The following is a 243,314-nucleotide window of genomic DNA, read 5'->3' as shown; positions in this document are numbered from 1 at the left end:
AATGCTCATTTCCTCTGATAATCGATGACTGCATCTTGGGTGTGTTCTTTTTAAAATTCGAAAATATTATTCCTTTCTCTGATTGCTAATGAGCATTCTTCTTTTTACATGTACATTTTGATGGTGGGATAGACTGGCAAGCTGCAAAATTAACGCTATTCACCGCTTTACTATACCTGTCATCAATATTTCCCTCCGATGAAAGATCATTTATTCGTTCTTCACACAGCATTTTAAAATTTTCCCAGTCTGCCCAGTCTTTTATATGCCCATCTAACACCATAGTTAAATTTTTTCATTGAATCATATTTTGAATTTCACAAATCACTGGAACATGATCACTACCTACTGTATATTACATTTAGATAATGACCATATACATTTGCCGGCTAATGAAGCTGAAGCTATTGTAATATCCACACATGACAATTCTGTTTCTTACTATGTCCACTCTTATTGGCCTTCCATCATTCAGACATACTAAAGAGCTCTCTTCCATGAATTCTTCTATTATTTTTACATTTTTATCTGTGTCCTAACTACCCCAAACACTATTATAAGCATTAAAATCACCACATATAATCATTTTATTTGACATTTCACCCATGGCCCCTTTCAAAATATCACCTGTTAATTCTATACATGGATTATAGAAATTTAATATTTTAATTGTCCCCTGTGTTCCCATTACTTCTATACATATGCATTCAGCATTACTTTCATTATTTACATGTCTATATACCAAGATTCTTTTGATAAATATTGCACATACTCCACCTCTTCCATATTTCCTGTCTTTCCTTATTGCTTCATAACCATTCAGCTTAAAGTCCAAGGATTTGCATAGCAATGTTTCCTGTATACAAATGACATCAGGATATTTATTCATATCCAGAATATATTTTTTAAACTCCTGTCCATTAGCTATCAAGCTTCTGGCATTCCAATGAAGCAACAGGAAAGACATGATAATGCTACATATCACTACATTGAGATGATTCATAACTTGCTGTTATATTTCCCTCAGCTTTCCCTTCTTTGGATTTTAATATCTCGTGAACCTGCTCAACTGATATACCTGTGTGTAAGGGGGTTTAGAGAAAAGGAGGAGGCGAGAACCGGCTTGACAACTTAAATAATAATTTATTAACCCAAAAACCCAACCAAAAACACACAACTAAAAACACAGCACAGCTGTCTGTAATTCTCTCTCTCCCGAACTGTCGTCCCCGGCCGCCTTTATCCCTCGCGCACCCCATCAGGCTGATTGGGGACCGGGTGTGTCTCTCGTTCCAGCCCGGCCCCGCCCTCCTCAGCTCTACACTGTGAAGTTCAAAAGTTGTCTTGAACACTCCACCTCAAGTCTATCAGATCTCCTTTCTACCTGTGCAGTGCCATTCACCACTGCACAAATGAATGCCACAAAATCAGTTTTGCTCATTTTTATATTGTCTGGTGATTCAATCTTTGAAGAGCTCATCTGGCTCATTGGTTTACTATTATGAGAAGTTTTGCCTGGTCATTCTGCAGTTTTGCTTCGGATGCGCATTTCACTCTGCGAGCTGCTTCTGCATAGGTTAGGTTCTGAGTGGACTTTATCTTTTGGATTTCCTCTCTAAGATAACATTACCTAGTGTTGCAGTTTGTTGACGCTGTTGAATAGCGGAAGAGAAGCACTGAGGCAAGGCTCTCGGGAGCGCACATAAATGTCACATCCTTTGGATTTTCCTGGCAAAAGCGACCCGCTCCCTTCGCATAAAAATTAGTCTACAGGAAGTCCGGGAAGGGTCCATTTTAAGTTGCGTTACAAGCCGTTCACACATTGGTAAAAAAAAGGCGAATATTACATGAAAATTTACATATTGCACCTTTAAATGGCTCAATTTTGCATTTTTCTAGCAGTAGCAAGTCTTTCTACTTGCTCTGCAGCAGCAGCAGTGTAGCAGATCTAGTCCACCAAGACCAATATCCTATCAATATGTCATACCCACATTCACATGCTAAATATTTCCGAGACTTGGCATGACTGAACTTTAAAAGCAAACAACGCTTGTGCTTTTACACTGGCAGTGTTACTGTTGCAGAAACTGCTGTGCTCTACAGATAAAAAAGTTATAAAATGGATATCAGGAGTGAGCTATTGATAAGTGTTACAAACATGATTGTAATGAAATCATATTTATGTGATGCTGGTGTAATCTAATGTAGTCTTGTAGAATTAGTTCATCTAGTGACAGTCAACACAACAAGCTTTGGTCATCTCAAACATCATCATTCAGTGAAATGGGGAGGGGGAGGACGATGAGCCTGAATGTTGTTTTGCAAGTAGAACTCCAATCTACTTGAATGGGAAAACATATTTCAAGTCAGAAATAAAATCTGACAGCAATGGTATCCTAATTTGTACTCATTTAGCCCAAATCAAGCTAAAAACACAATGTTCAGGCTGATCCAGCTAATGTTCATGCGTGCTCAAGTAAACAGACAGGCGACGTTTCTATCAAAATTGTGATTGGCTCTTTTATTGAACTTCTACCAGTCGCCATATTTAGCGTTACAGTTTCTCCTATTTCTATGCATAATGACTCATTTCATCCTTATATCTCTGACAATGGGCATATTGGTAAGACTGAAATAACTCTTTCCCCTTATTTCATCCATCCTATTAGAGTTGTTAGTTTATTTAGCTTCCAACATCAAGTTTGCATAAACTTAAGAATATTAGATTATTTTAAACATAAGATTCCATTAACATAAGACTGCATATAACAATTAGTCAGACTAATTAAACTAATTAAAATTTTATAAAACAAGCTCACAGCTGTTTGTGCAGTCTAATTCACACTGTATTGAGGGAAAAGTAAGACGATGAACAACTTTGAACAAAATGGCCGATAGTGGGCACTCAACACAGTTTTCCTTAGCTTAAAATATTTGCATATTAGAAGAAAACAATGCTTAACAGTCAATTATGGTGAACAAATTTTGTGATTTTAAAGCAAATAATCAAAAACACAAGGAATTTTGTTTCTATCATAGAGGTCAAAATCTTTAGGCCTTTGCACACTAAACGCAAATTTTCAGGGCGATTTCTTGCCGCGATCAACATTTTGAATTGAAACAATGGATTCCTAATGAGCCATTCTCACCTGGAGTGAACATTCACAGTGACTCACATGGCGACAAAGCGAAGCTTGTATTTACGGTGGGTGTCTCGATTTTTTTTCTTCACCCCATGAAGAAAAGCCCTGACAAGTAATATATGAGCTTTAGATCAAGTGTCAAAAGCTGCTGTTTTGACCATTAAACACTGAAGTAACTTGAGGAAGAAATCTTGAACCAGCATGTGAAGTTTATTTGCATCAAATGGCTTAAAAACTGGAAAAAATAAAATAAAATCTCAAATGGGTTCTCTTAACATGTAAATGATATTGCTGTATCACTGCCTTGCATCCCCTTTAAAAATGATCAGATCGTATGTGAACTGTCTTCATAATTTATTTCATATTGCTGCATTGTTTGGCCTTTGCATTTAATCTTATGTGAGTTCTCTTATATCTCTACTATAATATATATCATGGCATCTTTGCCTTTGTATGACTTTTTTAATAAAAAAAACTTTATGGATCTTAAGTGTTTTTCTTCACCAAATTGCTGTGACTTGCAGTGCACTCTGTGTGCCTTTGAATACCAAAAACAAAATCGTTATTGCTGTGCTATTTTTAATAGTCATTAACAGCCTCGTCTGTAGTTAGCAGTATTAAAGTATCTAATATGGGTCAGTCTGAAGATGGGTTTTGTTGAGTGAGATCTGTTTTATTACTTGCACTCTTGGAGCATATGGGGTGTTCAGGTAGAGATAGCACCTTTGCTACCTGGAAGCAGCTCCCTTGGAGGATGGGGACACTGGTTCTCACCTCACACTCAACTCTCATTTCTGGTTCTGGGACTTTCTCCCAACCACACCCTGTTAACCGCTTCTGCTGGCGGGCTAAACAAAGTGAGGGGCTAGTACATAAAATCATCAGTTCAAATGCTTTCAGAGGAGATGGGCAATGCCAAACTTGCCTAAGCCCACAAAAAATTCATGAAGGACAAAAACAAAACATGAAAAACATGCCGGATCGGCCGAGGCCTGGACAAACAACGACCACACACTCCACTACAAGACTCCAGGGTGGAAAATGCCACCATCAAACTGCCCAATACAGCAACAACAACTGGAACACAGAATGTCAGAACCCTGTTTTCATGTGGAAAAAACCAAGACTAAAACTATGACTAAAACAAAATAAAAACAATAATGAAAAAAATTAACATTGCTGATGCAGCAGCATTGACAAGGGACTGAAAGAATTTGAGAGCATGAAAGCCTACAAAACACTCAAGGCACTTACCAAAATCAACCAACACAGCTCAGCAGTCATATAAGACAGCAGTGGGAACCTCCTTAATGAAAACAAAGCCATCCTAAATAGGTGGACAGAGTACTGTGCTGAGCTGTACAACTATGAGCTCCACCCAGATTTAAGTCTACTCAAAAACATCCAGGACCCTGCCAGACATGACGAGGGTCCATCTGTGCTCAAGTAAGAGGTCGCAGAGGCCATTCACACCTTGAAATCAGGAAAGTCACCAGAAGTAGACAACATTCCAGCTGAGCTCAAAGTATGGAGGCACAGCAAAGACCAATGCAATTACTGAGTTGTGTCGGAAGATAAGGGAAACCAAAGAGTAGCCCAAGGAGTGGACTCAGTCCTTCATCATCCCATTACCAAAGAAAGGGAACCTAAAAAAGTGTTAAAACTACCGCACTATCAGTTTGATTAGCCACCTAAGTAAGATCATGCTCCAAATCATCCTTAACCAGCTAAAAACCAAAGCTGAAGAACTGCTAGCAGAAGAACAGACACCAAAAAGAAAATCCAGGCTTTTGAGAGCAAGTGCCTGAGAAAGCTACTCCGCTTCTCATACCTTGAGCGGAAGAATAATGAATAAGTGCAGAACAAAGTAAACACTCTGGTCGGCCCGCAAGAACCACTTCTGGCCACTTTGAAGAGATGAAGTTGGCATGGTTTGGCCATGTCACTCGCCATGACAACCTTCCAAAGACTACTTTTCAAGGAACACTGGAATGGAGTCAAAGATGTGGAAGACCAAGAAAAACTTGGAAGGACAACATCAAGGAATGGACATCAATGACCACGCAAGAGCTTCTAGCAACATCCTCCGTCAGATGCAAGTGGAGGATAGTCTCAGCTGCACCGTCCATCGTGCCTCCCCAACGACCAACAAGGTCACGGGAATGATGATGATGATTACTCTTGGAGAGTTTCAATTTTATCATGTCTAATTATTATCATGCAGGGTTTTGAGCAAATAAAGATAGTCAAACATTTGTTTTAAACATTTGTTTAAACAGTCATTATGAGTGTGCATTATACAGTGATTTTAAACACATGCACTTAACGCAAGTACTGTATATACAGTATGTGTGACAGTGGCATATAATTAATATTGTTCCAGTTGATAACATGTTTTAACCGATAATATTTTTACACTCAGTTCTTTCTAATCACCCCCTCAGAATGTGTCTACATGATAATACTGTCAGTCAACTTGTCCAACAGGTGAACTGAAATAGTTTGTGAAGTCTCTCGAAAGTTTTCTTTCAAATCAACAACACACTCATTATCGCTGATGCTGCTTGTAGAGAGATATTTTTTTTCCGATCTGCTCAGTAGAGAATCATTTGCTTTTCTTGTGTTTTGCAGACTTGTCAAGTGGTTATTTCTTCTCACCCAGTGATGGGCGAAGGGCGGACCAGCTCAAAGGTGCATTGAGCCACCTACCGTACCAGGAATAAAATTGCTTGTCGATTAGCACCACCTATTGTAAATGTGTGAATGTGCTAAAGGCTAACATTCGCTTCACTTTCTATGGGAAAGGGCCAATCATTGGTGATTCACCTCTCATATTCGTGTCACCTTTGGTGTGCAAAGGCCTTTAGTCTCAACCTCTTTTAGCCCTCAACTGAAGCCCCCATTAGCTCAGCTGGCAGTTATTTTCCATGGCCACCCAGAATGTAAAAAAAGTTAGCCAAGTGGTATGCAGTCTTACAGTTTGGTCTTAAATTAGAACAATCTAAGTTTTTATGCACCTGACTGAAAAAGTTAAGATCAGTCTTAAATGAAAATTTAACTTGTAAATTGACAGCTAACTTGTAAGACTAGTTTAACAGATTTATGCAATTGGCCCCATATTAATTCTGACACTTTAACCCTCCTATTCCCTTACAAAAATCTAGAGTTCTGGCAAACTTGCCACTCATTATTTTCACATGCAAATGAGCTTGCGATTTGCCGCAAATTATTGTCAGAAGTTTGCAGCTCGCCACCAATATAGGGAACAATTGACAATTTGCAACTACTAGCAAACACTTCTATGGCAAACCTGTGGCAACAATGAAGAGTTTGCCACAATGCTCAGTACCTGCTAGTTTCCTGACCAATGATTTGTTGTGGATACCATTAAAAGCTTAATGTTATTCCTTTTTGGGCTTGGCCCATTATTTATTTATTTTTGCCCAGGAATGTATAATGTTAATCATGCAATCAATTTTACACTGCAATGTTGATTCTACATCACTTTTCTTGAAACAACATGGATATTTCAACCAAAAATCAGTAAATGCATCCTTAAATCAATGTTGCAATATGATGTTGGTTCTACATCACATTTGCACCTTCAGTTAATGTTGAAACAATATTGAAATGTTAACATAAAATCAATGTTAGAATGTAATGTTTATTCTACATCACTTTTGCATTCTGTGTAAATGTTAAAACAACACTGAAGTATCATCAAAGATTTAAGACATTTAGTGAGAAACAATTATATGAATAAAAACAACTTTCATTAGATTAATTAGACCAGGCTATGTTTTCCAGTCTTTAACTGTCCAGTTTTGGTGATCCTGTCCCCACTGCAGCCTGAAGTGGAACCCGACGTAGTCTTCTGCTGTTGTAGCCCATCTGCCTCAAGGTTTGACATGTTGTGCATTCTGAGGTGCTATTCTGCTCACTACAATTGTACAGAGTGGTTATCTGAGTTACCGTAGACTTTGTCAGTTCGAACCAGTCTGGTCTACAGAGAATGGCCACTCTTATCAACAAGGCATTTCCATCTGCAGAACTGTTGCTCATTGGATGTTTTTTGTTTTTGGCACCATTTGGAATAAATTCTAGAGACTGTTGTGTGTGAAAATCCCAGGAGATCAGCAGTTACAGAAATACTCAAACCAGCACTGCCTGGCACCAACACTCATGCCATAGTCCAAATCACTGAGATAAAAATGTTCCCATTTCTGATGGTTGATGTAAACATTAACTGAAGCTCCTGACCCATCTACATGATTTTATGCACTGCACTGCTGATCGGCTGATTAGATAATCACATGGTTTGAGACAGGCTGGTTTGAGTATTTCTGTAACTGCTGACCTCCTGGGATTGTCATGCACAACAGTCTCAAGAATTTACTCAGAATGGTGCCAAAAACATCCAGTGAGCGGCAGTTCTGTGGATGGAAATGCCTTGTTGATGAGAGATGTCAACAGAGGATGGCCAGACTGGTTTGAACTGACAAAATCTATGGTAACTCAGATAACCGCTCTGTACAATTGTGGAGAGAAGAACAGCATCACAGAATGTTATTCTGAGATGTGAGTTGGCGTTGTTTTGGTGGCACGAGGGGGACCTACACAATATTAGGCAGGTGGTTTTAATGTTGTGGCTTGTCGGTGTATATGTAGATAATGTGTAATTTGTAACTTTACTTTTACTTTTTACTTTTGCATTCATGGCACTAATACGCTAACACACTATATGCAGTCTTATGCGTCGATTACACTATTGTAACCGGTAGCGGCATCTTGTGTTGGGGCCCCCGGTCAACAACTTTGGGGGCGTGTTAAAGCGGGTTTCTCCCAAGGCACCATACAACCCCCCCCGTCAACAACTTTGGGGGCATGTTGAAGCAGGTTTTGCCCAGGGAGCCATACAAGCTAGAACCGCCACTGGTTTATGGCATTTCCTGTGTGAATTCTCATGTGCTCATAACTTTTGTAGGTAATGTGTGTGAAACGCTCACCACACTGATGGCATGTGTAAGGCTTCTCTCCAGTGTGAGTTCTTATGTGCCTTCCAAGAGATCCTTTTACTAAGAAACTCTTTCCACACTGAGGGTATGGGAAAGGTTTCTCTCCACTGTGAATTCTTATGTGCTTTTAAAGGGCTTCTGTGAAACTCTTTCCACATTGAGTTCTTTTTTGTGGGAATTTCTTTTCAGTCTGTGAGCAACTATATTATTTTTCTCTAGTTACAAATTTAGCAGGTTTCTCCTCCACTTCAGTGATTCACTTTCCGCTTCACTTTCCTCTTTCAGCTTCATCAGGACTAAAATAAAAATATAAATGTGAAAAATCAATACACGAGGGATAAAACTGATAAGGCGATAAAGTTGAACCAAACAATAGAAGAAAGCAACTGAGATCAATAACTTATTTATGCTTGATCTTTTTTACACTCAAAGGTTAACTCTGTCATTTTCATATTAAGTGGTTTATCTTGGAACAGACAACACATTTCTGTCCGCCCCTCTTTTTGAAAATGAATTGTACCCTAGTTGGTAACTTCCGAGCAGCATCCACTTCCACTGCTTTATGTCTGCCCATGAAACATGTCTCCTCACCTGCTAGAAGCAAGTAATTTATACCTATAGCAGTACTTCTGAATCCTGGTCCTGGAATACTCCAACACCGCACAATTGTGATGTAGATTTTAATCATGTGTGTTTATTTAGGGAGAAATCCAAACTGTGTAGTGTTGAGGGTACATTACGACCAGTACTGAGAAACACTGGCCTGTAAAAAAGATCAAGTATACATAAATTCTTGACCTCTGTTGCTTTCTTCTATTGTTTGGTTTAACTTTATCGCCTTTTCAGTTTTATACCTCTTGCATAGTACAGGTCAAGCTCTTCATTGCTTGGCTTTTTAAAAGAAATAAAAATACTCATTTATGACTTGAAAACAAATATTTTAGGCAGATCCTATTTAAAGCAAAAAAAGGTAGATGCTATTTGCACACTGATAAATACTAACACTGTTGAAGGGAATCACTGGCAGCATTTATTTTGATTATTTGAAGTCACACAGAAACCCTACTCCTACCCCTAAACCTAAACTTAACCTTAACGGCCTATTCACGCCAAATTTGGGAAGAATTTGTTTGACGGACTGCTGACAAGAGGTCTATTCACAGAGACCGTGACGGATACATTTTAAAACAATTTCACCCCCGTACAGTAGGCGCTGCTGTTGCTGTTCTACAAACATATTTATTTTGTTTTCCTGCTCGGACCTTATTCAGCTGTCAATTAATAAAATTTAATATACTTAATGTTAAGGCATTTTTTTTTTTTTTACCTGATTTGGCATAACTGTTATTTCCATGATTTTGATGCATTTTAAGGAATATAGAATCTGTGTCCTATATATGTGTTCTGTGTTTATTTATTTATTTATATCAGTGATTGAGTAAAGAGCGCTGTTCAGGGGCTTGTTTAGATGGGTGGCCCTGCAAATGTGATGTGGTAAATGTGATAATCACAATTAAGAAAAATTAACGGGTTAAACTTTTTAATCACATGCGATTAATGCGATTAACTCCGACAGCTCTAAAACATACAATATTATTTATGAATTGGAGTCTTTTTTTTATTTGGGGGGGAAAAACATGACCATGTTTTTGCAATAAGTCCACAGCATGTGTGAATGATGAGTTTTTAAATTTGAGTGTGAAAAATGCAGACGGCAGTGCAAAAATGCACCAGAGTTTAAGGGGTTAAGAAAAAATAAATAAATCTGGAGACCAAGAAAACTGTTTTAATATCAAATTAAGTAAAAATAAATAAATAAATAAATAAAAGAAGAAAAAAAAAAGTTTATTTTAAAGCAACGTTTAATCAAATTACCTTTGGCTGTCCCAATATATGGCTAAAGTGAGTACACAAAACTTATTAAGAAATATCTTCAGTACCTCCTTTATTTTCTCAAAATAAAAAACAATAGCTTACTTGATAGTATTACATCACGCCACGGTAGCATAATCTCTCACACTCCACAAAACCGCACAGAACTACCGTGTGTTCAGTGTTACATGATGCGCTGTTCTTAAAGAGACAATAAGCATATTAACAGTGTCCATAACATTTATGCAGATTCAAGAAAAACTACATACATAAATTATACTGAAAAAATACAAAATGTAAAAAACACATGCTATTTGGAGTCTTCTGTGTTTTGCAGTATTAACATGTAATAATCATTTAACTAAACATTTGACATTTAAAAATTCCTGATGTGCATACTATATCTTATTATTATTATTAATATCAGGGATGCTGAGTTATGCTTCATGCCACCCTTGAATGAGTCTGTGCCCCACATGGGCCAACCCAGTCAAAAAAGGCTGGACGCTACTGGCGCTGTTGCATAAATATACGTCCTCTTTATATTTGCACATGAATTTTGCTACGAGTATATTCCAAACTGACTTCCGAACCGAACATCTCTATTTTTAATGACTCAAAAATAATACACAAGGTACAGTGAAATAAACACGTAAAATAATGAACATTAAGGAAAAACAGGTATAGAAAAAATGATGCATAACATAAAAAAATTATATATAAAAAAAGTCATTTCTTTATTTACTGCATTTTATATTGAACTCAGGGTTTCTTGTGTATGGTGAGAAAATGAGCACTGTTACAGGAATACTTTGTGTTATATTATCCTTGCAACAGAAATGGCAGGTACTGCAATTCTCCACGTGACAGGGAATCAGAGAGAGAGAGCGAGAGAGAGAGAGAGTCAATCCTCCACCATTCTGAATCGGCAAGTGTGTCATACCTCAGATTGAAGACAGCGAGATCTCAGCAAAACAGCCTGCAAGTGTGACATCCTCAACCAAAATCAAGTTGTTTGGTGTCTGCTAGTGTGATACAGGCTTTAGTCTCTAGACTTTTACTAGGAGAGATACAATACAGTACAGATAAAATATAAACACAACTGATGCAGAGCACGGAAAAAGCTGTCACTTGTTGCGGCCCGGACGAGGAGAGGAGCACGTACAACCGACAGACCCTAGCACTTACGAAAACCAAAGCCTTCCCTGAACTCTTCAACCCAGAGACCAAATCACGAGGAAATCAACATTTAAGCTGTAAAATATTTTGTTAATTTTTATTTATTATTCTTAGTAATAATAAAGGATTAACTAAGAGTGGAGACAGGAAACAGGATGGGTAGAAGAGGGGGATTTAAAGCAGAATCAAACTCTGGTCGCTCACAGAACAGTATAATTAGCACCATCTACTCTCCATGCCACTTCAACAACACTAGTCTTGCAACTTTTCGAAATTGTCTGTTGTTCTGTGGGGAACAAAAAAGGTTGCAAAAACTAGACATTGACCGATAGTGGATTTTGCAGACATGATAAATAAAACATCAGGCTATATAACAAATTAAGCTTTTTATAGCATATATATTCACCAGATGAAGGGTTTTGTGTATCTATATTTCACTTGGAACAACGTTTATTATTATTCACAAGATGTGAAGTTCTGTCAACTATCTGTCAACTATACAGAACTATATGTCAACTCTCTTAGACCCTTGTATACACCTGGTATTAATTTGCTTTTCAGGTGATCCGATCATGTGGTCAGCCCTAAATACAGGTCTAAACGGGGTCTAAAATATTTTGTGATCAGATCACGATGCTCTCTGAATATCAGTATCGGCCATTAAAAAACACATATCGGTCAACCATTGAATCTTTAAATCTGTCACAATTAGTTTTTAGCCCTACTCATAATTTGGGGCACACATTGGATCTGGTGTTGTCACATGGTTTTCCTGTAACAAATCTGAGAGTGATTGATGCTGCTATTTCAAACCATTTGCCAGTTTTGTTTGAATCTGTCTGTGTTTCTCCCACCTCCACTTGCTCTCAGTCTGTAAGTTATTCTCGTTTCATTCAACTTTCCACTACCAGTTTATTTTCAGAGTACTATCAAGCTAACTTTGTGGATGCTGACTTCATTGACAAATTAAACACTGAAGAAATGGAGGTTTTTACTAAATCCTGCTCCATTTCTATAGACTCTGTTGCTCCTCTTAAGCCCAGGAAAGCTAAGGGAAAGGGCAACGCTCAGCCTTGGTTAAATGATAACACCCGCTCTCTTAGACAAGTGGAAAAGAGACAAACTTCAAGTCTCGTATGAATGTTTAACTGCATGCTTAACTAGTTACCAAAAGTCAGTAAAAGAGGCTACGTCTAAATTCCTCTCCAAACTCATCACTGAAAATGCTAACAGAACGAGAATGCTGTTTAAGACAACTGATTCAGTGCTAAATCCCCTACCAGCCCCTTCTCTTGTTCCATCTAGGGAAACCTGTGAGAACATTTTAAAAATGTTTGATAATAAAGACTTGGAGATCAAGGCTTCCATTAAGCCATCAACATATGATCCCCCTTTGATTTGTTCACCAACAGATTCGCTAACTTGTTTTCATCCAGTTACCTCTGCTCAGCTACCTGATATTGTTTCAAAGGCTAAATGCTCCAGCTGTGAGTCCGATGTCATTTCAACTCGTCTTTTCAAGGAAGTGTTTGTAACCTTGAGCCCGGCTGTAACAGCCATTATTAACAGTTCTCTAGCAAATGGAGTTGTACCTGCTAGTTTTAAACATGCTCTGGTTCACCCTCTGCTTACGAAACCCCATCTTGACCCATCTATCCTTAGCAATTTCAGACCTATCTCCAAATAGCCTTTTATTTCAAAGCTCTTAGAGAGAGTTGTGTATTGTCAGTTGAGTTCTTATATCAGTATGTCCAATATTTTAGATACTTTTCAGTCGGGTTTTAGATCAATGCACAGTACGGAAACCACACTGTTGAAGGTCAGCAATGACCTGTTGCAAGTTCTCGATACTGGTTCGTATGCGGTGCTTGTCTTGTTGGATTTAAGCGCTGCATTTGATACAATCGATCATAGTATTCTGTTACATCGGTTGGAAAAGGTGGTGGGTATTCAGGGTGTTGCCCTACTGTGGTTGGCCTTTTACCTCAAAGATAGAACCTTCTCAGTGAGCATTGGGAAGTTTTCTTCTTCGTCGGTTCCCCTATTATGCGGTGTGCCCCAAAGGTCCATTTTAGGCCCTCTTCTCTTTTCACTTTATATGCTCCCTTTGGGTACCATTTTTAAGAAATATAAGATCTCCTACCACTGCTGTGCTGACGATACACAATTTTATCTACCAGCTAAATCTGACAGTAGTTATCCTTTGGACGCACTTTGCGACTGTTTTGAGGAGATCAAGTGTTGGATGGCTAATAATTTTTTGCAATTAAATGAAAGCAAAAGCGAAATTCTGATTTTAGGCCCCTCCAGGTCTCCATCTGTTTTTAATTTAGGTTCTCATTCTGTCAGTGTTCAACCTCATGTAAGAAATCTTGGGGTTACATTTGATTCGTCACTAAATTTTGAGAAACAAATCAGTACAGTGGTAAAGGGTAGTTTCTTTAATCTGAGATTGGTTGCGAAATTAAAACAGTTTCTACCCCCGAAAGATTTGGAGACTGTAATCCACGCTCTCATAACATCACGCCTGGGCTACTGTAATTCCCTATACTGTGGCCTGCCTCAAATTGCGATCTCTCGCCTGCAAATTGTCCAAAATGCTGCAGCGAGACTTCTTACCGGAACAAAAAAGAGGGATCACATTTCTCCCATTTTAGAGACTTTACATTGGCTTCCTGTTAAATTGAGAATCGATTTTAAAATTGCTGTTTTTGTGTACAAGGCTTTATCTGGTGTCGCACCAAAATACATTAGTGACCTTCTGATTCCTTACTCTCCCCAAAGAGCACTTAGGTCTAGTAATCAGCTTCTCTTAACTGTCCCACGTTGTCACTGTAAAACCACAGGTGGTCGGGCCTTCTCTGCTGCAGCACCTAAACTCTGGAACAGTCTGCCCGTAAATGTGAGTTGTGCTCCTTCACTAGCCAGTTTTAAATCGGCTCTTAAATCTTATTTGTTCTCTCGGGCTTTTGATTAAGATTAGTTTAAGGGTTTTATGTTGAAGTTTTCTGATTGTATTTTATTTAATGTGTTTATATTTTGTACGCTGCATGTTTTCCTTTAATGCTTTCTTTTTATATGCTCAACGTTTTATTGTACAGCACTTTGGTGCAACTCTGTTGCTTTTAAATGTGCTATAGAAATACATTTTTACTTGACTTGACCATTAGTTCACACTGTCAGTGATTGTGTTGCTAGTCTGTAATTTGTGTTGCTAGTTGGCGTTCCTACTTATGTTGCACTAGCGGGCATAGCTTTAGAAAATCTGATCACAGATGAGATATATTGCCGACAAAACTAAGATATCATTCTTATTTGACTAGGAATCATTTGTTTTGCCTCCAATAATAAACATTCTGTAGGGGAGAGTGTTTTTATATAAACTGCAGCTGTGCTCAATGCATTATATCATGAACAAGACAAACAATCTGTTAATGTAAGAATTAAACTCAATCACAATGCTGACAATTTCTGGTACATCATCCAATCTGCATGATCCCACTAAAAATGAGCATTCTTGAGGAGAATGTGTTATAAACTGCAGCAGTGCTCAATCATATTAATGAATGATCTTTCAGTGTATCAAACTCAATCAGAATGAAGTCAATTTCTGACACTGATGCATCGTTTTATTATATCAATGTACTGTATGTGGTTACAGACAAATGATGTAGAACATTGAAATTGGTGACAACAAATGCACTCAGCTCCATCTCACAAGGAGACAGATGACGTGAGCTCCACTGTCTTCTCTCATTGGTAGTCGCAGCGCGATATTGCTCTGCATTTGCATTATGTCAGATACTGTTTAGCAGACACGGGCCACTTCTATTAAAATGAATGGGAGAAATTGGAATGCCCAACGGTCAATGGATGTCCAGCCTTACAGGTAAAACAGCCAATCACCTTTTAGATACAAATCGCCCTGTCAATCAACACGAGAACGGGCATGCGGATGCTAAACAAATAGGAACAATTTTGGCCGTAATCTGAAGACACACAATTTATGATTCCAGTGTTGTCAGATTTTACTGCTGATTTGAAATATGTTCTTTGATCATAATCTTGACCAACCGTTTTGGAGATTTCAGTCCTTCCCCATTCTAAGTAGAAAGGTGCTGCTCTTGTATGCTGCTTGTTTACACAGATAAATAACTGCCCGAGAGCTTAACAAAGATAAAAAGTTAAACATTTCTCAACATTGTCATGTCTCTTGACACGCTCACATCCTGTTGTCAATGGTTGCTGTCGCTCATTTCTCCGGAAGTCGCCAGCTCTCGTTGAAAATGATAGTCTCCTGTCACATCCTTGCCGACAGTAGGGCAAGACACAATGTGCGAACTCACAAAATAGTCTAGCAAAAAAACAGCACACACGAGGGAGACTAATTAGGGGAGAGATAAGACACGGGTGCCCACTTATCTGCTAACGAGCGCCGCAAACGAGTGTACTCATTGAAATGCTGCTTGCTCAGCCACATGGCGCCTGAAGACACACAAAGGAAGCAGGAAACATGTGACAAACAGACAGACAAACCAAATCAAGTAACCAGGATCGTGACACTGGATGCCAAACTCATTATCACTATTATATGAGCAATTGGCACAGCTTACCCCCAAGCAGCTACCCCACACGTTTTGTGTAAAAGGATTAATTTAACATTTCAAATTTGTCAATTGTAGTGACTGAAGGCAGAAGGAAATTAAGAATAATTAAAACAATTTCACCAAGATGGTCTAGAGCACCAGAAATTCCTCAGAGCCATCAAACTAAGAGCTGACAAAATGGCTAACTAAAGTCTAGCTGAAGCTCACATCTGGCCAATAAAATGAACAAAAGTGACTTGTCCAGATAGCACATGACTTGAAAACTTCATGCATCTGAAGAACACCCCTATAGTTATAGTTTTCTTATGAAAGTCATGATTAAATTGTTGATTTTTTAAGCGGGACTCTGACAAATCTTGGAACAAAGGCCAAGATTAATTATCTTAAGGGGAGGACACTCTTGACCATGTGCCTCTGAAAAGCCACCTCTGATTGGCTTAGAGCCTCTTTGGGGTGCAGCCAGTCTACACTCAAGACTCTGGTACCAAGGAAGAAGATTTTAGTCTTTGCTCTTCTTCGGCTCACTTCTCCGCTCTTCACCTCCTCTGCAGCTCTGCATCCTCTGTGCTCTTGTCCTTGTGGCTTGCAGCCTCGCCCTGGCACCATGTAGTTCTGTACCATGTAGAAGTCCATGAAGGCTGGGACACCAAGGTCCAAGGAAGCCCTTCTCTTCACTGCATTACGACACACACACACACGCCTCATCATCCATCGATGCAACAGGCAACAGACATCCACGATCTAACAGAGATCCAAGAAATCGACGGAACAAACCGTCTACAAAGAGCCAAAGAACCAAGCAATGCAAGGAAATGCAACAACACAAGTACATCTCCAGACTTTTGCTAAAAGTGCTGGTGTATTATTTAAATACTTTGGGTAATCCGATTTCAAATCAATTTAAACTCAAAGAAGTGGTTCTTAAGGCACTGTCAACAGACTCCATGAAGTTCATTATCTCTGCTGGGGACATCAAGTCTAAGTGGACCTTGTTAAAAGCCTCCATCACAGAAGCAGCTGTTGGGAGGTGTAGCTGGAAGATTGTTTGGTGCCTGCTGTGGCAGCAATCCAAGAACCTGTTGGTGGATGGTGAACAAAGTCTTCAGGCAGAAAGAGGCCTTTAAGGATTGGTTAGCCTGAGGGACATTAATTCTGCTGACAGGTACCGGCAAGCCGGAAGAAATGTAGCCATGGTCGTTGTGGAAGTGAAATTTTGGGTGTGGGAAGAATGTGATGACCATGATGGCCATGGATTAGGACTTTGTCAGACTCAAATAGGTCCAGGCAAATGGCTTAGATAGTTGAGGATGGACTTTATCCATGCTGTTGTCAGTCGGGCAGGGAACTTCTGACCTTGCCTGGCGAGCATTGATCATTTCTTTCACATTCTGTCACTTTACTCACCAACAGAATAGCAATAAAGTCTTGTTTGTATTCAAAGATAATTTGACTGTAGTATATTTTGATAATCTCGTCACTTGATTTTTTTCAAAGATCCGGCCCTAAAAGCTATGTGTGAAAATATGTGTGATATTATTTTCAATAAGCCCTGAGAATAATATTACTCCAATAAGTGAATTAATCATAATTCCATTATTAAAGCTAATTCCTTACAATAGAAATTGTGAGCGGATACGACGAGACGTATTACTACTTTAATGGTGGAAAATTTTATTCAGACAAATAATCTAATTATTTGTTATTTATCTTTCTTATAATGGTTATTGAACGTGGCTAATTCCATTATAAATTTCCCTACCTAATGATGGAGGTGCATGGCACTTTAATCTGTACCGTGTATATATATACATTAACTGAAATTCCTACACAACTGACCAACATGCATCAACTAACACTAACATCTTACCCCACTCTACCAAGATTTATTGTTTTTATTTCTAGTAATTTCATAAAGTACAATCAGCAAAATATACAATACACATTAGTATACTTAACTTTGTAAGTAAAATGTATTACATTAATGTTCCAGCCTGAGGCAACTCAGGTCACTCTGTCCACCATGTTTGTAACACCCGTTTTCACATCACAATTGTGATCAGCACGTGAGCAGAGCGTATTGTTTTTCGGTGTCCATATTAACAGATTAGAGCATTCACATCGTAAGCGTCAGCACTAAGTAAACTACAACTTATGAGCATGAAAATATGGGAGGAAAAATTATTTTATGTACTATTAAACAGAACAGGTCTATTAGCTTCAGCAATATCCAAGTTTGCTTTCATCTGTAAACACTTGCACGTGACAGACAGTGACGTTGGTAAATTCAGAACTTACCTCATTCGTGTTCAACAATGGATGATACAAGACTGATTGTGGAGGTGGAGAAGCACAAAGTGCTCTATTGTTTACCTTTTAGATGCAAATGTGGTCCTCCTCATGTAAAAAAGATTTCACGACGATCAAGTTTGTAATACTTATCAATGACCCACACCTTATAACTATTTTATAAGTTTTGGTCTTTATTTAAATAAATACTCACTATAGTAACACAGAAATCACAGTATTTTTCTGTATAGAGCCACTGCTGTGACGCTATGCAGCTGCAGTTCCGCTGTAGATAAGCTGATGCTATGCTCACCTCTCACTCATGCTTGCGATGTGAAATGGGTGTAACGCCTTCAGGCAGCTATTTTCTATGCATGCAAGTCCAGCTCCAATCTACTTGAATGAGCAAATGCATTTTAAATCATAAGTAAAATCTGACAACAATGCTATCATAAATTGTGCTTCTTTAGCTCCAAAACATGGAGAAAAAAATAAAAATATATTTCAGGCTGGTCCAGACAGGCGATGTTTCTACCAAAAAAGTGAATGGCTATTTTAAAGCTAAAGTATGTAATTTCTGCACCACCAAAAGGAATTGCAAAAATAAACAGTTTTCAAAACAACTCTCTGAATACGCCCCCCTGATGCCGTTGATCAAACAAAGAGATAGCCCGACCCCCCACCTCACGCCATTGGTCGAGTCAATGGTATTGTGTCTGTACGGACAGGTCATTCAAAACAGAAGAATTTTTATTCAGCCACAGAAACAATGTTCACAGTTTTCAAGAAAATTGACCTACAACTGGCTTATTTATAGTTATCTCTGCATATTATATAAACTAAGAAAAAGTATTTTAACACAGAAGAATTTACATACTTCAGCTTTAACTATAAGGTGTGCCTTCCATTCCAACCAGTCGCCATATTAAACACACAATTTCTCCCATTCCTACTGTATGTCTAATGACAATAGGCATATTGGTATGAAAAAAATAACCAGTTTTACTTATTTCATCCATCCTATAAGAGTAGTTTACCTTCAAAATCTTATTCTTGTAGTCTCTTCAAGTCCATCTTTAGACTTTAAACAAATTTCACATGACAAATATTCTAAAGATAAAGTTTGCTCACTATGATAACTTTGGGCAATTCTTCCTTAAATGTCTCCGTAGACTACTTGATGAGCTGAAACTCCTCCCACATTGAGTGCAGTCATATGTCTTCTCTCCAGTATGCACTTTCTCATGTGTTATCAGTAGTCTTGGATGAGCAAAACTCTTTTCACAATGTGAACACTTGTAAGGTTTTTCTCCTGTATGAACTCTTTGGTGCTGTTTCAAGCAGCTGATTCGGACAAAGGCTTTACCACACTCTGAGCACACATGGGATTTCACACCAGTATGTATTAACTGGTGTTTTTTCAAATGGGCCAGCTGTGAAAAACTCTTGCCACACTGAGAACAGTTGTGTAATTTCTCTCCTGAATGACATTTCATATGAACTCTCAGGTTTGTTTTATTTGCGAAACTCTTGCCACACTGAAGGCATGGGAAAGGCTTCTCCCCAGTGTGAATTCTCATGTGCCTTTTAAGATTTTCTTTTACTAAAAAATGTTTTCCACACTGAGGACATGTATAAGGTTTCTCTCCGCTGTGAATTCTCATGTGAAATTTGAGGCTTTTTTTATGTTTGAAACTCTTTCCACACTGAAGGCACGTGTATGGGGTCTCTCCTGTGTGAATTTTCATGTGATCCTTAAGGGCATGTGTGTATGTGAAATTCCTTCCACACTGAAGGCATGTGAACGGCTTTTCTCCAGTATGAATTCTTGTGTGGATTTTAAGGCTTCCTGTTTGTGTGAAACTCTTTCCACACTGAAGGCATGTGTATGGAGTCTCTCCAGTGTGAATTCTTGTGTGCACTTTCAGACTTCTTTTGTGTGTGAAACTCTTGCCACACTGGATGCACATAAAAGGCTTCTCTCCAGAGTGAATTCTGATGTGTAAATCAAGGTTTCCTTTATATCTGAAACTCTTTCCACACTGATGGCATGTGAAAGGCTTCTCTCCTGTGTGAATTCTCGCATGCTCTTTCAGACTTCTTTTGTGTGTGAAACTCTTTCCACACTGAATGCATGTAAAAGGCTTCTCTCCTGAGTGACTTCTTATGTGGAAAATAAGGTTTCCTTTATGTCTGAAACTCTTTCCACACTGATGGCATGTGAAAGGCTTCTCTCCAATGTGAATTCTTATGTGACTATTAAGGTTTCCTTTATTTGTGAAAATCTTACCACACTGATGACAGGGGAAGTAATTTTTTGTTTTAGTTCCTCGAGCTCTTTTTTGTGAGAATTTCTTTTCAGTTTGTGAGCCACTAAAAGATTCTTCACCAGTTATGAAATGATCAGATTTCTGATGTGTCTCCTCCACTTCATCCAGCTCCTGACTGTCCTTTTTCACTTCCATCAGGCCTGAAATTAAAATATAAAGTAGTCAAAAACCAATACAAGAGGGATAAATATCAAATGAAAGGAGATAAGTGAACCAAATCAAAGAAGAGAGCAACAGGTTGACTATTTATTTCTGTGATCATTTATTAAATGATAATTAATTTTCATGTTCAGTGGCGTTTTCCTGGAATAGGCCACAAAGTTTCATCCACCCTCTAACTGAAAATGAATTGTATCCTAGTGGGTAACATCAGAGCAGCACCAACATCAATGTTGCCTCACCTGCTAGAAGCCAGTAATGTTATGACTAATGCATTGTACAGTACAGGTCAAGCTTAAAATGATTATTCTAGGTTAAATACAAGTTAATCTCAAATCGACAAATTTGTGGAATAATGTTGATTACCACAAAAAATTATTTTGACTAGGGCTGCATGATATATAAAATTTATCGAAATATCACAAATGTAAATTTGCTATATGCTTATCGTAATGGCTTGCAATTACAGAATGATTATAATATTTGAAAAAGAAACATTCATTGCGACGCAGATAGCAGAAAATAGACAAGGCACACGATTGTCACTTAGTGTGTGTGCGTGCAGTGTGCAAAGAAGCAGAGAACACACATTTCAGTAAGTTGTACTGTATCTTTCTACATGAGAACCAGCTTTATTGCCATGTATGCTTACAAGGAATTTGTCTTGGTGACAGGAGCTTCCTGTGGACAACAATACAAAACAGCAACAAGACAGATAATAATTAAAAATAAAATAAAAATTAAATAAAAAATTGAATAAAAAATAAATATATAGAATACACAATAAGACAATATATATATATATATATACACACACACACACACTTAGTGCAAATCTAAATACAAATGTTATATACAGTGCAAGGGAATGTAATGGCAGAAGAGGTTGGATGTGTTGGATAAGTATAAAAAAGATTAGACTGTGAATTGCACATAATTATTTTTCAATGGGGCAGTTTTAACTGTTCATGAGATGGATAGCCTGAGGGAAAAAACTGTTCCTGTGCCTGACGGTTCTGGTGCTCAGAGCTCTGAAGCGTCGGCCAGAAGGCAACAGTTCAAAAAGATAGTGGGCAGGGTGAGTGGGGTCCAGAGTGATTTTTCCAGCCTTTTTCCTCACTATGGAAGTATATAGTTCTTGAAGGGGGGGGGGCAGGGGCAACCAATAATCCTCTCAGCGGTCCGAACTGTCATTTGTAGTCTTCTGATATCCGATTTCGTAGCTGAACCAAATCAGACAGTTATTGAAGTTCAGAGGACAGACTCAATGACTGCTGAGTAGAACTGTATCGGCAGCGCCTGTGGCAGGTTGAACTTCCTCAGCTGGCGAAGGAAGTACAACCTCTGCTGGGCCTTTTTCACAATGGAGTCAATGTGGGTCTCCCACTTCAGGTCCTGTGAGATGGTAGTGCCCAGGAACCTGAACGACTCCACTGCTGCCACATTGCTGTTTAGAATAGTGAGGGGGGTCAGTGTTGGGGTGTTCCTCCTAAAGTCCACAATCATCTCCACCATTCTGAGTGTGTTCAGCTCCAGGTTGTTTTGACTGCACCAGACAGCCAGCTGTTTAACCTCCCTTCTGTATGCAGACTCATCGTCATCTCGGATGAGGCTGATGACAGTGGTGTCATCTGCAAACTTCAGGAGCTTGACAGAGGGGTCCTTGGCGATGCAGTCATTGGTGTAGAGGGAGAAGAGTAGTGGGGAGAGCACACATCCCTGGGGGGCACCTGTGCTGATTGTACAGGTGCTGGAAGTGAATTTCCCCTGTCTCAAAAGCTGCTGCCTGTCTGTCAGAAAGCTGGTAATCCACTGACAGATAGACAAGGGAACAGAGAGTTAGTGTAATTTATTCTGGAGTATAGCTGGGATGATGGTGTGAAAACCAAACTGAAGTCCACAAAAAGGATCCTTGCATATGTCCCTGGTCTGTCCAGATGTTGCAGGATATGATGCAATCCCATGTTGACTGCATCCTCCACAGACCTGTTTGCTCGATAAGCAAATTGAAGGGGATCTAGAAAGGGTCCAGTGATGTCCTTCAGGTGGGCCAACACCAGTCTCTCAAATGATTTCATGACCACAGACGTCAGGGCGACAGGTCTGTAGTCATTAAGTCCTGTGATTTTTGGTTTCTTTGGGACAGGAATGATGATTGAGTGTTTGAAGCAGTGTAGGGCTTTACTGGTTGTTTAGATCAGTGTTACTATCAGAAATAATTAATAATTATTTCTGTAGTTATTAATTAATATTTAAATTAATCAATTGAATCTAACTCATTAAAACCTCATATGGGGCTCCAGTAAATGTAGTGTGCTACATTTAGGAGCAAGTTTGGTTATTAGCAATAATTAATAATTATCAAAGATAATTATTAATTATTAAAATCAATAAAACATTAATTCAAATTAACACTAGCTTATTGATCATTTAAATTCAACAACCATCAAAGATAATTATCAATTATCAAAAATCAATAGTATATTAATAAGGATTAACATTGATGGGGCACCACCCTGGAATCAGGGACTAATAACCAAACAGTACAACAGTCTCAATATTAGATTGTTTTTTTAGGAAAACCGACATCCGAAGAATATCGATTTTCGGGAAAAAAAACAATGAATGAAGGTTTGAATCCGAGCACTGACATCCCGTCAGCATGACACAGGCGTATGCAAAACAAACCAAAACACTTCTCTTTGTAATATAAACAAAGTTTATTTATGCAGTAATATCAATTAATAATTAATACAATGCAGTCAATAAACTTCTGACTTACAACTACAAACTAAACAGTGATATGATTAGATATGGAAATAAAATAATCCTATAACACATAAGGTGTGTGTGTGTGTGTGTGTGGGTGTGTGGTTAGTACGAGAGAGAGAGAGAGAGAGATGATTAAGTGACAGCCCTAAAACCGATTTCGCGATAGTGGGAGAGAAAACAGCTGTCAGTTTATCACTCAGAGACGTGGTGGACGGCTCGTAAAAGTCCCACGTTATTTGACTCTTTAATGGATGAACTCAGTTGCTGTCTCACCCGCGATGGCGAAATTACACAACAATCCAATTTGGTTGGACCACAATACAGCAAAACAAATTTGTGATAATTAATACCTTGAGTATTAATAATGAGCGGACATGGCGGTCCGTAAACTGTACAAGCAAAAACCTTGAAACACAAGAATAATACACTATAATATTCTATCTCTGCCCAGACGTAAACCTCTTACTTGAATCGCATGAGGACACAGGTAGAATGTGTTTTCCTCCGTCCTTTAACTCTGACCCGGTTCCTTGAGGCACGGGTGATGACGGGAGGCCGTTTCCTCGCTCTGTCGGCGGGCGGTACGGCTGTTGATTCTCGGCGGGCTGGCGGAGAACTCAGAAATGTTGACTTGATTGAAGATGGAAGAGAAATCTTTAATCTCTTCACTTCTGTAGGCAAACGGATGAAGATGCGAATTGCTCGGCGGTCTCCTTCGGATCCGTTAGAGTGTTCGGTTGAACACAGAGTAATCTCAACTCATCCAGTGAGATGGAGATTGTATGGCCACAGTTTCAAGTCGGACGTTACTTCCTTGTGCCACGAGGTTGCACTGGAGAGCAGCGAAGAGCTGTGTCCACACGCTGCAAACAAAGTCGCTGGAAGCAAACTCACGAAAGCATTTCAGAGGTATTTCAACTCCTGATGATGTCATGGTTTGAGGTGACGTCCTGTTGTGTGTCTCATCCAATAGGAGTTGAGAGTTCGATCCTTTAGTGAGCATGGATTTGTAGTCTGTTTTGGACTCTCTTTGTTTGATTTTGGCATGATTTTTATCAGTAAGATTTACGACTTGGAAGGTGGGGGCTTGCAGTTAGGTTTTTACGACTGTATTAGGCCTGCCTTTGTCTTCTATCTGAATACATGAGGCCCAACAGCGGGATCAGATAGGAACCTGCCATTTTCACAGATATAAGTTATCTATGGTAGCAATCTGCTGTAGAAATTTTGAGTTTGAGATTTCACTGGTTACAGAGTTAGGGCTAGCAGAAATCTGGGGAAAAGCCTACTTTATTCATGTGTTTTGAGAAATGAACAGATGTAATAATGTTTATGATTGACATACCACAATTTCAAGCTACACGTTTGATTAGAAGCTAACAGGTTTCCTCACTGATCAGATTTCGTCTCTCAGACATGTTGTGGGAGCATCCGGTAGCAGTAGTCAATTTGGCAGGTGTCAGTTTTCTGAGAACATTGTTCATGGGAACCCACGCTTTGTCCTCAGTAGACACCTTGAATGATGTTCTTGGTCCAGGTGGGTGGAAGAATTTTACAAAAACACCACAGTTTTCACTGATGTCTTCAACCAAGCCTAACCACCACTGGTCATCATAGACTCAAGTAAAACAGTAATTATTCCGTAGGATCAGGGGGACAGATATCATCACTGCATATTCTTCAAACTCTTGTGATGCAGATGTAAAGAAGCACCTGATAGTAGTCTCTGATATCGCCTCAAAACGGGGAAATTTTCTTGTACCCGGAATTCTGTCACACTATCAAATCTGTCCTTGAGTTTGTTCATGAAGTTCAATTACTTCCTCACTTTTGATGTAGATGTATGTAACCCCCTTAATCTTCTCGCTGCAAAAGAACATATCTTAAGGGGTGAGGATTTGACCCTCTTTGTCCTTTTGTTGTTTCCCGCTTAGTTGTTCCTCCAACCCCATCACAAGCATTTTTGCCATGGGACGTTGCGAAGAAATCTGTCCCCCTGATCCGTGTCGCTTGTGTCTATGACCAGTGGTGGTTAGGCTTGGTTAAGGACTTCGGCGAGGAAAACTGTGATGTTTGCTCATCTAGTCTAGAAGCAAAGTGTGGACTTGGAGAAGGCTCCCTGAATAAACGGTGTGAGAGCTGTTTTGCCACAACTTTGGAGGTATGCTTGGGGTCACTGTCCATTTGGAAGACCCATTTGTAACAAGCTTTAACTTCCTGGCTGATATCTTGAGATGTTGCTTCAATATATCCACATAATTTTCCTTCCTCATGATGTCATCTATTTTGTGAAGTGCACCAGTCCCTCCTGCAGCAAAGCACCCCCACAACATGATGCTGCTACCCCCATACTTCATGGTTGGGATGATGTTGCAAGCCTCACCTTTTTTCCTCAAAACATAATAATGGTTATTATGGCCAAAATGTTCCATTTTTGTTTCATTAGACCAGAGGACATTTCTCCAAAAAGTAAGATCTTTGTCCCAATGTGCACTTGCATACTGTAGTCTGGCTTTTTTATGGCAGTTTTGGAGCAGTGGCTTCTTTCCTTGCTGAGCAGCCTTTCAGGTTATGTTGATATAAGATTGTTTTACTGTGGATATAGATACTTGTCTACCTGTTTCCTCCAGCATCTTCACAAGGTCCTTTGCTGTTGTTCTGGGATTGATTTGCACTTTTCGCACCAAACTACGTTCATCAGAATGCGTCTCTTTCCAGAGTGGTATGATGGCTGCATGGTACCATGGTGTTTATACTTGCATACTATTGTTTGTCCAGATGAACGTGGTACCTTCAGATGTTTGGAAATTGCGCCCAAGGATGAACCAGACTTGTGGAGTTCCACAATTTTTTTCTGAGGTTTTGGATGATTTCTTTTGATTTTCCTATGATGTCAAGCAAAGAGGCACTGAGTTTGAAGGTAGGCCTTAAAATACATCCACAGGTACACCACCAACTGACTCTAATTAGCCTATCAGAAGCTAATTGGCTAATTGCCTAAAGGCTTGACATTTTCTGGAATTTTCCAAGCTGCTTAAAGGCACAGGACACTACTCACTCTGAGGGGCATTGCAGGGGAACTTAGACCTTACTCGTGAAAAGGTTAACATAATCGCCAGCCAGTTGATGAAAGAGGGAGCACGCATTAGTGTCTGCCAGAAGGAGGTCTTTTATCCTTTGATCACCAGGACTCCATGTTGGATTAATGGCTCTGAGAACTGAAAAAGCAGCTCAAACATGACAGAAAAATCATTCAGTTGCCATGGCGGGCTCTTTAGTTCTCGTTTAGGCCTTTGCACACCAAAAGCATATTTTCCCCACAATTTCTCACCTTCATTAACATTTTGATTAAAAACAAAGGATTCTTATGATGCCATTCAGACCTGGTGTGAACATTCGAGCACCGACAAAGCAAGGTTTTTGTAAAGCAAGTGTGTCGATGTTTTTAGAACCAGTGCAACTTGTGGCACTAAAGCACAGAAACCTGTTTTGACCACTAATATTAAACAATGAAGTAACTTGAGGAAAAAAATCCTGGACCAGCAGTGAGGATGTGTATTTCATTTGCATGAAATGTTTAAAAAACAACTGAAGAAAAAAAATTGCATATGGGAAAACAAATATTTTCTCTTAACATGTAATTGATATTGCTGCACCACTGCCAAGCATTCCCTTTAAAAAAAATCTCTGATCTTACAGGGATTGTCTTCATATTGTATGCAATTGTATATTGCTAAATTCTTTGCCTTTTAATATTTAAAATCTTTTAATCTGCATTTAATGTTATGGGAAATCTCTTATTTCTCTGATCTAAAAACACTGATGAGTCAAAACATTATGACCACCTGCCTAATATGCTGTTGGTCCTCCACATGCCGCCAAAACAGCACTGACCAGTTGAGGCATGGACTCTACAATACCCCTGGAGATGTCCTGTGGTATCTGGCACTAAGACATTAGCAGCAGATCCTTCAAGTCCTGTAAGCTGTGAAGTGGAGCCACCGTGTACCGGACTTGTTGGTCCAGCACATCCCACAGATGCTCAATCGAATCTGGAGGCCAGGGCGACACCTTGAACTCTTCATCATATTCCTCAAACCATTCCCGAACAATGAGTGCAGTGTGGCAGGGCACATAATCCTGCTGAAAGAGGCCACTGCCATCAGGGAATGCCATTGCCATGAAGGGGTGTACCTGGTCTGCAACGATGTTTAGGTAGGTGGCAAGTGTCAAATTGACGTGTACATGAATGGCCGGACCCAGAGTTTCCCAGCAGAACATTGGCCAGAGCATCACACTCCCTCCACTGGCTTGTTGTATTCCTACAGTGCATCCTGGTGCCATCACTTCCCCAGGTAAATGGCGCACACGCACACGGCTCATTGAACCAGGCAGCCTTCTTCCACTGCTCCAAGGTCCAGTTCTGACGCTTTGCATGCTTCCGACGGTGGACAGGGGTCATCATGGGTACTCTGACTGGTCTGCGGCAACACAGCCCCATACACAGCAGGGTACGATGCACTGTGTGTTGTGACACATTCCTCCCATAACCATCATTAACATTTTCTGTGACTTGTGCCACAGTAGACCTTCTGTCAGTTCGGACAAGATGGGATAGCCTTCGTTGCCCTGGCATCGATGAGCCTTGGGTGCCCAACACCCTGTCGCTGTTTGTAAGTACTCACCACTGCTGACTGGGAGCACCCCACAAGCCTTGCCGTTTCAGAGATGTTCTGACCTCAGTCGTCTGGCCATAACAATTTGGTCCTTGTCAAAGTCGCTCAGGTCTTTACTCCTGCATTCAACACATTGACTACGAGAACTGATTGTTCACTTACCATCTAATCTACCCAGACCTTGACATGTGGCCTTGTTAGGAGATGATCGACGTTATTCGCTTCACCTGTGAGTTGTCAGTGTTATGGCTCATCGTGTGTATTGCCGGATCTTTGTTTTTGTATCACTTTTTTTGACAACTGACATTAGTTTTTTGTGTGTGCATTACACACTGATTTTAAACAAATGTACTTAAGTATTTACAGTATGTGTGGCAGTGGCATATAATCAGTATTTTCCAACTGATAATATGTTTTAACCACTAATATAATATTTACACTCAATTCTTTTTAACCACCCCATACTGTGTATACATGTCCAGCAGGTGAACTTAAATAGTTTGTGAAAGTGTTCTTTTACATTGAGCAAAATCCACAACAAACTCATCACTGCGGCAGCTTGCAGAGAAATCAGTTTTCATTTTTTCCGATCTGCTCACTAGAGAACTTGTTTGCTTGTCTTAGTTGTTTTGCAAACTTGTCAAGTAGCTCTTCTCATCCGTGATAGAAGGTTAAACCAGCTGAAAGGTCCTTTGCGCCACCTAGCATACTGGGTTAAAATTTCCTGTTGATTAGCGCCACCTATTGTAAAGGTGTGAATCTGTTGTTGCAGATTCGTTTCACATTAAAGCGTAGCCTTTTGTGTGCAAAGACCTTTCAGTTATTAATGAGCTTCTTTTACTGAAGATGTCATGATGATCTGGACTCTATAGTGATTCTGTCACCAAGCGTTTTTCATGCCGTTTTCTCCTACACTAAAATGACCAATGAAATCAGAAAGTGTAGGCACTACAATATGTTTTTACTGAAAGTAATTTCTTTACTCACTGAAAGCTGCATATGGACACACACACACACTCTACAGTAAGCATTGTGGATAAATACACAATCACACACATTCACAGTACTCCTGTTATTTCAGCGAGCTCCACATGACACTGAAATGGAGAACTAGTAACTGGAATTGTTTTGTCTGACATACCTCCACCAATCTTAATCGGCAAGTGTGTAGTACCTCTGAATGAAGGGAGTGATATCTCAGCAAAACAGTCGGCAAGCGTGACACCCTCTGCCAAAATCAAGTGGTCTGATATCTGCAAGCCGACTTCAAACAACTCTATTCGGTTCAAATCTCGCTTTTTTCTACACTATTTACAGGGTTCGCTCCTTGATCTTTTGACATATAAGAGTTAATTGTACTATAAAACATACTGAAAATGTCAGAACTTGGAACTTCTTCCCCAGTCCAAAAAGAGGATTTATTGAAATCAAACACCATGTTCTCTACATCCTTATATTTGTGATGTCAAAAAGGTACTCATTAATGCATGACCGCCTCCAAGACAGCTTGATATCAACGCCTCCATTTACATCATCGCCTGTTTGTCCCAGCCACTGGTATGCAGCTTGAATGAGTGACAAGGACAGAGCTGGATGTACAGCCATTCATACACACATAGAGGAACTATTGCTGTAGTTTTTATTGATTAACAAACAGACTGCAATGCCAGGGAAGAGTCGAAAATGTTGGGACGTTCCTGGCTGTGGAAATTTTGCATCTCTGCATAGTCTTTTGAAGGATGACAACATTTATTTTTGTTCCTGAACTTGTCAATGTGGATTATATGGTTTGGTTGGCACATTTCTCTAAGGATTCTTTTGAGAACTATTATGATTCAGACTTTGCAAAGAAACTTTGAAAGATGTAGCTGAACCAGCAACATTGGGCACGACACGGTGAGTAACAAATATAACACTAATGTTTCTGTCTATATTTGTTTGATATGCAAGGACTTGTATTGTCAGCCATTTTTAATCACAAAATAAACTATGATCAGGAATCCAATGCTGAGTGGATTGTGCTTTTTACTTAAAGATATGCAAAAGTTCTAGGGCTGCCCCTGACCAAAGATTTTCCTAGTTGACTAGTGGGCGTTAGTTTAAGCCATTAGTCAACCAGTCGCACGTTTATGATATTAATTGAATTACTTAAATATATATATATATTGGGGAGCATCAGAAAATGGTTTGAGTTCCAGGGCTGAGAATGTTATAAGTAACATTGCTAACACTGTTCTACATTACAGAGAAATATTAAACCATAATAATGAGCCTTTAAAATATAAATTTTACAAGTGCACACACGAAGCGAGCCACAGCGACACCGGTAAAAGAGGTAATGATTCCGAATGCGTCGGAAAAACCAGCAAGGAGACTGTCTGAACATTTTGTTAATTTATAGAGAGAGATGCACATTAGGGTTGTGCCGACAGACGATGATCTTGGGGATCGACGATGGTCAGTGATCGCCAATAGCTCATGCCTTTGACGATGTCAAGACGATATTTGGCTTGTTTTCCTATTAATGTTTTAAATTATTATTATTAGGCTATTATTATTATCAAATTAATATTACAAATAATTTGCCCGTAGACACACAGACATGTGCTTTATTATATTATTAAGAACAGATGACAGAAAAGCCGTCTATATGCATGTATGACACGCTGTTTGTACGGAGACGTGCAGTCTCGTGGAACACGCATATGTAAAAGGTTCTCACTCTCTTTGTTTCGGTTTTCAGATTTATTTAAAAAATATTTTTTGCAAGAAAAGTATCTTCTGTGAGTGCTGCAAATGACCTCAGACAACTCAGCTCAGGAGGTGCATAAAATAACATAAAATAACAAAATAACACAAAAACACATTCACCTCGAACCATGATTTATATTACAGTGATAATTATCATTATTATATTTATTATTTATAATTGTTTTTATGTCTTCATTTGTGTAAGTAATTTTCCTCCTGCATGTACAGATACTTGCCTGACGGTAAATGGAAAGGTGGTTACTTATATAAATATACTCTTTTTTTTGATCACTTCATTATTTTAATTTAGAAATGTATTTGATTTAAGTTTTTCATTTTTTAAATAAATTTAATTTTCAATGCAAAATCACTAAAGCAAGAATATTCACCGATCCCTCAGCCCAGGGGTTTCCGATGTAATTGGATATTGTGATTATATTATATATTAGTAAAGGAGGAAACAAAACAAATATATATTCACACACATGATGTATTTTCCCGGACAACGAAATACCCAACTGTTAGAGAATGCACAGATGAAGTCGGTTCTTTGCCAGAGAGATGCTGTCAACTGTTGTAAAGCCATCTTTCAAAAAGTTGAACAACACACATTTTAATTGCACTTAATTTTTTTCCAGTTTCATTTGAATTTTTAGTTAAAATAAAAAGTTCAAAGTTTGAAATCAAGGTGTCTTGCTTTACTGTGTAGGCTTAACCCTAACCCTGCTTAACGAAAATTACCCCACAGTACCACCTAGCATCCAACCAGCGGTAATACCGTTCCGTTCATCCGTTTACTGTGAAGTTTGTTTTATTTCGCAACCAACCAACCAATCAAAACTTGGTCGACCAAGACTCTTCTCATTGACTAACATTTGGTCGACTATCAGGGGGCAGCCCTAAAAATTTCTCACAAACTTTTGATGTGAGCGATAATTATTTTATAATATAATAAATGTAGCGTGGAATGCAACGAAAGACAGTTGTGTAGTATAGTGGCTGCGTCTCATCTGTCTCGTTTTAGACACAATGTCCCGTGTTCATGCAAAATAGATGGGCGATCCCCATTCACGATCGAGCGGTGAAAATGATCATTGGTGTGACACTGTGTTTCCCACGGAAGGAGTTTTTAAACGGCATCACTACAGAGGCAAACACACGGGCCAACAGTCCATTCAAGCGGGATACAGGTGTATTAACCCTTCACATTTGCAGCTTGTATTAGTCTGGGCTATTTTCACTGTTCTCTGCTGTTTATTTCATTATTGTATTACCAGACCTTTTATTCCTAATATTATAAGCGTTAGGGAGAAACACCATGCCGACTTTGTTCAGTTTCAGATTGTTATTTCAGTCGAACTGTAGTAGTTTGTTTGTGTGCTTCACATAAATTGGGACATACAGTTATAAATGATTGCCTGAACTGAGTGCTTTCAGGTAAATCGCTTGCTCGTTTTCATTTGTTTATGCTAGGAAAGAACAGTTCCATGAGTGTTGTGTGTGTGGGTGTTTGCGCTTCAAAAATGTTAGCCAATCATAACACAGTGGGCATGTATACTGAAGTCTTAAAAGGGGCAGCACAGTAAACTAAGCAGTTTACTGTGCTCAGACAGAGGGCCAGAGACGGTGGCCTATTTAATGACTGTTTTTGTGCAAAATCCTTTACTGACATTATTAGTGAACCTAAAGAAAATTATTAAGCAAAAGAAAAAAGCATGACATGACCCATTTAAATTTAGCTGTTAAAAAATATATCTTTGTATTTTTGAATTTATCATGAAGTACTGGAATAAATGGAAAATTGTCTTTTGTTGAAAAGTGCTAAACAGTGCTAGAAATTAAAACAGAACATTTCTTCTGTGTAATGTGTGTGCAAAGATGAGATCCAATCACTCCACATTCATTGAAAAATTTGTCTTTTAATATACCTTGATTTTACAGTCAGTCCTCAAATAAAATCAAGAATGGGCACAAACCTCTTTGTTCCTCAGTATCTTCATTCTTCAGTCTGAATGGTTCTGAAATACTGACATCTTCACTCTCCTCTTTAAACTCCTCTTTAATAAACTCCATCTTCAGTAGCACATCAAGCAGATTTCATTCTAAGGGTCAGAGAGAGGGTGGAAAATTATGACGATGATTACTTGATTCACCCAAGAAAAGAACAGCTCTGTGGTGAAGGAGCTTTGATTAAATTGGTTTCAAAAGATTGTCACGTTGCCTATTTACAAGGTTTTCAGTGCTAACAGGTTGCAAGGGAAAGTGGTAGATGACATGCCACTTTGGCTAGGCAGTATATTGACTATTAACAATATAATCGAGATAATTTTGCTGACAATATAAAACTGACTAATATAGTGAATGGCAAATAATTTTCATAAAGAGTGCATCAGTAGACTAATTTCACAATCCTTCAGGTTTGCACAATTAAACAAAATAACATCAAAATGACAAGTTGGTCATATGTAATTATTAATCCACAAGGATGTGAAGACAGATAAACGGTCTGTGTGTGATTCAGAAGAAACCAGTGACGCGCTGACCTGTGTGCACGGCGACGCTCTCAGATCAGTTCACGTGCATTGTGAAATCCAAGTAAAGAAGTTTTAAGCATTTGCACAATTCCAAACATTAGTAACAGTTACAAGTTATTATACAAATCTACAAACGCAGCACAGAATGACAGAAAAGGAGACTGCAGCATTTCAGGAAATGCAGAACACTGTAAACTGTCAAATACACATTGCCCTTTCTGTGTCACAATAAAAGCTCCTGGTGATGTTGAAGTAAATATGACAGAATAAAAGGTGAAGTAAACAGGACAGAAATATATTACTTCTGTATAACACAAATCTAATAATCAGAATAATAATGATAATTCAGCATTATTTTATAATGATCAACCTGATGTGTCCCACAGTAATCATTTAGTATTATGCAGTGTTCAGCTGGGGTTTCAAAAATAAGTCAGTGAAGGGAGTATATATAAGTCTCCAGTGAAGTAGCTTTGCGCACCTTGTTCATTCACAAAAACATATTAGTAAAAACATTTTGGCTGCAGTGGCTGTTTGGATGAAATGATGGTTCCTCTGATAAAAACAAAAACAAAAAAAACATTTTAGAGCAAATACATAATTATCGAGATATATATAGAATATCGTCAATTTGCTGAAAAATACTGAGATATAATTTTAAGACATATCGCCCAGTCCTACATGCCACACAATACTATTTCTATGGCCTAATGGACCAGGTATACTTTGATTTTTCTATGTTTGGGATTGTATTGCACCCGGTCAACCACGTTTTCTTTCAAAGCATAGTCTTCTGACCGTGAAGCATGCACACTACAACTGCTTTGTGATACTCTTTTAATACAGTAAAAGGCAGGTGCATGTGCAGATGAAGCTCACAGATGAGGACTGAAAATCTGGGCCACACGCAGACAAGTCCGCATAGAGTGTCCTAGTCACAAAATCTGCATCATGCATTCTGTGTGTGCTGCGATCAAAGTATGGGTCTCTGCTAGTGGTGCACCAATCAGGAAATTTGAGGCCGATACCGATACTTTAACACTAAGATCGTCCGATACTGATTTTTTTTAAAAAGCGCCCTTAGCCAAACTTTTCCAAGTTATATTCTGCAGTCATGTTTATTCCCCACAAAGTAAAATTACATTAATTGTGAATTGCTAACTTTTACACTACCGGTCAAAAGTTTTGAAACACTTATTCTTTATTATAATTTTTATTTTATTTTTTCTTCACATTTTAGAATAATAGTAAAGTCATCAAAACTATGGAATAACAAATGGAACTATGGGAATTATGTTGTGACTAAACAAAATCCAAAATAAATCAAAACTATTATATTTTAGCATCTTCAAAGTGGCCACACTTTGCCTAGAATTTGCAGACATGTACTCTTGACATTTTCTCAACCAACTTCTTGAGGTATCACCCTGGGATGCTTTTTAAACAGTATTGAAGGAGTTCCCATCTATGTTGGGCACTTATTGGCTGCTTTTCTTTATTATTTGGTCCAAGTCATCAATTTCAAAAACTTTTTTTTATTATTTAAATTTTAGTTTTATAATGAAATAAATTAATATGTTGGCACAATTATATTTTTGTCTAGAAAACTAATTTCATACATTTAAGCATACGCCTTCAGATCAAAAGATTTTTAAGATCATGAGAAACATTTCAGTCAAGTGTTTCAAAACTTTTGACCGGTAGTGTATTTGTATTGAAAACAGTTATGAATAGCTCTGATGTCACTATAAACCAGTAAAAACCATGAGGGCATCACACACAGCAGAGATACGTTCAAATAAGAAAGTTGTCTATTACTAGCTCCAAAACTGCTCCTGTGAGGAATCATTTGTATTTATTATTTGTTTTGTTGCAATACAAATCACTAATTACTAAGCAAATGTGTGAAGACGTGGTGCCGTTATTTAAGGTTAAACGGTTATATCAGTTATTAGTGGCATTGAGACCAACATCAGTCTGATTTCATTGGGATCCTCAATTCAATTTGGAATAGCGCTGAGATGAGTGACTGATGAGATACTGACAGCACCTCCAGAGTGCACATGTTTGATTGACACAGAGAGCGCTCATGTTGAAGAGTAAAGCTAAAAGCACTCATGAAGGCTCAAACAGTCTCTATCGCTCCACACATCTCATTGTCACGACCCACGTTACATCACATATACTCAGATTTGTATTTGCATGTTTATTTGTTGTTTAATTCGTTTTTATGCCCGTTTGCATTCTCTTTATCCTTTCTGTGCTCACTGTGAAGCGAGTCAGAATAACTACCGTAATGACTCTAGAAAATGGGTGCCTTAATATTCATAAACGTTACTCTTACACATGTTTAAAACAAACTGCCATATTCATCTAAATTACAGCATGTCTGAAAGTTTACATTTATGAATGCATAGAATTTCCACCAACCCTCCAGAGGCCACACTGTCATGATTCAAGGGCTGAGCAAGCGCTCATTCATTAGAGTAGCCGTGTATGCGTGCTGCAAAAAAAGATTGGCCCTGAATCTAGGCACGATTAGCCAATCGCCATTCATGGATTTAAGGCGAAAATCGGCCGATTTAGATCAGTGGCCGATTGATCGATGCATCCCTAGTCTCTGCAGATCGAAAGATTCTCTTATTGGTGGAAAGAGGTTCTTACTGGGACTTGTGTGGACCAATGAGCTGAAAATCGTGTGACCCTTAAAGTTACGTAATATACTTAGTAGTTGTTTTGCACACAAATATGATGAAGGTAGGACACGTGATACGTTTTTTCCATGATGCTACATGTCGTAGCTAAAACTTCACTGTGTTGTCAGCAGCTGTGTGTGTCTCCGAATGCAGTCTTTGAATGCAACCTTCTTTCACAGGAATTCCAAGGATGCAAGAGGTGTATCCTTCGTTGGCACTCACAACTCACAATTCTTTGCTTCAACGGAAAAGTACATCAATTCTCAAAAAAAAAAAAAAAAAAAAAAAGACTCAGATTTTGCCAAAAATATGATGTTCAAATGCAATTAATGTTAATTTCCAAGTTGAAGTACCTCAGTAGATAGGTAAAATATATACAATGCATTCAGAAAGTATTCAAACCCCTTCATTTTTTTCACATTTTGTTTTGTTGCAGCCTTATGCTAAAATGCTTTAAATTATTTTATTTTTTTCACATCAGTCTACACTCCATACCCCATAATGACAAAGCAAAAACCAGATTTTTGATAACTTTGCAAATTTATTAAAAAGAACAAACGGAAATATCACACTGACATAGGTATTCAGACCCTTAACTCAGTACTTAGTTGAAGCACCTTGCGACAAGCTTGCACACATGGATTTGGGGATTTTCTGCCATTCTTCTCTGCAGATCCTCTCAAGCTCTGCCAGGATGGATGGGGACCGTCGGTGGACAGCCATTTTTAGGTCTCTCCAGAGATGTTTGATTGGGTTCAAGTCGGGTCTCTGGCTGGGCCGAACTCTGAACTAGTATGCAGTCCCCTCAAAGGCGAATCTCAAGAATGGCCTGTGGCGTGGGGCTGTGTGTATGTGAAAATAAGCATCTTTCAGGTCGACTGACACAAACCAGTCCAAAGGACGTATGTGGAACAAAATCTGCTTTTGAGTAAACATCTTGAATGGAAACTTTGCGAGTGTCCAGTTCAAGCGTCTCGAATCCAAATCTGGACATAATCATTCACACAGTTGTCCCTACGCCACTTGTGTTATCTTGGCTGTGTGCTTAGGGTCACTGTCCTGTTGTAAGGTGAACCTTCAGCCCAGACTGAGGTCCTGAGCGCCCTGGACCAAGTTTTCATTAAGAATATCTCTGTATATTTCTGCATTCAGCTTTCCTTCAGCTCCACACAACATCTGATTGTCACGACTCACGTTACATCACGTATACTCAGATTTGTATTTGCATGCTTATTTGTTGTTTAATTCATTTTTATGCCTGTTTGCATTCTCTTTATCCTTTCTGTGCTCACTGTGCATTCATTCATTGGAGTAGCAGTGTATCTTATTTTATCTATGTGAAAATAAGCATCTTTCAGGTCGATTGACACAAACCAGTCCAGAGGATGTACGTGGGACAAAATCTGCTTTTGAGTAACCATCTTGAACGGAAATTTTGCGAGTGTCGTGTTCAAGCATTTCAAATCCAAAACTGGACGTAATCATTCACAGGGCTGTCCTGTGTGCTTAGGGTCACTGTCCTGTTGTAAGGTGAACCTTCAGCCCAGTCTGAGGTCCCGAGCACTCTGGGCAAGGTTTTCATTAAGGATATCTCTGTATTTTTCTGCGTTCAGCTTACCTTCAACCCTGACCAGTCCCCCCAGTCCGTGCCGCTGAAAAACACCCCCACAGCATGATGCTACCACCACTATGCTTCACCGCTGGGATGGTATTGCACAGGTGATGGTATTGCACTGTTGGTATTGGTTTCCACCAGACATGACGCTTGGAATTGTGGCCAAACAGTTCAATCTTCATTTCATCAGACCAGAGAATCTTGTTTCTCACAGTCTGAGAGTCCTTTAGGTGCTTTTTTGTGTCTTGCACTGAGGAGAGGCTTCCGTCTGGCCACTCTGCCATAAAGCCCAGATTGGTGGAGTGTTGCAGTGATGGTCGTCCTTCTTCAAGTTTCTCCCATCTCCACACATGATCTCTGGAGCTCAACCAGAGTGACCAACAAGTTCTTGGTCACCTCTCTTACCAAGGTCCTTCTCCCCTGATTGCTCAGTTTGGCCAGGTGGCCAGCTCTAGGAAGAGTTCTGGCTGTTCCAAACTTCTTCCATTTAAGAATTATGGAGGACACTGTGCTCTTGGAAACCTTCAATGCAGCCTCAACACAATCCTGTCTCTGAGCTCTGCAGGCAGGTCCTTTGACCTCATGGCTTGGTTTTTGCTCTGATATGCATTTTCAGCTGTGAGACCTTATATAGACAGGTGTGTGTCTTTCCAAATCGTGTCCAATCAATTGAATGTGCCACAGGTGGACAAAGTGTAGAAACATCTCAAATATGTTTTTTGCTTTGTCATTATGGGGTATGGAGTGTAGACTAATGTGAATTTTTTGTTTTTTTAAAGCATTTTAGCATAAGTCTGCAACTAGGGCTGCAACAACTAATCGATAAAATCGATTATTATCGATAATGGTAACCAGACAACGAAGCTCATTATTGATTAGTTGGATATATGCCGCGAGCATGGAAAAGCTCCATCAGTGACATCACTTTACAGCCCGGTGGAAAATGTGTTGCATGATTAAATTTGTTTGAAAAACAACGGAGACAAGCTGAAGCGGAAAAAACACGACCCAAGTTGTCCAGCGCAGGAGAGCACTTACTAAGCACTTCAAAGATCATAATAAGCATACAGTTTAATATGGAGCGATTGCTGCATCAAGTGCGTTGACAGAGTACTTGTGCTGTTTGATGCATTAAGAGTTGATTCTCTCAAGCGCATGAATTACATTGTATTGCTATTTTCTGTTTTATAATGTATATATGTTATTAATTCAAAACCAGGCACGTATTTCGCAAAACTGTTTGTTTTTACCAAATGTGAGTCTCCATTAAACTTCACCGATCAAGTGATGGCGCGCATCCGCGTCAATCAAACCGATCACAATGGAGAAAGGGAGTGCCATCATTTTGATTAAACTCGTGCAACATCATAACGCATTTTCAGTTTCAATGTAATAAATTGTGCAAATTTCATGGATATCATACTGATGTCTCAGAGGTCAAAGTGTGCCGTTTAAAGTGTTATAGATAGTTTCTCATCATGTGAGCGTTTGTAATACAGAGAGCACTGGGATTAAACTTTACAACGTGAGAGTGAATTTGCACAGGGTTTACAGATGATTGTACTATATTAAACTGTATATAATGCTGAATATAACGTATATTAATGCTAAGGGTCCTGATATTTGGTCATCCTGATAATGCCAAATGTAATGTCTGATTTCACCAGTAAATTTATACCATGGCAAACATTATTTTACAGGATAAGCATACACATATTTTTGAAAAGAGTAGTTTAGAAAAATGTAGTAAGCGACAATACTATTTTAAAATCTACAATATTAATTTAAAATACTTCAAATGTATGTAATCAGTGACAGTGTACAAGCATATGTATCTAACATAATTATGAATTTTTCAGCTGGGCATAATTATTAATATATCTATTCTGGTGTCACCATTGCAATCTGGCTGGGCTGATGTTTTGTCCCACTTCATCCCCGATGGATAATTTTACTCTTTAATGAAGAGTACTTTTTGTTCTAAAAAGTTTTACAAGTAATGAAAGGAACTGTTTTGCATATGTACTGAAAGTAATAATAATAATAGGGCTGGGCGGTTTTTCAGACTTTTCAGATGAATTTAAATTTGTGTTATTTTTCATTTTTTTATCGAGAAATCAAGATTTTGTAGAAAATATTGCAAACTCTATAGTTAGATACGTTGTAAATCCACCAAAGTCTGAATAAGGAAGAGAAAAAGAATTCATAGCGCTTGTCTTAATGCCGCTCCCGATCTGATCAGCTGCATATGTGTGGCGCGCTCCAAATGAACGTGACTGGTTAACAACATGGAGACTGATATAAAAGACAGTGGTAATATTCTCAGTATGACTGTACACAGTGTGATTGTAGCTCAGCTTTGTCCATCATGCAGGTATACACCGGCTTAAGACCATAACTGGCCTCGGCATGCACATGTTGATGAATGGTCTCCTTTCTTTTTTTTTTACCCATAAAAAGATACGTGACAGTTATGGTTGCTTCATTTCAAATCATGGCGAGGCTATATATGGGAGAATCAAACATCCGCCACTCCTTTTGCCATGATGATTCAGATTTATCTTTTTTCAATTAACATTTTTTATTGATTCATGGACATATAACAAAAGAAAACACACAACATATAAACACTGAATCAACATTTAACATTTAACCCCCACTATTACCCCTCCCCTCCCCAATCACCAGCCCCACCCTGACCCCCCAAAAACACCCCTGTTGTCACAGATAACACACACACACACAAAAGACAAAACAGAAAAAAGAAAATATAATGATCATATATAATTAAAACTAAACTACTCTCTCCACAGCCCCTCCCCGAGAGTCCCCCCAAAACACTAAGCACTTGCTCCATTTCCAATCAAACAAATTCTGACCTCCCCAGCCTTCTGCTTGACCCCTCCTCGAAAGCAGCCACCCTCCCCATCTCCACACACCACTCCAGAAATGAGGGCGCTCCATCTGACTTCCATCCCCTTAAAATAATTTGCTGCTAATCATAATGCTGGTCAGAACCCAATTTTTTATGTGTTTATCCCCCAAATTTATGACCGCCCCATTGCCCAAAATACAAAGTCTGGGGCAAAATGAAATTTGAGTGCACAAAATGTCACACTGAATCTTCAACCAAAATTCTTGGATCTTGACACACCCCCAAATAACATGGGTTGTGTCTCCATCTTCTGATTGGCATCGCCAGAAGGTGGGTGGGTCTTTAAGACCAAGCCTATACAATCTAGAGTGGGTCCAATAGAATCTGTGTAAGATCTTGAACTGCATAAGGCACACCCTTGTATCTCTTGATGCAGACTTGATGTTTTTTAGAATCCTAGCCCACACTTCCTCCAATACCAAGTTTAAATCTTTCTCCCATAATCTCTTGATACAAGTTAAAGCTCCGACCCCAGACTCTGAATTAGCAGGGAGTAATACACTGATACCTCATGACCTTTTCCAAAAGCAGTAATCACCTCTCCCAGAGTATCTGCCGCTTTAAGGGGGGTGTGCTACTCCCCAAAACAATACAGAGCAGGTGGCGCAGCTGAAAACACCTATAGAACTGAGATCCGGGAATCCCAACATTTTGAACCAAATCTTTAAAAGATCTCAACACTCCACTCTCATATAGTTCACTGAGTGTAATAACCCCCCTCACAATCCAATCTGACCAGCAGAAAGAGTACTTATTAATACATAATTTAGGGCTCAGCCATATGCTTGAGGCAACATTTAAATAAATGTCCGAATTAAACACTCTGGACACTTTTGTACATACCGAGTGCAAATGCGAGATAACGGGGTGTAACTTAACTTCTCCGATTAGTTTGATAGAAACTTCCCACACAATTTATCCTTAGTTAATCAGTCCACAAAACATTTTCCCAGCAGCGCTGTGGAGTGTCAAAGTGGTAAAACTTCAGGTGCGCAACAATGTTTTTGTTGGAAAGCAGCAGCTTCCTTCGTGGTGTCCTGCCATGGACACCTTGCCTGTTTAATGTTTTCCATATAGTAGACTCATGAACAGAGATGTTAATCAGTTCCAAGTCTTTAGCTGTCACTCTTTGAGTCATCTTTGCTGGACGGCCAATTCTAGGGAGCGTAGCCACAGTTCTAAATTGTCTCCATTTATAGATAATTTGTCTAACTGTGGACAGATGAATATCTAAGCTTTTCAAGATAACTTTGTAACCCTTTCCAGTTTTATGCGAAGCAACAATTCTTGATCGTAGGTCTTCTGAAATTTCTTTTTTGCGAGGCATGGTCCACATCAGCAGATGCTTCTTGTGAATAGCAAATTCTAAATGTATGAGTGCCTTTTATAAGTCAAAGTAGCTCTAACCCACTATTCCAATCTTGCTTTATTAATTGGATGCCAGGTTTTCCAACTCTAATTAGCTTTTGTTGATGTCATTAGTCTAGGGGTTCATATACTTTTCTTGCCACTGTATATGCAACATAATATATGCAATTCCAAGCCATTTATTAAAGGAATAGACTGAATTTGAAAAAATGTCAAAAGCTAAAATATGACCCATATGGTGAAAAACTAATCATTAAATATAATTTGTAAAATAAATATTTTTCAGATTGTACCTAGAAGGTTAATATGTCCCTTTTATAGTCATTAGCTAAGAGAAAATGTCTTTCATTTGTAAACAAAACAGACATAGTAACCAAAATATACCCATACGAATCAGAATAAGAATCTAATTGAATACAGTGAATAGCAATTGAATCAGGAAATCTGTATTAATATCGAGCCCTTGAGTAGAGGAGGTTAAAACAGAAGTCACCAGTTAACACAAAAATCAGTTAAACCGTAACACCAGGAAGACTTGTGTTGTGACTGAAATAGTATCGTTCCGTATTTTAGAGGGAAAACGCTCGAAGACACCTTCTGGTTAATAATGTCACATATGGGTGGAACCAAAATTTTCATGGGCTGAAAGTGGTTGGTTCAGACTGAGGGACAAAACTTTATAGCCACGATTTTCATATACAGTATACAGTTGAAATCAAAAGTTTACATACACTTAGGATGAAGTAATTAAAACAAATTTTTTAACCACTCCACAGATTTCATATGAGCAAACTATAGTTTTGGCAAGTCATTTAGGACATCTACTTTGTGCATGACACAAGTAATTTTTTCCAACAATTGTTTACAGACAGATTGTTTCACGTTTAATTGACTATATCACAATTCCAGTGGGTCAGACTGCTATTTACACTAAGTTAACTGTGCCTGTAAGCAGCTTGGAAAATTATAGAAAATGATGTCAAGCCTTTAGGCAATTAGTCAATTAGCTTCTGATAGGAGGTGTACTGAATTGGAAGTGTACCTGTGGATGTATTTTAAGGCCTACCTTCAAACTCAGTGCCTCTTTGCTTGACATCATCAGAAAATCAAAAGAAATCAGCCAAGACCTCAGAAAAAAAAAACTGTTGGCCTCCACAAGTCTGGTTCATCCTTGGGAGCAATTTCCAAATGCCTGAAGGTACAACGTTCATCTGTACAAACAATAGTATGCAAGTATAAACACTGTTTGGCCATAATGACCATCATTATGTTTGGAGGAAAAAGGGTGAGGCTTGCAAACCGAGGAACACCATCCCAACCATGAAGCATGGGGGTGGCAGCATCATGTTGTGGGGGTGCTTTGCTGCTGGAGGGACTTGTGCACTTCACAAAATAGATGGTATCATGAGAAAGGAAAATGATGTGGATATATTGAAGCAACATCTCAAGACTTCAGACAGGAAGTTAAATCTCTGTCGCAAATGGGTCTTCCAAATGGACAATGACCCCCAAGCATACCTCCAAAGTTGTGGCAAAATGGCTAAAGGACAACAAAGTCAAGGTATTGGAGTGGCCATCACAAAGCCCTGACCTCAATCCAATAGAAAATGTGTGGGCAGAACTGAAAAAGAGTGTGCGAGCCAGGAGGCTTTCAAACCTGACAGTTTACACCAATTCTGTCTGGAGGAATGGAAAAAAATTAAAAACGTTTGACCCAACTTAAACAATTTAAAGGCAATGCTACCAAATATTAACAAAGTGTATGTAAACTTCTGTCAGGAATTGTGAAAAACTGAGTTTAAATGTATTTGGCTAAGGTGTATGCAAACTTCTGACTTCAACTGTGTATTAAGACCTTTTATATTAGTGCAAAGATGTACTGCAAAAATATTACAAGTAATAAGAATTTGTATTTTTATCCTGTAAAAAAAAAAATCTAATAAATCCTTAAATTTACTTGAGATAATACACTGCTTAAAATATTTAGGCTTTTCAGAGCATGTTTTTTTTATATAAGTGTATTTTCTTTAACTAAACTGGCAGATTTTTGGGGGGTTCAACCCCAAAGGGCTGAACCCTGTTGAAACTGTTAGGATTATTATTATTCTGTCCTAAAACTGATCGTGCAGACCAAACCGTAAGGCCTAGAGACTTGAAACTTTGGGGAATGGTAGTACTCCGGCTGGCTAGCCATACGTATGGAATCGGCCCGATCAGCCCATAGGTGGCGCTATAAAGAAGAAAACAAAGGGACATAACTCTTGAACCGTAAGAGCTAGAACCAAAATTATATTTTCATGCGATTCCTTGCGTCAAGATGAAGAGTTGTGCTCATGTCAAATTTTTGCTCCGCCCTTTCATATTCCAGCTATTTTGGATTGTTTGCTATTTTTGGGCTGTTGGCCCGATCAGAACCAAACTAGTGCAGAAAGATTCAGCCATAACGTACACAGTGGGCGTGGCCACTTTTACTAAAATGGTTATAACTTATGAACAGAATGAGATATTATCACCAAATTTGGTACACTTATGTATGGAGTCCTGAGGACAAACACAAAAATTGTGTTTATCGACCAATAACAATTTAGCAGCTATTAGATAGGGTTAATAAAGGCCAACCGGAACGAAACGTGGTAGGCCTATTTGTTCCGGCTGAAGAGGTCTGTGCAAAATTTGAAAAAAAAAAAATAATAATAATTGGCCACCGGGAGGTGCTATTGTGTTTTTCATGTGTGTAAATCATTGTATATACCGCTGTGTTTCACTCAGACACAAGTTATTCAAACCATATGATAGATCTCCACATTCTGAACAACTTTGCCTCAACAAACACTGGTTTGAATCAAATCGTTTGTTAAATATTTAAGATTATTTAAAAAAACTACTTTTTCAAACTAGTCCTAGGCCATTCGCCCGATCGGAGCCAAACCAGTGAAGAGAGATTCTCTGGCGTCCCAATATCAATAATTATCCAAAAAAGTTTGAACTTTCGATTCATCGACGCAACGGTATGCCAAAACTTTCAAAGTGCCCGTGGCCACATTTCCTTAAATGTTTATAACGCTTGAACTGAATGAGATATCACCAAATTTTGGACATTTATGTAGGAAGTCAATCTGAGGACACATGAATAAAATGTGGCACTATAACAGTCATGAATGTAAAAAATGCCATATGTCTGTGCTACCTAACATGATAGTTCTGAAAAATTACGGCACTTTATCATTGTTTTAGGTGCTAACTGTCAGGTGGATTGTCTAATTAATATTTAATACTTAATAATAACCATATTGGTTGCATATTTACTTGAAGGACCTTAATAGCTTGAACCCCATTAATTGCTGCTTGCAGCTATATTTTGCATGTTATTCATTTGTTTATAGTCAAAAACAGTCAGTGCTGAAGAAGTAATCCAAAGTATTTAGAATAAGTTACTGACTTTGAGTAATTTAATGGAATATGTTACAAATTACATTTTACAGCATGTATTCTGTAATCTGTAGCGGAATACAATTTAAAAGTAACCCTCCCAACCCTGACCGCAATGCACATCAGCAGCGTACTCCAGATACGAAAACCAGGGCTCTGGAACGGCGCACAGCAGAAAAATTATCTTCACTCGATAACTTACGCACCCCATTGAATTCTAGACCTTCCCTTCTTTAAAGCGGCGTGGAAGAATTTGAAACCTCTCAAACTGCTAGACAGCCCCGACATTATAAACAGAACTGTAAAGAGGAGACAACACTGTGAAATGCATCAACATCGATTACAAGGCTTTTTAAAAACCACATCACCGCACTAACTAAAAACCTTTAAATGATAAACCTTTTTCATGTTTATTCTGTTCATATTAAATATATAAGGGGGAATCTATTCTTAGATTATTTTTATATATATATATATATATATATATATATATGTAGGCCTCTCGTGCAAATGTGTTTAGGCTATTCATTTTTGCATAAAAAATACTATAGTTTATTTTCAGAAAGACTACCAACATTGACCAAACCAAGGTAATGAGGAGACATCCATTGTGTTTATGGCCCTATTATTACAAATGCCAGTTAAATAGTGGAAGAACTATAGCAGGCTTAACATTCATAAGGGCAAGTACAGTGTACAATTGAGGGGTTTAATGTATGTTTGATATTCAACAAACTGGCCCTTTTTTGCCTTCAGATATTCAAACTGAATGTAGTGTAAATTATTAAGAGTCTGATGAAAGAAACACAATAATCTGGAAAGAAACACATTTTCACTAGAAGCACAATTCTAGCTCAATAAAGTGATCTACTCATAGGTATTATCTGTTGACTTCTAAGGAATTATCTTCATAACGCAGTCTGTCGTCCACAGCAGAATATTAGTTTGCACAAACACATGAAATATCGCCACATACACACAAGTCTGATACATGAACACACATGAACATAAACGATAAAACACTCACCAGTTTCATCACGTGCAGCTCCGTGTCTTATTTTGTTTGTTCAGATATATCAGCGGAACCTCCCGTTTCTTCTACAGTAGATAAACAAAACAAACAAACAAACAAACAACAACAACAACAACAACAAAAACTCTCCCAACTGCACAACACGCTGCAGACTGATTCTTTTTCTTCTTGGTGGTTAATGTTCTCCTTCGGAAAATTACCGCCATCTACAGGGTGCTTGTCAATCGGAAGACTGCAGCCTACTGAGACCGTTCATATCTGTGCAAAACTGTGTACATATGGGGTATACATTACATATTAAAATGAAACTGACAAAGCTTCACAGATCTTCAGAGTCTTCTTTGCTCTATGATTCTTCACGTTTTTCAAAGTTTTTAAATAAAATCTCACATCTGTCTTAAAGAGTTCAAAATTGGGGGTTTGTTTTGCCTATTTACATTTGAGTACATACAATTTTTCAATAAATAATAAGTAAATTCATAAGATACATTTCTTTGCAACTTGTGTTTTGATCAAAAATTCTCTAAATATCTTTACTACATAGGTAAACTCTCCTGTCTGTTAATCTGTAAAAGAAATACTCAATTTCTATCCAAAACATTTTCGCATGAGTACATTCATAAAACAAATGACATATAGTTTCTATGGACATACAAAACATGCACTTCCAGGTGACATTCCACACCGCTTTCCAATCAAAATGGTCATATCTAAAATCCCAAAACATTTTAGCTGCAGAGGTGTTAATATCTTTGCACGCACGGTTATTACAACATTTGTCCTTAATGCTACAACCACGCAATTTAATTAAAAACTCAAACTTCTCGATTATGTCATAGATACAACACTGAAAAAAATGGAAAGCAGCTCGACTGAAAATACTAAATCAGTACTCTTAAAATCAACATAATACATTTATGTTTGAGATGAGAACAAAATTATATTGCGTAAAGTCCAAGTAAAATTCAACACAGTCATTAAAAAGTGATATGAACACATTGGTATGAAATGATTAAACAGACTCAGACTTCTAACAGACAGTGTTCACTCAACATAATTTTTTACTGATTGCTCAATTTACTAAATTAAAATGAGTTAATCCAACACATTTCTTTTTTTTCTTTTTTTTTTTTTTTCCAATTTGGAATGCCCAATTCCCAGTGTGCTCTAAGTCCTCGTGGTGGTGCAGTGACTCGCATCAATCTGGGAGGCGGAGGACGAATCTCAGTTGCCTCCACATCCGAGACCATCAATCCGCACATCTTATCACGTGGCTTATTGAGCGTGTTACCGTGGAGACGTAGCGCGTGTAAAGGCTTCACGCTATTCTCCACGGCATCCACGCGCAACTCACCACGCGCCCCACCGAGAGCAAGAACCACATTATAGCAACCACGAGGAGGTTACCCCATGTGACTCTACCCTCCCTAGCAACCGGGCCAATTTGGCTGCTTAGGAGACCTGGCTGGAGTCACTCAGCACGGACTGGATTCGAACTCGTGACTCCAGGGGTGGTAGTCAGCGTCTTTACTCGCTACCTAGGCCCTCAATCCAGCACATTTCTTTAGCATTTGGTTTTACCTTAATTTCATTGTGTACAGTCCATCTACGTTTACTTAATCCAGTTGTGTTGGAATAATGGCTAGTTTACGTGCACCCTCATAATGCGATTAAGGCAATACTACAATTAAACTGTTGCTCATGTAAACAGAATATTGTGAATATTATATGGTGATTATGCTAATAATCATAATAATGATAATCGCAGTAAGGTATGCGGAGTACTTCTATTTGAATCGCTTTATACTGACATGTAAACGCTTTAATCACATTTCTTCTACTCTGACCAAAGTGCGCCTGCGCCCATGCTGCAGATGGATGATGTTACGCTCAAACACAGGTCCGAAAACATTGTAAAAACGGAAGCTGCACTTACTTCTCGATTTCATGCAAAACGGCAGTTTCTTGCACTGTTTTCCAGTAGTGATGCTCAACCACTCTACAGCCCCACGGCAAATGTCCGTTTGCCAACTGAATTGAATGTTGGTGAGATAAAAAGACTGTATACCGCAAAAAAAAATTGCAAGTATGTCTTTAAAATGAGTTTGTCCTCACCGAACACAATAACATCCAGTGCGTGTATTCCAATTCAAACAAGTGACTCTTATGAACGATTCTTTTTAGTGTATCAAAACAGACAGCACATCTAGTGTAGTCGAAAATTACTCTTATTAACAGGTTCTTTTAATAAAACATAAAAAAAAAAAAACTGACAAACTGACTGACTAATTTTCCTTATGCCAAGCTGTACTGAAAGATAGATATTTGCAACAAGATGTTTTTTGTAATGTTATTTTATAAAAAAGCATTACATTTCTCAGCGAATAATTGTAATTGAAAAAGAGCATTGGCAAGTAGCATGTAAACTTGATTGAAGAGTTTGCCCAAATCATGTAAACATCTTAATCTAAGTATATACTCTGATTATTTCAATAATCAGAGTATTGGTGTACATGTAAACATAGCCATTGTGAATAATATTTGTTGCATCAAAGTATTGCTGAAACCGGGCAAGGAAATTTGCATTACCCAGCATGCTTTACTGGGATCTTCAGCATAAAGGCTGATTGAGGATCAGTGTTAACCCTCAGCAGCACCATTTTTGTTAAAGTAAGCAAAACAATGGATGAATCTCAATTTAAAGAATGCAGAGAATGGACTTGCGTTCTTATAAAGACCGGTCTTGCCAAGCATCCTTGGAGGAACAAACTCAGAAGGAGGACGTAGAACAGATCTATTTTGAGCATTGAGATGTCCTTGTGTTTTTCCTGTTGCGCCACTGCCCATCACAGCACATTTGAAGCCAGTAAAAGAAATTCTGGCATTATTACACACCAGTAACAGCATTTTAATCGCACCAGTGAGATTTGCTGGACTAGTAACACTTTGAAAGAAAAAAAAGTCTGGAAAAACGAATTACCTCCATGTGTTTATTACATTATTAAAATTATGAGGAACAAATTAAGTTCTCACGGCCGACAGACTTTTGCGAGCTTACTGCGGGAAACACTTGAGGGGGAAAAAACATGTCAAATGTCCTTCTTCAGCTATTGTAGAGCCACACGCTATGACTTCTGGGACTTCAAACAGGTTTGGTGCACTCAAGGATGGATCCGATGTAAGAAAACATCTGGGTAATTTTATGTGTTCTCTGTACTTGTGTTCTTGAGGATTGGAATCAAACTTCGGCAGTTGATGATGACGTCGAACGAATACATAAGAATGTAAGAACACAAAAGAACATTGAGATTCACTCGATATGTATAATATGCTAATATGTATTGTTGCTAGCTTGTAGCAAGTTGCAAAGTTCATTGGAGTTATTTGGAAAAATCTCATTTAAGTAAGGTTAACTCGATTCCTTTGGGTTTATTCAACACAAATTATTTGAGTTAAGCCTACATTTACATTTTATATTAAGGAAACTCATTTTCTTTGTGTGGAACCAATGTCCACAATTGAATTATGTAAAACCAACAAAATGTTTTTTTTTTTTTTTCAATGAATTTCCTTGTATTAATTTAAGAAGACCACTTGGAATTGCAGCAAAAACCACTGCATAGTCTTTAACTGTCACTGAAATGCCATATGTTTGAAGAAATTCTGACCAGGAGAATATTTGACCATCCTATTTAAATAGTTGTATTATCGGGATTAAACCATTGTCAAACCACTGTTTTATACAAAATTAAAAAAAAAGATGTATTCTTGTAATTGATATCTCTGTTGTTTCAAATTAGGCATCGATGGGGAGAAAAATTATGTGCTGAAGCAGTACGTCAGGACAACTTTAACAGCAAACAACGCTTGTGCTTTTACACCAGCAGCATTTCTGTAGCAGAAACTGCTGCGCTCTACAGATAAAATAAAGTTATAAAATGGTTATCAGGAGTGAGCTATTGATAAGTGTTACAAACATGATTGTAATGAAATCATATTTATGTGATGCTGGTGTAATCTAATGTAGTCTTGTAGAATTAGTTCATCTAGTGACAGTCAACACAACAAGCTTTGGTCATCTCAAACATCATCATTCAGTGAAATGGGGAGGGGGAGGACGATGAGCCTGAATGTTGTTTTGCAAGTAGAACTCCAATCTACTTGAATGGGAAAACATATTTTAAATCAGAAATAAAATGTGACATCCTTAAGTATCCTTAATTGTGCTCATTTATATATTATTGTTCAGGGCTTTTCTTCATGGGGCGAACAATAAATCGATACACTGTAAAAAAACAAGCTTAGCTTTGTCGCTGCGCAATAAAGTGCTGAACAATGATATATAAGCTTTGGATTATGTGTCAGAAGCCATTGCAGTAACCAGAACCAGAGCAACTGGCGGCACTAAAGCACAGAAAGCTGTTTTGACCATCGACATTAAACGCTGAAGTAACTCTAGGCTGAAATACTGAACCAGCACTGAGGATGTGTAGTTAATTTGCATTAAATGCCTTAAAAACTGGGGGGGAAAAAATTCTCATATGGGTTCTCTTAACATGTAAATGATATTGTTGCATCACTGCCTTGTATCCCTTTTAAAAATGATCAGATCTTATGCGGATTGTCTTCATAATTTATTCCATATTGCTGAATTTTTGGCCTTTGCATTTAATCTTACGCGAGTTCTCTTATATCTCTAATGTAATATTTATCACGCCATCTTTGCCTTTGTATCACTTTTTTAATAAACAACTTTACAGAGCTTAAGTGTTTTTCTTCGCCAAATATTAATAATATTAATACTATTGCACTCTGTGTACCTTTGAATACAAAAACAAAATCGTTATTGCTGTGCTATTTTGAATAGCTGTTAACATACTTATCTGTAGTTAGCAGTATTAAAGTATCTATTAATGGGTCAGTCTGAAGATGGGTTTTGTTGGGTGAGATCTGTTTAATTGCTTGCACTCTTGGAGCATATGCGGTATTTGTATGGGGTGTTCAGATAGAGATAGCACCTTTGGTACCTGGAAGCAGCTCCCTTTGGAGGATAGCACCTTTGCTACCTAGTAGCACCCTACTTCCAGGTGGTAGCTCCCTTGGAGGACAGGGACAATAGTTCTCACCTAACACTCAACTCACACTTCTGGTTCAGGGAATTTCTCCCAACCATACCCTGGTATCTGCTTCTGCTAGTGGGCTAAACAAAGTGAGGGGGTGGTGCATAAATGTATTAGTTAAAATGCTTGTAGAGGAGATGGGCACCGCCAAGCCCACAGAAAAGTCACGAAGGACAAGAAGCAGAGCAAAAACATGCAGAATCGGTCAAGGCCCGAACAAACAACAACCACGTACCCCACTACAAGACTCCAAGGTGGGGGCAATAAGTGTGTTACTGGAGCAAATGCAACCATCAAACTGCCCAAAACAGCAACAACAATTGGGACATGGAATGTCAGAACCCTGTATTCATGTGGTAAAATCCATGAGCTCACCCATTAACTGAAGCGGTATTGGTGGGACATACTTGGCCTTACCGAAGTCCGCTGGACTGGATTTGGAGAAACAGCAATGGACAAAGGCTACAAAATATGGTACAGCGGAGAAGTAGTTAAACACCATAATGGGGTTGCCTTCCTAGTTAGGAAAGAAATAGTACCATGTGTCAATAGCTGTACCCCTTCTCCAGCAGACTAATCTCCATCTGAATCTCTGCCAGACCACATAATATCAAAAACATTGTCTATGTACCAACATTAGACCATGAAGTTGAGGAAATGAACAACTGGAGAGTATCATCACCAAGACCCATAAGAAGGACATAAACCTCACACAGCAACCTGGCACTCCCGAAATGGCGTGAATCACAACTAAATTGACTTCATTCTGATGGCCAAAAATCTAGCATCAACAAGGCAAAGACAAGAACAATGATGAAACAACAATGAAATTACAATTAAAATTAAATGTTAGTATCACTGAATCAACTGCGATATTGATTCCACATAACTTATGTTGAAACATCATTGATATTTCAACTGAAATCTATAATGTTAATCATTCAATCAATTTTACACTGCAATGTTGATTCTACATCACTTTTGTTGAAACGACATGGATATTTCAACCAAAAATCTGTAAAATGCATCCTTTAATCAATGTTGCACTATGATGTTGGTTCTGCATCACATTTGCACCTTCAGTTAATGTTGAAACAATATTGAAATGTCAACGTAAATCAGTGTTAGAATGTGATGTTTATTCTACATCACTTTTGCATTCTGTGTTATTGTTGAAAAGACATTGAAGTATCAACAAAGATTCATGATATTTGGTGAGAAACAATTATTTGAATGAAAACAACTTTCACATAGTTTGTAGCGTTTATTTATCTTCATAACAACGGGCCTACCTTTTGTGTACCTCATCAGAAATCGAGATTCATCAGACCAGGCTATGTTTTCCATTCTTTAACTGACCAGTTTTGGTGAGCCGGTGCCCATTTCAGCCTCAGCTTTCTGTTTTTGGCTTACAGAAGTGGAACCCAACATGGTCCTCTACTGTTGTAGACCATCCACCTCATGGTTCGATGTGTTGTGCATTCTGAGATGCTATTCTGCTCACTACAATTGTACAGAGGGGTTATCTGAGTTACAGAAGCCTTTCTGTCTGCTCGAACCAGACTGGCCATTCTCCGTTGACCTCTCTCATCAATAAGTTGTTTCCATTCACAGAACTGCCACTCACTGGATGTTTTTTTGTTTTTGGCACCATTCGGAGTAAATTCTAGAGACTGGGTTAGGGTCAGGAGATCAGCAGTTACAGAAATACTCAAACCAGCTCATCTGGCACCAACAATAATGACACGGTTGAAATCACTGAGGTCACATTTTCCCCATTCTGAAGGTTGATGTGAACATTAACTGAAGCTCCTGACCTTATCCGAATAATTTTACAGTATGCATTGCACTGCTGCCACACATTTGGCTGATTAGATAATTGCATGAATAAGTGTACATGTGTAGCTAATAAAGTGGTCAGTGAGTGTATATGCAGTAGATAATGTGCAATTTGTAATATTTACTTTTGCATTCATGGCACTAATATGCTAACACACTATACTGTACACAGCCATAATCTGCACCGATTACACTCTATTGTAATTTATGATGACACTGATACTACTGCAAAGATGAGTGTATAAAGAGTGTTAATGGGCAGAATATAGGCAAAAGAATGATGATTCATTGGCTTTTGGCTGCAGACAGTACAAGAGTGAAGCAGCTAATCAAACAACAGAGTGAATGGACACTTAAGAGTATTTAAGTAGTATTGATTCCTTTTGTAGATTACTTAAACAAAAATCACATGACAGGTTCTTGGAAAATGTCTCTACGCAATGATCATACAGATGTAGGTAAATTTGCACCAGCTCGAAAATAACTGCACAGTTTATTCTGACGTACTTAAAACGACAGATGTCGGGGGTTTTCCATGTTATAAATACGACGTTTCACAACGTTGCAGAACCGTCGCTTTAACGTTTTTATCACATCATCACATCTCTTATTGATGTTTTTGAAACCTACTTACCACGTTCAACCTGGGACTACACATGCTGTTGTCAAATTGTTTTTACCACGTTATCTTCCAAAGCAGAGTTTACTAACAACATACAGGTGCATCTCAATAAATTAGAATGTCGTGGAAAAGTTCATTTATTTCAGTAATTCAACTCAAATTGTGAAACTCGTGTATTAAATAAATTCAATGCACACAGACTGAAGTAGTTTAAGTCTTTGGTTCTTTTAATTGTGATGATTTTGGCTCACATTTAACAAAAACCCACCAATTCACTATCTCAAAAAATTAGAATACATCATAAGACCAATAAAAAAAACATTTTTAGTGAATTGTTGGCCTTCTGGAAAGTATGTTAATTTACTGTATATGTACTCAATACTTGGTAGGGGCTCCTTTTGCTTTAATTACTGCCTCAATTCGGCGTGGCATGGAGGTAATCAGTTTGTGGCACTGCTGAGGTGGTACGGAAGCCCAGGTTTCTTTGACAGTGGCCTTCAGCTCATCTGCATTTTTTGGTCTCTTGTTTCTCATTTTCCTCTTGACAATACCCCATAGATTCTCTATGGGGTTCAGGTCTGGTGAGTTTGCTGGCCAGTCAAGCACACCAACACCATGGTCATTTAACCAACTTTTGGTGCTTTTGGCAGTGTGGGCAGGTGCCAAATCCTGCTGGAAAATGAAATCAGCATCTTTAAAAAGCTGGTCAGCAGAAGGAAGCATGAAGTGCTCCAAAATGTCTTGGTAAACGGGTGCAGTGACTTTGGTTTTCAAAAAACACAATGGACCAACACCAGCAGATGACATTGCACCCCAAATCATCACAGACTGTGGGAACTTAATACTGGACTTCAAGCAACTTGGGCTATGAGCTTCTCCACCCTTCCTCCAGACTTTAGGACCTTGGTTTCCAAACGAAATACAAAACTTGCTCTCATCTGAAAAGAGGACTTTGGACCACTGGGCAACAGTCCAGTTCTTCTTCTCCTTAGCCCAGGTAAGACGCCTCTGACATTGTCTGTGGTTCAGGAGTGGCTTAACAAGAGAAATACGACAACTGTAGCCAAATTCCTTGACAAGTCTGTGTGTGGTGGCTCTTGATGCCTTGACCCCAGCCTCAGTCCATTCCTTGTGAAGTTCACCCAAATTCTTGAATCGATTTTGCTTGACAATCCTCATAAGGCTGCGGTTCTCTCGGTTGGTTGTGCATCTTTTTCTTCCACACTTTTTCCTTCCACTCAACTTTCTGTTAGCATGCTTGGATACAGCACTCTGTGAACAGCCAGCTTCTTTGGCAATGAATGTTTGTGGCTTACCCTCCTTGTGAAGGGTGTCAATGATTGTCTTCTGGACAACTGTCAGATCAGCAGTCTTCCCCATGATTGTGTAGCCTAGTGAACCAAACTGAGAGACCATTTTGAAGGCTCAGGAAACCTTTGCAGGTGTTTTGAGTTGATTAGCTGATTAGCATGTCACCATATTCTAATTTTTTGAGATAGTGAATTGGTGGGTTTTTGTTAAATGTGAGCCAAAATCAACACAATTAAAAGAACCAAAGACTTAAACTACTTCAGTCTGTGTGCATTGAATTTATTTAATACACGAGTTTCACAATTTGAGTTGAATTACTGAAATAAATGAACTTTTCCACGACATTCTAATTTATTGAGATGCACCTGTACACAGTGCTAGAGAAATAAATTAAATATGTTACTAAAATGATGTCTTTTATCATTTCTTTATAATTATTGCAGAGTTCAAATTGGCTACATCAGCATAAGTATGTGAAACAGAAAACATATTTACTTACTCGTATTTATTCGCAACATCTGTGCACTGAAACTATATAGGCTATAGGAGAGACCGAGGCTAGTTGTTTCATATGAGAAAGTGGTCACAAAGACTATATTTTAGTAACTATAAGACTTGGAATCAAAAGTCCACAAATGTGTTTCCTCCAGCAGAGGTTTTTAATGTTGGTTTCAACCACCTAGTTTGAAAAACTCATCTTAAAATATTTTTGGTTAATTTTACTAATGTATATCACATTTTTGTTATAGTTCTTAAATAAGTCAACAAATTCAAAACACAATGGCATACATTGAAGGCTCAACTATTTTATAAAGACAGACTTAAATGTGCTGTCAGAGTAGGCCTACTGTACTTTGATATCGCATGTCATCACATATTTACCAGACCAGGTTGTACGGCAAAAATACATCGAATTTATCAACAACAATATTTGTTGGCCAAAACAATGTTTTGATATTTCTGTACATTACCTTAATTTTGTGCCTCAATTGTTTTACTGTTAATATTTCCCTAATCGTTTTTTTTTTTTTTTAAAACACTGGTTGCATGGTGACAACTTATCCCATAGAGTATGACAAAAAGCCTGGCTATTGGCATTCAAAGAACAGTATATTTTTTCTGTGGTCACTAATGGTGAAATGGTTTCAAGGCTTTTTTTTGTTTTGTTTTTTTGTAGCCAAGACTTGATGACATGTGGCTATACAGAAACCACTTAAGGAAATATTCAATGGAATAAAATGTTTGACAACTGGTCCTGGTCTCTCCTATTATTCCCTGAGGATTTTTCTATGGGTTTCTATAATGACAGTTTTGGATTTAAAAATAAAATTAAATAAGGTCTGTGGCCTTGATAAAACATTGGCCATTTTGTTCTCCAACATAAAGTAGTCATACCTCAAAAGTGAATTTTGAAGCCGTCATAAAAAATAAATAAAATGATAATAATGTCTTCAATGCGACTTCAAAATACATGTTTTAGGTATGACTGCGTGTAATTTATGCTGTAGCACAAAACATCCTAACTGCCATTATTAAAACCCATAGGAAGGGTAGGAAGAGGATCCCAAGTGTTGATTAGCCTTCCGGGTTCACCTACAAATTGATGTTACAGCTACGGCTGCACAATTAATTGAAAATATAAATAAATCGACATTACAATTACAGTTGCCACAATTAACTAATCTTGAAAAGTTTCAATTACATAATTTCATTTAGTCTACTCCCAAAGCCTCAACATTTTCTATTTACAACATAATTTAGGTGCATGAAAGTAGTTCACCCAAAAATGAAACTTTTCTCATTATTCACTTACCCTGATGCCATCCAAGAAGTGTTTGACTGTATTTCTTCAGCAGAACACAAATGAAGATTTTTAGAAGAAGATGGAGCTCTGTCAGGTCCTCATAATGAAAGTCATTTCATCTGTGTGCTCTTTCAAACTGACTCTTCAATCAGTTCACTAACTGGACGTCTATTGATAGGGGATTGTGATTGGATAGTTTAATCCAATCATGTACTTCAAATAACACGGTGTGATTTTATTGGTTTTACAAGCCGTATCCTTGGCTACCTTTAATTAGAATACTCACGTGACTGAGAAAGCCGCATAGGCGAGGGGAAATACGGGACAAAACACAATTTTTCAGAATAAGTCGTGACACTAGAAAAAGTGCTTAAATACGGGAATGTCCCAGGAAAAACGGGAAGTCTGGCCACCCTAACTTTGGAAGAAGCACCCAAAGACGAAGCAAAACACCCTCGTCGAACGAAGCCAGCGTTTGTACTACCGCGCGGCATCATTTTAAAAGCAGTTAGTTGCTATGGAAGTAATCACCAAACGAACAAAACCGTCACTGAATTTCGTTATCATTATGGATGAACTCAGCGAAATCTGTTCACCCAGTAAGTGTAAATCAGGCTTAATGATGAAGTCAATTCATCTCTCTCTGAGGCCCAGTATTACCATCCTCAACAACAGACCAACGTGAGCGTCAAGCCCATGCACGAGCGGCAGACAAAACAGATTTTACTAAAGTTAACATTTTTAGAATATTTAGGTGATAAAAGTTGATAGTCTTGAAGTGGCTCATTTAAAACAAATAAAAGGGAACTCTATAAATTGACCTCAGATTTTACCTCAAAATTAAGAAAACATTTTTATTTTATTTTTTCAAGAAGAGCCCTTTTACAAGACTATTAGTGAAGGGTACATTCATACAGTACTTTCATGATCCCTTTAGAGTGTCTACATCAAGAGATCTGTCCTTCGAAGGGATTACAGTGCATCCGGAAAGTATTCACAGCGCTTCACTTTTTCCACATTTTGTTATGTTACAGCCTTATTCCAAAATGGATTAAATTCATTATTTTCCTCAAAATTCTACAAACAATACCCCATAATGACAACGTGAAAGAAGTTTGTTTGAAATCTTTGCAAATTTATAAAAAAAAAAAAAACAAAAAAAAAAACAAATCACATGTACATAAGTATTCACAGCCTTTGCTCAATACTTTGTTGAAGCACCTTTGGCACCAATTACAGCCTCAAGTCTTTTTGAGTATGATGCTACAAGCTTGGCACACCTATTTTTGGGCAGTTTCTCCCATTCTTCTTTGCAGGACCTCTCAAGCTCCATCAGGTTGGATGGGGAGCGTTGGTGCACAGCTATTTTCAGATCTCTCCAGAGATGTTCAATCGGGTTCAAGTCTGGGCTCTGGCTGGGCCACTCAAGGACATTCACAGAGTTGTCCTGGAGCCACTCCTTTGTTATCTTGGCTGTGTGCTTAGGGTCGTTGTCCTGTTGGAAGATGAACCTTCGCCCCAGTCTGAGGTCCAGAGCGCTCTGGAGCAGGTTTTCATCAAGGATGTCTCTGTACATTGCTGCATTCATCTTTCCCTCGATCCTGACTAGTCTCCCAGTTCCTGCCGCTGAAAAACATCCCCACAGCATGATGCTGCCACCACCATGCTTCACTGTAGGGATGGTATTGGCCAGGTGATGAGCGGTGCCTGGTTTCCTCCAGACATGACGCTTGCCATTCAGGCCAAAGAGTTCAGTCTTTGTTTCTCATGGTCTGAGAGTCCTTCAGGTGCCTTTTGGCAAACTCCAGGCGGGCTGTCATGTGCCTTTTACTGAGGAGTGGCTTCCGTCCGGCCACTCTACCATACAGGCCTGATTGGTGGAGTGCTGCAGAGATGGTTGTTCTTCTGGAAGGTTCACCTCTCTCCACAGAGAAATGCTGGAGCTCTGTCAGAGTGACCATTGGGTTTTGGTCACCTCCCTGACTAAGGCCCTTCTCCCCTGATCGCTCAGTTTGGCCAGGTGGCCAGCTCTAGGAAGAGTCCTGGTGGTTCCAATCTTTTTCCATTTACGGATGATGGAGGCCACTGTGCTCATTGGGACCTTCAATGCTGCAGAAATTATTCTGTACCCTTCCCCAGATCTGTGCCTCGATACAATCCTGTCTCGGAGGTCTACAGACAATTCCTTGGACATCATGGCTTGGTTTGTGCTCTGACATGCACTGTTAACTGTGGGACCTTATATAGACAGGTGTGTGCCTTTCCAAATCATGTCCAATCAACTGAATTTACCATAGGTGGACTCCGATCAAGTTGTAGAAACATCTCAAGGATGATCAGTGGAAACAGGATGCACCTGAGCTCAATTTTGAATGTCATGGCAAAGGCTGTGAATACTTATGTAGATGTGATTTTTTCGTTTTTTATTTTTAATAAATTTGCAAAGATTTCAAACAAACTTCTTTCACGTTGTCATTATGGGGTATTGTTTGTAGAATTTTGAGGAAAATAATGAATTTAATCCATTTTGGAATAAGGCTGTAACATAACAAAATGTGGAAAAAGTGAAGCGCTCTGAATACATTCCGGATGCACTGTATGACTTAGGTATGATCACTTTCAAATGCCATTAGCCCAGTGTCATCTGTGGTGACGTATTGCTGTACTTCTGCCCCAATGTCCGCCACAAGGCTGATTTTTTTGTATTTTTATTAAATGTTAGTAACAAACAACAATATTGTCCCGACAAGCCAGAACAACACAGGGATGGATAAAATACATAAATAAATACATTTTCACAGTACAACGCACTTTATGAGTCCGTATGTGCCCGTCATCAGAGGCCTCATAATAGAATACATTCTGGCTGTTTTGTGTTTTGTTTTTTTAATAAATAGACTTAAAGTGAATTTTTGTTCATATTTGAAGATCAAAAAGAGTTTGTTTAGGAGCCTATGGTATTTAACAAATGAGATTTTTAATAAAAGGGCACAGTTTCTTTTTTCATCTTCAGGAAAACCAAAATGGGATTCACATACCATGACCTGACTCCTGAAGCTGATGCGAGGCCCTACAGCAGAGAGATGAGTCTCTGACCAAATGTAGCCTATGCCTCGTGCAGTCATTCAAAAATTCTCTTCCAGCCACAGGGTAAATTTGTGACTAATCACCATTTACTTCACTAAATTAAAATATAGGCATAATGTTTCTCAAACGGTGTAATTTGGCCTGCTTGTAATTTGGTATTTTCATGACGTATTTTAACGTCTTATTTCAACGCACAAACTACATTATTTTAACACCTAGATAAAAGTCCTACAAACGATGTAATTTGGTCTGGTTGTATTTTATGACGTATTTTAAATGTCATATTCAAACGTACAAATTACGTTATTTTAACACTTAAACATTTTGGTCTGGTTATATATGTTTTTGTCAACTTCAACATTCAAGGTTAGCACAATGTTTTAAAAACGTTTTATTTTGGTTGAGTTGTTCAGGTGTTGTTTCTGGGATGTTTTTAAAACGATTTACTGCAACATTACCTAACTGCAATATTGTGAAACGTTGTAAAAACATTTTGTGTTTGCTGGGTAAATGCTTAAACAGCATTCGGTATATTAATCTCAAACACATGAAGGTGTGGACAGGAGACTGGTTAACAACAGCACCACAACAGCGCTGCCTACTTTACTGGAGTGAAATAGTTTTCAGAGTGAGCTCTTATGTGCCTTTTAAAGGTAAATTTATGTGCGAAACGTTTTCCACACCGTTGGCATGTGAGAGGCTTCTCTACAGAGTGAATTATCATGTGTTCCTTTAAGTTTTCTTTAAGTTTGATAATCTGTCCACACTGAGGACAGATGAAAGACCTCTCTCCAGTGTGAATTTCTATGTATTTCTTCCAGCTTTCTCATGTCTGAATCTGTTTCCACACTGAAAACATGCAAAGCGTTTTTCTACACTGTTAATTTTTATGTGCTTTTCTGGGGTTCCTTTTGCAGAGAAACTCTTTCCACATTGATTGCATGTGTTTATGGTCTTTCCTGTGTGAACTGTCATGTGCTCCTTATAACTTTTATGGTGTGTGAAACACTTGCCACAATGATGGCATTTGTACCGTTACAAAAATCGAGAGTTCATGGCAAATTTGCTGCAAATTGTCCATTGTTGCCAAAGGTTTGCCAGAGGTTCCCCACTACCGGCAAAGAGCTGCAAACTTCTGGCAAACATTTGTGGCGAATCAAAAGCTCATTTTCATGTGAAAATAACAAGCGGCAAATTTGCGGCAAGTTTAGATTTTTTTGTAAGGGTAAGGCTTCTCTCCAGTGTGAGATCTTACGTATGTATGTGCCTTCCAAGAGATCCTTTTTACTAAGAAACTCTTTCCACACTGAGGGTATGGGAAAGGTTTCTCTCTACTGTGAATTCTTATGTGCTTTTTAAGGGCTTCTTTATGTATGAAACTCTTTCTACATTGAGGGAAGGTGAAATAATTTTCTGTTTTTCTTCATTTAATAATTTTTTGTGAGAATTTCTCTTCAGTCTGTGAGCAAGACTTTCTCCAGTTACAAATTTAGCAGGTTCCTGTTACTGATGTTTCTCCTTAATTCAGTGCTTCACTTTCCTCTTTCAGCTTCATCAGGTCTGAATCAGTAAATCAGTACGAGAGGATAAAATTTAAAAGGCGATAAAGTTGAACCAAACAATAGAAGAAAGCAACTGAGATCAATAACTTATTTATGCTTGATCTTTTTTACACTCAAAGGTTAACTCTGTCATTTTCATATTAAGTGGTTTGTCTTGGAACAGACAACACATTTCTGTCCGCCCCTCTTTTTGAAAATGAATTGTACCCTAGTTGGTAACTTCCGAGCAGCATCCACTTCCACTGCTTTATGTCTGCCCATGAAACATGTCTCCTCACCTGCTAGAAGCCAGTAATTTATACCTATAGCAGTATTTCTGAATCCTGGTCCTGGAATACTCCAACACCGCACAATTGTGATGTAGATTTTAATCATGTGTGTTTATTTAGGGAGAAATCCAAACTGTGTAGTGTTGAGGGTACATTACGACCAGTACTGAGAAACACTGGCCTGTAAAAAAGATCAAGTATACAGGTGCATCTCAATAAATTAGAATGTCGTGGAAAAGTTCATTTATTTCAGTAATTCAACTCAAATTGTGAAACTCGTGTATTAAATAAATTCAATGCACACAGACTGAAGTAGTTTAAGTCTTTGGTTCTTTTAATTGTGATGATTTTGGCTCACATTTAACAAAAACCCACCAATTCACTCTCTCAAAAAATTAGAATACATCATAAGACCAATAAAAAAAACATTTTTAGTGAATTGTTGGCCTTCTGGAAAGTATGTTCATTTACTGTATATGTACTCAATACTTGGTAGGGGCTCCTTTTGCTTTAATTACTGCCTCAATTCGGCGTGGCATGGAGGTGATCAGTTTGTGGCACTGCTGAGGTGGTATGGAAGCCCAGGTTTCTTTGACAGTGGCCTTCAGCTCATCTGCATTTTTTAGTCTCTTGTTTCTCATTTTCCTCTTGACAATATCCCATAGATTCTCTATGGGGTTCAGGTCTGGTGAGTTTGCTGGCCAGTCAAGCACACCGACACCATGGTCATTTAACCAACTTTTGGTGCTTTTGGCAGTGTGGGCAGGTGCCAAATCCTGCTGGAAAATGAAATCAGCATCTTTAAAAAGCTGGTCAGCAGAAGGAAGCATGAAGTGCTCCAAAATTTCTTGGTAAACGGGTGCAGTGACTTTGGTTTTCAAAAAACACAATGGACCAACACCAGCAGATGACATTGCACCCCAAATCATCACAGACTGTGGAAACTTAACACTGGACTTCAAGCAACTTGGGCTATGAGCTTCTCTACCCTTCCTCCAGACTCTAGGACCTTGGTTTCCAAATGAAATACAAAACTTGCTCTCATCTGAAAAGAGGACTTTAGACCACTGGGCAACAGTCCAGTTCTTCTTCTCCTTAGCCAAGGTAAGACGCCTTTGACGTTGTCTGTGGTTCAGGAGTGGCTTAACAAGAGGAATACAACAACTGTAGCCAAATTCCTTGACATGTCTGTGTGTGGTGGCTCTTGATGCCTTGACCCCAGCCTCAGTCCATTCCTTGTGAAGTTCACCCAAATTCTTGAATCGATTTTGCTTGACAATTCTCATAAGGCTGCGGTTCTCTCGGTTGGTTGTGCATCTTTTTCTTCCACACTTCGCCTTTTCAGTTTTATACCTCTTGCATAGTACAGGTCAAGCTCTTCATTGCTTGGCTTTTTAAAAGAAATAAAAATACTCATTTATGACTTGAAAACAAATATTTTAGGCAGATCCTATTTAAAGCAAAAATGGTAGATGCTATTTGCACATTGATAAATACTAACACTGTTGAAGGGAATCACTGGCAGCATTTATTTTGATTATTTGAAGTCACACAGAAACCGTACTCCTACCCCTAAACCTAAACTAAACCTTAAAGGCCTATTCACACCAAATTCGGGAAAAATTTGCAAGATGGCCCTCTGACGAAAGGTCTATTAACACAGAGATTGTTACTAATAAATTGAAAAACAATTTCGCCCCTGTACAGTAGGCGCTGCTGTTGCTGTTTTACAAACATATTTCTTTTGTTTTTCTGCTCGGACTTTATTCAGCTGTCAATGCATAAGATTATTATACTTAATGTTATTAAGGTATTTCTTTACCTGATTTGGCATAACTGTTATTTCCATGTTTTTGATGCAATTTATACAAGTGATTTGAGTAAAGAGCATTGTTTAGGGGCGTGTCCAGATGGGGGGCATGGGGTGGTCCTGGCCCCCATTTAAATCTGATTGACCACCCCAAATTCTTAGCTGTGATTGGTCATTTCGAACGGTTAATCGAGTGGACTCTGGGGAAAAACTGCATACAGTCATCCGAAATGAAATGAACACGCACTGTAGCTCACGCTGCCATTCACATCCGTCAGACCGTAACACTGAAGCGCATTATCTTCTTTATTGTCTCAAAAAATAGTATTACGTCATGCCACGGTAGTGTCCTCTCTCCAAAACTCCACAAAACTACCATGTGTTTAATGTTACATGGTGTGCTATTCCTAAAGAGACAGTAATCATTTTAGCAGCATCCATAACATTTATGCAGTTTCAAGTAAACTACATAAATAAAAACTTGTATTGAAAAAATATTAAAAATACATGCAATTTGGAGTCTTCTGTGTTTTGCAGTATTAACATTTAATAATTAATCAATTAATTAAACATTCGACTATTACATTTTTTTGAAAATGTTCATATCTTATTATTATTATTACTGTTATTATTATCATCAGGGATGTTGGGTTACGCTTCATGCTACCCTTGAATGAGACTGTGCCCCACATGGACACCCCAGTAAGAAAGTCTGAAGGCCACTGGAGCTGCTGCACAAATACAAGTCCTCTTTATATGTATTAATGCTCTACCACACTCTGAGCAGACATAAGCTTTGAAAACAGTATGTATTCTCTGGTGTTGTTTAAAATAGGCCATCTGTGAAAAACATTTCCACCCCGAGTGGTGTAATTTCTCTAATAAATTATATGTAATATGAAATCTTGGGTTTGCTTTATTTGTAAAACTTTTCCCACATTGAGGGCATGTAAAAGGCTTCTCTCCAGAGTGAATTCGCATGTGATCTTTGAATGAGAGGAGCGAACTTTCACAGAATTTGGCAGAGGAGCATGGCACCAAACTGAAACGGAGCCCGTGGCTCTTTTTGTCCCCATATTTAGAATTTCAGAGGCATTTCTGAACTAAATGATCATCGAAGGAGTTCTTCCAGGCAGAGCGATGTGGACCAGACACAGGATGCAGTGGTTACAGAATGGACAGCAAGCACACAGCTGCTGGTGTACGGGCACCCGAGCGGAGGAGATGGGAAGACAGATGAGGTTGGAGAAAAAATTGAATGGCTCTTTAAAGCTGAAGAAATTTCTGTGCCACTGAAAGGAACTGCAAAAATAAACAGTTTTCAAAATAGTTTTCTGAATACGCCACTCTTCTGCCGTTGATCAAACAAAGAGATAGTCCAACCCCCAACTCACGCCATTGGTAGAGTCATAGTTTGGTGTCTGTATGGACGGGCCACTCAAAGCAAAGAGTAATTTTTATAGTGCTACAGTAACAAAATTAACATAGAAAAATGTACATACTTCAAACTGTAAGGTGTGACATCAATTCCAACCAGTCTGTAACATCCGAGGTTGTTACCCCTCCTACCAACCACCAGAGGGAGCCCTCTTCCGAATACTTACTCTGTACCGTTTCTTCTTTGGTGACTTCCTGTTTAAACTATATAAATACCATGCTGTTCCATTTTGACTTTGCAAAGTATTGCCAGTTTACCCTGCCTTACCAAGCATTTTTCCATTGCCATTGCTAATTGTTCTCGTTATGACCATTGCCTGTTTTCCTGGATTTACTACCTTTGGATACCCCTTGGTTTTGTTTGCCTTGTTGGACTGTCTTTTTGGTTTATTGGATTATACCGCCTGCTTAACAATTACCTCTATTTGCCTGCCGATTTGGATTGTTTGCTTGTGTTCTTTAATAAACTTCCTGCACATGGATCCTAACACCGTCTCCATGGCCAGTTCGTTACACAGTCGCCATATTAAGCATTACAATGTCTTCCTTTTGCATGTATAGGAATGACCCATCTCATCCTTCAAATCAAATCACGTTTATTTATAGAGCACATTTAAAAACAACCATGGTTGACCAAAGTGATGTACAGTGGCATCACAGTCAAGACAGTATAACAGAAATAATACATTGGTAGTAGGGCAATTTCACAGCTTAACCATGATTTAAGGTAAATTAAAAGCTAATGAAAATAAGAAAGTTTTAAGAAACGATTTAAAAACAGATAGAGAGGAGGCGGTCCTGAGGTAATCTGGTAAAATGTTCCACAGTTTGGGGCCAGTGATACAAAAATCACGATCACCTCTATGCTTCATCCTGGATCTAGAAACAGACATAAGTCCATGATCCCCCGGATCTGAGTGATCTGGTTGGGTTGTGCGGACGAACCAAATCACAGAGATAATGGGGTGCCAGATTGTTTAATGATTTATAGACAAATGTTAAAATCTTAAAATCAATTGGAAATCTAACAGGCAACCAGTGCAAGGAGATCAGGATGGGAGTGATGTGTTCAAGTTTACGACTGCCCGTTAAAAGATGTGCCGCAGCATTTTGGACCATCTGCAGGCGGGATAGAGCTGATTGGTGCAGGCCAGAGTACAGAGAATTACAGTAATCCAAGCATGAAGAAATAAAAGCATGGATCACAATTTCAAAAATTTTCCTGGACAGAAAAGGTTTTGTTTTAGCTAGGCGACGTAGGTGGAAAAAACATGATCTAACCACTTCGTTAATTTGTTTATCGAACTTTAGGCTACTATCAAAGAAAAAGCCCAGGTTTTAAGTGTGAGAAGTGAGATGAGGAGTGAGAATATCCAAATTAATGTTGTTCACTGTTTTAAGCTTGTTTGGTCCAAGAAGGATAATTTCTGTTTTACTCTCATTAAGGTGTAGGAAATTATCTGTCAGCTAGGTTTTGAGTTCCTGCAGACAAGCAAAGAGAGGGTCAAGAGCTTGTTGGTCATGACATTTTATATGTACATAGATCTGTGTGTCGTCGGTGTAACAATGAAATAACACCCCATATTTGTTAAAGATTGCGCCCATAGGAAGCATATATAAAGAAAATAGGGTTGGAGCGAGGATCGAGCCCTGCGGAACACCACAGGCAAACTGTGCCACAGAGGAGGTGTGCTGGCCCACTCCAATCCAGAACCGTACCTTGAATACCAACACAATGCTCAAAGCATGAAATAAGGATATTGTGGTCAACCAGATCAAATGCTGAGCTAAGATCTAAGAGGACCAGGGCCATGACATTCCCAGAGTCTGTAGTCATTAAGATGTCATTTAGTACTTTTAGTAGAGCAGATTCTGTACTATGCATAGCCCGACTGGAGAGGTTCACGGATAGAGTTCATTTAAAAAAAATGACTGCAACTGGGTTAAAACTGCCTTCTCCATAATCTTCACAATAAAAGGCAAGTTAGAGATAGGCCTAAAATTGGTACAGATAGCAGGATCCAAAGTGGAATTTTGAGGAGAGGTGTCACCGTTGCAAGTTTAAGGCAAGTCAGGACAGTCCCACTGCAGAGACAGTTGTTAATAACAGACAATAAATCTGGACCAATCGTGTCAAATATTTGCTTGAAAAAAACGTGGTGGTACGACATCATTTGGAGATAAGGTAGGCTTTAGATGTTCAGTGATTTCTCTGCATAATTGAAGAGAAACAGGCTCAAATTCACTCCAGACAGCTGAACAGGATGAAGTCTCAACCAGGTCATGAACATCTGGCAGCAGCTGAGATCGAATACTGGTAACCTTTTCAGTAAAAAAAAATAAGAAAATTTTCACATAGATCCAATGATGTCTCAGGAGAAGTAGTTGTAACAGAATTTAAAACTGCGTTGATGGTGGAGAAAAGAGTCCTGGGTCTATGGGATTTTTTTGATATAATCTCAGATAGATATTTTGATTTAGCAGATTTGACACTTGTAGATGGTCCTTTTTCCATTTACGTTCCGCCTGCCGGCAGATCTGCCTGAGTGATCACGTAGTGTCATTAAACCATGGCTCCGATTTCGGTTTTCGGTGACGTGCCTTCAGTGGGGCTATAGAGGTATTTGAACAGAAGGAATAGAATAAGTTGAGATGTACCTCAGCATCCCAATTATTTGATGGAGATGCAAAATCCAGAGGTTTACGGACCTTGTTATATGCATTTGAGAAGTCTGTAGAGGAGCGTAGAGAAAATATACGTGACAAACGTACCTGAGATGGGACTTTCACCACAGAGTCAGAGAGAGAGGTTGAAAACAGGATCGGATTGTGATCAGAAAAGGTGTTGTCACAGATTTCAATGCTGTCAGCAGATATTCCATGTGTTAATACCAAGTCAAGACAAGGGTATGACCATGTGACTGTGCGGGGCCATCTACCCACTGAACAAAATCCAAGGTGTCAATAAGGATTGAAAACTCCTTAGATAGTGGATTGGAAGCACAGCATAAGTGAATGTTAAAATCACCCAAAAGTATAATCCTTATAATGTCTAATGACAATAGGCATTATGGTATGACCAAAATAACCTGTTTTACTTATTTCATCCATCCTATAAGAGTATTTTACTTCTAAAATCATAACATTCTTTATCTCTTCAAGTCCATTTTTAGAATTAAAACAAATTTCACATGAAAGATTCTCAAAATAAAATTTGCTCATTGTGACAATTTTGGGCAGTTCTTCCTTAAATGTCTCTGTAGTGTACTTGATGAGCTGAAAATCCTCTCACATTGAGTGCAGTCATATGTCTTCTCTCCAGTATGCACTTTCTCATGTGTTATCAGGAGTCTTGGATGAGCAAAACTCTTTTCACAATGTGAACACTTGTAAGGTTTTTCTCCTGTATGAACTCTTTGGTGCTGTTTAAAATGGGCCATCTCTAAAAAACTCTTGCCACACTGAGAACAGTTGTGTAATTTCTGTCCTGAATGATATTTCATATGAACTCTCAGGTTTGTTTTATTTGCGAAACTCTTGCCACACTGAAGGCATGTGAAAGGCTTTTCTCCAGTGTGAATTCTAGTGTGGATTTTAAGACTTCCCTTTTGTGTGAAACTCTTCCCACACTGAGGACATATGTACGGTTTCTCTCCGCTGTGAACTCTTACGTGAAACTTGAGGCTTTTTTTATATTTGAAACTCTTTCCACACTGAAGGCACGTGTATGGGGTCTCTACTGTGTGTATACTCATGTGATCCTTAAGAGCATGTGTGTATGTGAAATTCCTTCCACACTGAAGGCATGTGAACGGCTTTTCTCCAGTATGAATTCTTGTGTGGATTTTAAGGCTTCCCTTTTGTGTGAAACTCTTTCCACACTGAAGGCATGTGTATGGAGTCTCTCCAGTGTGAATTCTTGTGTGTTCTTTCAGACTTTTTTTATGTGTGAAACTCTTGCCACACTGGATGCATGTAAAAGGCTTCTCTCCAGAGTGAATTCTGATGTGTAAATCAAGGTTTCCTTTATATCTGAAACTCTTTCCACACTGATGGCATGTGAAAGGCTTTTCTCCTGTGTGAATTCTCGTGTGCTCTTTCAGACTTCTTTTGTGTGTGAAACTCTTTCCACACTGATGGCATGTGAAAGGCTTCTCTCCAATGTGAATTCTTATGTGACTATTAAGGTTTCCTTTATTTGTGAAAATCTTACCACACTGATGACAGGGGAAGTAATTTTTTGTTTTAGTTCCTCGAGCTCTTTTTTGTGAAATTTTCTTTTCAGTTTGTGAGCCACTAAAAGATTCTTCACCGGTTATGAAATGATCAGATTTCTGATGTGTCTCCTCCACTTCATCCAGCTCCTGACTGTCCTTTTTCACTTCCATCAGGCCTGAAATTAAAATATAAAGTAGTCAAAAACCAATACAAGAGGGATAAATATGAAATGAAAGGAGATAAGTGAACCAAATCAAAGAAGAGAGCAACAGGTTGACTGTTTATTTCTGTGATCATTTCTTAACTGACAGTTAATTTTCATGTTCAGGGGCTTTTTCCTGGAATAGGCCACAAAGTTTCATCTGTGGGTAGCATCAGAGCAGTGCCAGCTTCCACTGCTTCATGTCTGCCCATGAAAAATGTTGCCTCACCTGCTAAAAGCCAGTAATGTTATGACTATTGCACTGTACAGTACAGGTCAAGCTTAAAGGAATATTCCAGGTTAAATACAAGTTAATCTCAATTGACAGCATTTGCAGCATAATGTTGATCACAAATTAATTTCAACCAGAGCTGCACGATATATCAAACTAATCGGTATATCGCAAATGTACATTTTGCTATATGCATTTTGCAATGGCTTGCAATTCCAGAATGATTTTAATATATGAAAAAGTAACGTTCATTGCAACGCAGATAGCAGAGAATGGACAAGGTACGCGATTGTTATATTGTGTGTGTGCAGAGCAGAGAGAAGACACATTTCAGTAAGTTGTACAGTCTCTTTCTACATACCCTCTGATGTGCATGATAATTTTTTTGTGCTACAAGTTGGAGAGCTAAAGCTTAGTGCCCTGCTCCGTTTGAATGGCCAGCCACTGCTATCTGTCACACACAGCATTAAAACAACATTCATAGTTTGCATTTTGTGATAAAAGTGACCATTTTAAAGTTGAGATTAAAATTCTGTTTCTCCAAAATTTACATCTGATTCAAATGATGGAGCGTGTCACATGTGTGGATATGTTGTTGTAACCGGCACTATCCCGTGCTTTCAATTTGTGTTGTGTTTGCAGATAATAATGAGACCAAATGCCAGTATACAAACTGTACTTGTTTAATGGCCGCTGTGAATCTGTGTGGATATATCAAACGATGGGTTTCAATTAATGGATTTTCCTGTGAATCATTCCTCTCAGTCTCAGGTTCAGCACAGACTGAGAGCAGGTACGTTAAAACAATGCAGAAAGCGAATGTCTACAGCAAGTACTTCTGGACATTATTTTTTTCCAAATAGAAGTCCCACTTTGAATCAACAAATTGAATTGAATTACTGTCATTTAAATTACAGTTTAAAAATATAAAGTTTTAAAACAACTCAAGATTATTTTGGATATCCGTTAATATGATGAAATTAACATTTATTCAAATGCTTTTTTAATTGAAGATTAAATTGCATATCTGCATATTTAGGTAATCTCATCTGATTACTTTTGGATTATCTCTTAACTTTTCATTTGATGTCACATGCATGAGTAGGATAACCTTTTCTGGCCTGGTTTAAAGCCTCCATCACAGAAGCAGCTGTTGGGAGGTGTAGCTGGAAGATTGTTTGGTGTCTGCTGTGGCAGCAATCCAAGAACTTGTTTGTGCACACTAGCGGTGAAAGACATTTTAAGGCTGAAGGAGGCCTTTCAGGATTGGTTAGCCTGAGGGACATTAATTCAGCTTACAGGTACCGGCAAACCAGAAGGACTGCAGATTTCACTTTGTTGTGGAAGTGAACTCTTGGGTGTGGGAGGAGTTTGAGGAGGTCATGGATTAGGACTTTATATTGGACTCAAATAGGTTCAGGCAAACCATCAGACTACTTAGGCAAGAGAGAAAAGGCTTTACCATGCTGTTGTCAGTCAGGCAGGGAACTGCTTACCTTGCCTGGCGATATAGTCTGGTGGTGGAAGGAACACTTCTGAACCCCACTGACATGCCCTCTGTGGAGGAGGCAGGGATGGAAGACTTGGGGGAGTCATTGTCGATTTCCTACTAAAGTAGTCAAAAAGCTCTGAAGTGGCAAGGTACAAGAAGCGGAAAAGATTCTCTGAAGGTCCTGAAGATGCTGAAGGGGTCAGTCCATCTCAAGTGGTCCAATACACTCATTTTTCTTTTTTTTATTAACAATTTGTATTGATTCCATTCACAAAATAAGTAAACAGAGAATACGGAATCAAATTATATACATTATATACATTTGATGTGAGCTCCACTGAGTGCAATGAAAGCGCTTCTCCTAAACATGCACAGAGTTCTGGGCCTCGTTTCCCAATAACTATTGATCTTAGCTGTTAAGAGCATTTTCTAAGAGCGATTTTATGAACGTTCGTTATTTTTTATGTGCGTCCAGGGTGTGAAATAGCACCTGCCAAATGCGACGAGACTCAATCCAGTTCGTAAGCTCCTCGTCCAAATGCAGGTAGCCTATTTCACGTGTGAGTAATTTTGCTCATCTACCCCAAAAGACAAGAAATGTTGTTAGTCAAAAAGACATGCGCTTTAAGAAACACACTTTATTATATTTTTAAGAACAGACAAAAGAAAAGCTTTTAATGCTCGTGTATGATTCGCCGTTTGTTCAGAGGCATGCAACGGGACCCGGTCTCCTGGAACACGCGCATGTAAAGAGTTTTCACTCCTTTTTCTCTGTTTCATTTGACTGAAAACTGTTTGGAAGAATAATGTAATCTATGAGAATGCTGCAAATGATCTCCGATCATCTCGTGAGGTACTGTGAGTTCCGCTTTATTTCCACGGAGCAGTTCGCTCTTACACATTGTGAACGCAACTCTACAGGTTTAGAAATATATACAGGTATCTTTGTATTAAAGAAACAAAGACGAAAGTGATTAAATCATCATTAAATCAAGTAATACAAGACACGTTCACCTTGAACCTAAAATTGAGTTCTACTTTATTTTCTTTAGGCAGCATTAACTGTATTACCAAAACACTCGATAAGAACACACATTTGGCGGCATTTTTTGGGAACACGGGAATATATTAGGCTTATTTATTATGATGATTATTATCATTATATTTACATTTATAATTGTTTTTAGTTCTTAATTTGTAGGCTATAAGTAATTTTTCACCTGTTGTGATACTTGCGTGATGGCAAATGGGGCCGTTGGAGACGGTAAATGTTTGGTTTTGGGGAGGTGGTTATATAAAACATTTTTTAATCACTTTGTTATTTTAATTGCTTTTTTGTTTCGTTTAAAGTGCAATTTGAATTTAGAAATGTACATTTTTCGTGTTTCAATAAATTAATTTTTAAAGCAAAATCAATAAAGCAAAAATATTCACCGGCCTTGGGGGCTGACAATATAATCGGATATCATGATATTTGATATCATGTAGACTCAAGATGGTGCCGAGTATGGCTGCTGCGTTGCGAGCTCCGACACAACACTGTAGTGTTTTGTTTGTTTTGTTTACAATTCTTATGTTTTTTGTACTGGATGTTGTCTGCCTTATTGTCTACGACAGACAAACACTTTTGGACATTGGTTCAGCAATTACACACCACAAACCAGACTTCAAATTCCTCATTGCTGACCCGCTGTTTACAAACATGGCAGCAGAGCCCTTTGTCTGGGCTGCCCGGCCGCGGAAACGCAGGAGGAAAAGGGGAAACAGAGCCGGCGTTCTCATCAAAGTAAGACGCCGCACAAATCAACCCCCGCTACCCAGTATTCTACTGACAAATGTTCAGTCTCTGGATAACAAGCTCTGTGAGCTGAAAGTGCAGATCTCTTTCCAACGAGAGATGAGGGACTGCTGCATTATCTGCCTAACAGAAACTTGGATGTCTTCTGAGATTCCAGATTCAGCCATTGAACCCACGGGGTTCTCCGTGCACCGAGCGGACAGAGCAAAAGACCTCTCAGGTAAAAGCAGAGGTGGTGGTGTATGTTTTATGATCAACAAATCCTGGTGTGATCAGAGGAACGTACATTCTATCAAGTCTTTCTGCTCTCCTGATCTGGAATTTCTCATGCTTCTGTGTCGACCATTCTGGCTACCGAGGGAATTCACAGCGGTCATTATCACTGCTGTGTACATCCCGCCACAAGCCAACACAGACCTGGCACTCAAGGAACTGTACGGGATTATAAGCAAGCAGGAAACCGTGCACCCTGAGGCCACGTTCATTGTGACCGGGGACTTTAATAAAGCCAGTTTCAAATCAGTCGCACTAAAATACCACCAACATATTAGTTTTAACACACGAGGGGACCGGGTTTTGGACCATTGCTACTCTCCCTTCCGGGACGGCTACAAATCCCTCCCCCGCCCACCATTTGGCAAATCGGACCACTCTTCCATTCTGCTTCTGCCCGCTTACAGGCAGAAACTGAAACAGGAAGCACCCACCCTCAGAACGATCCAGTGCTGGTCGGACCAATCAGACTCTATGCTACAAGACTGTTTTGATCACGCAGACTGGGAGATGTTCCGGTCCGCCTCTGATGATGACATCGAGCTTTATGCTGATAGCATAACGTGTTTCATCAGAAAGTGCGTAGAGGACGTTGTTCCGACCAGAACAATACGGATCTATCCGAACCAGAATCCTTGGATTAATAGCGATGTTCACGTGGCACTTGATGCGCGGACCTCCGCTTTTAATTCCGGGAACGCAGAGGAGCATAAACATGCCAGTTATGCCCTCCAAAAGATCAGCAAAACGTCAGTACAGGAACAAGATTGAAGGACAGTTTAACACCACCAACTCTAGAAGCATGTGGCAGGGAATTAACATCATCACGGACTTTAAAGGGAACAAAAACTCCGCCACGAACACCGCTGCCTCTCTCCCGGATGAGCTAAATACTTTTTATGCTCGTTTTGAGGGAAATAACACCGCCCTCACGGAGACAGCTCTCGCGGCCGAAGCTACAGAGGTTAGTTCACTCTCCTTCTCTGTAGCGGATGTAACCCGATCCTTCCGACGGGTGAATATCCGCAAAGCCGCGGGTCCAGACGGCATTCCGGGCTGCATCATCAGAGCATACGCGAACCAACTGGCTGGTGTTTTTACGGACATTTTCAACCTTTCCCTCCCTTTGTCTGTAGTCCCCACATGCTTTAAAACGTCCACCATTGTGCCTGTTCCAAAGCAATCCAAAATAACTTGCTTAAATGACTGGCGTCCTGTTGCTCTGACCCCCATCATCAGCAAATGCTTTGAGAGACTAGTCAGAGATCACATCTGCTCTGTGCTGCCTTCCTCACTTGACCCGCTGCAGTTTGCTTACCACAACAACCGCTCCACTGATGATGCCATTGCATCTACAATATACGCTGCTCTCTCCCACCTGGAAAAAAAGAACACTTATGTGAGAATGCTGTTTGTAGACTACAGCTCAGCATTCAACACCATAGTGCCCTCCAAGCTTGATGAGAAACTCCGGGCTCTGGGCTTAAACAACTCGCTGTGCAGCTGGATCCTGGACTTCCTGTCAAGCAGACACCAGGTGGTTAGAATAGGCAGCAACATCTCCTCATCACTGACCCTCAACACTGGAGCCACAGTGTTCTCAGCCCACTCCTGTATTCCCTGTACACACGACTGTGTGGCAACACACAGCTCCAATGCCATCATTAAGTTTGCTGATGATACGACGGTGGTAGGTCTGATCACTGACAATGATGAAACAGCCTACAGAGAGGAGGTGCATACTCTGACACGCTGGTTTCAGGAGCACAACCTCTCCCTCAACGTCAGTAAGACAAAGGAGCTTGTGGTGGACTTCAGGAGAAGAGATGGAGAACACAACCCTATCACCATCAATGGAGCACCAGTGGAGAGAGTCAGCAGCTTCAAGTTCCTGGGTGTCCACATCACTGAGGAACTAACATGGTCCATCCACACTGATGCCATTGTGAAGAAGGCTCATCAGCGCCTCTTCTTCAGACGGCTGAGGAAGTTTGGAATGAACCGCCACATCCTCACACGGTTCTACACCTGCACTGTAGAGATCATCCTGACTGGCTGCATCTCCGCCTGGTACGGCAATAGCACAGCCCACAACCGCAAAGCCCTGCAAAGGGTGGTGCGAACTGCCAGACACATCATCGGAGGTGAGCTTCTCTCCCTCCAGGACATATATACCAGGCGGTGTGTGAAAAAATCTCAGAGGATCATCAGAGACTCCAGCCACCCGAGCCATGGGCTGCTCTCACTGCTACCATCAGGCAGGCAGTATCGCAGCATCAGGACCCACACCAACCGACTTCATGACAGCTTCTTCCCCCAAGCAATCAGACTTCTGAACTCTTGATCTCCCACGATCAAATACATCAGCACTGCACTTTATTACTCTTATATCTCACACCGGACTGTCATAAATTATATTATTATTATATTATATTCTCTCTTAACAACTTACTATCAACCGACAGCCTGAATGTCAAGACAGTACAATACAACCTACTGTAAATTCTATATATACTTTTATTTTTATTGAATAATGTGTATTCTATATTGTGTGTATTGTATACTGTACATGGTATGTTATTTGTATATTGTGTTGTGTGTAATTATGTGTATATTAGATTTTAAACTGTGTTGTAAATCTGATGTTTATTGTAATTGTCTCATCACTGTCACGACAACTACGTTGCTCGGAACTGCACCCAAGAATTTCACACACTATTGCACTTGTGTATATGGTTGTGTGACAATAAAAGTGATTTGATTTGATTATTTTAACTGCGATTATCATTCAAATATTTTTTATATATCGCCCAGTCCAAAAGGGAAGTTAAATTTTTCATGAACAATTGTAAAATGAAGTAATTTTATGGAGACCCGCACAAACGCGTATAATTCCATATTGCAACATGTTACCTATTAATTTTTGCATATTTGTTTGTTTTTGTGTAGTCTATGGGCAATATAAATATTTTATTTGATTGAAAAACGTTGTTTTGAAAATAGTAAATTATTCGTTTGTGGTATGGTTCTTTCCAAAAAATGCATCAACCAGAAATAAAAAAATTGGCTCCTTAGTGAAAAAAAGGTTCCCAACCCCTGAATTAGAACATAAAAAAACATGAAAAAAAAACTATACTTTAAAAAAAACAATAAGAATGCACATACACATTTAAAACTACAAATCCCTCTCCACTACCCCTCCCCAAAAACCCTACAAAAAGGCCAAACATCTGCCCAACTTCCTGTTAAACAAATCCCATTTTCCCAGCCTTCTATACATTACCTCCTCAAATGCCACCACCCCGTTCATCTCTTTGCACCACTCCTGAAATGAGGATGCTCCAGCCGACTTCCATCCCGAGAATGATCCATCTGCCTATCATAACTCCGGCTAGGACCCAAATTTTTATATGTCTATCCCCTATATTAAGGACTGCCCCATCTCCTAAGATACAGAGTCTGCAGCAAAAGGAAAACTGAGTGTCCAATATGTCACATATAAAGCTCCGAACCCTCAACCAAAATTCTTGAATCTTAACACCAAAAAACATGGGTTGTGTCCCCATCTTCTGATTGGCATCGCCAGCAGGTGGGTGTGTCTTTAAGACCAAGCCTACACAATCTAGAGGGTGTCCAGTAGAATCTATGTAAAATCTTAAATTGCATCAGGCACACCCTTGCATCTCTAGATGTAGACTTGACGTTTTTAGAATCCTAGCCCACAATCCCTCCTCCAATACCAAGTTTAAATCTATCTCCCATAATCTCTTGAGAGAAGTTGAAGCTCCGTCCCCCAGACTCTGAATTAACAGGGAGGTATACACTGATGCCTCATGACCTTTTCCAAAAGCAGTAATCACCACTCCCAGAGTATCTGCCGCTTTAGGGGGGTGTATGCTACTCCCAAAAATAGTACAGAGCAGGTGGCGCAGCTGTAAATACCTAAAGAACTGAGATCTGTGAATCCTAAAATGCTGAACCATATTTTCAAAGGATCTCAACACTCCACTCTCATATAGGTCCCCGAGTGTAATAACCCCCTTCACAATCCACTCTGACCAGCAGAGAGGGGACTTATTAATACATAATTTTTGGTTCAGCCATATGCTCGAGGCAACATTTAAAAAGAATGTCCGAACTAACCACTCTGGACACTTTTGTCCATACCGAGTGCAAACGGGAGATAACAGGATGTAACTTAACTTCTTAGTTTAATAGAAAGGCTTTGCGATGGCAAAATAGGGACAAGAACTTCATGTTCAATACAAAACCAGGGAGGGGCTCTCTCAGGTGGGAGTGACCAATGAGCCAAATGTCTGAGACAGAATGCATAATAATAAAACAAAATCTTGAGTAGGCCTAGCCCACCTTTGTCAATCGGCCTATGTAACTTATTGAAATGTAATCTGGGATGTTTACCATTCCAAATGAAGTCTTCGCTATGCTATCAAATTGATTGAAATAAGAGAGGCGGACATCTACAGGGAGAGATTGTAACAGGTAGTTGAATTTTGGAATACAATTCATTTTAATAACATTAACCTTCCCAATCATAGATAAATGTAATGAAAACCACCTGCCCACATAGCTCGAAAACCTTTTTATTAATGGGTAAAAATTAACTCTAACTAAATCAGACAAATTTGCTGGGAAAAAAATGCCCAAATACTTAATGCCCTGTTTGGGCCACTGGAAGGCGCCTGGCTAAAAAGCTGTTACTGGGCAGTATGCTGTCAGTGCCAAAGCTTCAGATTTAGACCAACTGACTCTGTATCCTGAGAACTTAGAAAAGGAATTAATAATTCTGTGGAGGCAATGCATAGATCTAGTGGGGTCGGAGACAAATAATAAAATATCATCTTCGTAAAGCAAAAGCATATGCATCATACCTCCTGCCACCACCCCTGGAAAATCATCTTCCATTCTTATCGCGGCTGCTAATGGTTCCAAGATAAGATAGAACAATAATGGGGAAAGAGGGCAACCCTGCCAGGTGCCCTATCCAGAGTAAAATAATCTGAAATTAATCCATTTGTTTGTACTGCGTTACCAGGTATCTATAAAGTAACTTAATCCATCCAATAATAGTATTCCCGAACCCGTGTATTTCCAAAATCTTAAAAAGATAATCCCATTTTACCATATCAAACGTCTTTTCAGCATCAAGTGAGATGGTAGCGACCGGAGTCTGATCATTTGCCACTGACCACATGATATTGATGAAATGCCTAATGTTATCAGAAGAGCTGCGGCCCTGAATAAATCTCACCTGATCTATATGTATAAGAGTTGTCATAACTTTAATCGGTTAGCCAAAATTAATGACAATATTTTTACATCTAGCTGGATCAAGGAAATTGGATGGTAAATTTACACTCGCTTGGATCTTTGTCCTTTTTAAGAATCAGACTGATCTGGGCTTGTGTCATGGTTGGCAGAAGCTTTCCATTCTTTAATGATTCCGTATAAACTAACAAAAGTGGAGCCAGTTCTGTAGCATAAGATCTAAAAATTTCAGCGGCAAAGCCATCTGGCCATCAGTTCTCCCCAGCTCCTCCAAGGTTATCTCAGGTTATGTTGTCAGTTTAGGGAGTTCTAATGGTTCCACAAAGTTTCTAATATCTTCATCAGTAGAAGAAGATGGGGAACCACAGAGATCAAGATAGAATTCTTTAAAAGCATTATTAATATGAATAGCTTCCCAGCTTTGTCCACTGACTCGAAGTCCGACTGCCATGCCCTGAATAGCCAAAACTCCACCTTCTGCGACAAAATAATATTATATCTGTATTTCAATCGGGTCAATTCTCTGAGGCCATCAGATGACATTCTGCGCTTCAGCTCTGCCTCTGCACTTTTAATATTCCCTTCCAACTCCACAAGTTCTCGTGCTTTGGATTTTTTGGTGAATGCAGCATCCTGTATGATCCGACCCCTAAGAACTGCCTTAAGTGCCTCCCAAGCCATGCCCACAGAGGATACTGTGGGCAACATTTACACAGCATCACATAAACTTGATCAAATGAATCTCTGACTTGCAACATCCTCCTGTTTCACTCAACCATAACATCATTTTAAATGTCGCAAGCGTGAACTGCACGGCCGTTCAAAAGCACGCACACCAAAGCATATGTTTATACTCAAACAGATTAAAACATCAGTCATAGAGATGGTAGAAGTGTTTTAAAGTGGCAATTCAGAATATTTTGCCTTTAAAAAGTACTTTATGCAACCAGTATATTCTGCCCATCCTGTTTCATCACACTCATAGTAAAAACATTCAGTCAGTGAACCGTATAAATAATGCACAGCATAGAGGGTTCAGATTAGAGCCTGACCGATATGGGATTTTTGAGACCAATTTTAGAGAGGGAAAATTCACCGATTACCGATATGGTGGCCGATATATTTAATAGGATATATTTGAGCTGGAATGAAAACAGACCTTTTCTATGTGGATTTTTTACCGATTTTGCACCGATATGACTATGCAAAGGTACTCAGAAAGCTGCTTTCTTAAATATTTTTATCAAAGAATGTTTGACATTATTATTATACATTGTCAACAAATTCTAGAAATGAACACTGAGAAAATAAAGAATAAATAAAAATACAATAAATAGCTTAATAAACATCAGTACTGTTTAGTATCAGTCAAATGCTGACCATTAAAATAAAGAATAAAAATACAATAAATAGCTAAATAAATATCAGTACTGTTTAGTATCAGTCAAATGCTGACCATTTAAATAAAGAATATATAAAAATACAATAAATAGCTAAACATCAGTATTACAGTTTAGTATCAGTCAAATGCTGACCGTTTAAATAAAGAATATATAAAAATACAATAAATAGCTAAATAAATATCAGTACTGTTTAGTATCAGTCAAATGCTGACTGTTTAAATAAAGAATAAATAAAAATAAAATAAATAGCTAAATAAACATCAGTATTACTGTTTAGTATCAGTCATATGCTGACCATTAAAATAAAGAATAAATAAAAATAAAATAAATAGCTAAATAAACATCAGTACTGTTTAGTATCAGTCAAATGCTGACTATATTAATACTGCCAAGTCAATAGATAAACAGCAGCAGCAGTGTTACACAGTATTCTGTTATACAAGTTCAGGTGGAAAACCAGACTTTTAAATATTAGATTTTATAAATGCAATGACTGGAATTGTTCAGTTGAAGAGGGTACCAAACTGTGAATCCTGAACAAAACAGTTTGGTGAATACAAGTTTACTCATTAGCTTCCACTCAGCTAACAACAATGAATGTAGCTACGTGATTAGCTAGTTAGCTATAAGCTCGTTGTCACGGAGAGTACAAGACGGACATTGTTTATTTTACTTTCCAGCATTGTGTTTCACCAACTAGGTAACAACATAGCATGAAATCAACACTCAACAGACACAATCCACCACCGCACCATTGTCTGCTGAACTGCAAAAATATGCTCTGATGTTTACCTTTCAATCTGCTACATTACTGACTGCACTGAAAACTATAGCTGGCTAACAGCAAACAGACATGAGTGACATGGTTGTCAGGGACAGGGTTAATGTTATATTAGTTATATTGAAAAGGGAAAATGATGGGGTCATTGTTTATTAAGTTTCCAGTATGAATTTCACAAACTAGTTAACTTACTGAGACACCGCTCAACTCCGCCCTGTCTGCAGAGCCACCATCAGTTCAGAGTCAGCTCTGTAAAGAGTGGAGTCGGAACGCGCTCTGCTGGACAAACTACGCTATGACACCAATTCTAAAGCATTGTTTTCTGTATTGTATGTTCTGAAAAAAGTTTTCATATCTGCGCATATCAGTAAAATATACGCCGACATCGGTATATCGGTTAAAGCCGATAATATCGGCCGACCGATATATCAGTCAGGCACTAATTCAGATATCAGAAACAGCCAGAGACAGATAGTCTCTAACATTAATAAATGAATAGAATGCAACAGGCATACTGTTTTAGTCACAGACTAAAAGCTGTTTATTTGTATACAGCATAGAGTTATAAAGCAAAGAGCTATGCATTTCCTGAGATAATTTAATCTTCATAACGGAGCACATCTGACTTTTGAGCAGATAAAGGGAAGTTGGGACTGGGGTGGCTGCTTCCATGTCCCTAGTGCCTGAGGTATATAATCTCTGTCAGTGCGACTTACACAGAGATGTGTCTTATCTGTGTGTTTTTTTTTTTTACTTTGAACAACATGATTTTGACCAGGTGTGACTTATATTCTGGTGTGACTTTATTTCCGTAAAATACAGTATATCATAAATATTAAACTGCTAATAATTTTAGCTAGGGACCTTAATTCCGTGATACTGTGGTATTTTTCTTTAAGGTTATTGTAACATTTCATACCACTACACCCTCTACCTGGGAATAGCTGGAGGAAATGGCTGGGGAAAAGGAGGCATGGGCTGCTCTGCTCAGCCTACAAAAAGCTTGGCCTTTTGCTACAAAAAATGAAAAATGGATAGATGGTTGGCTTTGCTACTGTTCTTTCATTTGTTACATTCAAATTATATTTTTGCTAAGTTGAGCTAGTTACTTCAGCAGAACACAGTGACATCGGCAGGATGGGGGGGTGCTCTATTAATACATTTTCATGTAGCCATTAAGATATTGGAAAAAGAATCACCATTAGCTATATTTTTTCTCGCCAGATCTAACACAACTGAACTGTAATGCAACTGTAGTGTAGCTTGTAGTTTAACTTGCTACTTTTTCTGAAGTGTAGCTTTTAGCTTAGTTTAAAAAAAATTTCTGTTGAGTAGTTGGTAGCTTAGCTAGCTACATTTTATGAGTAGCTTGCCCAACACTGGTTACGGGAGGAATGTGTCACAACACACAGTGCATCGCACCCTGCTGCATATGGGGCTGCGTAGCCGCAGACCGGTCAGAGTGCCCATGATGACCACTGTCCTCCATCAAAAGCATGTACCATGGGCATGCGGGTATCAGAACTAGACATTAGAGCAGTGGAAGAAGGTTGTCTGGTCCGATGAGTCACATTTTCTTTTACATCACATGGATGGCTGTGTACGTGTGCGCTGTTTACCTGGGTAAGTGATGGCACCAGGATGCACTGTGGAAAGACAACAAGCCGGTGGAGGGGATGTGATGCTCTGGACAATGAAACCCTGGGTCCGGCCAAAAATGCTTTTCATTTTTTTTCTTTTTCACATCACTATCCACTCCATACCCCATAAGACAAAGAAAAAATATGATTTTTGAGAACTTTGTATTAAAAAGAAAAAAAAACTGAAATATCACATTGACATAAGTATTCTTACCCTTTACTATGACACTTGAAATTTAGCTCAGGTACATCCTATTTCTATGGATCATCTTTGAGATGTTTCTAGACTTTGATTGGAGTCCACCTGTAGCTAATTCAATTGATTGGACATTATTTGGAAAGGCACCCCTGTCTATATAAGGTCTCACAACTGAAAAAGCATATCAGAGCAAAAGACAGTCAAAGGAACTGCATGCAGAGCTCAGAGACAGGATTGTGTTGAGGCACAGATCTGGGGAAGGCTACAAAAAAATGTCGGCTGCATTGAAGGTTCCCAAGAGCACAGTGGCCTCCATAATTCTTAAATGGAAGAAGTTTGGAACAACCAGGACTCTTCCTAGAGCTGAGCAATTGGGGGAGAAGAGCCCTGGTAAGAGAGGTGACCAAGAACCCGGTGGTCACTCTGGTTGAGCTTCAGAGATCATGGATGGAGATGGGAGAAACTTGCATAAGTACAACCAAAAAAGTGCAAGACACACAAAAAAGCACCTAAAGGACTCTTAGATAAACAAGATTCTCTGATCTAATGAAATGAAATGAAAATTTAATTGTTTGGCCTTAATTACAAGAGTCATGTCTAGGGGAAACCAATCACCGCTCATCACCTGCGCAATACCATCCCAACAGTGAAGCATGGTGGTGGTAGCATCATGCTGTGGGGGTGATTTCAGCGGCAGGGACTGGGGGACTGGTTATGGTTGAATGAAAGCTGAATGCAGAAAAATACTGAGATATCCTTAATGAAAACCTGGTCCAGAGCACTCAGGACCTCAGACTAGGCTGAAGGTTCACCTTCCAACAGGACAATGACCCTAAGCACACAGCCAAGACAACGCAAGAGTGGCTTAGGGACAACTTTGTGAATGTCCTTGAGTGGCCCAGCCAGAGTCCGGACTTGAACCCAATCGAAGAACTCTGGAGAGACCTGAAAATGGCTGTCGACCGACGGTACCCATCCAACCTGACAGAGCTTGATAGGATCTGTAAAGAATGTCAGAATATCCCAAATCCAGGTGTGCAAAGCTTGTCGCATCATACCCAAAAAGACTTGAGGCTGTAATCACTGCCAAAGGTGCATCAACTAAGTACTGAGTTAAGGGTCTGAATGCTTCTGTCAATGTGATTTTATTTTTAATAAATTTGCTAAGTGATCAAAAATCTGTTTTTTGCTTTGTCATTATGGGATATGGAGTGTAGATTGATGTGAAAATAAAATAAAATAAAATAATTTTAAGCATTTTGACATAAGGCTGCAACATAAAAAAAATGTAAAAAAAATAAAGGGGTCTGAATACTTTCTGAATGCACTGTAACTAAACATTTTTGCAGACCAGGAACACCCCTTTATGACAATGGAATTCCTTGATGGCAGTGGCCTCTTTCAGCAGGATAATTCACCCTGTCACACTGCACACATTGTTTGGGAATGGTTTGAGGAACACGATGAAGAGTTCATCAAGGTGTTGCCCTGGCCTCCAAATTCCCCAGATCTCAATCCGATTGATCACCTGTGGGATGTGCTGGGCCAACAAGTCCGATCCACTGCAGGTCCACCTCGCAACTTACAGGACGTGAAGGATCTGCTTCTAATGTCTTGGTGCCAGATACATCAGGACATCTTCAGAAGTCTTGCAGAGATAATGCCTCAGCGGGTCGGCGCTGTTTTGGCAGCACGCAGAGGACCAACAGCATATTAGGCAGGTGGTCATAATGTTTTGGCTTATCAGTGTATATCGTGCGGTGGGAATAAAATGTCAGGTAGAGATTTTTCTGTATCGCGGAATGTAAATATTTGTGTGCGCGAATCTCCTCCTGCACGTGAGACTGATATCGAGAGACAAACACGGAGAAAGATGAACACAGAACATGGGACAACTCTAAATCAAGTCAAACCCAAGAAAAGAAATACATTTTTGGCATTTAAAGGTGCCATTTTCTCATGTTCATGGATGAAAACGCTCTCTGTACATGCGTCAAAGAGAGCGCGCCTCAGGTTCTAATCACTTTAATTCCGAGAGAAGAGCTTGTTAATAAAATGCTCTGTTCTCTGTGGTGTGAAATTGACCCTCCGCTTAAAGCCCCCCCTGCTCTTTATAGTGTTGCTGATGCCGTCAAGCTTGCCTAACCGCATCTGTACCTCCGCAAAAATGCAGAGAAGTGATTGCACTGGAGGGGTATGCTCCAAAATAAAAATACAATTAAATGCTGATGTTCAATCAGGGTTCGCAATTAACACCCGCCAAGCGCCAAATGCAGGTACATTTTCTATTTGGCTGGTGAATTTTGCGGTGTCATACACCACTCTGGCGGGCGCTTTTTTCTTTCTATATCAGTTTGTTTCAGGTTGTAAAATAATGTTCCAGTTTTGTCCTCAAGAGGGCTCTGCATGCCTGCAATCAGTAAGGTTGCAGGCGTTTACACAGAACGGCTCACATTAGCTAGTCCCGCTGCTCATTGAATGTCTCAGTTATAGTGACGGGAAGATCGGATCATTTTACTGACTTTAATCTTTGAGTCTCGTTCAGCAAAATGAACAAATATTTATTCAAGTCATTTCGTTAATTTCATTCATTTGAGCAGAATTAAATTAAAATGTTACATTTTCAATAGCCAAATCCCCCCCAACACGTCTACTTACGCAAACTTTGATTATAGTCCCAATAAGGAAAAACTGATAATGCAGCCAAGAACAAATTATGAGAAACAGAAAGATTAGTTCACCTCTGGAATCTACTTGTCCGAGTGCATAGCGTATACAGCCATCACGTGATCAAAGAACGAACGACTTGGACCAAAAGAGTTGAGAGGTGAACTAATCATTTCTGTTTCCTGTACAGCACCTATGCGGTTTTCACGTAACAAACGAAAGGAGGTTGCGCAATGCGCACGTGCGGCCAACACAAAATGAACGAATCACTCTCTGAGACTACTCGTTCTTCTGAGTCACATAAAAGATTCGTTCATGAACGACCCATCACTACTCAGTTAGCAGTAGGGATACCGTGGCCGTGTACTTGTATGTGTGGAACAGTTGTTGTGCTGAGTTCCTTGGCTCACACTCACGTGCTCTGTTTGTAGCAGATTACTGCGAGCATAGCGCTAATTCAGTTCATACGAACCACATATTTATTTAATTAAATAGCAGCCGTTTGCAGTTTAATAATCACTTTGAGTCACGTAACGACTGGCTTTTCTAGAGGTGAAAACTTCAATTAAAACAAACAGAAATGGAAAGGGCTTTCACTGTAATACTACTACTATTTCTAATAATAATAAATCAATAATAATTGTATAATATTTAATATTATGATGATCTGTAATGCAGCCATTTATTTTACAGAAATAACTCCAATGTTGTATTTTGGATTGTGCTGTGAATTTCTGAATAAAAGCACTTCATTTGAAAAAAATAAAAAAATATAATAATAAATAAATAATTATACAATACTATGTTGAGAATTAATTGTTCTCTTTTCATTTGATAAAATGTTAATTCATTCATTTACGTAGATACCATTTTGATGATAAATTGAATTAAAATGTTGAAATGGTTTTCAGAAAATGTTTTATTGATTGAGAAAGTTTTTTTTTTTCATTGCAATGGACATGACAGGTGCAGCATTAGGCAACTTTGGGCAATGTTTTAAATAAAAAAAAGAAACTTGAATTATTTTTCCAGAAGTTTTTGAATCACTATTCATCAAAATAGATGTAAATGTAGGCTATATGCCTACAGTATCCTCATGTACGTCTTTATAAACCAAAACTTTTAAGAATATCGAGATATAATTTTTTGCTTATCGCCCACCACTATGACATGGATATTTGATAAATACAAATTTGTTTAAAAAAATATTGTGATATATATACCATTACCGAGAAAAAAAATTACTTATACCATGGTATAGAATTTTGGTCATATCGCCGACCACTTGGTTCACACAAGGATACTTAAGTGCTTAAAGTGCTTGAATTTAGCTGTTAAAAATATATCTTTGTATTTTTGAATTTATCTTTTATGAAGTACTGGAATAAATGGAAAATTGTCTTTTGTTGAAAAGTGCTAAACAGTGCTAGACATTAAAACAGAACATTTCTTCTGTGTAATGTGTGTGCAAAGATGAGATCCAATCACTCCACATTCATTGAAAAATTTGTCTTTTAATATACCTTGATTTTACAGTCAGTCCTCAAATAAAATCAAGAATGGGCACAAACCTCTTTGTTCCTCAGTATCTTCATTCTTCAGTCTGAATGGTTCTGAAATACTGACATCTTCACTCTCCTCTTTAAACTCCTCTTTAATAAACTCCATCTTCAGTAGCACATCAAGCAGATTTCATCCTAAGGATCAGAGAGAGGGTGGAAAATTATGACGATGATTACTTGATTCACCCAAGAATAGAACAGTTCTGTGGTGAAGGAGCTTTGATTAAATTGGTTTCAAAAGATTGTCACGTTGCCTATTTACAAGGTTTTCAGTGCTAACAGGTTGCAAGTGGTAGATGACATGACACACAATACTATTCCTATGGCCTAAAGGATTGGGTATTTTGTGTTTTTCTGTGTTCGGGATCGGATCGCGCCCGATTGACCACATTTCCACATAACCACATATTTTTTAAGTATACTCTTCTGACTGCGAGCGAATACAAACGTGTATGACATATGCGCACTACAACTGTTTTGTAATATTCTTTTAGTACATTTAATGGCAGGCGCAGGAGGCGACGATGCGCACAGTCAAGGACTGTCCACGTGGAGTGTCAAAATCTGCATCACGCAGGCCTGTCGTGATTATTAATTAATCGTCTGATTGCAGTTATTTGATCTAACAGCGATTATTTGAGATAACCGCAATTATTGTACTTTTAAATTCCAATCACATTTTCGTGTCCAAATAAAGGAATGAATAGTGCATTTGAGTGTCTCATTCAAGTAAACTCCAGCTTCTGAAGAGCAAGCGGAGATTAATTTCTGAACCGGACTGTGATGCACGCGCCGTCTGCGGAGGTTCACGCCAAACTCCCACTAAAATATAAACAAGGATTTTAGTGAATGCAAAGTGCTCCGGTTTTATTTTAATTTAACGATCCTGTAATTGCAAATATTATTTGTTGTTATGGGTTCATACATGCAGTGTTCATGACAAGCAGTGACACAAAGGAGCCCTGTGTCACACCCAAGATGATAGAATGAAGAAACACAGAATCTCAAAGGTCTTTCTTCATGTGAAATAAGGGCTCGTGGGTTTAATCTGAGAGCCTTAAAGTAATGAGTGAAAGTGAAGAATTTTGGATAGAAATATTTTACTATTGCATACTTTAATCAGCCAGATTCACGTTCTACAACATCAGGAAAACCTCATTTTCTGTCTGAAAATGCTGCACAACTCCTGGTCCAAGCTCTGGTCATTTCAAGACTGGACTACTGTTAAATGCTTTGTTGGCTGGCCTCCCAGCTAACACAATTAAGCCTCTGCAGATGGTCAAGAATGCAGCAGCACGTCTGGTCTTCAATCAGCCAAAAAGGGCTCATGTCACCCCACTCTTAATTTCACTTCACTGGCTACCTGTAGCTGCCCGCACCAAATTCAAGGCACTGAATCTGGCCATCAGGACAACTAATGGAACAGCTCCTTCTAACTTCAATTCACTTCTCCAAGTCTATGCTCCAACTCGTTCTCTGCGGTCTGTGAATGAGCATCGCCTAGTGGTCCCATCACAAAGAGGCTCAAAGTCTATTTCACAATCGTTCACTTTCTCTGTTCCACTGTGGTGGAATGAGCTTCCAACCTTCACACAATCTGCTGATACCATCTCAACATTCAAGAACCAGCTGAAAACACATCTGTTCCGCGAGCACTTAACCAATCCACACTAATTTCACTTACTACTGAACTTAACTTGCACTTACTGTACACACACACACACACACACCCACATATATATATATATATATACTTCACGATCTCTTTCTTCTGCACTAGCACCTATACTACTCCAGCCACCTTGAGAGCTTGGCAGTACAACACCGTAGATGTTGTTGAATTTGTATGACAAATTGCTTGCTTTGTTCCTCATTTGTAAGTCACTTTGGATATAAGCATCTGCTAAATGACTAAATGTATAATATAATATAATAATAGCTATTTAGATTGGCTGGGTTCCAACAACAATGGGTTAAATGCAAAATGGACTAAGACTAAAGTTGACCAAAAAGAGAGACAGATATTTCAAGTATTTTGAAATCCTTTTAAGTTTTAAAGCCTTAAAGGGATAGTTTACCCAATAATTAAAATTCTCTCATCATTTACTCACCCTCATGCAATCCCAGATGTATATGACTTCCTTTCTTCAGAAAACACATTTAAAGAAAAACAGAAAAATGTCTCAGCTCAGTCGGTCCTTATAATGCATGTGGATAGTAACACGATTTTTGATGCTCCAAAAAGCACAGACAATCAGCATTAACGCCATCCACACGAATCCAGTAGTTAAATGAATGTCGTATAAAACGATATGATCGCTTTTGGTGCAAAAAAAAATATTTAAGTTTTTAACTATAAATCATCACGCCGGTAAACAGCAGTGCTCGCGTTCACGAGAGGCCACGCGGTCTTTCCAGCGATGGCATGGCAACGTTCCATTTGTTGCAGCAGACGCTCTCTACCTCTGTCTTTGCCTACATGTGCATCATCACGTCTCCTGAGCTCTCTGTCTCTGAGACTTATTAGTCCAGCCTCCTCCATCTCCCTGTGCTCCTGGTCAGAGTAGTAGGGTTCAAATAAATATGGCTGTGCAAAAATGTGTATCTCCTCTTCTCCTCTAAAATCAAAATCTTCTGACATCTTTGTTTAAATTTGCTTCAATTTGTTTATGGCATTCGGTCTGTACAGCATTCCTCCTACTCAGTTGTAAACAGTACTGCTCTTCCAGGTGTGTCACGCATGCGTCACTTCTCATGTGAACATGCCAACGGCAATACGTCACAAGAGAGACCATGTGACCTCAGCCCTCTCATGAACACGTATACCGCTGTTAACGGAAGTGATTACTTATAGTTAAAAAGTACTTAAATATTTATCTTTTTTTTTTTTACCAAAAGTGATCGTATCACTTTATAAGACATTCATTTAACCACTGGAGTCGTATGGTGACGTTAATGCTGATTGTCTGTGCTTTTTGGAGCATCAAAAATCGTGTTACCATCCACATCCATTATAAGGTCCTTCTGGGTTATTTTTCTATTTTTCTTTAAATGTGTTCCACTGAAAAAAGTAAGTCAAATACATCCGAGATGGCATGAGGGCAAGTAAATGATGAGAGAAATTTCATTTTTGGATGAACTAACCCTTTAAAATAATGTAAAAGTTAAAAATATGTCAATTTCAACGACATTCCCGATTCTACAGTTAATTCTGTTTTTGTGACTGGATTCCGTGATTCTGTCTGTGTTTTCCGCAACGAGAAAATCATAGGACCCTACTAGAAGGTTAAAATGTCCCTTTTAAAATTAACAGCACTCACTAAGAGAAAATGTATTTAGTATGTAAGCAAAATTAACCAAAACATACCCTTATGAATCAATATACCGAATCGAAATTATAATCGAATTGAATGTTTGTGAATCAGAATCATATGGGAAAATCTGTATTATTATTGAGCCCTAGAGTAGAGGTGGTTAAAACAGAAGTCGAAAAGGTTGCGACTGTTACCACGGTTCCCTGAAAGGAGGGAATGAAATGCTGCATCGCTGATGCTATGGGGTTATCTCTGAAACTCTTTAAAACTTTACCAATTTTAACTGGCAGATAGCGTGAAAAGATGGATATACAGTTGAAGTCAAAAGTTTACTTACACCTTAGCCAAATACATTTAAACTCATTTTTTCACAATTCCTGACATTTAATCATAGAAAACATTCCCTCTCTTAGGTCAGTTAGGATCACTACTTTAATTTAAGACTATGAAATGTCAGAATAATAGTAGAGAGAATGATTTCAGCTTTTATTTCTTTCATCACATTCCCAGTGGGTCAGAAGTTTACATACAATTTGTTAGAATTTGGTAGCATTGCCTTTAAATTGTTTAAATTGGGTCAAACGTTTTGGGTAGCCTTCCACAAGCTTCTCACAATAAGTTGCTGGAATTTTGGCCCATTCCTCCAGACAGAACTGGTGTAACTGAGTCAGGTGTGTAGGCCTCCTTGCTCGCACACTCTTTTCAGTTCTGACCACAAATTTTCTATCGGATTTAGGTCAGGGCTTTGTGATGACCACTCCAATACCTTGACTTTGTTGTCCTTAAGCCATTTTGCCACAACTCTGGAGGTATGCTTGGGGTCATTGTCCATTTGAAAGACCCATTTGCGACCGAGCTTTAACTTCCGATCTGATGTCTTGAGATGTTGCTTCAATATATCCACATAATTTTCCTTCCTCATGATGCCATCTATTTTGTGAAGTGCACCAGTCCCTCCTGCAGCAAAGCACCCCCATACTTCAAGGTTGGGATTGTGTTCTTTGGTTTGCAAGCCTCACACTTTTTCCTACAAACATAATGATGGTCATTATGGCCAAACAGTTCAATTTGTTTCCTCAGACCAGAGGACATTTCTCCAAAAAGTAAGATCTTTGTCCCCATGTGGCTAATTGTCTAAAGGCTTGACATCATTTTCTGGAATTTTCCAAGCTGCTTAAAGGCACAGTTGATTTAGTGTATGTAAACTTCTGACCCACTGGAATTGTGATATAGTCAATTAAAATTGAAACAATTGTTGGAAAAATTACTCATGTCATGCACAAAGTAGACTTGCCTAAACTATAGTTTGCTAATATTGAATCTGTGGAGTGGTTAAAAAATGAGTTTTAATGACTTCAACCTAAGTGTATGTAAACTTTTGACTTCAACTTTACAAAACCAGAATCACTAAATAATAATAATAATAATGTGATTAGTAATTATTATTTTTTTAAAACACTATACACATTCTGCAACAATGATCTCAGGGTTTATATTGATACCCTTTCAAGTTTGAGAATACAGACCCTGCAGATTTTATAGAGTTGTAAAATCTGTAAAACTTTTGAAGCTTTTCAAATTTATGTAAATGCTGATAGCGTAATGTGTTTCATCAGAAAGTGCGTAGAGGATGTTGTTCCAACAAAAACAATACAGATCTACTCGAACCAGAAACCATGGGTTAATAGCAATGTTTGCGTGGCACTTAATGCGCAGACCTCCACTTTTAATTCCGGGAATGCGGAGGAGCATAAACAAGCCAGTTATGCCCTCCGCAAAACTATCAAAGCAGCAAAATGCCAGTACAGGGACAAGATTGTAGGACAGTTTAACACCACCAACTCTAGAAGCATGTGGCCGGGAATTTATATCATCACGGACTACAAAGGGAATAAAAACTCCGCCGTGAACACCGCTGCCTCTCTCCCGGATGAGCTAAATACTTTTTATGCTCGTTTTGAGGGAAATAACACAGCCATCGCAGAGAGAGCTCTCGCGGCCGAAGCTACAGAGGTTAGTTCACTCTCTGTCTCTGTAGCGGATGTAACCTGATCCTTCCGACGGGTGAATATCCGTAAAGCTGCGGGTCCAGATGGCATTCCGGGCCGTGTCATCAGAGCGTACGCAAACCAACTAGCTGGTGATTTTACGGACATTTTCAACCTTTCCCTCTCCTTGTCTGTAGTCCCCACATGCTTTAAAACGTCCACCATTGTGCCTGTACCAAAGCAATCCAAAATCACTTGCTTAAATGACTGGCGTCCTGTTGCTCTGACCACCATCATCAGCAAATGCTTTGAGAGACTAATCAGAGATTACATCTGCTCTGTGCTGCCTCCCTCACTGGACCCTTTGCAGTTGCATACTGCAACAACCGCTCCACTGATGATGCCATTGCATCTACAATACACACTGCTCTCTCCCACCTGGAAAAAAAGAACACTTGTGTGAGAATGTTGTTTGTAGACTACAGCTCAGCATTCAACACCATAGTGCCCTCCAAGCTTGATGAGAAACTCCGGGCTCTGGGCTTAAACAGCTCGCTGTGCAGCTGGATTCTGGACTTCCTGTCAAGCAGACGCCAGGTGGTTAGAATAGGCAGCAACATCTCCTTATCACTGACCCTCAACACTGGAGCCCCACAGGGCTGTGTTCTCAGCCCACTCCTGTATTCCCTGTACACACATGACTGTGTGGCTACACATAGCTCCAATGCCATCATTAAGTTTGCTGATGATACGACGGTGGTAGGTCTGATCGCTGACAATGATGAAACAGCCTACAGAGAGGAGGTGCACACTCTGACACGCTGGTGTCAGGAGCACAACCTCTCCCTCAACGTCAGTAAGACAAAGGAGCTTGTGGTGGACTTCAGGAGAAAAGACAGAGAACACAGTCCCATCACCATCAATGGAGCACCGGTGGAAAGAGTCAACAGCTTCAAGTTCCTCGATGTCCACATCACTGAGGAACTCACATGGTCCGTCCACACTGAGGCCGTTGTGAAGATGGCTCATCAGTGCCTCTTCTTCCTGAGACGGCTGAGGAAGTTTGGAATGAACTGCCACATCCTCACAAGGTTGTACACCAGCACTGTAGAGAGCATCCTGACTGGCTGCATCACCGCCTGGTACGGCAACAGCACCGCCCTCAACCGCAAAGCCCTGCAAAGGGTGGCGCGAACTGCCAGACACATCATCGGAGGTGAGCTTCCCTCCCTCCAGGACATATATACCAGGCGGTGTGTGAAAAAAGCTCGGAGGATCATCAGAGACTCCAGCCACCCGAGCCACGGGCTGTTCTCACTGCTACCACCAGGCAGGCAGTATCGCAGCATCAGGACCCGCACCAGCCGACTTCATGACAGCTTCTTCCCCCAAGCAATCAGACTTCTGAACTCTTGATCTCTCACGATCTAATACATCAGCACTGCACTTTATTAATCTTATTATCTCATTGTATATTATTATTGTGTTGTGTAATTATGTGTATATTAGATATGTAAATGTTGTTGTGTAAATCTGAAGTTTATTGTAAATTGGTATATGTCTCATCACTGTCATGACTGCTATGTTGTTCGGAACTGCACCCAAGACTTTCACCCACTATTGCACTTGTGTATATAGTTGTGTGACAATAAAAGTGATTTTATTTTATTTGATTCTTTTTATTTTATCTTTAAATTCTTTTTGTATAATTTTTTATATTTTGTACTTTCTAATATGTTGTATTGTATAAACAAAATTGTTTGCCTTTGTCTTTTCTATATATTGTTATCATTACAAGTGCAATTAAAAGTAAAAAAAAAAAAAAAAAAAAAAAAAAAGAAGAAGAAGAAGAAAAAGAAATGCAACCAAAAAAACGTTTCACAGTTTAAACAGAATTATCTTCATAACGCAGTCTGTCGTCCACAGCAGAGTATTAGTTTGCACAAACAAGCAATTCTGATACACGGGACACAAGAAAATAAGCGATAACACACTCACCAATTTCATTATTTTCAGCTATGTGTCTTAGTTTGTTTGTTCTGATATCTGAGCGGAATCAGTTTCTTGTAGATAAACACAAAACTCTCCCCACTGCACAACATGCAGCAGACTGATTCTTCTTCTTCTTAGTTAATGTTCATTCACTTCTCAGGAGAATTACCGCCTCCTACTGTACAAACTTACAGTCTCTCTCTCTCTCTCTCTCTGGGTTGTCCTGTTGTGGAAACTGTTTTTGATATATTTATTTATTATTATTTAAAAAATAAATAAATAAAATAAAAAATCATTATAGAGTAAACTCCATAAAGCACAAGTTCTGAAAACGGAAGAGACATTAAAGGGTTAGTTCACCCAAAAATGAAATTTCACTGATCACCCTCATTCCATCTAAGATTTGTATGGCCTTTTTTCTTATGCTGATCAAAAACAAAGATTTTTAAAAGAATATTTCAGCTCTGTTGGTCCATACAATGCAAGTGAATAGAGGTCAGAACTTTGAAGCTCTAAAACACACATAAAGGCAGCATAAAAATAATCCATATGACTCCAGTGAGCTTTTTCTTTTACTGAAGAACTGACAAGATGTCAAGCTGATCTGGACATTTTCATCTCAACTGCAGCTGCATTTCATCACAAATGCTGACTGTAATCCATGATTCTGTCACCAAGTGTTTTTTTCCTGTGTTTTTCTCATGCACTTAATGACTAATTAAATCAGAAAGCGGAGGCAGAACAGTCTGTTTTTATTGAAGGTAATTTCCTTACTCGCTGAAATCTGTTTATGGACATACGCGTTCTACGGCAAGCCTTGAGGGGATAAATACACAATCACACACTTTCACATGGTAAGGTTTCTCCATGAATCACATACTAAATCACTTTTTTACAATTGTCTATTCTCATGCGGTACTCCTGTTGTTATTTCGGCGAGCTCCATGTGACAGGGAATCAGAGAGAGAGAGAGAGTTGTGCTGAGTTGGTATGCGTGTCATCCCCTCTGCCATTTTGTATCACCAAGTGTGTCACCTCTGACTGAAGAAAGCGAGATCACAGCAAAACAGTCTGCATGTGTGACACCCTCGGCCTAAATTGCGGTGTTTTGAGTCTACAAGTGTGATGCCAGCTAAAGCCGGGTTCACATATCCTCCGTGAGAAGGGAGCGAGCAGCATGTTTTCGTTTCACCACCCATATTAACAGATTACACCCTTCACATTGCAAGCGTGGGTCGCAAGGTGAAGCGTCCCAGACGCGGCAGTGAGGGAATTGTTTCTGCACCGAGCCTATTTTTGCACCTCTGGGTGCAGTAGTAAACGAAAATAATCAGGACATTTTAGAAAAGACACAAAAACAAATAAACAATATTTAAACCGTACCAACACTACAATTTTCTGCATCTTGACCAACCTTTTTGGAAATTTCAGTATTTCCACATTCAAGTAGATAGAATGATTTGTATAAAAAAGATGCTAATTAAATGAATGGTGACTGAGGTTAACATCACCTCTAGTGTTCACCCATTTTTGTGTGAACTATCCCTTTCGTTTTCAGGGAAATTTGTCTTGTAGTTTGTCCTCCTGTTGTTGCCATAGTCACAGTGTCTAAAATGAACAAAAACAGCTGCCAAGTGCCAATACTTCCTTTTCTGCCACATAGAATATTCATTCACATGTGTCAGATATTAATATTTCCTATGTTTGTTGTGTGTGTGTTAGAGAGAGTACAGGTGCATCTCAATAAATTAGAATGTCATGGAAAAGTTCATTTATTTCAGTAATTCAACTCAAATTGTGAAACTTGTGTATTAAATAAATTCAGTGCACACAGACTGAAGTAGTTTAAGTCTTTGGTTCTTTTAATTGTGATGATTTTGGCTCACATTTAACAAAAACCCACCAATTCACTATCTCAAAAAATTAGAATACATCATAAGACCAATAAAAAAAACATTTTTAGTGAATTGTTGGCCTTCTGGAAAGTATGTTCATTTACTGTATATGTACTCAATACTTGGTAGGGGCTCCTTTTGCTTTAATTACTGCCTCAATTCGGCGTGGCATGGAGGTGATCAGTTTGTGGCACTGCTGAGGTGGTATGGAAGCCCAGGTTTCTTTGACAGTGGCCTTCAGCTCATCTGCATTTTTTGGTCTCTTGTTTCTCATTTTCCTCTTGACAATATCCCATAGATTCTCTATGGGGTTCAGGTCTGGTGAGTTTGCTGGCCAGTCAAGCACACCAACACCATGGTCATTTAACCAACTTTTGGTGCTTTTGGCAGTGTGGGCAGGTGCCAAATCCTGCTGGAAAATGAAATCAGCATCTTTAAAAAGCTGGTCAGCAGAAGGAAGCATGAAGTGCTCCAAAATGTCTTGGTAAACGGGTGCAGTGACTTTGGTTTTCAAAAAACACAATGGACCAACACCAGCAGATGACACTGCACCCCAAATCATCACAGACTGTGGAAACTTAACACTGGACTTCAAGCAACTTGGGCTATGAGCTTCTCCACCCTTCCTCCAGACTCTAGGACCTTGGTTTCCAAATGAAATACAAAACTTGCTCTCATCTGAAAAGAGGACTTTGGACCACTGGGCAACAGTCCAGTTCTTCTTCTCCTTAGCCCAGGTAAGACGCCTCTGACGTTGTCTGTGGTTCAGGAGTGGCTTAACAAGAGGAATATGACAACTGTAGCCAAATTCCTTGACATGTCTGTGTGTGGTGGCTCTTGATGCCTTGACCCCAGCCTCAGTCCATTCCTTGTGAAGTTCACCCAAATTCTTGAATCGATTTTGCTTGACAATCGAAAGGCTGCGGTTCTCTCGGTTGGTTGTGCATCTTTTTCTTCCACACTTTTTCCTTCCACTCAACTTTCTGTTAACATGCTTGGATACAGCACTCTGTGAACAGCCAGCTTCTTTGGCAATGAATGTTTGTGGCTTACCCTCCTTGCGAAGGGTGTCAATGATTGTCTTCTGGACAACTGTCAGATCAGCAGTCTTCCCCATGATTGTGTAGCCTAGTGAACCAAACTGAGAGACCATTTTGAAGGCTCAGGAAACCTTTGCAGGTGTTTTGGGTTGATTAGCTGATTGGCATGTCACCATATTCTAATTTTTTGAGACAGTGAATTGGTGGGTTTTTGTTAAATGTGAGCCAAAATCATTACAATTAAAAGAACCAAAGACTTAAACTACTTCAGTCTGTGTGCATTGAATTTATTTAATACACGAGTTTCACAATTTGAGTTGAATTACTGAAATAAATTAACTTTTCCACAACATTCTAATTTATTGAGATGCACCTGTATATGTGTGTAGTGCAGTCTTCTGGAGTTACATTCAGACACACACTGTCAGCACAAAAAGAGAAAAAGCAAGATGACCCATTACTTTTTTAAACATTTTAAAATTCTATAATATTTTGCTCAGACTAAGAATATTGTGCTGTTTTTATTTAATGTAACTAAACTTATATGGTCCACACCAGTGTTGGGTAAGTTACTCTAAAAAAGTAATTAATTACTACTAATTACATCTTCTACAGTGTAATTAATTTACTGTACTAATTGCTCTTTCTGAAAAGTAATTGCATTACTTATTACTTTCTAAAATCCTGATCAACCTCAACCAGAGGAAAAAATACAAGGATAGACATGAAACATTTCTTTAAATTTTTTTTTTTTCAAATAAATCATATAAAATAAATAATTATTGAATTGGCCAAAGAATTTAAGGGGGCAGCGTTAAATTAGAAAACATACATTTTAACATTAGATGTTAAATTTCGATTTTAAATTAACAATTGTTCTAGAGTCTATACAGTATTTAACACAATTACATCAGAAGTAACTGTAATTAAATTACTGAAAAATTAAGAGTAATCCCTAAATTTACTTTTTTCAATGAAAAAGCAATTTCATCAAAGTAATTAATTATTAGTAATGCATTACACCCAACACTGGTCCACACACATGAAGCATCTTTATTATCAAATGATAATATATTACTGTAATTATGTGAGGTAAATGTAATTTTCAAGAACTAAAATAAAAAAACACAAATATAAATGTTAATTGTATTTTTATTGACTAACATTAACATAAAAATATTTAGGCCTATATACAGTGCATTCAGAAAGTTTTCACAGCGCTTCACTTTTTCCACATTTTGTTATGTTACAGCCTTATTCCAAAATGGATTAAATTCATTATTTTCCTCAAAATTCTACAAACAATACCCCATAATGACAATGTGAAAGAAGTTTGTTTGAAATCTTTGCAAATTTATTAAAAATAAAAACTAAAAAATCACATGTACATAAGTAGTCACAGCCTTTGCCATGACACTCAAAATTGAGCTCAGGTGCATCCTGTTTCCACTGATCATCCTTGAGATGTTTCTACAACTTGACTGGAGTACACCTGTGGTAAATTCAGTTGATTGGACATGATTTGGAAAGGCACACACCTGTCTATATACACCTGTCCCACAGTTAACAGTGCATGTCAGAGCACAATCCAAGCCATGAAGTCCAAGGAATTGTCTGTAGACCTCCGAGACAGGATTGTATCGAGGCACAGATCTGGGGAAGGGTACAGAAAAATTTCTGCAGCATTGAAGGTCCAAATGAGCACAGTGGCCCCTATCATCTGTAAATGGAAGAAGCTTGGAACCACCAGGACTCTTCCTAGTGCTGGCCACCTTGCCAAACTGAGCGATCGGGGGAGAAGGGCCTTAGTCAGGGAGGTGACCAAGAACCCGGTGGTCACTCTGACAGAGCTCCAGCATTTCTCTGTGGAGAGAGGAGAACCTTCCAGAAGAACAACCATCTCTGCAGCACTCCACCAATCAGGCCTGTATGGTAGAGTGGCCAGACGGAAGCCACTCCTCAGTAAAAGTCACATGACAGCCCGCCTGGAGTTTGCCAAAAGGCGCCTGAAGGACTCTCAGACCATGAGAAACAAAGATTGAACTCTTTGGCCTGAATGGCAAGTGTCATGTCTGGAGGAAACCAGGCACCGCTCATCACCTGGCCAATACCATCCCTATAGTGAAGCATGGTGGTGGCAGCATCATGCTGTGGGGATGTTTTTCAGCAGCAGGAACTGGGAGACTAGTCAGGATCGAGGGAAAGATGAATACAGCAATGTACAGAGACATCCTTGATGAAAACCTGCTCCAGAGTGCTCTGGACCTCAGACTGGGGCGAAGGGTCGTAGTCCTGTTGGAAGATGAACCTAAGCACACAGCCAAGATAACAAAGGAGTGGCTCCGGGACAACTCTGTGAATGTCCTTGAGTTGCCCAGCCAGAGCCCAGACTTGAACCCGATTGAACATCTCTGGAGAGATCTGAAAATAGCTGTGCACCGACGCTCCCCATCCAACCTGATGGAGCTTGAGAGGTCCAGCAAAGAAGAATGGGAGAAACTGCCCAAAAATAGGTGTGCCAAGCTTGTAGCATCATACTCAAAAAGACTTGAGGCTGTAATTGGTGCCAAAGGTGCTTCAACAAAGTATTGAGCAAAGGCTGTGAATACTTATGTACATGTGATTTGTTTTTCGTTTTTTATTATTAATAAATTTGCAAAGATTTCAAACAAACTTCTTTCACGTTGTCATTATGGGGTATTGTTTGTAGAATTTTGAGGAAAATAATGAATTTAATCCATTTTGGAATAAGGCTGTAACATAACAAAATGTGGAAAAAGTGAAGTGCTGTGAATACTTTCCGGATGCACTGTACACTCACCAGCCGCTTTATTAGGTCCACCTGTACATCTACTTATTCATGCAATTAGTTAATCAGCCAATCGTGTGGCAGCAGTGTAATGTATAAAGTAATGTAGATATAAGTCAGGAGCTTCAGTTAATATTCACATCAAAAAGTGGAAAAAATGTGGACTGAGGAACAAGATCAATATATAATCTGTTGTTTAATATAGTTGTAGATGAAGTGTGGCATGTCACTGTTTGAAATTTCTTGTCAACTGCATTATTTATCTTTTAACAGACATTTTCAGCTGATATCATATTGGCAAAAAGCTGGGACGAGGAGGGTTTGGAGCCGTCTACAAAGGGGTTCGCCTCAAGGATGGCTTGAATGTGTCAGTGTTATTTACTTATATCATCTGTCTCAACCTCTTTTCTCACTCTATTCTCTACAGTCCCTCTTAATGTATCTCATTTCCGCTTGATCCGTTTAGACGGACCAAAGCCTCTACAAAGGCTACTTTTAAATTCACAAATGCACAAAACTTTACAAGTCTGTTCAAGATTATTGAAATGAACTGACCTCTACACTCATGTTAACTGTTACTATTTCTCACACAAATCCCTATTTCTTGGTTTGTAGATCAGGTGGCTGTGAAACTGGTCAGGAAGTTTTATGAGGAGTACATAAGCATAGTAAGCTTATATGAACGTTAACCACATGCTACACGAGTTTGATTATACAAACTACCATCGACAAAAGCTGGTCAAAGACTAAATCCTTATAAGCTATCGTAATAATAGTCTTTTTTCTTTTCTGATCATCCTGAACCCCTTCCCACAGAAGTGGCTCTGACCATCCTGGGCAATAGGGGCCCCAGCTGTGCCAATATAAGCATTGGCTTCATCCTTTCCGTTTTTCAGCTAAATGTAAGATAATGTTTCTTTTTTGTATGCACAATTTGAGTTGCATAAACGGCAAAATAAATAAAATATAATTCAGCTGCTGGATTGGGAGGAGCAGGCTGAATTTTACATCATGGTGCTTGAGCGTCCCTCACCCTATGAGGATTTGTTCGGCTTTGTGCAGCGCCACAAACACAGACTGTATAAAGGGCTAGCATGGTCTGTCGTAAGGCAGGCTGTGCTAGCTGCTGATATATATGCTGTTGTCTTGGAGTGCTGCACCAGGACATCAAGCTTGAGAACCTCATTGTCAAAAGGTGGAGCTGCTTGACTTCGGATGTGGGGACCTCCTTAGGAAGAGTGCCTACATGACATTCACTGGAGAGTGTTATCCCTCAAAGCTGTTGTTTGGGACATTTTGAATCATCTGTATGTCACCATTACACATGTACATTATATGGCCAAACGTTTGTGGACATAAACTTCTAATTAACAAATTTGGTTACTCCATTAAATCCAGTAAAGAAAAATCTTAATGTTTCTTTATGTAATGGCTTTGGCTTTGTGTGCTTCCAAATTTGTGGCAACTGTTTGGGGATAGCCCTTTTCTGTTCCAGCATGACAATGCCCCTGTGAACAATGTGAGATCCATAAAGAAATGGTTTACTGTGTCTGGCGTGGAAGAAATTGACTGGCCTGCACAAAGCCCAGACCTGAACCCCACTGATCACTTTTGGGGTGAACTGGAACAGCAACTGTAAGTCAGGCCCCATCGACCAACATCAGTTCCTGACCTCACTGATAGCCTTGTGTCTGAATGAGAGTAAATCCATGCAGCCATGTTACTACATACAGTATAGTGGAAAGCCTTCCCAAAAGAGTGGAAGCTGTTATTACAGCAAAGGGGGAAATTGATGCCTAAGTTTTTGAAATCAAATGTTCATCAAGCACACATGGTGTCCACAAACCTTTGGCCATATAGTGTATATGGTGGAGTGTCAATACAGTGATTAGATTTGATATGATTAAACTCTAGTGACAATGTAACATTTTCAGACAGAGCCAAGCTAACTTTTTCAGTTCTATCGAATATGAACCACTGTTTAAAAACACACACACACATCATTTATTTTTCAACATGCTAATTAACAGAGTAAAAAACAGACACATCTGAAAAAATCTTTCCTATAGGCACACAACGGTACTGCCCTCCAGAATATTCAGTGAAGGGCAAATACAATAGCAAGCCAGCGATCGTCTGGTCATTGGGAACGCTCCTCTTCCTGATGGTCTGTGGGTATTATCCACATGACATTGACCTGCACATGATGGATGCCAAGTGCTGGTCAAAGGATGGCTTGTAAAGAGGTGAGATCTTCATAACACCAAAGAAAACCAACTGTAATTGTTAAACAGAACAAAGAAAGCAAACAGGAAAAGTAAAATCTGCATAAAAGACGGTCATATGGATGATGCAGAAATTTTACAGCTTAGAAAAACAAGATTAAAGATAGCAGGTGTTTATGATAATAATCAGTCCCTCTCATCTCTTTGCACAGAATGCAGCCAATTTATTCAGGCTCTCCTGCAGAGTGAGCCAAAACGGCGGATGGGTCTCAAGAAGATACTTCGCCATGACTGGTTTAAGGTATTGAGCCTAAGATCAACTAAAAACAATTTTGAAGATAATATTTACTAGGGCTGTCATTCGATGTAATTTTTAATTGCGATTAATCACATATTTTTTGTAGTTAATTGCAATTAATCGCAGATTTTAAAAAAGCTGAAATTTGACACCATTTCCATCTTAGGAAAGAAAACAAAACAAAATGTAACAATATAATGCTTTATTAAAATTTTCAAAACAAAGCCTTTCACAATATAAAGATAGAAATGCATTAAATATCACCAATTCAAGTAACATTAAACATTTCCCAAAATCTTATTGGGAGGTTGACTTATTGAAAGAACTAGTCCCCATTGGAGTATTTATTCATTTCATATTTCTATATTCATCATTTTACATTTTTAATATTCATCTCATAACATTATTGATGCATTTTCAACTGCTGTGTAAATGCACTTATTCCTGCTCTGTGAAAATACACCTAATTGTCACTTCAGATGCAGCTTCTGTGCCTCCTTTGCTGTGTAAAGATGGATTTAGTCCCCATAGGTTTAGTATCCACTGCAATAGGCATTAAATCTCTTCCACTCTCATCCTCCACAACACGAATCTGCCAGTAGATTGTGACTATCCACTTTCCTACAGCAATCTCGAAGCTGCGTTCATGATTCGCGTCAGAGTGTCAATGCCAGTGTCCAGCTCCGCTTTGAATTCAACGGGAAAAGTGGATAGTTAAGACTTGGCATGCTTCAGTGGTAATTAAAAAGCACTGAAAATGCTTGATTTCTATCACAAGTCCAACTAAAATAATAGCGCTTAGTTTAGTTTGGTTATCAGATCATGTACAAACAGCCTAAAAATATTTTGCTGTGTTGTGGTTTAATTCCGTTGTGCCCTGGCTTTTCCACTGTGTTGTGGCTTATTTCCATTGTGTTATCAGCTTTTATTTGCTTTGCTCATTTAGCTGTGTTGTGCACTTCCTGGCCACCATAGCTTTCTAATGATTTTATGTCATATTATCAATCCATATACACTGCACAGATGACAAATTGTATGTGTATACCTTATGACATCTGCTTTCTTAAGTTCTAAAATGTCAAATTCTTTTCTTTTAGAAGGTTGCCTCCATTTTTGTACAATTTGTTTTATGTTGTTTAAACTTGCTTATATATGGTATTAAATGTAAAATTATATATAAAACCTTGTTTAATTGTGGCATTAAGTGAAATGTATTTAAACAATAAACCTTATTTCTGTTCTTATTTCAGGTCACTGCATAAGTTGTGGCGAAACAGAGGAAAAAAGCTCCCTGTCACGGCTGCCCCCTCTTTTCTCTTTATGTCAGCTTTGCGTCTGGCGGGTTGACATGTGTGGCCTCTTCATTCCTTCAGCCTTTGTGCCTGGTGAGGCTGGCAAGCCCGGGTTGAGTCTGGCACCTTGGACTGAGACAGCAATATTTGTGACTAGCAATATTGCTTGTCTAGGGATGTGTACATACTGTATACAGTTTGACTGGTTGCCACTGAATGGGACTGCACCATTTGCCCATCTCTCCACAATGAGGCCACTCATTGACATTCCCAAAATGCCAAAGAGATCCCTACCATGGCCGCCCAGAGCTCCCTGTCATTGCTGCCCTAAAAGCTTCCATCACAGCTGCCCAGAGGTTTCTGCCACAGGTGCACAGAGGTTCCTGCTATGGCTGCCCAGAGCTCCTTCTCATGGCTGCCCTTGAGGTTCCTGGAAAAGCTGTAAAGCTGTATCTGTCACAACTGCCCAGATGCAGCCACGAAGAGGTTCTTGCTATGGCTGCCCTTGAGGTTCCTGTAAAAGCTATACAGCTGTATCTGTCACAACTGCCCAGATGCAGCCACAAGAGGTTCTTGCTATGGCTGCCCAGACGCTCGTCACGACTGCCTCAAAGGTTCCTGAGAGGCTGACGTTCTTATGATGGCCGCCCAGAGATTCTTGCTATGGCTGCACAAAACTCCCTGTCATGGCTTCCCTTGAGGTTTCCTGTAAAAGCTGCCTGTAAAAAGCTTTTTATCATGGCCGGCCCAGAGGTTCCTATGAAGGCCACTGTAGAGGTTTCTGTCACAGCCGCACAGAGGCTCCTGCTACGACAGCTCAGAGGTTTCTTGTTATGGCCGCCCAGACGCTCCTGTCACCACTGCCTCAAAGGTTCCTGTAAATCTGACCCATATGTTCATATCAAGCCCAGCCAAGAGGCTCCTGCCATGGCCACACAAATCTCCCTGCCATGGCTGCCTTTGAGGTTCCTGCAAAAGCTGCCCAGTTGATTCTGTAAAATTCTATGTTTTAATTATGGCCAGGACAGTGGTTCCTATAATGGCTGCCCCAAAGGTTCCTGCCACAGATGCACTAATGTTCCTTTCATGGCCAAGAGGTTCCTCCCATGGCTGCACCAGAAAATACCGTCACAGCCACCCTGATGTTCCTGTCCTGGCCACTCAGAGGTTCCTCCCAAGGCTGCCCCAAAGTTTCCTGTGATGGCTGCCCAAGTGCTTACTGTTACAGCCACACAAAGCTTCTTGCTACGGATGCCCAGAGGTTACTGTCACAACTTCTCTAAAGGTTTCTGTAATGTCGGATCCATAGGTTCCTATTATGGCTGCCCCAAATGTTTCTGCCATGGCTGTACCAAAGTATCCTGTGATGGCTAACCAAGAGCATACTATTACGGCTGCCCAGAGAGTCATGGCCACCACAGAGGTTCCTGTCATAGCTGACCCAAAGGTTCCTGTAAGGCTGACCCATATATTCTTATCATGGCCTCCCCAGAGGTTCCTATAAAGCCATTCCAGAGGTTCCTGATATGGCTACACAAAGCTCCATCTTATGACTGCCATTGAGGTTCCTGTAAAAGCTGCCCAGCAATTTCTACAAAAACCTCATAGGTTTTTATCATGGATGGTCCAGACTGTCTCACTTGGACAGCACAGAATGGCTCACTGTAAACATGAAGCATCAGCAAAGTTAATGTAGCCATATTCTGATTAAAAAAAATGAATATTGATGTGCATGTAAATGTAGTCATTGTCTTCCCTCTAGGGTAATATAGTGTTTGTTTTTCATGACCCTTTAAGTACCTTTTGTTTTACACAATTGAAAAATAGCGAGTTGCTATCGGATTTCATGTTTACTTATGTTTATAGAAAAGTTAATATATTTGGTATATAATACACTTCAAATTAATGATCAGATTTATCAAAACATCCAATGAGTAATCCAAAATTAATCTGATTAGATTACCTAAAAGTGTAATCTAAATAGACATAGTGGATGCAGATACAGGGGCCACTGGTCCAAATCAGTGCCTGTCTGGGAGACAAACTTATGTTTAGCACTAGCATTAGTTTCATTGTTTGGATAAACCGCTCAGTTAGCCCGTCAGTCTGCGGTGATAGGGGTAGTCCTTATGTCATTTGTGCCTTAAAGCTTATACACTTGCTTCAGTAGTTGTGACATAACGCGAACAGAGTAGCGAATTAGTTTCAGTGATAAAGTGATGGGGAAAGGAGCTCTTAACGTTATTTGTTATACAAAACAAGCCTAGATGGAACTTGTGACAGAAATCAAGTATTTTTCAGCCTAAGGCACATTTTAATGACCACACAAGCATGTCAAGTCTTAACTATCACCAAAATACAGAATGAGACATTTTTTGTCTGCAAACGCTTTTCATGTGGATTTCAAAGCAGCGCTTAACCCTGGTGCAGACGCATATCATGAACGCGGCTTCACGACTGCTGTAACAAAGCGGATAGCCACAGTCTGCCTGCTGATTAATCTTGTGGATTTTAAGAGATTTAATACCCATTGTAATGAATATGCAACCTATGGGTAGACTAGTTCTTTCAATTCGTCAACCTCCCAATTAGACTTGTTCAAGTTACTTGAATTGGTGCTATTTTAGTGCATTGCTATCTTAATTCTGTGGAAGGCTTTTCTTGGAAAATGTTAATAAAGCATTATTGTTACATATTTTGTTTTCCTCCTTAAGAAAGAAAGAAATGCATTTTGACAGGAAAAGAAGTGTATGTGTATATATATATATATATATATATACATACATACACATACACACACACAGCACTGTGCAAAAGTTTTAGGCACTTGGGAAAAATTTTGCATAGTGAGGATGTCTAAAAATAATGCCATAAATAGTTTTCATTTATCAATTAACATCATACAAAGTCCAGTAAACCTAAAAAAAGCTAAATCAATATTTTGTGTGACCAACTTTGCCTTCAAAACAGCACCAATTCTCTTAGGTACACCTGGATACAGTTTTTCTTGATTATTACCAGATAGGATGTTCCAAGCTTCTTGGAGAATTTGCCACAGTTCTTCTATCAATTTCATCTGTCTCAATTGCTTCTGTCTCTTCTTGTAATCCCAGACTGACTCAATCTTCAGTAGGGGGCTTTGTGGGGACCATGCCATCCTTTGAAGGGCTCTCTGTTCTTCTATTCTATTCTATTTGCAAAAGTAATGTTTGGGAGTCTAAAATGTATTTTTTCTAATGACACACTAAAGCTAAAGATATAAATAACCATCTTAAGACAAATGTTTTTGTGAAACATCTTATGTGCCTTAGACTTCTGCACAGTACTGTGTGTGTATGTATATATATGTATATATATATTAGTCATATTTCACCATTATCAAAATCTGTGATTAAAAATTGTAATCAACTTACAGCACAAGACTTAAGGAGTCTTGGATAAGCCAATCTATTGTCACAATGTGAACAATTAACGATTTTCTCCCGCATGAATCCTTTGGTGCCGTTTCAAGTTGCCGGTACGGACAAAGGCTTTACCACACTCTGAGCACACATGAGCTTTTACAACAGTATGTATTTTCTGGTGTTGTTTTAAATTGGTCAGCTGTGAAAAACTCTTGCCACACTGAGAACAGTGGTGTAATTTCTCTCCTGAATGACATTTCATATGAGTTCTTAGGGTTGTTTTAATTGTGAAACTTTTTCCACACTGAAGACATGAAAAAGGCTTCTCGCCAGTGTGAATTCTCATGTGATCCTTAAGGCTTGCTTTGTCTGAGAGATTCTTTCCGCACTGAAGACATGCAAAAGGTTTCTCTCCAGTATGAACTCTAATGTGCCTTTTAAGACTCCCTTTTATTAAGAAACTTTTTCCACAATGGGGACATTTGTAAGGCTTCTCTCCGCTGTGAATTCCGATGTGAATGTTGAGGCTTCTTTTATGTCTGAAACTCTTTCCACACTGAGGACATATGTAAGACTTCTCTCCAGTGTGAATTCTTATGTGGATATTAAGGTTTCTTTTAAGTCTGAAACTCTTTCCACACTGAAAGCATGTGAAAGGCCTCTCGCCAGTGTGAATACTCATGTGATCCTTAAGGGCATTTTTGTCTATGAAATTCCTTCCACACTGATGGCAGGTGAACGGCTTCTCTCCTGTGTGAATTCTCATGTGGATATTAAGGCTTCCTTTTTGTATACAACTCTTTCCACAATGAATGCATGTGTATGGGGTCTCTCCGGTGTGAATTTTCATGTGCTCTTTCAGACTTCTTTTGTGTGCAAAACTCTTTCCACACTGGGTGCACGTAAAAGGCTTCTCTCCAGAGTGAATTCTGATGTGGATATTAAGGTTTCCTTTATGTCTGAAACTCTTTCCACACTGAGGGCAGGAGAAAGAATTTGCTGTTTTTGTTCTTCGAGTCCTCTTAAGTGAGAATTTATTTTCTGTCTGTAAGCCATTGAAAGATTCATCACCACTTAAGAAATGATCAGGTGTCTGATGTTTCTCCTCCACTTCATTCTGAGCTTTAATTTCCTCTTTCACTTCCAACAGCACTAAAATGAAAAAATGAGTCAAACATCAATACAAGAGGGATCAATGTGAAATAAAATCAGTGAACCATCTCAAAAATAAAAAGCAACAGAAGTCAAGTATTTATTTCTGCGATCTTTTTTATACTTAAGGTTAATTTTCATGTTCAGTGGCTTTTTCCTGGAATAAGTGACAAAGTTCCATCTGCCCCTCTGATTGAAAATGAATTCGCAGCACCAACTTCCACTGCTTAATGTCTACCTAAGAAAAACGTTGCCTCACCCGCTAGAAGCCAGTAATATTTTGTATAATATATTATTTAATTTTTTTTTTTTTTTTTAATAGCCTTTACAACAAGTAGGCTTAAACAAAATATCTCTATAGGATAGCCTTATAAAGAATTAGGCTTAGGGGTGGTCGCATCAACAAGGATTAATCGTCAATTTCGATTAAATCAAGGTTTATCTGATAACTTTGTTGCACCAAACTTTTAACCTTGTTTAAACATAATCCTCTGAGAGATGTTTAGCATATTATTTCTGTTTGTTATGGTCCGAAATGTTGGACCAGTTGGTTGAAATGTGTGCTTTCAAATTCGGTGTGCGAGTGCGGCGGCTCGTCTTGGTGAAGGTACGATTACCCGCTTCCCTATCCTTTGGATGCAGACACCGGACAGAGACGGGTCTCTAGAGGAGAAGTGTGAGTATAGTGTAATTTCAGCATTTAACAAGAGTGGTTACAAGCGACAGGTGATCGTTACTGCTTAAGGCCCAAACATACTCTACGCAAGTACGTGAACGCAGACGCACTTTGCTATGCAAACTCAATTTCACGCTCGATTTCACGTTGGTACTTGTATGAAGTATGTTTTGTCCTTTATACTTGTTTCAGTCAGCAGCATGGGCTGTTAATATCTGGCCACAATAGTGGCTCTGACGAGTGGAGGTGGTTGATCCGAGACCCGTGAGGTCCTTTTTTTTTCTTAAATTATGATGCCACATTTTAAAGTTTGTGACATTGTACATGCTGCTGTGACATTTTCTTAACCTCCTTGATCGTTCCCGTGTACTAATGATCTACAGCTAAATTCAGAATCCATCATGGCAGACTAAATTAATCAGAGGTGACCATTTTAATCACAGGTTAAAAGCTTAATCTTTGATTTGTTAAACCGTATTTAAAATTAAGTGGTGCAACACAACTCAAATTAAAATAAAACTTAAAGCGGTTTACTCTGGAGTTATTAAATAACGATGTTTTAATTATATCTCATCTTGTAAGCCGTGTTATTATTATGATGCCTATACCCATGTAGACTGAGAAGCCGATAATAAAGAGCATGTGCGGTTTCCCATAGCAGGGTCGCGTGTGAAACCCCATAGGCTATTTACTGGTCATCACTTTCGGTTTTACAACAATCTAACCTAAATCTCACCGGGGACTACTTTATATCTCTTTAACAGGTAGTTAAATGGGAGTTCATTAAAAAAAACGACATTTCTGTCATCGTTACTCACCCTCAAGCCTGTATGAATTTCTCTCTTCTGTGGATTAAAAGATGTTAAGCAGAATGTTAGTCTCAGTCACCATCACTGCATCTTTTTTTTCATACAATGAAAATGAATGGTGACAAACTAAAATTCTCCCTAACATCTTTTGTGTTCCACTGAGAAACGAAAGTCATATAGGTTTGCAACAGAATGAAGGTAAGTGATGAGAATTTTTATTTTTGGGTGAACTATCACTAGTGTAAGTCAATAATCAGCAGTAACATTAAAACTGGCTGCTTAATGTTGACAAAAGGCACTGAAATGTTAACGGATTAAACCATGAAAGAGATCCTTGCTGCATAATCAGTTATGATGTATTCTAAAAACAGATAGTGTATATTAAAGATAGATCATTTATTTCCATATTATGCTTATTATTATTCAGATTCATAGAGAAGCAAGAAGCATTTTGAAGTTGCCAATTCAGAATATTTTGCCTTTACAAAAGTACTTTATGCAACCAGTTTAAGCACTTTGAAAACAGATGCCACAGGCGAGCAGTCTGGATGCATGTTTAACTGTGAACTAGGGCTGGGCGATATGACGATGTAATCGGATATCGGCGATGTCGATTGCGAACAGATGATAATCGACAATATCGGGAAATGGCAAAACCATGGATCTGGGAAGTCGGCAAATATATTAAACAGTGACCAGGGTGTGAAACTAGCACCTGCCACCCGCAAAATACGACGAGGCTGAATCCAGTTCACAAGCTCCTCGTCCAAATGTAATTTTGCTCATCTACCAGCAACAGGCGGGAAATGCTGTTAGTCACGAAGACATGCGCTTGAAGAAATACACTTTATTTTTAAGAACAGACAAAAGAAAAGCTGTCTATGCTTGTGACTGATTCACTGTTTGTTCAGAGGCGTGCAGCATGAGCCTGTCATGTGGAACAAGTGTTTTCACTCTTTTTCTCTGTTTCATTCATGTGAAAACTGTTTGCAAGTATAATGTCGCCTATGAGAATGCTGCAAATTATCTCCGATCATCTCAGGAGGTGCTGTGAGTTTAATGCGCTTTATTTCCTCACGGTCGGCATGCATTGGGGATTCCATGATGCTAATTGAGCTGTTGGAGACGGTAAATGTTTGGATTTGGGGAGGTGGTTATATAAGATTTTTTGATCGCGTCGTTATTTTATTGTTTTTTCGTTTTGTTTAAAGTGCAATTTGAACTTAGAAATGTCTTTATGTTTTTCGTGTTTCAATTAATGAATAACATTTTTAAAGCAAAATAAATAAGCAAAAACATTCACTGACCCTCCTGACAAAGTAATCGGATATTGCGATATTTTTTAAGGCAGTTATCGCAAAAATATTTTTTACATATCACACAGCCCTACTGTGAACTGTTTGGCAAAGTTATTTACTTGCTATAGATGTACTGTAACATGTTTATTAATTTTCAAGACTTCTGAACATATTATAACAATGTAGTTTGAGGTTCCCTAGTGTGTGTTTTCTTCTGTTTAAATAGAGTGGATCATTTAAAAATACATCTGTATCTGTAATACTATACTGTATACACAAGTTTGTTCACCATGAATGTATACTCGTCTAGTTGTTCATAATGTACAGAAGGTTTTTAGAAGAATATTTCAGCTCTGTAGTTCCATTCTATACAAGTTAATGGTAACCAGATGTTTGAAGCTCCAAAAAGCACAAAGACAGCATAAAAGTAACCCATATGGCTCCAATGGTCTAATCCACATCTCAAGATGCATTATAAGTATGGGGGAGAAACAGATCAATATTTAAACTTTTTTTTTAATTTTTTTTTTTTTACTGAAAATCTACTTTCACGCAATCTACTTTCCATCCTATGTACATTAACAAGAGGAAAAGGTCTTCTGTGATTTTGGCGCCTCACATTCTTTGTGCATATCGCCACCTACTGGACTGTTCTGCAAATATGGTTTATCCTTTATACCTCCCTTTTAGTTCTCCCTGGCCAGTAGGTGGTGATATACACAAGAATGTGAATCACTGAAAATCAGAACAACAACAACAAAGTACATTTATAGTTAGATAAAGGACTTAAATATTGATCTGTTTCTCACCCACACCCATCATATCACTTCTGAAGACATGATTTAACCACTGGAGTCTTATGGATTATTTTTATGCTGACTTTATTTACTTTTTGAATCTTCAAAGTTTTAGACCCTGTTGACTTGCATTTTTTGGAACTACAGAGCTGAAATATTCTTCTAAAAAATTTTGTCTTGTGTTCAGCAGAAGAAAGAAAGTCATACACATCTGGGATGGCATGAGAATGAGTAAATGTTGAGAGAATTTTCATTTTTGGGTGAACTAATCCTTTCAGTGTGTAACCTTCTCTATATTATAACGTTACTGACAAAGAAAATGTTAAAGAAACTGTTTATTGTAATTGTTATATTGCATGTTTCTCATGTTTTTTTGTTTAATAAAGTTTATTTCAACCCCATCATTATTAACTTCTCTTTTTGTATTTTTTGTTTGTAGTTTTGTGTGCAGTTCTCTGGCCTAGTATTGTAGTATTACGGTTCATATACATTGTCCACTGAGGCTGTAGATTGTAGTATAAAACTAATCTTCTATTGAACTCATACCAACCATATCACAAGTTTCACCTATTCAATTTAGGATATGTGTAGTAAAAACAAACATTAATCAAATCAAATCACTTTTATTGTCACACAACCATATACACAAGTGCAATAGTGGGTGAAATTCTTGGGTGCAGTTCTGAGCAACATAGCAGTCGTGACAGTGATGAGACATATACCAATTTACAATAAACATCAGATTTACACAACACAATTTAAAATCTAATATACATATAATTACACACAACACAATATACAAATAATAATATACAATATACATTATACAATACACAAGATATAGAATACACATTATACAATTAAAATAGTATATATAAAACATACAGTAGATTGTATTGTACTGTACTGACATTCAGGCTGTCGGTTGATAGTCAGTTGCCAGTGTGTTGTTAAGAGAGAATATAATTTAAGACAGTCTGGTGTGAGATAATAATAATGTGTGCAATACAAATATTAAAGGGGTCATGAGGAATCAAAATATTTTGACATCTACTCTACATAATTCAAGCTGACATAGACTGGATACTCCAGATGTGCCCAAATTTATTTTTTAATGCAAGATCTACTTTATCATGAGCAAGTTCAACACGATCTACCCATTTCAGTTTAGAACTCAAATAGACCATGGAAATAAAATATTTTATCTTTTCAGAAACAATGTCTGCCCACCAATCTTGCTTATTTATGATGAGATATATTCATGGTTAAACAATTTAATGGCGATATAAAAGCAATTTTATTTGTTTGCTGTTTTTTAACCATCACTTACATGCAACACGGAATACAATATTAACAGTAATTGAGTCAAGATTTTTCACTCTTTTGCGTTAAACTGCAGCATTGTTGTGCTTGTGCTGCATACTTTCCAGATCGCTGTCCATGTACTGTGTAAAATGCCCTTAATCATCTGGACATTCAGTTCCTTCTTGAGTAAATACTGTTAATAATTTAATATGCGAAAACTAGACTAATAAAGCTCAAAGTCAGAAAAGACAAAGAAAGTGCGAAAAAACGGCGCACTGTTTCGCCCATATGTGGCTGAAATTTTATCTAAGCACAAACGCACCATCTCGTGCAGAATTATCCATTATTTAATTAAACGAAGGAGCTTCAGATGTTCGTGCTTCTCATCTGTGTTGATATCAGACACATCAGATCTGTGAAGCTCTCGTGATTGTGGATGTATCTGGTTTTTTTTTTTTCGGTTTTTTTTTTGATCGGACGGTTAATTCCTTTTAAAGTCGCTCGTAATCGGCCAAAAAGTTTAAATGCATTTTTTTTTTTTTTCACCCAATTCCCAGTGCGCTTTTTAAAGTCCTCGTGGTCGCGTAGTGATTCGCCTCAATCCGGGTGGCGGAGGATTCCCAGTTGCCTCCGTGTCTGAGACCATCAACCCGCGCATCTTATCACGAGGCTTGTTGAGCGCATTGCCATGGAGACATAGCACGTGTGGAGGCTTCACGCCATCCACCGCGGCAACCACGCTCAACTCACCATGCGCCCCACCGAGAACGAACCACATTATAGCGACCACGAGGAGGTTACCCCATGTGACTCTACCCTCCCTAGCAACCGGGCCAATTTGGTTGCTTAGGAGACCTGGCTGGAGTCACTCAGCACGCCCTGGGATTCGAACTAGGGAACTCCAGGGGTGGTAGCTAGCGTATTTTACCACTGAGCTACCCAGGCCCCCTAAACTCTTGTTTTAACACAGCGGTTGATTGACAGGTGAGGGGTGGGGCTTCACTGCTGCCGGGACGCATACAGGACGGATTAGTGTTTACACCTCAAATGCTATCTGATCAAATGTGTTTTTGACCACATCCGTATCACAAAACATTTTAGATCCCATTTAGATCTGTATTTAGGGCTGACCACATGTGATCGGATCACCTGAAATGCATCTTAATAACAGGTGGAAACTGTTAATGCAGACCTGCCGCTTTATTCAGTAAATAAAGTTCTCCATATTCCCACATTGAGTTCTATTTTACCAGTGATAATGGCCAAAAACTATCAAATATTTATCATAAGTGAGGCATTGCGAACTATTATAAACATACCTTTATGAAATCTAATTTACATGAGGAAGATCGCATTTACATTCAAATGGTAAATAATTTACACAGAATGGAACACAAATTACAATCTGCAGAAAATAACATTCTTAGATCGTCTAGATTCAGCCAGATTTACTGAACAAAAAGTTGTGTCTCCGACACTGCGTGTAACTTTCATCAAGTCAGACAGATGTTATTTCATTACATTATTTTATGTTGCTTCATAAAAGCCTATATTGCAAACGAGTGTGTATATAAATAGGATCTAGAGGGCATTCCAATGTGTTTTTTGCTGAGCTCAGAGTGTCCAAAGCAGCACCGAAGAGCTCAACTTCTCTCCTGATTCTGGACACTCAGCACCGCAAATCGCATGCAGTCTACCTAGTGAACTTACTGTGCTGTGTCTAGCGAGTCTGGGAAAACGTTATCTTTTCCAAGTCCTGTTTCATTGCTGAAGTGATGTTATTCCATTGTTGAAGTGATGTTATTCCATTGCTGAAGTGATGTTATTTAATTGCTGAAGTGATGTTATTCCATTGCTGAAGTGATGTTATTCCATTGCTGAAGTGATGTTATTCCATTGCTGAAGTGATGTTATTCCATTGTTGAAGTGATGTTATTTCATTGCTGAAGTGATGTTATTCCATTGCTGAAGTGCTCTCACACCTCTTATTATGTGTTTTGACCCTCATCACTTCCAACTTATTTTCGTTTTGTCGATTCAGCAATTTTGTAATTGAGGCAATAATTTACGAGTTTGTAGTTTTAACACCTTGTTCAACATGAGAGTTGCTGTTTAATGTCATTTTATTTTACATTAATTATTATTACCCTTTTTGGTGCATGTTAGAGAAGTTTTGACTGCAACCAGTCATATTTTTTGGTTCAGTTTAATCATATTGCTTTTCCTACACCTGAATGTAGCCAACTATTTTTTGAAGGTTTATTTGTTTGTGATCTTTTCTTACAGAGAAAAATGTATACAAGAAACTCTTATTAATTAAACTTCGAGCATTAACCTATGGACCCTTTTCACACATCCGTGCTCGCAAAGCGGAAATCATCATAGTTGGGTAAACTATGGTGGCGATCGGGAAGAACAGTAATAACCAGTGCCACTACAGTGTTCCTATTTGCACAAATTCTAAAACAGAATGTCCAGATTTGTGTTTCCATGAATTTCCAAAAGAAGCTGAACTTTTTACAAGCTCGGGTTCAGGCAATTAAACCCGAAGAAGATAACTTTGCTATTTAACGAGGAAGCACTTTCGTCTGTGGACAGTGTGTTCAAGATGAGAAATTACAGCGGTCACTCACAGGTGGAATTCTGAAACGCTTTGAAATCTGAGCTGTACCGAATGATAACACATCACAACCAACACGAGTGTGTGTTTGACAGGGTTAGAAGTCAGATGGAGTGCCAGTACAACACAGATTTGTTAACTGTGCCCTCTTTTTTCCATTTCGGTAATGCTAGCAACTTGTAACCTTTGAGTTTAGATTTAACCGTTGATGGACGATGCAGTCAACGTCTCCAAACATAAATGCAGGCATAACTTTTAAGGACTGTAAAAACACATACACTTGGCAACAGCCATAGTTGCATTTACCCAACTATGACGACTTCCGCTTCGTGAACTCGGGAATGTGAAAATGGTCCATCTTGTGTATTAGAAAACTTTACTCTAAAGAAAAACCATAATTTGCATTTTGCTCAAATTCTGAAAAAAAATAAAATAAAAATTATATTAATTTTTTACTTCAATTGTAAAATCGTGAATTGTGAACTGTCATAAAGTGGATTGCTCTTATAAACAGTAGCAGAAGAAATAAGGCTCCAACTGTTGGATGATGTTAACTAGATGTTACACAGCTACAATATTTCTAATCTTACAGTTATGCATTTTTGAATGCAGCGGGAGGATCGACCTGTGACTCCAAGTGCTTTGGTGACATTGAAGTGCATCATTCTGCTCCTGGCATGCACTTTGTTTCACTGTACATTGGAGCGCATTTTCCATTAGAAATTTCAATAGTTTTTCCGCAGTCAAATGTTTTTATTATTTAGCCTATTTATTTGTTTTGTCAGGTATGCTAATGTAGGCTTAGCATCCATATAATCGCTGAGAAACACTTCTGCCAACACGTTCAATTGTGATATGATTATGTGGCTAATAGGGAAATGTGCAGATTACCATAAAACCAGTTTAACCATTTTTTTTTTTTCTCAGAGGGTAATTGCACCATTAAAAATCACACCCAAGTATCTCTAGTTATCCACAGAAGTAGAAAGCCATACAGGTTTGGAACGACATGAGGGCGAGTAAATGGCAGAATTAAAAATTTTGGGTGAACTTTTTAAATCATGCACCTCAGCAGTCATTAAATAAAAATCAAGAATGGGCACCAACCTCTTTGTTCCTCAGTATCTTCATTCTTCAGTCTGAATGGTTCTGAAATACTGACGTCTTCACTCTCCTCTTTAAACTCCTCTTTAATAAACTCCATCTTCAGTAGCATGTCAGGCAGATTTCATCCTAAGTATCAGAGAGAGGGTGGAAAGTTATGACGATTATGATTCGATTCACCAAGAAAAGAACAGCTCTATGGTGAAGGAGCTTTGATTAAATTGGTTTCAACAGATTGTCACATTGCCTATTTACAAGGTTTTCAGTGCTAACAGGTTGCAAGGGAAAGTGGTGACAACATTTGCATCATGCACACTGTGCATTTTCCATCCGAAGTATGGGTCTCTGGAGATCGGAGTAGTGGGTGGATCGAAAGGTTCTCTTACTGGTGGAAAGAGGTTCTTACTGGGACTTGTGTGGACCAATGAGCTGAAAATCGCATGACTCTTAAAGTTACGTCATTTCCTTAATAGTTAATTCGCACACAAATGTGATGATGGTAGGACATGTGGCGAGTTTTTTCCGTGATGCTACATGTGGCAGCTAAAACTTCACTGTGTTGTCATGCAGCTCTGGGTGTGTCTCGTTTCTAAGGCTGTGTGCTCCAGTGGTAGCATTTGTCGGATGCAAAGTCACAGAGGCGGTCTCATTTCGTAAAAGCGAGGAGGGCACTTCGAATGCAACCTTTTTTCACATGAACTCTGATGATGCAAGAGGTGTAACCTTCGTTAGCACTCACAACTAGGAATTAGAGCTGGGCGATATGTAAAAAATATTGCGATATCACATTTACTGTCTCCAATGGCTCTGTTTGCTATCAAGCAAGCATTCGTCAATGACACCAGGTGGAAAATTACTACTAGCCTACAGATTAAGAACTAAAGACAATTTTAAATGTAAAGACAATAATAATCAAAATAAATAAGCCTAATAAATTCCCTTGTGTTCCCAAAATAATGCTGCCAAATGTGAGTTCTTATTGAATTTGTGTTTGTGTTACGTTTTGGTAATATAGTTAATGCTGCCAAAAGAAAAGAAAATAAAACTCGATTTTAGGTTCAAGGTGAACATGTCTTGTATTATTTTGATTTAATCACTTTCGTCTTTGTTTCTTTAATAGAAAGATATACATTACTGAACCTGCAGAGTTGCGTTCACAATGCATGAGAGCGATTAAGAGAGAGGGACAGAAAGAGAAAAATACAACACACACTACATACACACAAACAATAAGGCCGAGAAGGTCATCACAATGGGGGACATGGAAAAGAGCGCGAGCTGTGGAAAAACTGCCGACACTAAACAACCCTGATAACAGCCGCAACAAACACTTATATTGTTATAATAACACTTATATTTTGAACATTCAATATAACACATTCCAGCGCCTGATCGCCAGTCAAAACACACAAAGATGAAATAGAAACTCCTAGTCAAAAACTGGAGATGTTTCATCTGGATTATACACATACCTGACGAAAGCTATTTCAAAAAGTGTGAGGACAAGAGAGCCCAAACACTGTACATGTGATGCAATAGTAGGTACGTGATTGGCCGCTGCTGTAAACAATCACGCTGTGGGTCTATAGTCATTTGTGTGTTCGGTGAAATTGAGGCAGTTCGACATGAATAAATCTCTACAAAATGTCAACATCAACTATTATATACTAACATTAATATTGAATACTTTTGGATATTTATGCTGGGGTGGCAGATACGCCATCAGATACCCCAGCAACGCTCATTTTTAGGTTGGCAGCAGCCACCCCGTGCCACCCTTGTGGCCACGCCCCTGATATCCAGCCCTAGAGTAGAGGAGGTTAAAAAGAAGTCACCAGTTAACTTGAAAATCAGTTAAACCCACTGATATATATAGAACTGGATTGCTCATAACGTCATATCAGTGAAGCCACTGTGCCACCATATTGCTATGCCCAAACATTCCAATGTCCCTATTGACTTAATAGGAAATCATCTCATTTCAGCGAGTAAACATTAGTCAATCAATCATCGATTTTATATCTGAAATCTGCATGTACATCCTACAATGCAAACGTCCTTCACGTGAGTAAAGTCGGGAATTTTTCCTGTTTCTTGAAAGCCAGAGCGAGTTATGTACCTATATCAAACAGTATCCACCTCTAACAAACTTCATCAGCGAACAGATCAGCTGAATGTAAACAAGTTCACTGAAACTGATGTAAGACACAAACAGACAGTTCAGACTTATTTATTGTGAACATCCAAGTGTTTGTTCAGAGTTACTTTTTTATGTTTTTATCAAAAAGTGCCTTGTTCTCGAGGTCACTTGAATAAGAGCACGCTTGCTCTCTCCCTTTATCACACGCGCAGCGGGCGCTGAGATTGAGGGAGACACGCAAAGCAAAGCTGGTTCAAATAAAACTGATACGCTAGGTTTAAATGGCAAACGAACACGTATTTATGACATGTATCCATGTATGTCTACAGAGAGCACATCACTATAAAAACAGGCAAATCCTGGGCATTTAAAGCGATTTAGAAATCACAGTCTGACATTTTTTAAAGTCCTTTTTGGGGGTAAGGACATATTGTCACCCTAAAGCAGATATTAAAGCTTTTTCTACTTACATTACAACTTGTGGACAGTTTTGCTGCTTCCTTTGGTGATTGTTGTGCTGCACTGATAGATTGAACACCGGGGCAGGTGAATGCTCTGACATCGCGATCCGCGTATATCTTCTCCCTCACGAGCAAATTAAACATTAAACATGATTGTCACTAGAGGGCAAAACGCAACTGTTGTATCAGCAGGTCGGACACATTGAAACGGGGGTGTTTTCGCCTGTCAGCCATTGACGCTCTATGAGAGTTTGGGCATACCAAGATGGCCGCTCGAACACTTCCGGTGGCTTCACTTCCTGCTGTCAGTTTAAAGTTGCGTCAGCGATCCAGTTCTATATATATCTATATATCTATATATATGTGTAAGGAATAATTGACAACGGACCATTGAATTATTGAAAAATAATGCACACCCGAGGTGGTAAAGCACGTCGTGACCGTTGCACCTTGGGTGTGCATTATTTTTCAATAATCCAACGGGCCGGAATCAGTTATTCCGCTTATACCACGGTTTAAGACATCGTTTTATCTCAAGACATTTCCTGGTTTTCGTCCCTAAAATACTCTAGTGAGTGGAACTACTTTCTTCCACCACAGATTCAGCGTCTTCCTCTGAATACACAAAACACAAACACGGCAGCTGTGTGTGGCTCTCTCTCTCTCTCGAACTGCCACATCTGGCTCGGTCTTATCTCTCTCTGGCTGATTTGCCCGACTGGGGGCTGCCTGTGTGCAGTCATCCCCTGGCCCTCCTCCTCCTCACAGTAAGTTTAAGCACTTCTCAGCAGCAGTGAGTGTCGCCATATTTCCGATGTATACCTTAACAACTGTTTTCAACCTTACTGAGATGCCGTTGACTGACATGATGGCTCTAATTCTAGCTCTCGAGTAAGTGTGTGCATAATGCATATGTGTGCGTCCACGTGTGTGGGAGTGTGTGTGTGATGGGGGGAATGAGGGTGTTTCCCACAGATATTTCAGATCATCTAAAAACTGTTGTACTGATCAAGTGTATATTGCTCTGAGACAGCTCAAGCTTTCTTTGCTAGTTCGAAAATGTCACTTTAGAACTAGCAACAGAGGATGCACTGCTTTCAGAGTTGGAGTAACAAAGTAGTGCGCGTGTGTGTGTGTGTGTGCGTGAGCGAAAGAGAGGGGGAGGGGTAGTGTGGTGCTATCCATTATAGCAATGTGACGCTGATTAGGGAGAAATACAATGAAACATAAAAAGTGGGTGCAGCTCTATTTGTTGGTTGCAAAACGTGTCTCAATTAGAGATGTGCGAGACTAGTCGACTAAACGGTTCTTATGCTGCTAGTCGACACTGGAATTACTAGTCGGTTAATATTTCCCCCCGTTAAACTGATCATAATTTTTACACATTTACGTTTGGCTTTATATTTTTTACAGAGGCTGCACTTAAATTACTGTCATATTAATGTTACATATTTTAAATAGAATTAATAATAAAAATATTATTTAAAAAAGAGGATATCTGGAGCAGATACAGAGTTTAATTTCACCTCAGGCTGCACGTGCTTCTTCCCTCTCACACTCGTGGCACGCGCAGGAAAATGTCCTCTCGCTAGACAAGCAAACTCTGCAAAGTAGTTATGAAATCACTTAGGTGAATCGGATTTACAAACGACTGAAAGTCCCTACGGATGTTTTCACATTTGAGTCTTCTTTAAATCTGTGCATGCTTGGATGTTATTTTTGCAGGATTGTGGCCTCAGGTGCCTCCTGTCTTTCACCGGACCATGTTGTCGTGATAATTTTGCTCATCAAAAAATGTATGCTTTTGAGTAAGCCTAGAAAATGACTTAATGGGTTAAACTAACTTTTAAGTTTAGAATACATTAAGTTTATTGTAGGCTACATCACAGGCCTATTTTTTCTATCTTATAGCTACTATTTATTTTTTTTACATCGTAACTGTTAGTGGTTAACGTTCTTTACTGAACAGCTGTCATATTAGATCAATGGCTAATGCATGACTGTACGTCGTGAAATACACACAACTTTTCAGCGCATTTTTTTCTCTCTTGTAGATTTGGCTTAGTCTACCTGTTAATTATTTTCAACAATGTCATGACTGTTGAATTATGTTTAGAACAGGCTGGGTTGTTCCATTGGTCCTGCACAATTCTTCAATTGTTTTCAATAAATATGTCTGTTAAATATTCGCTTATGTTGATTCAGTGAATGTGTGTCATGTTCTATATTTAATGTACAATTATCATAATGCAAGGTGAGCACGTCGTAGATAAATGCTCCTTTTCAGTGGAATTTAGCTTCAGATTTGGAATAAATTATTTTAAATGGGTCACATAAACACATTTTTTATTTATTTATTTACTGAAGGTTGGTTTCTTTTAAAAAATTTGTTTAAACATAAGTGAATTGAGTCTTTCTGCACATCTCAATGTGTGTGTGTGTGTGAGACGAGGGTGCTTTTCAACCGAAATTGAAATAAATGTAGGATATTATAGACATTGTTTGACGTTCTTAACCGATTTACTTTAACCAATGTCTTTGTTTATATGGTTATTTTGCGGTGGTAGCATGTACAGTGTGTGTGTGTGTGTGTGTGTGTGTGTGTGTGTGATGAGAGTGAAATTGAGAGGAAGCAAGTGAGCCCAAGGACACTTTCAATCGAAACTGAAACAAATTTAGACTTAATTTGTCATTCTTATCCAATGTTCTCAATGTCTCTGTTTAACAGTTATTTTGTTGTGGTAGCCTGTAGGGCTCTTTGAAATAACTGAAATTATTTGGTTAAGTTATATGGAACCGTTATGTGGTCAAGACCTGTAACTACTTCATAGCCATGCGGTTACTGGAAAATAATTGCACACCTCAGAACATCCATCAGCCAATCAGAATCAAGCATTCAACAGACCCGTGGTATAACAGTGGTTAAATCATAACATCGGGATGTCCCGTGTTGTGGCCAAAATAGTATCATCCGGTATTTTAGAGGGACAACGCTCGAGGACTCCTGGTTAATAATATTACAAATTATAGACATGCGCACATTATTTATTTTTTCTATGTACAAATTGAGTGAAGTGCACCTGAGGCGCCTCAGGGACATGACAAAATGCTGGGTACAAAATAGAAAGAATACAGACTTTTATTAAAAGATTTGTTAAAATGCAGTAATTATTTTTATTCATTTCGATGGAAATACAAATAACAAAAACATTTAACAATTAATTTTAGTGAACCACCACTTTAAAAGTCTGGGGACTGAAATACCGAGTCCGAAGAATGACCCTCATACAAAAACATTGTCTGTTAATCCGTTTACTAATCAAGCAGTGGTTTCACAATTGAACAGATTATCGGAATAAAGTTCTTTCACTAGACTATAATACTGTATATCTGTTGATGTTTTTAAGGAATTATCTTCATAACGCAGTCTGTCGTCCACAGCAGAATATTAGTTTGCACAAACACATGAAATATCGCCACATACACACAAGCCTGATACATGAACACACATGAACATAAACGATAAAACACTCACCAGTTTCATCACGTGCAGCTCCGTGTCTTATTTATTTATTTATTTATTTATTTTCTGATCTCAGCGGAACCTCCTGAAACAGAAACGCCGATTCTTCTTCTTCTTGTTGTTTAATGTTCGTTCACGTCTTAGGAGCATTTCCGCCATCTACTGGGTGCTTCTCAAACGGAAGGCTGCAGCTGTGCCCTTCCTAGACCAGTCCTTCTGAGGCAGTTGGTTACACTCCTCCTCAGCATTCAGAGCTCGAATGAGACAGATGCTGCATGGAGAACCATATGATTAGAACCATGCGATATTTTCCTCTGTTTAGAAAATGAGAAACTTAATCCCTTAATTATTTTAGCAAAATGTTTTATTCACAATCAACTCAAAAAAGAGTCACACACACAAAAAAAATATATATATATAATAATACATTTTTCATTTTCATTTATGCAGACACTTTTATCCAAAGCGACTTACAGTGCACTTATTACAGGGACAATCCCCCTGGAGCAACCTTGAGTTAAGTGTCTTGCTCAAGGACACAATGGTGGTGGCTGTGGGGATTGAACCAGCAACCTTCTGATTACCAGTTCAGTGCCTTATTCCACTATGCTGCCACCACCACTTTTGCAACACTGATCTTAGAAGTTATATTGAAACCCTTTCAAATATGAAAACCAGAACCCTAGACTTTTACAGTAAAAACGATAAAACTTTTAAAGTTTTTCAAATTCATCTAATTGCCCTTTTATTATTTCATTTTTTTATTTCTTTTTTGTGCTTTGCATCATCAAATTTGTTGTATTTTTTTATTTTTCTACATATTGTCATTGCTGCAAATGCGAATAAAAGCTTTTAAAAAGTAAGCTGCATCAGAAAGGTTTTTCCGCCATTTTTTAAAATAATTTGGGACATGTGCAAAGGATTGTGGGTGATTGAAGGCAACGAAGGATACACCCGATGCATCCTCCAAAATATGGCAAATGAAAACTGTGAAACGAGGCCATCTTCCAAGGGTCCTCACAACTGAGATGGACTTTGACGGTGCTTGATGACGTGGCAGCCGAGATATCCAGCCTAACGATGCTGCAAACTTCCGATTGAGGAACACCCCTCATTTATTAAATTGAACATTCTTGTTTCCTTTCCTTGCTTCCTTTCCACGTTTCCTAGCTCCACCCTCTTGGAAAAAGAAGGAAAGGATGGAAGGAAACAAGGATGGAGGAATCGAAGCAAGATGTATTTTTAAAATAATATGTCCTCACTCACTCACGTGTCACCTCAAAGCGATGTCGATTATTGATGAAAAACTTTGCTTAAGGGATAACTACCCAGAACTTGAAAATGCTCTCTTCACCTGAATGAATGAATGAACGAATGACTAAATAAACAAGAAGCTTGATGTTAGTGTTACATGCTTTTATATTATAATTAAGCTACTTGTTTTGTATACATATTTAGTTTCCCCAACCCATCTGGCTAAAATATTATGTTGTTTCATGATTGAATGCTGTATGTTGTAATCATGTCCTATTCTGAATTGTAAAAAAAAGTTGTAGGAACCTAATCAAGACACTGAGAGTGTTTACATGCACGTTCTTACACTGATAAAGGAATGCTGTTTTTTGCGTTTACATGACCACACACACTGTCGACTTATTAAAGGTGCTGTAAGCGATTTTAACCGTTCTACTTTCACAAGAATGACCCGTTGAATTAGTCACACCCCCTCTTTCCAAAACCCCGCATTTCATAAGGTACCAAATGAGCTTTATTGAGGTCAACATCATACAGAAATGGTTGTTAAAAACAATAGCAGCAAAATAGCGCCCTCAACTGACAACTGTTATGAACAACATGGCAAAAAATGGCAGTAAGCCTCAATAATTAGCTGCAACTACAATACTATGAGAATGCACAAAATGATTGATAGGTTGAAAGCTTCAGAGACTGCGGCCTGCGGACACATATTTGTTTGTTGTTTACAGAGTCTAGAGCTGTCACAGAGACAGGTGAGAGATATCTTATGACACTTATTTCAGTAACATCTTTTAGGGAGTAGAATTGTTTTTGCATACCTTTCCATGAAAGAAATTGCTTACAGCACCTTTAAGCCTAATCGGTGTAAGGTCATAAACTGCGTAAGAATAAACCAGTCGACATGAGTCGATTTTTGCCTATTACAGCAATTTTGCGTGGTATGTAAACACCTTTACTGGTGTTCTCACTGGCTTATCCAAAGTGCACACGTACTGAGCGAATATCTCTTTACAGTTTGACGTCAAAAGCAGAGAATAACGTGATTATTTCAAATCTCATGTAAACACTGGTTTCTTGCTTTGTAAGATTTTTTCAAATCTAAATCTAATTTATCTTCATATATTTCCAGGAAATTACAAATAACATATGTATGAAGTCTGTGATAATAACACCAAAAAAAATGTCAGTGTTTCTTGCATTTGTAAGTCATACAGTGTATACATGTCACACTGAATCTTAGCCAAACATACACGAAACTGTAAACCAAAATATGTACATAAGTATAAATATCAAAGGGAAACTCAGAAAGCTTTACATCTATTCTGAGTCTTCTAAGATTTGTTATTCTTCACATTTTTCTTTAAATAGGCCTGAAACTTACATTATGTGTTAAATTGTGTACAGTCTGGTATCACTTTTGCTAATTTACATTTGTGTATATACAATTTACCATATATAATAAATTAGAGTCCATCCAATATGGGATTTTGGATACTAATACCGACTTTAGAGATGGAAAATTCACTGATTACCGATATGGTGGCCGATATATTTAATTTTTGAGCTGGAATGAAAACAGACCTTTTCTATGTGGATTGTGCACCGATTTTGCTCTGATATGACTATGCAAATGTACTCAGAAGGCTGCTTTCTTAAACAAATATTTTTATCAAAGAATATTTGACATTATTATTATTATACACTGTCAACAAATTCTAGAAATGAACACTGAGAAAATAAAAAATAAATACAAATACAATAAATAGCTTAATAAACATCAGTACTGTATGTTTAGTATCAGTCAATTGCTGACTATTTAAATAAAGAATAAATAAAATAAAATAAATAGCTAAATAAACATCAGTACTGTTTAGTATCAGTCAAATGCTGACCATTAAAATAAAGAATAAATAAAAATACAATAAATAGCTAAACATCAGTATTACAGTTTAGTATCAGTCAAATGCTGACCATTTAAATAAAGAATAAATAAAAATAAAATAAATAGCTAAATAAACATCAGTACTGTTTAGTATCAGTCAAATGCTGACCATTAAAATAAAGAATAAATAAAAATACAATAAATAGCTAAATAAAAATCAGTACTGTATGTTTAGCATCAGTCAATGGCTGACCATTAAAATAAAGAATAAATAAAAATAAAATAGCTAAATAAAAATCAGTACTGTATGTTTAGTATCAGTCAAATGCTGACCATTTAAAAAAAGAATAAATAAAATAAATAACTAAATAAACATCAGGGGCTGGTTGCACCAGCTATACGTACGTTACAACTTACCCTAGTTGTGGCGTAAATGGGCACTAAGTCACAATTTATGTTCTACTAAATATTTGACTGTTGCACCATTACATTTATGTAGAACGTAACATTACATATAAACTAAATATTTACAGAAGCCTCCGACCAGGAGTAATGGATGAAATAAAAAAGCAGACTCAATTAATGACATCAATGAGATTATGTTTTGGTTGACAGGCTTCAGTCCTTTCGACATACAGTATGATGTTGGCATTTACACTCGTTTACATTTACGAGAGAGAGAAAACAAACGTACTTTTAAGTGGCTCTTCAGCATGAAACCGATCTAACGGTGCAGTTTTTAGGGTGCGTCGCCGGTGTCAAGATTCAACACATTCAAAATATATATATAGGATATTAAAATGAATAAATGTCTATTTTTCCAGCCTGTTGTATTAGTATGTATCACCCATCATTTATTTTAGATACAGTTCCTATATATTATTATTTACACAGGGCAAATATACTATTTATTAAATCTACTTTTATTACGTATCCTATTTTAATGTCTGGAAAACCAGACTTTTAAATATTACATTTTATAAATGCAACAGCTGGAATTGTTCGGTTGAAGGGGGTACCAAACTGTGAATCCTGAACAAAACAGTTTGGTGAATACATGTTTACACGCTGACAAGCTATGAAAGTAGCTACGTGATTAGCTAGTTAGCTATAAGCTCGTTGTCACAGAGAGTAAAAGATGGACTTTATTTACTTTCCAGCATTGCGTCTAACCAACTAGGTAACAACGTAGCGTGAAATCAACACTCAACAGACACAATCCACCACTGTACCGTTGCCTGCTGAGCTGCAAAAAGATGCTCTGATGTTTACCTTTCAATCTGCTACATTACTGACTGCACTGACAAACTATAGCTGGCTAACAGCAAACAGACATGAGTGACATGGTTGTCAGGGACAGGGTTAACGTTATATTAGTTATATAAAATGACGGGGACATTTTTTATTAACTTTCCAGTATGTATTTAACAAACTAGTTAGCATTTCAACAAGAAGAGACCATTTTACTCCACCCTGTCTGCAGAGCCACCTTCAGTTCAGAGTCAGCTCTGTAAACAATGGAGTCGGAGCGCGCTCTGCTGGAAAAACTACGCTATGACACCAATTCTAAAATATTGTATTCTGCATTATATGTTCATATTCAAATCATATTTATTGTTTAAAGTGTTTATTATTGTTATGACTTTGTGTACATTAATATGATTTTTTTTTTTACATATCAGGTTGAAAGTACACCTGTACCAATCTATGCCCATATTAAAGGGATAGTCCACCCAAAAATAAAAATGTATTTACTCACTCCTGTGTTGTTGACTTTCTTTTTTTTTTTTAAATACAAAGAGAAAAATGTAGAAAAATGTTATGGTGTCCACCTCTTCAAGCTTCAAAAGGACACAAAATTATAGTTCAGAAGACTCATGATTGTTATGAAAGCATATGATAAGGTTTGTTGAGAAACAACCCAAAATCAAATGTATTATTTAGTGAAAATGTTCACTGACCGTTGTTCTCCTGTGCGTGTTCATGATAGGACACGGGAGCAACAGTTCACACAGCCTCCATGCGACATTGGGGCATTGAAGCAAAAACTAGTTTATCTAAAAACATTTCCACCACAGCGATAGTGACAAAAGAACACAACACACAACACATTGATTGTGTTGTTAAGACTAGTACCTGTTGATAGGAAGGAGTTATTTATGCTACTCTGCCTATTAATTGTGCTTTTAATACAGAACTGTCGTAAAGTACATTGATTTAAGACATTCATGTGTTAAAGGCTTTATATTGCTAATTAAATAGCCGTGTTCAGCAACCGTAAGAATAATTACTTAACACGAGATGATCTACAATGCCCTTGACTCAACCCTACTAATGCACTAACTGTCATTTCTTTATATAAAATAAAACTCTATTCTCTTTCACCACTTTCCCTTACTTTCCTATCTACTTGTACTTCTCGGAGCAAAATTGAAACTTTGAACTGCAGCACTTCTCATTATTGCCACTTTAGGATTGTTCAGTTTAATGTATTCATTTTTAAGTCGTTGATGATAAAAGCGTCTGCTAAATCAACAAGCTATAATAGATTAGTGTCTTTGTCTAATTTTCAGTAAAAAATTCTAAACATTCTTAAAGCAAATTAAATTCACATATTTAAACTAGATGCATATTAATGCATTTTGAATATACAGTGTGTGTGTGTGTGTGTGTGTGTGTGTGTGTGTATATATATATATATATATATATATATATATATATATATACACACACACAGTTGTGCTCAAAAGTTTGTATACTCTTGGAGAATTGGTAATATATGAACCATTTTTAAAGAAAACATGAGTGAGCAGGCAAAACGCATTTCTTTTATTTCTTATGGGATTCATATTCAACTGTAGGTTGTAACAGAATGGCACAATCATAAAACAAAACATGGCAACAAAGAAAAAAATTAAACGACCCCTGTTCAAAAGTCTGCATACCCTTAGTTCTTAATACTGTGTATTGTCCCCTTTAGCATCAATGACAGCGTGCAGTCTTTTGTAATAGCTGTCTATAAGGTCCCAAATTCTTGCAGGTGGTATAGCTGCCCATTCGTCTTGGCAAAATGCCTCCAGGTCATGCAAAGTCTTTGGTTGTCTTGCATGAACCGCACGTTTGAGATCTCCCCAGAGTGGCTCGATGATATTAAGGTCAGGAGACTGTGATGGCCACTCCAGAACCTTCACCTTTTTCTGCTGTAACCACTGGAGGGTCAACTCGGCCTTGTGCTTAGGGTCATTGTCGTGCTGTAAAGTCCAAGCGCAGCTTTCGTGCAGAAGAATGCAAATTGTCTGCCAGTATTTTCTGATAAAATGCTGCATTCATCTTGCCATCAATTTTTACAAGATTCCTCATGCCTTTAGAGCTCACACACCCCCAAAACATCAGTGAGCCACCACCATGCTTCACAGTGGGGATGGTATTCTTTTCACTATAGGCCTTGTTGACCCCTCTCCAAACATAGCGCTTATGGTTGTGACCATAAAGCTCTATTTTGGTCTCGTCACTCCAAATTACAGTGTGACAGAAGCTGTGAAGTGTGTCAAGGTTTTGTCGGGAATATTGTAACCGGCTTTTTTGTGGCATTGGTGCAGTAAAGGCTTCTTTCTGGTAACTCGACCATGCAGCTCATTTTTGTTCAAGTATCGTCGTATTGTGCTCCTTGAAACAACCACACCGTCTTTTTCCAGAGCAGCCTGTATTTCTCCTGAGGTTACCTGTGGGTTTTTCTTTGTATCCTGAACAATTCTTCTGACAGTTGTGGCTGAAATCTTTCTTGGTCTACCTGACCTTGGCTTGGTATCAAGAGAGCCCCGAATTTTCCACTTCTTAATAAGTGATTGAACAGTACTGACTGGCATTTTCAAGGCTTTGGATATGTTTTTATATCCTTTCCCATCTTTATAAAGTTCCATTACCTTGTTATGCAGGTCTTTTGACAGTTCTTTTCTGCTCCCCATGGCTCATTATCTAGCCTGCTCAGTGCATCCACGTGAGAGCTAACAAACTCATTGGCTATTTATACACAGACACTAATTGCAATTTAAAAAGCCACAGGTGTGGGAAATTAACCTTTATTTGCCATTTAAACCTGTGTGTGTGTCACCTTGTGTGTCTGCAACAAGGCCAAACATTCAAGGGTATGTAAACTTTTGATCAGGCCATTTGGGTGATTTCTGTTATCATTATGATTTAAAAAGGAGCCAAACAACTATGTGATAATAAATGGCTTCATATGATCAGTTGACAGTTTTTTTGCATGATCAGTCATATTTTCAAAATCAATCCCAAAATTTCTCAATTTCTGCCAGGGTATGCAAACTTTTGAGCACAACTGTATATATATATATATATATTTACACTATGGTCTGTTTGAATACTCGATTCTGATTGGCTGGAATGTGTGTAGTTCAAACCGCTGAATGCACAGGTAGGTCAGTTTTAATCACCGTTCGATATTAATGCGCTGTTTATAACCATAGCAACATAACATTACAGAGCAAGCAGAGTGAACTATAGCAACTGAAACATATTCCTGACCACTTTCATCAGCATAGCTAACATAATGGAATTCAGCTTGTTTTGCACTGAAATTAGGACCTATTGAATGCACCTGTCGCTGTCCTGCAAGACAATTTAAACTGTGATGTGTTGTGTATATTATGTATATTATGTTTCTGTGCTGAAGTGCCGCCTATAGCCACTAGAGGCCCCCCGCACTCACATCTCCGATGCTGAAAGAGAAGCGCTGTTTGTTTACAAAACTCAGGCAGCATTTTGCGGTGAAGCGCTACCGTGCAGTGACCGATTGTGATTTCATTATTTCAGTCAATCGTGCAGTCTTGATGGATACCATACCGATGTCTCAGAGGACAAAATCGGCATTTATAATATCATTTAACGCACACCCAGCCGTGGATTATGCCTTACATATATACTTATATATAGATATATATACACAGTTGAAGACAGAAGTTTACATACACCTTAGCCAAATACATTTAAAATCAGTTTTTCACAATTCCTGACATTTAATCAGAAAACATTCCCTGTCTTAGGTCAGTTAGGATCACTACTTTAATTTAAGAATGTGAAATGTCAGAATAATAGTAGAGAGAATGATTTATTTCAGCTTTTATTTCTTTCATTACATTCCCAGTGGGTCAGATGTTTACAAACACTTTGTTAGTATTTAGTAGCATTGCCTGTAAATTGCTTAAATTGGGTCAAACGTTTTGGGTAGCCTTCCACAAGCTTCTCACAATAAGTTTCTGGAATTTTGGCCCATTCCTCCAGACAGAACTGGTGTAACTGAGTCAGGTTTGTAGGCCTCCTTGCTCGCACACTCTTTTTCAGTTCTGACCACACATGTTCTATCGGATTGAGGTCAGGGCTTTGTGATGGCCACTCCAATACCTTGACATTGTTGTCCTTAAGTCATTTTTCCACAACTCTGAAGGTATGCTTGGGGGTCATTGTCCATTTGGAAGACCCATTTGTGACTGAGCTTTAACGTCTTGAGATGTTGCTTCAATATATCCACATAACTTTCCTTCCTCATGATGCCATCTATTTTGTGAAGTACACCAGTCCCTCCTGCAGCAAAGCATTAAGGGTGAAAATTGGACGTTTCATCACGATATGATCTTATATCGATTCTCTTGGCCTGTGATCTGATATTTGCAGATACTTCAAAGTCTGCCGTGATACAATTTCAATTTGATTCGATTCAGGGACCTGCAATCAATATTCCTATACTTTTTGCCTATTTTACCCAATCAATACATTTTTCTTTACCCTCAAATGCAACCAAAATATAATTTGAATATTTTATTGAGCTCTCTGAAAAGTGCAAATTTAGTAACCACATTGGAACATCCACAACAAAATAAGGTACTTCAAATTTTTAAAAAAATTATACAGATAATAATATAAAAAATAACGTCACACACAAGTGATCATCAATCGTTTGATTACAGCTTATTTTTCAGTTTAATACAATTCAAAGTACTTACATACCCATGACTTGTTTCCAACTATCTGTGCTATCCGTGGTTTTCTTGGCTACTTCCACAGTTGTAATGAAAAACTGTGTTACAGTAAACTGGGATAAATGTTAGTAAGGGTGTTGATGTGTAGATGTGTAAAGTCTTATAACTGATGCTGTACAGCAGGTGATTCTCTTTCCCTCATTAGCACTGTTCAGAATGTCAGTGTTGTCAAGATGTTTCACGTGGTTGAACTTCTCCATGGTACTTTATTATAGCAAATTCTCATGTAAAATTCAAATGGGTCGCATGCACACCGATATCGATGGAAGCCCAAATCGCGCTTGTGAGCCGCTCTGCGTTTGTCATGAGAGCTCACATTTTAAGGAGCGCCCGTTTGACATGCTCTCACTGATCCTGTCAATGGAGCTTGCATTCACAGAAAGCCCGGTTGACCGTGCGCATGCCGCACGGACAGCAGAGCACAATTTGGCTTCAAAGACCCCATGCACATCCGTATCCCACATGAAACGGGTATTTAGTGCTCATAAAGTGAAATGACTGTAATAAGGTTGCTTTATCGCCTGACGTAAATGTGTATGGACGTGGCTGACGTGACAGTATTAAAATAAAGGTACATTTAAAAAAAAATTCTATATTGATATTTACGCATTTTATCGATAACATTGGATCGTTGGTTATTGGATCAATGCATCGATCCAGATCGATGAATCGTTACACCCCTACAAAGTGCCCCCACAACATGATTCTGCCACCCCCATCCTTCACGGTTGGGATGATGGTCTTCGGCTTGCAAGCCTCACACTTTTTCCTCCAAACATAACAATGGTCATTATAGCCAAACAGTTAAATTTTTGTTTCATCAGACCAGAGGACATTTCTCCAAAAAGTAAGATCTTTGTCCCCATGTGCACTTGCAAACTGTAGTCTGGCTTTTTTATGGTGGTTTTGGAGCAGTGTCTTCTGCCTTGCTGAGTAGCCTTTCAGGTTATATCGATATAGGACTTGTTTTACTGTGGATATAGATACTTGTCTACCTGTTTCCTCCAGCATCTTTACAAGGTCCTTTGCTGCTGTTCTGGTATTGATTTGCACTTTTCACACCAAACTACGTGCATCTCTAGGAGACAGAATGTGTCTCGTTCCCGAGCGGTATGATGGCTGCGTGGTCCCATGGTGTTTATACTTGCATACTATTGTTTGTACAGTTGAACGTGGTACCTTAAGGCATTTGGAAATTGCTCCCAAGGATGAACCAGACTTGTGGAGGTCCATAATTTTTTTCTGAGGTCTTGGCTGATTTCTTTTTATTTTCCCATGATGTCAAGCAAAGAGGCACTGAGTTTGAAGGTAGGGCTTAAAATACATCCACAGGTACACTTCCAATTCAGTACATCTCCTATCAGAAGCTAACTGGCTAATTGCCTAAAGGCTTGACATCATTTTATGGAATTTTGCAAGCTGCTTAAAGGTACAGTTAACTTAGTGTATGTAAACTTCTACCCATTGGAATTGTGATATAGTCAATTAAAAGTGAAACAATCTGTCTGTAAACAATTGTTTGGAAAAATGTCTCATGTCATGCACAAAGTAGATGTCCTAACTGACTTGCCAAAACTATAGTTTGCTAATATTAAATCTGCAGAGTGGTTAAAAAATGAGTTACCTAAGTGTATGTAAACTTCTGACTTCAACTGTATATTTCCCCTCCTTCATCCTGGATTGCGACATTGCAAAAATGTTGTTGTATGTTGTTATCCTCCGGAGACCCCTGCGTGACATTTTCCATTTCCCTTTTTGATTTGTAAATAATAAGCCCAAAGAAACATAAAAAAAAAAAAAATACAAATATAGAAAATCAGATTTTTTTTTAATCAAATTGTTTGTTTGCAGGAGCGTTGGATATTCATGTTTTTGAGACGTTACACACAGAAATAGGCATAAATAATTCTGATTCAAAGTAACGGCCAGGATCATCCAATCACAGCCAACCATGTTAAAAAATTATACATTAAAAAGTCTGATCTATGTACCGATTATCATGGTCCCATGTCTGCCAAACATGTTGAGTGGTCCAAACATCATCTGCAGCCTGAAACTGAATTTTAAATAGGAAGTTTGTATTGAATGCACTTAAGTGCATAGAGAGTTATAGGATGCACCCTTGCTCCCTATTTAGTGAATGACTTAACCTCCAGTTTGCTGTCTGTCTTCACTGGTCTCAGAACAGTTAGAAATGCACCTTATTTTCATCGTAACTCCATATAAAGCCTCTGAAACCAACATTTTCCTGTTTTTGGATTCATCAATTTATTTTCAATGTGATAATGCACAGTGAATATAGCATATTTTAACTGAAACAGCATACATTACACAAATGTGGTCATTGTGTTTAACAGCGTGTCATTTCACGATAAATCACTTAAATTAAAACAAATTAGTATATCGTATGAATCTAGAGACTCTTTTGACTCAAACAGGTTTCAGTGTAAAAACGTAATTAGGTTTCTTACCAGGAATTTTAACCCTTTACTGACAGCACAGAGTCTCCTGAACTGAGAACAGTCTGTTTAAATGAAATGAAATTATGCGTTGTGTATAGCAAAGTCAAACAACAGTGTCCACATGTGGACGCGGGGTCGCACAAGGTTATTACAGACCTTTAATAAACTTTTTCCTGAGAGCACACGTCTTCATAATACAGTTGACCCTTCCTATAATGTATGCCAATGTGGTTTGATATTGTTGCTTATCCAAGAGCTATAACAAACATTTAATGTATACTTTGAAAGGTAGAATTAACAAGAAGGTTTAGGACAAGGTGTTTGAAACCAACATTCAAAACCTCTGCTGGAGAAAACACTTTTGTGCAATTGGACTTTTGACTCCAAATCTTATAGTATCTTATACTGTAATATTGAGATCTATCCTTTGTGACATCTTCCCTGTGGTACAACTAGCCCCGGTCTCTCCTACATATAGTTATCAGTGCATATGTGTTTAGGCAAATTTTCCCTTCTACATGTTGTGAATAAATACGAGTAAATAAATGAGTTTTGTTAACCTAATAACATAAGCTGATGTTGCCTATAAAAATGTGAAGTCTGCAAATTATTATAGTAATATAAAAAGATACCACTTGAGTCACATATCTGATCTCGTTCTGTCACTAGTAATGTTTGTTGTTGGTAAACTATTTGCTTTGGAACATAACGTGGTAAAAAACATTTTTGACGACTGAATGTATAATACCAGGTTGGATGTGGTAAGTACGTTCCTACATCATCGCAAGGAGATGTGCTGGCAAGATAAAAATGTCTTGAGAACATTTCTGCAACGCTGTGAAAAGACGTATTTATGTCGTGAAAAAAAACAGCTGCCATATTAAGTACTTGGAAAAACCTTCTCAACGTGTGGGAAAAAAGCTTTTATAACATAGTTTGCTGGGATGCAGTTGGTAAACCCTTTGCTTTGGAAGACAACATAGTAGAAAGAAACCATTTAACAGCATGTGAAGTACTTCTATATTGGACGCGGTAATTCGATTCCTAAACCTCCCAAGGAGATTTGCGAACGTGATAAAAACAGCATACATTTTCTGCAACACTGTGAAAAAAAATTACTTATAACACGAAAAAACTGACATCTGTCATATTAAGTACATCAGATATATCACGACCTTTTCACAACATGAAAAAAAAACATCTTTACAATGTAATTGTGTTTGCTGGGCGGTCTCCTCTTCATATTTTCAACATGAAATTTATATTTTCTGCATTTGGATGCCAAGCTCACTATCACTATTATTACAGCAACTGGCACAGCTTACCCCAAGGCATCTAACCCACACCTATTTTGGGGAATATGCTTAATTTAACAATTTTGTAAATTCATCAACATGCACCTACTAACAAATTGTCGAGCCAATACACAGTATATCCTAATTATTTCTGCTAATTTCATAGAGTACAATCAGCAAATTAAAAACACATCAGTATACCACACTTTGAGAAATCAATTAATGTTTCCTATTAAATAATTAATAGCAACACAACCAAGCCTAAATGATTTTAGCAAACAAATCACCAGCATAGCCCCTTTATGACAACTCGGGTCACTCAGTCCACCATATCTGTAACAACACAAACTCCACAGAGATATTTTCTCTGCATGCAAGTACAGCTCCAATCTACTTGAATGGGGAAATGTATACCCCATCGTATAGAATACAATTCAACATGTGATCCTTAAGGTTTCACTCCAGTGTGAATTGTTATGTGCCTTATAAGGTTTCCTTTTACTGCGAAACTTTTTCCACACAGATGGCACGTGAAAGGCTTCTCTCCAGAGTGAATTCCAATATGAATTCTGAGGCTTTTTTTATGTCTGAAACTCTTTCCACACTGAAGGCATGTGAAAGGTCTCTCTTCAGTGTGGATTCTCATGTGAACCTTAAGGGCATTTTGGTTTGTAAAACTCCTTCCACACTGAAGACACGTGAACGGCTTTTCTCCAGTATGAATTCTTGAGTGGATTTTAAGGTCTCCTTTTTGTGTGAAACTCTTTCCACACTGAAGGCATGAGTAAGGCTTCACCCCAGTGTGAAATCTCATGTGCCTATCAAAGCTTCTTTTGTGTGCGAAACACTTGCCACACTGAAGGCATGTGAAAGGCTTCTCTCCAGAGTGAGTTCCAATATGATCCTTAAGGGCCGTTGCATCTATGAAACTCCTTTCACATTGGAGGCATGGAAAAGGCTTTTCTCCAGTATGAAATCTTGTGTGGATTTTAAGGCTTCCTTTTTGTGTGAAACTCTTGCCACACTGGAGGCATGGAAAAGGCTTTTCTCCAGTGTGAACTCTCATGTGTTCCTTAAGGGCTGTTGCGTCTATTAAACTCCTTTCACACAGGAGGCACTGAAAAGGCTTCTCACCACTATGAATTCTTGTGTGGATTTTAAGGCTTCTTTTTTGTCTGAAGCTCTTGCCACACTGGGGGCATGTGAAAGGCTTCTCTCCAGAATGATTTCTTGTGTGGAAATTAAGGTTTCCTTTGTGCCTGAAATTTTTTCCACACTGATGGCATGTAAAAGGCTTCTCTCCTGTGTGAATTCGCATGTGGCTATTAAGGTTTCCTTTATGTCTGAAACTCTTTCCACAATGAGGGCAGATGAAACAATTTTCTGTTTTTGTTGGAGTTATTTTTTGTGAGAATTTATTTTCAGTCTGTGAGCAACTATTAGATTTTTTTCCAGTTATGACATCATAAGGTTCCTGATACATATGTTTCTCCTCCACTTCATTCAGTGCTTCACTTTCCTCTTTCAGTTTCATCAGATCTAAAATGAAAATATATAAGTCAGAAATCAATACAAGAGGGATAAATACTTTTTTTTTAGCATAACATGAAACATTATCATATCATGTGCATATCAAATTTCTAGAATCATTAAAAATGTCTTGGAACAAGTAAATAATGATGAAAAAACATTAAAAGTTTAACATGATTAGATTACCTTCTACACATCAAAATGTTTAAAGTACAATACAAATAATATTAACAATATTAATCATAACGCTCACTTTCTTCACACTTCTAAACGATGGTGCCAAAAGTGTCCCTTTGCGCCTCCTGGTGGTGATTTTGCTAACGAGACTCACGTATGACAATTTAAAAGTTGTACCGCAGCAGTACTGCACGCGGTGAAGAGTATAATTTTCACTGAATACCTACTGTACAACAAGTCTCAGTCAACTCTTTAGTTTTATGCTTTATATGTCTTTTATCGTACTATGGTATTGGGAAATCCCTGTCATGTGGGCACTGAGTTAGGCATGATGTCATAACATTCTTCTCATGACCATATTTGGAATGAGAAATTAACTCGTGCACCTTCTAGCTTCCTGGAGGACTGGAAATCACCATATAAAAGTATTACAGTGTTTTTAGCACATAATTTAGTGGAAAATTGAAATACATTTTCATGAAGTAAATTTGAGAAACCATCAATATTTCTGTAAATGTGCACACTTTTGGACTAAATGTTCTAATGGATGTTGTTCACTGAAGCCTGCTTGGGACAAATCAATGGGAGTTTACACCATTCAATAGGTACATGCATCTTTATAATGGTTTCATGTTCATAACTCTCGCTTTGACATATTTACATAAACTGTGGCAGAAACATTTCTATAGTAAAACACTGGTCTAACATCAATGCCTGAGGCTTAAACCTTTTGAATGATATATAGTTTGTCAAGATTAAATACGTACTTTTACTTTAAAACTATACAGTAACTTGAACAAATGTAAACAAAGAACGCTTCAGAGCGCAGTTGTTATTTCCACGAACTCCATGTGACAGGGAATCAGAGAGAGTGACTTGGTATGTGTGTCACCCCTCCATCATTCTCTATCGGCAATTGTCACACCTCCGACTGAAGAGAGCGAGAGCTTAGCAAAACAGTCTGCATGTGTGACACCCTCAGCCAAAATGAGTTGTTTTGAGTCTGCTAGTGTGGTGCCAGCTTAACAGTGGTGTATTTTTCCTCAAGTGAAATAACTTAAACCTCTTTGATGTGTGAAACTCCTTCCGCACTGAAAGCATGTGAAAGGCTCCTCTCCAATGTGAATTCTATTGTGATCACTAAAGCTTCCTTTTTCAGTGAATCTCTTTCCACACTAAAGATACTGAAACAGTCTCTCTCCTGTGTGAATCTTGTGCTTCCCTTTGTAGAGAAACCTTTTCCACAGTAAGGACATGTGTAGAGGTTTACTCTGTGACTTTGTCTGTGATCTGTAAGACTTGTTTTTGTTTTTTTATTTTGTCTGAAGCTCTTCCCAGACTGATAACATGTGAAAGGCATCAGAGTGAATTCTCATGTGATCAGCAGTTTTCCTTTATCTTTGAAATTCTTGCCCCACTGAAGGCATACATCATGGAGTTGCTCTCCGTTCCCTGTGTTTTCCCTTTCTAGAACATTAACAGGAAATCTTTTCCTTTACATTAAATACACAGATGCTAAACATTCAGCAGATGCTGCCAATACACACAAACTCTACAGTGAGTGCCTCAGACTGGCCACCTGAGCACAGATTATTAAGGATATTCATTGTTTCTACATTTACTTATATGGCTGTTTATAAATTACTTGACTTACCTGCATGGTGGCAGCCATCTTGGGGATCAGATCAAGAATTTTATTGTGTATTTATACAGTTGCTGTAGTGCATGATGGGAGTGGGCAATACCAAGTGTGGATGTACTGTAAAGGGTTTTGATCGGTTGTTAAATGTTATGGGTTTTAATATTGATATACAAGTACATGTTCAAAGATTGAATGGTTTAAGTATTTTTGTTTGAAATTCTTGACATTACTGACATTTTTGCACCTGTGAATTTTATTAATTATTTTGGGTTAGTCAAAAATGGTTAGCCCCATGAGTATAAATACCTGCAAAAGAGGGATGCTATGCAGTCTTAGATTGAAGTTGGAGAGTGTCATTGCTGTATTGAGAGTTGTGGAAACCTGCTTTAAGGTTACAGTATATTTTTCTCCCTTCTAAATCATTTTACTTAAATTTTTATATATCTGCAAATATAAATACACCAATCAGCCACAACATTAAAACCACTGACAGGTGAAGTGAATAACATTCTCTCGTTAAAATGGCACCTGTCAAGGGGTGGGATATATTAGGCAGCAAGTGAACAGTCAGTTCTTGAATTTCATGTGTTGGCAGCAGGAAAAATGGGCAAGCGTAAGGATCTGAGTGACTCTGACAAGGGCCAAATTGTGATGGCTAGATGACTGGGTCAGAGAATACAGGGTTGCTGCAGAGTTTTTAAAATTTGTAAGACCTTTTTCAAGACCTGAACAAATAAAATACCATATCCCTATACCAAAACAATCTCAAAATAAATCATGTATCACAGACTCTTAAACAGACAGGGGCACACATTCAATATGGCCTTAACATTGTTTATCAGTAAACCATGGTAGGCTATATGCAAGTTTAAAATACTCGAGACAGTATGTTCCATTGGTTTATGTACCATTATATAAATAAATACAAATTAGAGGTCGACCGATACTGGATTGTGCTGATTCAATAAAGTCAGTTAGTCTGCCAATAGTTTATGAAACTGGTAGCCTATATTACATGTTCTTAGTATTTCCTTCCTGTGATGGGGAGGGCCAGACAGAGGCTACAAGAGTCCAAATTTAATTAAATTCCAGATGCATTTATGGGGGGGGATTCAGAGTGTGGAACTTTTAACTTTAAAAGGCACTTTGAAATACACCGGGGACTCTTATTTTAAAATGTTTTCACTTCACTACTTTCAGCTGCTCAAACAAACAAGGGATATAAAATGTGCACTCCAATAATCTACAACGTATTACAATATAAACCATTAAAAGTAAACTGTCATATTTCATCAACACTACATCATCATCATCAACAAAAGCTGATCTTTAGTGATCGCTTGTCATAAATTTCCGATATGGCTTAACGCTTGTGAACTGCTCTGCAACAGCTGAAAACACCCACAAGCCCCCACATGCTTGGAGAAAATAAAACAGTGTCGTGTTTTCACTTTGAAGGACGCAGCGCATGCATTTATTTAAATCGTATTCTTTTGAAGTTTGATAATCACATTAGGTCATATCACGACTCCTGTCTTTCCAGCCACAATTTTACTCTTTAAAAATGTAGACATTTGTTGTATCATTTAAGATTTTTAAGACTTTTTATGACCTTAAAATTTTGGAAAACTGAATTTAAGACACTTTAAGACTTTAAGTATCCACAGGAACCCTGAGCATCTCCAAAATGGCAGGTCTTGTGGGGTGTTCCCGGGATGCAGTGGTTAGTACCTACCAAAAGTGTTCCAAGGAAGGACAACTGGTGAACCAGCGACAGGGTCATGGGCGCCCAAGGCTCATTGATGTGCATGGGGAGAGAAGGCTAGCCCATCTGGTCCGATCCCACAGAAGAGCTACTATTGCACAAATGGCTGGCCATGATAGAAAGGTGTCAGAACACACAGCGCATCGCAGCTTGATGTGTATGGGGCTACCAGTCTGAGTGCCATGCTGGCCCCTGTCCACTGCCGAAAGCGCCTACAATGGGCATGTGAGCGTCAGAACTCGACAATGGAGCAATGGAAGAAGGTGGCCTGGTCTGATGAATCACGTTTTCTTTTAGATCATGTAGACTGCCGGATGCATGTGCATCATTTACCTGTGGAAGAGATGACAGCAGTATGGACTATGGGAAGAAGCCAAGCCAGCGGAGGCAGTGTGATGCTCTGGGCAATGTTCTGCTGGGAAACCTTGGGTGCTGGCATTCACGTGGATGATACTTTGACACATACCACCTACCTAAAGATTGTTGCAGACCACATACACCTCTTCATGGCAATGGTATTCCCTGATGGCAGTGGCCTCTTTCAGCAGGATAATGTGCCTTGCCACACTGCAAAATTAGTTCAGAAATGGTTTGAGGAACATGACAAAGAATTCAAGGTGTTGACTTGGCCTGCAAATTCACCAGATCTTTAAACAGGTTTCATCCAAAAGTTGAAGCACTTCATATCTCTTCCACCATTTACAACAGCGCCATAAACTGCAGTACGAAGAGTGTGTTAAACTTGGTGCTGCTGCCGGAGGCTTTGGAGGTTTCTTCCCATCGAGCACTCATCTAATATCTTCCTCTGAAGTACATATTCTATCAGCCAGAATCAAAAACTTCAGTATCAGGATCAAAAGTTCCTCTCATTCACAAATCATGAAGTAGGCGATTCAGGCCGTTTAAACTGTCAGGAGAAGGATCTGTATGAGCACGTGAGCGCAACTTCAAGACTGTGTCCGAAACCAGGAAAATGCTACCTCCGGAGGATGTATACGAAGGTATGATGAAAATAAGGTGCTTTTCAAACTGTTCGGAGATAAGTTTCCTTAAGTGTACAATTCTTTCAAAACAGATGTCAGTGAAGCCATTAACTGATTAGGCAGCATGGTAGCAAGTCAGCTGCCTACGTTTTGGGATGCATCCCAAGTTAAAAGCACTTCACATGTGCTATAAGTAAATGTCTTATTCACTATGCACTGTATGTACAATTGGTTTGATTCTGTATTTTTGGAGTAAATGCAATTGTTAACGTGGACATGCCATCCATGGTTGCTGAACTACTGTGTGTACTGTTATTTCCTTCTTCCTAATATATTAACAATTTCTTAATTTTCATCAATAAATTACTAAAATTACTAAAATTTGATGACTAAACAGAAATCTGAAAAAACTGCTATCTACTATTTAAAATACAATATTTTTTTTGTTTTGTGTGAGTTTGAGTAAATATAGTGCTACATTTTTTTGTTTTTTGTGAAATTGAGTAAATATAGTGCTGAATAAGAGTTTATTATTATTATTTTTAGCAAATTTATTTTTGTTACTATTTTAAATTGTGCGATATATCGGCAATGTATCAGTCTATTGGACACCCTGCTCTCTGCATATCAGTATCGGCCATTAAAAAAAACCATATCGGTCGACCACTAATGTAAAGAGATGAGATTTTAGACATGACTTAAGACTTCAATGATCACTGCAAACTGTATATCCGGAAAAGTGAAGCAACTGGCAAAAAACACGTTATAATAAAAGCACAATTTAAAATAAAATCTAGATGCCTGAAATTGAGGATAGTGTGACAAATATATTACAACTGTATATTAAAAAGTAATATTTACTGTAATAATAATAACAATAATAATAATAATAATAAGCAATATACAGTTGTAGTTCGAAGTTTACATACACTTAGGTTAAAGTCATTAAAACTCATTTTTTAACCACTCCACAGATTTAATATTAGCAAACTATAGTTTAGGCAACTCTACTTTGTGCATGACATGAGTAATTTTTCCAACAATTGTTTACAAACAGATTGTTTCACTTTTAATCGACTACATAATTCCAGTGGGCCAGAAGTTTACATACACTATGTTAACAGTGGCTTTAAGCAGCTTGGAAAATTCCAGAAAATGATGTCAAGCCTTTAGACAATTAGCTTCTGATAGAAGGTGTACTGAATTGGATGTACAAGTGGATGTATATTTTAAGGCCTACCTTCAAACTCAGTGCCTCTTTGCTTGACATCATGGGAAAATCTAAAGAAATCAGCCAAGACCTCAGAAGAAAAAAAAAAATAAATTGTGGACCTCCACAAGTCTGGTTCATCCTTGGGAGCAATTTCCAAACGCCTGAAGGTACAACATTCATCTGTACAAACAAGTATAAACACCATGGGACCACGCAGCCATCATACTGCTCAGGAAGGAGATGCATTCTGGCTCCCGAAGATGAATGTAGTTAGGTGCGAAAAGTGCAAATCAATCCCAGAACAACAGCAAAGGACCTTGTGAAGATGCTGGAGGAAACAGGTAGACAAGTATCTATATCCACAGTAAAACGTGTCCTATAGCGACATAACCTGAAAGGCTGCTCAGCAAGGAAGAAGCCAATGCTCCAAAACCACCATAAAAAAAGCCAGACTACAGTTTGCAAGTGCACATTGGGACAACGATATTACTTTTTGGCGAAATTTCCTCTGGTCTGATGAAACAAAAATGGAACATTTTGGCCATAATAACCATTGTTATGTTTGGAGGAAAAAGGGTGAGGCTTGCAAGCCGAAGAACACCATCCCAAACGTGAAGCATGGGAGTGGCAGCATCATGTTGTGGGGGTGCTTTGCTGAAGGAGCGACCGGTGCACTTCACAAAATAGATGGCATCATGAGGAAGCAAAATGATGTGGATATATTGAAGCAACATCTCAAGACATCAGCCATGAAGTTAAAGCTCGGTCGCAAGTGAGTCTTCCAAATGAACAATGACCACAAGCATACCTCCAAAGGTGGCAAAATGGCTAAAGGACAACAAAGTCAAGGTATTGGAGTGGTCATCACAAAGCCCTGACCTAAATCTGATAGAAAATTTTTGGGCAGAACTGAAAAAGAGTGTGCGAGCAGGGTTGGCCTACACACCTGACTCCGTTACACCAGTTCTGTTTGGAGGAATGGGACAAAATTCCAGCAACTTATTGTGAGAAGCTTATGGAAGGCTACCCAAAACGTTTGACCCAAATTAAACAATTTAAAGGCAATGCTACCAAATACTAACAAAGTGTTTGTAAACATCTGACCCACTGGGAATGTAATGAAAGAAATAAAAGCTGAAATAAATCATTCTCTCTACTATTATTCTGACATTTCACATTCTTAAATTAAAGTAGTGATCCTAACTGACCTAAGACAGGGAATGTTTTCTATGATTAAATGTCAGGAATTGTGAAAAACTGAGTTTAAATGTATTTGGCTAAGGTGTATTTAAACTTCTGACTTCACCTGCATCACAAGCAAGACAGCTGTTGAATAAAAGTTTGGCAAAAATATGCAATGACATTTTAAAAAGTTATATTTTCACTTATTAAAAGTTAAGAATGAATTGATTAGACACCATTTTGATGATGAAATTAACAGTACCAACTACAGAAATTTTGGTACCATGACAACACTAATGAGGATAGTAAACTACAACAGAATGTCCATTTTTGGGTGAACTACCCCCTTTAATGCTTCTCAGAAGTCATTAAATAAAAATCATGAATGGTCACCAACCTCTTTGTTCCTCAGTATCTTCTTCATTCTTCAGTCTGAATGGTTCTGAAATACTGACGTCCTCACACTCCTCTTTAACAAACTCCATCTTCAGTAGCATGTAATGCAAATTTCATTCTAAGGGTCAGAGAGGGTGGAAAGTTATGATTTGGTGTAAAAACAAAATATGTATATATAAAGGTACCTCAGGATTTTTTTTTTATAAGACTCTGTGAATGTTATAGATTACTTAAAGTGCTGCAAGCAATTTTAGCCACTGGATGACAAAAAACAAAACACCACACTCACCATAAAAAAAAGGTTGGTGTGAAATGGCCTTTAGCTGTTTAAAATTGGTTTTAACAGGTCACCCAGCCTCACCAAGCTTTTCTCCCTGTCTCTCCCAGTCCAAAAATGGCCAAATTAACAGTTTCTCTTTGTGTTTCTAGTCAGCATGCTAAACGATTAGCCTGCTATGTTAACATTCCATCATGCATTTCAAATAGTTAATTTGCCATACTATGGTAACACATCCAGTGAAAGTACTTCACGTAATTATATCAAAACATTGAATTTAGAGCTATACAGTATATTGATATGGTAATACTGGATTAACTGGCTGTATTTCACCTACAAGAATCACAGCACTCAACACTGGCCAGTTTAAAACGTCAGTAATGAAAAACAAAATAACCAGCTACATTGTGATATAGCCTAGGCCTGTGTCACTTATTGGAATTGCATTCTTATTCTGCTGTTAAAAATAATCTAGATTGTGTAGGCTGATGCACAGAGTGGAATGTATCATGACGATAACTGAACTATTTTTAAAGCACACGTTTGACGAAAATGACTAGAAAAAAATAACACTGCATGATTTTAACAGTGCATATAGATACAAACAGAAGAAACATCTAGAGAAACTTAGAAGATATTAAATATGGATTCAAATAATCCAGTGATCCAGTATGTTGGGGATTTCCCCACTTGAGCGGCTGGAGTTTAACGCGCTGAACACCAGCAAAATAAACCGCTTTTAAACTGGTTTTTAATTACATCACCTCAAAAGCATCCTATTTTTACATGATAATAAATCACTATATCCACAACATATACCTATATTCACAACTTACACCTGCACAGACAATGAAGCAAATGAATAGGTGAACTTGAACTAAACACGCTAGTCATAATATGCTTAACTTGAGTTGCGTAACTTGTGTTGTGAATATGCTGTAAAACACACACTACATGCAATACAATATTCTAAACTGGCAGAACATGGAAAATGTATAAGTCTCTTGCAGTGGTTCACAACCCTGTTCCTGGAGGCCAAACAACACTGCACATTTTGTATATCTCCCTTTTTTGACACACCCAATTCAGGTCTTGGAGTCTCCACTAACAAGCTGATGAGTTGAATCAGGTGTGTTTGATTAGGGAGATATCCAAAATGTGTAGTGTTAGGGGGCTCCAGGAACAGGGTTGAGAACCACTGTGCTTGAAGAATTCAGAATACAGTAGGCCATCTTCTAAAAAGTAGCTAATACTTCATTATATGCCATTATTTCAGGAGGTCAGGTTTCACAACAATCCTTGTAGTACAGTACAGTTTTTTTTGTATGTAGCCTCTTTTAAATACAGTTGAAGTCACAAGTTTACAAACACCTTAGCCAAATACATTTAAACTTATTTTAAGAATGTGAAATGTCAGAATAATAGTTGATCATTATTTATTTCAGCTTTTCTTTCTTTCATCGCATTACTAGTGGGTCAGAAGTTTACATACACTTTGTTAGTATTTGGTAGCATTGCCTTTAAATTGTTTAACTTGGGTCAAACTTTTTAGGTAGACTTCCACAAGCTTCTCACAATACGTTGCTGGAATTTTGGCCCATTCCTCCAGACAGAACTGGTGTCACCGAGTCAGGTTTGTAGGCCTCCTTGCTCGTACACGCTTTTTCAGTTCTGCCCACAAATTTTCTATCGGATTGAGGTCAGGGCTTTGTGATGTCCACTCCAATACCTTGACTTTGTTGTCCTCAAGCCATTTTGTCACAACTTTGGAGGTATGCTTGGGGTCATTGTCCATTTGGAAGGCCCATTTGCGACCGAGCTTTAACTTCCTGGCTGATGTCTTGAGATGATGCTTCAATATATCCACATAATTTTCCTTCCTCATGATGCCATCTATTTTGTGAAGTGCACCAGTCCCTCCTGCCCAAAGGTTGGGATGGCATTCTTCGGCTTGAAAGCCTCACCCTTTTTCCTCCAAACATAACGATGGTCATTATGGCCAAACAGTTAAATTTTTGTTTCATTAGACCAGAGGACATTTCTCCAAAAAGTAAGATCTTTGTCCCCATGTGCACTTGCAAACTGTAGATTGTTTTTTTTTTATGGTAGTTTTGGAACAGTGGCAACTTCCTTGCTGAGCAGCCTTTCAGGTTATGTCGATATAGGACTCGTTTTACTGTAGATATAGATACTTGTCTACCTGTTTCCTCCAGCATCTTCACAAGCTCCTTCAGGCATTTGTAAATTGCTTCCAAGGATGAACCAGACATGTGGAGGTCCACAATTTTTTTTTTCTGAGGTCTTGGCTGATTTCTTTTGATCTCAAGCAAAGAGTCACTGAGTTTGAAGGTAGACCTTAAAATACATCCACAGGTACATCTCCAATTGACTCCAATTAGCCAATCAGAAGCTAATTGCCTAAAGGCTTGAAATCATTTTCTGGAATTTTCCAAGTTGCTTAAAGGCACAGTTAACTTAGTGTATGTAAATGTCTGATCCACTGGAATTGTGATATAGTCAATTAAATGTGAAGCAATCTGTCTGTAAACAGTTGTTGGAAAAATTACTTGTGTCATGCACAAAGTTGATGTCCTAAACAACTTACCAAAACTATAGTTTGCTAATATGATAATCTGTGGAGTGGTTACAAAATGAGTTTTAATGACTTCAACCTAAGTGTATGTAAACTTTTGATTTCAACTGTACATGTTTAAATTAAGAAAATGTTTATACTATATTAAATGTTTATATATTTTTTCAAGATGTTGGAATATTTGATTAATTTGAACTTTTACAGTTTTTTTGATATATATATGATGAAAAGTTTTTGTTAAAATGACTGAACATATGATTAAAACAAAAAAATGACACACTGGTTCTAAACTTGGAAAATAAGCGGCTAATGTTGTCTTCATGTGCTTTCAAGAATTATCCTACTTCATTTTCCCAATTTGTTCATTTTTGAAGTACAAAAACCTTCGTAACTTGTCTGTGTATAGTGATCCACCACAACCTAATTTGGACTGTAACTGTGCCTCTCCCACCAGCGACCAGCTTCAATAAATGTAATATCACCTCAAAGATATTATGCTATTGGAAAGCACACAAATTAGGATTCTAACTTAAATGTCGGCTAATGTTAATACATCGAATCGATGCTTCAAAAATATATTGATTACAAAAATGTCTTATGTGGGTTAATATTAAATGCTCTTCCTCAATTTTCATAAACAATAACCCTAGATAGTACTGTATGTTTTTAATTTCAAAGTAAAGTTAATCAAAACCTATTTGTTAGTTGAGGATGTGAGGTCATGTTTGTTCTTCAGCCAGATCTTAATAAGGAATTTATGGCCAGGCCTTAAAAATGTTAATTAAATACCCCTGTCTATGATAATGTAAATAAACACATCATTAACAGTGTTTTGATTTTTCATTTTAACATGCTAGTTACAATGAAAGTGTTAGGTAAGATATATATACAGGAAAAAAAATTGCCCCCCGTTGAGTATTCATCTGGATAATCTGGCCAATGCAAGAAACTAGTTAAAGAGCCCTGCCGTTTAAATAAACATATGTTGTTAACAAAAGCAGTCTCGGAGTATCATTTATTGAACAAAACAAAAAATCGAGTTTAATACTAACACGGGGAGTACCTGCACTTTTTTTCTTCTACTTCAAGTACTGCAGAAAACCATGTTATAATAATACAATTCGTGCATTAATTGAGTAAACGGAATAGATGTTTTAATAAACAATGTTTAATGTCTAAACCTTCACTCACCAATTTTATTGCTGCACTGTCTCTTCTATGTTTGTTCAGATATCTCAATGAAAATTCTTTAAACAGGCAGAATCCACATAAAAAACAAAATAAGCACCTACAGTAGATCTCCATATGTACATTAACACAAAAGTGAGGATCCGTGGCGCAGTCTTATGACGTCACAACTGATTCTTCTTCTTGTTTAATGGCCGTTCACGCCTTAGGAGCATTACCGCCACCTATTGCACATTAATAAAGATGCACATTTCTTTTCGAGCCGATAAGTAGGGTACTACGGGGCAAAAGGCACACATTAAAGGAATACTTCAGCCAAAAATGAAAATTCTTTCATCATTTACTCACCCTCATGCCATCCCAGCAACATGAAAATTTCCTTTAATTTTACTACAGTAACCATAACTTCACCATGGTATTATTAGTAAAAGCATAGTAACTACAAAATAAACCATGTTTACTAGTCATGGTTACTATTATATCTTAGGGTGATGTCAGCTAATGTGGGCCATTAGATCAAATGAACCAGATAAAGTTGGAGTGTCATAATTTTAGTGATTAATTAGTACTTGTTTCAACTGATTTTATTTAGACATTAAAGAGCTTTTGGGCTTAGTTGTATGTTATTACACATTTCCAACATACATTTACAGAAGATACCAGTATTAACACACAATGAGCAGTTTGGAATATGTGAATAAATGTAAATAGACATTTTAATGCTGTTCTAGATAATTTACTGTACCAAAAAGTGGCCCACTTTAGCTGACATCACCCTACTATAGTAAAACCATGGTTAATTGTTTCTAAACTATGGCTTCTGCCAAAAAGCATGGTTATTACATTAGAACCATTAGAAACTATATATATATATTTTTTTGTTGTTGTTGTTGTGAGGATAGATATTCTCAATACAACATCAGTATCGGATGTATCCGCCTATCCTTACTGTCAGGGAGACCGGGGTTGGTTGGCACACTTTTCCTACTTTGTTGAATATCTCTGGTGGAACAAACACATTCAATGCCTCCAAATATTTATTAACTTTTGTAGGGGGGGGGGGGGGGGAATAATAGGGTTCAAAACAGTGTTACTATGAATGCAAAATTTAATACATTGAAAAAGACACTCTATTAGCATAGCATAAATAATTACACATTTCCAACATTCTTTTGAATGTCTATGTACTAAAATAAAATATTTGATGCCATGAGTGTACCTTCATTTACTATTACTATTATTTTGAATGGCCATGGAAAATGAAGCAATGTGATAATTTTACCTGGTTGCAGGTAAAAGTAGTCCGTTAATTTACCTGATGAACTTTCACCTTTTGCTGACCCTTTATGCTTCTTCTAATGTGTGCTTCTAAATCACTTGCACCTTTATTAGCAACTGACACATAAGTGCCAGTTTTACTTGTCATACATTCTGCTTCCCTCGGATCTTGACCTGGACGAAAGCATGGGAATTTTTTGTGCAAATCTTCTGTAAATTTGCACTTTCGTTTGGGCATTGTTTCCACTCAGCTGTCATTTGCTGCTGCTGTCAAGCAACTGTTTGATGCCGAACACAACAGTGCTTCGCACGTTCACGGTGAGATTGACAGGCAGGAATTTGGACAATAGTTGCTGCAAGCTTCTTATAACTGACCAATTGGTGTGCGAGAAGGCGGGACTTACAAAGAGAGGTCAAAGCAATGCAAATATGCACGCACACACAATGAAGTATTAGACCAGATGCACATCATAATGCAACTAAAGCCGAATCCTGGACATTTTCACAAATTTAGAAATCCCGGCCGGACACCTTTTTAAGGTCCGAAAAAGAGGACATATCCGGGGAAAAGAGGACGTCTGGTCACCCTAACTTTTGTTAATTAATAGTGAGAGTTATGTTATGCATTTAAATCAAATCAATCAAATCAAATCACTTTATTGTCACACAGCCATATACACAAGTGCAATGGTGTGTGAAATTCTTGGGTGCAGTTCCGATCAACATAGCAGTCGTGACAGTGATGAGACATACGCCAATCTACAATAAACATCAAATTAACACAACGCAATTTAAACATCTGTTATACATAATTAAACTCGACTTAAAACATCAAATTAACACAACACAATTTAAACATCTGTTATACATAATTACACAACTTAAAACATCAAATTAACACAACACAATTTAAACATCTGTTATACACAATTACACTCAACAATATACAATAATAACATACATTGCACAGTATACAATATGCTGTTTTTGTTTTTTTTTTTTGTTTTTTTTTTGTTTTTTACTATATAGATACTATATAGATACACATTATTCAATAAAAATTAAAATATATATGAAAAAAGTATATATATAGAATGTACAGTATTGTACTGTATTGACATTCAGGCTGTCGGTTGATAGTCAGTTGTTAAGAGAGACATAATATAATGACAGTAATATAATTTATGACAGTCCGGTGTGAGATAAAAGAGTAATAAAGTGCAGGGATGATGTATTTTGATCGTGGGAGATCAAGAGTTCAGAAGTCTGATTGCTTGGGGGAAGAAGCTATCATGGAGTCGGCTGGTGCGGGTCCTGATGCTGCGATACCGCCTACCTGATGGTAGCAGTGAGAACAGCCCATGGCTCGGGTGGCTGGAGTCTCTGATGATCCTCCGAGCTTTTTTCACACACCGCCTTGTATATATTTCCTGGAGGGAGGGAAGCTCACCTCCGATGATGTGTTTGGCAGTTCGCACCACCCTTTGCAGTGCTTTGCGGTTGTGGGCAGTGCTATTGCCGTACCAGGCGGAGATACAGCCAGTCAGGATGCTCTCCACAGTGCAGGTGTAGAACCGTGTGAGGATGTGGCGGTTCATTCCAAACTTCCTCAGCCGTCTCAGGAAGAAAAGGCGCTGATGAGCCTTCTTCACAACGACTTCAGTGTGGACGGACCATGTGAGTTCCTCAGTGATGTGGACACCCAGGAACTTGAAGCTGCTGACTCTCTCCACTGGTGCTCCATTGATGGTGATTGGACTGTGTTCTCTGTCTTTTCTCCTGAAGTCCACCACAAGCTCCTTTGTCTTACTGACGTTGAGGGAGAGGTTGTGCTCCTGACACCAGTGTGTCAGAGTGTGCACCTCCTCTCTGTAGGCTGTTTCATCATTGTCAGTGATCAGACCTACCACCGTCGTGTCATCAGCAAACTTAATGATGGCATTGGAGTTATGTGTTGCCACACAGTCATGTGTGTACAGGGAATACAGTAGTGGGCTGAGAACACAGCCCTGCGGGGCTCCAGTGTTGAGGGTCAGTGATGAGGAGATGTTGCTGCCTATTCTAACCACCTGGCGTCTGCTTGACAGGAAGTCCAGGATCCAGCTGCACAGCGAGCTGTTTAAGCCCAGAGCCCGGAGTTTCTCATCTAGCTTGGAGGGCACTATGGTGTTGAATGCTGAGCTGTAGTCTACAAACAGCATTCTCACATAAGTGTTCTTTTTTTCCAGGTGGGAGAGAGCAGTGTGTATTGTAGATGCAATGGCATCATCAGTGGAGCGGTTGTTGCGGTAAGCAAACTGCAGCGGGTCAAGATTGAGTGGTAATACAGAGCAGATGTAATCTCTGATTAGTCTCTCAAAACATTTGCTGATGATGGGGGTCAGAGCAACAGGACGCCAGTCATTTAAACAAGTTATTTTCGATTGTTTTGGAACAGGCACAATGGTGGATGTTTTAAAGCATGTGGGGACTACAGACAAAGAGAGGGAAAGGTTGAAAATGTCCGTAAAAACACCAGCCAGCTGGTTCGCGCACGCTCTGATGACGCGGCCCGGAATGCCGTCTGGACCCGCGGCTTTGCGGATATTCACCCGTCGGAAGGATCGGGTTACATCCGCTACAGAGACGGAGAGTGAACTAACCTCTGTAGCTTCGGCCGTGAGATCTCTCTCCGTGAGGGCGGTGTTATTTCCCTCGAAACGAGCATAAAAAGTATTTAGCTCATCCGGTAGAGAGGCAGCGGTGTTCATGGCGGAGTTTTTATTCCCTTTAAAGTCCGTGATGATGTTAATTCCCTGCCACATGCTTCTAGAGTTGGTGGTGTTAAACTGTCCTTCAATCTTACTCCTGTACTGGCGTTTTGCTGTTTTGATAGTTTTTCGGAGGGCATAACTGGCTTGTTTATGCTCCTCCGCGTTCCCGGAATTAAAAGCGGAGGTCCGCACATTAAGTGCTGCGCGAACATCGCTGTTGATCCACGGCTTCTGATTCGGATAGATTCGCACAGTTCTGGTCGGAATCACTTCCTCTACACACGTTCTGATGAAGCACATTACGCTATCAGCGTAAAGCTCGATGTCGTCATCAGAGGCGGACCGGAACATCTCCCAGTCCGTGCGATCAAAACAGTCTTGTAGCGTAGAGTATGATTGGTCCGACCAGCACTGGATCGTTCTGAGGGTGGGTGCTTCCTGTTTCAGTTTCTGCCTGTAAGCGGGCAGAAGCAGAATGGAAGAGTGGTCCGATTTGCCAAATGGTGGGCGGGGGAGGGATTTGTAGCCATCCCGGAACGGAGAGTAGCAATGGTCCAAAACCCGGTCCCCTCGTGTGTTGAAACTAATGTGCTGATGATATTTTGGTGCGACTGATTTTAAACTGGCTTTATTAAAGTCCCCGGTCACAATGAACGCGGCCTCAGGGTGCGCGGTTTCCTGCTCACTTATACTCCCATACAGTTCCTTGAGTGCCCGGTCTGTGTCGGCTTGTGGGGGGATGTACACAGCTGTGATAATGACCGCTGTGAATTCCCTCGGTAGCCAGAATGGTCGACACAGAAGCATAAGAAATTCCAGATCAGGAGAACAGAAAGACTTGATAGAATGTATGTTCCTCTGATCACACCAGGATTTGTTGATCATAAAACATACACCACCTCCTCTAGTTTTACCTGAGAGGTCTTTCGCTCTGTCCGCTCGGAGCATGGAGAACCCCGCGGGTTCAATGGCTGAGTCTGGAATCTCCGCAGACATCCAAGTTTCCGTAAGGCAGATAACGCAGCAGTCCCTCGTCTCTCGTTGGAAAGAGATCCGCGCTTTCAGCTCGCAGAGCTTGTTATCCAGAGACTGAACATTTGCCAGTAGAATAGTGGGTAGCGGGGGTCGATTTGCGCGGCGTCTTACTCTGATGAGAACGCCGGCTCTGTTTCCCCTTTTCCTCCTGCGTTTCCGCGGCCGTGCTGCCCAGACAAAGGGCTCCGCTTGCGTGTTTGTAAACAGCGGGTCGGCATTGAGGAATGTGAAGTCCGGTTTACGGTGTGAGATCGCTGAGCCAATGTCCAAAAGTGTTTGTCTGTCGTAGACAATAAGGCAGGCAACATCCAAGACAAAAAACATAAGAATTGTAAACAAAACAAACAAACCATTGCTAAGTTGTGTCGGAGCTCGCAACGCAGCAGCCATACTCGGCGCCATCTTGAGTCCACTCATTATATATTGGGGTTAGTTGGTACAGTGTTAAAACACTATAGTTTTTAAGAGAGAAGCAACACAGAAAAATGAACAAGTTTTTTTTTTTAAACTAGGACAAAACAGAACAACACATGTTTGTCTTCTTTCATTAATATGAGTAATGATTATGTAATTAACACAATTTTATTGATATTAGTATGATTTAAAAAAAAAGTAAAATATATAAACTTAAATAAAACAAATATATATAAATCTTTACTTAAACTTGATAAATGTAAAACATTTTTAATAACAAATGAACGGGACTAAGTGTATCATTGCCTTGAACTGTGAGTATGTGTAATAGGCCTAATAATAATATTTATAGTCATTATACTTTTAATGAAAAGGGAGGAGTTGACGTGATGGCAAAATGAGCAGATTTGATTGGATAGTTGCACAAAAAAAAAAAAAAGCAGAAAAAAAAGAAAGAAAACAGACATATGCACTTCATACCTTTACCAGAAATGTCCCAGATTAATCAGGCATGTGATTGGCAAAGGACACAAAAACAGAAAAAGGTACAGAGCAAAGACAGCGACTTACCCACAAGCCGCAAAAAAAAAAAAAAAAAAAAACGACTTATACACTTCATACATTTTTCAGTTTCCAGAAATGTACCAGACTAATAAAGACTGCAAACAAAATGTTTTATTTCATATTTTCTTAAATGAATTCTTCAGAAACACATAGCTATTGGTCAGCACAAAACCGCCCAAATGTAGTACAGAAGTTATTAGTAAGTTTTTAAGTCTCTTTGCCTTTGCTGCAAGCTTCATTAAAGCTTTCACATGCCTTTTCTGCTTTTCTGTCTTCTGAGACCTGCATTGCCCATGATAGATCAGTGACATGTTTCATGATTGCTGCATCTCTAGCCAACATCTGGAAAGGGATCACTTTCACAAGTTTTGCGATTTGAATTTGAATATGGTAAATGTTGGATCATTTAATTTTGTTGCGCAGCTCAGTGTGTGCCTCCTTTAGAGGGTGCCGCTCTCTCACGCAGCGCTGACTGAAACAGACAATGCAGATGCAGCATTTTGTGGTCATATCGCAATTTCAATTAGGGATTTGTGCAACGATTAATTTCACTAAAGTTCCAATGGAAAATTGGTAGTTGGCTAGTCTAAAAAGTAAGAAACCACCAGAAAACAGTCAAAATGATAGAAATTTAAAAAAGAGTGTATATGCGACCCATTTGAATATAATTCGTATATTATTCCAACAGCCTAATCCAATACTAAATGCCACTGATAAAGGGCAAATATCTGCAACATACTGCATTGTATAATGATCATTGTAAACTAAACAGACAACGATGACAGACATTCACAAAATCAACATTAGCCAATATAGGCATATTTGTTGAAAACAACAGAGTGAATAGGCAGTGCAGTACCAATAAAAGAAAACCTTATAGCCTGGTGAACAAAATTCACTAAGTAAAAGTTATTCAGCATATTTTAAGTCAGCACATTGTTGAAAATAATTACAGGTATGCAAAGTCTAAACAATGCACTGAAAAGTTGTGATTATTTTGCCATGTGCATTAGGATCTACTACAAAAAAAATGACAGCTGTTCAAACAGTTAGAACAGTTATGAAGTAAAAAAAAAAAAAAGGATAAAAAAATAGACAAAGAGAAACGTAACCCATATACGTATATTGTCATAAAATATGGCAACCACTCACAGAATAAAAGATATTTAACCAGCCGGCACTTCATTAAAAATTAACCTACTTGATAAACAAAGTAAAAAAATAATATGTGGAAAAAATAGGCATACTGTAGGCCAGGGCTAGTCAACTGGCACCCGCAGGCCAAATCCGGCCCGCCAGTCTGTCTGGCCCTCCAACTGATTTTTGATAAAACTGCCTCACCATCTGAAATATCAGAACGCTTCTTGCAGGCGCAGGCCTCAGCAATCAACGTTGAGTTTCACCAGAGACTATTTAGCAGAGACGAGCCACTTCTATTAAAAAGAAAGGGAGAAACTGGAACACCCAACCAAGAAGCTCTAGCACCCAACGGTCAACGGATGTAGATAGGAAGTCCCGCCTTACAGGTAAAAGAGCCAATAACCTTTTAGACACAGACATCACCTGTCAATCATCTCGAGAATGTGCATGTGCATTAGCCATACACGCCAGGAAAAAATGCATTTTTAGGGTAATCTGAGGTAAAAAAAAAAAAAAAAAAGCACAATTTATGATACCAGCATTGTCTGATTTTACTGCTGGTTTGAAATATGTTCTTTGATCGTAATCTTGACCGACCGTTTTGAGATTTCGGTGTTCCCTCATTCAAGTAGATAGGAGCGGCACTGGCATGACTGGAAATAGTCTCCTGGGAGCGTTCCAAAGATGGTCGACAGTGGACTGACTTGCTAGAAAGACTTTGGATTAACAGCGCTCATTGGCACGTGCGACAGCATTCAGCCGTCATCCAGACTGGAGCATGTGTTTAAGCCTTTCTGGCGATAGTTTAATTTCACTGCTTTGCTAAACATGGATCGCACCGTTTAGGTGAGCATTTGATCGCGTCTTTTTCAATAAAATGTATTTATATAAATTGCTTAGTTGTAAATCTACAGATGTAAAGAAATGATCACCGCAGTTGATACAGAATGTTGTCAGCACTTAAGCAGATCTTAGGCAACAAAAGAGAAATTGATTATGAAAACCGAACATTCAACAAAAATGTTTGACGTGAAAAGTTTGCTTTTATTCACTATTCTTGAAGTGTCAAACGGCCGTGTCTCATCAGTTCAGGGTTGGAAGTGCTGGTAAAAACAGTGATCTGTGAAACTGAACCTGCAAATATCCTGATTATATTTGGTTCTATACAGCTGCGAGTCAGCCCTCTCAGTCATGAACAGCATCAATTCAGCTTTTTCTTCTTTTGCCAATGATTAACCGCACAAATTTCTGGCTCCTGCACTGGCTATTGTGTGCAAATTCACAATATTTGCAGGACTAATATTCTTCACTGTATAGGATGATAGTTTATAGAGAAAAATGGAAGAATAGACATTTTATCTCTTTTTTTTTCCAAAAAGAAAATTGAATTTAAATGCATTAAGTAAACATGACATTTCTATATGGCCATTGTTTTCATGTGGGTTGATATTGTGAGAGGGCTTTAGCAGTTCTAAATGTTCCTCCTCAGTTTTCATAATTTGTAAACAATAGCGCTAAAATGCTAAAATTATTATTATGTTGGTTTTTTGTTGGTTTTTCAGCCAGATCTTATGAAGAAATTTATGGCCAGACCTTAAAAAGTTATAATTCAATATACAGTATACCCTGTGACTATTTTGATATGAATAAATACACAGTATTAAAGGTGTTTTTTTAAGTAACATATTACTTGCAATGAAAGTGCTAGCTAAGATGAATACTGAAAAAATGTTGGCCCCTGCAAAGTTTTCATCTGGATAATCTGACCCCCACAAGAAAGTAGTTGAAGAGTCCTGCTGTAGGCCTACATAACCTACAATAGCCATTTACCACTTACTCAGACCATACATTTTTGTTGAGCGAAATAAACGTGAACATGTTCTGGTGAAAGACGGGACAGACCTGGCTGATGTGATTAATCTGTGCACCTGAAAAAACCCACTTGGCTGGAACAGAAGTTGCAGGCATGCACAGATTTAAAGAGGACTCCAGTGGAAGGGGCCTGGGTGGCTCAGCGAGTATTGACGCTGACTACCACCCCTGGAGTCGCAAGTTCAAATCCAGCCAGGTGTGCTAAGTGAGTGACTCCAGCCAGGTCTCCTAAGTTTATTATATGAAGTTTATTTATATGAAGTTTTCGCACCTGTATTCCAATCTACATCTTGATGTAATCCTTCCTCATGATCACGCAGTGTGATTTCATCAGCTGAATGGGAGACTAAACACTACTAAAGTGTGACGAGACTCACGCTGCTCGTGCAAGCAATTCGCACATCACAAGCTGATCAACTATTTAGCTCTTTTCTGTGAATCGCACCTGCAAAATCCTAAAACTTTATTTCAAGGTTTAATTTATATTATGAATAGACTCAGATTTTTTAACCCCATGATGTGGGTTTATTTTTTCTCTTTTAATCGTTTAATGTAATTTTGAATGTGACTTTGGTTTAAGGAGGGTGTACCTGTATGCTGGGTTGGAAACCTCACGGATGAATAGTGGTGTTTTCCTTATTACATGATGTGTTGTTCTGAAAGCAAAAAGAAACAAATGAAACATGGAATGTAGGCTGTCATCCACACAGACTGACCGAAAACAAAGCGAGCACGTTTACTTGCGCGGTTAACCGAAAGTGAAGCTCTGCTGGCTCGTGATGCGTGAATGGCTTGCACGCGCTGCACGAGTCTGTTGAGTATACTGCAGTCTCGTCACATTTTAACTTTTTGTTTAGCCTCCCATTCAGCTGCGTGATCATGAGGAAGGATTACTTCAAGATGCAGATTGGAATGCAGGTGCGGAATTTTTAGAAATAAAATGGTCTACTCCTCTCTCTTCGTTGCTGGCATGCCAGTGATTACCCCTCTGCATGCCAATGCTGACCCCTGCGCTAGATGGCTTTTAAGATAGTGACGTCTGAGGGATCTGATATCATGCGCATTCAGAAGTGGTTTATGGCCTAGCCCTTTATGCATGGAGATTTAACCTGATTCTTTGAATCTTTTAACTATATTGTGCACTGTTGAGGGTGACATGCCCAAAATCCTTCAACTTTTTCTTTCATTCCAATTGGGGAACATTGGTCTCATCTTTTAGAATGTGTTGCATGATCTGATTTGAAATTCAAAACAAAAATAATAAAATTCACGGTAAACCGTTAAAAAAAAAAAAAAGCATTCAATATAGCACAGGGTGAATAGAATTTAAAAATCACTCCTTTTTATTTTTATTAGAATTTTCCATACTGTCCCAACTTTTCTGAATTGGGGTTGTACATGCTCTCATGACAGAATTGTGCAGTTTCCTGAATTAAGGACATGACACATCTTACCTTACACTCCCTAACAAGGTTTAGATCATTTTTATTTCTGGTAATGTAAAAAAGTACAACAGCAAAATATACAATCATTAAACAATAACACACTACACTTTATTTAAGGAATAAGGTACAAGAGGCCAAGCTATAATGTGAATATAGTCACGGCTGAAAGGAGATATTAGGCACAATGTGAAGTGGAGTGCCTGCACCCAATTCAGCCGTGACTATATTCATAATATGACAAAGTCTAGAGTGCCTTTTTGCTTTTTAAAATAGATACTTATTTTTAAGTAAAATCGTTAAATGGCATCTTTCCGCAAGAAGATAGTGGCTGTTTCCTTAATGTGCGTTCTTATGTTCGTGGACTCGCTCAATGTCATCATCCACTACCAAAGATCAATTCCAATACTCAAGAACGCAAGTACCAAGAATGCATAAAATGACCCATATGTGTTCTTAATCAGGCCGAACCTTGAGTATGCATCGGATGGGGACTTGTGGGCAAGAACCCATTTGAAGTCCCAGAATTCATAGCGGCACTACAGTGGCAGATGAAGGACATTTGTCATGTTCGTTGACGGCTCTTGAGAGTAGTTATACTCCATCAACATGTGTTGAGCATCTTTTTAATTAAGTAATAAAGCATGATGGAAATGAGCGTTAACAGACTTTCAGAGTATCACTAGTCCTACGAAACCTCACTGGTGTGATGATAATACGGGTGTCACTGGTGTATGATGATAATGCCAGTAGTTCTCAGCAACCAGAACCTGAGCTATTAGTTTCTTAAAAGAAAAATAAACTACATTAATGCTCCCAATTTACCAAAAATGCTCCCAAAAAAAACCCAAGTGATTTTTGCAAACAAATTTCACAATAGCAAAGCCCCATTAAGGCAAATCACCATGTTTGTAACACCTCCAAGCAGCTATTGTCTATGCATTTCTAGGAGTACAACTCCTAACGACTTGAATGGGAAGACGCATTTCAAATCAGAAATAAAATCTGTTAACAATGGTATCCTAAACTGTACTTTATAGCTCAAATCACGAAAAAAAAAAAAAAAAAAAAACACATTTCAAATTGGTCCAACTAATGTGCATGCTCAAGTAAACAGACAGGTGATGTTTCTATCAAAAAGGTGTTTGGCTCTTTTAACAAAATGGTGTCACTTCAGTTTCTACAAGTCACTGTGCTCCCCCCCACAACAACAACTTTTGGCCCAGATTTCCCTTCCCCCCGCTCAACTTTTGGGCCAGTTTCTATGTAAAATCCCAGGCCAATTTCTCTTCCCAGTCCGCCCCTGCACTGGCCTATAGTGCTGTGCTACATGGCTTATTAAAAGAAACAAGAATACTTATTCAGGACTTAAACACTTTTACTTTAACCAGATACTATTTGGTAAAAATAATGGTAGATGCTATTTGCACACCGATAAATACTAACATTTGCTGCCACTTTAAAGGCATCTGGTAGAAAACTATTTTACAGGGTTCTGATCATTTAACATAGCTTCAAACTAGCTAACTCAAATCAACTCGATCTGTTAACCTGGAATCAGTTAATCTGGAGTCTAATCAATGAGACAAGATTGGAAGTGTTAGAGTCACTCTGCCCTATAAAACACTCACAAATTTTGAGTTTGCCATTCACAGGTAGTATTGCCTAATTTGAACCATTCCTGAACAAAAGAAAACTAAAAACACCTAAGATTCCAAGTGTGTCATATTTCATGTTAAATGAAAATTAAAAGCTTAAATACTATTACATATTTTAATACTAAAAGTATTTTAAACTATTACAAATTAATATAGGCTAATTTTGCATAATTAAAAACTGAGCACTTAGAAAACTAGATTATTGTAATGCATTACTGGGAGGATGTCCAGCAAGATCAATAAATAAACTTCAATTGGTTCAAAATGCAGCAGCCAGAGTGCTGACTAGAACCAAGAAATATGATCATATTAGCCCTATTTTATCGTCGTTACATTGGCTACCTATTAAATTTCGTGTTCATTTTTAAATTCTATTAACTATGTATAAAGCTTTGAATGGTCTAGCTCCGCAGTACTTAAGTGACCTTCTACCACGCTATATTCCATCACGTTCATTATGATCACAAAATTCTGCCTTGTTAATAGTTCCTAGAATATCAAAATCCACAAAAGGAGGTAGATCCTTTTCATATTTGGCTCCTAAACTGTGGAATAGTCTCCCTAACACTGATCGAGATGCAGACACACTCACTCAGTTTAAGTCTAGACTAAAGTCTCATCTATTTAGCCAGGCATACACCTAATTTATCCTTCAACTCACAATTAGGCTGCTTTAGTTAGGTCTGCCTGAACAGAAACCAGAAACATTGATCATGATCTATAACTCTGCAATATATGGGATACTTCATATGCCATTGCCTGAACCTTAGATTTAGGATAGACCTCACCGAAATTACTGGCCGGTTGAACTGTGATGCACCTCATTGATCTCTGCCTACATCACCTCGGTCTAATGATGGACTACACTCTTGAAATGGAATACACAGACTATCAATTAGTTGCCAACAAAACCCTTCATCAGCCAACTAACAAGGACAATTGCATCTGTGTGAACTTCTGCCATTAATCCAGGATGAACTTCAAAGACATTAGTCATTAATCTTACAATTCATACAAAATATTTGTTTAAACACTGACCCTTAACACTTACTTAGTTTAATAATTTTATACCATGACTTACGATATACATAAGTAATATTGGCATTATATTCATGATGTTAGCCAGAAGGGAACTGGCCCCCACAGTGAGCCTGGTTTCTCCCAAGGTTATTTTCTTACGGAGTTTTGTGTTCCTTGCCATCAGCCTCGCCTTCAGCTTGCTCACTGGGGTTCTAAATACAATTATTATTTAATTACTTATTTTTAAACACAATTCACAATCATATTTTATCAAATTACACAATGATGACTCTAAGACTTTATAGATATTACGGTTTAATTTTCTGTTAATGCATGATCTTCTGTAAAGCTGCTTTGAAACGATGTGTGTTGTGAAAGGCGTAATACAAGTAAAAATGACTTGACTGTATGCAGTAATGCAAAAATATATTTTGTGTACTGCTTATATTGAATTTTATGTGAAATACTGAAAGTTTATCTCTAGTCCATTAAAGAAGGGGTTTTGGAGGCATTCATCCCTTTCTATAGTCATCTTGTGGAGTGATTAAGCTTTTAATATTTTAAAACCAATCATTGAGTCTGTCCTCTGCACTTCAACAACTGTCTGGTTTGGTTCAGCTACGAAATCAGACATCAGAAGACCACAAAGGACAGTTCGGACTGCTGAGAGGATTATTGGTTGCCCCTGACCCCCGCCCCACCCCCCCTTCAAGAACTATACACTTCCAGAGTGAGGAAAAAGTCTGGAAAAATCACTCTGGACCCCACTCACCCTGCCCACTATCTTTTTGAACTGTTGCCTTCTGGCTGACGCTTCAGAGCTCTGAGCACCAGACCCGTCAGGCACAGGAACAGTTTTTTCCCTCAGGCTATCCATCTCATGAACAGTTAAACTGCCCCATTGAGCAATAACTATGTGCAATACACAGTTTAGTCTTTTTTATATTTATCCAACACATCCAACCTCTTCTGCCATTTCATTCCTCTGAAGAGAAAAGAGAAAAAAATAAAAAAAATAAAAAAATAAACATTTGCACTGTACATAACGGATTTGTATTTGCTCTGTACATATCAGATTGTATTAGATTTGCACTATTTATGTGTATGTATGTATGTATGTGTGTGTCTGTACGTATATGTATAATTAGTTTTAATTTTTTTTATTTTTTATTATTATCTATGTCTTGCTGCTGTTTTTGTATTGTTGTACACTGGAAGCTCCTGTCACCAGACAAATTCCTTGTATGTGTAAGCATACTTGGCAATAAAGCTGATTCTGATTTTGATTATTACATATTACATATTCTTCCTAACAGTTTTATAGATAGTCTAATATTTTATTATGTTTATATTTTCATAGATACAGTATTTAATATTTTATGACTAGATAACCTGGAAAATGAAAAACAATTATAGTGTATTTAAAGCAAATATAAGAATACGTCTGCTGAAAATATTCTGACCCTCAAAGAAGTAATTTATCGTGAATTTTGTGGATTTCTAAGATTTCTTTCCTTAAAGTTCACTTTAAGAGATACAGGGGAAGTGACTTCATTGTAGAGATGTCATTTTACTTACAGATGATTGGTTCAGTATCTGCTACCTAGAACAAAACCTGTCACGGATTGTTGGTGTATGTAAACATATGATGTCTTTGACGATGGACTTCTTTTACCATTTCTGTGTGTTTCCGGCGATGTGCTTCTCAGTCCACCTACAGTATGTGTGTGCATAATTTCACCGTGCTTTGGACAATGATGTGTTCATTTTTTTCGGCTCATGTCAGTGTTGATTGTTTGTGAACCGTCATAGTACGATTCCAGCTTCGCAAAGGAATTGTTATTGAAGGATGGGACAGTTGACTGTTTGCTCAAAGCAACAAAGGTAGCAGCTGAATGACAGAGAATTCTTCTCCCTTTCAGAGTTGTAACTTGACACCGCATCTTTTAAAAGTGGCGAGATACATGGCAGTGGTCAAAGAGTCTGTGTAGTTCATGTTCATATACAAAATAATTCAAAATAGTCCAGATGGGTCCCCTTAGGTGTTATGTTAAGAATAGTTAGCCACGGAAGGCCTGCTCTCTTGACTTACATTGCGCGCCAGTGGGCGGGGCCAAGTGTGCGATGACGCATGTTGTGGGATGTGTAAATACAAATGAACAATGTGTCGCAATGTCACGAACAGACAGATTTCAAGACGAGACGTTTCAGCAGGGTGGCAACTATAAATACTCTTTTTTGACTGGGGAGGAAGTTTTGAGTTACCTCTTATATGTCTAAATATCAAAGAAAATTGTTTCCTCCATTTCATGACCCTTTAAAACATCGACAGTAAAAAGGTATGTATACAATACATGTTATCATTACATATAGTCATGGAACAATAAATCAATCATTTAAGACAACCAATGGTGGTTTGATAATTAATTTGTTTAGAACTAATCACTGCACTGGAGAACTGCTTTACCAACAAGGTGGAGAGAGGATAAAATTAGAGCTAACATTAGCTGTTCGAATGGTTAGAACAATGTTACAAATTCAAGGATGGAAACGGTTTACCTTTCCTCTTAATTCGCTGTTTTGAATAAAAAAGTCACTTATGAATTCATGCAGATCTATGGAGTTTTTTTTTTTTTTCGGGGTTAAGGGACATCCAGTTTGTTCCAGTCAGGTTATAAACATGAGCGCTCTGAAGTGGTTTTGTCGCGAAGCAGATTTATAAGTTAATTATCAGTTGTAAATCATAATTTCATATTAACGTCTCTCAGCCTTATGTGAAAATGCTGCCTGAGTTTTTGCTTTTGCTCAGCCGTTCGCTTGTGTCAGAAGACCAAGGCAAATGGATATATAAAATGGACATTGCCTTTCTAAAATTACATTTAAAAATACAAGACTTGAGTTGATTTTATTTATACCCTTTTTCTCTCTCCCTTTCTTGTACATCATTCATAGATTTCATTTGACAATAATAACAAACATATGTATTGTCAGTAGTGATGAAGCATACAGTTGCATTGTTTTATGTTAACACTGAACAACAAACCCATTGACCTTTTCATTAATATTTTCATTAATTTCAGATGGATATGGCTTTGAAGAAGGTACCAGTGTGGGAGAAATTTATTGAAGTATCACCATTGAAAGTAATACTTACTAAAGTTCAGCACTATTTTACACAGAGTGAATTTTTTTTTTTTTTTTTCATATTATACATTTTCAAAACTAGGCGCCGATTAATTGGCTATCGGCCTGTTTTCCTAACTTATTTATAGGTATTGGCAAAACCCGCTATCGGCCAACCTCTAGTAATAACAACAATAACAATGGAAATCACACTACAAACAGGTAATTAATCAAAATTAACAGAAATAATAAAAGACACAAACTAAACAAAACAAACATAAAACCACTATAGACCTCAAACAAACTCAAAAGCTAAGGAGTAAAAATTAGCCTTCAAACTGGATTTAAGAATGGCAACATGAAATGGAAAACTGTTACACAACTTAGGGGCAGCTACTGAAAAAGACAGATCACCCTTGGACTTTAACTGAGAGTGAGGAACGGAGAGAAATAATTGATTGCAAGACCTGAGTAAGGATGAAGGAGATTACAAATATATTGTGGGGAAATACCGTGCAAGGCCTTAAAAACAAAAAGCATAATCTTAAAATTAACCCTAAAACTACTTGGTAACCAGTGTAAAGATGCTAGCACAGGGGAAATGTGGTCTCTACTTCATACCCGTTAAAAATCTTGCTGCTGCATTTTAAACCATCTGAAGTCGTGTAAGGGAAGACTGAGGCAGGCCCACATGCAAGAAGTTAAAATAGTCCAGCCGTGATGTAATAAATGCATGAATGACTGTTTCCAGGTCATTTCGTGAAAGAAATGGTTTTAGTTTGGAAATAGACCTGAGATGGAAAAGGCTTCCCTTCACAATGACACTAACCTACTTATCAAAAAGCTTTGCAGAACCAATGATGACGCCCAGGTTCTTAACCTTGTTATGCAAGTTAGGAGATAACAGACCTAACTGGTTACCAAGGCTAGACATCAGGGATGGGACAATACAGTATATTGAATTTTGATATATCGTGAACCAAAAATATTATGAACCATATCATGACATAACTCGATTTGTCGACATTTGCAACATTGTTTTCTGTCCATATGATCATAAATGAAATGACCCGTCAAGCATTATAATCTCTCTATCGCTTGATTTTTCCACTACTGCACTTTTTTCTACACTGTTTACAAGGTTCACACAAGGTCCTTAAAGTGCTTGAATTTAGTTTTTAGAAATGTAAGTACTGTAATACCTGGAAAATTGCCTTGTTTTGATGTAAAGTGCTTGAGATTAATGTGTGTCTATCAAAAAGAACTGACAAATAGCTGTCTGATTGACATGTGAAAACAGCCATTCACAGTTTGCCTGCATATGTGATATTTAGAGGCACATAAATCTGGGGGCTCTGAATGAGATGCGATAAAGCACTGACGCCAGATAATGGCGCCCCTTGAAACATCGCAAAGACAGCAGGAAATAAATTGGGACCTCATTCAGTTAACCTAAAACGTCTCCGGTTACACATGTAACCTCGGTTCCCTGAGATGAAGGTAACGAGACATTGCGATACCACTTATGGGGAATACTTTCCTAGATGACCTAGTTGAAACCCTTGTACAATAATGCCAATTTTCTGATTGGCAATGGTGTTTGAACCCCACCCTTTTAAGCACACTGTTGGCCTATATAAACGGGTGTCACAGCTTTCGCAATGTCTTATTTCTTTTATCTCAGGGAACCGAGGTTACATGTGTAACCGGAGAGGTTCCCTTTCAATTCAGTTCACTCAACATTGCGATACTGCTTATGGGGAGTCCCATCCTGCCGTGTTACATCATGGCAGACCCCTAGGGGTACAAACACTTAAATAAGGATATATGTATAAGGAGTCACTTGCCTATAGGCTGATGACTTGTAAGACATGCCTTAAGTGTATATATAAATTAATAACACCACTTGGCTAATACCAGATGTGAGTTAATGTATTCTGTGAATCTATATGACTATATAGATACAGTGTAATTTTAACACTTTCGCAACCGTGGTTGGAAAAGTAGGTTTTATTCTTATAGGGAGTGCTTGTGACTTTAAAGGGGGAATTATAACCACAGCTTACATATTGCTGGCTGTATTAATTATAACTTGTAGCCTACCTGTAATAGAGGGTTTGAGCTTACCCGCTGAATATAAAAAGTACTCTAGACAGAGAAGACTTGTGTAGAGACTTGTGAAGAGATGTCACTACTAGGTTGTAAAACCTCACAAACATGTTTTGTGAAGACCATCCTGCTGCCAAACATGTGTCCTGTAAGAACACCCCATTTGTCCATGCCCATGAGGACACCATGCCTCTAGTTGAATGCGCTTTGACCACAAAAGGGCAATTCACACCTTCATTTCATAGGCGAATTTGATCACATCGACAATCCAGTGAGAGAGCCTTTGTAAGAAGATGGCCATGCCTTTCATGTGACCTCCATAAAAAAAAAAGGGCTGATCCGACAGTTGAAACTGGCGGGTGCCACTCAACATCTGTGTTTAATGCTAGCACAGGGCATAACAAATGCAACTGCTCTTCGTCTGAATTAAATGGTGGGGACAGAAGGCTTTCAGATGGACCACCTGAGCCCTGAAGGGCGTTGATTAAACCTTAGGCACATAGCCTTTTCTAGGTTTAATTGTGGGTTTTGAAAGACCTGGTCTGAACTCCAGGCATGAGCTGTCAATCGACAGCGCCTGTATGTCACCCACTCATTTAAATGAGGGCAGAGTCAACAGAAGTGCGTCTTTAGGGAAAGCACATGTAACTTGACAGATTCCAGTGGTTCATACGGGGAGCTCGTAAGTGCTCTCAGCCCTAGATTTAGGTCCCAAGTCTGCACCGTAGCAGGTTGAGGGGGGTTCAGTTGCCTCACTCCTCTAAGGAACTATATGATCAGATCATGTCTGCCTACAGCGGAACCCACCTCTGGGGCATGAAACGCTGAGATAGTCGCTACATAAACCTTAAGCGTTGATATGATAAGATGGCATCTAATCACTCTTGAAGGAATGTAAGGATCTCAGCTATGGAGCAATTTACTGGGTATTTGCGATGTGAAGAGCACCAGATTGCAAACACCTGCCATTTTAGTGCATAGAAGCATTTTGTGGATGGTGCTCTGGCCTGTAAGATGGTGTTTATCACCAACTGAGCCAATTCTGCCTGGTTCAATGTGCTCCGTTCAGGGGCCACACGTGTAGGTTCCACAGCTCTAGCTGGGGATGCCAAATCGTGCTTTGTGCTTGAGAGAGGAGGTCCCTCCTCAGTTGTATTTCCCACGAAAAAACCAGGACTGATTGGGCCATTTCGGAGCAATTAACAGAACCATCTCCTTGTCCTCTCGGACTTTGCTGATGACAGAACGGAGGAGGTGTACAGAGGGAAATGCATATTTGTGTTTCGCAGGCCATTTGTGGGCCAATGTGTCCACCCACATCAGGGCTTGGGACATGGAGTACCAGAGAGGACAGTGGGCAATCTCTGCAGAGGCGAATAGGTCGACTTCCGCTTTGCCAAATCTACTACTAACCTACTTCCCAAATCCTGGTTTTCTGAGGTCCCACACAGGAATTTTGCAAAAAAATGTGTTTGTTCCAAAATGTTTAAATTCACTTTTAAATTCTCCAAATGAGGTTTAATGTGTAGACCAATTGAGCGGATGTAACTTGTTTATTTCATACATTATTGAAAGTTGAGGTGAAATCACTGCTTGAAAGCCCAGATTTTCTTTATTTGTGTTAAGATTGATTGTGTATTGTAAAGCCAGCTTCAGGCATCTGTTTTCCATAGAAAGCTCATTGGCCTCCACATATAAACTTTGGATCGGTGATGTTCTGAAAGCTCCCAAAGCCAGTCGTACATCTTGGTGGATAGTATCCAAAAGTCAAATGTATGATTTTCTGGCTGAGCCATAGACTACACTTCCATAGTCCAGCTTTGAGTGAATCAGTGTTCTATATAGATTTAGGAGGATTGAGCTGTCTGCACCCCATTTTGTCTTAGATAAAACCTTTAAAACATTTATTTTTTAACAACTTAATATGAGGGATAAAGGACAGTTTACTGTTAAAGGTGATGCCAAGAAATTTGGTCTCTTTTACAACCTTTATGGCGACTCCAACCATAAGCAACTCTGGATCATTGTATAGACAGCAAACAGTTTTTGCCTTTGAAAACTTGAAGCCATTTAGCATCGACCAAGATTGCATTTTATTTGTCTTCAGTTGAATTTTCCATTCAATATTGCTCATGTACTTGCTTCTATATTGTTCTGCGGAACAAACCCAGTTGATACAAATCCTTTAAAATGCCACACTTCCATGTTGTGTTGTAGGCTTTCTTGAAATAAAAAAAGACTACTACAGCACGTTCTTTCTTAATAAAAGCATCACGTATATAGCTTTCCAGACTGACAATATGGTCTATTGTGCTTAGACCCTTCCTGAATCCACACTGGGCATTACTTGTATGATGTTTGAATTCCAGTATCCAAACTAGACGATCACTGACCATACTCTCCATTGTTTTGCATAAGTAGCTGGTCAAGGCTATAGGGCAATAGTTGTTGGGATCATTATGGTCTTTCCCCGTCTTTGGAATGGGTATAAGTTCCGCTTCCTTCCAAGCGGGTGGAATATTTCCTGTTATCCTGATGGAGTTAACATTTTTAAGAAGCATAGTTAAAGCAGTGTGAGTTAGACTCTTCAAAAATAGGTAGTGGATTTTGTCTGGTCCAATGGCTGTGTCGTGGGATATTTTTATAGCCCTTAGTAGCTCTCCCATGGTAAATGGCTGGATTTATGGTTCCATCTTGTTTGAGGAAAAGTTCATCTTTCTCTTCTCTTGTTGAGCTTGGATTATTTGGAAGACAGGAAGGCAGTTTTCAATCGATTAATTCTTTTCAAAGGTTTTTGCTAAGATGTATGCAATTTCTTGTTTTGAAGTTAAAAGTGAATCTTGATGTTTGATATGTTGTATTTGTGGACCACTGTTCTTGCCCTTCATCCTCCGGATCAGATTTCAGACTTTATTTGATGGAGTGCTTGCTGACAAGCTGGACACAAATCTTCTCCAGCTTTCCATTTTTGCTTCATTTATGTTCTTCTTGTTTGTGCTTTACTTCTTTTGAGTTTAATAAGATTTTCAGTAATTGGATGTTTGAAGAAGAGTCTTTCAGCTTTTTTCCTCTCTTTTACAGATTTTTTGCACTTATCATCAAACCATGGAAGCCGTCTACATTTTCTATTATAATATGTTCTCGGAATAGTGTAATTTGCTATAGATATAAGCGTTTCTGTAAAGTTCTTTGTAGCATCCGGATTTTCTTCTGGAACTCTCGCAAACCTCTCATAACAGAGGATTTGAAACTGGTACCAATTTGCATTTTGAATTTGCCATTTTCGTACACTTGTTTCTTCTCCTCTTCCTTTGATGGTTAAAATGATTGGAAAGTGGTCACTTCCACAGAGGTCATGCCAAACTTTCCATGAGAGGTCTAAAAATAACTCAAACTGACAGATTGTTAGATCAATTGCTGAGTATGTTCCATGACCTGGGTGTAAATAAGTATGTGATCCATCATTTAGAAGACATAAGGTATGGTTATCTATAAAATCTTCAATCCTCTTTCTTTCAGTGTTGCAATGGTTATTACCCTATAAAATGTTATGTCTGTTAAAATCCCCCATGAGTATAAAAGGAGAAGGGAGCTGAGCAACCCGATTATCCAGGTCCATGTGCATTATATTCAAGTCAGGAGAAATGTAAATAGAACAGACTAATGATTTTCTGCAGGGTCAAACACACTGCTGTTACCTGTAGATTGCTGTTAATACTGTAGACTAAAATTATTATGCTGATCAGTATTATTAATCATTATTAGTATTCATGATCATTTAGTAGCATTATTGCATGTCTAAAGCCTAGTGTAAATCAAGGTTGCATATGTAAGCTTTATATAGCATGCATTCTTACAGCCATGGGTACGTTTTATATAGGCTGTACATTAGTACATGGCTAGGCTATGCTTAAATACACCATGCAAATGTACTTTCTTCAGAAAAAGATGAGAAAGACCAAGCAAGGTCGAGGAAGATGAGGAAGAAAAAGAGAAAGCTGAGAAAGGCAGAGAAGACCATCACATAACACCATTATTAAAATGTCACTTTCTCTCCTATGTCTGATAAATAACAGAATTAATAAATGTACTATTTCTTGGCAAAGTAACTGGTGTTTGGCTCCATGATTTCACAATGGGAAAAAAAGACATACATTTAAAGTCTTCAATACTGATATGAATATGAATCACATCAGTTCTGATTAAAATGGCTATACCTCCAGAAGCCTGTCTGTTGTTAGGTTCAAAAGGTATTAAAAGCTGTAAAATGTTTAAAAGAGAGGCTACAATCTGATGATAGTTGTGTCTCCTGAAGACAAATGACAAGAGGATTGATAACTGCAGCTAAACGCTATAACTCAGTATAATTAGCCCTGAGGCCACGACAGTTCCATTGGATGATAAAACTCCATTATCAGGTAGGTAAAACAGGGACGGTTGCCCTAATTTTGCCTTTAGGAGATGGACTTCTACTATGGTGTCCACTCTCTTTCATTTCAACATCTTTAATATGTTTTGTCTTTGAAGTTTCATCTTGGGGTATTTTTGATTGTGAGGCGCTAACCTTTTTTGTATTTCTTTTTGACGTTTAATTTTCAGTTGTTGAACTCTGACTGGATTGGATATCATTTACAAGAGGCTCACTTCGAGTTCCTGTATTCTTGGTCCTTGGGAGAGGTTTATTATTGTTAATAGTTTGGGGTTTGTCTTTATGCATCCAGGTGAGATCTGTCTGGCAATCCACTGTTCTTATAGCTTTTTTGACAACAGAGGCAACCATTTTATTCAGTGTACAAAAAGAGACAGCAGCCACCATTTTTTGTGCCTCGGGGTAACTGATCTTCTTGGTACATCTGATCCTCTGTATTTCCTTCTCCTTGACCCACATGGGGCATTCTTTTGATGCAGCTGAATGACCTCCTATACAATTAGAGCACTTGGGTGGTTTTTGACAACTTGCCTAATTATGGTCTACCTCACCAGAGTTGCAGCAGATGTGTTTGTTTTTACAGCCAGTATAGATCCATGTCCATACTTTTGACAGTTAAAACATCGCAATGGGTTGGGAACAAATAAGTCCACTGGAACGCTTAGATATCCAATTAAAACTCTTTCTGGGGGTAGAGGTTTGTTAAAAGTAATGATGTACATACCAGTCTTTATCATTCGGTCTTCTCTCTTGATTATTATCCTTTTCACATTTATTACACCTTAAGTCTTGAGTTTGTGGGTCATTTCTTCATCCTCATCATCCAACTCTCTGGTAAATATCACTCCTTTGCTGAAATTCAGTGTTGGATGAGGAGATGCCTTTGTCTGTACTCCAGATAACAGGTTGGCATGTAGAAGGTTCTCAGCATTGGCCTTTTTACAGCATTCCACAAGAATTTGACCAGATCTTAATTTAATTATTTCACTGTTCCTGTTATTCCTGCAATACCCTTATGTATGGCAAAAGGGGAAAGCTTAGTGACTGGCAAATATGGTGATACAGCTTCAATGACAATACATTTTCGCCAATCACCACCACTTGACTTGGCAACACATCTATTTTCTGAGCTACAATCTGTATCCAGGTCCAAAAAACTCTTTTTTGAGGTGTGTTTTGTAGCCATGTTTAAAGTTTTCAGTTTCATGAGTTCACTCTACTCCCTTCCCACCTTGGAGCCCAAAAAAGAGGGGTGCAAAGTACTGTACTGAAATAGAGGCAGCCACAGCAAACCGCATTCCTCAAGGACCAGGATCTCTTCCTCCACCAACACGGGTCACAACTCATGGCAAACGAGTCGTCCCTTCGGTCACTTTTTGCAACAATATTGAGATAAAAGACCTATTTTTCTCCGGGTCCTTACGGAAAGATAAAAATAGTGTTTACATCTTAGAATATGAATGTAAAAAAGAAAATATGAATAGCTGTAACCCTAGCAAGGAAGGCTTAAGGGTTGATCTCTCTTGCCCAAGGAGAAGACCCTAGCACTATGGAGGGAAGGAAAGGAAGCGTACCACTGTTCCTTTCACAAGCGACCTCCATAAAGTTGGGTCCAGTGCCATACCCAGGAATGCCTTTAAGTAATGTCCAGGATGTTGTCATTCCTCTTGTGGGCTACCACAGGGGAAGGCAGGAGGAGACATGTCAGTTCATAAGCCATTAAAATAGTGTCCACGATCCAGTGTGTCAAATGGTGCTTAGAGAGAGGCCTGCCGTTTATTCAGTAGAACTAAAAAAATCTGAGTTTTCTCCACATAAGTCCTTAAGGCCCTCAATGGACATAAGATAATAACATGCTCTTCCTCTTTTGAGGAGGGAGAGAGAAAGCTGAAATAACCATGTCCTTGTTGACAAAGTCTGGTGAAAATACTTTTGTCAAAAATTAAGGTTTGGGCCTGAGCCTCACACACTGGCTGTCTGGGCTCAATTGATAGCACTAATTGCTGACTGATCATGCATGCAATACTCCCACTTTTTTCTCTTTTGTCTCTAAAGTGGTCTTTAGAAACAAAAAAATGGAGGTCTACAATCTCTAAATGCTCAAAGGGAGGTCTTTCACCCAAAATGCATCATAATACCAGGTGACGTGAGGGAAAGGCACACTGTGGCTTCCGCTTCTCCATCTGTGTCTGCTAGGCCTGTTCGCGATCTTCTGGCTTGATGTTTTCGGTCGTTTGATGCCATTGCTCCTGGCTGATTCAGCATATTGAGCTGGGTACTAGTGCAATTGCTCTGCTTGGGCTGGAGGTGGCTCGCTATTAGGACTGCGGATTGGCGGATTGGCGCCGCTTCCAGCTGCGTGGTTAATTGTGTGCTGGGTCTGGATTCAACAATGCTACATCTAGAATTCATCCACAGACACCATGCAGATTTGTTTGTTTTCTATGATCATCTATATTTTCATTTTAATCTGACTTTTTTTTAATAACACAGCACTGTGAACATAATGTTGCCATGATCAGGAACTCTCTTTCTGAATTCCTCACACTGGATCACCATTCACCTCCTAATAGTTGTGACAAGAACTTTACTATCGCTGCAGCTTTTACGCCGGCCAAGTTATCTACATAGAGGCTCCCGTTGGAATTTCATCTTACAGGCGCTGGCATTACTGTTTTGTGGTCCAATTCCAGGTGCTCTGACAAGTACATAAACCGTGGCGGTGGCATCTGTTCAATGAACTTATGTTACCCTCAGAATTGTGCTGTCAAGTGCAGTGACATGACGTGTCTAAAAAATATCAAACTCGCTCATCTGAATGTATGTTCTATGAACAAGAAATCGGCACTACCCTATGACGCTATTATGGATTAAATCTTGATTTTCTCTGCCTGTGTGAAACCTGGCATCATTCAAATGAGTTTTTCAATTTAAATATGAGCGCTCATACACATACATTGAAAAGCCACGTTCTACTGGTAAAGGTGGTGGCCTTGCTGTTATCTATAGATCTGCTGTGTCTGTTACTAAATAACAGTACCCAGTGTTTCATCATTTGAATGTTTTGCTTTTAAAAATTAATGGTGCATCCCCCGTTCTAGTTCTTTTAATTTACCATCCTTAAACTAAATCTTGTTCTTATCTGAACTCATAGAACTGCTGACACTTTTAGTTCCATCTGTCCAGCTGTGATCTGAACTGCTGATATTAACATTCTCAAATTTACAACTCAAATTGTAATGACATAGTAAACTTTCTTGATGTGCTGGATTGTTTTAACTTCACTCAATATGCTGACTTCCAAACCCATAAATTTGGTCATATATTGGAGCTGAGCTATACTGAGCTTCCATCAATCAGCTCTGTTGATAATTTTAGCTCTATTTTAGATGTGCTTGCCCCAAGGAGAGAGCGTATTGTAATTTTAGTAAATCATCTCCCTGTTACACAGTTAAGGGCACTCAAGGTTAAAGGTAGACAACTGGAGCGGCAATATAAAAAATTGGATCTAACTGTCTGACACCTGACTGAGTATAATGACGCTCATAAAGCAGCGAGAGAAGCACGTTATTCAAAAATAATTAATGGTGCTACAAATCTAAAATTGATGTCCAAGACTATCAAACAACTTCTTAAACCTATTAATTCACCTACATGTTCTTCTGTCGAAGAGTGTAATTAGTTCCAACATTATTTGTCTGCAAAAATTCAGAACAGAACCCCAATTCCGAAAAAGTTGGGACAGTATGAAAAATGCTAATAAAAACAAAAAGGAGTGATTTGTAAATTATAATCACACTTTGCTATATTGAAAGCACTACAACTAAACATTATATGATATGTTTTACCTTGTGAATTTTTTGTTTTTTTAAATGTACAATAATTTTAGATGATTGCAACACACTCCAAAAAAGTTGGGACAGTCGAGTGTTCACCACTGTGAAACATCAACATTTTTTCTAATAACACTTAAAGCATTAAGGCATTGAAGACACACATTTGTTAAGTTTAAAAAGTGGAATTTTCCCCCATTCATCCATTATGCCGGTCTTCAGCGACATATTGTGTGCTTCATAATGCACCACACATCCTCACCTGGAGATGGTCAGGACTGCAGGCAGAACAATCTAGCACCCGCACTCCCTACTTATTCGGTCAGTATGTGGTTTAAAGTTGTCCTGCTGAAAATTTCGGGACGTCCCTGGAAAAGACTGTGCTGGATGGCAGTATATGCTACTCCAAAATTTTTACATATCTGTCTGCATTAATGGTGCCCTTACAGATGTGCAAGTTACCCATGCCATGGGCACTGACACACCCCTGGCCCATACAGACAATGGCTTTACTTGACACCGATAACAGCTTGGCTGCTCATTTTCCTCTTTGGCCCAGAGAACATGACGGCTGTGTTTTTCAAAAACTGTTTGAAACGTGGACTCATCGGACCAAAAAACACAATTCCACTGTTCTACTTTCCATCTCAAATGAGACCAAGCCCAGAGAAGTCGGCGGTGCTTCTGGACAGTGATGATATATGACTTTTGCTTTGCATAGTAAAGCCTTAAAATGCATCTGCGGATGCAGCGGCAAATGGTGTTCACTGACAGAGGTTTACAGAAATATTCCTGAAACCATGTCATTCAATCCATTACAGACACTTGACGTTTTTTTCTTAACATTTTTATTGATTCATAAATTAACACTATATTGAAAAAAACCCTCTAAATTACTCCCTCCACTGCCCCTCCTTGAGATTGCCCCATTTCTTATTGTAAAAATCCCTAACTCCCATCCTTCTGCTCAACCCCTCCTCGAAGGCAGCCACCCTCCCCATTTCCGCGCACCACTCCGGGAACGAGGGTGCTCCATCCGACTTCCAACTCCTCAAAGTAACCTGCCTATCAATCATCACACTGGTCAAAACCCAATCCTTCGTGTACTTATCCTCCAAATCCATGATCTCTCCATCTCCCAAAATACAGAGTCTGGGGCATAACGAGACCTGAGTGCCCAACACATCACACACAAAACTTTGCACCTTCAGCCAAAATTCTTGGATCTTACGACACCCCAAAAAACATAGGTGGTGTCTCCATTTTCTGAATGGCATCGCCAGCAGATGGGTGTGTCCTTAAGACCAAGCCTATACAATTTAGAAGGGGTCCAATAAAATCTATTTAAAATCTCAAGATGCAGATTTGACATTTTTTAGAATCCTAGCCCACACTCCCTCCTCCAATAACAAATTTAAATCTTCCTCCCATAATCTTGAGAATTTAAAGCTCCATCCCCCAGACTGAATTAGCAGGGAGTAATACACTGATGCCTCATGACCCTTCCCAAAAGCAGCAATCACCACTCCCAGAGTATCTGCCACTCTAGGGGGGTGCGTGCTACTCCCAAAAACAGTGCAGAGCAGGCGGCACAGCTGTAAATTCTTATAAAATTGAGATCTGGGAATCCCAAAATGTTGAACCAAATTTTCAAAAGATCTCAATACTCCACTCTCATATAGGTCACCAAGTGTATTAACCCCACTCACAATCCAATCTGACCAACAGAAAGGGGACTTATTAATACACTGAACAAAAATATAATCGCAACGTAAAGTGTTGGTCCCATGTTTTATGAGCTGAAATAAAAGATCCCAGAAATTTTCCATATGCATTGATTAGATTAGGGCCTAATGAATTTATTTCAATTGACTGATTTCCTTAAATGAACTGTCAGTAAAATCTTTGAAATTGCTGCATGTTGCGTTTATATTTTTGTTCAGTATACATAGTTTAGGCCATATGCTCGAGGCTACGTTTAAATAAATATCAGAGTTAAACTCTCTGGAGACCTTTGTCCATATCGAGTGTAAATGCGAGATAACGGGGTGTGACTTAACTTCTCCAATTGGTTTGATAGAAGGGCTTTGCAGTGGCGAGATTGGGTCAAGAACTTCCTTCTCAATACAAAACCAAGGAGGGGCTCTCTCAGGTGGAAGCGACCAATGAGCCAAATGTCTGAGACCGAATGCATAATAATAAAAAAAATCTTAGGTAGGCCTAGCCCACCTTTGTCAATCGGTCTATGTAACTTGTTGAAATGTAACCTGGGACACTTTCCATTCCAAATGAAGTACTTCGCTATGCTATCAAATTACTTGAAATAAGAGGGGGACATCTACAGGAAGAGATTGTAGTAGGTAGTTGAATTTTGGAATACAATTCATTTTAATAACATTAACCTTCCCAATCATAGATAAATTTAATGAAGCCCACCTACCCACATCGCTTGAAAACCTTTTTATTAAAGGATCAAAATTAACTAAATCACAAATTTGCTGGGAATAAATGCCCAAATACTAATGCCCTGTTTGGGCCATTGAAATGCGCCTGGTTGAAAAGCCGATACTGGGCATTATGCAGTCAGAGCTAAAGCTTCGGATTTAGACCAATTAACTCTTAATCCCGAAAATGTAGAGAAGGAATTGATAATTCTGTGGAGGCTAAAGCATAGATCTAGTGGGGTCGGAAACGAATACCAAAATATCATCTGTGTAAAGTAAAAGCTTATGCGCCACACCTCCCGCCATCACCCCTGGAAAATCCTCCTCCTTTCTTATCGCGGCTGCTAAAGGTTCCAGGGTAAGACAGAACAATAATGGGGAAAGAGGGCAACCCTGCCAGGTGCTCCGTCCAGAGTAAAATAATCTGAAATGAATCCATTTGTTTGTACCGCCACTACAGGGTGTCTATAAAGTAACTTGATCCATCCAATAAAAGTATTTCAGAAACCATATATTTCCAAAATCTTAAAAAGATAATCCCATTCTACCATATCAAATGCCTTTTCAGCGTCAAGTGAGATGGCAGCGACCGGAGTCTGACCATTCGCCACTGACCACATGATATTAATGAAACGCCTAATGTTGTTAGAAGAGCTGCGGCCGCTAATAATCCCCACCTGATCTATATGTATGAGATGTCATAACTACTTAATCGGTTAGCCAGAATTTTTGCCAAAATTTTTACATCTAGCTGGATCAGGGAAATTGGATGGTAACTTTTACACTCGCTTGGATCATTGTCCTTTTTAAGAATCAGACTGATCCAGGCTTGTGTCATGGTTGGCAGAGAATTTCCATTCTTTAATGATTCCCTATAAACTTCTAACAAAAGTGGAGCCAGTTCTGTAGCATAAGATCTAAAAAATTCAGCGGCAAAGCCATCTGGCCCCGGAGCCTTGCCTGTAGGCATGGCCTTAATTACCTCGTCAAGCTCCTCCAAGGTTATCTCAGAATCAGGAGAATTTTTTTGCTCAGTCGTCAGTTTAGGGAGTTCCCTGCATTGTCCCCCAACTCAAAGTCTTGCCCTGAATAACCAAAACTCCAGTTTGTGACAAAATAGTATTATATCTGTATTTCAAACAGGTCAATTCTCTGAGGCCATCAGACGACATTTGGCACTTCAGCTCTGGCTCTACACTTTTAATATTTCCTTCCAACTCCACGAGTTCTCGTGCTTTGGATTTTTTGGTGAATGAGGCATACTGAATTATCTGACCCCTAAGAACCGCCTTAAGTGCCTTCCAAGCCACGCCCACAGAGGATACTGAGGACCAGTTGGTCACCATATAAACATTGATTTCAGGCTTTACCATTTGTTGTAAAGTATTTATTTTTCTCTGTATGTGGCAACACCTCTACACTCAGCAGGGCGTGATCTGAGACCAAGATATTTCCAATTGAGCAATCAACAACAGATGAAATGAGGGACCTATATATATATATTATATATATATATATATAAAATCTATTCTAGAATAAATCTTATGGACTGGTGAAAACAAAATGTATAGTCCCTACCAGATGGGTTCAAAAGTCTCCAAATATTTGTAAGACCAAGATTTTTTACACATCCTGTGAAGCATCAATGTTGCTCTAGGGGGCTTGCACACTTTTGCTTCACTATGATCAAGCATTGAATCCATCAATAGATTAAAGTCTCCTCCCAATATTATATCATGAGGGGTGCCAGCGGCTTGCAACATCACTTCAAGATCTATAAAAAAAAGCCTTGATCATCAGTGTTAGGTGCATAAATATTAGCCAAAATCAACCTTTGCCCCCGAATTTCTCCTTAAACAACGACTCTTCCTAATTTATCTTTACTGTTTAAGACATTTGATTTGTATATGTTTACTTATCAATATAATGAATCCCCTACTCTTACTTGAGCCAGCACTAAAGAAAAAATGTCCAACCCATATCTTCCCAAATTTTTCAGCTTCCTGCGGGGAAAGATGCATTTCTTGAAGAAACACTATCATATTTTCACACTTAAGAAATAACCTTCCTTCTTTTTATGGGGTGCTCCAACCCATTCACATTCCATGTGGAGAGAGATAATCCACTCATATTAACAACTGACATGTTGATATAATAGAAAAAATAAATTGTGTCAAAAACAAGATTATAAAGACCACATTCCCCATTAGAGCAACAAAACCCCAAACTTCCCCCTGAACAAAACGAACAGAAAAAAGAAAAACGTGCGCATTAACCCTGCGCACGACAGCACCAACCGGCGTCCATCCCTTTAAACTCAAAAGGTCCATGTACGCCTACGAGAACACCCGCGACAACTTTGCCGTCAGATTGCCAAGTCTGGTGCTTCTGCACAAATTTTGTGAGGCAAAATTACATAACAGAAAATATTTTGTAAAACAGACCCCAGCCAACAGGCAGAATAAACACAAAGAACATGTAGATTCATTCGCAGAACTGTTTCGAAGGTGTGTTCCTCCACAAAACAAACTCCAGCTGATATAAAGCCATTCAGTTTCCTCAGACAAACAATTGTTCAGTGAGCTGGCCGTTATGAGCGCAGCAGATGACGAAATCATTCCAATGTCTCATGAAAATACTCCACAAAAACAAACTCCAGCCGCTAGGTGGAACCAGTACGAAAAGAAACAAAACAGGTATCCCAGTTCCTCGGATGATCAAGAGCCAAACTCACTTGGAGGCTGCATAAAAAAAAAAATACATCATGACTTACTCAGCCCGTCAACTTTATAAAAGACGTCCATTATGTGAGCATGTAGATATTTTGCAGGTATCCATAGTGTCCAATCTGGCTGGGAACTTCAGTGTAAAAGTGATCTTCCGTCAATGCAAAAGTTCCTTGAAGTGTCATTCCACAAGACAAAGCTGCTAGGTGGAGCCAACGCAAAAAGAAACAAAAATGGCGCCCAGCTTCCTCAGACAACCGAGTCACTGAACAGAGAGACAGTCCACTAATATAAGAAACATCAAATGGCTTACTCGCTCCAATGTATTTATAAAGGAGAGCCTGTTTGGGACATGTAAATACTTTGCTGCCGTCCCTGGTGTCTATTCTCAGTTTGGCCGGAAACATCAGCGCAAAAGCGATCTTCCGTTGATGCAAGAGTTTCTTACATTCCTTGAACCGATCGAGTTTCTCTCGTCGAACTCGCAAAGTCCGGGAACAAAAAATATTGTGATTCTTCCAAGAAAGCTTTCCTTTGCTCCTTACCTGGCGCAACATGAGATCTTTATAGGATGATCTCAGAAATTTGGCCAAAATTGATCGGGCCTGTCTCCCCCAGCAGATCAGCGAGCTGGGACTCTGTGAGCTCGCTCGATTTCCAGTTTATGGCCTGTTATGTCGAGCAGACTCGGGAAGAGCTTGTCAAGGAATTTCACCATATCTCTGCCCTCTTCATGTTCAGGAATTCCAACAATCTGTATATTATTCCTTCGGCTCTTATTTTCAAAATATTCAAGTTTTTCCAAAATGTGTTCCAAGTCTGTTTTGGACGTGGGCGGATTAGCGGATAATTCCCTCTCCGATGACTCCAGATAATCGATCCGTTTCTCAACTTCTGCCACTCTTGTGACCAACTCAGGGAATTTTGTTTCCATCGCCGTAATCGATCGACGTATTACAGCGAGATCCTCCAAGTCAGCAACAACCTTCGTCAGCATCACAGATGTTGGACAGTTGACGCTGGATTTCTTCTCCCTTCGTGCTTTCCAAATCGAGTCCCCGGCTCGCAGTCCCGTCAGAGGCCTCAGTTTGAACACTTAAATGTCTCCAGAGTCTGAGGATTTTGACTTCTTTGCCATGTTTACCTCAAAGAGCAAATATGTAACTGGGTGTATCGAATCTCACCGGATTATAACATGAAAATAATAAAAAAAACTAGCAAAGTGCGCAGAGCCAGTCGGTCACATGTCTGTTTCTCGCATGGCGTCACGTGTCCCCCCGACACTTGACTGTTTTTAAGACAGTGACATCTGACAGATCAGAGATCACAAGCACTCCGAAGTGGTTTGTGGCCTTGCCCTTTACACACGAAATTTGAATGGATTCCTTGACTCTTTTAACTATATTGTACACTGTAGAGGGTGAAATAACCAAAATCCTTCCAATTTTTCTTTGGGGAACAGTTTTCAAACTGTTGGATTATTTGCTGATGCATCTGTTGGCAAATTGGCAAGCTTCAATACATCCTTGCTCAAGCACTAAGCTTCATTTTGGAGGCTTCTTATATACTATAACATGATTGCCTCACCTGCTTAACATCACCCATTTCAACCTTGTTATTTGAACACATCAGATTGTTATTAGTACTAACTTGCCCGTCTCAACTTTTGGAATGAATTGCGTCATCTGATTAAATACGTGTACATTTTCAAAAAAATAAAAATTTAATTCAAGGTAAAACGTCAAAAAAATGTGTTGTAGTGCTTTCAATATAGTACAGGGTGAATAGAATAAAAAAAACATCACTCCTATTAGCATTTTCCATACTCTCCCAACTTTTGGGGAATTGGGGTTGTACATGCTCTCATGACAGAATTGTGCAGTTACCTGAATTAAAGGACATGACACATCTTACCTCACCCTCCCCAACAAGGTTTAGATCATTTTTATTTCTGGTAATGTAAAAAAGTACAACAGCAAAATATACAATCAATAAACAATAACACACTACACTTTATTTAAGGAATAAGGTACAAGAGGCCAAGCTATAATGTGAATATAGTCACGGCTGAAAGGAGTTGTTAGGCACAATGTGAAGTGGAGTGCCTGCAACCCCTTCAGCCGTGACTATATTCATAACATGGCAGAGTTTAGAGTGCCTTATTGCTTTTAAAAATGGTTACATATTTTTAAGTACATTCATTGAATGGCATCTTTCCACAAGAAGATAGTGGCTGTTCCTCAATGTGCATTCTTTTGTGTTCTTGCGTTACTTGTGAACTCATTCGATGTCATCATCCACTGCCAAAGTTCAATTCCAATAATCAAGAACGCAAGTACCGAGAACGCATAAAATGACCCATATGTGTTCTTAATCAGGCCGAATCTCGAGTATGCACTTGATGGGGACTTGTGGGCAAGAACCCATATGAAATCCCAGAAGTCATAATGGCACTACAGTGGCAGACTAAGGATATTTGTCATGTTTACTGACTTTAGGCTCGCGAAAGTCTGACGGCTTGTGGGAGTCGTTATACTCCAACATTTATTGTTTTGTTGGGCATAATTTTGATAAAGTAATAAAGCATGGAGGAAATGAGCATTAACGGACTTTTTTCTTTCCATGTGTCACTAGTCCTGCGAAACCTCACTGGTGTAAGATAATGGCAGTAGTTCTTTTATTGGCTTCAAATGTGCTGTGACGGTGAATTGCGCAATAGGAAGATTGCAGCACATCTTAAAGCTTTTATGTCCTCTTGTCCTTCCGAGTAAGTTTTTCCTAGTTCGCTTGGCAGGACTGGTCTTCATAAGAACACAAGTCCGTTTTCTGCCTTCATAACACCCATAGTCCCTGACAGTAAACAATGTTGCTATGCAAAAAGAACTGTCAGCTATGGATGCTGTGCACTGATACAAATAGTAGCTTGGTGAAGAGATAATCTGCACTTTATCATGAATAAATCATGACTATTGACCAATCAGCATTCACGACCAGAACTATTAGTTTCTTAAGAGAAAAATAAACTACATTACTGTTCCCTATTTAACCATAAACTGTCACATCGGGCTGGGCGATATGTAAAAAATATTTTTTCGATAATCGCCTTAAAAAATAATCGCAATATCCGATTATATCGTCAACCCCCCTGCCGAGGGTCGTTGAATATCTTTGCATTACTGATTAATTCATTTATTGAAAAAAAATATATAATTCTAATTCAAATTGCATTTTAAACAGAAAAAAAAAAAATAAAAAATGTAAATAAAGAAGTGATCAAAAAATCGTATAAAACCACCTTCCGAAATCCAAACACTTACTGTCTCCAACAGCCTTTTGCAATCACGCAAGTATTTGTCTATGACAACAGGTGGGTAATTACCAGTAGCCTAAAAATTAAGGACTAAAGACAATTGTAAAGACATTCATTTTTCAAAAAAGACCTCTAGAAAGTTCAACACAACCTGTTGAAAAAAAGTTCTACTTTCAAACCGGCTAAAACAGTTTGTTATTTCACTTAGTCTGTGCTTAAACGAATAGAAAACTCCAGTTTTTATATTAGGTGTAAGCCTAATACATTTTCTTGTGTTCCCAAAATTATGCTGCCAAATATGTGTTCTTATCGAATTTGTTTGTATTGCATTTCGTTAATGCTGTCTAAAGAAAAGAAAATAGAACTCACTTTTAGGTTCAAGGTGGACGTGGTCTTGTATTATTTTATGATTTAATCACTTTTGTCTTTGTTTCTTTATTACAAAGAGTTGCGTTCACAATGAAAGTGCGAACTACTCCGTGGAAATAAAGCAAACTAAACTTGGAGCACCTCCTGAGATGGTCTGAGGCAATTTTGCAAAAATTTTCAGACGACTGAAACAGAACAGAGTGATAACTCGTTACATGCACATGATCCACGAGACACTCCAGCTGCACACCTCTGAACAAACAGTGAATCAGACATGAGCACTGACGGCTTTTTTTTGTGTCTGTTCTTAAAAATATAATAAAGTATGGTTTTTTTTCCCAAGCGTGTGTCTTTGTGTTTAACAGCATTTCCGAGACATCTTACAGGTCGGCCACCACTGTTGCAAAATGACCCCACATGAAATACCCATATTTAGATGAGGAGCTTGTGAATAAAGAGCTGGATTCAGACTCGTCGCAAATTTTACACCCTGGCTGCATGTTTAATATATCTATCAACTTCTCTGATCCATGGTTTTGCCATTTACTGATATTGTCGATCATCGTCTGTCAATGAGTGTCGAAATCAACATCGGAATATTTGTATGACATCGTCGATATCCAATAACATCGTCCTATTGCCCAGGCCTACTGTCACACAACCAAAACAGAGTAATTTTTGCAAACAAATTAAACAATAGCAAAGCCCCTTTAAGCAACTCACAATTTTTGTAACACCTCCAGGCAGTGATTTTCTATGCATGCAATTACAACTTCAATCGACTTGAATGGCAGGTCAAATTTTAAATCATAAATAAAATCTGATAACAATGGTATCATAAATTGTGCTTTTTAGCTAAAATCACGCTTAAACTACTTTTCAGGCTGGTCCAGCTAATGTGCATGCTCAAGTAAACAGACAAGTGATGTTCATCAAAAAGGTGATTGGCTCTTTTCACTTCCATTCCTATGTATAGGAATGAGCCATCTCATCCTTATAACGTCTCAGACAATAGGCATATTTGTATGACCACAATAACCTGTTTTACTTATTTTGATCCATCCTATAAGAGTAGTTTATTTACAAAAACCATATCATTTTTTAGTATCTTTGTGAGAGTCTCCATCATTGGAATTTACATAAATTTCACATGATAAAGATTCTAAAGATAAAGTTTGCTCACTTTGGGCAATTCTTCTTTAAATGTCTCTGTAGAGTTCTTGATGAGCAGAAACTCTTTGCACATTGAGAGCAGTCATGTCTTCCCTCCAGTATTAACTTTCTGTCCAGTATGCACTCTCTCATGTTTTTTTATGTATGTTGGATCAGCAAAACTCTTTTCACAATGTGAACACTTGTAAGGTTTTTCTCCTGTGTGAATTCTTTGGTGCCGTTTCAATGAGCTGATTTGGACAAAGCCTTCACCACACTCGGAGCACACATGAGCTTTCACACCAGTATGTATTAACTGGTGTTTTTTAAAATAGGACAGCAGTGAAAAACTCTTTCCGCAAAGAGAACACAAGTAAGGCTTCTCATTACCATGAATTTTCAAGTGTGTTTTTAGGTGTGATGAACAGACAAATTTTTGACCACATTGATCACAGTTAAATGGCCTTTCTCCAGAGTGATAGCGCTGATGAACAGTGAGATATCTTGCCCGAACGAAACTCTTGCCACACTGAGAACAGTGGTGTAATTTCTCTCCTGAATGAGATTTCATGTGAGATTTTAGCATTTTTTTACTTGTGAAACTCTTCCCACACTGAAGACATGAAAAAGGCTTCTCGCCAGTGTGAATTCTCATGTGATCCTTAAGGCTTGCTTTGTCTGAGAGATTCTTTCCACACTGAAGACATGCAAAAGGTTTCTCTCCAGTGTGAATTCTCATGTGCCTTTTAAGGGTTCCTTTTACCAAGAAACTTTTTCCACATTGAGGACATGAGTAAGGCTTCTCTCCACTGTGAATTCGTATGTGTGTTTTCAGGCTTCTTTCATGTATGAAACTATTTCCACACTGAAGGCATGTGTAAGGCTTCTCTCCAGTGTGAATTCTCTTGTGTTCCTCAAGTCTTCCTTTTTGTGTGAAACTCTTTCCACACTGAAGGCACGTGTAAGGCTTTTCCCCACAGTGAATTCTCATGTGCATTTCAAGGGTTTCTTTTTCTAAGAAACTCTTACCACACTGTTGACATGTGAAAGGTTTCTCTCCAGAGTGAATTCTTAAGTGCTTATTAAAATTTCCTTTATGTGTGAAACTCTTTCCACACTCAGGGCAGGAGAAAGAATATCCTGGTTTTGTTTGAGTTCTCTTTTGTGAGGATTTCTTTTCAGTCTTTGTGCAACTATAAGATTTTTCTCTAGTTACAAATTTATCAGGTTTTGGATTCTGATGTTTCTCCTCTTCATTCAGTTCTTCAGTTTCCTCTTTCAGCATCATCAGGTCTAAAATTAAAAAAGACAGCAACGGGTAAATTTTTATTTATACATTTCAATTATATTCATTTAAATGTGATTTTTATGCTCAAGATTGACTCTGTCATTCTCATATCAAGTGGCTTATCTTAGAACAGGCAACAAAGTTTCGTCCACTTCTCTGACTGAAAAATAACTGTGCACTAGTTGGTAACTTCCGAGCAGTGTCCACTTCCACTATTTTATGTCTGCCCATAAAAAATGTCTCAACCTGCTAGAAGCCAGTAATGTTATGCCTATAGCAGCGTTTCTGAATTCTGGTCCTGGAATACCCAAACACTGCACAATTATGATGTAGATTTCAATAAGGCGTGTTCATTTAGGGAGACATCTAAACTGTAGTGTTATGGGTACATTAGGACCAGGATTGGGAAACACTGGCCTATAGCACTGTACAGCAAGGGTCTTCAACAGAGGGTCTGCAAATTATTGTTTGATCCACCATTAGTGGCATTTGTAATAATCACACACTCGCACGCGAGAGACAAGATAATGAATTATCGACATGTTGAAGTCCTTCGCAGCTGCATGCCAAATCTTAGTGTGTCTAAACAGCGCTAGTCAGCAGCAGCGTGCAGCCCAGACAAACCCTTCACACGACCACTGCTCATCATGAGCTGCTCAAAGCGGGACACATCAGGTTCAGCAGTGCTGCAGTAAACGCGTCTGCTTTGCGTTGGTCGCACTGTGCGGTTGAGCAGAGAACAGCCTGCTTTCAGAACAATAGCGTACTTGCCTGGTGTAAATAAATAGTTACCGCTTAGATTATCAAGCTGGCATACATGGTCCTTAACGTTCCACACACACACACACAAGACAGTGACTCTCAAATCAACATAATTCAAGGTGCACTCAGTCATTGTTTTCCTCATTATGAATTTTTACTCAATGAAAATAACAGCCATTTTAAAATATACAGTGCATCCGGAAAGTATTCACAGCGCTTCACTTTTTCCACATTTTGTTATGTTACAGCCTTATTCCAAAATGGATTAAATTCATTATTTTCCTCAAAATTCTACAAACAATACCCCATAATGACAACGTGAAAGAAGTCTGTTTGAAATCTTTGCAAATTTATTAAAAATAAAAACAAAAACAAAACTCACAATGTACATAAGTATTTACAGCCTTTGCCATGACACTCAAAATTGAGCTCAGGTGCATCCTGTTTCCACTGATCATCCTTGAGATGTTTCTACAACTTGATTGGAGCCCACCTGTGCTAAATTCAGTTGATTGGACATGATTTGGAAAGGCACACACCTCTCTATATACGGTCCCACAGTTAACAGTGCATGTCAGAGCACAAACCAAGCCATGAAGTCCAAAGAATTGTCTGTAGACCTCCGAGACAGGATTGTATCGAGGCACAGATCTGGGGAAGGTTACAGAAAAATTTCTGCAGCATTGAAGGTCCAAATGAGCACAGTGGCCTCCATCATCCGTAAATGGAAGATGTTTGGAACCACCATGACTCTTCCTAGAGCTGGCCGCCTGGCCAAACTGAGCGATCGGGGGAGAAGGGCCTTAGTCAGGGAGGTGACCAAGAACCTGATGGTCACTCTGACAGAGCTCCAGCATTTCTCTGTGGAGAGAGGAGAACCTTCCAGAAGAACAACCATCTCTGCAGCACTCCACCAGTCAGGCCTGTATGGTAGAGTGGCCAGACGGAAGCCACTCCTCAGTAAAAGGCACATGACAGCCTGCCTGGAGTTTGCCAAAAGGCACCTGAAGGACTCTCAGACCATGAGAAACAAAGATTGAACTCTTTGGCCTGAATGGCAAGCGTCATGTCTGGAGGAAACCAGGCACCGCTCATCACCTGGCCAATACCATCCCTACAGTGAAGCATGGTGGTGGCAGCATCATGCTGTGGGGATGTTTTTCAGTGGCAGGAACTGGGAGACAAGTCAGGATCGAGGGAAAGATGAAACATTGATGAAAACCTGCTCCAGAGCGCTCTGGACCTCAGATTGGGGCGAAGGTTCATCTTCCAACAGGACAATGACCCTAAGCACACAGCCAAGATAACAAAGGAGTGGCTACGGGACAACTCTGTGAATGTCCTTGAGTGGCCCAGCCAGAGCCCAGACTTGAACCCGACTGAACATCTCTGGAGAGATCTGAAAATGGCTGTGCACCGACGCTCCCCATCCAACCTGATGGAGCTTGAGAGGTCCTGCAAAGAAGAATGGGAGAAACTGCCCAAAAATAGGTGTGCCATCATACTCAAAAAGACTTGAGGCTGTAATTGGTGCCAAAGGTGCTTCAACAAAGTATTGAGCAAAGGCTGTGAATACATATGTACATGTGATTTTTTTTTCTCCGTTTTTTATTTTTAATAAATTTGCAAAGATTTCAAACAAACTTCTTTCATGTTGTCATTATGGGGTATTGTTTGTAGAATTTTTAGGAAAATAATAAATTTAATCCATATTGGAATAAGGCTGTAACATAACAAAATGTGGAAAAAGTGAAGCGCTGTGAATACTTTCTGGATGCACTGTATGTATAAAATCAAATCACATGAGTTCTCTGTCTGTCTTTTTCTTTCTTTTTGGAGGTTTGGCACAGGGATTTACAGGGGAACTTAAAAATGTCACTATGTCAAAAATGTAGCAGACCCCTGCTGTATATCCCTGCTGAAAAGACCAGCTAAAGCCAGCTTAAGCTGGTTGGCTGGTTTTAGCTGGTTGCCCATCCCAGCCAGGCTGGTCAATTAGCTGGTTTCAGAGGGGGTTTGAACACTTTTTAGATGGTCAGGCTGAGAGACCAACTAAAACCATCCTGACCAGCCAAGACCACCCTGACCAGCTAAGACCAGTCTGACAAGCTAAAAAAGGGTTCAAAACCCCTTTAAAACCAGCCTGACCAGCTATGACCAAGCTGGGTGACCAGCAGCATTTAATGATTATTACAATGGCTTTGCAATGTAAACATCATGAAGTAAACATACAATAATATGGTAGCCTACCATCCGTGTTTCTATAGGCATAAAACTCAACACAATTTTATACATTATGTAACGGGGGTCCCGGCTCCGTCTCTCTACCTACCAAGGGGTCTTTGGCCTGTAAATGGTTGAAGACCCCTGCTGTACAGTACAGGTCAAGCTTATCACTACTTGGCTTATTAAAAGAAATAAAAATACTTCTTCAGGACACATTTACTTTAGCCAGATATAATTTGGTAAAAATAATGGTTGATGGTACTTGCACACTGTTAAATACTAAAATTTTCTGCCAGTTTAACGGCATCTGGCAGAAAACTACTTTACAGGGTTCTGATCATTTAACATAGCTTCAAACTATCTAACACAAATCAATTCGATCTGTTAACCTGGAGACAGAGTCACCCTGCCCTATAAAACACTCACAAATTTTGCATTGCAATGTTGCATTTTACTGCTGCCACACGACTGGCAAATTAGATAATCGCATGGATAAGTAGGTGAATAGGTGTACCCAATAAAGTGGTTGGTGAGTTTACATAAACATCAAAGAGGGGCCTTATTTTTAATTTTGAGATAATGTCATTGTTACAGACACATTATAACCACAGTTTTCTTGACTAACCACAGAGCACAGTCATTCTAACCGCAGCTTGACTGTTTAACTCACGTCAAGTTTATTTTCAAAGCACGTCAAACCAACAGACGTTGATCCAAAGTGCTGTACAACATTAAGAAATCCAAATATAATAAAGCAGAAATAGTAATAACAGCAAGGATAAATGCAAATCACACTACAAAACGTAGTAATTAAAAAATTAACAGAAATAATAAAATACACAAACTAAAAGAAACGCAGATAGAACAAACAAAATCACTATACACCTCAAACAACCTCAAAAGCTAAGGAATAAAAATTTGCCTTTAAACTGGATTTAAAAATGGCAACATGAAACGGAAGACTGTTCCACAACTTAGGGGCAGCTACTGAAAAAGCCCGATCACCCTTGGACTTTAACCGAGAATGAAGAGAAGTAAATGATTGCAAGACCTGAGTGACCTGGGGGCAGAGTAAGGATGAAAGAGATCACAAATATATTGTGTGGAAAGACAGTGCAAGGTCGTAAAGACAAAAAGAAAAATCTTAAAATGAACTCTTAACTGGTAACCAGTGTAAAGATGCCAGCAAAAGGGAAATGTGGTCTATTTTATTCATACCCATTAAAAATCTTGCTGCTGCATTTTGAACCAACTACAGTCGTGTAAGGGAAGACTGAGGCAGGCCCACATACAAGAATTTAAAATAGTCCAGCCGTGATGTAATAAATGCATGAATGACTGTTTCCAGTTCATTCCGTGAAAGAAATGGTTTTAGTTTGGAAACAGACCGGAGATGGAAAAAGCTTCTCAAAAAGCACTGCAGAACCAAAGATGATGGCCAGGTTCTTAACCGTGTTATGAAAGTTAGAAGATAACAGACCTAACTGGTTACTAAGGCTAGACATGCAAGATGAAGAGCCAAAAACGGTTCCAATTTATATTAGGCGTCTTTAACTACTATGTACTTAAGCATTTGATACAATGTACTTATGTACAAACTTATTGTTGCATTGTACTTACATTTAAATTACATGCATTTAAATACATTTGTAGTTATACTGTTAACCTTACCTCTTCCCCTAAACCTAACCATAACCCAACCCTTAGCCTAAAGCCTAACTCTAACCCCCCCAACCTTAACCCTACTCCTAAACCTACCTGTACCTCAACCTCAGTAGCAGCAAATGTGAATCTTGTGAGAATTTTGCACACATGTAGTTACACAGTAAATACATTGTATGTATTTTAAATGTTAGTACATAGTAATTAGAGACACATAATTACTTAAGTAATTAATGAGAGAATCATGTTTGTTGTGTGTTCCAATTACCTGTGATTAGAAGTTAATGCCCACATCATATAAAGGGTGACTCCAAAAACAATTGCTTCAGGTTTTGTCTTCATTGAGTTGGAGAACATTTTTTTGACATCCAGTATTTTATATCCTCAAGGCAGTCTCAAAAGTTAAGTCTGATGTTTCCCTGGTGTAGGCTTTAACTTCTAATCACAGGTAACTGGAACACACAATACACATGATTCTCTCATAATTAACTAGCTCATCTTAGTAAATATCCTCAAGATAGGAAAAGAGATTGCTGAAGGAGCAGCTATTGTTTGACCTGACGGGAGATAAAGTTGTGAATCGTCAGCAAAACTGTGGTTTGAGATATTATATTTTTGAATATGATTCTATTAATTGAATGCGACATGTGATGGGTGTTGAAGTTTAAGAGAAACTGGTAATGATGACAAAGTTCCCTATTTGAGATGAGGTAAACCACTTTAAAACTGGCCACTGAATGCCAACCACATTCTCAAGATGATTTAAGAGAATAATGTGATCTATATTGTCAAATGCTGCACTAAGATCTATTAAAGACAGTTGGATTATGGTGAGGTTTTTTTCAGCAGGGGCTGGACTACAGCATGTTTGAAACCTGCAGGTACCACTCCATTACTCCATTACATTACTCTATAGGATAGGAATGACAGAGATAAAAACATCTTTAAGAAGCCCTGAAGGCATGACATCCAAAGTGTTGTTAGCAGATTTCATCTAGGAAACTATTTCCAAAATTTGAGAATATGAAACAGGCTGAAACTGATTAACAGAGCTGCTTTGTTATTACATCTCAGAGGCTCAAGAGAAGCAACAGAGTCTAAAAAGGCACTACACGTTGTGTTAAAAACTTCAACCAACTGTATGAAAGCACAGACAACACGACAGGATTTGTTAAAGATTTGTTAGAAAAACCAGAAATTGGCACAAGATTAGAACTCACTGTGTGAGATTAAAAGACCACAATACATAAATCTTTAACTAGCGGTTTTGTTGCACTACCGTTCAAAAGTTTAGGGTCACTCATTCTTTCTTTATTTTTTTTTTTTTTCTTCACATTTTAGAATAATAGTAAAGTCATCACAACTATGGAATAACATAAATGGAACTATGGGAGTTATGTTGTGACTAAACAAAATCCAAAATAAATCAAAATTGTGTTATATTTTAGCATCTTCAAAGTAGTCACCCTTTGCCTAGAATTTGCAGACATGTACTCTTGACATTTTCTCAACCAACTTCTCGAGGTATCACCCTGGGATGCTTTTTAAACAGTATTGAAGGAGTTCCCATCTATATACTGGGCACTTATTGGCTGCTTTTTTTGGTTGTTGTTCTCAAAGCCGTTTTAGGGGGTGTGTGCTACTCCCGAAAACAGTACAGAGCATGTGGCAGCTGTAAATACCTATAAAACTGAGATCTGTGAATCCCAAAATGATTCTCAAAAGATCTCAACACTCCACTCTCATACAGGTCGCCGAGTGTAGCAACCCCCCTCACAATCCACTCTAACCAACAGGAAAGGGGACTTGTTGATACATAATTCTGGGTTAAGCCATATGCTCGAGGCAACAAATGTCCAAATTGAATACTCTGGCCACTCTTGTCCAAATCATGTGCAAATGTGAGATAACGGGACGTGACTTAACTTCTCCGGTTAGTTTGATAGAAATGTTTGATTTGCAATGATGAAATAGGGGCAAGGACTTCCTATTCAACAGAAAACCAGGGAGGGGCTCTTTCAGGTGGAAGCGACCAATGAGCCAAATGCCTGAGACCGAACGCATAATAATAAAACAAAATCTTGGGTAGGCCTAGCCCACCTTTGTCAATCAGCCTATGTAATTTGTTGAAATGTCCTTTGTTGAGGACTTCGCTGTGTTATCAAACTGCTTGAAATAAGAGAGGGGGACATCTATAGGGAGTGACTGTAGCAGGTAGTTGAATTTTGGAATACAGTTCATTTTAATAACATTAATCTTCCAAATCATCAATAAACGTAATGAAGCCCATCTGTCCACATTGCTCGAAAATCTTTTAAAGGGTCAAAATTAACTAACTAAATCAGACAAATGTGCTGGAAATGAAATATCCAAATACTTAATGCCCTGTTTGGGCCACTGGAAGGCACCCGGCTCGAAGGCCGTTACTGGACAGTACGCTGTCAGAGCCAAAGCTTCGGATTTAGACCAACTGACTTTGTATCCTGAGAAGTTGGAAAAGGAATTAATAATTCTGTGGAGGCAAGGCATAGATCTAATGGGGTCAGAGACGAATAATAAAATATCATCTGCATAAAGCAAAAGCTTATGCGCCATACCTCCCGCCACCACCCCTGGAAAATAATCCTCCTTTCTTATCGCGGCTGCTAATGGTTCCAGGGCAAGACAGAACAATAATGGGGAAAGAGGGCAACCCTGCCGAGTGCCCCTATTCAGAGTAAAATAATCTGAAATTAATCCATTTGTTTGTACCGCTGCTACAGGGTGTCCATAAAGTAACTTAATCCATCCAATAAAAGTACTCCCGAACCCATTAATTTCCAAAATCTTAAAAAGATAATCCCATTCTACCATATCAAACGCCTTTTCAGCATCAAGTGAGATGGCAGCGACCGGAGACTGATCATTCGCTACTGACCACATGATATTGATGAGACGCCTGATGTTATCAGAAGAGCTACGGCCCGAATAAACCCCACCATCTATATGTATAAGAGATGTCATAACTTAGCTTAATCAGTTAGCCAAAATGTGACAAATGTTTTACATCTAGCTGGATCAGGGAAATTGGACGGTAACTTTTACACTCGCTTGGATCTTTGTCCTTTTTAAGAATCAGACTGATCTGGGCTTGTGTCATGGTTGGCAGAAGCTTTCCGTTCTTTAATGATTCTGTATAAACTTCTAACAAAGTGGAGCCAATTCTGTAGCATAAGATCTGAAAAATTCAGCGGCAAAACCATCTGGCCCCGGAGCTTACACACATTTGCTTCACTATGATCAAGGACTGAGTCCATCAAATGATTAAAGTCTCCTCCCAATATTATATCATGAGGGGTGCCAGAGGCTTGCAGCATTCCTTCAAGATCTATAAAAAAGCCTTGATCATCAGCATTAGGTGCATAAATATTAGCCAAAATCAACCTTTTCCCCTGAATTTCAGCTAAAACAATAATGACTCTTCCTAATTTATCTTTAATCTGTTTGAGAAATTTGAATTGTAGATGTTTATCAATGTAATGACTCCCCTGCTTTTTCTTGAGCCAACACCAAAAAAAACATGCCCACCCCATATCTTCCCAAATTTTTCAGCTTCCTGCGGAGAAAGGTACGTTTCTTGAAGAAACACAATATCATATTTCTTACGTTTAAGAAAATAAATAACCTTCCATTTTATGGGGTGCCCCAACCCATTCACATTCCATGTGGAGAGAGATAATCCACTCATATTAACATTTGACATTTTGATATAATAGAAAAAAATGAAGTGTGTCAAAAACAAAATTATTAAGACCACATTTCAACATTAGTGCAACAATAAAACCCCAAACTTCCTCCCGAACCAAACAAACAGAAAAAAGAAAAACATGCACATTAACCCCGCGCACGACAGCGCCATCTGGCGTCAATCCCTCTAAACTCAGAGTCCATGCATGCCTACGAGAGCCCCCGCGACAACTTTGCCATCGAATTGCTCAAGTCCGGTGCTTCTGCACAAATTTGGTGAGGCAAAATTACATAACAGAAAATACTTTGTAAAACAAACTCCAGCCAATAGAAGGCATAAGCACAAAGAACAAGCGGATTCATCCACCGCTGTCCCGAAGGTATGTTCCTCCACAAAACAAACTCCAGCTGCTAGGCGGAACCAGCACAGAAAGAAACAAAAACAGGCATCCCGGTTCTTCGGACGGTCAAGTGAATATTTAACAAGTCGAGTTGACTCAGAGGCCACATAAGAAACACACCATGATTTCCTCAGTCCATCAACTCTCTAAAAAAAAAAAAAAAAAAAAACATCGCTTGTTGTAGGCATGTCGATATTTTGCCATCATCCTTATCACTGGCCGGGAACATCAGTGTAAAAGCGCTCTTCCGTCAATGCAAATGTTTCTTGAAGGAGTGACACTCCACAAAACAAACTCCAGCCGCTAGGCAGAACCAACACAAAAAGAAACAAAAATGGCACCCAGCTTCCTCAGACAGTTAGATTAAAAACAGCGAGTCAATCCACTTACATGAGAAACATCAAATGGCTAACTCACTCCAGTGTATATATGAATGACAGTGCTTGCTTTGGACACGTAAATATTTTGTGGCCATCCTTCGTTTCTATTCTCAGTTTGGCCCTAAACATCAGAGCTAAAGCGATCTTACATTGATGTAAGACTCTCTTACATTCCTTGAAACGATCGCGTTTCTCTCGTCGAATTCGCAAAGTCTGGGAACAAGAAAATGTTGTGATTCTTCCAAGAAAGCTTCCCTTTGCTCCTCGCCTCGTGTAACACAAGATCTTTATCGGATGATCTCAGAAATTTGGCCAGAATTCATCGGGCCTGTCTCCCTCAGCAGATCTCCGAGCCGGGACTCTGTGAGCTCATTCGATTTCCAGCTGATGGCCTGTTATGTCGAGCAGACTCGGGAAGAGCTCGTCTAGGAATTTCACCATATCTCTGCCCTCCTCATGCTCAGGAATTCCAACAATTTGGATGTTATTCCTGCAGCTCCTATTCTCAAGATTTTCACGTTTTTCAAGAATGTGTTCCAAATCAACTTTGGTCGCTGGCGGATTATCAGATAATTCCCTTTCCGATGACTCCAGATAATCAATCTGCTTCTCAACATCTGCCACTCTTGTAACCAACTCAGAGAATTGTGTTTCCATCGCCGTAATCAATCGGCGTATTACAGCGAGATCTAAGTCAGCAACAACTTTCGTCAGCATCACAAACATGTTGGACAACTGACGTTAAATTTCTCCCGCTGCTCCGTTCAAAATGAGTCCTCGGTCTGCAGGCCCAGAGGTATCAGCTTGAGCACATAAGTGTCTTTTAATGTCTCCAGAGCCCGAGGATTTTGATTTTTTTTACATATTGAATTCAAAGAGCAAATATGTAGCAGGGTGTATCAAATCTCACCGAATTATAACAAAAAAACCAGCAAAGTGCGCAGAGCTCGCTGTTTACACGTCCGCTTCTCGCATGGCGTCACGTGACCCCCTATTGGCTGCTTTTCTTAATCATTCAGTCCAAGTCATCCATTTCAAAACCTTTTTTTTATTCAATTTTAGTTTTATAATAAAATAAATTAATATGGTGGCACAATTATATTTTTGTCTACAAAACTAATTTCAAACATTTAAGCATACGCCTTCAGATCAAAAGTTTTTTAAGATCATGAGAAACATTTCAGGCAAGTGACCCCAAACTTTTGAATGGTAGTGTATATGGATATTAAAATCTCCTAGAATTAACAGTTTGTCACAACGAGGCACCAATGAAGACAAAAATTCAGAAAATTCTAGAATAAAATACTTTATGAATTTAGGTCTGTACATTAACGCACAAAGCACGATTTTGGTCTAGTGTCCAGACGGCGAGATGATCACGGTGAGACGATGACCAGATTGATGGTTTACAGCCACCAGAGGCATCTTTTTACATTGATTGCGATGAGACCCCCGATGAATATAACGAGGGTGGCATGCAATCCCAAAGGTAAGGCAGACATTGTAAATTTCAGCTGGCAGACGGGAGGATGAATCCAGATGCAACAGGTCAGAAGTATTATAAAAAATAAACCATATTATTAAAGCTGTAATAAAACTCAGCAGACCAGTAGCGTGAATTGTTCCATATGAAAGGCCAGTCTTTATAACTGGCAAGAATAGCCAGAAAAAAATAAAAAAGCCAACCAATCCTACAACCCCATCTACATGTCCAGGTTAAATCACCGCAAGCGAACACAGCACAAAATCACCCATAACTGACATAGGTTTGGGACAGACCAGCTTAATGAAAGGCTACCCAGCCCTACAACCCATATCGACAACAACCAGAGAGAAAGTGGAAACTAACTAACTCATGTGTATACACTGATCAGCCACAACATTAAAACCACCTGCCTAATATTGTGTAGGTCCCCCTCGTGCATTCCGAGATACTATTCTTCTCACCACAATTGTACAGTGTGGTTATCTGAGTTACCGAAGACTTTGTCAGTTCGAACCAGTCTGGGCATTCTCTGTTGACCTCTTTCATCAACGAGGTGTTTCTGTCCACATGCTATTCTTCTCACCACAATTGTACAGAGCGGTTAACTCAGATACTGGAGAGTAGCGGCAGACATGCCAGCGTTCACTCAGACCGGTAAAGGTGTTCATCAACAGGAAGTGATGCTGATAGACCTCAGGCCATTGCTTGATGTCAACTACCAGCTCGGGTGAGGCACTGTCAAAAGACGGTCATCGTAACTCATATCAGCACTATAGAGTAGGGGTGTAACGGTTCGAATTTCTCATGGTTCGGTTTGCATCACAGTTTTAGGGTCACTGTTTCGGTACGGTATTTGCTTTGTTCAGAAAAAAAAATGACTGCCAAATCCAAAGAATACTCTATTTGGTAAACAATTCAACAGGTTTGCCCTTAATAAAAATCATGGTTTTACAACAGTAACCATAGTTTAATCATGGCATACTATGACTGTAGTAAAATCATAGTAACCACAAATTACAAAATTACTAAATCAACATTTTAACTTAATATCTGCACTAATATGCTACATGCATCCACAAAGTGCACTTCAAATACATCTCAACATAAGTTGTACATCACTATAAAAATAATAACTTAGCTTATAAAATGGATACGAGAAGGGATGCTGTGATAATGCTGCTCGAGTATTTTAATCATACGTGGAAATCCCACATGAACACCAAGCGCTTTAGTTATTGTATCATGTGTTTGAATTAGCACTTAATGTCTGCTTAAAAATGGAAGGAAGTGTGAGCAATTTCGGCTCACCTGCGGCTCTTTCCCTGGGTGATGTCGGCGTAAATGATTAATCATGTATCAATGTATTCCTATAACGGCATTTTAATGCCATTAATCAAAGCACATTATTGACATACAGTATATTACCAGTATACGGCAATCACGCTGAGCGATGTCTGCAAACAGTGCCTGTTCAGTAAACGTTTTTTGACCATCGCTGTTGTAATTGACTGCAACAAAATAAATGTTTCCAGAAAGGAGAAACGCAGGGGGGCTTCTCTATCAGTGGCTTGTTTTCTCCACTTGTCATTTTCAACTACACACAACTTGCTTGCAGAACTGTGATGTCATCAAGTTGACCCACATGAAACACAGGTGGAGCTTGTCTATCTATTGAGCCATACAGGTGCATTAACGGAGGTTGTTACTGTGCCTGTCTGTTTGACGCTTTGTTTTCTTCACCAAACCTTGTTGTCTAGATGCGTCATTAAAGTTGAGGTGAACTGCAGTGCCGATGCTAACCGAACCATGGGTGGCAAACCAAACAGTTAGTTTTTTTTTTTTTTTTTTTTTTTTACAGAGAACCGGTACACCCCTACTATGGAGCCACAGGCTTTGACCATTTTTTACTAAATTTACTACCCCAAACATCACATTTTGGGCTAAGAACATATGCCAGATGCAACTGAAAACACTAGAGACAGAAAAGCAAAAACAGTCATCCATTATGAACAGTCATCCATTATGAACCATGGAACACTTCCACATTCAGGAAAAGGATGGATAATAATGAATATGTGAGACACTAGAACAATATAGGGACGCAACGCAGCAGCCAAAGACGTCTGTCTGTCTGTCATTTATCTGTGGGATATGCATAATATAAAATGCAGACAGAAGTCATTGGTAAAGATCCAACACATCCTAGAAATGGGACAGCATGTTGGACTATTCATCCAAAAACCAACTAGTGAATTCAATATTTTTTTTTGTGCTGCCTTTCAAGGGATGAATTGAGAGACTAATTTTCTCAGGGAGCATTCTCTTTTCATTTACTTTCCCTTTTGCCATGTCAAACTTCACTCTGCAGAACACAAACAAATATTTTTGATTGAGATGTGATACGTTTATATTCATACAATGCAAGTCAACAGAGTTCAAAACTTCCAAGATAATCCATATAAATATAGTTGTTGAATCCATGTCTTTTAAAGTGATCCGACAGTTTTGGGTGAAAAACAGACCAAAAGGCCATCTGCAGATTCCTGGGTGCAATCGTGATTTGAAGCTCAATTACACTTCGAGGTTTTGATTTATGATTGCGCCAAGCAGACCGCAGATGTCAAGATTTTTAGAGGGAAAGAAGTTCCATTTTGGTCTATTTCTTACCAAAAACTGATTGCATTAATGCTCAAAAGACAATAAATCACATTAGTCATATGGAAACCTTTATGGAGCTTGAAAGTTTTGGACCCCATTGACTTGCATTATATGGATAAACATCATGTATTCATAAAAAATAAAAAATAAATTTGTTGAACAGATGAAAGTTATAAGAGTTTGAGATAGTATAAGGGTAAGTAAATGATGAGAGAATTATCATTTTTGGGTGAACTATTCCTTTAAAGGACAATATTTTTCTGGAGTCTGTTGTGGATTCTTTATGCTGGAGTGTCTGTCAGACAATGGATTGCTTTAACAAATAGTTGCAGAAGAAAACTTACCAGCTTACTGCTGGATGATGTGAACTATACATTGCATATACACAATATTTCTAATCTTACAGTTATGTACTTCTGAATGTGGTGCAAAGATCACCCTGTAACCCCAAGCGCTGAATGATGCATAATAGGACAATTTGCAGATAACGGGAAAAACTGATTTTTTGTTTCTTTTTTTTTGAAGGTACAGTCAAAAACTCACACGAATGGCGTGAGGGTGAGTAAATGACAGAATTAACTTTGAGTGAACTATTCCTTTCGTGCTTCTCAGCAGTCATTAAATAAAAATCAAGAATGGACACCAACCTCTTTGTTCCTCAGTATCTTCATTCTTCAGGCTGAATGGTTCTGAAATACTGACGTCTTCACTCTCCTCTTTAAACTCCTCTTTAAACTCCATCTTCAGTAGCACGTCAAGCAGATTTCATTCTAAGGGTCAGAGAGAGGGTGGAAAATTATGGCGATTTGGTGCGAAAAAAAAAAAACAATAAGTAGATCTCAGGAAAACAAATTATTAAATAATTGATAAGACTGAATATAGATTATTTAATGTTTGTGAATGGTCATGGCAAAACAGTTCATTTCAGTTAAGTAAAGGTAATCATTCAAATGTATTGACCACATTTTATTTCATGGGGCCACAAAAACCTATAACTTGATAATGTTTCTGAACATGTACAGAAGAAATGCAAGTAAACTATTTAAATTCTAGGGAGAAAACAACCCATTCCGAAAAGTTTGCATAAAGCCGTTATTAACTAAAACCAATTCCCAGTGGTATATTGGTCTTGCTTTGTTGAGCCCATGTTGTTAAACTGCTCTAGACATATTAGGGCTGTCAATAGATTACATTTAATCATGATAATTAATAAGGATGCACTGAACGATTAGCCACCGACTGCAATCAGACGATCTGGTAACACTTTACAATACGGTTCCATTCGTTAACATTAACGTATTAGATATTATGAACTAACAATTAACAATACATTGTTCATTAGTTAATGCACCGTGAACTAACAATGTTAACAAATACAACTTTTGATTTTAAAAATGTATATCTTGAAATTAACATTAAGTATTGTTCATTGTTAGTTCATATTAACTAATGTTGTTAACTAAATGTTAACAAATGGAACCTTATTGTAAAGTGTTACTGACGATCTTGGTGTTAAATCTTTGATTGAATATCGGCCAATCGTGCCTAGATTCAGGGATGATTTATTTATTTATTTTAAGTGCGGCACGCACCAAATCAAACATACACTTCTACTCTGATGAATGAGTACTTGCTCACCCCAGGAAGATTGACATTGCGGCAATTTTAAGCAATCGTGAACTCACACTCTGAGACATGCTGTAATTCAGATGAATATGAAGGTTTGTTTTAAAAATGTGTATCAATCACAAGTGAATTAATTTTAAGGTGCTCATTTTTAAGAGTCATTACAGTCGTAATCCTGACTCGCTGTACAGTTAGAGATGGAGGACTGCAAATGAATAAAAACAAATTAAATGACAAATAAAAATACAAATAATAAGAGTATAAAGGATTTGATGTGATTCACAACAATCAGATGGTGTGTGGATCTGCAAATAGTGACTGTTGTGTCAGTTTTTGACCATCGCTGTTGTAAATAACTGCAACCCGAAAAAGTTGCCAGAATAGAGACTTAACCAATGCAGGGGTCTTCTCTCTCAGCTGCTTATCTTCTCCGCTTGCCATTTCCAACTACACAAAGGATGCACAACTGTGATGTCATCAACTGATTTAACATACCAACAGTTAATTGGACAGCTACTTTGTTTAGCAAGTTACCCAACATAAGAGAGGAGCGTATCCATTTACAGAGTCATACAGGTGCATTAGGGGAGGTTGTAACTCCGCCTGCCTAACGTTTTGTTTTTATCAACACACCATGAGTTTCAGATGCGTTGTTACACTTGAGATTAACTGCAGTGCAAACACTTCCGAACTGTGGGTGTTGAACAGTTCTAGGGGCTGCAACAGACTCCCAGCCAGATAAATGAGGAACATTAACAAATATTTATATATAAAATTACCAAACTTAAGCGACAAACCAACCCCTAATGACTCCCACCATCACCCATTCACCTTTCATGTATCACTCGGATTAATATACTGGCCAATTCATGATAAATTGTTGAACTTCTTTCTGTCTCCATGGCTTCAACAGAAAGTCCTCTCCCTGAGATAAAACACGTGATCCACCACTTGACCAAGCTGGCGACTTGGCAACAGCGGATTACATAACAGCTTTCTATTGGTCAAGAACAGCTGGCTACCAGCCAGGAATGGACCATGCGTGAGCTTGTGCAACTACAAGTGGAGACCGTGGCACATGAGAAAGCACCGGAACCCCGGCAACTCGCCAACCAGTTAGTGATGAAGGTCATGGAACAGGATGATGTGGAGGCTTTCCTGCTCACCTGGGAGGTGGTTGCTAATCGTGAGGGGTGGGAAAGGGAAGAGTGGGTTCACACAATCACCGGGGAGTGGGTTCCAATGGAGAAGTGAGAAGATTCTGCAAACAATGTGAAGTGTGCCTGCGTACCTCACCTCAGAAGTCACCAACCAGCCCCCTCATTCCATAACCCATAATAGAGGTGCCCTTCGAAGGCACTGGCACGGATATAGTAGGGCCATTGCCGAAGTCTGCCTGAGGTCATGAATAAATTTTGGTTGTAGTGGACTATGCCACCCGCTATCCAGAGGCCATCCCTCTCCGAAAAGCATCATTGAAGAACATTGCTAAGGAGCTGTTTTTTTGTGGGGCTAAAAAATAAGGGTAATTCAGAACTCATTTTTACTGGAAATTCAGTTTGAAGCAATCTTACAGCATGCCTGTCATGATTGATCTACCTTCAAAGTGCCCTTAAGGGGGTGATTTATCCCTGTGGCAGACCTCTGCCATTCCTACAGAGGAGGAAGCGGTAGCCAGGTAAACACTCAAATGCAAGACTTCTAAATCACACTTTTCAGTGTACAACATAACGGAGCGCTTTTCAGCACAACATAAAATACACGCACTGCTTTTCAGAAATTACATTAGACAAATTGACAAACAGACAGCTTAGTGCATCTCTCTCTCTCTCGAACTGCAGCTCTGGCTCCTCTTTATCTCTCTCCCGGTTGATTGTGATAATTCTACCCCAGCCGTCCATCCTTATCGCTCGGCCACGCCCTGCTTGCCACATGCCCCCATCACCCGACTCGGGCCTGGGAGCTATCCGGCCTTTCACTTACTCCCCTCCCCCCATTTCTAGAGAGGGAGCGTTGCCATTTTAGCCGACCCCCTGAAGGATGGCTTCCAGGGAACAGGAACACAACGAGGGGAAGGAGGAAGAAAGAGAGGAGGGGGGGGGCTCGCCGGCCCCTGAATATGCGCCCAACGGTCCTCAGCCAGCTGGACTGCCTCCGTCAGTGACGCCAGGGCGATGGCACTGGGCCCACTCAGCCATCCCTTTTGTTCGCCAGCTGACGAACTGCTCCTGCACCACCAAATCGGGCAACTCCTCGGTGTCGCGATCTTCAGCCAGCAGCAGGGACTCCATGACAGCGCATCCTTCCTCCTCAAAAATCCCGAGTTTCGGCATCAGTGTGGCAGACCTCTGCCTTTCCTACGGAGGAGGAAGCAGGAGCCGGGTAAACACTCAAATGCAAGACTTCTAAATCACACCTCACCAGCATCCACCAAGCGCAACATCAGTCCCTGTTTGAGCTGCATCTGGAACAGCAGCAGCGGTTCCAGGTGCTCTTCCAGGCTCAAGTGGAGGACCGGCAGGTACTACATTGCTTGGTACACCAGGAGGGGTCTTGAACCGTGACCCCGGACCCACCTATGGCCGTGCCGCACGTCACGCTTTCCAAGATGGGACCTCACCCTCTCAGCTCTCCCCCACAGTTTGGTGAAGCCACTGCCGCGAGTGTGAAGTCTGGGCCGGTCTGTTGGAGCTGCAGGGAATCTGGGCATTTCCAGGACCAATGCCCCGCGATGGAGGCGGAGACACTGGTCCGGATCTCCGATGCGCCACAGGCCGCCCCCCCAATCGAGCAGGAGCGTACCGGATACCTGTGAGTATTAAGAGGGTACATACCAAACCTTGGTGGATTCAGGTTGTAATCAAACCTCCATTCACCAAAGCTTGGTTCAATCCGAGGCTGTGGATACGACCGGCGGGTGAAGGTAAGGAGTGCACATGGGGATATTCAAAATTACCCTGTAGTGACGGTCATTATTCAATTTCAGAAACAAAAGCATAGTGTCGAGGCTGCGGTTAGTCCCCGCCTCTCCCATCCACTAATCTTGGGTATGAATTGGCTGGCTTTACAACATTATTGAGTGGAATGTGTGTGGATGGGTCATGCAACAAAGCGTATCGGTGTGTGGTGTGTGATTCGCTGGCTGGGGAGGCGGTGCCAGGGCCATCTACATCAGCTTCAAGGGAAGGGGAAGTCTCGGCTTCCCCAATCCTTAGGTGATTCCCTGCAGGGGATTTCCCTCTGGAGCAGACATGAGACGAGACCATTAGGCATGCCTTCGACCAAATGAAAGTGATTGATGTTCAATGCCTCCAGCAAGACATTGCACTCGCATATATACATATATATAAAAATATACATATTTTTCAGTTATCAAGGATCGGTTGTATAGAATGACACAGGACACTCAGACAAAGGAGGATACAACCCAACTGCTGGTACCGAAGAGCCATCGGGAAATATTATTCCAGACTAGGGATGTGCGCTACGCCTAATTTGACTGTCGTTTAAACGGAAGTTTTGTAACCAACTAGTCTAAAGAGAAACCAACCTTCAGAAAACAGTAAAAAAAAAAAAAAAAAAAAATTTATGCAACCCATTTAAAATACTTAATCTATTCCAAATCCGCTGCCAAGTTCCACTGAAAAGGAGCATTTATCTGCGAAGTGCTCGCCCTGCATTATGATCGTTGTGCATTAAATATAGAACATGACACACATTCACTGAATCAACGTTTGCGAATATTTAACAGACATATTTATTGAAAACAATTGAATGAATAGTGCAGGACCAATGGAACAACCCTTAAAGCCTTTTCTAAATGGAATTCACCAAGTAAAAGTTACTTAACATATTATAACAGTCAGGACATTGTTGAAAATAATTAACAGGTAGACTAAGAAAAATCTATGAGAGAGAGAAAAATGCACTGAAAAGTTGCACGTATTTCACGACGTACAGTCATGCATTAGCCATTGATCTAATACGACAGCTGTTCGGTAAAGAACGTTAACCAATAACAGTTACGATGTTAAAAAATTTTTTAGCTATAGGATAGAAAAAAATAGGCCTGTGATGTAGCCTACAATAAACTTAATGTATTCTAAACATGACGTGCACACACAATAAAAGATTGTTTAACCTGTTAAGCAGTCGGCACCTCGTTGAATACAGCCTTCTTAAAAATGGCATACCTGCCTAAAAGAGTTATTTTCTAGGCTACTTACACAAAAGCATACATTTTTTGATGAGTAAAATTAACACATCGACATGGTCCGGTGAAAGACGGGACTTGACTCACCTGAGGCGTCTATCCTGCACGGCGGAAAAATAACGTACAAGCATGCACAGATGTAAAGAAGACTCAAATGTGAAAACATCCATAGGGACTTTCAAACATTTGGAAAGCCGATTCCCACACCACCGAAGTGATTTCATAACTACTTTGCTGAGTTTGCTTGTCTAGCGAGAGGACATTTTCCTGCACGCGCCGCAAGTGAGAGAGGGAAGAAGCACGCGCAGCCTGAGGTGAAATTAAACTCTGTATCTGCTCCAGATATCCTCTTTTTTTAAATAATATTTGTATTATTAATTCTATTTAAAATATGTAACATTAATATGACAGTAATTTAAGTGCAGCCTCTGTAAAAATATAAAGCCAAATGTAAATGTGTAAAAAAGATGATGTTTAATGGGGGGAAATATTAACCGCCTAGTAATTCCAGTGTCGACTAGCAGCATCAGAACCGTTTAGTCGACTAGTCTTGCACATCCCTATTCCAGACGGCTCATTATAATCCGATGGCAGGTCACTTAGGGCAGGAAAAGACACTGAACCGTCTAATGGCCCATTTCTATTCATTCGCAGGGATGTCCCCAGGTGGTGTGCGGCATGCCGTGAATGTCAGCTGGTGAATCCGCCGGCCACCCCAAGAGCGCCATTTTACCTCCTTCCTTTGATCAAGGTCCCCTTCGAAAGAATTGGTATGGACCTTGTCGGGCCATTAGAAAGGACGGCATGCAGGCATCGCTTTGTGTTGGTTCTGGTGGACTATGCAACGCGATATCTGGAAGCAATGCCTCTGCGAAACATTTCATTGCAAAGTGTACTGCAGGTGCCGCAGACGCATCAGACAGGTGGTTGGGTGAGGTACTGTCCCAGATGGTGGAGGGGAAGGAGCACCCCGTGCTGTACATTAGTCCCTCACCGAGGGAGACGAAGTACAGCATGATGAAATGCAAACAATGTGTATTAGACTAAAAAGTGTGTGCAATAAAAAGCTTACATGGATTGTTTACCCAGCTCCCGCTTCCTCCTTCACAAAGTAGCAAGAAATCTGTCAAAGCATCATATTAAGGGCTATTGCTGAGCAAGTTAAAGACAATATATTTATAACAACTTACCTGAATAATAACACATCCAATTTAATGGCACAGGCATTTGAAGGAAACTCTATCACTCACTTGAGTACTGAGGTTTGTTCCCTTGTTGTGTTCCCTTGAGCATGTTAAGCATGTTCAACCAGACCGCTTGATAATGTGGTGGCCATGCGCTTGCATCTGCGTTCACATACTTGCATAGAGTATGTTTCAGCTTTAAAGGGATAGTTCACCCAAAAACAAAAATTCTCTCATCATTTACTCACCCTAATGCCATCCCAGATGTGTATAACTGTCTTTCTAAATAAATGGTGACCAGAACTCCAAAAAGAAGATAATGTCAGCATAAAAGCAACGATGAAACCACATTTCAGGATGGGGGGGGGCATGCACTAAACGTGTATTGGGGGGGGGACATGTACGCAATTACTAAAAATCTAAAAATGTGTGTTCAGCAGAAGAAAGAAAGTCATACACATCTGGGATGGCATGAAGTTGAGTAAATGATGAGTGAATTTTCATTTTTGGGTGAACTATCCCATTGAGCGTGTTATATTTACAGCATTCCAGAATCACTAATTGCACATTTTTAGTTTCAAATATGCTTGGCCGCTAAAAGTTCCTATCCAAATCTAAAGTAACCCCACAACACCAGGTTTTTGTCGACATAGTGGATGAGAGCATGTATCTGCAGTAAAAGGCAATTTTCAACTCAACTACAAATAAACATCTCCCTTTAGTGTTCTGGACTGCAAAGTAATGCCACGTGCATATTAAGAAATAATTATTATTCAAATATGGATGCAAGCAGCAAATAACAAGGTTCAAGCTATTAAGGTCCTTTAAGTAAATGCAATAGGCATCCATTATCAAGTATTAATTAGACAGTCCATTAGCACCTAAAACAATGATAAAGTGCCTTAATTTTTCAGAACCACCTTTTTCATGTGTCCTCAGATTGATGTCCTACATAAATGTCCAAAATTTGGTGATAATCTCTCATTCCATTCAAGAGTTATAACCATTTAAGTAAAAGTGGCCACGCCTATTTTGAACGCTTTGGCGTACAGTTGCGACGATGAATCAAAAATTCACCTTTTTTTTTTTTTTTTACAATTATTGATATTGGGACTCCAGAGAATCTCTCTTCACTGGTTTGGTTCCAATCGGCCAAGGACTAGTTTGAAAAATTAGTTAAAGAATATTTAAAGATAAATAATCTTAAATATTTAACAAACGATTTGATTCAAAACAATGCTTGAGACAAAGTTGTTCAGAATGATAATCTATTATATGGTATGAATAACGTGTCTGAGTGAAACAAAGCGGTATATACAATGACTTATACGCATGAGAAACACGATAGCATCTCTCGGTGGCCAATTTTTTTTTCACATTTTGCACAGACCTCTTGGACCATTAGACAAATAGGCCTACCACATTTCGTTCGGTCAGCCTTTTCTAACCCTATCTAATAGCTGTTAAAAGTTGTGCCTGATGGCACATTTGACAAAGACACTAGGCAAAATTTCAAATTGATTGGACCATCATTTTTAGATTTTTAATTATAGCGCCACCAAGAGGAAGAGGCCTGCATTTGTGTGTCTCCTCAGAATGAGCCCATATATAAGTGTACCAAATTTGGTGATAATATCTCATTCCGTTCATGAGTTATAACTGTTTTAGTAAAAGTGGCCACGCCCACGACGTACATTTTAACGATGAATCAAAAGTTCAAAATTCCTTTTGATAACTTTTTATATTGGGACTCTGCTGAATCTTTTTACACTGGTTTGGTTACAATCGGACTAATGGCCTAGGACTAGTTAATTTAATTAAATGTTTTCAAACAACCCAAAATAGCGGGAAAACTAAAGAGCGCAGAAAAACAATTATGCTATTCCAAAAGATTCGCCATAATGCAAGGAATCACAATAAACAAATTATTTTGTCCCTAGGCCTTACGGTTCAAGAGTTACGGCCCAAAATTGTTTTTGTTGTTTTGTTTACTGTAGCACCCCCCTTTGGCTGATCGGGGTGATTGCAAGTGTATGGCTAGCCAGCCGGAGTACTACCATTCCGCAAAGTTTCAAGTCTCTAGGCCAGCGCTACTCAACACAAGCCCTCGAGCCAACTTTCGTGGCCCGCGTTATGATATCATCATCAGAAATATATTTATCAGCAGCTTATATCTCTGTATGAATTGTGGTGTCCATTTTCATGAGGATTTACGCTAGTTCTCTACATTGCTTAATCAGGTTAGAGAGGGAATTCAACTACAAGAGGATGTTAAAACAACAAACAACATCCGAGCATGGCTGGTGTTATGAGAGCAGTGGTCGGTTTGTGCGTGCGTTCATGTAGAGTACACGTGCGCTCGCGCGCGGTCTGTCAGTCAAACATGAGCGCTCACAATCTCCCTTGAGAGTTACTCAACTCGAAATGAATCTGTACAATCTCTTGAATAGCTCATCAAAGATATGTACTCGTCATGACAACAGTATTTACAGAAAGGAGGAAAAAAAAAATGTCTGCAGTGACGGCATTTAGACGCCTTCACGCAAATGCTTTTGAGTGATCTACTTCGGCGCAAAACACTAAGGGGGGTGAATAAATATTTATGACTTGTCACTGGAGGACTTTTGTTGCCAATTTTGGATATATCACTCTTGTTTTTGAACACTCATGGTGTTTGTTCAGTGACAACAGAACTGATCTATATCAGAAAATCGAAATCTTACACCCCTTATGTTTAAAATAATTACTAAAAGGGATTAGCTCACCCAAATGTTTTAATTCTCTCATCATTTACTCACCCTCATGACATCCCAGATGTGTATGACTTTTTCTTCTGCAGAACACATTTTAAGATTTTTAGAAGAATATTTCAGCTCTGTAGGTCTGTACAATGCAAGTAAATGGTGACCAGAACTTTGAAGCTCCAAAAAACACAAAGGCAGCATAAACTTAATCCATGTCTTCAGAAGTCATTTGATAGGTGTGGATGAGAAACAGATCAATATTTAAGGACTTTTTCTACTATAAATCTCCACTTTCATATCTGTAAGTCACATGTGGCATCTGTTTAGTTTCACTTTCAGTGGAGATTTATAGTAAAAAAGCCAAGGACTTAAATATTGATCTGTCGCTCATCCACATAATCATCTTTTGTCTTCAGCAGATGAAAGAATGTCATACACATCTGGGATGGCATAAAGGTAAGTACATGATGAGAGAATATTTATATACATAAAATCAAAAAAATTAAGTGTGCGGCCCTCGAGGGTACAGGGATCCAGCTTTGCGGCCCCTGACCTTTCCGAAGTTGAGTTGCCCTGCTCTAGGCCTTACGGTTTGGTCTGCACGGTTAGTTTTAGGGCAGAATAATAATAATCCTTACAAATACAATATGGTTTTAGTACTTCGGGCTTGAACTCGTAAACATTTTTTTCTTCATAATCAATCCTTAACAATAACTTATTATCGGGTTTAAAAAAATAATGATCACAAAGTGGACAAGATCAGGTACACAGTGAACAGATACAATGTGACAAAACGTTAAATTATTAGAGCAATGTGGTAAATTAATATGACAGTGCTGTACTAATCAGGGAACTAACCAAAGTGGACAGGAGTTAACGGGACACTGAATACTTCAGTTTGTCAACTGTCCCATATTTAAGAGGAAAAAAGCACCTAACCAGTCTGATACACGAGGGAGGACACATGACAATAAAATAAGAGAAAACACTCACCAACTTTTCTTTCAGCACCGTCTCTTGTTTTGTTTCTCAGTGGAAACTCCTTAAAAAGAATTAAAACAATAATAACATTTGCTTAAAATAAAAATTAAGCACTTATGCAGTACAAAAGAAAAGAGCACTGGGAATTAACACAAAAGTGAGGAGCCGTGGCGCAGCCCTTATGACGTCACAACAGATTCTTCTTCTTGTTTAATGGCCGTTCACTCCATAGGAGCATTACCGCCACCTACTGCACATTAAAGATTCACATTTCTTTTCGAGCCGATACCAAGTACCCTACCTCTGTTTTTGTTGCTAATTTTGGGGATAAAATGGGTAATTTTAAATGTATATTAAAAAAAAAAAAATCTTTTTTAACATGTATACGCTTAAACAGAAAATTATAGTTTTGTTTTGTTTACCTTTATGAAAATTAACCTTGGTTTTACTACAGTAACGGTATTTCTATTAAAACCATAGTAACCACAAAATTAACCATGGTTACAGTTATGGTTATTATTATATTACTATAGTAATACATAGTATATCCCCGGTTCACAATGTTAAGTGCTTTGAGCGTAGAGTCAGAAAAGCGCTACAGTATATAAATGTAACATTCATTCATTCATTCATTCATTCACTCACTATTGTAAAACCATAAACCATGGCTTCAGCAAATTTAACATTGGTTAAATTTAATAAGGGTGTTGTAGTCGAGACCAACTCATCCGAATCCAAGTCCAGTCTGAGACCAGTGTAGGTTGAGTCAAAGTCAAGACCGAGACCAGTAAAGGCCAGACCAAATCCAAATTAATCTGAAGCAGTATATACACAGCTTAGCCAAAACATTATGACCACTTACAGGTGAAGGCAATAATGTTATGTGGAAGCGGGGGCGTGGTTGAGCATCCATCCGGAGAGAGAGAAAGCAGTAAGGGCGCTTGCACCTGAGCTAGATTATGTGTAACACCTGTCTCTAATTCCAGTGAGCATGGGGAGAGCGGCATATAAGCAGCCACACCACCAGCAGAGAGGGTGAGAGAGTCTGGCACAAATAAGGCCATGGTGCTCCTGAAGCTGTTTAACCGGTTATGTTTACGAAGCTGATGTGTTTAAGTGACTACGTGTTTATAAAGCTGAGGTGTTAAATGCCTATATGCCTGTGAAGCTGACGAGTTTGTGACGTTGTAAAGCACTGAAGTGGCCTATTAAAAGTCCTACCTGAGCCAGGAAAAACTTGCTTCCCTGTGTTCTCCTTCCTGCCGGTTGTGAAGCTGTCTTGCACTGGTGCCAAAACCCAGGATCATTGAGGTATGCCCCATGGAGCCCTCCCAGTTGGCCGAGATCCTCCAGTCCCTCGCCAGCCTACATCAGAACCACCAACAATCCCTGCTTGAGCTCCGCCAAGACCAGGAATGCTGCTTCGAGATCCTGCAAGCTCAAGCAGAGGACCGGCATGCGATCCGGAGCCTTCTTGGCCAGGAGAGAGCCCCGGCTGCAACCCCGGACAACCATAGCCCCCTCTATCCCCCACCCACGCTCCTGAAGATCGGGGCAAAAGATGACAAGGCTTTCCTCGACCTATTTGAGCAGACGGCTGAGGTCTGGAGCTGGCCGCGTGAACAGTGGGCGGCCAGGCTCCTTCCGCTCTTGTCCGGGGAAGCCCAGCTTGCTGCCCAACAGCTGCCGGCGGCTAACCTCCTGGCCTATGATGACCTGAAGAAGGCCATCCTGCAGCGGCTGGGTCAAAGTCCGGAGCAGTACTGACAGCTCTTCCGGACCTTGTAGCTGGGGAAGTCAGACCGCCCGTTTGCCTTTTACCAATGGCTTTGAGACGCGTGCCGGAAATGGCTGCTGGTGGGGAACCGTGACGTCGTAGGAGTCATCGATCAAGTGGTACTGGAGCAGCTTATCCTTCATCTGCCAAAGGGAACGGTGGAGTGTGTCCAGTGCCACCGCCCGGCGTCGCTGGAGGAAGCTGTACAACTCGCAGAGGACCATATGGCAGTGTACCTGAGGGCGGAAGAGCCCTCTTCCCCCTCCCCCTGTGTGTTCCCCCCACCCCTCTCACTCTGCTCATTCTCCAGAGCCCGTTCCTGCCCCGCGGAGGCGAGGAGCTCCGCCACCGCGGCCAGTTCCCCGAGCGAGGTGGGGGGCACACACCCCTGCCCCTACAGTGCTCCGCCGCTCTCCCCCTCAGGAGGAAGTGTCCACCGACGCAGGTGCGGGCGTGGCGACTGGGTCGGTCTACTGGAGTTGCAGGGATCTGGGACACTTCCGGGATCAATGTCCTGTGATGGAGCTGGGCATGGTGGTCTGGATCCCCGACACTCCGCAGACTGCCCCCGATCGGGCCGGAGCGTACCGGATACCGGTAAGTGTCAAGGGGGGTACTCACCAAGCATTGGTGGACACGGGTCGTAACCAAACCACTATCCACCAACGCTTGGTTCAACGCAAGGCTTTGGGCACAGCTAAAACGGTGAGAGTGAAGTGTGTGCATGGGGTTTTTCACAACTACCCTGTGGTGACCCTTGTTATTAAATTTCGGGGCACAAAACAGAGTGGAGGCCGCAGTTAGTTCCCGCCTCACCCATCCGCTGATTTTGGGGACTAATTGGCCTGAATTTAGAAATGTAATAAAGGGAATATGCGTGGAGGGCTGTCTTGGTCTGCTCCATGTCAGGATGCAGCCCTTCCCATCCTCAGGGGATTTCCCGAAGGGGATTTCCCTTTGGAGCAGTCACTAGACGAAACCCTCAAGCACGCCTTTGACCAAGTGAGAGTGATCGATGGTCAGCAACTCCAGCCGGGTGTCGCCCTTTCATATCCTTATTTTGCAACTATAAACGAGCGGTTGTATAGAGTGACGCAGGATGCTCAGACAAAGGAAGATACAACCCAGCTCTTAATACCGCGGAGACGTTGGGAAATGGTGTTCCAGGTGGCTCATTATAACCCCATGGCGGGCCATCTAGGGGAAAGAAAAACACTGAACCGCCTAATAGCCCGTTTTTATTGGCCAGGCATTTTCAGCGATGTCCGCAGGTGGTGTGCGACATGCCGCGAATGCCAGCTGGTGAATCCACCGGCCACCCCAAAAGCGCCATCGTGCCCTCTTCCGCTGATCGAGGTCCTCTTCGAGAGAATTGGAATGGACCTCGTCAGGCCATTAGAGCGGTCAGCACGCGGACATCGCTTTGTATTAGTCCTAGTGGACTACGCAACGCGATATCCGGAAGCAGTGCCTCTGCACAACATCTCAGCACGCAGTATTGTGGAGGCAATCTTCAAAATAATTTCCCGTGTGGGGGTTCCGAAAGAAATCCTCACCGATCATTGCACAAACTTTGTCACAAACACTACGCGAGCTTTACGAATTATTGGGTATTAAATCAATCCGCACCAGCATTTACCATCCACAAACAGATGGCCTGGTGGAGCAATTTAATAAAACCCTTAAAAATATGATACGTAAGTTCGTGCATGAGGATGACTGGTCAAATATCTATTTGAGCCCAGATGTGCGGTCACATTTCAGAAATATTTGATGACCAGATGGCAAGGTTTACCTATCAGAATCGAGTATTTCAGAAAGTTGTGATTAATTTGGGATTTTAACTTGATTTTCAACTTGAAGATAATGCCTTGCCTACAAAAGAGCCACAACTCTGCATCCTTCACTCTGGACATCCCAATTTGGTGTTTCAGAAATCTTGAAGTAATATTTTCCTTTTATGAATATTGTGTTACTACACTGAGGGTTTTGAACTTTTGCTTCAACTGTAATGGCTTTCAGTCTATGACATTTCAAGAGAAATTTGACACATTCGTTGAAAAACAGGAAAGAAAAGCATAACCTTAGAAATGTTGTGTCATGACTGAATGTGCTTTATCTGCATGTATAGCTGCTTTGTAGTCCACTAGGATCTATGGATCAAGGATATAGTATATTAGTAAATTACTAGCATGCAACCATACCATATTGTGAATTGTGAGAAAATGCTTTTTCTACATTATTACATACACTTACCAAATGTTTCAATTCCAGTGAAATTTTGAAAGCTCATCTTTTATTTTCCAGTCTCGAAAATAAGACATTCAGGTTGTAAAATTAGTTTTGAATATGTTTTTAAGATGACTATTTAAGAAAAGATTTCAAATACTTTAACTAGCTTACCTCTACCTGAGAATGTTGGGCATGAAAATAATAACACTATAATTGCTTTTTCCAGCACTACCAAAGATTTGACCCTATACGGACACCCAGCAAACTGACAATTTTGGCTTATAGATTTTTTTTAACATCACTGTTTGATGTATAACATAAGAGACCTGCTCCATCATAGAGTAGTTTTAACCAAGAAACCCACTGAGTTATAAATACTAAAATAAATATTTCCAACTTTCTTATGATAGCTAATTATAATATTTCTGCTCCATACTGTCACCCTTTAAGAAATTATAAGATTCATTCAAACATACATAAAACAACTTGCTACAACTTGTAAGTTTATAGCAATTTCAGCAATTTGTCAAACCACAACATTGTTTAAATTTTATGGTAACACTGAGATACTGTAGTTTGAAAGATGTTATCCTCAAAAAAAAAAAATAAATAAAATAAAAAAAAAAAAATTAAAAAAAAGGCTGCAAGTAGTGTTTTTGCCATAATTGCATAGAACATAAGACTGAATATGTCTCAAAACAATTTTACAAAAGTTACATAGTGTAATATACCCGCTTATTACACAGCTCTCTGGAATCCTCCATTCTGATGTATTTTGCTGAGCACCAAAGTATAACAAATAAAACATACTGGAAATGTTTATGACTTGATTGTATTACCATTTTATGAACGATGATGATCCGGTCCCAACAGTTCTCGAGTCAACAGTACACTGATCCAGGGACAGCAGTTCTCGAGTCACCAGTACAATGATCCAGGGACAGCAGTTCTCGAGTCAACAGTACACTGATCCAGGGACAGCAGTTCTCGAGTCACCAGTACACTTAACCGAGAATCGCCTCTTTCGGGCATGTCTGAAATACTGAGAACTGATAGGTGAGCTACTTATGGGCATGTGTGAACAGATGACTTGAATGAGGGGGCAAAATGCAAGTTTCTTTAATAATAAAGCATGCAGGAAATATGCATTCAACTAGTTTATTACACATCTTTATTAAAACATGCAAAAGCATTTCAGTTGAGAAATGTAAATACATTTTACCATTGAGTATTGTGCAAGCAGATTATCTTTTTTAAATTGTTATGAGCTGTACTATTTATATATATATATATATATATATATATTTAAAAGGATGAGTTGATTAAAACTAGTTTATTCACTTTATATGCTTTAGACACGTGACATCATTTTTACATTGGTCTTCAGCGGAGACATAAAACACGCAGACTCTCTCCAAGCTTTGTGCAATGGCTGTTCATGGCAAAAGTCCCTCATTTGCACGTGCTTAGGGTATAAGCACAAACACAAAATGTCTGTCCCAATACCCACACTTGCGGCCTTGCCTACTGGAATGCGCATGCACACGGCACTGAGAAGCACTCAAGACGTTCCCATGTTGGAACGATGCCAAAGCTCAGTGCACTTAACCCACACTATCACAAATACTGCTTCGGAGTAGTCTTTGAACTAAGTAATCTATATAATCTAGCAGATGTCAAAAATAGATTGATATGGATGATTGATGAGTGGACAGGTCTGTCAGTTAGGGTGTTGAATAGATGTGGCTGACTGATAGTTGTTTGACCCTTAGGATGTGGTTGACGCACTGTCCGGAATGGCTTCACTCAGCACAAGTGTGAAGCACAAGGCAGCAGAGGTTGAAAAGTCCTTGTTTGTGCAGGTGTGGAGATGTAGTTCGTCTGTTTTGTTAGGGAGAGAGCGGAGATTTGCAAGATGAATAATCAGTCACAAGGTGCAAGAACACAGGGAAAGGCAAATAACTGAACGTATGACTTATTGCAGGCTACAGCAAACTGCATTACTGTACAGAGAGAATGTAAAAATTGTTAACCAAACAGTGGTGATATTTAACTCAATTGAATTTTACTTTATTTTTGACAGACATTTAAGAGAAAAATACTATTTTAAAAGAGATTTATCTGCATTTTTCTTTTTCGTAATGTCATAATAGTACATAAGTTCATTTAAATGGCTAATGGATCATTCATAACAGCCTAAAGCATTTGGTCAATAGCCATGATCACTTGGTCAGGAAATGTTGAACAGTATTGCAGAAAATCACACAAGAGTTTACTATAGAAATGATCAATTTCTATTGTAAAAAAAAACAAACTTATGTATATATTCTGACATGTGCATAGAGAACAAACTATATGAAAACATTAGGAATCACATAGGCCTAAATCTCCACCATTGTACAGAGTGATATTACTACTGATACCTTCTCTTTTGTCTGGTTTAACTGCACAGGTGAAGTACAAAATACACATCTACCTGCAATATGTTAAAACTACTAGAAATATTTACTGGTGTAAAGTGTAACAACGAGCTCTGGTGTGTATTAGGATATTTTTATGACATTGGCCTTGTAAAAAAGTATCACCTGAATTGCGATGGTTGTTTTATTATAATAAACTTACGTCTCCCATGAACCGAAACAACCCAATTACACCAGAGAAAACGGTTTTGACAAATCTGAAGAATTGGGAATGTGTGTCATCCGTCAGCAAAATCATCTATTATAATATAAATGCCCCATCTAGACCACACATCATCCATCAATTAATAGCACATTTTCCTTTGTATGATCGCTCACGTCAGAGAAATGAGGTGGCATGCATGGCCATTGCTGGACTACCCAGAGGACAAACATGATGTTACCCACAGCAACGAGGTCAACCTTGCCTTTCTCTTACCTTAAGATTTCCTAGTTAGTAAAACTTGCTCTTAGCAATTTTGTGAACAAGTTTTCTGCAAAGACTTTTAGCAAGGAACTCTTCAGGAGAACTCCTTGTGAACACAGGCAGAGAATTAAAGTTCACAACATATTTCAAATCAGAAATCAAATTTGGCAACAACGGTATTCTAAACTGGGCTTCTTTACCTCAAAAACAAAAATGTTCAGGCTGGTCCAGCTAATGCGCATGCCCATTCTCAAGTAGACTGACAGGCGATTACTCGTTTAGATGATGGACTCTTTCACGGTATTCTTACTAGTTGCCATATTTAGAGTTACGATTTCTCCTATTCATATGTATAGGAAGGACCCTTCTCATCCTTATAATAATGTCTCTCAAAATAGGCATATTGGTATGACCAAAATATACTTTTGTCCTCATTTCATCCATCCTATAAGAGTTAGCACCATTTCACTCTTTTAGTCTTTAGAACACTGGTGTAATTTCTGTTTTGAATAACATTTAGTTTGATCTTGTAGCGTTGGTTTTTTTCTGAAACTCCTCCCACACTGAAGGCATGTGTAAGGCTTCTCTACAGTGTGAGTTTTTAAGTGGGCTTGCATACTTCCTTTATGTGTGAAACTCTTTCCACACTGATGGCAGGTGAAAGGCTTTTCTCCAGTATGAATTCTCAAGTGATCCATAAGGGAATATTTGTTGATGAAACTCTTCCCACACTGAGGGCATAGTGAAAGGTCTTTCCCCTGTGTGAATTCTCATGTGATAATTAAGGGCATTTTTGTCTATTAAACTTTTTCCACACTGAAGGCATGTGTATGGAGTCTCTCCAGTGTGAATTCTCATGTGCTCCTTATAACTTTTGTGGTGTGTGAAACTCTTTCCACACTGATGACATGAGTAAGGCTTCTCCCCAGTGTGAATTCTGATGTGGATATTAAGACTTCCTTTATGTGTGAAACTCTTTCCACACTGATGACATGTGTAAGGCTTCTCTCCAGTGTGAATTCTAATGTGCCTTTCAAGGGTTCCTTTTACTAAGAAACTCTTTTCACACTGCTGACATTTGAAAGGTTTCTCTCCTGTGTGAATACTTATGTGCTTTCTAAGGGATCCTTTACGTGTGAAACTCCTTCCACACTGAGGGCAGGTGAAAGAATTTTCTGTTTTTGCTCTCCGAATTTCTTTTCCTGAGTGTTTCTTTTCAGTCTGTGAGCAACTAGAAGATTTTTTTCCAGTCATGAAATTATCAGGTTTCTGATACTGATGTTTCTCCTCTTCATTCAGTGCTTCACTTTCCTCTTTCAGCTTCATCAGTTCTAAAATCAAAACATAATTTAACACAAGAGGAATTAAACTGAAAAGCTCAAATTGACCACAACAATAGAAGACAGCAACAGATATCAAGTTTTATTTATACGTTTGAATTATATTTATTTATAAATGATCTTTTGTATACTCAAGGTTGACTCTCATTCTCATATTAAGTAGCTTATCTTGAAACAGGCAATAAAGATTTATCCACCCCCCCCGATTGAAAATGAATTGTGCCCTAGTTGGTAACTTCTGAGCAGCGTCCTCTTCCACTGCTTTATATCTGCACATGAAAAATGTCTCCTCACCTGCTAGATGCCAGTAATGTATGCCTTTATCAGTGTTTGTGAATACTGGTCCTGGAATACCCCAACACTGCACAATCTGGATTTCTTCCTAATTTCACACACCCAATTCAGTTTATGGAGCATCTACTAATGAGCTGGGTTCAGCTGCACCAGCATTACACAAGTTACAACTTAGCCTAGTTGTGGCATAAATGTGCACCAAGTCACAATTTACTCACTAGTAAATATTTTAGCATTGCACCATTAACTTAGAACGAAACCCTACGTATAAATTAAACATATATGGAAGCCTCCAACCAGGTGTAATGATTGGAATAAAAAAAATTAGACTGATATTGTGTCAATGAACTCATGTTTTGAGTGACAGACTTCAATCCTTTCGATGTATGAAGTTGACATTTACACTAGTTAAAATTCAGAGAAAGAAAATTATTGGTGGCTCTTCAGCATGAAACTGATCTAACGGTGCACTTTACATTGTCGCCCGGTGTCAAGTTTCCACACATACAAAATATATTGGATATTAAAATGAATGTCAATTTTTCCAGCCTGTTGTATTAGTATTTATTTATTGCCCCTTATTTAAGATACAGTCCCTGAATAATATATCATTTACATAGGCTACATATTTATTAAATCTACTTTTATTACGCATCATATTTCAATGGGGATGTAATTTATTACAGCTGACAGTTACAGTTGTGCTCAAATTTGCATACCCTTGGAGAATTGGTAATATATGTACCATTTTTAAAGAAAACATGAGTGAGCAGTCAAAACACATTTCTTTTATTTCTTATTGGATTCATATTCAACTGTAGGTTATAACAGAATGGCACAATCATAAAACAAAACATGGCAACAATGGAGAAAAATGAAATAACCCCTGTTCAAAAGTCTGCTTACCTTAGTTCTTAATACTGTGTATTGCCCCCTTTAGCATCAATGACAGCGTGCAGTCTTTTGTAATAGTTGTCTATGAGGCCCCAAATTCTTGCAGGTGATATAGCTGCCCATTCGTCTTGGCAAAATGCCTCCAGGTCATGCAAAGTCTTTGGTTGTCTTGCATGAACCGCACGTTTGAGATCTCCCCAGAGTGGCTCGATGATATTAAGGTCAGGAGACTGTGATGGCCACTCCAGAACCTTCACCTTTTTCTGCTGTAACCACTGGAGGGTCAACTTGGACTTGTGCTTAGGGTCATTGTCGTGCTGGAAAGTCCAAGCGCAGCTTTTGTGCAGAAGAATGCAAATTGTCTGCCACTATTTTCTGATAAAATGCTGCATTCATCTTGCCATCAATTTTCACAAGATTCCCCATGCCTTTAGAACTCACACACCCCCAAAACATCAGTGAGCCACCACCATGCTTCACAGTGGGGATGGTATTCTTTTCACTATAGGCCTTGTTGACCCCTCTCCAAACATAACGCTTATGGTTGTGACCATAAAGCTCTATTTTGGTCTCGTCACTCCAAATTACAGTGTGCCAGAAGCTGTGAGGCATGTCAAGGTGTTGTCATTTGTGGCATTGGCACAGTAAAGGCTTCCTTCTGGCAATTCGACCATGCAGCTAATTTTTGTTCAAGTAGCGTCGTGTTGTGCTCCTTGAAACAACCACACTGTTTTTTTCCAGAGCAGCCTGTATTTCTCCTGAGGTTACCTGTGGGTTTTTCTTTGTATCCCGAACAAATCTTCTGGCAGTTGTGGCTGAAATCTTTCTTGGTCTACCTGACCTTGGCTTGGTATCAAGAGATCCCCGAATTTTCCACTTCTTAATAAGTGACTGAACAGAACTGACTGGCATTTTCAAGGCTTTGGATATCTTTTTATATCCTTTTCCATCTTTATAAAGTTCCATTACCTTGTTATGCAGGTCTTTTGACAGTTCTTTTCTGCTCCCCATGGCTCAGTATCTAGCCTGCTCAGTGCATCCACGTGAGAGCTAACAAAATCATTGACTATTTATACACAGACACTAACTGCAATTTAAAAAGCCACAGGTGTGGGAAATTAACCTTTAATTGCCATTTAAACCTGTGTGTGTCACCTTGTGTGTCTGTAACAAGGCCAAACATTCAAGGGTATGTAAACTTTTGATCAGGGCCATTTGGGTGATTTCTGTTATCATTATGTTTTAAAAAGTAGCCAAACAACTGTGAGATAATAAATGGCTTCATATGATCACTACATTTAAATTTGTATGCATCAAAATCAATGCTAAAATGTCAATTTCTGCCAGGGTATGCAAACTTTTGAGCACAACTGTTTGTGAGAAAACAAGGTTTAACATTAACCGTAACAATACAAACCTGAAATGCATGGCATTTTAACACTTCATATTTGAAGGCTGCTTTTGGATCAATACAGGTCAATGTCATTATGTAACTTCACATTACTTTATGGATAGTTTACGACCTACTAGCCAAGTTTAAACTAAGCTTAGCTTCAGAACAGGTGGTGCAAACAAATTAAGCACTGATTTAGTAACAAACTAACAGTTACTAAGCCCTTAGTGTGAACTTCATGTCCCAACTTAAGTGAGAGCTTACGCACAAGCTGGTGCAACCCCATCCTGTAGATTTCTCAGGCGTGTTAATTTAGGGAGACATCCAAGCTGTGCAGTGTTGGGGGTATTTTAGGACCATGATTAGGAAACACTGGCCTGTAGTGCTGTAAATACAGGTCAAGCTTATTTCTACTTGGCGAATTTAAAGAAATACAAATACTCATTAAGGTCCTGAACATTTATTTTAGGCAGATGCTACATGGTGCAAATAATAGTATTAATAATAGCACACTGTATAAATACTAACAGTATAGGGTACAGCATCACTGTCAGCGTGTTTGTCTTTAATGTTTGAATCACAATATTATTATTATAATATTATATCATGTAAAACATGTGGACAGAAGTCACTGGTAGCGGTCCACCACATCATAAAAATGGAAAAAGGATGTTCATCTAGTCATACACCTAGCAAGTTCAATATTTTTTGGCATGTTGCTTTTAGAAGGATGAATTGAGAGACTTCTCAGAGAGCATTTATGCATGCTGACAGCACACTGTGCTTTTGCATGGAGTTACTATCAGCACGGTAAACTGAGAAGTTATGTCCCAATTATTCTCTTTATTGAAAGTACTGCTTGTGTACAAATTCAATTAATGGACTTCAAATCGCCTGCTTTAAACAACGTTTCCAATTCTATGCATAGTCCACTATTACGGATTGGGTGCACTTTAGTTTAGACACCACACTTCCACTGACACATCCCATACACTAGTGGGCATGACGCTCACAGTGTGCTACTGGGTATTTTGGGTATCGCTAGTTAGCCAGGTGTGTATAGCTAGTCGCACGGATACTGCATGTGATTTGTTTACGTTCTAATACCGGTTAGTGTTAGTGAAACAAAGCATGTTTAAGGAGGAGGTTTTCTTTTTGTTTGAGTAAATAGTCTGGCATTTTACAAAACATTGGAAAGATTAGATCCTAGTATGTTTTTCAGAAAAGATTTGGTCCGTGCTGATTTTGTCCAACTTACTGTTGCTCTGTTGAAAGAGCTTGCAGTCTTTAATGGACTTGACTTAAATTTCTGAAAACTGGAAATGGAGATTTGATGTGGAGGCTTGGTATTACAGACAAGGCTCTTGTGAAAGAGAAACAACAAGAGGTGCTCGTAATGGAACGAGAGTGGCTGGCTTAGTCGGTGTCCGATGGGACTGATGCGATTCTTGGGTGTCTGATGGGACTGATGCAATTACTCAGTGTCTAATGCAGTGGTTCTCAATCCTTTTTTGATGAACACCCCCCTACTTCATTCCCTTAACTTAGCACCTCCCTCAATGCATTGCATAATTTTCAAGTTTTGTTAATAAATTCAGCAGGCTAACACATCATGAATGTGAGACCAAACCTTGTGTTCTTAAATTTAAGCAGATGGAGAGCTATATCTGGGACCTATAAAATGAAAATGCAAAGACAAACAAATAAGTGGTATTATTATATTTCAAAAGTAAGTGAAATTACAAATAATATTGCACATTTTGTCCCACTGAAATGCTCATTCTACATTAAAGCTCTGATTTTGAGTTGGATGTAGTTGTAAATATACTGGTATCAACAGTAAATCTATAACATCTACACAAAGTAAAAAGTTAACCTAATTTATGTGACTAAATTATTCTAACAGTGTGACTGAGTTGGAACTCCTTTCATTAGGTTCTTATTGATTCAAAAGGAATCATCTCTTGGAATTTCTGAAAGCCAAAAAAAAAAAAAAATCAGTTATTTTTCTCTTACACAAAATTAATTTTTTTAGGATTTACAAATTTCTATTTCATCTAAAACAAAAAGGTGTATTTTGTATTTGCACTTATGAAACAATTTATTCATTCATTTTTATAGTTTTAACCGTGGTATTTATAACAAGACCACAGTAAGCACATGTAAGCATGGATCTTCACTACCGTGGTCAGATGTAACATGATTTCTATAAAACAAATTATGGCATTTTTGTTATTACAAAAAGTAGGCCTACTCTAAACACATAAACAAATACAAAATATAAACATTTAAAAGTTGTAAAAAAAATGCATTATATTTCCTCACTCCCCTAATGTAGCCCTGTGACAAATTTAATAGAGCTGAATATTAACATTTACATTTTAAGGCCATAACAATTCAATTCATCAAAATACTGAATTTACGATTTGATACGATACTTTAAACAAAGTCTGAATCAAAGAAAAGTCTGAATGTTTGTTACTTTAAAAACATATGTAAACTTATCCTGTAAAATGTAATAAAAAGTACTGTACATTTAAGTGCAAAATGATCCATCAGGAATGGACTAGGGATGGGCACCAGCAATCAGAAGAGACAATCAATAATGAAAACTATCATCCATAATGACAACACGATGTGACTTTTCACTTAATTTGAAATTCAGTGACACCTATACACAAACGTGTCAAATATCAGTGATTTTGAGATCATAATTATGTTTAATTTTGAGATTGATTAGGTTGTGATTTTCAGCGGTAACTGAAAAACTAATTTAGCAAAACTTTTTCCTCAGATGGTACCGCCAAAAAAAAAAAAAAAAAACCTACTGTTCCACAGAAGTCATATGTGTTGAGGGGAAGTAAATGACAGAAGTTCCAATTTTAGGTTAACTACACTTATGAGCCAAAACATTTATGACCACTCACAGGTGATCATAACATTGATCATCTCCTAACAATGCCACATATCAATGTCTAGGTAGATTAGATGGTAAGCGAACAATCAGTTCTTGTAGTCAACGTGTTGAATGCAGGAGAAATGGGCAGGAGTAATGACCTGAGCAACATTGACAAGGGTCAACTTGTTATGGCCAGACGACTGGGTCAGAGCATCTCTGAAACGGCAAAGCTTGTGGGGTGCTCCCGGTCAGCAGTGGCGAGTAGCTACCGACAGTAGTCTGAGGAGAAACGAACCACAAACCGGCGAAAGGGTGTTGGGCGTCCAAGGCTCATCGATGCGCGAGGGCAACGAAGGCTATCCCGTCTAGTCTGAACCGATAGAAGGTCTGTGGCACAAGTCACAGAACATTTTAATGATAGTAACGGGAGGAAAGTGTCACAACACACAGTGCATAGCACCCATACTGCAGCATGGATGCAATGTAGCCACAGACCAGTCAGAGTGCCTATGCTGACCCCTGTCCAGTCAAAAGCACCTACAATGAGCATGGGAACTGGACCTTGGAGCTGTGGAAAAAGGTCATCTGGTCCGATGAGTTGCGGTTTCCTTTACATCACGCAGACAGCCGTGTACATGTGCGCCGTTTACCTGGGGAAGTGATGGCACCAGGATGCACTGTGGGAAGACAAGCCAGTGGAGGGAGTGTGATGCTCTGGGCAATGTTCTGCTAGCAAACCCTGGGTCTGGCCATTCATGTGGACATCAATTTGACATGTGCCACCTACCTAAACATCATTGTAGACCAGGTACACTCCTTCATGGCAATGGTAGTTGCCTCTTTGAGCAGGATGATGCGCCCTGCCACAATGCACAAATCGTTCAGGAATGGTTTGAGGAACATGATTAAGAGTTCTAGGTGTTGCCCTTGCCTCCAAATTCCCCAGATCTCAATCCGTTTGAGCATCTGAGGGATGTACTGGATCAACAAGTCTGATCCATGGCGGCTCCACCTCACAACTTACAGGACTTGAAGGATCTGCTGCTAACGTCTTGGTGCCAGATAACACAGGACACCTTCAGAGCAGAGGTTGCGCTAGAAAAATCTTTATCCATAATTTTGATGGGCTGAGTTGTAAAATTTCCGTCATGGTCTATTTTTTATCCATCAGAGCCTACGACATTCAGAGGCGTTACATCTATTAAATGGCACATACATGACAGTGGATAGGCTTATATGTTCTACCTGTCAATCAACCGCTGTGCTATACTATGCCGGTTATGTGCGGCTTTAAATGGAAATGAACGTCCGAGTGGAAAATTTGAAAACGCACATACATGTCACAGATGAGAACAACACAAATCTCTATGGCTCTAATGCAGGACCTTGACTAAAATAACTGACAACTCTGCTCTAAATGTCATGTTTGTGCTTAAACTAAAAATGCAAGTTAGCAGAAACAATATGGCACTTTTTTGCACTTTTATTTTGATATCATACTTTGCTCTTTTTTATAATAAAACACTAATCATGCAGTAACACAAATGTAATTATTGATAAATGCAGTCATTATTTCAGTCAGTCGCTCTCCTCGAAATCCAAACACGGTGAAAAAAAAGACACGCACATTGCAGGTGTTAATGGTGATGACGCCTCTAAATAAGTATCTTAATAGCAGGCAATAAACGGGGCACACACAGCGGGAATGTGCGTGAAAGAGATAGAAATCAAAACTTATGCTCTAGGTTAAAACGATCTTTTTTTATCTGTCAAAATGACGGACAGCATTTGGAATTATCAGTCAATGTTTAAAAACAAAAAAACAGTAAAAGATAAATTCCGGTTAACACAACCCCTGCTTCAGAGGTCTTGTAGAGTCCATGCCTCAGCGGGTTGGCGATGTTTTGGCGGCATGCAGAGGACCAACATATATTAGGCAAGTGGTCATATTGTTTTGGCTCAGTGTATTCCTTTAATGTTCTTCAGCAATCATTAAATAAAAATAAAAAAAAATTGGCACCAACCTCTTTGTTCCTCAGTATCTTCATTTTCCAGTCTGAATGGTTCTGTAACACTGATGTCTTCAATCTCTTCTTTAACAAACTCCATCTTCAGTAGCACGTCAAGCAAATTCAATTCTAAGGATCAAAGAGGATGGAAAAATGATTTGGTGCAAAAATAATATTTATATATATATATATATGTGCAACAAATCATTTTCGGGAGAGAGCCACATGCAGCTACAGTGTGCGTGTTTGTGTTGTGTCTTTTTGTTTCATAAAATATTATTTTGATGGTTCAGCCGGTTCCCGCCTCCTTTCCCATCCTTAACCTTTGTTACATTGGTGCCGATGCCCGGGGAGGAGGAGGGATGCGCTGTCGTGGAGTCCTCGCCACTGCCATCCACCCAAGGGAGCAGCCGCAGCCATCCGCTGGGGGACGGAGGAGTTGCTGCCGACTGCCTGGACGCGGAGGAATGGCCACCGTCCGCAAAGAGAGGAGGGGCTCGCTGCCGGCCGCCTGGAGCGTTGGAGACACTGCCAAGGGCAGAGGAGTTCCCTACCGGCCACCAAAATGCGGAGCGGCGTTCCATCCGCCAGAGGACTGGCTCCGGTTTGCCCTGGGAGGGGCGGCTGTTGTCCGCCAGAGGGTGGAGAAGTGATCGAGGACCAGGCGACAGCGTGTCTGGGAAACCGGCGAACAAGTTTTTTTTCTCCCTCTCTCTCACGTTGCCCTTTCCATCTCCTTTTTTGTTTGTCCCTCCCCTCATAGCCCCTCCGCAGCCCTAGAGACGTGGGGAAAAGCCTGCCGGCAGGCGCAGCCAGAAGGGCAACACCCGCCCCCGGCCCCCAATTGGGCTAATCAGCCGAGAGGGATAAATGCGGCGGAACGTGGCAGTTCGGGAGAGAGAGAGCCACATGCAGCTGCAGTGTGTGCGTTTGTGTTGTGTGTCTTTGTTTCATTAAATATAATTGAAACAGTTCAGCCGGTTCCCGCCGCCTCCTTTCCCATCCTTAACCTTTGTTACAAATATTATACACACACACAGTATATATACACAATTATAACCGGACATCTGATAAGACTGTTATATATATATATATATATATATAACAACATGTCTGACAAATGTCTTTGGCTGCTGCATAGCATCTTGTTCCAGTGTATCGTCTTCATTAAATTTGCACTCTTGTAGTCTCTGTGCCTGGGCCATCCGGTAACAATATTGTAAAACAATTTATATACCAATATATGATGAGTGACTATATAACCTAACATTTCTAAATAGCAGGATTTTTTTTTAAAATACAGCCATGTCAATTATTATGTAGCTGTTTCTTAAATATGTAAGGCTACACAAGTAATTGTTTTAAAACTAAATTTAAGTCGCTCTACAATGGCACTTATTTAATTTCAAATTTAAGTTTAGTGTCTTAAGCAAAAATGTATTTCTATGCAAAGAATGCAATTAAAAATAAGCTGTCTTAAACTAATAGAGGAGATTATTTCATTACACAAGAAAGGTCATGGCTAAAAGTACATTTCCAAGGCACTTCAATTTCCAATTGACAAAGCTGGAAGCAGCATTCATAAATTTTTTTTTTTAAATATGGTACAACAGCAACCTTCTTGGGGTGTGGAAGAAAGCAAAACTTCACCAAGGGGAAATGTTGACTCCAGCTGACTGAATATTCAAGAAGTAATTAGGAAAGATCTGTGGAGTCCTGGAAGAAGGTTTTATAGACGTATGACACTAAACTGAAAATGAGTTTTAGACCCATGGGTCAGCAGTACGTCTGGAGTAAGATGACAAGGTGATGACAAGAATGACACCATCCCCACAGTCAAGCATGGAGTTGGGTCAGTCCTGTTATGGGGGTGTTTGCGGCTGCAGGAAACGGCTATCCTGACTATGTGACTGACACCATGGATTCTTTCCGGTATCAGGCCATTTTGGCAAAAATAAGATGCCTTCATTGTGTAAATTGAAGCTCGTGATCACTGGACTTTCCAACAAGACAATAACACCAAGGATACATCCAAGTTGTCCAAAATCTGGTTCAGGGATAGGTCATGGAAAGTCCTTAAATGGCCCTTTCAGTGCATCATTAAAATCCCATTGCAAACCTTTGTTGGGATTTCAAGGAAGCAGTGGCAGCACAGAAATCAAAGAATGTCAATGAGCTGGAAGCTTTTGCTCATGAGAAATGTGTAAAAATTCTAATAGAGAGGTGTCCGAAGCCTGAGAACACTTACCTGAAACATTTTTTTGCTGTTATTAAGGATAACGGATGCTCCACAAATGACTGACTTTGGGGGTTGAATATTTCTGACATGACATTTTAGAGAATTAGTTATTTTTTTATTTTAAAATTTGGGTAAACTGAACTCTTTGTTCTCAAGATCACTCAAATGTGTTTTAAAAACTTACTTTGACTGTTTACTGAGGTTTTAGTTTGTGTTTTAATTCACATCAACAGAACGTATTTCTGGTCAGGGGTGATGAATAATTTTGATTGTGTGTGTATATATACACTACCGGTCAATAATTTTGAAACACTTATTATAATTTTTTTCCCCCACATTTTAGAATAATAGTAAAGTCATCATAACTATGGAATAACAAATGGAACTATGGGAATTATGTTGTGACTTAAAATCCAAAATAAATCAAAACTTTGTTATATTTTAGTATCTTCATAGTAGTCACCTTTTGTCTAGAATTTGCAGACATGTACTCTTGACATTTTCTCAAACAACTTCTTGAGGTATCACTCTGGGATGCTTTTTAAACAGTATTGAAGGAGTTCCCATCTATGTTGGGCACTTATTGGCTGCTTTTCTTTATTATTTGGTACAAGTCATCAATTCCAAAAACTTCTATTTTTATTTATTACATTTTAGTTTTATAATTAAATTAATATGGTGGCACAACTATATTTTGGTCTACAAAACTCATTTAAAACATTTAAGCATACGCCTTCAGATCAAAAGATTTTTAAGATCATGAGAAAATTTCAGTCAAGTGTTTCAAAACTTTTGACCGGTGAGTGAGTGAGTGAGTGAGTGAGTGAGCGAGCAAAATTGAGTGAGCTGAAAAAATACTGGCAGACAATTTGCATTCTTCTGCATGAAAGCTGCGCATGGGACGCTCTTGGACTTTCCAGCATGACAATGACCCTAAGCACAAGGCCAAGTTGACCCTCCAGTGGTTACAGCAGAAAAAGGTGAAGGTTCTGGAGCGGCCATCACAGTCTCCTGACCTTAATATCATCGAGCCACTCTGGGGAGATCTCAAACGTGTGGTTCATGCAAGACGACCAAAGACTTTGCATGACCTGGAGGCATTTTGCCAAGACGAATGGGCAGCTATATCACCTGCAAGAATTTGGGGCCTCATAGACAACTATTACAAAAGACTGCACGCTGTCATTGATGCTAAAGGGGACAATACACAGTATTAAGAACTAAGGGTATGAAGACTTTTGAACAGGGGGTCATTTCATTTTTTTCATTGTTGCCATGTTTTGTTTTATGATTGTGCCATTCTGTTATAACCTACAGTTGAATATGAATCCCATAAGAAATAAAAGAAATGCGTTTTGCCTGCTCACTCATGTTTTCTTTAAAATTGTACATATATTACCAATTCTCCAAGAGTATACAAACGTTTGAGCACAACTGTGTGATAGACAGACAGATCCAGCTTTTGACACTTAGGACAAGATGCAAACATTCATTGATGCTCAAGAAGGCAACACACTACTATATGCATACTATACTTTATGTAAATATCTGTAATGTAGATTGTGAAGAGCAGTATTAAATAAAATATTTTCTCTCATTTGTATAAATTATGAAAGGGGTGTGAACATTTATGAGTCAAAAGGGAATGCAAACTTATCTCATCAACTATATATACTGTTTATTAAACCTTCGATTAATGGGTCTTTTCTTCAGCTTTCTATCTATCTTCTACCGCAATCTAAATCAAGCAATTCTGTGATTTGGTGACTAAGAACAGCCATTTGGCTCCTTAATGTTTCAGTTTAGGAGCCAATGGCTTCTAAGTCTTTTTTTTTTTTTTAGTCTGGAGCCCTGCTCTGTCGTTTGTGCTCGCTTCTGGTTTGTTCCGTGTTTGGTATCGTTAAAGCATTCATTTTTGGGCAAAGATTTAATCTTTCACCCTATCAAACTCCAAATGCAACAACAAAAATTGTCCGTGTTTGTGCTGCAAATTATGATTTGTTTAAAGACTGTGACATTGCTGAACAAAGCTGTACATACTGTTTATATAGGCTAATTGTTCAGAATTTTTTTTCGCAAACAGCCACAGTATTCAGCTCTGAATACGTTTATTAGTTTTAATTTTTGCTAGAAGCTGGCGTGACTTGCGTTGAAGGTGTTTGTGTAATAGCATAGTCCTATATGTTAGCTAATATTCAAATATTTGATTGAAATTTCAGCACAATGTTTGAAAACATGTTAGGTGCTGTTCACATGCTGGATTGCGTTGTTGCTAGAGGTGGGGGAAAAAAATCGTTTCAGCGATGCATCGCGATTCATAATCAAACGATTCTGAATCGATGCTCAGAATCAGAATCGATTCTGAGTTCTGTTTACGCTGTGACAGCGCTATGGATCATGAAAAAACATTGAACTAAACAGTACATAAACTGCAATGGTGATATCGGAGTTGTTGTTGTGTTCAGTCCATATCTGTTGTACTGCAATGTCAGTGTTGTCTTGTTTGTTACACAACGATGTTAAATTAGCCGGTAGGGCTGAAATGATTAGTTGACACTGACAACGTCAACAATAAAAACAAATGTCTACAAAAATGTTCATTGTCAAATAGTCGTTTGATCTCATTTAACGTAACATGATCACATGAAACTCTAATGATGACGTGCAAGAGCAGTTCACGCCTGACTGAGAGGAAGAATTACACAGCTCACAGTCCAGATGAACTCTAAACTTTCCAAACAGCTTCAGGTGATGTACATCACAAATTATGAGGGAATTATAATGCAAAAACACAAAATAAATACAGAAACACTCTCATTGTGGAATAAGCGTAGCCGGAGCTCTTTAAAGGAAACACCTCGGCGTTACATCTTAAATGCAGTTATATTTAATGCGTTATAGCTTTATTAAAGTTCAAATAATACAGAAGCAGATCATGTAAATAACTACAAACTCTGAAACTGTCATTTCTCTGTACGGTCAGCGCCTCTTCTATGAGCTGTGCGAATGTCCTGATCTGAGGGGGAGGGATTGAAACTGCACCCGGCTGATGTATGCTGTCACGGGGATGCTCATCCCTCAAGTGCACACGCTTAATGCAGCTGGATTATAACGTGATGGCACGCAACTTATTGTATCATAATATATGTCACTGTGCATTTCTTATCGTGAAGAAAATTGGCAATATGCAGCTTTATTAATGAGAGAGTTTGTTTTTTTGTGAGTTAAAGATGTTTTCAAATGAACAGAAAGGTGAGAGAGGGTAGTCTTCGCCACATTATACACTGCAAAATACATTTTTGATTTGTTTTTGTTTGTTTTCCAATATAAATATCTAAAACTCCTTTAAAACAATGTACATTTACTTTAGCAGCTATGCTGCAGAAGAACAAATTGTTATCTGAGAATGTTGAATATAATATTAAAATATCTAAAATTCTTTAAAAAAAAAAAAGATGCATTCACCTGAGAATCAGCATATAAGATATTTAGACTTGCTTTTAGAGAATAGATCTTTTATAGTGTATAAAGTATATTTTGTCTTTACTGCACTGACAGAAGTATGAACAAGTGAAAAAATACACATATTTAATATTCTCTTAAATCAAGTCTAAATATCTTATATGTTGCTTCTCAAATAAATGCATCTTGTTTTAAGGATTTTTAGACAATTTTAAATGAAAAAAAAAACACTTGATAACAATAGGATTTTTTGCAGTGATTTTCTTTACTGAATTAAACTTAATAGAAAGTATTTCTTTCCCTTTAATTCAGTGAATGTCATTTAGAGGTATTTTTAAAAGATGATTTTGTCCTCTTTATTGTTAGTAAGCACGTTTAATACAACCTTTTTAGTCAGGGCACAAGCTGAATAATCGGTTAAGAGCTAATGATTAATCGTTGCAATAATCGCAGAATAGTCAAATATTCATTCTAATAATCATTAGATTCATTGATTATCAAAATGATCATTAGTTGCAGCCCTATTAGCCGGATAGCTAGCGGCTACCGAGCATCATTACTGTTTGCCTGCTAATACTTCCTAAACGGCTGATTTAATGACACAGATTTAGTTAGCTAGTTGTGTGTATAACTTTAATCAACTGCTTGCGTTTTTTAGCGACACGTCCCTGATCCGATCGTCTAGATGTAGAACATAGGCTAAGTATTGAATATTACCCAAGTTTATGTATATTGATTTATTTCTCTCGACAAATATCAATTTCTACTTGCTTCAATTAACCTGAATAAAAACTTCTACACCTTTGCTTTTTTTTGCCACTTGATAAAATATGAATATATTCCATTACATATGGAGCTTGGTGATGTTAAGACTTGTCTGGCTGAAATCTGAGGATTCCGGCACAGTTGTGGTTCAGTTGCGGCTGCATGCTGTGGGGACACGATAAGTGCGGCTGAGATTTGGCCTCTTTCTTGGGTGGATACGGCTTTCATTCGGTAGGACCGTAATTATATGCGGTATGTGGGTCAAACTCACAGGCGGAAATTCAGCCAGATTCGGGCCAAAATAATTTTGCTATCTGGTAATGTGCTCGACTGATGTTCAAGTATTTACACACCGCAGAGTTTTTCGTTAGACGCCAGAACTCATCTCTGTAACCACTTGACGATTTCGTCCCACCTCCTTTCTTCATGCACAGAGTCCACAATATTCTCCAAGTTTGTGCCCATTGTGGAGAAATCCTCGCCATTATCTCAAGTTCCTCGTGGATAAACACGGAGACGCTGCGCAACAACGAAAGTCGCGCGTTGTCATAAAGTAAGAAAGTTGCGCCAACATATGGTCACATATAAAAGACGTGGATTCACAGTTTAATCGATTACGGCAGCATATAGTTCTTTCCATAGACTATCAAGTGACTTCTAAGAGAGTATCTTCAATATTAGTTTGCACAAACACATGAAATATCGTCACATGAACTGAACAAATCTGATAACACATGAAAATAAAAACACTCACCAGTTTCATCACTCGCAGCACAGTATCTTCATCTGTTTGTTCAGATATCTCAGTGGAGCCTGCTGAATAAAAAAAAACAATGTTTCTTACAATTATAAATTCATTTCTAGATGAGCACACAGCAGACTCAGGCGCAGTGACGCAGCCCTTATGACGTCAGAGATTCTTCTTCTTTGTTAATGGCTTTTCACTCATTAGGAGCATTACCGCCACCTACTGATTCAAGATTCAAGATAGCTTTATTGGCATGGTAAAGGAAAACATTTACATTGCCAAAGCATAGTAACCTTAAGTATACATACATACATACATACATACACATTTAAACACATATACATGCAGTTAAAGAAAAACCCAGCCAACATTTCCATGTGTGTTTCAGATGGGCTGTCACTTGGGCTCTGCATGGGCAACCCAAAAGGGACCCAGAGAAATTTGTCCATTGGCTCCAAATGGGCCACATGTATGTCAGCCCATATGGGCAAATGATGGGGCCACTTGGGTCCCAAACGGGTGCTAATAATGGGGCCATGGTGGGCTACACCAACACCCTTATGGGGCCTGCATGGGTGATCACACTGGACCCACAATGGGCCCTTATTTTGTCCCCTTATATGGGGTTTTTGTGGGACCGCAGTGGGTTAAATGTGGGCCCCATTTACGTGTATTAAATAAATCCGAATCCCATGGGTCAATTTAATGTGCTACTTTGTAAACTTCAATTCTCATCTAACAATGTTTTTGCAAACCTGTACCCGACCAAACCAAGAATACGTGTTGCTCTAAAGTTTTAATGTCCAAGAAATTACATGTTCTTGTATTATTTTATGATTTAATCACTTTCGTCTTTGATTCTTTAATACAAAGATTTACAGTACTGTGCAAAAGTCTTAGGCACATAAGATGTTTCACAAAAACATTTGTCTTAAGATGGTTATTTATATCTTCAGCTTTAGTGTGTCAATAGGAAAAAATAAATTTTAGAATCCCAATGCTGACAAAGGTCATTGCTGACTTGTAGGATCTTGCTGTAATATAGGGGTAGACAACCTTTTTGACAGGGAGTGCCATTTTTTATTTTCCTGGTCAATAGCTGTGCCGAAAAACATGCGCATGGATGTAATTTTTCAAGGTTTTAGTCCATTATTCTGATTTTAATAGTTTATTTTTCATTACAAATGATATTATCAGCAAAACAGTTGTGTGCAAAACCTGATGATTATGATATAATTATGATCTTGCATGTGAATCTTCACAGAGCATCTTAAGTGCTTTAATTAAATAAAACCTGCCCTTTTGTACAAAATGAGTTAACAGTTAATGTAACAAATTTGCTTATTTGATTACTGATCACGAAATTGTGTGGAGTCTTAAATATTTCTTATATAATGTCATAAATGTTTCAAAATCACGCAGAGGGGTAATCACTAGTACACAAGCAACAGTGAGAGAGGAGCAGGCTAGTTTATTTATATGAAGTTTTTCGCACCTGTATTCCAATCTACATCTTGATGTAATCCTTCCTCGTGATCACGCAGTGTGATTTCATCAGCTGAATGGGAGGCTAAACACTTTTAAAGTGTGACGAGACTCACGCTGTGTGTGCAAGCCATTCACGCATCACAATCCAATCAACTATTTAGCACTTTTCAGTGAATCGCACCTGCAAAATCCTAAAACTTTATTTCCAGGTTTAATGTATATTTTGAGTAGACACAGATTTTTGAACCCCATGATGTGGGTTTATTTTTTCTCTTTTAATCATGTAATTTTGAGTGTGATGATGGTTTAAAGAGGGTGTACCTGTATACTGGGTTGGAAATCTCAAGGATTAATAATGGTGTTTTCCTTATTACATTACGTGTTGTTCTGAAAACAAAAAGAAACAAATGAAACACAGAATGTCACCTGCGCAGCCTGACCGAAACAAAGCGGGCACATTTACTCGTGGGATTAACCGAACATGAAGTGCTGCCGGCTCATGATGCGCGAATGGCTTGCACACAGCACAAGTCTCGTCACACTTTAATAGTGTTTAAGCACCCATTCAGCTGATGAAAACATGCTGCATGATCATGAGGAAGGATTACATCAAGATGTATATCGGAATGCTGGTACGGAATTTATATAAATAAAATAGTCTACTCCTCTCTCACTGTTGCTGGCGTGCCACCGATTACCCTCTGTGTGCCAATGTTGGCACACGTGCCATAGGTTGCCGACCCCTGCGTCGATCAATCATTGGAGATGAAATTCACTGATATGGTTACAAGAGTGGGAGATGTTGAGAAATGGATCTATTATCTGGAGTCATCAGAGAGGGAATTAGCTGCTAATCCACTAGCGACCAAGGGGGATTTGGAGTGCGTCTGAGAGAAGTTGGAGGACTTGGAGAATCGTAACCGGCGAAATAACTTCCAAATTGTTGGAATACCTGAGGAAGAAGAAGGTCGAGAAATGGTGAAATTCCTGGATGGGCTCTTTCCGAGTCTGCTCGACATAACAGGCCATAAACTGGAAATTAAGCGAGCTCACAGGGCTCTGGCTCGGCGATTCGCTGTGGGAGACAGGCCCGATCGATTCAGGCCAAATTTCTGAGATCATCTAATAAAGATCTCATGTTACGCAAGGTGATGAGTAAAGGAAGGCATTCTTGGAAGAACCACAGCATTTTCTTGTTCCCAGACTTTGCGAATTCGACAAGAGAGAAACGTGATCGATTCAAGGAATGCAAGAAATTCTTACATCAACGGAAGATCGCTTTTGTACCAATGTTCCTGGCCAAATTGAGAATAGATGCTAAGGATTGCAGTAAAGTATTTACATAACCCTAACAAGCGTTGTCCTTCATAAAGTCAATGGACTGAGTAAGTTATTTTGTTGCAGCCAAGAGGACCGACTCATTGAACATCCACTTGATCGTCTGAGGAAGCTGAGCACCTTTTTTGCTGGAGTTTGTTTGTGAAGCAGCACTCCTTCAGGACACTGTTGTGGATGAATCTGCACGTTCTTTGTGCTTATGCCTCCCATTGGTTGGAGTTTGTATTGTGGAGTATTTCTTGCAGGACATTGGAGTGATTGGGTCATTTGTTGCACTCATGTAGCAGTCGAATGAGCCGGCTCATTGAACATTCGTTTGACTGTCATGTGTGCTGGTTCCACTAGTGGCTGGAGTTTGTTTTGTGGAGGAACACACCATCGGGACAGTTATGTGGATGAATCTACACATTCTTTGTGTTTATTCTGCCTATTGGCTGGAGTTTGTTTTATACATTATCTTCTGTTGTGTAATTCTGTCTTACAAAATTTGTATAGAAACACCGGACTTGAGCAATCCGATGGCAAATTTGTCGTGGGGGCTCTTGTAGGCGTACACGGACTGTTTGAGTTTAGATGGATGGACGCTGGTTGGTGCTGTCGTGCGCGGGGTTAATGCGCACGTTTTTCTTTTTTCTGTTTGTTTGGTTTGGCGGGAAGTTTGGGGTTTGATTGTTGCACTAATGTTGGAATGTGGTCTTTATAATTTTATTTTTTCTAATATGTCAAAATGTTGGAATGAGTGGATTGTCTCTCTCCATGTGGAATGTGAATGTGTTGGGGCACCCCATAAAAAGAAGGATAGTTATTTCTCTTCTTAAACATAAGAAATATGATATAGCGTTTCTTCAAGAAATGCATCATTCCCCACAGGAAGCTGAAAAATTTGGGAAGATATGGGGTGGACAAAGATAAATTAGTAAGAGTCATTATTGTTTTAGCAGAAATTCAGGGGCAAAGTTTGATTTTGGCTAATATTTACGCACCAAACGCTGATGATCAGGGATTTTTTATAGATCTTGAAGGGATGTTGCAAGCCACTGGCACACCTCATGATATAATATTGGGAGGAGACTGTAGTGCGGAGGAGGGCGGGGCCGGGAAGAAATGACGCACGCCCAGACCCCAATCAGCCTGATGAGGCGAGTGAGGGATAAAGGCGACCGGAGATGGCAGTTCAAGAGAGAGAGAGAACTATGGGCAGCTGTCCTGTATGTGTTTATGTTTGTGTATTTTTGTTTATCATTAAACTTTATTTATATTGTTAAGCCTGTTCTCGCCTCCTCCTTTCCCTTATAACCCCGTTACATTGGTGCCGAACCCCAGGAGGGAGGAGGGATGCCTGTCGTAGAGTCCTTGACACTGCCGTCCACCCAGGGAAGCACCGCTGCCAACCGCCGGGGGACGGAGTACCCCCAGACCACCTGGATGTGGGGAACAGCCGCCGTCCGCGAGGCAAGGAGGGACTGGACTCCCTGACCGCCTGGAGTGATGGAGCCACTGCCAGGGGCGGAGGAGTGCCCTGCCGGCCTCAAGAAACGCGGAGGGGTCGAGGGAAGACTGCCGTCCATGAGGGGAGGAGGGGATCGACTTCCCGACTGCCTGGAGTGGTAGGGGCCGCTGCCAGGTGCGGAGGAGTGTCCCCACGTGCAGCCAGAAAAGCGGAGGGACGTTCTGTCCACTGGGGATCGGAGGTTTGACTCCGGTCCGCCCAGGGAGGAGCAGCTGTCATCTGCCTGAGAGGGTGGAGGAGTAATCAAGGACCACGCGACGGCGCATCAGAGAACCGGTGAGTGAGTTTCTTTTTAATCTCTCTCCTCTCGCTCTCTCTCTCTTGCTTTTGCTCTGTGTTGGCCTTTCCCTTGACTGTTTTTTTTTGTTTGTTTTTCCCCTCCTGTCTCCTCCCAGGTCGAAGAAGGTGGGGATGACCCGCTGGCATGTGGGATGTACGGGGCTCCCCGGCCTGAGGCATCGCAGGGAGGAGTGTAGTGCGGAGAAAGGCGGGGCCGGGAAGAAATGACGCACGCCCGGACCCCAATCAGCCTGATGAGGCGAGTGTGGGATAAAGGCGACCAGAAACGGCAGTTCATGAGAGAGAGAGAACTATGGGCAGCTGCCCTGTATGTGTTTATGTTTGTGTGTTTTTGTTTAAGTTTATCATTAAACTTTATTTATATTGTCAAGTCAGTTCTCGCCTCCTCCTTTCCCTTATAACCCCATTACAGAGACTTTAATCTTTTGATGGACTCAGTCCTTGATCATAGTAAGGCAAAAGTGTGTAAGTTCCCTAGAGCAAAACTGACGCTTCTCAGGATGTGTAAAAATCTTGGTCTTACAGATATTTGGAGACTTTTGAACCCATCTGGTAGGGACTATAAATTTTTTTCATCAGTCCATAAGATTTATTCTAGAATAGATTTATATATATATATATATCTCTAAGTCCCTCATTTTATCTGTTGTTGACTGCTCAATTTGAAACATCTTAGTCTCAGATCACACCCTGGTGAGTTTAGAGGTGTTGCCACATACAGAGAAAAATAAATCATATAGTTGGCACTTTAATGTATCCCTTTAGCAAAATTCTGAATTCCAACAAATGTTAAAGGCTGAAATCAATCTTTATATGGAGACCAACTGGTCCTCAGTATCCTCTGTGGGCGTGGCTTGGGAGGCACTTAAGGTGGTTCTTAGGGGTCATATCATACAGAATGCCCCATTCATCAAAAAATCCAAAGCACAAGACCTCGTGGTATTGGAAGGGAACATTAAAAGTGCTAAGACAGAGCTGAAGCATTGAATGTCGTCTGATGGCCTCAGAGAATTGACCTGATTGAAATACAGATATAATACTATTTTGTCATGGAAGGTGGAGTTTTGGCTATTCAGGGCAAGACAGTCATACTTTGAGTCGGGGGACGAAGCAGGGAAACTTTTGGCTAGATATATAAAACAGAGAGAGCCTTTTTCTATCATTCCCTCAGTGAAATCTGCTGGGGGTGAAATGTTTTCCTCGGTCACTGATATTAATAATGCTTTTAAAGAATTCTATCTTGATCTCTATAGTTCCACGTCTTCATCTACTGATGAAGATATTAGAAACTTGGTGGAACCATTAGAACTCCCTAAACTGACGACTGAGCAAAAAAATTCTCTTGATTCTGAGATAACCTTGGCAAGATAATTAAGGCCATGCCTACAGGCAAGGCTCCAGGGCCAGGTGGCTTTGCCGCTGAATTTTTTAGATCTTATGCTACAGAACTGGCTCCACTTTTGTTAGAAGTCTATACGGAATCATTAAATAATGGAAAGTTTCTGCCAACCATGACACAAGCCCAGATCAGTCTGATTCTTAAAGAGGACAAAGATCCAAGTGAGTGTAAGAGTTACCGTCCAATTTCACTGATCCAGCTAGACATAAAAATATAGTAAAAAAATCTGGCTAACCGATTAAGTTATGACACCGCTTGTACATATGGATCAGGTGGGGTTTATTCAGGGCCGCAGCTCTTCTGATAACATTAGGCATTTCATCAATATCATATGGTCAGTGGCGAATAATCAGACTCCTGTCACTGCCATCTCACTTGACGCCGAAAAGGTGTTTGATATGATAGAATGTGATTATCTTTTTAAAGTTTCGGGAATATACAGGTTCGGGAATTCTTTTATTGGATGGATTAAGTTACTTTATAGACACCCAGTAGCAGCAGTACAAACAAATGGATTAATTTCAGATTATTTTATTCTGCATAGGGGCACCTGGCAGGGTTGCCCTCTTTCCCCATTATTGTTCTGTCTTGCCCTGGAACCATTAGCAGCCACAATAAGAAGGGAAGATGATTTTCCAGGGGTGGTGGTGGGAGGTATGGCTAGATCTATGCCTTGCCTCCACAGAATTATTCATTCCTTTTCTAAGTTCTTGGGATACAGAGTCAATTGGTCTAAATCTGAAGCTTTGGCTCTGACAACGTACTGCCCAGTAACGGCTTTTCAGCCGGACGCCTTCCAGTGGCCCAAACAGGCCAATAAGTATTTGGCCATTTTATTCCCAGCAAATTTGTCTGATTTAGTTAGAGTTAATTTTGACCCTTTAATAAAAAGGTTTTCGAGCGATGTGGGTAGGTGGGCTTCATTACATTTATCTATGATTGGGAAGGTTAATGTTATTAAAATGAATTGTATTCCAAAATTTAACTATCTGCTACTATCTCTCCCTGTAGATGTCCCCCTCTCTTATTTCAAGTAATTTGATAGCATAGCGAAGTCCTTCATTTGGAATTGTAAGCATTCTAGAAACTCAAGCAGCAGATACTCTGGTAGAGGTGATTACTGCTTTTGTAAAAGGTCATGAGGCATCAGTGTATCACTCCCTGCCAGGGGTGTAAAGTAACGAATTACAAATACTCATGTTACTTTAATTAAGTAGTTTTTTCTCAGAAATTTTACTTTTTTAAGTAGTTTAAAAGTGGTATACTTTTACTTGAGTACATTTTAAGTGCTGTAACTGTACTTTTACTGCGCTATTTTCCCTCCGCCTGTGTTCGCTACTTCCCTGTCCTGATTTTATTTTTATCCATCAACGTGATTGGCTAGGGAGAGTCTCATGAATCCCGTCAAATCAAAACAAGCATAGACAATTTGAACAGCAGTTGCAGATCGGGTGCCAACTGTTATGGATGTGGACTATGCCTCAAACAGCAGTTCAACACCTGAAAGGGCTTTTCGCAATGAAAAAGGCCAATTGCTTGATCGTGTCATGTGAGTTTAGCTTGCTCAAGCCAGATATCAGCATTAATTCTGCCTCTAATTTAAAGAAACATATCCAGAAAAATTTCATATTTCTGCTTGCTAAATTCTATGTGTCCATAACGTAGCCTGTAATTTAGCTATCTATCACTGAGAGTATTGGGTTGCTGTGAGAGATTAATGCAATGTTATAAACAGGGCTGGGTGATAAAACAGTCTCTATGTTTATTGGGAGAAAAAAGAGAGATGTCCTCAATATCGATGATAAACTTTTGATTAATTTTCTATACTTAGCCGACCACCACTGGTTGGTTTATCTAGATAAAATATAAAGATTGACATTTATTTCCAGGTGTCTGTAGCTGCACACTGTTTGATTGATTCTGCACTTTACATGTGTGTGTGTTCCTAAACGCACATGCCTAAATGATCAAATACACTTTATAATTCCGTCAATGCCCGTCTTAGTGAGGCATTAATGTATACACAGTTGGTTATGTCTAAAGTGAACGTAAACAGTGGGACAAAAAAAAACTTATTTGTATCAAAATTTTGGACTTGAAGTGCAACCGATTAGATCACTGTCTAGTATGTCATTAAAATGCTATTAATCAAACAACAATAACAAGAAAATGAGAAAACTCCTCACTACTTTTGGCTGAATAACTTTAGAAGCTTTAAAAGTATTAATTTAATATAACAAGACAGTGACATTTTTAATATTAATAATGTTTTTTAATAATATTGTTATTTTTTATAATACCATTTCTGCTGAAGAAAGAAAGTCATACACATCCGATATAGCATAAGGGTGAGAAAATGATGAGAGAATTTTCTTTTTTGGTTGAATTATTCCTTTAAAGCCCAATCTGGCCCCTGTACTGAACAACTTTTCCCACCCCTGCTCTACATCCTCTATTGTGCAGGACATGACACGCCAAGTGACCCTGCTTTTTTAGCATTTTTTTGCGTTCCTTGCATTGTTTTGAACATGTTTTTTGTGCAACAATAACTCGCTTTGTCGGCATTAAGGGCATTTTAGACCCTACACATAAATTGATTTTAATGTAATTGTTTCATACATTATGATTTAAATTGGTGAGCAGATTATTGAAAATAACTTTTTCATCTTTTCATTTCTGTAATTATGTCGCTCTTTTATTTTTTTGGAATCAGATTCATGTAGTGTTTTTCTTAGATAAGTGATGTATTTTAAAAGTTGGCAGTCAAAAATACCTATATTTATACCTATAAAATGCCTACTGTATATTTTTTATGCTTTCTGGCAAACAGCCATTAAATGGAATGTAAATTACAGTATGTGTGCTACATTTTGAAATTGCAGCATACAGTGTTTATGATTTTTTGTTATTAACAATTTTTATTGATTCCATGCAGCAAATCAAATAGACAGAAAATGCAGAATCACACCACATGAAATCACAACTTTTCCCCCTGAACATTAACCCCCCCACCCCCACCCGACACAAAGAGCACCCCAGTGGTCAAAAGCCAACTGACAAAGACACACATATAGACAATAAAACAGCATAAAATATTTAGAAACATAAAACAATTATAAAAAAAAACAAAACAAAAAAAAACACTAGTCTCTCTCCACTGCCCCTCCCCGAGAGCCTTCCAAAAAGGCTAAATAGCTGCCCCATTTCCTGATGTACAAATCCTGGTTGCCTAGCCTTCTACATGCCATCTCCTCAAATGCTGCTACCCTGCCCATCTCG

At 39.0% G+C, this 243,314-nt stretch overlaps 1 protein-coding gene, 1 long non-coding RNA gene and 1 pseudogene across 17 annotated transcripts; 1 reads left to right on the top strand and 2 right to left on the bottom strand.

The window, feature by feature from the left end:
- Window positions 1-9,178: 9,178 nt before the first annotated feature.
- On the bottom strand, window positions 9,179-211,239 carry LOC127442888 (gastrula zinc finger protein XlCGF26.1-like). Of its 16 annotated transcripts, none has more exons than XR_007897544.1 (4): window positions 123,169-123,273; window positions 117,036-117,161; window positions 63,593-69,654; window positions 9,179-9,238 (listed from the first exon to the last, which is right to left on the bottom strand). XR_007897544.1 is itself a non-coding variant. In XM_051701202.1 (4 exons), the coding sequence occupies exons 3-4, from the start codon at window positions 87,118-87,120 to the stop codon at window positions 19,233-19,235; spliced, it is 1,437 nt and encodes a 478-aa protein (XP_051557162.1). In that variant the 5' UTR covers window positions 87,121-87,149; window positions 117,036-117,161; window positions 123,169-123,273; the 3' UTR covers window positions 14,840-19,232. The 16 variants fall into 16 exon arrangements, 15 of the variants coding, with proteins under 15 accessions (XP_051557167.1, XP_051557158.1, XP_051557162.1 ...); XM_051701202.1 differs by lacking the exons at window positions 9,179-9,238; window positions 63,593-69,654 and adding exons at window positions 14,840-20,572; window positions 87,024-87,149; XM_051701200.1 differs by lacking the exons at window positions 9,179-9,238; window positions 63,593-69,654; window positions 117,036-117,161; window positions 123,169-123,273 and adding exons at window positions 14,842-20,572; window positions 32,767-32,892; window positions 45,574-45,666; window positions 46,395-46,563.
- Window positions 54,217-67,426, top strand: LOC127442994 (uncharacterized). The gene is made up of 2 exons (XR_007897574.1): window positions 54,217-54,417; window positions 62,558-67,426. It is a non-coding gene; the product is annotated as an uncharacterized LOC127442994 (long non-coding RNA).
- A 4,986-nt stretch (window positions 211,240-216,225) lies between the features above and the next one.
- LOC127442960 (gastrula zinc finger protein XlCGF8.2DB-like) lies at window positions 216,226-234,162 on the bottom strand (annotated as a pseudogene).
- Window positions 234,163-243,314: the final 9,152 nt, after the last annotated feature.

This window comes from Myxocyprinus asiaticus, chromosome 6, assembly GCF_019703515.2.
Source record: "Myxocyprinus asiaticus isolate MX2 ecotype Aquarium Trade chromosome 6, UBuf_Myxa_2, whole genome shotgun sequence".
In the NCBI taxonomy this organism is placed as follows: domain Eukaryota; kingdom Metazoa; phylum Chordata; class Actinopteri; order Cypriniformes; family Catostomidae; genus Myxocyprinus; species Myxocyprinus asiaticus.
This window is presented reverse-complemented; position numbering and strand designations above follow the sequence as displayed.

Bases quoted from the DNA above. Each gene is read 5' to 3' on its own strand.
- LOC127442888 (XM_051701196.1), bottom strand. From the start codon at position 117,144: ATGCTACTGAAGATGGAGTTTATTAAAGAGGAGTTTAAAGAGGAGAGT. The intron at 20,573-117,035 runs GTTGGTGCCCAT...TTTTAATTTCAG, and splicing joins AGATACTGAGGAACAAAGAG to GCCTGATGGAAGTGAAAAAG.